Source organism: Thermobia domestica, chromosome 4 (genome assembly GCF_964235325.1).
Source record: "Thermobia domestica chromosome 4, izTheDome1.hap1.1, whole genome shotgun sequence".
Classification (NCBI taxonomy): Eukaryota; Metazoa; Arthropoda; class Insecta; order Zygentoma; family Lepismatidae; genus Thermobia; species Thermobia domestica.
Window position 1 is genome coordinate 317746052 of NC_137457.1, and position 288358 is coordinate 318034409.

A 288358-nucleotide genomic window follows, 5' to 3' on the forward strand; every position below is an offset into this window, starting at 1 on the left:
GTCATTTCACGAAATCATTTGAGCTAGTGCTTTTCAGGAGGAAAGATGTGTACTTCTAACGATAAAGAGTTCATCTTCGCAAGCTATTATCCAATAAATATATTTCAAACAAAACATGTGATGATTGGTATCAGTGCTAGAACATTTGAACCTGTGATTCGATTGGGCAAAGCAGAACAATTTGGTGTACAACTGACCTGTGAAGAATGGCAAATATTATGTTCACGAATCGACCAAATGAACGATTATTTTCATGATGAGCTAAATGTGACCATAGTCAAATCATTAGGCTCAAATCATGAAGTGGTGATGCGTACAGTCCTCGAAGAGAAGATGGTGCTGTTACGTAAAAAGAGTACACTCCATGTCCCTCGCAATATGGTGTATCTAACACAAACGGAATGGAGCAAATTCATCAGCGTATTTCCGTGTGTGAAACATGCAGTGGAAGTGTGCAAGAAAACTAGTATATTCCTGAAAAAGTACTATTTTGAAAAATGTGTTATGCATATTGTACAACATGTATCTAGATATTGTGATGGTTGTCAACATCGTTCTTGGGTGCATACCTGTATTGATAAACAGTTTATTTGTGATCAAATGGACATTGAGTTTCCACCAATTGATATTGCAATAGACCTTAAAAGACTTCAACTGGAATTAAAATTATATGCTAAAGACAAACTAGTGCAAGAAGTTCAAAATACATTGTATCGACAATATCCAGAACCACTATCTGGTATGGATGTATGTGGAGTGTAATAAAATGATCCATTTCAATGATTTGTGTTTTTTTCATTTCAAGTACAGCCCCATGTTCTGACGTGTACTATTGCACCACAATGTTGTCAAAGGTTTTTGCTCTAAACAGTTCCGGTTCTTTACTAATGAGTGCACAAACTTTTAAAAATGTCAAACAAAAATTTCAAACAAAAAAATTTTCAAACAAAAAAAATTTGAAACAAAATTTTCCAAAAAAAACTGTTCAAACAAAAATTTTTAAACAGAAAAAAAATTTTGGAAACGAAAAATTTCAAACGAAAAAATTTTAAACAAAAAAATTGAAACAAAAATTTACAAACAAAAAATTTTGAAAAAAAAATTTCAAACAAAAACTTTTCAAACAAAAATTTCAAACGAAAAGTTTCAAACAAAATTTTGAAACAAAATTTTCAAACAAAAAATTTCGAAACAAAAATTTTTAAACTAAAAATATCAAACGAAAAAATGTCAAACCAAAGTTTCAAACTTTTTAAATGTTAAAACAAAACTGAATGCAGCAAAGATTTGAAACTCATCAACCAATCAGATTGCACGAAAGATAGTGATCAGCCAATCAGATTGCACGAAAGATAGTGATCAACCAATCAAATTGCATCAACAATAACTTTGCCAGTGTTGTAGCATGTATTCCCTTAAGACTATGAGTCATAAGATTCAATAAGGTTAGCTATGTATCCCTGTACACTACCTCATCAAGGTCAATCACGTGGTACATCGTGTTGCTTACGTTTATATTTGGCTGTAATAATCAATACCAATGACGCATTCTCAAATTATCCTACAAAGTTTAAATGTACCAATGTCCTGGACTCCTAATCCCATCATAGGTCAATAACTGATCACGTGATCATAATGATTTACCCAATGAATGAGATACTATCCAATTTTAAGAACAATCACCAATTATTGATATGACAATAAGAAATGTACCCCTCCCGAAATTTAAGATTGGTACACAAATACACCTGTGTCTTATGAAAAAGTAATAAATCCTGTAGTTATTCAATAATAAAGCCGGTCAATAACCTTTAAATTTTGAATATTTGGCCATAAGAGGAACACCAACATCTACAATGGGTCCTAGAAAACGTTTACCAAATTATGTTATTTTATAATTCCCAAATTTAAAAGAGAACATAAACATATAAAGGTAATAAACCATATAACGTGCTAAATACTTATCAAAGGGTCAATAACCTCCGAAATTTGATTTTTGGTAGTTCTTTACCCATGAAAGGGAACGATGTGGACCATCCGAATTTATAGTGGTACATATTGAAGACCTGTACGAAGATACCAAATGCTTATATTAAACAATTTCTAAAACTGAGTGGATGAGTCAAGATACCCCTCCCAAATTTTTAAAGGGTGCATCAATGTACTCATGTCTTATGATAGGAAATGAACCTACATACATGACCATATGACCATATACGGTAATAAGACCGCATCAAACGGGATAAATTGGGCCAAAAACCAAACACGTGATACAACATATTGCTTATGTTTATATTTTGGCATTTTTTTTACTCATGAAAGGGAACAAGGTGGACAACCCAAATTTATCATGATACATATTGAGGTCATGTACTATGATAGCGAATGCTTAAATTGAAAAATTTCCAAAATTTAAGGGATTGGCTATGGTACCCCTCCCGGGGTGCATCAATGTACCTATGTCTTATGATAGAAAATGGACCCCTATACATGACCATATAATCATATTAGGTAATAGGACCTCATCCAAGTGAATAAATTAGGTGAAAAACGAAACACGTGGTTGTACTAAAATTTGGCAATTTCGTACCCATGAAAGGGAACGAGATGGACCACCCAAATTTATAGTAATATATATATATATATATATATTAGGGTCTTATACTATTATACCAAATGTTTAAATTGGGCAATTTCCAAAATAAAGAGGTGGGCCAAGGTACCCCTCCCGGGGTGCATCAATATACCCATGTCTTATAATAGGGAATGGACCAATATACATAACCATATAATCATATAAGGTAATAGGACCTCATCCAAGGGGATAAATTGAGCCAAAACAAGCACGTGGTACAACGTATTGCTTACGTTTATATTTTGACAATTTTGTACCCCTAAAAGGGAACGAGGTGGACCACCCAAATTTATTATACTACATGTTAGGGTCCAGTACTATAATACCAAATATATAAAATGAGCAATTTCTAAAATTTAAGGGGTGGGCCAAGGTACCCCTCCCAAATTTTTAAAGGAGTGCACAAATGTACCTATGTCTTATGATAGGGAATAGACCCCTATACATAACCATATAACCATATAAGGTAATAGGATCTCATCCAAGGGGATAACTTAGGTCAAAAGACCAAACACGTGGTTGTACTAAAATTTGGCAATTTTGTACCCCTAAAAGGGAAGGAGGTGGACCACCCAAATTTATCATAATACATGTTAGGGCCGGTACTATAATACCCAATGTTTAAATTGGGCAATTTCCAAAATTTAAGGGGTGGGCCAAGGTACCCCTCCCAAATTTTTCAAGGGGTGCACAAACGTACCTATGTCTTATGAAAGGTAATACACCCCTATACATAACCATATAACCATATAAGGTAATAGGACCTCATCCAAGAGGATAAATTGGGCCAAAAGACCAAACACGTGGTACAACGTATTGCTTACGTTTATATTTTGGCAATTTTGTACCCTAAAAGGGAACGAGGTGGACCACCCAAATTTATCATAATACATATTAGGGTCCAGTACTATAATACCAAATGTTTAAATTGGGCAATTTCCAAAATTTAAGGGGTGGGCCAAGGTACCCCTCCCAAATTTTTAAAGGGGTGCACAAATGTACCCATATCTTATGAAAGGTAATGGACCCCTATACATAACCATATAACCATATAAGGTAATAGGACCTCATCCAAGAGGATAAATTGGGTCAAAAGACCAAACACGTGGTACAACGTATTGCTTACGTTTATATTTTGGCAATTTGGTACCCCTAAAAGGGAACGAGGTGGACCACCCAAATTTATCATAATACATATTAGGGTCCTGTACTATAATACCAAATGTTTAAATTGGACAATTTCCAAAATTTAAGGGGTGGGCCAAGGTACCCCTCCCAAATTTTTCAAGGGGTGCAATAATATACCCATGTCTTATGAAAGGTAATGGACCCCTATACATAACCATATAACCATATAAGGTAATAGGACCTCATCCAAGAGGATAAATTGGGCCAAAAGACCAAACACGTGGTACAACGTATTGCTTACGTTTATATTTTTGGCAATTTTGTACCCCTAAAAGGGAACGAGGTGGACCACCCAAATTTATCATAATACATATTAGGATCCTGTACTATAATACCAAATGTTTAAATTGGACAATTTCCAAAATTTAAGGGGTGGGCCAAGGTACCCCTCCCAAATTTTTCAAGGGGTGCAATAATATACCCATGTCTTATGAAAGGTAATGGACCCCTGTATATGCCCATACAACCATATAGGATAATAACACCTCATCAAAGGGGATAAATTAGGTCAAAAACCCCCGAAATTTGACTTTTTGGCAATTTTTTACCCATGAAAGGGAACGACATAGACACCCAATACTGATAGAGGTACATACTATGGTCGTAGGCTACCATACCAAATTTTTAAATTTGGCAATTTCCAAAATTTAAGGGGGGTGGTCCTAGGTACCCCTGCCAAAATTTAGGGGGTGGGCCAAGGTACCCCTGCCAAGATCTAAAAGGAGGTGGTTCATTGTACCCCTAGGTCATTAACCCCGGGCCACGTAACCCGAAAAATGGGCGCCGGGCGCCTGGGGGCGCAAAATTTTGGCGGCGGTGGGCGCCCCTTAGGTCATTGACCCCGGGCCACGTAACCCGAAAAATGGGCGCTGGGCGCCCGGGGCGCAAAATTTGGCGGCGGCGGCGGGCGCCACGCTCCAGGGGGCGGAAAAATTTGCCTCAAGTGGGGCGATTACTACTCTACCTCTAAGGCTCTAAATAGGGAATTTGAAGTTAGTAAAGTTATAGAGGGTCCTCTTCTGAAGACATAAATTATGGTAAGGATGAGCAGTGGGTGAAATTAAGGGACATTATACCGGAGGTGATGAAATGCACTCCAGAGAATATAAATCTAGGAGATATCGTACGATGGGGGACTCCCACTCATTCCCCCGTTAAGTCGCATACTCAGGGTAGTGATTAAATAGCATAAAAGCGCCGTATTTCAACTGAGTACTCATTACATACCAGAAGTCTACTTCTTTATCAGAAGCCCAATACGCTGCTTTGGAAGTCTTCGTTTAGCAAATCATTAGAGGATGCAGCGCGACAGATTTTCATTAAGAAACCAGAAAAACCCTACTATACAATGATGTGTACGCAGACTCCGAATGAAGTTGTGATCAGCCCTTTGCGGAAAGATGTTTGTGTTGGAATGTTGTCTTGCTGGCAATGAAAGATGAAATAAGTAACAAAGATTGTCGTCAAGTTGGAATCCGTCAAGGATTTTCGGACGAAAACTGTGATATTAGAGTTTTCTTGAAATCTTGTGGCGAAAAGGAATTCGAACTACGCCGAAGTTTAGAAAGTATACTAGTGACGTGCCGTAAGGGGGATTTAGCGGGGCAACGGCCCCGGGCGCCGAAGGGGCAAAAAATTCGGTAGGAAAAGAAAAGGAAAGAAAAAAGAGAGAAAAAATACTTTACATATCAGTACAAATTAGTATCCACTTAAATCCTCTTCCTGTTTTAGAATTGGTCCTATAATGTTACTCATGTTAAGAAAATGCATGTGCACATATATAAAATGGAAGGAAAAAAGTAATAAAAAATCCTCGAAATCAAGGAAAAGCCGGGTTTATTTTGGAAGTTTCTTATGGTTTACCCCAACCATAGTGTCACTTCGCGGCTGGTCTGTCGACCTGACTAATATGTACGGGGGCGCCGTCGTATACTCTCGCCCCGGGCGCTGATTTTCCCAGCACGGCACAATATAATTAATTTTCATGACGTGATTGGTAAACTGCCAAATCCGATCATGAAAATTAAAGAATAACAAAGTTGTGTAGCAGTTTAGTTCCAGAGTTAATGTCAATGAAGCAACATTAAAAATAGACTTTTGTTGATGATCAGTGTATCAACAGACCTATATATTTAATACTGAAATTTCCTACATTCTTCTGATTTATATGTTTATTATTTTGTGTTTTTATTTCCTACACTGTACTACATGTGTATTTTTTATCTATTAACATTGTAATATTTTGTTCTTTACATAATATGTTCATTAAAAGTGAAGTTGGTTTAAGTTCATTCGCACTGTGTAACACCCGTTACAATTTGTGTAACACCCGTTACGGTATTGAACATTTTTTTAAATAAAAGCAATTACACTTATGGAATTTCTGATTCTAATATTCAAAACATCATAATTTCAGAAAAGTGCACACATAATTGGAAACAAATTCTGATCTGGACATTTGCAGAGTTTGGCTTAACTTTGCATGCATCTGAAAGTGCATGTCCCATTGCTGTAACACCCGTTACGCCACATTTTTCATTAAGTGTTTACTAAAATACACAGACAAACGGTGATGTTTCGAGGCAGTTTGATATATCTTGACCCAGTAAGGACATTTCTATAACAATTTCTATTCGTTCAAATGTAACACCCGTTACGATGGAATGGCCGTTAGTCAATTAGCCCTACTAGTATTAAATTGCATACATATTTGCACCAGAAAAATACTATCAGTTTTGAAAGTCTGTCGCACTGCACTCCCTAATGATTTGCTAATCGAAGACTTCCAATAGCAGCGTATTGGGCTTCTGATGAAGAAGTAGACTTCTGGTATGTAATGAGTACTCAGTTGAAATACGGCGCTTTTATGCTTTATTGGGGAGTTGAGAGGGAGTCTCCCACCGCACGATATCTCCTAGAAGTTATATTTTCTGGAGTGCATTTCATCACCTCTGGTACAATGTCCCTTAATTCGCCCACTGCTCACCCTTACCATAATTAATGTCTTCAAAAGAGGACCCTCTATAACTTTACTAACTTCAAATTCCCTATTTAGAGCCTTAGAGCTGCCTAAGTGCACAAAATATCACTGCCAAACCAAGCTAACAATTCACATGTAACACCCGTTACGCAGTTTTTGCATATTAAATTCTAAATATAATGATATTCATTTTCTTGTTGTATTGTGCTCATTTTTACTTCTGCAAAAGATAGACTACTTCTGACTTTTAGTACAAGTTGTATAGAAAAAAATATATCTTTTTTGTAACGGGCGTTACATAATTACATTGGTACCAAAAGTAGTCAAATAGTAGACTGCCTAATATAGTTATAGCTTTAAAACTCCTGAGCTTCAGTTACCAAAATGTACAGTACATGCTTGTCTACACCTCAGTTCACCTGAATCAAATGCTTATCACATGATAATCAGGGGTGTCTAAAATTGCTGGTAAATTCTCCCTTCAACTGGCTTCGTGCAACATGAAAATTCAATCGCTCAAAAAGATAAAAACTGAAACTTTTTAACTAGAAATCGATCTGCATAGTAAATTTGGAACCTTTCTGGTCATTCTTATATAAATAATGAGCAAAATATATTTTTAAAAAATTTCTGCCCTTAGGCTCATATTTACGTGGAATGGCCGACAACCATTTAACAATACTTATCGACTCAGAAAGAATTTTAATGTCGCTACCGTAACGACACCGTTTGCCACTTTTTAATTATTTTAATTTTCGCATTTCATTAAAAGAATGAAAGTAGTTTTTTTTTAAATATAAATTTAGTAAATTGTTTGGTTCTTCAAGCCACAAAGATTGTTTATGTTTATTAAAAGAAAGAAATAGGATATCTAATCAGCTTGAAGACTCTCAATGCAATCATGATGATTCGTGTCGGTGTAAAGTGTTTGTAAGAAGTATCACCTGCCGAAAGTACTACAGAAAATTGGGACAAAGGCAATCTACATAAACATTACCAATCCAAACCACAATCCAACGATGGTACCGAGTAGAATCTGACAAACATCTACACAGGAGAGGCTTGCCGCCGCTGTGTATATTTTAATTACGTGTTTCTGTGATCTTTTTCGCTGGCGCCATTACTGTCTAGCCGTAGTGCGAGTTTCCTTTATACTTTTACCGACTGCTTTATATATTTTATTACGTATGTGTGATTTTTTGCTGTAGCCATTATTGTTGGAATTAATTACGACTTCCTTTTATACTTTTACAGCTTGTTTTGTATAGCTTATTACGTATGTGTGATTTTTCCGCTGGCGCCCTTACTGTCTGACCGTAGTGCGAGTTCCCTTTATACTTTTACCGCTCGCTTTGTATATTTATTACGTATGTGTAACCTTTGCGCTGGCGCCATTACTGTCTGGTTATGTTGTGATTTTCTTTTTATACTTTTACTACCCGCTTTTTATATTGCCGCTTGGTAGCCGTGGACGCTAATGGGATTTTCATTTATAGATACCGGCACACTTTGTATATTTATTTATTATTGTGACTTAAGTAAGAAGAGAAAGTTTACTTACCTTTGATGATACGGCCGCTATTTTGCTGGCTATTTCCTGGTTGTTTGTTGTTGTAGTTGTATATAATTTATGTCCATATCCTAGTGTTGTTTGTAACGAGAATAATTACAGTGATTTTTTCCCTAAATAGGTAAATTTTTCTTTTAGGGATGATTTGTAGTGGTGCAGCGAAAAAAGGTAATTAGATTTTCGATAATTTGTATGTAAGCTATTGAGTGTTTTTTATGTACAATGATTAGATTGTTGTTGAGTTTAGTTTAGCGTCCCTTTTAGCAGCGAGGTTATATGAGACGTGGACATACTGATTAACGTGGAATCTGAACCACATGAGTTTCCGCCGGGAATAGAACCCGGGTTGACCACGCCAAAGTTGCGTATGTTAACCGATTAGCCAGGGAGGAGCTCTACAGTGATTAGACTACGTATAGTTACCTATAATATAATTTTTACGTAATGAGACCAAGCCCTAATTATGAATTACACTTTAATTTCTACTAGATTAATTATGACTTTACCTTGTACATTCTTTTATTTATATAATTGGAAATGATCAATATTAATTAACCTATAATACTTATTATATGTATATACTTACGTATGAAGAATTGAGCGTTGCCGATTGTGGTTTTGAAGGACGGATTTGTTTTTCCAATATGGCGGCGTTGCGTGATTGTTGAACAGAGGTTCCTCCATAGTAGGACTCTGAAATGCGAATGCGCGCGTTTTGCTTGCATTGTTTTTTTTTTTTTTTTTTTTTGCTAGCCGAGGCTAGCGCCCGCCCAAAGGGTTACGCCCTTTATTCGGGATGAGGGAGTGAGGGAATTTGGGGATGTTACAGTACATGTAGTTGGTTAATTGAGGGTTTTATTTATTTATTTATTATTTATTTATTCCAAATCAATAATGGTCATTATGGCCTTGTGGCCATAATCATTAGGAGCGGAAAGTGAGTCAGGATTTGAGGACAATTATGACAATACAAAGTAAGATATACAATACAAATTAATATATACAAAACAAATAAATACAGAGAATACAAATTAATATATACAATACAAATTAATATAGGTATAAGCGATACTATAGAAAATGATGGTCATGTGATGAGATGAAAGTGAGGTGCGATTGACGATACAACACTAGGGAAATGTTAGTCGGACGAATGCAGGTTATCTTCTTATCCAGGGGCTGCTCTGGATATAATGGAGACATGGGGAGCCCTGTTAGTACGGAAGGATTACTGTGCGACATATGATGGAAGTATGTAAGGTGAGTTCAAGTCTGTGATGTGATCTTCGATGATTGGTAGGAATGGACTGTTGGGCGGGAGAGTATAATGATAGATTGTGAATAATAGAGATAATGGTGTATGGCGTAAGGGTGCAGAGGACTTACGAAATGTAGCATCATGGTGCATGGTGTCGAATAGCATAGGATGGTGATTCTGGAATCGCTTCGTTATATAGCGAAGTCGCAAATCTTCCAGGTGATACAGAAGGTTGGCGAAGGGGGTCCGAGCATACAGATCTCTGGTAGGACTAGGAAGCCTAATACGGTAGGCAAGACGTAGGGCATGGCGTTCTAAAATGAGCAAGCGTTTGTAAAAGGAAATCGGGGCATCGACCCAAGCTGTATACCCATACGTCAAGACAGGCCGCATGAATACTTTATAGGTGTTTAAGACCGTATTTGCTTGGAGACCCCAAGTGGTACCTATAAGGCGACGGAGGAGGTTCAGGCGGTTTGTGGCTTTGGCTCGAATGCGTTTAAGATGAGCATTCCATTTCAGCTGAGAATCGAAAGTTATGCCGAGATAGGTGACTGTTTTGCTTGCGGAGATAGGTGAATTATCGACCTGTAGACGGAGTCTTGTGGGATTACGATGGATGCGGCTACGTGAACCAGGAGGAAGAAACACAATTGCCTGAGTCTTATCCGCATTGATTTTGAGACGCCAGTGTTGACACCAGGTGTAGAAAGAATTTATGGCTTCTTGGAGAATAGAATTTATCTGATGAATAGTGTTGCCAATGGCTAAGAAGGCCGTGTCATCAGCATATTGGAATAGACTGACATTGCGAGGAAGGCGAGGGAAGTCCGCTACGTACAGTAAATACAGTAAAGGGGAAAGGGCGGAACCTTGTGGAACGCCTGAACGAATGAAGACAGGATGTGAGAGATTGTTGTTAATGGATATGTATGTCAGGCGGCAGGAAAGGAAGTGAAAGATAAAGCGAATATAACAATATGGAAGGTGGAATGAGTACAGTTTATACAAGAGTCCGCTATGCCAAACTTTGTCGAATGCTTTTTCTAAATCAAAGAGCACAAGACAAGAAGGTTTCAGGAGGTTGTATTGATTGGTGATATGTGTTGTGAGGCGAAGAAGTTGATCATTAATACTGAAAGATGGTCTAAAACCTGCTTGATGAATAGGGATGAAGTCGTGAGTAGTGAGATGAAGATGAAGACGGGAGACTAAGATTCGTTCAAGGATTTTACAGAAGACTAAAGTAAGTTGTATAGGGCGGTATGATGAGACAGAGGTTGCTGGCTTACCGGGTTTCAGAAACATTAAGGTTTTAGAAGTTTTCCAGTCAGCAGGAATAAATCCTGTACGGAGAACAAAGGTGAAAATCAGGGAGAGTAAGTAAAGCAGAACATAAGGACCCTCTTTGATATGGCGATAGGTGATATTGTCAAGTCCAGGAGCGGTATTGCGTTTATGAGAAATGACATTTTGAATTTCAGCGACTGTGATTGGTACCGTGAGCGGTGAATTGGGTGGAAGAGCGTGATCGGGATGTGGTTGTAAGTCAGACGCATGGAGATTAAGATGGTCGGCAGGATGGTTACGATTCGGGGTGGTGGGTGAGAGTGGAGTGAAGATATCCTGAAGATAATGAGCAAAAGCATTTGCTTTCTCAGTATCAGTATGGAGAGGAGTGTCATTCACAATTAACGGATATGGAGTGCTGGAAGATTTACCAGTGAGTTGATTAAATCGCTTCCAGAATTTTGTGGGATGCGTATTTTCTGATAAGGTATTACATGTTTTGATCCAGGTCCGTTTCTTGTATGCTACAATGTAATTATGCACAGTCCGTTGGTATTGACGAGATAAGCGAAGCGATTCCAGGTTGCCGGTACTTTTGTAGTCCCTATACAGTTGTCGCGAGCGACGAATCAAAGGCAAGTATTGAGGCGGTAAGGTAGGTTTGTACGGATGAAGAGGGGTGTGCGGTATATATTTAGAGGATGCTTGTTGGATGTTGTGAGTGATCGTATGAAGAGTGTTGTATAAATCTTGTTCGGTGGTGGGAGTGGTAATGTTTTCTAAGTGGGTGGTGAGATAATTACGGTAGTTCGGCCAATCTGCTCTATCGTAACGAGGAATGAGCCTGGGAGGTATGGCAGGAGGAACTGGTTGGTGCTGGCCGTGGGGAGTGATGATAAGCTTTATAGGCACGTGGTCGCTGCCCATGGGATCCAGCACATCCACTTGTATCTGAGAAAGTAAGTTTGATGATGTAATGACGACATCAGGTGTAGTGTTACTGCTGGGTCTGGTAGGTTGTGGGAGGTTATGGATAAATCCAGTGGTATGAGTTTGGATGTATGTGCGAAAGGCCGATTTTTGTCTATCGGAGCGACTGTGGAAGTTAATGTCTGCCATGATAATATAACTGCGAAATGAATTTGAAATAAACTGAAAGAACTGTAAAGGAATAGGATGTCCAGGTCGGATGTATATGGTAGCTACTGTTACGTAACATTGTTGGAAATATAAGGTGCTGATTATGTGTTCGGGCAAGGATTGTATCCCAGAGCTATGGAGTCTATGAGGAATTGTAGGAGAGAATCCGATAGCTACGCCACCGTTAGCGCGACGTGAGGGCGTAAGGCAGTCGTGACGGAGTAGATGGTAGGATGGTATTTTGCAAGGCAAGGCAGAAGTAAGATATGTTTCATTTAGTAAGAAGCAATTAATATGTTCTTCCAAAAGTAGTTGTTCAAACAAAGGTTTATGTTTAGCTAAAGAGCGAATATTTAAAAACAAAAAATTAATGGCCATAATCAGCGTGATGATCAGTAGATGTAGCAAGGCGTTAAACGGCAGTTTCATAAGGAATTGAGTGAAAGTGAACATAGTTGCCAGAGTACGTACCAGTGAAATTAATGTGAAAGATGCTTTTGGCAGCGATATGAATTTGCTGAAGAATATGTTGTCTGAGAAACGGATGGATGTTTTGTAGAGAGACTGTAAGAAAGGTAAGGAATTGATTGATCGTGACTGGTTCAGAAGCTGAGGCTGGAGCAGGGGTAATGTATGGCGATTCATGTGTACGGATAGGCACAGTGAGTTCAGGTTTCAGAGGTTCTGCTCCCGGCTTCGCCTTACATTTATAGCTATAGGTAGGATGCTGAGCGTTACAAGTCGAGCATTTAGGAGGGTTGTTGAGATTCGTGCAGGCCTTCGTTGCATGATGTCCTGTACAGAAGCCGCACTTTAGTTGATTTTTACACTCAGATGTAGAATGGGAGTTATACGACTGACAGCGCTCGCATCGAACAGGCAGAGGTGGCGAGGAGCGAGAGGGTTCAACTCTATGACGTTTTAAATAAATATAAGCACCGTCGCTAAGAAGGTTGTCTATGGTGTCTTGGGAATTCGTAAGAACCCGCACCATATAAGTAGAACCATTAGCGTTCTTAATACGGATGCACTTTAGTACGGAATGTCCCTCTAGCTGTAGTTCTTTGGTGATTTCCTCATCGCTGAATTGAGGGTCCACACCGCGTATGACTACAGAAAGTGCCGGTGGTTTACGAGGAGGCGGAGGTTGCTTGACTTGTTTGGAAGTTAGCTTCTTAAGGTCTGCTGATGGTCCGAAAATTTCATAAGAATAAGTGTTACGTATGGTGGTGGCTAGATTTGGATCTGGCGAGCGTATAATGATACCATTCTTGGTATGAATGAGTTGTTTGATGTTAGTTCGAGGAACGTATTTCAAAATTCATATATATAGCTGACGAAGATCCTGATATGTAGCAGCATAGTTCGTGAGAAGATAGTCATAAATTGGTGGTTTAGTAGATGTCTTGAGCGGCGGGAAGTCTGCGTCCATGAGTTCATTAGAAGAAGAGGAAGATTCACTTAATGTGTGAGGACGTTTTGAAGCTTGCTTGATTTGGTCAGTATTTATAGGAGCGGATGCATTGGATGGCAAATTTGAAGTTCCTGTAGAATTTGAAGTGACTTCATGCCGATCCTTCCGCTTATCCCCTTTCACTGATGGGATAGAGGGGCCCTGAACAACTTGGTGTGGTAGTCCGGGATGCCCTGGACCTGGTCCAGGATCCATTATGCAAGCTTAAAAAGCCGCCTGATGTAGTAGGTAAGGTAAGGTTGTATGAAGACCACCCGTTCGGATAGTGGTCTAGGTGGGCCTGAAGACGCTTGGCAACTGCGTAGGTATCAGCTGAGGTGGGCTTGATGAGTCTCTCAGCGGTTACACACAGTATGAAGCTTCTTCGACCAGGAAGTTGGACAGGATTCTCAAAAGACAACTGTTCTGACGTTTGGTACGTCACAGTTGATACGGTCGATATTGCTATCGACCCAGAAGATCCCTTGCATTGTTTTTTTTTTGTGGCCAGAATTCTAGTTTATATTTTTTTTTATTTTTTTTTTTTTACGTTTACCCGCTTAAAGGGTTGCGCCCTTTCTTCGGGAAGAGGTCGGATTGTATAGGAGCATCAATTTTAATATGAGAGGGTCTAGGTGGTGTTTAGTCATCTTTATTTAACATTTTATTCAGTTCACTCATAGGGATGGGCATCAATTAAGTGAGGGCAATTTTCATCTGCCATGGATGCTAAGGAAGATCGTCTGGCTGACATATAAGTCGTAGTCGTTCCTTAACTTCGGCGCCTGAAATGAAGAGAACATAACAAAACACAGATGCGATGATTCAGGTTCATCTGGAGCTATACAACATACGGTGAAATCACAGAAATAGCCGGTAGGCAAGACAGGAAGAGTGGTAGATGTCATGAGGGTGAAGTGCTATGACGTCACAACACATGGGTATTGTTAGTAAGACGAATGCTGTTAGCTTCTGTTCCTGGGGCGACTCAGGAACTAATGAAGACAAAGGCAGCCCTGTTAGTGGTTGATTTACTGTGCATGAGATGGATAGATGAGCGGTGAAACTGTGCCAGGATGATAAATGTCGAAAACTTCCGGATCGACGTTCTCGCGGCCGATGTTCAAATGATACAGGGTCATCAGATGTTGTAAAGGTGTCGGATAATAAACAGCAGGGGTGTCATTGTCTCTATCATAGCGGAGAATGTTCAGGAATACTGGATGAGCAGTTGTAATGCGTTTCGTAATGTATTTTAAGCGGAGAGCCTCAAGATGGGATAAGAGCGGGGAAAAATGAATACGGTCGTAGAGTAGACGGGTTGGGTGGGGGAGCTGGATACGGAAGGCTAAACGAAATGCATGGCGTTCGAGTATTGCTAGCTTTCGATAGTACTTAGGAGGAGCTGGCAACCAAGCTGTGTGACCATAGGTTAAGACCGGACGCATGAAAACTTTGTAAGTGTTTAGGAGGAGATTTGAATGTAGACCCCACGTGGTACCAACTAGTCGTTTCAGTAAGTAAAGTCTGTTTTTGGCTTTCTCGATGACAGTGAGAAGGTGCGGTGTCCAAGTAAGCTTGGAATCGAACACAATGCCCAGATACTTAAGAGTGTTATGGATGGTGACTGGTGAGTTCTCAACATGAAGTCGTAACAAATGAGGATTTCGGTGTACTCTAGATCGACGACCAGATGGTAAGAAAACGATAGCTTGTGTTTTAGTAGCATTGATAGCCAAACGCCAAACGTTGCACCAGTCAACAAATGTGTCAATTGACTGTTGAAGGCGTTGTTGGATATCAGTAATTGTCCGTCCGACAGCGAGAAATGCAGTATCGTCAGCGAATTGGAAAAGTTGTGTACCAGGAGTAGTTGGTAAGTCGGAGACATATAGCAAATACAGCAGAGGAGAGAGAGAAGATCCCTGAGGAACGCCAGAATTAAGGAATATTGGAAATGACAGAGCATCATTGATCGATATGTAAGCAAGTCGGGCTGTGAGAAAGGAGTGTATAGTTCGTATGTAAGAGAGAGGAAGTTGGAAAGAGTATAACTTGTATATAAGACCCTGGTGCCAAACTTTATCGAATGCTTTTTCTAGATCGAATGTAACCAGACATGATGGATGACCCTGGTTGAATTGATTGTATATAGAGGTGCTGAGACGTAACAGGGGGTCCAGAATGCTGAAATTGGGGCGAAATCCAGCTTGATGCAATGGTAGAAGAGCGTTAGTCTCTAAGTGATCGTGGAGACGACGCACTAATATACGTTCAAATATTTTGCTGAACGTAGACGTCAATTGTATAGGTCGATAAGAGGTAACGTCAGAGGGTGGTTTATTAGGTTTAGGAAAGAGTAATACTTTTGAGTACTTCCAAGTGATGGGGAAAAAACCAGTACGGAGTATAAATGTATAAATAAAACTGAGGATGGTGAAGACAACAGGAGGTGCGTTTTTAATGAGAGTATAGGTAAGCCCATCAAAGCCTGGTGCAGTATTTCGTTTTTTAAGGAGAGTAGACTGGATGTCTGGCGGTTGGATGGGTACTGTGAGTGCATTATTTGGTTCCAGAGCGTGACTATGATGTGGTTGCAAATGTGTTAAGTTAGGATCAGATAACCGATCGATTTCTGCAAGTAAACGCTGTGGAGTATGCCAGCCAGGTAAGGGAGTAAAGATATTTTGGAAGTGGGCGGCAAAGGTATTGGCCTTGTCCTGATCAGAAGAGAGTGCTTGCTGGTTTACAACTAGTGGGTATGGTGTCCTTTGGAATTTGCCAACGAGTTGATTGAACTGTCGCCAATATTTGGTAGGATGGGATGTTTCGTTGAGTTTATTACAAGTTCTGGTCCAGTGAAGGCGTTTGTATGCGATTATGTAGTTATGAGTGATTCGAAGATATTGTCTATGAAGGCGAAGTGCTTCTAAATTACGGCTGCGAGTGTATTCTCTGTAGGCACGTCGAGCTGCAGTTATGAGAGAAAGGTATCGTGGAGGAAGTTTCGGTTTGTGCGGGGTAATATATGCGATTGGAATGTGGTGATCAGCTGCTGTTTGTAAGGTCTGAGTGAGATGTTGCACGGCAGTGTCTAGGTCATGTTGTGATGTTAGCTCTAAAGTATCAGAAAGTGCTGCGGTGATGGTCGCTTGGTACGCTGGCCAGTTGGCCTGATGATACATATAAACTTTTCTCTTCGGTATGGTATGGTGTGAAGAAGTGTTGGTAGCAAGAGACAGCTTGATAGGAACGTGGTCGCTCCCCAAGGAATCCAAAACGTCAATATTGATATGAGAGTTGAGTGTTGTAGAGGATATAACAATATCAGGTGTGGTATTGCTAGATGGCCGAGTTGGCCGAGGAAGTACATGGAAGTGGCCGGTCGTATTAAGCGTGACGAAATTCAAAAATCGTTGTTGTTCGTGTTGAGGCCGGCTGTGAAAATTGATGTCTCCCATGATAATGAATTTACGATAGGTGTCAGAGAGGTACTGAAAAAACTGATATGGTATATCCTGTCTCGGCCTGACATAGATGGTTGCATAAGCTATAGTATGATTCCTGAGATATAAGAGAACAACATTGTATTCGGGCAACTGAAAAGCAGGAGGTAGGATAATAGACCGATGGGGAATGCGAGATTGCAAGCCAATAGCTGTACCTCCATGGAGACGAGCGCCGTTCGGTCCATCATGTCTGTGGAGAACGTATTTAGGAATATAGCAGGGTATATAGGGAGCCAGGAACGTTTCGTTGAGAGCAAAAGCGGTGATGTTTTCCTCCAGAAGAAGTTGTTGAAACAGTACTTGATGCGTAAGAAGAGATCTTATGTTCAAAAATAAGAAATTGTAAGCCATAATGATGTGGACCAGAAGTATGGAAATAGCACTGATACTACGGAGCATGTTCAAACAGCCGTTTCAATGGGTTGAATTTGGAAATGAACGTTGGATCCACTGTATGTGGCGTGTAATGTGAGATTGTAAAGAAGTTTAGCGGAGTGAATGATTTGGTTGAGGACGTGCTGGCGCTGAAATGGCAGGATGTTCTGTAAAGTAAGAGTTATGAATCGTAAGAGGTCTTCTACTGTGACAGGATGTGTCAGTGAGTTTGCAGGTGGGGTGCTGTCATCAGAAGTTTTGATAGGTGCTACTAATTCTGGCTTATCAGGTGCAGGTGCGGGCTTGGCACGACAACGGTAACTGTATGTAGGGTGCTTTTCAGGGCAAGTGGTGCATTGAGGAGGTGCGCTTGAATTGGGGCAATTTCTGGTCAGATGATTGCCACTACAGTACCCGCATTTGACGGTGTTTGTGCAATTATGGGTGTAATGATCGTTGTAGGTTTGGCATTTCTCGCATCGTATTGGAAGAGGTGGAGGCGTGCGAGAAGGCTCTACCTTGTAGCGGCGGCGATATATATAAGCACCGTTAGCCAAAAGATGATCAATTATTTGCTGCTGGTCGGTCAAAACACGCACAAGGTAGGTAGGGCCATTGTTGTTACGAATTCGAATACATTTTTTGATTTCCAGGCCCTCGTATCGCAGCTCATCAAAGATCTCATCGTCAGTGAGTTCGGGTTCAATGCCTCGGATAACGACTGAGAGAAGTGGTGGGCGACGAGGTGGCGGAGGTGTTTTCCGTTGGCTCGGATTGAGAGGTGACAACACAGCCTGGGGTCCAAAAATTTCATAGGTAGCTTTGTTTCTAACATGAATATGAAAGTTAGGGTTAGGCGATTTCAATATGATTCCATCCCTAGTAGGAATGATTTGGTGGACATCAGCGCGCGGAACATATTTATTGATTTGCATAAAGATGGCACGTGCAGTCCGGTACTTGGTATCGAAATTCTTTAGGATGAAATTATACATGGTTTCTCTGTTAGCTGGCAAAGTAGGAGAGGATGGCGCATTAGCCCAGTCCATCTCGGAGTTTCTCGCAGTCACTGTGGCATTGGAACATTCTCCATCAGAGCTATAGTGTCTTGGTTTCTTAGCGTCTGATTCCTTGGAGTGCCCAATCGGAGATCGTGAGCGAGATCGAGATTCAGTTTGCTTAGAGGTATCTGCTTTAGTGGTCTTCGTACCAGCAGAATGACCTGGTTTCGTGGTTGTACCCTTCGCTCCCGTCGGGGAGGGGGGCATGATGATGATCTAAACTAGCAACGATGCGATTCAGATAAAAGTGTTGTTAGGCAGTAGTATGAATGAAGAGCGAGAGGAAGCCCACTGTGGCTCTCACTTGAGGAAGCAATACGTCCTCGCGGAGATGTCGGTCAGTGCAAGCACTGGCCCTCCACAACAAGAGATGAAGAAACGATTAGATGATGATGACCACGGGCTCCCACTTGAGTCAGCAATACGGACTGCAAGGGGATGTCGATTGTCTAGAGCAGAACAATCCTCCCTAAATGAACAAAAAACAATTAGATGCTCACAGAGCGTTAAGAATCAAGCTCAGATATATGAATCGATGATTCGACGCTGAATTCTGAGTTGATGATGCCTTGCATTGTCAGTCAGTCAGTCAGTCTGTTTATAGCTAGTCATAATGACTAGCACCCTTTTAGAGGGTTACGCCCTCTCTTAGGGAAGAGTGTTACGTAAATAGAAGATTTAAGGGATTTTGTGACGGTCTCAGAGAAGTTCTTTATTATAATAATTGCTAAGGTCTTAAGAATCTTTCCGAACCTGAACTGGAGCAACTGATATATCAAAGTAATATGAGTACCTGGTGAGAAGGCATACCATAGATAAATAGATTGTGAAATGAGCATGAAGGGTGAGGCGAGGCGTGCTATCACATCACAACACTAAAAGTGTTAGTTCGACAGATGAAATCATCTTCTTGCCTAGGGGCTGTTCTAGGCTTCAAAGTAGACAATAGGAGTTATGTTAGTAGAAGATGGATTCAGCGTGCAAATGATGGAAATATGAGTGGAAGATGGTCATGAACTTGATACTCTATGAGGAGTTCCTGGTCTAAGGCGTCAGGAGGTAGAATGTAGCAGTAGAGAGTATAGAGTAACGATAGCGGTGTAGGGCAATATCGAGATGGAGAAGGATGGAGAGCTAAGTGGTGCATAGTATTCAGAAGTAAAGGGTGTTGGGTGTTATAACGAGAGCATATGTATGTGAGACGTAAAGTTTCAAGATGAAACTGAAGGGTAGGAAACTGAATTCGGTTGTACAAGTCTGCTGTGGGACTAGGCAATTTGACTCGATATGCAATGCGGAAAGCATGTCGTTCTAATACTAATAACTTTTCATAAATTTTGCGGGTGGCCGCAATCCATGCAACGTTTCCGTAAGTCAGTACAGGCCGTAAAAATGCCTTGTATGTGTTCAGAATTGTGTTCGCTTTTAGTCCCCAGGACGTTCCGGTGAGCCTTTTTAATAAGTTAAGTCTATTGTATGCTTTAGTTGTGACTGTTTGAAGATGTTGTTTCCAAGTGAGATGTTTATCGAATGTGAGCCCCAAGTAAGTTACAGTTGATCGTGCCTGGATGGGAGTTTGGTCTACTTGTAGTGAAAGGCAGTTAGGATTTCTTCTGACTCTTGATGTTCGTTTCGGAGGAATGAAGACAATGGCCTGCGTTTTTGTGGCGTTGATCGTTAGCTGCCATTTGTCGCACCAGCGAAGAAAATTGTTAATTGCTAACTGTAGAGCAGTGTTGATGGATTGGATAGTAGGTCCTAAGGCAAGAAACGCAGTGTCGTCGGCATATTGAAATAGGTGTATTTTATCAGGAAGTGGAGGCATATCGGCAACATAGAGAAGATAGAGAAGTGGCGACAAAGCCGATCCTTGAGGTACTCCACAGTGAAGGAAAATAGGATGTGAGAGGCAGTTATTTATTGAAACATATGACAGACGGCCGAATAAAAAGTTGTATATCAGTCGTATATATGGAACAGGAAATCGAAGATGAGCTAATTTGTATATAAGTGCGATGTGCCATACCCTGTCAAATGCTTTCTCGAGGTCAAATAATACAAGACATGATGGTTTGACCGAGTTATAGTGTTGTGTAACCATGGTGGTTAAGCGAAGTAGTTGATCGTTGATCGAATAACCTGGGCGAAATCCTGCTTGATGTATGGGAAGTAACTGGCGTCTTTCTATGTATACATGAAGACGTCTTACGAGAATACGTTCTAGGATTTTACTAAAAGTAGACGTTAATTGAATTGGGCGGTAGGATGATAAGTTGGCAGGAGGTTTCTTTGGTTTTGGAAACATTAACGTCTTAGAAGTTTTCCAGGTGACAGGAAAATAGCCAGTTCGCAGAATGAAAGTAAAAATCGTGGCTAACAGAGTAAGCAATATAAGCGGGCTTTCTTTTATATGGCGATAGGTTATTGTATCAAAGCCAGGTGCACTATTTCTTTTGTTGCGAACAACTGTACTGATATCTTGAACTGTGATTGGCTCGGTTAGAGGTTCATTTTGCGGAAGAGTATGAAGGGCATGAGGTTGTAATGAAGGAGAAGATGGATTGACTGTGTCAGCTGGATGTCTATATGAATATGTGGAACTGAGTGGTGTGAAGATGTCTTGGAGGAAATCAGCGAAAGCGTCAGCTTTGGCGGAATCTGTTTGTATAGGTAAGTCACCATTTAATAATGGATATGGTGTTTTAGCATGTTTTCCGCAAAGAGCATTAAAACAAATTTTTTAAAGCTATGAACTGGAACTCAGGACTGATCATCGACCAACAGTGGAATAGGTTGTTAAAAAAGCTTAAAATATAAGATTCGGAATACACGTATCTATTATGGTTGTTGTATATATATATATTGATTGTCTCACACGTGTTTATGTATATATTAGTCTATATTAGTTATATCTATACGTGTGTTTATATATGTATATATGTAATGGTATATTTATATATATATATATATATATATATATATGTGTGGTTCTATAGTGTATGTGTATATACTGTATGTGTGTGTCGTCTTTTTAAGCATATGCGTAATTGTATGTTTATCTGTTTATTTATTTATATATTTATTTATTTATGTGTATTTTTTATTTATTTATTTATATATATTTATATAATTATTTAATTATTTATGTCAATTATTTGTTAGTTTAGATGAGTTGTGCTAAAATCGTCCTTTTTATGTGTGTGTAATTTACAACAGATAGGAAGCCTCGGTATAGGGAAATACAAATTAGAATACTTGAAGGGGATTGGCTGCTGCCAGGAGCCAATCAGAATCAAGATGTCTCAGCTCTTGTGTGTATATAAGACTGCACGTTTCTCATGTATCTCATAGTGTCTGATGAAGCCAAAATGTTAGTTGGCGAAACTGTAACACGCATGTAGTTTTTTATGTGAATATATTGTTTTGCTCAGCAAATAGTTTGTTTGTGTTTAAGTATATACAAAGCAAAGCTTCTACTTATGGATAATATTACAGTTGGTGTGACTCCGATGCTGAAAAGGAGAATAGACAAATGGAAGGACAAGAGGAGAGCTGAGATATCGAAGAGGCAGCAGGTGTGGTTTCTGAGGCAGTGTTTAGTGGAACAGATTACACCGAAAGGCTTAAGGATTGACAAAAAGGGAGTGAGGTGTGAATCAAGCAGGTACAAAAGACTCATTAAGAAGATAGAAAAAGAACTGATTTGGAATGAGATTAGGATTAGAGAACGTTTTTTAGCTTTGAATGAAGAAAAGACAGTGAAGTTAAAAAGTGACATTAGTGATAGTTTGTTGATATTTACTAGGGATATAGTTATGAAGAGACTTGAAGTGTGGGAAGAGGAATTTAATATGAAGGTGAAGAAGAGATTAATGGAAAAGGGAAGGCGGTTAGGGTGGAAGTCAAATCAGGAAGAGGACATTGACAAAAAGGTGGTAGTAATAGGTGATGTGACGTTGTCGGATGATGAGAAGAAAGTGTTAAGTTTAGGCTATAAGTTTAAAGTGAAAGAACAAAGAGTGGACGCAGAAGAGGTTATATACTCGGTAGAGCAAGCCATAGTTCAAGTTCAGGACAAGGAGATAAGGGACAAGATAAGGAGAAAGGCTAAGGTGATTGTGGAAAGGAGCATAAAGAAGCCAAAGGGAAACCTTTCAAAACACGAGTACAGTGTGTTGAAGGATATAAAGAAGCGAAAAGACATATGTGTGCAACAAGCGGACAAAGGTGGTGCGATTGTGGTGATGGAAAAACAATGGTACAAAGAAAAATTGAATGAGATCTGTGATGATACTTACGAGGTGATAGGTGAAAGATCTGTGTGTGAGGAAATTAAAGAAAAAGTTTTAGTATCACTAACAAAAGCAGGTTTTGAAAGAGGTCTTAATAAAGAAGGTAGGATACCGGTAATGAAAGGTTTTCCAAAAGTCCATAAGGAGGAGGTAAAACTGAGACCAGTATTAGATTGCCGAGGAAATATATTTGAACCATTGGAGGAGGAGTTAAAGAAGGTTGTGGAAATGTTAAGGAGGCAACAAGACAGTAGCAGTGTGAAAAACTCGGTTGAGTTAAGAAGAAGGTTGGAGGAAGTAGGACAGAGCAAAGCTAAAACAATCATGTTCAGTGTTGATGTGAAGGCTATGTTTCCAAGTCTAAGAAGAAACAGCATTGTTAAAGTCATCACTGATTTGATGAAGGACAGGAAGATCAATGGTTGGAGCGGAGAAGGACTGAAAGAGGCCCTGAAGACTATATGGAATAACAGTTATTGTGTTATAGGTGATAAGTTAGTGAAAATCAAGGAAGGACTAAGCATAGGTTCCAAGTTGAGTCCAGTGCTAGCAGAAATTACTATGAACGACTGGGAGAAGAAAGTAAGGATGAAAGGAAGTGACAGATTAGTGTTTTTTGCTAGATATGTGGACGATTGCTTGGGGATTTGGAAAGGAACTGTAAGGCAATTGGAAAAGTTTGTAAAAGAAATTGAGGATCTAGAGAAAGGCATACAACTGGAGCTAGAGGTAGAAAAGGAAGAGGCTATAGTTTTCCTGGATATGAGAATAAGGAGGAAACAAGGAGTGATATACACAGAATGGTATCAAAAAAGTAGCGCGTCGGGAAACTATTGCCACGCCAGAAGTGATGTAGATTACTCGACCAAGAGGAATTTCATCCTTAACATGGAGAATAGAATTAAGCAAATAACCAGTGAAAGAGACAAGGCGGAACAGACTATACAGTCATTCCATAAGCAGCTGGAGAATAATGGATACGATAGAAAGAGGCTAAAATACAGAAGGAGATGGGAGAAGAAAAACGAAGAAAAAGAAGAAAGAAGCCGAGAAGGAGAGCAGAGTGAAGGAGGAATAGAAGAAAGAAGAAAAATGTGGTGGGGGATAGAAAGTTTGGGAGAAGAAACAGAAATCATTAAAAGAATGCTTAAGAAGATGGGGGGCATCTCAACTTACAGAAAAGGGAGCAAGAGGCTTCTGCAAGTAATAAGGGAAAAAAGAAGGAAGAAGACAGAAGAAGAACAAGGGGTAATGATGGAGGAAAAAAGGAGTTATTTATAAAATTCGGTGCGGCGAGTGTGATATGTGTTATATTGGGGAAACTGGAAAGAGACTAAGAGAGCGTATAAGACAACATAAGGATGACGTTAGGCTAGAAAGGAGCAAAAATGCGGTCTACAAACACGTAAGGGACACGGGACATTCAGTTAATTGGAATGAAGTGAAAATTCTAAGCGAGGAAGAAAGAAGCATAGTTAGGAAATGGAAGGAGGCACGGTTTATAGAAATGGAGGGTAATAAAGCTATGAACTGGAACTCAGGACTGATCATCGACCAACAGTGGAATAGGTTGTTAAAAAAGCTTAAAATATAAGATTCGGAATACACGTATCTATTATGGTTGTTGTATATATATATATTGATTGTCTCACACGTGTTTATGTATATATTAGTCTATATTAGTTATATCTATACGTGTGTTTATATATGTATATATGTAATGGTATATATATATATATATATATATATATATATATATATATATATATATATATATATATATATATATATATATATATGTGGTTCTATAGTGTATGTGTATATACTGTATGTGTGTGTCGTCTTTTTAAGCATATGCGTAATTGTATGTTTATCTGTTTATTTATTTATATATTTATTTATTTATGTGTATTTTTTATTTATTTATTTATATATATTTATATAATTATTTAATTATTTATGTCAATTATTTGTTAGTTTAGATGAGTTGTGCTAAAATCGTCCTTTTTATGTGTGTGTAATTTACAACAGATAGGAAGCCTCGGTATAGGGAAATACAAATTAGAATACTTGAAGGGGATTGGCTGCTGCCAGGAGCCAATCAGAATCAAGATGTCTCAGCTCTTGTGTGTATATAAGACTGCACGTTTCTCATGTATCTCATAGTGTCTGATGAAGCCAAAATGTTAGTTGGCGAAACTGTAACACGCATGTAGTTTTTTATGTGAATATATTGTTTTGCTCAGCAAATAGTTTGTTTGTGTTTAATTAAAATATGAGAGTATATATGAGAACGTATATGCGAAAAAAATTTTGTAGACAGAACATTTTAACTTATTTAAGACTGCTGTGTAGTTACAATAGAGAATTTTGAACCCGATTTTTAATTTATTTAGGAACTACCATATACAATATTATAATTATTTACGGTGAATGCGGTAGCAATAACAGATTGCGTGAAAATATGTGGAGCCATCTATTGCATAATATGGAAAACACGATTATGGGTGTATTTGATAGAACTACCCGGTGATGAATTACACACTTGTAACATGTGTGATAACTACATAAAATGTTATGAGAACGAGATACCATACGAATGTCAGACTTGCATTATATACTAACTAGATTTGTTTTATTAAGATATAGGTGTACATATTATGCGTTAATACAGACACACAATGAATTATTTTATTTTGGCATGAAAGAGAGATACCACATATATGCGGTGGTTGTGGAAATGCAGAAGCATGTGAACATTGCAACCTAGCATTGTCATGTGAACAAATACACAAAATATAAACTTTATTGGAACTTATACGTTTGTTGTTCGTTTGTTTGTTTATAGCTAGTCATATTGACTTGTACCATTTTAGAGGGTTACGCAGTTTTTAGGGAAGAGTGATGTATAATTGGAGGATTTAAGGATTGTGTGATGTTTCATAGAAGTTTTTATTACATTATAATAATTGCTAAGGTCTTAAGGATCTTTCCAATCCTTAACATTTGCTAGGAAATTAACGAGGAAATTGCAGTTAGTGTAGTATTGTATAGAACTGGAAGAGTAGAAATATGGAAAGAATAATGAATATGTACTGATAAAGTATATTATACCTGTATATTGTGAATGATGAGCATGAGGGATGAGGCGAGGTGTGCTAGTATATCACAGCACAAAAGTATTAGGCAGATGAAGTTTTTTTTTTGCCTAGGGGCTGCTTAAGCTTTAATGTAGACAATGGGAACCCTGGTAGTGGTAGATGGATTTAGTGTACAAATAATGGAAATATGAGTGGCAGATGATCATGAACTTGATAATTTGCGAGGCACTACTGGTTAAAGGGGGTCAGGAGGTAGATTGTAGCAATAGAGAGTATAGACCAATGATAGCGTTGGAGGATAATATTAACATGGAGAAGGATGGAGAGCTAAAAGGTACGTAGTATTTTAAAGTAAGGGCTCATGGGTTATAACGAGAGCATATGTATGCGAGACGCAAAGTTTTAAGATGAAAATAGAGTGTAGGAAACTGAATTTGGTTGCACAACTTTGCTGTAGGACTAATCAGTTTGACTCGATATGCAATGCGGAAAGCACATTGTTCCAACATTAATAAGTTTTTGTAAACTGTGTGGATGGTTTTAATTTATGCAGCATTTTCGTAAGTTAGCACAGGCCGTAAAAGACGCCTTGTATGTATTTAGAATTGTGTTTGCTTTCACTATTCAGGACGTTTGCCGACACTTTTTTTTTTTTTTTAATAAGTTAACTCTATTGTATGCTTTTTTTTTTTTTGCGATTGTTTGAAGATATTTTTAACTGAGATGTTTAGTGAATGTGACCATTAACTAAGTTACACTTGAATGTGCTTGGATGAGAGCTTGATTTAGTTTTAGGGAAAGGTAGTTAGGATTTTTATGGATTTTTGATGTTTTACGGAGGAATGAAGATGATAATTTGTGTTTTTTGTGGCGTTGATTGTTAGTTTTTATTTGCTGCACCACTGAAGAAAACTGTTAATTATTATTTGTAGAGCAATGTTGATGGATTGGATACTAGATTCTAACGCAAGAAAAGATAGTGTTGGTGGCATATTGAAAGACCTGAAGTTATCAGGAAGTGGATACATATTGGGAACATAGAGAACATAGAGATCTGGTGACAGAGCAGATTTTTTGAGGTACTCAACAGTGAAGGAAAATAGGATGGGAGAAGCAGTTATATATTGAAATATATGACAGGCGGTTGATTTAAAAAACTTGTATATCAGTTTTATATACGAGATAGGAAATTGAAGATGAATTAATGTGTATGCAATTGTGCGGTGTTTTACTCTGTTAAATATTTTTGAGTTAAATAATACAAGACATGTTGGTTTGATTTAATTATAATGTTGTGTAACCATGGTAGTTAAGACCGGTAGTTGATTGTTGATCGAATATCCTGGGCGAAATTTTGATTGATGTATGGGAAGTATTTTGTGTTGTTATGTATGCATACAGATGTCTTACTATAATACGTTATAGGGTTTTACTAAAAGCAAACGTTAATTGAATTGTGCGGTAGGATGATAAGATGGTATGAGTTTTTTTCTTGGTCTGGAAACATTAACGTCTTAGAGGGTTTCCAGGTGACAGGAAAATATCCAGTGTGCAGAATGATAGTAAAAAATTGTGGGTAACAAAGTAAGTAATATAAGAAGGCATAGTTTAATATGACGATAGTTTATTGAATTAAAGACAGGGGCACTATTTCTTTGTTACGAATAACTGTACGGATATTTGAACTATGAATGGTTTTGTTTGAGATTTATTTTTGCGGAAGAGTATGAAGGATATGAGGTTGTAATGAAGAAGATGAAATGACCGTGTTGGATGGATGTCTATATGAATATGTGGGACGGAGTGGTGTGAAGAACTCATGAACGAAATTAGCAAAAGCATCAGCTTGGAAGAGTCTGTCTATATAGATAAGGTATCATTTAATAATGGATACGGTGTTTTACTGCGTTTTGCAAAGAGCATTGAAATGTTTTCAGTACTTGTTAGGATGAGTGACGTCAGAGAGAGTATTACAGATTTATTCCGATACCGTAGCTTGTAAGCACTGATATAATTTTTGATCAACCTTTTGAACTTTTTGGTAATGATGAAGTGTTTTTGATTTTTTTTTTTATACGATGATATTTACGATAAAAAAACTGTTGAGATTGAGTGATAAATGTGAGATATTTTGATGGCAATGTTGGTTGATAAGTGGTTAATATAATTAATGGTATGTAAAGTGAACTAGCTTTTTGGATTGAAGTTATGATGATATGAATGTTATGATACAGTTTGTTTTTGATGTAGGAGCTTGCAAAGGGTTTATTGTTCCCGATAGATATGTTTTCTATTGTTTTCAGATGAATTTATTAAAATGGTTTTTTTTAGTTTTTTGAAATTTTGCAGACTGAGACGTATGTTGAGTACTAAACTGTAATTTGATTGGAACATGATCACATCAATTCCTAATGGATTGAGAACAACAATATAGATTTGTGAAATGTGATTAGCAGAAGTAATGACAATATTTGGTATGCTTTGTGATATAAACATATTGGGTTTTTGGAAGATTATGAATGATATCAGATATGTGACTTGTGACAAAGGTTTAAAAGTTAGATTCACCCCCTATTAGTTTAGATACTTTTTTATCCAAATTAGCTTGAATATTTTATCTTTGCATCAGTTTTACAACCAACAAAGTTACCCAGACCGTTTACTGCGCGTGCTTGAATTTCTATATATTGACATTGAAAGCAATAATTAGAAATTACGATACCTGAACCCCCAATAGCTCATTTGTATTTGCTTGTTTTTTAATTAGCCAGTTGGATTTCATCGTATCGATAAATAATGCTTTTAAATCCTTTTTAAAATATACTTTTGGTTATTTTACATTTAAGACATGTTAGATTACTTCCTTTTGTGACAACTTTTAGTAATGAGTGGTGCTATCTTATCTACAGAATACCCCACACTTGAAAAATTTATTACAGTTGTTATCATGAGACAATAGTTATTGAACTTTCGCTAAATATGTTTACAAATAAAGTAGCGCGTACAATAGGGAGGAACAAATGCTATCGAAAACTCGTCAAATGTTAAGGATTCTTGTAGACAATCCATGTAGTAAGTTGTGAATATATGTTAAAACTGAAGCCTACATTATGTATTTGATTAGTGTTAGGAATTCCTGTGAATTTTCATTAGGTATGCTATATGTTAAAAGCTTAGGAAAGAAAAAAACTAACACCAACTTTGCAATGGTAAAGGAGAATAAACTGTTTCACAAACTTCTTCTTTTTCTTATGTCTGAAGTTTCATGAAAGTAAAATTTATTTATTTGTACAAGTAATCACTGATTTATTTCCTATTTATCTGTATTCTTTTTCATATCTATATGACATATATTTAAAGATCACTTACTTATTTAAACAGGTTTTTATATCAATGCGTTAGGTTATAGATTTCTATTGTATTGAATAAGATTCAATCTCCCAACATGACCCTCCTCCTCTTTGCTAAGCGGATAGCGTCCCTGCTATCGGTGGTGACAAACTATAGTCATGTAGGAAATTATCATTTTATTTACACTTTTTTTTTTCACGAACAATAACTTTGTGAGATTATATATAAAATACCCCATTGGTGTTCAAAGGGGAGGTCAACTAAACTACCACCTTTTCCTATCATTTCATTTAACCACTTGTTTTTTTAAAAAAGAAGGCCAGTAGAAACAATTTTCAGTTCAAGTTCTTGAAAACAAACATCTTTTAGTATATATTAATCTTACTTATTTGACACACAGTTGTTCGTTAATTTTACTTATGTACTGTTCAAAACAGAAAACATTGTTCAAAGTTTTTTTTTTTCAAAGATTTGATAATAAATCTATAAGTACGTTAGCCATAGTTTACTATTGTTTTCTTATCGAGACCAAACTTTTATTATTTCATAACAGGACAGTCCCATGATTCACATTCAATTTTAACACTTTTGAAAATACAATTTCCTTGAGCATCCAATAAAATAAAATAAAATTATATGGATTACTATGCTGACAAAGTTTCAATGTTTAGTTTTTCAGTGCTAGTTGGTTTCTACAGTTAGACTTTTCTTCATTAGGTATTCATTTGTTATTATAGGATCATAATGGCTCAATGGTAAAGCAGTTATTTTTCACTGCTTAGGATTCCGGGGTCAATTACCGTTTGCATTAATTATTTCATTTGTCATAGCGGAACCATAAGGGCTCAGTGGTAAAGCGTTCATTTCCATTGCTTAGGGTCCCTGGTTCGATTACCGTTTGCATCAATTATCTTATTTCTCATAGCGGAGCCATAAGGGCTCAGTGGTAAACCGTTTATTTCCAGTTTAGGGTTTTGGTTCGATTACCGCTTGCATCAATTATTTCAACATTTTATGACAAACATTAAGTTGGGATTTATTTTTTATAAATTGTGCTGGACAAACAACGTGTTCTACCAATTCTTCATTTCACCAATTTCATAACCTTTTCTAAAGTGATCCGACATAATCGTGGAACTCACAGATTTCATTTATTATTTAAAATAATTTCATAATTAAGCATACACAGATACCATAGTAAGTAAGTAAGTAAGTAATTTTTATTTCTAAGAAACAATTTGCTATTTAATCTTTACATTTATTCAAAGTTCGATTCCATGCTGCACAAAGAAAATATTCTGATGGCAGCATTAAGTATCTAAACTGAACTAAAGTTCTTTTGTCTTTGGGGATTGCGGCGGGTTAGTGGTAAGGTGCTCACCTTTAGTGCTTGGGCTCGATCATAGGATACTCCAATTATTTGAACATTTTATGACAAGTATTTGTGTTTCTCAGGGCCGCTTTTTTTATAAAGTGTCTAAGAGTTTTTTATACAACAAATCTTCATGACCTAAGTGTAGGGGACTGCATTTCATTTTTTCTTTCATCCAAGTAGATAATGGTATGCCAATTAACATACATGTCATTCTACACTGAAACCCTTTATCTATATTTACATTAGATAGCTGGACATTATCGTGTTTTTGCACAAATTTCATATAAAATGCTGTGGCTTCATTACAACCTCATATCCTTCATACTCTTCCGCAAAAATAAATCTCAAACAAAACCATTCATAGTTCAAATATCCGTACAGTTATTCGTAACAAAGAAATAGTGCCCCTGTCTTTAATTCAATAAACTATCGTCATATTAAACTATGCCTTCTTATATTACTTACTTTGTTACCCACAATTTTTTACTATCATTCTGCACACTGGATATTTTCCTGTCACCTGGAAACCCTCTAAGACGTTAATGTTTCCAGACCAAGAAAAAAACTCATACCATCTTATCATCCTACCGCACAATTCAATTAACGTTTGCTTTTAGTAAAACCCTATAACGTATTATAGTAAGACATCTGTATGCATACATAACAACACAAAATACTTCCCATACATCAATCAAAATTTCGCCCAGGATATTCGATCAACAATCAACTACCGGTCTTAACTACCATGGTTACACAACATTATAATTAAATCAAACCAACATGTCTTGTATTATTTAACTCAAAAATATTTAACAGAGTAAAACACCGCACAATTGCATACACATTAATTCATCTTCAATTTCCTATCTCGTATATAAAACTGATATACAAGTTTTTTAAATCAACCGCCTGTCATATATTTCAATATATAACTGCTTCTCCCATCCTATTTTCCTTCACTGTTGAGTACCTCAAAAAATCTGCTCTGTCACCAGATCTCTATGTTCTCTATGTTCCCAATATGTATCCACTTCCTGATAACTTCAGGTCTTTCAATATGCCACCAACACTATCTTTTCTTGCGTTAGAATCTAGTATCCAATCCATCAACATTGCTCTACAAATAATAATTAACAGTTTTCTTCAGTGGTGCAGCAAATAAAAACTAACAATCAACGCCACAAAAAACACAAATTATCATCTTCATTCCTCCGTAAAACATCAAAAATCCATAAAAATCCTAACTACCTTTCCCTAAAACTAAATCAAGCTCTCATCCAAGCACATTCAAGTGTAACTTAGTTAATGGTCACATTCACTAAACATCTCAGTTAAAAATATCTTCAAACAATCGCAAAAAAAAAAGCATACAATAGAGTTCTTATTAAAAAAAAAAGTGTCGGCAAACGTCCTGAATAGTGAAAGCAAACACAATTCTAAATACATACAAGGCGTCTTTTACGGCCTGTGCTAACTTACGAAAATGCTGCATAAATTAAAACCATCCACACAGTTTACAAAAACTTATTAATGTTGGAACAATGTGCTTTCCGCATTGCATATCGAGTCAAACTGATTAGTCCTACAGCAAAGTTGTGCAACCAAATTCAGTTTCCTACACTCTATTTTCATCTTAAAACTTTGCGTCTCGCATACATATGCTCTCGTTATAACCCATGAGCCCTTACTTTAAAATACTACGTACCTTTTAGCTCTCCATCCTTCTCCATGTTAATATTATCCTCCAACGCTATCATTGGTCTATACTCTCTATTGCTACAATCTACCTCCTGACCCCCTTTAACCAGTAGTGCCTCGCAAATTATCAAGTTCATGATCATCTGCCACTCATATTTCCATTATTTGTACACTAAATCCATCTACCACTACCAGGGTTCCCATTGTCTACATTAAAGCTTAAGCAGCCCCTAGGCAAAAAAAAAAAAAAACTTCATCTGCCTAATACTTTTGTGCTGTGATATACTAGCACACCTCGCCTCATCCCTCATGCTCATCATTCACAATATACAGGTATAATATACTTTATCAGTACATATTCATTATTCTTTCCATATTTCTACTCTTCCAGTTCTATACAATACTACACTAACTGCAATTTCCTCGTTAATTTCCTAGCAAATGTTAAGGATTGGAAAGATCCTTAAGACCTTAGCAATTATTATAATGTAATAAAAACTTCTATGAAACATCACACAATCCTTAAATCCTCCAATTATACATCACTCTTCCCTAAAAACTGCGTAACCCTCTAAAATGGTACAAGTCAATATGACTAGCTATAAACAAACAAACGAACAACAAACGTATAAGTTCCAATAAAGTTTATATTTTGTGTATTTGTTCACATGACAATGCTAGGTTGCAATGTTCACATGCTTCTGCATTTCCACAACCACCGCATATATGTGGTATCTCTCTTTCATGCCAAAATAAAATAATTCATTGTGTGTCTGTATTAACGCATAATATGTACACCTATATCTTAATAAAACAAATCTAGTTAGTATATAATGCAAGTCTGACATTCGTATGGTATCATCTCGTTCTCATAACATTTTATGTAGTTATCACACATGTTACAAGTGTGTAATTCATCACCGGGTAGTTCTATCAAATACACCCATAATCGTGTTTTCCATATTATGCAATAGATGGCTCCACATATTTTCACGCAATCTGTTATTGCTACCGCATTCACCGTAAATAATTATAATATTGTATATGGTAGTTCCTAAATAAATTAAAAATCGGGTTCAAAATTCTCTATTGTAACTACACAGCAGTCTTAAATAAGTTAAAATGTTCTGTCTACAAAATTTTTTTTCGCATATACGTTCTCATATATACTCTCATATTTTAAGTGTCATAAATATAAACTACAGGACCATCTTCAGGTCAATAGTCTATTGACCTCACCAGCTGTGACGTACCAAACGTCAAAACGGCTGTCTTTTGTTATCCTATCCCGATCCTGAGAGTTGCTCAAAGCAAATATCAAGCAACAGTTGTAAGACTAATCTAGTGAAGTGCAACTGCTGCTGTAGATTTTACACTGGGGCTTCTCTCCACCTGGCCACTATCCGAATGGGTGGTCTTTACCTACACACCTACCTTTGCTAAGCACTTTGTGTTGTATCTGTTTATTTGTATCATCATGGCCTCAGCTTCTTCTGGTCTACCATCTATTTCTGCGGACGCTTCCATTTCGGCTGCTTCGACAGCTATGCGGAAGGACCGCTCAAAACGCTCCAATGATACTGGGCCACCCATTCCCGACGATCAACATTCTCATCTATCTCATGCACCAAAGGCCAAACGTCATCATACCCTCAGCGAATCTTCACAATCATCCTCAGGATCTCGTATGGACGATGACTCTCTGGAACGCACCACGAAGCCTCAAATTCACTCTTTCCTTCTCACTAATTATGACCCCAAGTATCAAGATCTGAAAATTCTGTATCTTCGCCTCGTCAAGTATGTACCACGCACTAAAATCACACAACTCATCAACACTCAGAAAGGCATCATAATCAAGACACCAGATCCAGATTTCGCCAAACATCTCCTTAATACATATTCATTTGAAATCTTCGGCAAACAAGCTAAGATCATCAATCAGGCACCTCGTCTATCCAAACAACCGCCTCCACCACGCCGTCAGCCTGCACTTTCTGTCGTCATACGAGGTGTCGATCCGTCTTACTCGGATGATGAAATCACCGAAGAACTACGTCTTGACGGCCTTTCCATCCTCAAATGCATCCGCATTAAGAATGCCTCCGGAAACACCTACATGGTTCGGGTCTTAACCCAATCCAAAGAAACCATTGATTCCTTGCTTTCCAATGGAGCATTCATCTACCGCAAGAAACACCGCGTTGAACCATCTAAGTCGCCTTCACCGCTACCCATGCGCTGTGAAAAATGTCAAGCCTATAACGCGCATGCGACTAGTTCTTGTCCCAATCAGTTAAAATGCGGATTCTGTTCAGGGCCTCATAACACCCGTCAATGCACGAACCTTCAAAAACCTCCACATTGTTCAACTTGTAATGCAACAGATCATCCTACTTACAGTTATAAATGCAAGGCAAGACCAACCGCCGATCCGTTCAAACCTGAATTAACTGTTCCATTACGCCCACACGCTACCCAAACTCTCCCACCACCTACAGACGCTTGTCAGCCTATCACGATTACGCAGTTCTTATCATTTATCACTGTTACTTTGCAGAACATCCATCCACTTCTCCGCCATCATATATTGCACCAAGTTCAACAGGCTGCTAAGGATATTCTCCACATTAATTTCAACGCCACATACTCAGGACAAACAGTTTACTTTCACTCGGACAAACTCCAGACGGAAGTCTAACTTTCTCTATCTTCCTTTTCTCTCTTCTCGTCATGGCACTTCATTTCCTGTTTCTCAACATTCGATCACTCATGCAACATAAAGTCCTATTCCAGCAACTTCTGATAGAGGAAAATATTCATTGTTTTTTACTAAATGAAACCCATCTTACGCCTCGCTTACACCCGCACATCTCACGTTACACTCTTCTTCGCCATGATAATACCGCACCCGCTCGTCGAGCATGCGGAGGTGTTGCCATCGGCTTTTCACCATCAATTCCATATCGTCAGCATTCTACTTCTCTGACTCCTCTTCCCGAACATCTCATCACTACGTTGTATTTCAAAACTCTTAACATCACCGTTGCTACAATTTATGTTCGACCTGGTCACCCCATACCATATCCTTTCTTTCAATATATCTCTGATCATTTTCATACTTATGTCATTTTAGCTGATATTAATTTTCACAGTCGTACTGCCCGTCAACAGGAACATTTTCGAACTTACCTCACTACCCATACTACAGGTTTCTTTCACGATCTACCACAACCCACACGCCCTGAAAGTGGCACAACACCCGATATCGTCATAACGTCCTCCAATTTACTAACCCGGCATACACTTGCAGTGTTAGATCCCCTAGGCAGTGACCACGTCCCAATTCTTCTCACTCTGACACCTACTCCGCAACGCACTCCTACTCCAGCACCATTCATTCGCAGTGTACCTCGCTTTGACAAAGCTAACTGGTCTGCCTATCGCACGTCTCTACAAACACAGTTAGATTGTATCGCCCCTCCTACAACAGAAGACGAAATGTATCACTCTCTTGATTCTATAACTGGCGCCATTCATACTGCTTCTGCACAGTATATTCCTCAGAGCACTCTTCATTCCTTTCGTCCACCTCTTCCCCCACAGTATCTTCATCTCATTCATCGCTCTCGCCAACATTTTCGAGATTTCACTCGTACTGGCAACCTCGAATCACTCCGCCTTCATCGCCAATATCAACGGATAGTGCATAACTACCTTGTAGCATATAAACGCCGTCAGTGGATTAAATCCTGTAACCAACTTAGTACCACATCTCATCCTTCCAGATTCTGGAAGCGATTTCACCGACTAACAGGCAAAAGCTCTTGTACTTCCTATCCACTTCTTGACCACGATCAGCCACTCCCAGACGATCTTAGCAAAGCCAACGCTTTCGCCTCTTATCTCCAAGACATCTTTACTCCTCTCCCTCCTGATCCTACCTTGCGTCGTCACCCTACAGACATGTTACAGCTTTCTTCTCCTGCACTCCAACCCCATTCCACCCACACTCTCCCTCCAGATTCTGCCCTTACATCACCTATTACCGTCGAAGATATTCACCATAGTCTCCGTGGCAAGCGAAACTCTGCACCCGGTTCCGACCGCATATCCTATCGCCATATTAAAGAAGCACCTTATGTCCTCTTTTACCTTCTGGCTACTATCTACACGTTTATACTGCGTACTGGATTCCTACCAACACCCTGGAAAACCTCTACCACGTTAATGTTCTTGAAACCTAACAAACCACCTCATGCAGTCTCTTCCTATCGCCCAATACAGCTTACACTCGTTTTCAGTAAACTACTTGAACGTATCCTCGTCTCCCGTCTTCACCTCCATCTTTCCGTACGTAATCTCATCCCACTTCACCAAGCAGGCTTCCGTCCCCAATTCAGTATTAATGACCAACACCTTCGCCTAACCACTCACATTACAAATCAGTTTAACTCCAATCAACCGTCCTGTTTAGTCCTATTTGATTTAGAAAAAGCCTTTGACAAAGTTTGGCATCTTGGTCTTCTCTATAAACTGTTTTCCTTTGATCTTCCTCTCTGCTATATCCGTTTTATTTTTCATTTTCTCACTGGTCGCCTTAGCTATGTTTCCATCAACAACCACTTATCGCATCCCATTTTTCTTCACTCCGGCGTCCCTCAAGGTTCATCACTCTCTCCACTCCTTTATCTACTCTATGTGGCTGATTTTCCCAATCTTCCTCCCAACATCAATCTCTATCAATATGCTGACGATACGGCGTTTCTTGCTGTTGCCCCAACCATTCATCAGATTAACCGTACTTTACAAACAGCTATCGATAGTTTTCTTTCTTGGTGCAGATACTGGCGCCTCAAACTCAATGCCGATAAAACACAAACCATCATTTTCCTTCCGCCTGGCAAACGAACTAAAGTGTACCGCAATCCAGCAAATTTTCACGTTCATGTCGATCATGTTCCCTTGCAACCACAGAATACAGTGACCTATCTCGGCATCACCTTCGACCGGCATCTTAAATGGTCACCTCATCTGAAGACCATCTGTAAGAAAGCCTATAATCGAATTAACCTCCTACGCCGCCTAACCGGTACCACCTGGGGACTCACTGCCCACACACTCCTTACTACATATAAAATGTTCTTACGCCCCGTCCTCACATATGGTTTTCTTGCCTGGATATCGGCCGCCCCATCATTTTATGCTCGATTGCAAATCTTGGAAAGACATGCTCTTCGTCTTGCTTTTCGCATTCGCCTTCCCAGTCCCACCAGAGACCTTTACAATCAAACACCTTTTCCGCACATCCTTTACCACCTAGAAACATTACGTCTTCGCTACATCTCACAACGATATCACTCTCACCACCCTCTGCTTTTCGATACAATGCATCAGTGCGCTCTCATCAGACCCCAAACTCCACTCCGTCACTCTCCCCTCTCACTACTTTTTACACTCTACCGCTACTCTCTCCCCCCCGATAGCCCTGATCTCATCCTCGTCAATGATTTCATCACCGATACAGCCCCACCATGCATCATTCCATCATTTGCACAGTAGTCCTACTGTTCTACCAGGGCTTCCAACTGTCTTCATCAGATTCGGAGCTGCCCCCGAATCAGAAGATAACATGCATTTGTTTCACTAATCTCAACCCGATGTTGTGATGTCTAGTGCACCTCACCATCATCCCTATCATCCCACCGCAATAATGATTATGGTTAATGGCCATAATGTCCACAACTCTCCACAATGTAATTATTTCCCCACTCCTATGATGAATGAATAAATAACTGCTACCAAGTTATAATTTGATATGTAAAATATAAGGTTCAATAAAGTTGCATAAAACTCTAGAAACCCACCCATCGTTCTCCACTCCTAGTTATTCCCTGTAACCCACTTCCCGATATAAAGGGCGGTACCCTTTGGACGGGTGCTAGTCGTAGTCGGCTAGCAAAAAAAAAAAAAAAAAAAAAAATATATAAACTACACGCAATTTGAACCTAACTCCTCTTGTAGTTAGTTACTGTACTAAGCAGTGATCAAGTATTGTAGACGTACTTGTGAGAACGGTACAGATACGCTACTTAGGAGTCTGACAGAAGATCCTCATCTTCTGGAGGGCTTTTTCTAAATTTTTTGAAGGTCATTGTTTACAGTCATACTCTGGCCAACTCTCCTGTATTTTGTAGTTACTCGTACGGGGTGCTTTTCGCCTTTATACTACCTATTGTTGTGTATTTCTTGTTTCCATTGCCTTGATCCGTTTGGATCATGCATCGGTTACCGGGGATAGTTGTACCTCCCACCAGTAACCCCTCGGAAGAAACAGGAAGGGATCCTCGCAGGAATCGGCGCGGTCGACCATTATCAGAAAGTAGTGCTGAATCTGTAGACAAACGCTCGCGATCTCGTTCACCTACTTACATACAGAAACCACCTGTACAAACAGAACCAATGCAATGCACTACAGATTTGTCGCCGCCATCGACATCTACTTCTGGAATGCAGCCAAACTTTATTGCATCTCTCACACGGCCAAAGATACATTTCTTTTTGCTTACCGATTACGACAGCAAGTACAGCAATAGCCGTCATATATTTAATCAAATAATGAAATACCTTCCTCGCGCTAGTGTAAAAGAGATTGTGTTTACCAGGAATGGCATTATTATTAAATCTGATGATGAAAACTTCGGTATCACGCTTCGTAACAAAGCCAGCTACGAAATATTTGGAAAAAATGCTAAGCTTACCAATCTCAGTACTAAGATCAAACAAAAACCACCGCCCTCTCGTTCACCGATGATGTCTGTTGTCATTCGAGGCGTTCTGCCAGAGATAACTGACGAAGAAGTCTTAGAGGAGCTTAAAGCCGAGGGCATAGAGGTAGCAAAATGTCTTCGAATCAAAAATAACAATGGTCCAACTTATATGGTTCGGGTTTTGACCATGTCTCAAATATCAATCGATACTTTGTTGCAAGATGGTGCTTACATCTTTAAAAAACGACATCGTGTTGAGCCATCTCGTACCAGTTCTCCTCTTCCACTTAGATGTGAGAAATGTCAAATCTACAATGACCATGTTACTTCCAAGTGTCCAAATGTCCCCAAATGTGGGTACTGTGCAGGACAACATGAAACAAAGGACTGCTCAAATACAGGGAAGCCACCACATTGTTCAACATGTTCAAGTAATGCACATCCTACTTACAGTTATAAATGCAAATCTAAGCCAGCAGCCAAACCAGATCACCCGGAAATGACTGTTCCGCTCCGTACAACAGACGCTTCTGTTCCTTTTTCGCAATCTATTGCTTCTCCTCTCACCGTTGAGAATTTCCTGCGCTATATTACTCTTATCTTGCAAAATATCTTTCCATTTCAACGACAGCTGATTCTTGACCATGTTATTGCGGCGGCCTCAGTTATATTTCAAGTTAATCTCTATGCTACCTATTCTGGTCCGTATGTTCATTTCCATATTGTACCACGTGATACCGCAGTTTAAACCCAAAGCTTTCTGTCTCAGTATGGCTCTTACTATTCTTTTTATGAATATTCGGTCGTTATCTCAACACCGAATACTATTTGAGCAGCTACTCTTAGAACAACATGTGGATATATTTGCTTTGAATGAGACAGCCCTTAAGCCCACAACATCTATACGCCTTCCTAGGTATCAGTTACTAAGACATGATTATGCAGATACTAACGCTCGAGCACAAGGCGGCGCTGCTATTGGAATCTACCATAAACTAACTTACAGAGCTCATTCTATTCCATCACTTGTCCCCTTGCCTGAACATTTGGTGACAACCATATATCTACCAAATATGGCTCTAACCGTAGCTACAATCTATGTCCGTCCAGGGCATGATATTCCGCTCGATTTCTTCCAGTACCTATTCTCGCAGTATCGTCAATTATTAATACTAGCGGATATCAATATTCACAGTCGATCCACCAGGGAGAAAACTCAGTTTTCTGATTATATTTCCCTAGGTCTGCATGGCCATATATATCAACTACCCAAACATACCAGACCGAGTAGTCAGACTACTCCTGACGTTATCATTAGTACAGCTTCAATAGTTGCTAAAACTTCTATCACGGTTCTTGACTGTATCGGCAGCGATCATCTACCAGTAAAAGCGATAATTAACCATGCACGACCACCATCGTCTCCACAATTAACAAGAACTATTTTCTTATATGATAAGGCTAACTGGGAACAATATCGGACTGATATCAATACCGCAATAGATCAGTTACAACCGCCAACCTCTGAAGCTGATCTGAACAATGTCGTTCATAGCATTACAACTGCTCTTAACGACAGTGCTGCAAAGAATATCCCTACATACCATGGGAAAACATATCAGCCAATATTACCACCGCAATATCTTACACTTGTACGAAAATCCAGGCAGTATTTTCGTGAATATGAGAAGACAAGAAACCCAGAATATTTAGCCCAAGCACGTCGATGGCAACGCACAGTTCACAATTATATAGTTGCCCATAAAAGACTTATGTGGACTAAAACGTGCAACAAGTTGAACACCGAAACACACCCCACAAGATACTGGAAACAGTTTCACCTGTTAACTGGGCAGAAAGTCACTACTTCATACCCTCTTGTCCAGGACGATCAGCCTTTGCACACTGATCAGGCGAAAGCGGATGCTTTTGCATCTCACTTACAAACAGTCTTTACGCCGCCTCTATCTACACATCGTTTAAGTCCCCGCATATCTGAACCAGCAATCAACCAACTGCTCCAACCATCAATCACTCATGAGTTGGATACAACACATCCTTTAAATCACGAAATTACCTCAGATGACATAAGAGATGCTTTAAAGCGTAAACGTAATACAGCACCTGGCTTTGATCATATATCTTATCGAATTCTCAAAGAGTGCTCACTACAGTTTTTTCTCTTCTTGGCAACGATTTATACGTTTATTTTAAGAACTGGATATTATCCACATGACTGGAAGATGTCTAAAGTTTGCATGTTCTTAAAACCAAACAAACCACCTCACTCCGTGAAGTCATATCGGCCGATACAACTGACATCTACTTTGGGAAAATTATTTGAGAAAATACTGGTGCATCGTCTCCATCCATATCTCAATGATCATCACCTTTTACCTTCTCATCAGACAGGATTTCGTCCATGTTACAGTCTCAATGATCAATTACTCCGTCTTACCACTATTATCACAAATCATTATAACAAAGCACTACCGTCCTGCCTCATACTCATGGACCTTGAGAAAGCATTTGATCGTATATGGCATTATGGGTTATTCTATAAGTTGCTGAAGCTCGGTGTTCCTCTAAATTATCTTCGAGTTATCTACTCTTTTATATTAAACCGTATTGCCTATGTTAATATCAACGGCTCTCTATCACATCCGATTTTCCCCTATACGGGAGTGCCACAAGGGTCAAGTTTATCACCTCTTCTGTATATCCTATATGCCTCTGATTTACCATCTCCGGCACCTCATACATATCTCTTCCAATATGCGGATGACACTGCTTTTCTTACACTCGGTAGAACAATTCAGCAGATTAACGTTAATTTGCAGGCTACAATTACGGACTTTCTTCGCTGGTGCAATAAGTGGAGACTTACTGTGAACGAAGAAAAAACACAAACTTTAGTTATTTTATCGCCCAATTGCCGTAGTAAAGTCCATCGTAATCCGAATTTGCTTGAGATACGTGTTGGCGATCATCTTCTCCGACCAACTAAAACTGTTACTTATTTAGGTGTCATTTTCGATGATAAATTGAGATGGTCAGCACAACTACAGAAGCTTATTACAAAAGGCAAAAATAGACTTCAACTTCTTCGTCGCCTTGTAGGTCAAACCTGGGGTTTAAATTCAACATTGCTACTGAACACTTATAAAGCATTTATGCGGAGTATTCTCACTTTTGGTCATGTCGCCTGGTGTTCAGCCCCTCAAAAGTTTTATAACAGATTAGAGATACTCGAGCGTCATGCCTTTCGGCTAGCATTTCGTATCAAACTACCTTACCATAATCAAGATCTTTACGACAAGATAAACTTTCCGCCGCTTGTACAACACATTGCACACTTACGTAGAAAATATATAGCTAAATGCCTTCACAACTACAAGGATATTTTTCTAGACACGATATTTATAGATTTGGAGCAAGAATCGCAGTTCAGATACTTTTATACGCCACTAAGCATCTTACTTTCCATTTATGCTCGCACTCTACCGGATGATCACCATCATGTCAGATTTTTCCAACGACAACTCATTCATCATGATATTCCTCATCTTTTTCCATTATAGCACTGTTTATTTATCACACCACTAACAAGGGCTTCCCAGTGTTTTCTCATTAGTCTTGAGCCGCCCCAAGACAGAAGACTAACCGGCATTCGTCATACTTACAACTTTAATCGTTTTGTGTTGTGATGTCAAGTGCACTGCATTCATCATCATCATCATCGACTATCGTTCTTCCAATTCGACGCTATTTGAATACCATTATTGCTTTATATATTTGTACATTCATTTCGTCGCATTCTTAGTACCTTCACTGTTCTTTATCACTTCACTTCATTATATATTTCATATATATTAGTTAGTTATATTTTTCTTGACTTCATTATATATTTCTTATATATTAGTTAGTTATATTTATCTTTCCTATGTTAATTTTTCTTTATATTTATGTTTTCACTTAACTTATCAATATATATGTTGCTGTAATGTATTAGTGTCTTTGATATTTATTAATTATTAATCACCTGTATATTTCTTTACAGCTCAATGCCCAACTATAAGTAAAATAAAGGCACAATTGATGCAAACACACCCCATGCCAAGAGAGAGGGCGAAACCCTCTAGTGGCAGATTAATCTCATCCTCTGCTTTTGAAACAATAAAGATATTCCCCAAACCTGCCTCCCTCAAAAAAAAAAAAAAAAAAAAAAACTACACAGACACATACTCTCGATCGATATTCAATTCGATCTAAACAGCTGTGACGTACCAGACGTCAGAACAGCTGCATTTTGATTCCTTCCTGTTCCTCATCCCGGATTCTTTCTCTTGCATTACTTTTGAGCTCTGTCCGTCAGACTTATCTAGTCAAGGGCGTCCAGTGCTACGAGTTTGGCAAGTGAATTTATCCAACCTTGACGGCTATCCAAACGGGTCGTCTCACCTTTGCATCATCTCATCTCATCATTTGATCAGAGATTTCATACACAACCACACACCATTACGGCTTCGTGCCGCTGGTCTCGATTTGCTCATGGCGGACTCTGGCAACGCTTCTGGACCACCTATAGAATGCAGACACGGAGGTTTACCACCTGTTTTCGTAACTCCCTCCGCTAGCTCCACGAAGGTGGAGAGGCAGAGAGAGCACTGCGAAAGACGCCGCCGAGCCTCAGAGCGCTCAACTACCTCAACAGTGTCTAATGCCTCAAGCAGGCAACGATCTAGATCTCCACTTAGTCAGCCCAGCTATGCCAGCAAAGCACAATCTCCTCCTGCTAAGAAGCAACATACCGCCAATGACTCCGATATATCCGACATGGACGCTGAAAATTCCACATCATCACGCCGAGCATCAACTACTACACAGTCCTCATCTGTTCATTGCTTCCTATTGCAGAAATACGATCCTAAGTATTCTAATGAAAAGTTCATTATCCTGCAACTTAGGAAATATCTACCCAGTCTTCCACTCCAGGAAGTTGTCAAAACGCGAAACGGATACATATTGAAGTCCACAGATCCAAATTTCCTCACGACAGTACGCAATAAGGCATCCTTCGAAATTTTTGGTAACACCGCCATCATTACTTCTCTCACTTCTTCTCGACGTAAACAGCCACCTCCACCTAGACGACCTCCGATGCTTTCTGTAGTGATTCGAGGAGTTGATCCTACATACTCAGACGAGGAAATCCAAGCAGAATTACAGTATGAAGGGCATACTATTAACAAAGCCATCCGTATTCGTAATAACACTGGCCCAACTTATATGGTTAGAATCCTCACTTCATCTCAGGACACCATAGATACTCTTCTCACTCAAGGCGCCCTCATATACAAGCGACGACACAGGGTAGAACCCTCTCGGTCGCCTGCACCCTTACCTATTCGATGTGAGCGATGCCAAGCGTATAACAGCCACGCAACAGCCGATTGTAAAAATGCTACTGTTTGTGGTTACTGTTCTGGTGCACATCAAACGCGACTTTGCCCAAATATGGAACTTCCACCCCAATGTCCAACATGTCAAGATAGGCACCCCGCCTATAGCTATAAATGCAAAAGCAAACCTAAGCCTGATGAATCACACCCGGAATTAGTTGCTCCACTCCGCACCCAGTCAGCATCAACCAATACTGAAAAACATGTAGATGATCCAGTCACTGTGGGCAAACTCCTGGAATTTCTTACTCTCGCACTTCAGAATATCCACCCCTTCAATCGTCAGCACGTTCTCCAACAACTCACACTTGCCGCTAAATCAACTTTCAATGTCTCACTTTATGCTACATACTCCAATAACTATGTTCATTTTCATACTGCACGATACGAAACAACTGTTTAATCATTTTCTCCTCATGGACTTGTCTTTCTTGTTTCTGAATATCCGATCTCTACCTAAAAACAAAGTCCTCTTCCAGACCCTATTACTCGAAGAACACATTACAGCTTTCCTTCTCAACGAAACCTTTCTGACCAAGTCCATCTCTTGTCGATTTCCTAATTACATCTTCCTCCGCTGTGATAACCCACTACCAGCCTTGCGAGCAAATGGCGGAGCCGCTGTAGGCTTCCGACACAACATACCATACAGGCAGCAACAATGTCCTATTTTACATTTACCAGAGCACGTCATTACTACTCTGTATTTTAAAAATATCACTATCACTTTGGCTACAATATACATCAGACCAGGCAATCCAATCCCTCTTAATTTCTTCTCTCATATATCAGCTACATACCGCCATTATATCATTCTCGCTGATATCAATTTCCATAGTCGCTCCGCACAAGACCAAACCCGTTTTACTGATCATATCACAACTCATACGACAGGCGTTCTTCTCGATCTTCCAACGGCCACTCGGCCAATATCAAACACCACTCCTGACATTGCAATTACTTCTAACACGCTCACCACACGCTGCACTGTCACAGTTCTCGATTTACTTGGCAGCGACCACGCACCGTTAAAACTTACATATCATACAGGTCTTGCTCCTCACCAGCCTCTCCCACCACCTCGTCTTTCACCCCGCTACGATAAAGCCGACTGGCCGCGTTACCGCACTTACCTCTCTTCTGCTCTTGCACCTTATCAAGCACCAACCACTTCAGATGAACTTAACGCTCAAGTTGATCATATTACTTCTGCTCTCCAACAAGCCTCCGCTCTCTACATACCACAAACAGAATCCATACCATATCGTCCAAAACTACCACCGCATTATCTTCCTTTGATTCGTCAATCACGACAAGCTTATCGTGAATATCTCCATACACGAAACCCGGATGCACTTCATCATCACCATCAACTACAGAGAACTGTCCGAAATTACCTTCTAGCATATCGGCAAAGGCAGTGGGTGAAAACTTGTAATAATCTCGCCGACACAAGCCATCCAACCGTGTATTGGAAGCGTTTTAACGCCTTGTGTGGGAAATTTTCCAAGACTCCTTATCCTCTCCTTGTCGATGACAAGCCATTACACTCGGATTTGGAAAAAGCGAACGCATTCGCAGACCATCTTCAAGGTATTTTTACACCTCCTGCACAGGTTACTTCCCGCTCACATCCTGTTGACAGTGTAAACACGGATTCACAGCACTTTCAGCCGGACGCCAACCATCCATTACCACCGCATGTCCTAACTGTACCCATTCAGTCGGATGAAATAACAGCTGTGGTTCAGCGTAAGAAAAATACTGCTCCCGGCTTTGATAGCATAACTTACCGCCACATCAAGGAAAGCCCACCTATACTGCTCCAACTTCTGGCCCTTATATTTACGTTCATACTACGCACTGGTTTCTACCCCACTGAATGGAAAGTTTCAAAATGTCTCATGTTTCCAAAACCACCTCCCAGTTCCGTCTCATCTTACAGACCCATCCAGTTAACGTCAACACTCAGTAAAATCTTTGAAAGGATCATCGTCAAACGCTTACATCCATATTTAACCGATCGCCATCTCATCCCGACCCATCAAGCTGGTTTCCGTCCTGGTTACTCTATTAACGACCAGTTGCTTCGTCTCACGACATTAATCACAAACCATTACAACACGATCCAGCCATCCTGTCTTCTTCTATTCGATCTCGAAAAAGCGTTTGATAAGGTATGGCATTTAGCGCTCATTTACAAGCTTGTCAGACTCCGGCTTCCTATGACCTATATTCGGCTCATATATCACTTTCTTGTCTGCCGTCTTACTTACGTTGCAATAAATTCGGCGCTTTCATATCCCATTTTTCTGTTATCTGGCGTTCCACAGGGATCTGCTTTATCACCTCTTTTGTATTTACTATTTGTTGCCGACTTTCCAGACCTACCAAGGAACGTCCATCTGTTCCAATATGCCGATGACACGGCATTTCTTGCCCTCTGTCGCACCGTTCCGCAAATCAATCTTGCACTCCAGGAAGCTATCAATCGCTTTACACACTGGTGCCGGAAATGGAATTTAACAATAAATGCCGGAAAAACACAAGCCATAGTTTTCATCCCACCTCGCAAACGCACAAAAGTCCATCGCAATTCATCTCTTCTTTCATTACAAGTCAATAACGTACAAATACATCCTTCTAAAACTGTCACTTATCTTGGCCTCATTTTCGACCGTCACCTCACTTGGACACCTCACCTCAACTCTGTTAAAACTAAGGCATATAATAGACTTAATTTACTCAAAAGACTAACCGGAACTACTTGGGGTCTCTCTTCCCAGCTTATCCTTAATACATATAAAGTCTTCCTTCGCCCAGTGCTTACCTATGGTTCTCCAGCCTGGATATCAGCATCACCATCCTACTATGCCAAGCTCGCAGTTTTCGAACGACACGCCTTTCGCATCGCTTATCGCATTTCATTACCCAGTCCTACCCGTGATCTTTACTCTCTTATTACATTTCCTGTTCTTAAATTTCACCTAGAAACGCTACGCCGTAAATTTCTCACCGATCGCTACTCTCGTCACCACCCACTACTTCTCGACACTATGCACTACCTTTCACTTCACCCATGCCGACCACGTTATTACTATACCCCTTTGCACCTCCTTTTCACGCTCTATTGTTATACATTGCCCCCTAATGATCTCAACCTAGAACTTTTGGACGACTATCGTATTCATGCTCATCTCCCTCACGTATTTCCTTCATATACTGCACAGTGATTTTCCTTTGTTTACTAACAGGGCTCCCCCAGTCTTCATCAGCCTAGCGTCGCCCCTAGGCAGAAGATAACAGCATTCGTTGATCTAACCTTTCCCTTGTGTTGTGGCGTGCTAGCACTTCATTTCATCCTTCACGTTCATAGCATATACTTATAATTACCATCCTCTATCGTCTGTGTTATGTTTATAGTTTCATAATTTATTTCCATTCTTTTGATTGCATTTTCTTTATGATTTCTCTTATATGTTTATATTATTACTTGTGCATCCACCTGTCAGTATGTTTGTGATCGCAAAGATCATAATGTCCATCCATAATCATATATATATAGTGATGTAAATAAATGACGAAATAAAGCAAAATAAAGATTGAAATTGTAACCATGCACCCCTTAGATCCTCTCCCAATATCCTAGTCCAAACATTTTCCTTTACATCCCATTCCTAAAAGAGGGCGTACCCCTCTAAGAGGTTGCTAGCTTACGTGCTAGCTTAATAAAAAAAAAATAAAATAAACTAGACAGACTTACTACGAACCTAGCTCCTCTTGTAGTTAGTTACTGCGCTACGCAGTGATCAAGTATTGCAAACGTACTTGTGAGATCAGCGCAGATACTCTACATAGGAGATTGACAGAGGATCTTCATCTTCTGGAGGGTTTATCTTAAATTTTGAAGGTCATTGCTTGTAATCACAGTTTGACCAACTCTTTTGTCGCTTCGTTAGGGCTACCTGTAGCACTATCTGAGCGGGGTGTTGTTTACATCACTTTATGCGGTGCATATTTTTATCGCACCATGCATAAACTACCGGGATTAGTTCAAGGTCCCACAAGTAAAGCTGTGGTTGATGCCAAACGCGATCCGCGAACCAATCGACGTACCCGTCAGCTCTCGGAGGGTAGTTTAGAGTCGGCTGATAAGCGTTCCAGATCTCGTTCTCCTACCTACATTCGCAAGCCGGAAGAATCAGAACCAATGCAGACGACCACTGGGGATCCTAGCACATCTACTGCTGGATTACAACCGTCATATGCAGCCACTCTTGCTCGTCCTAAATTGCATTCTTTTCTTCTTACTAACTTCGACCCAAAGTACAGTAACACCGGCCATATCTTTAATCAGATTATTAAATATCTTCCAAGGGCCAGTATCCAACAGATAGTTTTCACCAGGGGCGGCGTTATTATTAAATCTCAGGACGAAAATTTTGGCATTACTTTACGTAATAAGGCGAGTTACGAGATTTTTGGCAAAGCTGCACAACTGTCTAAGCTTCCTGACAAAATCAAGCAAAATCCTCCACCTTCGAGAACACCAATGATGTCCGTAGTTATTCGCGGAGTTTTACCTGAAATAACGGATGATGAGGTGCTTGAGGAGCTAAAAGCAGAGGGAATTGAAGTGACCAAATGTATTCGTATCAGAAATAATAACGGTCCAACATATATGGTGAGAGTCCTGACTACCTCTCAATCCTCCATCGATGCCTTGTTACAAGATGGCGCATACATATTTAAGAAGCGTCATAGGGTGGAACCATCCCGAACAAGCCTCCCTCTTCCCATTAGATGTGAAAAGTGCCAGGTGTATAACCAACATATAACGGCTAAGTGTCCAAATGTCGTAAAATGCGGCTACTGTGCTGGCAACCATGATACTAAAGAGTGTCCGAATACGGGAAAACCACCTCTATGCTCGACCTGTTCCAGTGACAAGCACCCAACATATAGTTATAAATGTAAAGGCAAACCGAACCCAACTCCTGACCACCCGGAGATGACGGTACCGCTACGTACCATAGATTCTAACGTGTCTTTGTCACAGTCTATCACCTCTCCTCTTATTGTGGAAAACTTCCTCCGCTACATAACACTCATATTACAAAATATTTTCCCATTCCAACGTCAACTTATACTAGACCATGTTATAGCAGCAGCCTCCGCTATATTTCAAGTTAACTTATATGCTACATATTCTGGACCATACGTTCATTTCCATATTGCTCCACGAGACACAGCAGTTTAACTCCGTAATTTTGTGTATGAATATGGCTCTTACACTTCTTTTTCTGAACATTCGTTCTTTAGCGCAACATCGAATATTATTTGAGCAGTTACTGTTGGAGGAAAATATCGATTTATTTGTACTAAATGAGACTGCACTCAAACCTGCTACTTATGTCCGATTTCCTCGATATCAATTTCTTCGCTACGATTACGCAGACAATAACGTCCGAGCCCAAGGTGGCGTTGCAATTGGAGTTCGTAATAAACTCACTTATAGATGCAACTCTGTTCCGCAGCATATGCAGTTACCGGAACACCTAGTGACAACAGTTTACGTTCCGCAGCTTATATTAACAGTAGCTACAATATACGTTCGACCAGGTCATATCATTCCTCTTGCCTTCTTCACCTATTTGTTTCATCACTTTAAACATCTTGTTATATTAGCCGACGTTAATATTCACAGTCGCTCTGCCCGTGATAAAGATGAGTTTTTCGATCATGTCACTCTTAATTTAAATGGGCATGTCCATCAATTGCCCAAACATACACGACCAAGCAGTCAGACTACACCCGATGTTGTTATTAGCACTGCCTCTATGGTCGATAAATGCAACATACATGTACTAGATTGTATCGGCAGCGACCATCTTCCGGTGAAAGTCGTTATCAACCATCAGAGACAACAGCTATCTGAATTAACTATGAGAACTATCATGTTATACGACAAGGCGAACTGGGGTCAGTTTCGTACTGATATAGATATTGCTCTTGCCTCCTTTGTACCACCGACATCAGAGACCGACCTTAATAATACCGTCCATAGCATTAGCACAGCTATCACCAGCAGCGCCAACAAAAACATACCTACATATCGAGGCAAAACATACCAACCTATGCTACCTCCGCAGTACTTGGCTCTCGTCAAAAAGTCTCGCACTTACTTTCGAAAATACGAACAAACACGGAATCCAGAGTATTTGACTCAAGCAAGACGATGGCAAAGGACAGTTCATAACTATATTGTTGCTCATAAACGGCTTACCTGGAGCAAAGCATGCAATGAATTGAATACAGAGTCACATCCCACTAAATACTGGAAGAAATTTCATCTTCTAACTGGACAGACAGTTAGTTCATCTTATCCTCTCATACAGGATAATCAATCTTTAGATACAGATAAAGATAAAGCAGACGCTTTAGCCACCCATCTTCAGTCAGTATTTACACCTTCGCCTTGCACACATCAATTCAGCCCTAGAGTTTCTGAAGAGGCAATTGCACAATTACTTCAACCTTCCATCCAGCACACTTTGGAAGCGGATAATCCTTTGACTCGTGAAATCACCTCCGCGGAGATACAGTCCATCATCAAGCAGAAACGTAGTACTGCCCCAGGCTTTGACCAAATAACTTACAGATTACTTAAGGAATGTTCGGTCAATTTTTTCATATTTCTAGCATCGATATATACATTTATGCTTAGAACTGGTTTCTATCCTCTTGACTGGAAGGTATCTAAAGTCTGTATGTTTCTGAAACCCAACAAACCATCGCATTCCGTACAATCCTATCGTCCAATCCAGTTAACTTCCACGTTAGGTAAAGTCTTTGAAAAAATACTCGTATCTCGTTTACACCCATACATTATGGAACTACAACTTCTACCTCTCCATCAAACTGGATTTCGACCTCATTATAGCATAAATGATCAACTACTTCGTCTAACTACCATTATTACCAATCATTATAATAAGTCTCTTCCGTCATGTCTCGTTTTAATGGATCTGGAAAAAGCTTTTGATCGGATTTGGCATTATGGATTATTTTATAAACTTCTTAAACTGGGTCTTCCTGTTACATACCTCCGAGTCATATTTTCTTTTCTACTCAACCGAATAGCCTATGTCAGCATAAACAACTCATTATCACATCCAGTCTTCCCATACACAGGAGTACCGCAAGGCTCTAGTCTATCTCCTCTTTTGTACATACTCTATGCTTCCGATTTACCATCTCCATCACCGAACACTTATCTCTTTCAATATGCTGATGATACAGCTTTTCTTACACTGGGAAACACAATACAGCAGATTAATACAAACTTACAGACAACAATTACTAGCTTTCTGAATTGGTGTAGTAAATGGAGACTTTCAGTTAATGAAGACAAAACACAATCACTTGTTATTTTACCTCCTAAATGCCGCAGCAAAGTTAGAAGAAATCCAAATTTATTACAAATACGTGTGGGAGATCACTTTCTTCAGCCAGCAAAAACTGTCACATACTTAGGAATCATTTTTGACAGTAAGTTGCGATGGACACCCCACCTTCAGAAACTTGCTATCAAAGCAAAGAACCGTTTACAACTTCTTCGTCGTCTGGTTGGCCAGACCTGGGGTCTAAATTCCAAATTATTGCTTAACACATACAAAGCATTTATGCGGAGTATACTTACATTTGGACACATAGCCTGGTGTTCAGCGCCTCCGAAATTTTACAATAGGCTTGAAATTCTAGAGAGACATGCCATTCGTCTTGCATTTAGGATCAAACTTCCGTATCATAATACTGACTTGTATGAAAAAATTACCTTTCCTCCGCTTGTTCAACACATAGCACAATTGCGTCATAAGTTCATAGCTACTAGTCTCCATGATCGTAAAGATATCTTTCTTGACACCATATTTACTGATTTACAACAAGAATCTCCATCTAAGTACTGCTATACACCACTCAGCGTTTTGCTTTCCATATACATCCGCACCCTTCCAGCAGATCACCATCATGCCATCTTTTTCCGTCACCAACTCATCCATCAACATCTCCCGCATCTTTTTCCATCATAGCACTTGTCTCTCTACAACACTAATCTGGGCTTACCCCATGTTTCTCATCAGTCCTGAGACGCCCCAGGACAGAAGATTAATCTGCATTTGTTTGTACTAACATCTATATGTTGTGTTGTGGCGTTACGAGCACCTCACTCATCATCATTTATCCATTTATGCATTTTCTACGTTATTCATTAGTTTCAGTTTTTTTTCCGCACCTTTTGTTATATTTTTCTATGTGCACCTTTCATTACTAGTTTGGTATTATTGATATATTATTAATGTTATTGTTGTTTAATATCTTTATTTTTTGATTTTTTGTTAGTGCATAATAACAATGATTGTTTCACAGCTCCTTACCCAACTATGAGTTTAATAAAGAATAATTGATGCTCCTACACCCCTGGCCAAGAGAGAGGGCGAAACCCTCTAGTGGCCGTTTCTTTACACCCATTGATTCCAAGTTCTTTACCAATTAACAAATGTTGTACTTAAATTTATGTCCATCACCTTCCAACACAATAAGTTAAGTACTGTTACTACCCACCACTCTAAAAAAAAAAAAAAAAAAACTAGACACATACTTTCCCAGAGCTTAGCTTTGCTCTGCTCTGAAGCGCCACTAGAGCATAGTGACGAGTTTTGCAATCTCCTATCCCATTATCCTGGTCACTGAAGCTTGGCATCTGTGTGTATCGGTTGAGAGACTAATCTAGCCCAACTCATCAGATACCTACGCAGGTTGATAGCCTCTTTGGCCCACCTAGACCACTATCCAAACGGGTGGTCTTCTTCATACCTGTAACCTAGACGACCTTCGCTATGGCTTCTGGACAAGGTACTGGTCATACTGGACTACCTCCTGTTGTTGCTCAGGGACCTTCTCTGACGGCGGCAAAGATCGACAAACGAAAAGCCCGCCAAGAGTCAGAGCCCAGCAGTCCAACGGCTCACTCGACGACAGCTGCTACCTTTTCTGCTGCTCTTCAGATGACACCTCCAACCAAACGGCATCATACACTGAGTGAGTCATCGTCAGGATCAAGCAATATGGATATAGAGATTCACGAGAAGTCATCATCTAAACCAGTAGTCCATTCATTTCTTCTTACAAACTACGATGCCAAGTACCATGATTTAAAGCAGATTTACTTACGTCTACTAAAGTATGTGCCACGATCGGATGTCAAACAGCTAATACCTACCAAGAACGGTATTATCATCCGATCGACAGATCCTAACATGGCAACCACTCTCCGTAACACCTACTCGTTCGAGATCTTTGGCACCTCGGCAAACCTCCAAAAGCTTTCATCCAACCAGGCTAAGCAGCCTCCACCTCCTCGCAAGCCTCCAGCTCTCTCTGTTGTAATACGAGGAGTAGATCCCCAGTTCACGGATGCCGAAGTCGCTGATGAACTTAAGCTGGAGGGTCATTCAATCCTGAAATGCCTTCGCAAAATCTTATGCAAACTCTCACCCTATCACATTCTTCGACACGATAATACCATTCCCACCCGCCGTGCTAACGGTGGCGTAGCTATTGGTTTTCCTCACTCTATTTCACATAGAGTACACGCTACTGGTGATACATCTCTGCCTGAACATCTTATCGCCACTTTATATTTCAAACAATGCTACGTCACTGTTGCTACCATCTATATAAGACCAGGCCATCCTATTCCTCTAAGTTTCTTTCAATATATTTCTGACAATTTTCGGACCTACATCATAATGGCCGACATCAATTACCATAGCCGCTCCGATAATCAAAAACGCACCTTTTGCCATTATATTCAGACTCAAACGACGGGATTTTTTCATCCCATTCCTAAAGCAACTCGACCGGCTTCGAATACAACTCCCGATATAGTCATAACATCGCCCAATATTCTCTCCAAGATAACTCTTTCTGTGCTTGACCCGCTTGGGAGTGATCATATCCCAATTAAAGCTACTCTTCAAAATCCAGGTACACCTCAACCCGCTCCGCCTACAACTCCGCGCACAGTGGCTCGATTCGACCGTGCCCGTTGGCCTAACTATAGGGAATACCTTTCCAACAGGTTAACACCTTTATCAGCTCCAACATCAGAGTCTGAACTATACGACACTATTAATGAGATCACTGATAGTATTCATCAAGCGTCCTCGCAGTATATTCCTCAGACTACAATTGATCCCTATAGACCAACCTTGCCACCACAATACTTACCTTTAATACGTCGTTCCCGTCAGCTGTATCGTGATTTTACTCGCACGGGCAATCTGGAATCGCTTCGGCAACATCGGCAATATCAGCGGGCGATGCATAACTATCTCGTTGCCTATAAGACCAGAAACTGGATTAAAACCTGTAACACTCTCTCTGATACAGCACATCCCACTAAGTACTGGAAACGCTTTCATCAGTTCACTGGTAAAACTTCTCGCCCTTCATATCCACTCATTCTCAACGATACGCCCTTACACACTGACATGGACAAAGCCAATGCCTTTGCTGATCAACTTCAAGATGTCTTCACGCCTCTTGGACCTGCCCTCTCAGCTCGCACTCATCCTACTGACCGGCTCAATCTCAACTCACCATCACTCCAACCTCACGTTGATCATCTTCTACCCGACAATTCACCATTGACAGCTCCTGTTACCGTCACCGAAATTACTACCACCGTCGCTCGTAGACGCACCACCGCTCCCGGACTAGATTCTATTACGTATCGCCATATCAAAGAAGGGCCATACATCCTCCATTACCTTCTGTCTCTCATCTTCACGTTCATCCTCCGTACTGGTTTCATCCCTAACGACTGGAAAACATCTAAAACTCTAATGTTTCTGAAACCGAACAAACCAGCTCCATCTGTGTCTTCTTATCGCCCGATTCAACTCACCCTTGTTTTCAGTAAAATACTCGAACGGATACTTGTCTCTCGCCTACACATACATCTCGCTGATCATAACCTAATTCCCTTTCATCAGGCTGGATTCCGTCCGAATTACAGTATTAATGATCAACTACTCCGCTTGACCACGTACATCACAGCCCAGTTTAATCAATCTAAGCCTTCCTGTCTTGTCCTTTTTGATTTAGAAAAGGCTTTTGATAAAGTTTGGCATCTTGGCCTTCTCTACAAACTATTTTCTTTTCGACTGCCACTGTGTTATATTCGCTTCATTTACCATTTTCTTTCAAGTCGCCTGACCTACGTTTCCATTAATAATGTTCACTCTCACCCTGTATTTATCCATTCTGGTGTTCCTCAAGGCTCTGCTCTGTCCCCGCTTCTTTACTTACTCTATGTAGCTGACTTCCCTCCTCTCCATCCAAATGTCAGCCTTTTTCAATATGCGGATGATACGGCTTTTCTGGCAACGGCAAATACCATTCAACGCATCAACCACATTCTTCAAACTGCCATAGATGCGTTCCTTGAGTGGTGTGATACGTGGCGCCTTAAGCTTAACGCCAATAAAACTCAAGCCATTATCTTTCTTCCACCAGGTAAACGCAGTCGGGTCCATCGTAATCCATCCAACCTCAGTATTGAGATTGCAGGTACACCACTTGCCGCTAGCCCCTCAGTCAAGTACCTGGGCATCATCTTCGATTCACATCTGAAATGGTCTGCGCATCTGAAAAGTCTTGCTCTCAAAGCGACCAACCGACTGAACTTACTTCGACGCCTAACTGGGACTACCTGGGGACTGAAACCTAAAATCCTCCTTAACACCTACAAGGCATTTTTACGTCCTGTTTTGACTTATGGCTTTACAGCCTGGCTTTCCGCACCCGAGGCATACTACCGCCGACTCCAAATTCTTGAGCGCCACGCCCTACGCCTTGCCTTCCGAATTAAATTACCCAGCCCTACCCGAGACTTATATGACAGAACACCTTTTCCACACATTCTCTATCACCTAGAAGACCTCAGACTCAGGTACATTACAAAGCGATTCCAGACTCATCATCCATTGCTCTTTGATGCTATGCATCACGAAGCCACCCTCCGAAAACCTTCAACAATTCTCCGGCATTCTCCACTCTCTCTACTGTTTACTCTGTTCCACTACGTTCTCCCACCAAATAGTCCAGACTTTCAACTTCTTGAAGACTTCCTTATTGCACTCCCCCCACCCTTCATCACTCCATCTCATGTTGCACAGTGACTTTCCCGCACTAACAGGGCTCCCTTCGTCTCCATTACGTCCAGAGCAGCCCCTGGACAGAAGATAACACTCATTCGTCTCACTAACCCTTTTCTCTGTATTGTGTTGTGATGTCAAGTGCACCTCATAGTTTCATTTTCATTTTCACCGATGCTCTGCTCCTTCCACTCTCATGTTGAATTGCTCGCCAGTGTACATTTCCCTTTTCCAGACCTGATGATTATGGTTAAAGGCCATAATGTCCTCTAAGGATAATGAAGTTCAGATATAATAAAGTTAATCAAATCTCCTTTGCCTGACGACAATAGTCCAACACCTGAATTTCCTGTCAACTCCGCATCCCAAATAAAGGGCGTAACCCTTTGGGTGGGTGCTAGCTGCGGCTAGCAAAAAAAAAAAAAAATAAACTAGAATTCTGGCCACAAAAAAAGGTATTGCCTTCTACGGTCCTCCCATCCATTGGATGGGAATGAAACTCTTGATAAATATTAAAAATAAACTACATTAAAGTTTATATTTTGTGTATTTGTTCACATGACAATGCTAGGTTGCAATGTTCACATGCTTCTGCATTTCCACAGTCAACGCATATATGTGGTATCTCTCTTTCATGCACAAATAAAATAATTCATTGTGTGTCTGTATTAACGCATAATATGTACACCTATATCTTAATAAAACAAATCTAGTTAGTATATAATGCAGGTCTGACATTCGTATGGTATCATCTCGTTCTCATAACATTTTATGTAGTTATCAGAAATGTTACAAGTGTGTAATTCATCATCGTCTGCCTCTATCGATTACAGTCATAATTGTGTTTTCCAATTTATACAATAGATGGCTCCACATATTTTCATGCAATCATGTGTTGCTACCGCATTCACCGTAAATAATTATAATATTGTATATGGTAGTTCCTAAATAAATTAAAATCGATTCAAAATTCTCTTGTAACTATACAATAGTTTTTTAAATAAGTGACAAAAAATGTTCTGTCTACCAAATTTTCGCATATAAGTTCCCATATATAATCCCATATTTTAACTGCTCTAAGCATGAATTGCATCTTTCAGGTCGATAGGCATATCGATACCATCAGCTGTGACGTACCAAACGTCAGCACGGCTGTTTTTTGTATACCTATCCTCGATCCTGGGACTTGCTCGTCAGATATTCGGTGAGCAACAGCTATCAGACTTATCTCAGTCAAGGGTAGCTTGTTGCGACACGTTTAGACTGGGGCATTTCCTCACCTAGACCACTATCCGAATGGGTGGTCTTTAACCTACAACCTGATACCCATATTTGTTGTATCATCTTTGTGTTTGCTCTCGCTATGTCTTCTACAGGACGAACATCTGTTGATGTAGACACTTCTGTTGTATCCACTAAGGTGGATAAGAGAAAGGAACGCCGTTCTAATCCAAGTCCTGAGCGTTCACGATCGCCTCATTCTAAAGAGGACCCCCAGTCTCTTTCACCACGAGCTAAACGTCATCACACACTTAGTGAATCATCTTCATCAACCACTTCTGGTCACTTCAACATGGATACAGACTTTCCATCACTACCTCGTTCGCAAAATCGATCTTCAGTCAGTAACCTACAGACTCCAGCAACTAATTCCTTCCTACTTTCTAATTACGACCCGAAATATCAAGATCTCAAACAGCTTTACCTTCGTCTCACCAAATACGTTCCTCGTTCACAAATCACCCAAATCGTCTCGACCCGTAAGGGCATCATCATTAAGTCTCCTGATTCAAATCTGGCTGCTTCCCTTCTTAACACCCACTCATATGAAGTCTTTGGCAGAAACGCAAATCTTACTAAGCTGGCTCCCTCTCGCACCAAACAACCACCACCACCTCGACGTTCACCAGCACTGTCTGTTGTCATTAGAGGAGTTCCACCTGACTACACAGACGACGAGATTGCAGAGGTACTCAAACTCGACGGGCACTCTATTCTTAAGTGCATCCGCATTAAAAACGCTTCTGGGAACACCTACATGGTCCGTGTACTTACAAATTCCTCAACAACTATTGACAATCTTCTCTCGCACGGAGCCTATATTTATCGCAAACGACACAGGGTTGAACCATCTAAATCTCCGGCACCCCTCCCTATCAGATGTGAAACCTGTCAAACGTACAACTCGCACCATACTTCTCAGTGCCCGAACACACCCAAGTGCGGTTTCTGCTCCGGACCTCATAGTACCAAAACCTGCACGAATCTTCAGCAACCTCCACTCTGTAGTACCTGTGGTTCTCATGAACATCCCACATACAGTTACAAATGCAAAGCCAGACCCACAGCCGAACCTTTCAAGCCAGAACTCGTTGTCCCTCTGCGTCCTCACGGGACTCAAGATACTACTGTTCCTCCGCCATCATCTGTATACCAACCAATCTCTATTAATCAATTCCTGTCTTTCATTACTGTTACTCTTCAGAATATCCACCCTTTCCTTCGACATCACATCTTACAACAGGTTCAACAAACAGCTAAAACCATCCTTAACGTCGACTTCCAAGCAACCTATTCTGGTCCAACTGTATATTTTCACTCTGATGTGCTCCAGACAGCAGTGTAACCATTTTAGGTATCCCCACCAGAAACTCAAATCTTTCATTGCCTTCATCATGGAATTGAACTTTCTATTTTTGAATATTCGTTCCTTGTGCCAACACCAACCTCTCTTTGAACAACTGCTCCGAGAAGAACATGTTAGTACGTTTCTCCTCAACGAAACTTATCTGACTCCACGTCTCCATCCCCGCATCTCTGGCTATCAGATAGTTCGCCATGATAATGCACTCCCGGCACGCCGTGCAAATGGTGGGGTTGCCATTGGCTTTCCTCCCAGCATTCCTTTCCGACAACATACTTCTGCTGTTGCCAATCTCCCTGAGCATCTCATTCTCACTCTCTATTTTAGAAATATATCTGTCACTGTCGCTACTCTCTATGTTCGCCCTGGCCATCCCATTCCGCACGACTTTTTTCACTTCATCTCTGGAAATTTCCGCTCTTTCATAATTATGGCCGATATCAACTTTCATAGCCGCTCAGCCCAACAACAGCAGGATTTTCGAACTTACATTACCACTCATACTACTGGGTTTATTCATACTCTTCCGAAACCAACTCGCCCTGTCAGTAATACCACACCTGACGTGGTGATCACATCATCCAATCTCTCTCACCGTTGCACGATCTCAGTCTTAGATCCGCTTGGAAGCGATCATGTTCCCATTCAACTGTCTCTGCTCCTGCAACGCACTCCTGTCAATTATCAATCTCTTCCCGCTCGCACCACCCCTCGTTTCGACAAGGCCGATTGGGTTAGTTACCGCTCCCACGTTGATATAGCTCTCGAACCTCTTCTGCCCCCGACAACCGAAACTGAACTTTATACAACTCTTGACACAATCACCGACACCATTCATCTTGCATCTACGAAATACATACCTCAGTCTACCATTCATCCACACAAACCGCCCCTCCCGCCTCAATACCTTCCTTTAATCAGGCGTTCTAGACAACTCTATCGTGATTTCTCCCGTACCGGCAATCCCGAATCCCTTAGGCTCCATCGTCAATACCAACGTACTGTCCATAATTACCTAGTAGCTTACAAACGCCGAAATTGGATCAAAACTTGCAATTCTCTCTCTGATAACTCCCACCCCACCAAATTCTGGAAGCGTTTTCATCAGCTTACCGGCAAATCCACACGTACTTCCTATCCACTTCTAGATGATGCACTACCTCTTCCCGACGATACTGCTAAAGCCAACGCTTTTGCCACCTACCTCCAGGATATATTCACTCCTTCTGCACCAGATCCAGTATTTCGCCGACATCCCACTGACACTTTAGATCTTTCGTCACCCGATCTTCAACCTCACCCCGATCATCCATTACCTCTTCACAATCCACTTACAGCTCCTATCACCGTTTCTGATATCCAGCAGACCATCTCCCGAAAGAAGAACACTGCTCCTGGCATAGACAAAATCACGTACCGCCACATCAAGGAAGGTCCATATGTCTTGCTTTACCTTCTTTCTATCATTTTTACTTTCATTCTTCGCACTGGCTTCTATCCTCTACCTTGGAAAACTTCTACTACCTTAATGTTTCTCAAACCTGGCAAACCCCCACAATCTGTCTCTTCATACCGCCCTATCCAACTCACCCTTGTGTTTAGCAAGATTCTCGAACGTATCCTCGTCACTCGCCTTCACACCCATCTTTCAGCATATAATTTACTCCCTCTCCATCAAGCAGGTTTTCGTCCTTCATTTAGCATTTCCGATCAACTCCTCCGCCTTTCTACTTTCATCACTAATCAGTTTAACACATCCAAACCTTCCTGCCTCATCTTATTTGACCTCGAGAAAGCTTTTGATAAAGTCTGGCATCTTGGCCTCCTCTATAAACGTTTCTCCTTTCACCTGCCCTACTGTTATATTCGCCTTATCTATCAATTTCTCTCCTGCAGACTTAGCTATATATCAATTAATAATCACCTTTCCTATCCTATCTTCCTTCATTCCGGAGTCCCCCAAGGGTCAGCCCTATCCCCCCTGCTCTACCTTCTATATGTCGCAGACTTTCCCACACTCCCCCCGAACGTTACCCTCTTTCAATATGCAGATGACACTGCCTTTTTAGCCACAGGGAATACGATTCAACGCATTAATTCTTCTCTCCAACCTGCCATAGATTCATTTCTTTCTTGGTGTCAGCAATGGCGTCTTACCATCAATGCCGCTAAAACGCAAGCGATTATTTTCTTACCACCTGGAAAGCGCTCCCGTGTTCATCGCAATCCTACCAATCTCCATCTCCGTATATCCCATACTCCTGTCACTATCAGCAAAACAGTCACGTATTTAGGCATTACTTTCGACCAACATCTTAAATGGACTCCATACCTCAAGTACATCTGTACCAAGGCTTACTCACGCCTTAACCTTCTTCGCCGCCTTACGGGCACTACTTGGGGTCTTTCTGCTGTCACTCTTCTTAATACTTATAAATCCTTCCTCCGACCAGTCCTTACCTACGGCTTTACAGCTTGGATCGACGCTCCCTCTTCTTTCTATAAACGCCTTCAAATTCTAGAACGCCACGCACTCCGACTTGCCTTTCGTATCCGTCTTCCCAGCCCTACTCGAGATCTGTATGACCGTACTCCATTTCCACATATTCTCTACCACCTTGAAACACTCCGCCTACGGTATATTTCTCAACGCTTCCAGAACCACCACCCCTTACTTTTTGACACCATGCACGCCGACGCCACTTTCCCAAAACGAGAACTCCTTCGTCATACACCGTTGTCTCTGCTTTTCTCACTATATCATTATTCACTGCCACCTGACAGCATTGATCTTCCTCTTGTTTCCGATTTCATCACTCATCTCGATTCACCTTACATTTTCCCATCTACTGCACAGTAGTCCTACTGTCTCAACAGGCCTCCCACTGTCTTCATCACGATCCAGAGTAGCCCTGGATCAGAAGATAATCAGCATTTGTCCAACTAACCAAATACCTTGTGTTGTGACGTCTTCTGCACTTCATCCTCATCTCATCATCACCTAATAGTATGATCATGGTTAAAGGCCATGATGTCCTGCAGCTCCTCCAGTCAGTACCAGAGCTGAAAATTGATGCTTCCCCCCTAATGTTATTATGATTTTGAAATAAAATAAAGATTTAATACATTAATTAAACCTCACTTAACCCATCTATCTTTCTCCTCACCCGAGATTTCCTTAATTCCTCATCCCCTAATAAAGGGTATGACCCTTTGGGCGGGGCTAGTCGTGCGCGGCTAGCAAAAAAAAAAAAAAAAAAAAAAAAAAAAAAAAAAAAAAAAAACATGAATTGCATCGCCTCCATAGCCAAGTCAAAGAGCACCCACCTCATAGGCTGGATGAAGGTTTATATTCTGTGTAACTTTTCAGATACTAATAGAAAATTGTAATGTACACACGTCTCTGTTTTTCCACAGTCAACGCCAATATATGGGGTTTCTCTTTCATGCCTAAAATAAAATAAATCAATCTGTGTCTATATTAATGCGTAATATGTACCTGTATATCTTAATAAAACATAAATCTAATTACTATATAATGCAAGTCTGACAATCACGTGGTATCATGTCATTCTCATAACATTTTATATTGTCGCAAACGAAGATACTACGTAGATCCTTCATCCCTATTTGTATCAATAGTTGATAACACAATACAATACATATATTTCAAATACTTGTACTACACCACGCATATACATAATTGCCCATTCAAAACTTTCAACAATTTCTAATTGTACAATTATTTTCGTGTAAGTGCGTTGAATACTAAAAATCAACAGTTTTCATAATTTCGTCTACGCAAATATATAATCTGCAGAGTTGTATGCTAATCAATGTGTTCCGTATTAGTACATGATCTATACCAATATAAATATACCATTCCAGCACTAAAAGTACAATTCGTCTAAATTTTAAATAACTAGTCAATAACATTAAGATATATATAATTATATACATTGTAAATAATTCAATCGATAATATTCTAATTTCGTAAGTTGTATTTATAAATAAGTCCCTAAGTATAAAAAATACTATATTCCAATAATTCAAATCTATTCAAAACTGTTTTAACATAATGGCAGCAACATCCTCTCCGGTAAATGTAAAACAATAACATCAGTAAATACAAGTCTTTGCCTATATCTTATGCCTTCAAAATTGTTGATTCATGCTTTCAATAGTACACCAATACTAAAATATGGGTTTCTCTTAAAAATATTACCCGTTGTATTCATTAATATATTATTTCCTAAAATAATAAAACTTTCCCAAACATTCCACATGTCATCTTCCCTATGCATCATGCTGGTCTCATTCCATAATAATTTTGTTATCTCCTAAGCTCATTCTAAAATAGCTTAAAACCCTATCTGTAATGTTATACATTAGCAGTTAAAATTGCCTCATACTTTACAAACAAAAAATATTAAATATTTTTACATACATAAAGCATTTTATACCCATTTCAATAGTTGCAAATACGTCAATTATCTGTCAAATGTATTTGCTGTTGCTTCAAATTAAATCAGTTCCACACGTAAAAATCAATCACCATATAAAGCTTCCCAACTTTTATCAAATATTATAAGGAATATATATTCTTATAATTCAATACATGGTAAATAAAAACAATATAATTATCTCTGGTACTTGTTAATTCTATAATAGCAGCTACATATATACTCTAGTTCGCAGTAAATACAATATACTTAAATATTATGCTCCATACCGTAATCCAATTTAAAATATTTTCAAGCTATTATTTATCTAATTCTTTCAAATGGAAATCGTAGTGCCAATTAGCATAAAAACAATCTTCAGCATTTCCTCAATATGTGCAACATTCATCAATGCAAACCAATACTAAACAATTCCCAAGCAACGTGTAAATTGTAATACTCCGCCCATTCCAAATCCATCATGTGCCGTTCCGCACATTCAATACGTTAACGCAAACCAATACTAAAACTGCCCCCGAATATAATCTTAAATACATCTATACAAATAAAATATAAGTTTGTTCTATTTTATAGCAATTCAATATACTTCTACAAACCATATTATTAAATAAAAATCCTAAATAAATAATAAACAACCCTACAGAGTGCATACGTATCCAGTTAAACCTAATTTAATAACCTCATTACAAACTAATATATTACGCTTAAATGGTGCTTCAATTCAATAAACAATAATAGCTTTCTCTATTTATTTTATTCTCTTCTCTTTCTTGTACTAATAAATCTCATGTAATTCACCTTAAGTCTCCCCCTTCATTCTGTATCAGTCTCCCATATAACGTGGCTGTTAAATAAAGTTGTAATTATTGCCAATAGATGGCAGCACAGTTGTACATATCGTAGTACTGTGGGGTTCCGCTTTCTTTATCAAATTGTCTCGTTATCTATTATCATTATTTCAATTTTATAATAATTAAGTACATGCTAAAACAAAAAATAATATAAATTAATCACATAATGCAATAATATATTAAACTATGCAACTTCGCCCAGCCAAATTCTTCACAATTTTAATTACCATCAATCTATACGACAATGCAAGAACATACCCACTCAGAATTCAGAATCGATTATCGATTCGCAAGTCTGAGGTCGATTATTAACGTTCTACGAGCATTCATTGCCATTTTTGTTCATCTAGGGAGGATTGTACTGTTATAGACAATCGACATCCCCTTGTAGTCCGTATTGCTGACTCAAGTGGGAGCCCGTGGCCATCATCATATTCGTTTTCTCATCTCTTTTGTGGAGGGCCAGTGCTTGCACTGACCGACATCTCCGCGAGGACGTATTGTTGCCTCAAGTGAGAGCCACAGTGGGCTTCCTCTCGATCGAGGACGCTTTAGAACCTCATTACATCGTCACTTTCATCCTCTTCGCCGTAGTCTTTTGCACCCATCTGGATGGCGTCAGGTGGCCATCCGGGACTACCACAGCAACCTCCTGGGCCGTCTCTGAACCCCACGTCAGTGGGCCAGGGGACTGACCGAAGGCATACATCTACTTCTCAAGGCAAAAATACTGGTAGATCCCGATCACGCACACCGGATAAACTTAACACTTCCTCAACTCAGCCACCGTCTAAGCGTCATCACACCGTGAGTGAATCAGAACAGTCTGTTTCGTCCATGAACCTCGACGACGGTAATGAATTTCCATCCCTACAAGATTCTTCCAAACCTCGTCTCCATTCATTTTTACTTACTAATTTTGATACCAAATTTGAAAACACCAAGCTGGCTTTCCAACAGCTCATCAAATACCTACCCCGCGCTTCAGTCGCTCAAATTGTTCGTACAAGAAACGGGATAATCTTCAAATCCTATGAGTCAACATTCTTAACCACTGTACGTAACAAATGCAGCTTCGAAATTTTTGGGAAGCAGGCACAAATGAAGCGACTAGACTCCAAGGAGTTTAAACAGACGCCACCACCACGAAAACCACCGGCTCTGTCAGTTGTTATTCGGGGGGTAGATCCTTCCCTTGCTGACGACGAGATTCAGGAAGAACTCACTCTCGAGGGTCACTCCATACTTAAGTGTATTCGCATTAAAAGCGATCATGGAGCCACGTACATGGTACGAGTTTTAACTAACTCACAAACTACCATTGATGACCTATTAACTTATGGCGCTCTCATCTATAAAAAGAAGCATAGAGTCGAGCCGTCGAAATCACCGCCACCTTTACCACTGAGATGTGAACGCTGTCAGGCGTACAATTCTCATCCGACTTCGAAATGCACACAACCTAGCAAATGTGGATACTGTAGTGGTGCCCACGACACCAAGGCTTGCACTAACTTAGCTAAGCCCCCTCAATGTTCTACATGTCCGGAGCAGCACCCGACTTATAGTTATCGCTGCAAAGCACGGCCTACAGCTGAGCCTCTAAATCCGGAGCTAACTGTTCCGTTAAGACCTGTTTTACCACCAACTCAGCAAGCTCTACCACCACCAACTGCCGACGAAGCTATTACTATCCAACAACTACTCTCATTTTTCACTATCGCTATGCAAAATATCCATCCTTTTCTTCGCCAACACATTCTCGGCGTGGTCAACCACTCTGCTCGCCTCATCTTTAAGTGTTCATTTCAAGCCACATACTCTGGCCCACACGTTTATTTTCATGTTACCCCACTTGAAGAACATGCATCACCCGAAACTTCCAACCCTTCTGCTGCATCGTAATTATGGGTATTTCTCTATTATTTGTTAATATCCGGTCACTAGCCTCTCACTATACCCTTTTTGAGCAGCTTCTCTTAGAAGAAACCATCCAAGCCTTTCTCATCAACGAAACTCATCTTACCCCATCCATGTCGTTCAAAGTACCTCGATATACATCTCTTCGTTGCGACTCTGCAATAGCAGCACGCCGAGCAAACGGGGGTGTGGCCATCGGCTTCTATCCTTCAATCAGTCATCGCCAGTATCATCCATCCTTGCCTAATCTGCCAGAGTATCTCATTATTACTCTGTACTTTCGCTCTCTTTACCTTACCATAGCCACCATCTATGTACGCCCTGGACATCCAATCCCCTATTCATTCTTTCAATATATATCCAATACCTTTAAATACTATATCATCATGGCTGACATCAACATTCATAGCCGTCCGGATAATCAAAAACAACGTTTCTTTGATTATATCACTACTCATACCACAGGCAATATTTTTCATATCCCCAAGCCCACCCGACCTATCACTGAAACCACACCAGACGTAGTAATTTCCTCTATCAACCTTTCACAACGGTGCACTCTTGAGGTACTAGATTCCATTGGTAGTGATCATCTTCCCATCAAGCTCCACATAGATCAACCACAGGCTCCTACTCCTCGAGAATTACCAGAACCTCGTCGTATTCCACGCTTTGACCAAGCAAACTGGGAAGATTATCGTTCAACCATTACCGCCGACTTACCCCATATTGAGCCGCCTACAACAGAAGAGGATCTATATAATCGTATCTCCGACATCACCAGCTCTATCCGTCATGCTTCTGACCTCCACATACCAACCACTGCACTAACCAGGTATCAACCTCGCTTACCACCAAGCTACTTACCTCTAATACACCGTTCCCGTGAATTCTTCCGTGAGTTTCAGCGCACTGGAAACTTAGAAGCTCTTCGACATCATCGCAAGCTCCAGCGCACAGTCCGAAATTATGTAAAGGCATATAAACTCCGTAACTGGGTAAAGACTTGCAACACCTTAGCAGAAACTTCCCACCCAACTAAGTACTGGAAGCGTTTTAATATGCTAACGGGCAAGCTTACCCGGACGCCTTATCCATTGCTAATTAACGACTGTCCGCTACATACTGACGAAGAAAAAGCCAACGCTTTTGCCGACCACCTACAAACTACATTCACACCCTTTTCACCAGACTTTCCCCGGAGGCATCCTACTGACATCTTAAACTTATCAGCACCATATCTACAACCAAGTGAAACGCATATCCTCCCCGGTAATAATCCTCTTACCGCTCCTATCTCTACTGCTGACATCTCATCTGTTGTAACTCGCAAAAAGAATACAGCTCCTGGTCTGGATCGGATAACGTACCGCCACATCAAAGAAGCACCTTACTGTCTTCTCCTCCTTCTTTCTTATATATATACGTTCATTCTCCGTACCGGCTACTTTCCCCCAGACTGGAAAACCTCATCTACCCTCATGTTTTTAAAGCCTAACAAACCTCCAGCTTCTGTTGCATCCTACCGACCGATTCAACTAACCTCCGTATTTAGTAAAATCCTAGAACGCATCATTGTCATCAGACTTCATCTTCATCTCACTACCCATACTCTGTTACCTGTGCATCAGGCTGGTTTCCGTCCTAATTTTAGCATCAACGACCAATTACTCAGACTCATAAATCTCATTACGAATCATTATAATACTGCACGTCCGTCTTGCCTCATTCTTTTCGATCTCGAAAAAGCTTTTGATAAAGTCTGGCACTTAGCTCTCATGATTAAACTTCACCGCTTCAGGCTTCCACTCTCTTATCTCCGCTTCATCTTTCATTTTCTTTCTAACCGCCTCTCTTACGTAACCATCAATAGCTCTCTCTCTCATCCTATTTTTATTCACTCTGGTGTACCTCAAGGCTCCGCTCTCTCACCCCTTCTATACCTTTTGTTTGTAGCTGACATGCCGGCACTTCCTCTCAATGTGCACACTTTTCAATATGCCGATGACACTGCTTTTCTCTGCACAGCCCGGTCCATTCAACAGATTAATTCTTCTCTCAGCATAGCGATTGACTCCTTCCTTCGATGGTGCAATACGTGGCGACTTCACATCAACTCCACTAAGACGCAGGCAATTGTCTTTATTCCACCTCGCAAGCGCTCTCGAATACAAAAAAATCCGAACCTTCTTAACATCAAAGTCGATGGCACACGAATTCAAACCGCCAAACAGGTTACTTACCTAGGTCTCACTATAGATCATCACCTAACTTGGCGGCCATATTTGAAAGAAATCATTCGCAAGGCCTACAATCGACTCAATCTACTTAAACGTCTTATTGGCACCACCTGGGGATTAGAGCCTAATACAGTCCTGAATACCTACAAGGTATTTTTACGTCCCATCTTGACGTACGGACACCCTGCCTGGGTTAGTGCTTTGCCTTTTTTCTATGCCAAATTGAAAGTACTCGAACGACATGCTTTCCGTTTAGCTTATCGAATCAAGCTTCCGAGTCCAACGCAGGAGTTGTATGACCGCATCACTTTTCCTACCATACTTCATCACATAGAAAAGTTAAGGCTCAAATTCATTACCACCCGTTTTCAGCAAAGACATCCTTTACTTCTGGACACCATGGACATCGACCGCCACTACGATCTGGGATATAATTTAGTCACTTGCCCTCTATCCTTGCTCTTCTCCCTTTATCTGAAAACAATTCCACCTGACCACCCCGATCATTTTGTCGCTTCTGCCTACGCTTCCGACCATCTTCCCCATCACGTCTCGCCCTCATATGTTGCACTGTGAACTCATCATACTAACAGGGCTTCACTCGTCTTCATCACTGTCCAGAGTAGCCCCTGGACAAGAAGATAACCAGCATTCGTCTTTTTAACAACTTGTTTGTGTTTGTCCTGTCAAGTGCACCTCATCATCATCTTTCCCAGCCCTAATGATTATGATCACAAGATCATAATGACCAAGTGGATACCATACTTGTATAATATAATGAAATAAAGATGAAATATAATAAAGTGGTATATATAAAATGATGCTCCAGTCTTCCTACATATCCCTTAGACCAGCTCCAATATCCTCTCTGCCCCAATAATTTCACCTCTCAACCCGGATAGAGGGCGTAACCCTCGCAAGGGAGCTAGCCTTTGGCTAGCAAAAAAAAAAAAAAAAAAAAAAAAAAAAAAAAAAAAACAATGCAAGAACCAAAGAAACCTCCATCAGAAGTCACATCGTACCGTCCTATTCACCTCACAAGTTGTCTCTGCAAAATCTTGGAACGAATCCTTGTACGTCGCATGCACGACCATCTCAATTCACATAACCTTATTCCAATTCATCAAGCTGGATTTAGGCCACATTTTAGCACTCTCGATCAATTATTCCGTCTCACCACAGCAATTTATAATCAGTTTAATACAGGATATCCTTCTTGCCTTGTAACCTTTGATTTAGAAAAAGCTTTCGACAAGGTTTGGCACCCTGGTTTACTATACAAACTTCGTAACTACCTCCTACCAACCTCTTACATCAGATTCGTACATTCCTTCTTAATAGGGCGAATAGCTTATATCTCGATCAATGGAACGTTATCTCATCCCATCTTCTTACAATCTGGGGTACCGCAAGGCTCATCTTTGTCTCCTTTATTATACTTATTGTACGTCGCGGACCTAGTCGTTCCTAATACTACCACAATATTTCAGTTTGCGGACGACACTGCATTTTTCACAACTGCCCGTACTGTACGATCTCTTAATAAAGCCATGCAAGTAGCTATTGACGCATTCGTGCGTTGGTGTCATATATGGAGGTTGAACATTAACTCTTCAAAAACACAAGCCATAGTTTTCTTGCCACGTAGACGCCGCTCTCGAATACATCGAAATCCGAATCTACTTCGTCTTCAGGTTGATCTTACGCCTGTACCCGTGTCAACCACTATTACGTATCTCGGTGTCATTTTTGACACTCATCTTACATGGATTCCACATCTTACCAAACTCGTAGGCCAAGCACAAAACCGTCTTAATCTCCTGAAACGACTAGTTGGCACAACCTGGGGGCTTCGAGCACGTACCGTAATCAATACATATAAAACATTCATGCGGAGTACGTTAACATATGGACATACAGCTTGGATATCTGCACCGTTAAAATTCTACCAAAAACTTGCTATCCTCGAGCGTCATGCTATACGCCTAGCATATCGTATAAGACTGCCGCATCCAACGAGATTACTTTATGAGATGATAGACTTTCCGCCATTACTAAATCATCTTGAACAACTTCGTATACGTTATATCTGCAAACGATTTGCTCAGCACCATCCCCTGATGCTTGAAATCCTCCGCTACGACCGTGATAACGATGCACCGCCCAATTTCGTTGATACTCCTCTTCAGCACTTCATGACACTATATCATTTACAGTTAGATAACGATATGCTGGACCCCGAAATCTTTGCAATTTATCGCCCGCATGAATTTTCATCTCATATCTATCCATCATACGCACTGTAAGAACCTACTAACAAGGGCCTCCTCTGTCAATCATCAGTTCCTGAATCGCCCCAGGAACAGAAGATAACTTCATTCGTCTAAACTAACATAACCTAGTGTTGTGACGTCTAGAGCACTTCATTTCATCTATTTCATCAACTCCATTTGCACCTTTATTATTATTTTCTTTTGAGTCAAATTTACCTTTTATTCCATGCTTTGTGTTAATGTAATACCTGACAATGCTAACATGTTCATTTGTAGCACTTAAAATATTCCTGTTCATGTACGTGTTTTTCAATTTCTGAATAACTTCACTTAATCCATGTTAATATAATGAATGAATGAATGAATAAAGAAATAATAAATATGAAACCTCTTAGACCACCTATATTTCCTTCAAATCAATAAATCAAATTGAAGCACTTACCCGAAGAAAGGGCACAACCCTTTAACCGGGATGACGGACAAAAAAAAAAAAAAAAACAATGCAAGAGCGTCACGACTTTCACCAGCTTGACGTACCATACGTCACAAGCTGCTTTTTGTACCAAGCCTAGCCTAGCTGGGAAGTGTTAACGTGCCACCGAGGATATTGTGTAGCATACGCACAATTGAGATTCGCACGCATACGCTCTCACTGGGATTGACAGTACTTTTCAGTGCTGGAGGGTAGATCCCATCATCATCACTGATCATCTCACGTCACCTCATCTTATTTGGACATCTGCATTTGATCATTATTATTCTCTTCTCATTCTACTTACATCTAACACGTACTGGCTTCGGCCATACCACAGTCTTCAAGATCCGTGGGTGTGTCCCCTCTGAACTCGATGGAGTGCAAGGGGGCCAAACCCAGAACGGGTCCAAATTCTCAAAAGCGATCAGGTGATACACTACAGTCGCAAAATAAGAAGAAAGAAACTCGATCACGATCTCCTTGCAGTCAAGCATCCGATAGTGACATAGATGATCAAAATATGGACATTGCTACAAACCAATCTCCACCGATTTTCAATTTTCTTCTCACCAATGCTGATACCAAATACTCAACTCCAAAACATATCCTAATTCAATTGATGAAATACTATCCAAGAGCCAATGTATCTGAAATAGTCTTCACTCGCAACGGAATCATCATCAAATCTCCAGACCAAAACTTCTCTACTACAATTCGAAATAAAGCAGGATTTCACATCTTTGGCGACAAAGCCAACCTTCAAGCTCTCGCATCAACCAGAAAAAAGCAACCACCACCACCTAGACGTCAGCCCATGTTTTCAGTAGTAATAAAAGGCGTTCCACCGGCCTATACTGACGAAGAAATCCTTGACGAATTACGTCTCGAATGTTATGAAATCCATAAATGCATTCGTATCAAGTGTCAGTCAGGCCCCACCTATCTTGTTCGAGTCCTCACAGCATCCAAAGACACAGTAGACGATCTGCTTCAAAATGGTGCCTATATATATCGCAGACGACACAGAGTAGAACCATCTCGCACTTCACCACCACTTCCTATCCGCTGCGAACGGTGCCAAACATATGCCTCACACCTAACAAAAAACTGTCCTAACTCACCCCGCTGTGGACATTGCAATGAAGACCATACAACCAACAATTGCCCCAACCTTAAAAAACCACCTCTATGTAATACCTGCCACCAACAGCATCCAACCTACAGTTACAAATGCCACCAAAAACCTGCTCCACCAACTGACAAACCTGAACTCTCAGTCCCAATCCGCACTACCGATTCCGCTACAACTCCTACAAACTCCTTACGAGAACCTGTCACAGTAGAAGACTTGCTTCGCTTCACGACGCTCATTCTACAAAATATCCATCCCTTCTTACGACCACATATTCTTATGCAGGTCGACCAAATCGCCCAACAATTATTTGGCCTACAACTTTCTGCCACCTATACAGGTCCACATGCTCACTTTTCCATAACTTCTACTAAAACAGATCCAGAATGGCCATCTCTGTAAATACAAAACCCATCCACACAACCTTTCTCATGTTATCAATCACCATGGCAGTCACCTTCCTCTTTCTTAATATTCGATCTCTTGTTACTCATAAAACAGTTTTTGAACAACTTCTCCGAGAGGAAAAAGTACAAGCTTTTACCCTAAATGAAACTTATCTCAAACCTACTGATTATATCCGCATTCCGCAGTTTCAATTACAACGTCATGACTGTCCTAGACCTTATCAACGAGCTAATGGTGGCACAGCAATTGGAACCTATCATACTATACCTGTGCGTCCTCATACTTTCCCCAAACCACATGATCTCCCAGAGTATTCCATAGTCACACTGTATCTTCGCACAAAAATCATTACTCTTTGCACCATATATGTCAGACCAGGCCACCCTATTCCCTACGAATTTTTTCAATACATCGACAATACGTTCAGACATTATATAATCATGGCAGATATCAATATTCATAGTCGTCCTCAGACAGAGAAACAACATTTTCAAAACTACATTTCTAATATTCTAGCCGTCGACTACCATCATCTCCCATCGCCATCACGCCCAATCAGTAATACCTCACCCGACATAGTGATCAGTACTCCTTCTCTTACTATTCACAATCTCAGAGTTCTACCACCTTTCGGCAGCGATCATGCTCCGATACTCCTTGATCTTATTATCACCACACACCCCAAAACACAACCCCCGCCAATTCACTTCTTTGATTACACACATGCGAACTGGGCTAATTTTCAAACCGACCTCACAACTTCATTGCAAAATCTACAGGAGCCCACTACTGAGGAAGAACTCTATAACCTTGTGGATCAAATCACAACATCCCTTGACACAGCCACCCAAAACAACATCCCTCTTCGTACACGTCATCCGCACAAACCTCCAATACCTCCACAATATCAATCTATCATTGCTGCTTCTAGACGCTCTTTCCGCGACTTCCAACGTACACGTAATCCTATATCATTAACACATCATCGTCGCTGGAATCGCATGCTCCACAATTACTTAGATGCCTACAAACGAAAACGTTGGATCTCAGCCTGCAACACTCTATCCACTACCTCGCACCCTACCAAATTCTGGCAAAAATTTCATCAGTTAACTGGCAAAACCCGTCATACTTCATACCCAATCATCTCACATAACAATCCGCTTCAAACCGATACTGACAAAGCAAATGCTTTCGCCTCTTTCTTTCAAGACATTTTTACCCCAACCATACAACCACTTCATCCAACTCTCACACGCCGTGTGGAACATCTCGCAAACCCGAACGCTCCTCAACTTCAACCCAATCTTCACCACCAACTTACCGCTTCTCCTCTTAACGATCTCATAACTCCTGACGATATCTCCTCCGCCATCAGATCAAAACGAAACACAGCCCCCGGCTTTGATCACATTACCTATAAACTCATCAAATCATCTCCCCCCATCCTCTTTTCACTTCTCGCCACTATCTACAACTTCATTCTTCGCACCGGATTTTACCCTCCTCAATGGAAAATCTCCAAAACTCTCCTTTTCATCAAACCAAACAAACCTCCTACTGCACTCTCATCATACCGACCAATCCAACTAACATCAGTCCTTAGCAAAATCTTTGAACGCATTCTAGTCAGCCGTCTGCATACTCATCTTTCCGACCATAATCTCATCCCTCTACATCAAGCCGGCTTTCGCCCACATATTAGTATTTCTGACCAGCTTCTGCGCCTCACCACTGCTATAACAAATCATTATAATACGTCAAAACCATCTTGTCTGTTACTGTTCGATCTGGAGAAGGCTTTTGACAAAGTTTGGCATGCCGGCCTCATCGCAAAGCTTCACTCTCTCAATCTTCCTATCTCCTACATCCGCTGTATACTTTCTTTTCTTTCCAATCGTATGACTTATATCAATATCAACCAATCCCTTTCCTATCCGATCTTTCTTCACTGTGGCGTCCCTCAGGGATCTGTTCTTTCACCTCTTCTATATATTTTATATGTCGCCGACATGCCCCCTCTCCCACCAAATGTCTCAGTATACCAATATGCAGATGATACCGCTTTTCTTGCCACATCTAATACTGTTCAAACCATAAATAAAACACTTCAGCAGGCAATTGACGCCTTTACCTCCTGGTGTTCCAAATGGCGCCTCACTATCAATTCTCTCAAAACGCAAGCTCTTATTTTCCTCCCACCTCGTTGCCGATCACGAATCCATCGCAATCCTTCCCTTCTTCACATTAATGTAAATGGCACTTTCATCCGCCCATCATCACAAGTTACCTACCTTGGGATCATCTTTGATTCTAAACTCAGTTGGAAACCCCACCTACAAAAGATTCGATCACAGGCAACAAACCGCTTAAACCTCCTTCGACGGCTAGTGGGCACAACCTGGGGCTTACATACCGACACAGTCATTACGACTTACAAAGTATTCCTCCGACCTGCTCTCACACATGGCCATATCTGCTGGATCTCTGCCCCAGATGAACTATATAATAGACTCGCCATCTCCGAAAGACATGCTCTCCGACTTGCTTATCGTATCAAACTACCAGCACCGACTGCCGACCTCTATCGCCGAATCAACTTTCCAACAATATTTCCATACTTAGAAACACTTCGCACTAAATATATTACAAAAGTCATTGCAGACGGAAATCCGATATTCCTAGACACCTTTCAACAGGACATAATACATGATACGCCCCCACGTCACCAAGCCACTCCTCTCCAACATCTTCTCACTCTATACTATAACACTCTAGACGACGATGACCCTCAAAAGGCCGACTTTGCCATCTATCATCCACCTCATCTTAGTCCATGCATTTATCCATCTCTGCACTAGTGTTCCATCAATGTTGCTAGCAGCGGGCTTCATCTGTCTACATCAGCCCTGTGACGCCCCAGGGCAGAAGATAACCATTCACTCGTCCATACTAACATATACCCTCGTGTTTGTGACGTCCATCTGCACTTCACCTCATCTCTCATAAAAAAAAAATAAAATAAAAATAAAAAAAAATAAAAAAAAATAAAAAAAAATAATAAATAAATAAAAAAAAAGATGCCCACAAATAAGAATGAACTAAAATAAAATAAAATAATGCTCCAAACCCTCAATGCCCTCTATAAATAAAGAAAATTCCCCATACCAATAATCCTCGTCCCGAAGAAAGGGCGTAACCCTTTGATCGGCTTAACCTTAAAAAAAAAAAAAAAAAAAAAAACAATGCAAGCATCTTTCAAGTCGATAGTAATATCGACATCATCAGCTGTGACGTACCAAACGTCAGAACGGCTGTTTTTTGTATTCCTGTCCTCGATCCTGGGACTTGCTCGACAGATATTCGGTGAGCAACAGCTATCAGACTTATCTCAGCCAAGGGTAGCTCGTTGCGACACGTTTAGACTGGGGCATTTCCTCACCTAGACCACTATCCAAATGGGTGGTCTTTAACCTACTACCTGTACTTGTAGTATCATCTTTGTGTTCACTTGCTATGTCCTCTCCAGGACACTCTCACATCGATTCCGGCTCTTCCGTTAGACGGAAGGAACGCCGTAGTAAACATCAACCTAGTCCTGAACGCTCACGTTCGCCTCGTTCTACAGAGGATCCTCAGTCAAAATCACCACGAGCTAAACGTCTTCATACTCTTAGTGAATCATCATCATCTACTACTACTTCAGGTCATTTCGACATGGACAAAGACTTTCCATCTTTACCTCGTTCACAGGATCCGCCTATCGTCAGCAATCATCAGTCTCCAGTAATATCTTCGTTTCTACTCACCAATTACGACCCAAAATATCAGGATCTAAAGCAACTCTACCTTCGACTCACCAAATACATTCAACGTGCAAACATCAGTCAAATAGTCTCAACCCGTAAAGGCATCATCATCAAAAGTCCCGACTCCAACCTGGCTGCTACACTGTTAAATACATATTCTTATGAAATCTTCGGCAAGAACGCTCATCTTTCTAAGCTATCTGCTTCTAATACGAAACAACCACCACCACCTCGTCGATCACCAGCACTTTCAGTTGTCATTCGAGGAGTACCACCTGACTATACCGATGAAGAGATTGCCGAGGAACTCAAACTTGATGGCCACACTATCCTTAAGTGTATCCGCATCAAAAACGCCTCAGGAAACACGTACATGGTCCGTGTGCTTACCAATTCATCATCAACAATCGACAATCTTCTTTCGCATGGCGCTTACATCTATCGTAAAAAGCACAGAGTAGAACCTTCTAAATCACCGGCACCCCTCCCCGTCCGTTGCGAGATCTGCCAAGTCTATAACTCTCATCACACTTCCCAATGCCCGAATACACCCAAATGTGGATTCTGCTCCGGACCTCACGCTACCAAAACATGCACAAATCTTACGCAACCTCCACTTTGCAGTACCTGTGGTTCTAATCACCCCACCTATAGCTACAAATGCAAAGCCCGACCAACCGCCGAACCTTTCAAACCAGAACTTGTTCCTCTCCGTCCTCACGGGACTCAAGATACCACTGTTCCTCCGCCATCATCCGTATATCAGCCAATCACCATCAATCAATTCTTGTCTTTCATCACCGTTACTCTTCAGAATATCCATCCTTTCCTTCGTCATCACATCTTACAACAGGTTCAACAGACAGCAAAAGCCATCCTTCACGTCGACTTTCAAGCCACATATTCAGGTCCTACTGTTTATTTTCACTCCGATGTACTCCAAACAACAGTGTGAATATCTCTCACATAAACTAACTCTCGTTGTCATTTTCATCATGGAACTGAACTTTCTGTTTTTGAACATTCGCTCCCTATCACAACATCAACCTCTTTTTGAGCAACTACTACGGGAAGAACATGTTACTACGTTTCTTTTAAACGAAACATATCTGACCCCGCGCCTCCATCCACGTCTCTCTGGTTATCAGTTAGTTCGACATGATAATGCTCTTCCAGCACGTCGTGCTAATGGTGGAGTCGCCATCGGATTTCCACCCAGTATTCCTTATCGTCAGCATCTCTCTACTGTTCCTAATCTTCCTGAACATCTCATTCTTACGCTTTATTTTAAACATCTTTCCGTCACTGTTGCTACTCTTTATGTTCGTCCCGGTCATCCCATCCCGCAAGACTTCTTTCACTACATCTCTTCTCATTTCCGCTCTTTCATTATTATGGCCGATCTAAACTTCCATAGCCGCTCAGCCCACCAGAAACTAGACTTTCAAACTTATATCACTACTCACACTACTGGGTTCATTCATACTCTTCCCAAACCAACTCGTCCCGAAAGCAACTCCACCCCAGACGTGGTAATAACATCCGCCAATCTCTCCGCACGTTGTGCGATCACGGTCTTGGACCCCCTTGGGAGCGATCATGTCCCGGTAAAACTTACCATCCCTCTCCGGCAATCACGTTCTAATACCCAGTCTTTTCCAGTTCGAACCACTCCTCGTTTTGATAAAGCTGACTGGGTTCATTACCGCTCCTACATCTCTGAAAACCTGTCTGAGGTTTCGCCTCCAACTACAGAAATAGAACTCTATACGACTCTTGACACTGTCACCAACACCATTCACTCAGCGTCGCAGAAATACATCCCACAATCTGTAATCAAACCACACCAACCGCCACTCCCACCCCACTATCTCTCGCTCATCACACGCTCCCGCCAACTATATCGGGACTTTACCCGTACAGGAAATCCTGAATCCCTTCGTCTCCACCGCCAGTACCAACGTACAGTACATAATTATCTCGTGGCTTACAAGCGCCGCAGCTGGATAAAAACGTGCAACAATCTTGCTGACACCTCTCATCCCACTAAGTTCTGGAAGCGTTTTCATCAACTCACTGGCCAAAGTACCCGTACCCCCTACCCACTTCTCGATGGCGATCATCCTCTTTCAGACGATACCACCAAAGCCAACGCCTTTGCAACACATCTTCAAGGTATTTTCACTCCAACTGCGCCTGATCCAACTATTCGCCACCATCCTACTGATAATCTAAATCTTTCCTCACCGAACTTACAACCTCACCCCGATCATGAGCTTTCTCTAAACAACCCACTCACTGTCCCCATCACTGTCCCGGAAATCTGTCAAACCGTCTCTCGAAAAAAGAACACTGCCCCCGGCATAGATAAAATCACATATCGTCATATCAAGGAAGGTCCTTATATCTTACATTACCTCCTTTCCGTTATTTTTACCTTCATCCTTCGCACTGGCTTTTATCCCATACCCTGGAAAACCTCTACCACATTAATGTTTCTGAAACCTAACAAACCAGCGCACTCAGTTTCCTCTTATCGCCCCATCCAACTCACAATAGTATTTAGCAAAATCTTTGAACGTATCCTTGTCACCCGTCTCCACACCCATCTCACTGCTTATAATTTACTCCCTCTCCATCAAGCTGGTTTCCGCCCTTCCTTTAGTATCTCAGATCAACTTCTCCGCCTCACTACCTTCATCACCAACCAGTTCAACACTTCCAAACCATCCTGTCTTCTGTTATTTGATCTCGAAAAAGCTTTCGACAAGGTATGGCATCTGGGCCTTCTCTATAAACTCTTTCACTTCCATCTACCTTACTGTTACATTCGTCTTATTTATCACTTCCTAACCTGTCGCCTTACCTACGTATCCATTAACAATCATCTATCTCATCCCATTTTCCTTCACTCCGGTGTTCCACAAGGCTCGGCTCTCTCACCCCTTCTCTATCTTCTTTATGTCGCAGATTTTCCTACCCTACCCGCTAATGTCACCCTTTTTCAATATGCCGACGATACTGCCTTTCTTGCTACAGGCAATACGATGTCTCGCCTTAATCTCTTACTCCAACCCGCCATCGATTCCTTTCTTTCTTGGTGCAACACGTGGCGACTTACCATCAATGCCACAAAAACTCAGGCGATCATCTTCTTACCACCTGGTCAACGGTCCCGAGTCTATCGTAACCCCGCCAACCTCCATCTTCACATTTCGCACACTCCTATTACTCTCAGTAAAACAGTCACCTACTTAGGAGTTATTTTTGATCAACACCTCAAATGGACTCCCTACCTCAAGTATATCTGTAAAAAGGCCTATTCTCGCCTTAATCTTCTTCGTCGCCTGACCGGTACTACGTGGGGACTTTCTGCTACCACATTTTTAAATACCTATAAAGCTTTCCTCCGACCAGTCCTCACCTATGGCTTTACAGCTTGGGTTGATGCTCCTCCCCCCTTCTATAAACGCCTTCAAATTCTGGAACGCCATGCACTCCGGCTTGCTTTCCGAATACGTCTTCCTAGCCCTACCCGTGACTTATACGCCCGTACACCATTTCCCCATCTTCTCTATCATCTTGAAACTCTCCGTTTACGATACATCTCTCAGCGCTTCCAGAACCACCACCCGCTTCTCTTCGATACTATGCACTTCGACGCCACCTTCCGCAAAACGACCTTACTTCGCCATACTCCCTTATCTTTACTCTTTACTCTCTACTACTACTCCCTACCGCCAGATAGTTTTCACCTTCCTCTCGTAGCAGATTTCATCACGCATCTTGATTCATCTTTCATTTTTCCATCTACGGCACAGTAGTCCTACTGTTTCACTAGGCCTCCCACTGTCTACATCACGATCCAGAGTAGCCCTGGATCAGAAGATAACATGCATGTGTCTACTCTAACCATCTCCCTGTTGTTGTGATGTCTATTGCACCTCATTGTCATCTCATCCCATCCTAATTGAATGATTATGGTCAAAGGCCATAATGTCCTTGCAGCTCAAAGAAAGTCCCGCTGCTACAAATTGATGCTTCCCTCCACATTGTTTTTTGATTTTTTTTTTTTTTTGAAATTTTTATATGGAAATAAAGAAATAAATAAAAACCGGGCTCTAACCATCCACCTTTTACCTATCTCTGTTCAGTTTTCCTTTCCTCCCTCATCCCTAAATAAAGGGTGTGACCCTTTGGGTGGGTGCTAGTCGTAAGCGGCTAGCAAAAAAAAAAAAAAAAAATGCAAGCAACTCAACTCAGAATCGATCATCGATTCATCGATCTGAGAACGCTTACTAACGCTCTCCGAGCAATTACTTTTTTTGTTCATTCAGGGAGGATTGTTCTGGTAACAGACAATCGACATCCCCTTGCAGTCCGTATTGTTGACTCAAGTGGGAGCCCGTGGCCATCATCACTTATTCTTTTCATCATCTTTTTTGTGGAGGGCCAGTGCTCGCACTGACCGACATCTCCGCGAGGTCGTATTGCTGCCTCAAGTGAGAGCCACAGTGGGCTTCCCCTAGCACCTACTCCATACGATTGCTTCGCACATTCAAGTTATATATTCAGCTAGATTAAACCATCATCATGCCCCCCTCCCCGACGGGAGCGAAGGGTACAGCCACCAAACCAGGTCACTCTGCTGGTACGAAGACTACTAAAGCAGATACCTCGAAACAGGCAGAGTCTAGATCTCGATCACGATCTCCACTCGGACACTCCAAGCAATCAGAGTCTAAGAAACCAAGGCATTATAGCTCTGATGGAGAAGGTTCTGCTGCCTCAATGAATGGGAGAAACACCGAGATGGACTGGGCTGATGCTCCACCATCTCCCACTTTGCCAGCTAATCAGGTTACATTGTATAATTTCATATTAAAGAACTTCGACGCTAAGTACCGAACAGCACGAGCAATCTTCATGCAAATCAATAAATATGTACCGCGCGCAGATGTGCATCAAATTATACCTACGAGGGACGGAATCATCTTAAAATCTCCTAATCCTAACTTTCATACACATGTTCGAAACAAAGCTATCTTTGAAATCTTTGGACCACAGGCAGTGTTGACGCCTCTTACCCCGAGCCAACGTAAATCACCTCCACCTCCTCGTCGTCCACCATTGCTATCAGTTGTTATCAGGGGCATTGAACCTGAACTCACCGACGATGAGATATTTGATGAGCTTCGCTACGAGGGTCTCGAAATCAAGAAATGTATCAGGATACGTAATAACACTGGTCCTACCTACCTCGTTCGTGTCTTGACCGACCAACAACAAATCATTGATCATCTCTTAGCTAATGGAGCCTATGTCTATCGCCGCCGTTACAAGGTAGAACCGTCTCGAACGCCTCCTCCGCTTCCAATCCGCTGCGAGAAATGCCAGACGTATAATGATCATTACACTCATAACTGCACCAACACTGTTAAATGCGGATATTGTAGCGGGAGTCATCTGACCCGAAATTGCCCAAATTCAAGTGCACCTCCCCAATGCACCACGTGTCCAGAAAAACATCCAACTTACAGTTATCGCTGCCGTGGCAAGCCTGCTCCTACCCCAGATAAGCCAGAATTAGTAGCTCCCATCAAAACTTCCGATGACCCCACTCCACCAGCCAACTCACTGACACATCCTGTTACAGTAGAAGATCTCTTACGATTCTTAACTCTCACCTTACAAAACATTCTGCCATTTCAACGCCCGCACGTTCTCAATCAAATCATACACTCTGCTAAACTTCTCTATAATCTCCAACTACACGCCACATACAGCGGATCTAATGTCCATTTCCAAATACAACCTACTGAAACAACTGTTTGAACATGGCTTGTCATCTCTATAGTACTACCATTCTTCTTGTTCTATACATTATGGCATACAACCTGTTATTTCTTAACATACGGTCTCTCCTCACGCATCAAGTGCTGTTTCAGCAACTTCTTTTGGAGGAGAATATAGCCGCTTTTGCACTCAATGAAACATTTCTAGCTCCTTACATAACCTGCTTTGTTCCGAAATATACCCTCCACAGACACGATGGACCCAGCGGCGCACGTCTGCACGGTGGAACAGCCATTGGTTTACAATATCGCATACCACATCGCACTATTACCCTACCACACACCTTGCAGCTGCCAGAATATAATGTTGTATTATTATATCTCAAGGGTCATACAATAGCCTTCGCAACCATCTATGTCAGGTCGAGACACGATATACCTTACCAATTCTTTCAATACCTCTCCGATACCTACCGTAAATTCATTATCATGGCAGACATCAATTTTCATAGTAGGCCTCAACATGAGAAACAGCGATTTTTGGATTTTATCAGTCTTCATACCACCGGCACCTTTCATGTTCTACCACAGCCAACTCGCCCCTCTAGCAACACCACACCAGATATCGTAATTTATTCCACAGCGATCAACTCTAACATCACCATTGACGTTTTAGATTCTTTGGGGAGCGATCATGTTCCCATCAAGCTATCATTAACTACCAATACTTCTCCACACAATTCCATACCCAAGAAGAAAGTGTATCTATATCATCAGGCTAACTGGCCAGCTTATCATGAGACCATTACACATTCACTTACAGCTAATATTGTCTTAACGTCACAAGAAGACCTTGATAACGCCGTTACCCGACTCACTCAGACTTTACAAACAGCAGCCCAACAGCATATTCCAACTACCTATGTTACCCCGCATAAACCTAAACTTCCTCCACGATACCTACCTCTCATTACTGCAGCTCGGCGTGCTTACAGAGAATACACTCGCAGTCGTAACTTAGAAGCACTTCGCCTCCATAGACAGTATCTGCGCATCACTCACAATTATATCGTTGCATACAAACGCCTTCTCTGGACCAGAACGTGTAACAAACTCAACGAAAACACACATCCTACCAAATATTGGCGACAGTTCAATCAGCTCATCGGAAAATTTCAACGAACGCCCTACCCATTAGTTGTTAATGAGCAAGCACTCTCTTCTGATCAAGACAAAGCCAACACATTTGCCCAACACTTTCAAAATATCTTCACTCCTCTACCTGGCTGGCATACCCCATTACATCTAAACGCAGCTGTCGATAGTCGATCTGACCCCAATTTACCACATTTACAACCTAATCCCAATCACGCCCTGGAATTAGATCATCCACTTGCGGTACCGATTCAACCTACTGATATCCAGGCCATACTCCTGAATAAACGAAATTCCGCTCCAGGCTTTGACGCTATTACCTATACTCTAATTAAGAACGCCCCTCCTGTTGTCTTTACCATACTAAGTATCATTTATACATTCGTACTTCGAACTGGTTTTTTCCCCATAACTTGGAAGTACTCAAAAGTCTTACTTTTTCCAAAGCCTAATAAGCCTCCTTCTGACCTCACATCTTATCGGCCGATACAACTAACATCTACATTAAGCAAAATTTTGGAACGCATATTAGTTCGCCGCCTTCATAACCATTTACAGAATCACGAGTTACTTCCGTTGCACCAAGCTGGGTTTCGACCTAACTTTAGCATTCTAGATCCCCTCTTACGCCTCAGTACCTCTATATACAACCAATTCAATCGAGGGCATCCATCTAGTCTGGTCACATTCGATCTAGAAAAGGCGTTGGTTAAAGTTTGGCACCAGGGTCTTATATATAAGTTATACTCTTTTCAACTTCCCCGCTCATACATCAGACTTGTACATTCCTTTCTTACAGCCCGACTTGCCTACATCTCCATCAATGATGCTCTGTCCTTTCCAGTCTTTTTGCATTCTGGCGTTCCACAGGGATCTTCTCTTTCACCCCTATTATATTTGCTGTACGTATCTGACTTGCCCATTACTCCTAACGTACAACTTTTCCAATTTGCTGACGATACAGCATTTCTGGCTATCGGTCGGACAATTACTACTATTCAATATCGCCTTCAACTGGCCATTAATGCTTTTGTCGACTGGTGCGACATCTGGCGATTGGCAATCAATGCTACGAAAACGCAAGCGATAGTTTTCTTACCATCTGGACGACGATCACGGGTCCATCGAAATCCGCGCTTGCTACGTCTCCAAGTTGACAACAGTCCGGTTACAATCCATAGTACTCTTAAATATCTTGGCGTAGTATTTGACTCCAAGCTCACTTGGATGCCTCATCTTCTCACTGTCATCGAGAAAGCCAAAAACAGACTCAATTTACTAAAACGCTTAACAGGTACCACGTGGGGTCTAAATTCTTCTCTCCTTCTCAATACATACAAAGTTTTCATGCGCCCAATACTAACTTATGGCCACACAGCCTGGATATCAGCTCCCCATAAATATTATCTTAAGTTAGCCATTCTCGAACGCCATGCGTTTCGGTTAGCCTTTCGCATCCGTCTTCCGCATCCGACATGCCTTCTTTATGAGCGCATCAATTTTCCTCCCCTATTATCACATCTTGAGGCTCTCCGCTCAAAGTACATTCAGAAACGCATTGAAGCTGCTCATCCCATATTCCTGAGCATTCTCCGCAATGACCGAGACCATGACACTCCCGCTATATATTATCCCACACCTCTTCAGCATCTGATGACCCTTTATCATCTCAACATCGGCCAAGACAACATTGATCCAGAAGTTTATGACATTTATCATCCTGGCACAGTTTCACCACTCATCTATCCATCTCATGCACAGTAAAATCATCCGCTAACAGGGCTGCCTTTGTCTCCATCAGTTCCTGCGTCGCCCCAGGAACAGAAGATAACAGCATTTGTCTAACTAACATCACCCATGTGTTGTGGCGTCGTAGCACTTCACCTTCATACCATCCATCATTACAGATTTAATGACTGTCGTATATTTAGCTGTTCACTATGTTGCTTTCATAGCTCTGCATGTATTCACCTAACCACCATATATTTGCTGTATTTATTCATTTCAGGCACCGCAGTTCCAGCAAGACCATAATTTATTAAGCCAGCCAGTCAGGACCAGCATCCAATGCAACTGAGGCTTGTCCTCACCCAATTGATGACCCCCCCCCATGCAAATGAATAAAGTTTCAAATAAATTGATAATTAAATAGCACCTAGACCTTCTAACGATAACTTGGACCTCTTATGTTATTCTACCTAACCCTTACCGAAGAAAGGGCGCAACCCTTTGAACGGGTAAACGAAAAAAAAAAACAATGCAAGCGCAGCAATACTTCGCTGGTTTCCAGCTTTCTCATTTGAGGCATTGTTTACAGTGTCAAGTCCTGACTGAGGATATTACGAGCTTGTGGACGCAAGCCCGGCAGTTCTCAGTGGCGGGCGAGAGGGTGAGAGAGACAGAGGGTTTCACTCGAGTGGAGACTGCACTACTGTACACGTTAGTGTGCATATTTTTGGAAGCTTAGCTTCATCATCCATTTCATCATCTCTTCATCTTTCGTTCAACATACTGATCTTCAATCATTGGTTTTCCATCCACCATCTTCATTGGCCACTATGGCCAGCGGACAACACCAGTCTCTTCCTGCGACAGCTCCTACACCATCAGGCCTCCCTGCGGCTGCTCATAAAGTAGAGAAACGAAAGAGCTATAAGGATGCGTTTGAAACACCAGTACTTGTGACACCACGACCAGATGAGAATACCAGGATTACGGACAACGGTAACATAGCATCTACATCTACATCTCCACCTCACAAGAAGCACCATGACGATAACATCAGTATTGCTAGTTCCGACGATAGCTCCCGACTCATGATAGTAGACGGCATCCAGCAACTCTCTCACAAACCTCAACCAGACGTTCATAACTTTCTTCTACAAAACTTTGATCCAAAACTCCGCAACACCAAACTGTTACTTCAACAAATTCTTAAATACCGACCACGCACAGAAATTTTACAAATTGTTCAAACACAAAACGGCTACATCATAAAGTCACCTCTGCCGCATTTTGCTACAACAATACGAGACAAGCACAGTTTCGAAATCTTTGGCAAGACAGCAAAACTTACAAAACTCCACGACCAACGTACCAAACTACCGCCGCCACCCAGACGATCTCCTACACTATCTGTGGTCATTCGCGGAGTGGATCCATCATACAGCGATGACGAAATTGAAGAGGAATTACGTCAAGAAGGGTACGTGTTCAAGAAATGTCTTCGCATCCGTAACAACCAAGGAGCTACTTACATGGTGCGGGTCTTGACCGAATCACAAGACACTATTGACGATCTATTGGAACACGGGGCATACATCTACAAGAAACGACACAGAGTTGAACCATCGAAAACTCCAGCCCCTCTACCAATACGTTGCGACCGTTGCCAGGAGTATACACATCCAACATCAAAATGTACTAATACTTTCAAATGTGGTTACTGTGGTGGTCCCCACCACACCCGAACCTGTCCAAACATGCAACAACCACCTGACTGCCCTACCTGTCACGAACGTCATCCTGCTTATAGTTACAAATGCAAATCGAAACCTGTTCCTCAAGAAGCACAGCCAGAATTAGTTGTTCCTCTCCGCATGCATGATGCACAAAATCAAACTTCTGACACTCATACTACCTCAGATCAACCTATAACAATCAAACAACTCCTAGCTTTCATCACGCTCACGCTTCAAAACATACATCCGTTCGCACGTCCTCTAGTTTTGCAACACGTTCAATTCGCTGCACAATCAGTCTTTCACCTTCAATTTCATGCAACTTACAATGGACCTACGGCCTACTTTCATACTTTTCCATCTCAGCAAGGCCTTTAAATTCCATCCTGTCATGAGCATTATGGGTTTAGTCTTTCTCTTTCTAAATATTCGTTCACTCTTCACTCACAAACTACTTTTCGAACAACTCCTTCTCGAAGAAAAAGCAAATGCTTTCCTACTGAACGAAACTCATCTTACTCCAAAATTGCAATGCAAAATTCCAGGCTACACATTAATCCGCAAAGACAGCACTCTACCAGCACGACGTGCAAATGGTGGCGTTGCTATCGGCTTCTCACCCCATATCCCATATCGCTTACATACATGTCCAGCACAGAATCTACCAGAACATCTCATAATCACCCTTTACTACAAATCAGATTACATCACCATAGCAACAATCTATGTACGACCAGGCCACCCAATCCCTCTGGGATTCTTTCAGTATATTTCAAACTCGTTTCAGCGCTATATCATCTTAGCTGACATCAATATTCATAGTCGTTCTATCAGAGACAAAACGAATTTTGTGAACTTCATCACCACTGCTACAACAGGCACATATCACCAACTACCAAAACCGACACGCCCAGAATCAAATACGACCCCTGACGTAGCTATTCAGCTACCTTAACACAGCGCACAACACTTGAAGTCTTAGACCCATTAGGAAGTGATCATGTACCGATCAAGCTATTCATTCAATGTCGCACTCCTCGACCTCTGGATGCAACCCCACCTCATATGATCTTAAGATATGATAAAGCAGACTGGGAGAAATATCGTTTATATCTTTCAACACACCTAGAAGGACTTGATCCACCTACTACCGAAGACGAACTATATCATCTATTGGATACTATTACACGCCATATCAATCACGCTTCAGCACAATATATACCACAATCACAATATACGCCATATAAGCCTAAACTTCCGCCGCAATATCTTGCCATGGTGCAGCGATCGCGACACTTTTTTCGGGACTACATTCATACAGGAAGTCGAGAGGCTCTTCGCCATCACAGAGCTCTACAACGTACAGTCCAAAACTATGTTAAAGCCTATAAATTACGTCAGTGGGTAAAAACCTGCAACACTCTTGCAGAGACATCCCACCCGTCACGTTACTGGAAACGCCTCAACGCTCTTTCTGGCAAATCAAATAGAACGTCATATCCACTCATTCTTAACGACAAACCTCTTCACTCTGATCTCGATAAAGCAAATGCCTTTGCCACATATCTTCAGGATATCTTCACACCACTTACTCCTGACCGTCCTGTTCATAATCATCCGGTGGATCAATTTGATTTTTCATCTGCTCATCTTCAGCCAAACAGCAACCACCAGCTGAATATTCATAAAACACTAACAGCGGCCATCACTCCTGATGATATTACTTCAGCCATTCGAAGAAAACGTAATACAGCCCCAGGTATAGACGCAATCTCTTATCGCCATATTAAGGAATGTTCATATGCAGTTCTCTACCTTCTCTCACTAATCTATACTTTCATCTTACGTTCTGGATTCATACCATCACAATGGAAGACGTCTAAAATTCTGATGTTTCTCAAACCTAATAAACCAGCTGACAGTATTTCTTCATATCGACCTATTCAATTAACGCCTGTGTTCAGTAAAATTCTCGAAAAAATCTTAGTTCAACGACTGCATATCCATCTTACTCATTATAATCTTTTACCACGGACGCAAGCTGGATTTCGCCCAAATTTTAGTATCAACGACCAATTACTCCGTCTTCTCAATCACATCACCAACCAATATAATACATCACGACCATCTTGCCTTACCTTATTTGATTTGGAGAAAGCATTTGATAAAGTATGGCACGCAGGACTTATGTACAAACTTTTGAGCTTCCGGCTTCCTCTTGCTTATATTCGATTCATCTATAACTTTCTGCATTGTCGCTTGGCATACGTATCTATTAACGACACATTCTCTCATCCTATATTCCTTTACTCTGGTGTACCACAAGGATCTTCACTCTCCCTTCTGCTTTATCTTCTTTATGTGGCTGACTTACCACCATTACCTCCGAACGTTCATGTTTTTCAATATGCAGACGATACAGCGTTCCTAGCACTTGGTAAAACTGTTCACCAACTTAATATTTCAATGCAGTCCGCTATAGATTCATTTATTAACTGGTGTGAAAAGTGGCGCCTCAAGATAAACGCTCTCAAGACCCAGACTATAGTTTTCTTGCCGCCCAAAAAACGCACAAAGGTCCACCGAAACCCCAATCTACTTCATCTCACAGTCGAAGATACACGTATTCAACTCAGTAAATCTGTCAAATACCTCGGCCTCACCTTAGACACACATCTCACTTGGAAACCACATTTACAGGACGTGATTACAAAAGCTTCAAACCGGCTCAATTTATTAAAACGTCTCACGGGCACTACCTGGGGTCTCAGTTCTACAACTGTGTTAAATACTTACAAGGTCTTTTTGCGTCCAGTTCTGACGTATGCTAATCTAGCTTGGATCGCTGCACCACCATCCTTCTATAACAAATTAAAGATCTTAGAACGCCATGCACTCCGCATTGCTTATAGGATAAAATTGCCAAGTCCAACATGCGAATTGTACGAAAGAATCCCTTTTCCACATATTCTCTTCCATCTCGAATCTCTCCGTCTCAAATATATCGATAAACACCTGCATGAACGCCACCCGCTTCTCATAGACACCATGAACGCCCACATAGACTTTCCTATTTCAACTCCCATTATACATACGCCGTTATCTCTTCTTTTCACGATTTACCATTACACTCTACCTCCAAACCACAGGTACCTCCACTTAGCAGAAGAATTAAAGACCGACGACCCACAGCCTCTCATCTGTCCATCATACGCACTGTAATACCTCTGTCACTAATCTGGGCTTTCCCTTGTCTTTCATCAATGCTTGGAGCAGCCCCCAAGCGAGAAGATTAACCAGCATCAGTCAACTAACATAACCCAGTGTTGTGTTTGTGATTCGCACTTCACCACATCATGCCATCTCATCTTCACCTCATGATTGTGATCTAAAGATCACAATGTTCAACCTACCAATGCTAAAGATCAACAAATAAAATAAAATAAAATAAAATAAAATAAAATCCTCTGTATAATAACGATAACACCTTCCTTCATTCCTATACCCCTTTTCTAACCCAGTAAGACAAACATCCCATAGACCAACCACCACAACTCTTATTTCTTCTCATTGTAATGTTACCCAATTCCCCATAGAGGGCGTAACCCTCGAGCGGGTAGCTAGCTCTGGCTAGCAAAAAAAAATGCAAGCGCATCATCTTTACCTTTGAGCAGAACCTAGCCTCTCTTATAGCTGTTAATCTGTTTGCGAGGATCAGGTGTAGCATACGCACTTGTGAGCACCACAGACATACGCTATTTAGGGGATTGACGAAAGTTGACACTTTCGGAGGGTCGCTTGTATTTTTGGGATTTCATCATTATCATTCGTCGTTCTTCTTTTCTTTACACTTCACTTCACTTCTCACTGTAGTTAAATCACACGGACATATAGTGCTGGTCCTTGGACCAATGCACAAGAACCTACCCCCGTATGTGGGGCCACCGGCTCCTGGCTCTGCTACAGTAGACCGTGACAATGTGTCTCGTTCGGGTCGTACCAGGCACCTCTCATGGGGTAGTCAAACCAGTTTACGAATAACTAGACCCAGAGATCGTACTGATTCCGGTGACTCGGCACACTCCAGTAAACGGCCTCGCGATAGATCTCGGTCTCCTGTTCTGACTACCAACTTGGACTCTGCAATGGACACTGCTACCGCTTCTTCTTCTAATTTGTACAACACCAAAGAACCAATCTTTTCATTTCTACTTACTGATTTCGACACAAAATACACCCATCCTAAGATGGTGTTTCTACAAATCATCAAGTACTTACCACGAGCCAGCATGGAAACTATTGTTAAAACTCGGAATGGATTTATCATTCGTTCTAAGGACCCGAATTTCGGTACAACACTCCGAAATAAGGCATCTTATGAGATCTTTGGTAAAACTGCGAAATTAACAAAACAAACTGATAGGAAAATCAAACAACCACCACCTCCTCGAAAACCACCCATGTTTTCTGTCGTTATCCGAGGGGTGATACCCGAAATAAGCGATGACGAGGTTCTTGAGGAACTCAAACAAGAGGGAATCGACGTTAGCAAGTGCATTCGCATTAAAAATAACAATGGCCCCACATACATGGTGCGCGTTCTATCTCAAAATCAAACTTCGTTAGATTATCTATTATCACATGGAGCTCCTATCTATAAGAAACTCCATCGTGTTGAACCTTCCAAGACACCAGGGCCTCTTCCAATCCGGTGTGAGAAATGTCAAACCTATAATTCTCACTTTACACACCAATGTCCAAACACATCTAAATGCGGGTACTGTAGTGGACCTCATGAAACCAAGTCTTGTAAAAATCAGCAGCAACCACCAACTTGCTCTGCGTGTAACGAAAATCATCCAACTTACAGTTATCGTTGTAAGGGTAAACCACAAGCTCAACCTGAACGTCCAGAACTCACAGTACCGGTACAAAGCTTTGACAAATCCACACCACCTACTCAGTTACTCGCTCAGCCTCTCACTGTCGAAGATGTCCTTCGTTACATCACCATAGTACTCCAAAATGTTTTTCCATTCCAACGCGAGCACATTCTTCGGGTTGCCATTTCAACAGCTAAATCTTTGTTCAACTTAAACTTTACAGCTACATATTCAGGCAATTTTGTCCACTTCCACATCGCACCTCTAGAAACAGCAGTCTGAAACCAACATGGCAGTATACATAATGGCTTTGACTTTACTCTTTGTAAACATTCGTTCTTTTCATCAACACAAAGTACTTCTAGAGCCTCTACTGCTAGAAGAGAGAGTTGATATTGTAGCTCTCAATGAAACAGCTTTAAAACCAACCATTACTGCGCGACTTTCAGGGTATCAAATTCAACGATGCGATTACCATGATGCACATGCGCGCGCTCAAGGAGGAGTACTGATTGGCTTTTCTCCAAAACTTCCTTATCGGCAATATAATCCTCCGGCATTTGCACAGCTACCTGAACATCTCTTCTACTCTATATACTATCCTTCTCTCACAGTAAATGTAGCCACTATATATATCCGCCCTGGGCATCCAATACCTTTTTCTTTTTTCGATTATATAGCCCGTAATTTTAAAAACATAATTATCATGGCCGACGTAAACATTCATAGCAGAAGTGCCAGGGAAAGAGAACGATTTACGGAATTTATTTCAACCACCCTACAACTTTATATTCACAACCTTCCTGGTCCCACTCGACCAGCCAGTCAAACAACTCCAGATGTGGTAATCACTTCTTTATCGTTTGTAAATGACTGTAAATTGCAGATTCTCGACACGATCGGAAGTGATCATTGTCCGATTAAACTGTCCATTAACAAAGGTCGTTCCTCTGTAAAGCAGTTACAACCTCATTTTATTCCCCGTTATGATAAAGCCGACTGGCCTCAATTTAGACAGTTCATACATACCCAGGTCTCAACCCTTCATCCACCAACTACTGAAAATGAAATGTATTGCACAGTCAACCAGATTACAAACATCTTACATACTAGTGCTCAACAAACCATCCCTGAGGAGAAATTTTATCCTTCTAAACCTAAATTGCCTCCTCAATATCTGTCTTTAGTACAAAAATCACGCCAGCATTTCCGAGAATACAAACAAACCGGAAACGAGGAATGTCTTCGCCATCACCGGCAATGGCATCGCACAGTAACTAATTATCTCATAGCATACAAACGTCGAAGCTGGATCAGCGCCTGTAATAAATTAAACGATGAAGCATCTCCAAGCCGGTATTGGAAATCTTTCCATAGACTCACAGGCAGAAATACTAAAATTTCGTATCCACTTTTGGACAATAGTGCTCCTCTGTTTACTGACCTAGATAAGGCCAACGCTTTTGCAACGCAATTGCAGACAGTTTTTACACCTGAAGTATCTCCTCATTCACGTAACCGTATAGACTTGGCTACTATTCCTGCTCTACAGCCGTCACTTTTACACACAATCGATGAGGAAGCCCCTCTTACATCACCAATCACTACTCACGAACTTCAACGTGCTCTCCATAAGAAACGTAATACTGCACCAGGCATTGATCATATTTCCTACCGACTACTGAAAGAGGCTCCGCTTTCTTTGCTTACGTTACTTGTTGCAGTATTCAACTTTATTCTCCGTACCGGCTTTTATCCTGTCGATTGGAAAGTATCCAAAATCTGCATGTTTCTCAAACCTCATAAACCGGCACATGATGTAACGTCTTATCGCCCTATCCAGCTCACATCAGTTTTTAGTAAACTGTTCGAAAAAGTCCTGGTACAAAGGCTTCATATATATATCCAAGAACAACTTATTACCTACACATCAAGCAGGCTTTCGACCCTCATTTTCTATTAATGACCAGTTACTTCGTCTTTCGACAATTATCACCAATCAATATAACAAAGGTCTCCCATCATGTCTCGTCTTAATGGATCTGGAAAAAGCATTTGACAAAGTTTGGCACTATGGGCTCATACGAAAGTTGCAGAAACTTAACCTTCCGATCAGTTACTTACGTTTTATATATACCTTCTTAACTAATAGAATCGGATATGTTTACATAGGATCTGCCATCTCCCGTCCTATTTTTCCATACTCCGGAGTTCCACAGGGTTCTGCACTCAGCCCACTTCTCTATATACTGTATGCATCCGATATACCACCACCTACACAGAATGTGTACTTATTTCAATATGCAGATGATACGGCATTCTTAGCTCTGGGCAAGACCATGCAACAGATCAGCATAACCTTGCAATCAACTCTAAATAATTTTATGCAATGGTGCACCACTTGGCGACTAACTTTAAATGCCGCCAAAACACAAGCACTGGTATTTCTACCTCCTAAACGCCGCTCCAAGGTTCAACGTAACCCTCGCAACCTTAATATATCTCTACAAGGCCATCCACTTCGACCAACACCTACAGCTACATATCTCGGGGTTGTTTTCGACTCTAAATTAAATTGGAAAGCTCACTTAGAGAAAATAACACAAAAGGCCACTCTGCGGCTCAATCTTCTACGGCGTCTAACAGGAACTACTTGGGGTTTAAACGCACCTCTCTTAATCAACACATACAAAATGTTCCTCAGGCCCATTTTAACATTTGGCCATATTGCTTGGTGCAATGCTCCAACAAAGTTTTACGACCGATTATCGATACTAGAACGCCATGCTATTAGACTTGCGTACCGCATAAAAGTACCATACCCGAACTTCATGACATACGAACACATCAACTTTCCTCACCTTATTCAACATCTTGCAGACCTCCGTTTGAAACATATACTCTCTCGCCTACCGGTCTCCCACCCATTACTCCTAGATACTTTACAAGCTGATGCTGAAACTGATGCACCGCATAAATATCTGCATACACCGTTAAACGTTCTCCTCACGCTATACCTAAAATCTATACATCCTACAGCTGAAGACCACGACATATTTCATATATATCTTATACCAGATCATCTTCATCATTTGTTTCCATTTTAGCACTATGTCTCAATTCACTACTAACTTTGGGCTTTCCCCGTGTTTCCATCAGTCTCGAGTCGCCCCGAGACAGAAGAACTAACATGCATTCGTGTCTCTAACACTATGTTTGTAATTGTGGCGTGTACGCACTGCATTTCATTTTATACTATCATCTTTATTTCATAACAATTCAACGCACTGCTTCCATGACAAAGTTCCATTCTGTTTCTACCTGCGCCAATTATATAATTATATATGTATTTTGTTTACTTATCTGCAAATTTCAATTTTTTCGCTCAATTATTGTTTTGTTTATTGTTACTTTCAGCACTATTCGTTTATAAAACTGCACTTAGACCATCTTATATGCTATAAACCCGCCAGTGTCGTCAATTCTGTGCCAAAGAGAGGGCGTAACCCTCTAATGGCTAGGGTTAGGAGACACTCTACCAGCATACCATTTTGAAATGAAAATAAATGAAAATTGATGAATAAAGGTTAAAGTACCAATCCCTAACCCTGTAACCTTAAAAAAAAAAAACAATGCAAGCAAAACGCGCGCATTCGCATTTCAGAGTCCTACTATGGAGGAACCTCTGTTCAACAATCACGCAACGCGCCATATTGGAAAAACAAATCCGTCCTTCAAAACCACAATCGGCAACGCTCAATTCTTCATACGTAAGTATATACATATAATAAGTATTATAGGTTAATTAATATTGATCATTTCCAATTATATAAATAAAAGAATGTACAAGGTAAAGTCATAATTAATCTAGTAGAAATTAAAGTGTAATTCATAATTAGGGCTTGGTCTCATTACGTAAAAATTATATTATAGGTAACTATACGTAGTCTAATCACTGTAGAGCTCCTCCCTGGCTAATCGGTTAACATACGCAACTTTGGCGTGGTCAACCCGGGTTCTATTCCCGGCGGAAACTCATGTGGTTCAGATTCCACGTTAATCAGTATGTCCACGTCTCATATAACCTCGCTGCTAAAAGGGACGCTAAACTAAACTCAACAACAATCTAATCATTGTACATAAAAAACACTCAATAGCTTACATACAAATTATCGAAAATCTAATTACCTTTTTTCGCTGCACCACTACAAATCATCCCTAAAAGAAAAATTTACCTATTTAGGGAAAAAATCACTGTAATTATTCTCGTTACAAACAACACTAGGATATGGACATAAATTATATACAACTACAACAACAAACAACCAGGAAATAGCCAGCAAAATAGCGGCCGTATCATCAAAGGTAAGTAAACTTTCTCTTCTTACTTAAGTCACAATAATAAATAAATATACAAAGTGTGCCGGTATCTATAAATGAAAATCCCATTAGCGTCCACGGCTACCAAGCGGCAATATAAAAAGCGGGTAGTAAAAGTATAAAAAGAAAATCACAACATAACCAGACAGTAATGGCGCCAGCGCAAAGGTTACACATACGTAATAAATATACAAAGCGAGCGGTAAAAGTATAAAGGGAACTCGCACTACGGTCAGACAGTAAGGGCGCCAGCGGAAAAATCACACATACGTAATAAGCTATACAAAACAAGCTGTAAAAGTATAAAAGGAAGTCGTAATTAATTCCAACAATAATGGCTACAGCAAAAAATCACACATACGTAATAAAATATATAAAGCAGTCGGTAAAAGTATAAAGGAAACTCGCACTACGGCTAGACAGTAATGGCGCCAGCGAAAAAGATCACAGAAACACGTAATTAAAATATACACAGCGGCGGCAAGCCTCTCCTGTGTAGATGTTTGTCAGATTCTACTGTACCGTATATGCAGTTCCAGCGCCTCGACTAGCTGCGACGTCACCGATGATAACTTATTTCAATTCAACTGATACTATGGCTGTTGACTTTCACAAATTAGATGATTTGTTGATGTATTTTATTGTAATTTAAAGTCATATATATAAGCTATAAAGGTATGTTGCTTGTTAGTCTTTAGCGAATAAAATTCAACATGTCAAATTTTTCTATAACTCACTTATAATCCTACACCCAAAAAGGGAGTTTAAAATCTACAATGTGGGTTATAGGTTAGCAGTTCAAAATCTAGCCATTTTTTGCGTAAAAAAGCATATTTCTGAAAGCCATCTAGCCTATTTTCTTCATAGGTTGTTGGCAACACTGATCCTCAGATTAGATTCACTAGAAATTTTACTCATACTGCCCTTCATAAATGCATGTAAATCTCTGTTCTTTAGTCCTAACTAGATTCTTTAAATTGTTTAGTTTTCTTAAAAGATGTTTGTTGAATATAACTTGTCAACTATAGAAGAAGAAGAAGCAAGTCCAGTAGATACTTGAAACTGTGTAGAATAGTAGTTTGTGTGTGAGTTTGCGCGCAGCTCATAGCCATAAGGAGATCTGATACCTCTTCGCTTATGTTTCTAACTTTCCATTTGAAAGCATGTATATTTTAATATGGTAATTTCTAACAAAGTATTGCAGGTAATGACTTGAAATTTTTAATACAAATACACAAGACCCATATAAATCCAACCACGGTCTCCAATTTACGTTGCCCCCGCCAAGTGAACTTTGTGGTGGACAAACACCGTGCTCGTGGGTTTTCTCGGGGTACTCCCGTTTCCTCCCACTTTCTTCATTCCACCATTTCACTCATCTCTCATTATCACCGTCTCCTTTAGCCTAACCGGCATAACCGTGGGACGTAAAACTTACAGATTTCATTTCATTTTTTCCAATTTACGTTACATGCGTTAGATTAATTGCAATACATTCTTCAGTAAGTTTTGCAACAGAGAATAAAAAGTGTGCTGCAGAGGGGAGAGGGCTGACCATCTGTTCTAGCTGCTTTTAATGTGATTCAGCGTTGCCAGACTGTATGATAATTATCAAAACATACGATAATTTTGAGCTCCGGTTGATAGAAAATAATAATTATAGAACGTACGATAATTTTAGGGTTGAATAGAATATACATTTGCCGCTGGTATTTTCTTTGTGCTTAAGGAAGAACAGCTGTTTGTGCGGAGATGGACAGGAACAAAAATATAGACTGTAAAACGAAAGAGCAAACAAAATGACATTTTCCCTTTTAAATCCCTAACCGCTTCAGCGGACAAATCTCAGGTCACCAAGATGACCATAAAATCAAAGTGAAACTCGGTTCTCTTTTTGGTGGGCGAGAAGAACAAGCGAGTTGATGATCCTAACTGCTTTTTCACTTTTTCCTACCATTATACAGCTTTATAAGTCATGTGTGGAACATTATATATATATATATATATATATATATATATATATATATATATATATATATACTTTGTGTGTGCACAAAAAATACGATAATTTCTTCTGATATTCGATAATTTTTAGTTATTGTGACGATAAATTTGTTTGTGTAATCTGGCAACGCTGATGTGATTCTCACTTCTCAGTGGTTAGAATGGTCTGGACTGGAAGAGCCCAAAACCACTTCTTTCTTCCTTTCACGGTTTGTTTGTTTCTTCCACCCCTTGCAGTCACAATAAGACAACTTGTTTCGGAAAGCATTTTGAATTAGTAGCGAAAAGCCAAACTGAATGACACCACGGATGGATTAAAGGGAGGGGTGGTCACTCCCTCGGAGAACATTTGAATACTTTGACTAATCGGAGTAAGAAACTAGAAATTGCGTAATCTAATAAGAAAAGTTTGTTGAAGTATACAGATCAAGACGCATTTCAAGTGTCACAGCATTGTACTCTCATCCCCTCCCCTCCCAATTCCCTTCTGAAGAAGTTCTCTTTTGTTTCTCTGTTCCATATTAGCCTTTACACTTACGCTTTCACTATCCAGTATTGATTTTGACCATACCATCTGCACAGAAGGCGAGTAAGGCTTACGAGTCCTTCCTGCACCCTTTTTTTTTTTAAAAAAATCGCCAATTATAATAAAATTTATCGAAAACAATTCATCTCAACGATAAAGACTTTTACACATTCATTATTGCAATCTTAAAATAAATTCGCCGCCTGTCGCGTATGCTAGCGATCTAATATATACGAATAGATGAAAAGTTAGTTTGAAGCCTTATGTATTGTTTTTCTGTAAATAAGTCCGAATTCATATTTGTTTCTATTGTTGCATCGACAAAAGTGAGTGCCAAATCGATTTAGGCTTGTTGGTCTTTGCGAGGTCCCTCAAGATGCAAGGCCGTGGGCAGTCGCCCACCACTTGAAACGCCTCTGTACTAGAGGTCTGCACGTGATCGGGCCTACATGTATCACTTCGGGCCCGAGAGGGGTTTCGGGCAGTAGCGTCATTTCAGATTTGGCTTGGGGGGCCAAGACCCCTTGATATATGTAAAATTTCGCGTTTTCACTGATTTACTACTATTCTATTGATAAAATCTATATAAATCTCAAACTCAGGGGGAGCAAATGCCTCTCCCTGTCCCCCTAAATGACGCCCCTGGGTCGGGCTGTGAATTTTTAAATATACAACCATATTTCTCGGACTTTTTCGGGCCTAACTTTGTAAATATAGTGTAAAACGATACAAATTGCACCGCTCTTTCTGGAGGACTTTTAAAACACAACTGCAAAATCAAACCTCGAATTGCTGTAAATAAAAATACAATTTTGCATTAATAATTAAGTTTCTGTAATTCGGGCTTATTTCGGGCTCATTTGATTATCACAGAGCTCAGTCCGGGCTCGGGCCTAAATGCTAAGACATATTTTGGACTCGGGTCGGGCCTCACATTGTAAATTCACGGGCCGGGCCCGGGCTGAAAATTCCGGCCCGTGCAGACCTCTGCTCTGCACCCGCACACATTCCTTCCTAGTCCAGAAAATCTCCTCCCCTCCGCATCGTCAATAATGGTAAATTTGTTCCTCGTATATTTGCTTATTATTGTAAGAGAAGTTCAAACAAGAACTCTAAAATTTGTTCGTTCTCTGGGGTAATGTGAGTAATGCAAATTAAGAAAGATATGCGTAATATATAAATGTCAGAAAAACTTGATATCAATTTGAATAGACCTTTTACGTAATGTTTATTTTAGAAATAATAAACTTATGCAAATATATTGAGGCGTCTGAAATTTAATGTTAAATAGTGGCGAGTGTGCCAGAAGGGGCGTGCACTATTCAGTTAGTCAAAGAACTCATATATGTAGCTTGAAAACTACTACTATTTAAACCAATATTGAATTAGACAAATTTGTAAAAAGTAGGATAACCATAGTTGTAAATAGTGTGTGTATTTTTTTAAGGGGGAAACCCAGAAGTACATTCTCGATATAATAATAATAATAATAATAATAATAATAATAATCTTCCTCACTTCAATCATAGGTTGATGCGCAAGGAGGAAATTTTAAAACTTTTCTCTCCCCTGGGAGAGCTGTTTTATAATTTGATAAGGTCTCTTCTTCGTAACTGCATCTATCCTTGGTCGGGCCGCGGTGGCTTAGTGGTAGAGCGTTCACCTCTAATGCATGGCGTCCTTAGTTCGATCTCAGCTCGCACCAAGTGAACTTTGTGAAGGACAAACACCATGTGTGGGAGTTTTCTCGGGGTTCTCCCGTTTCCTTCCACTTTATGCATTCCACCATCCCCTTCATTTCTCAACATCACTAGCTCCTTTAACCTACCAGGCATAACTGTAGAACGTAAAACTTATAGATTTTTCTATCCTTGGTCTTCCACTTCCTGGTTTTTCTTCTGCCTTTTTCTCTATCAACACGATGATCCGATCGGAGTGTCGAATAAGATAGGCAAACATGCTGTTTCTTCTCTTTCCTATTATCTTCATGATCTGTCGTCCTTCACTAGCTTCCTTTAGTACGTCTTCATTCCTTCCCTTATTATTATTATTATTATTATTATTATTATTATTATTATTATTATTATTATTATTATTATTATTATTATTATTATTATTATTATTATTATTAATCTTTCTACGGATACATCTCGCTTTTGTGGCAAGATTCGCCCATTCTAAGGTTTTAACTTTCGCTCTTGATTATAAAAAATCATTATACATTATAAAAGTCGATACAAAGAAATGTATAGGTCTACATCCTATAAATAGTATACACACATTCTACCATTATAAAAATAGTATACATCTTACAAAAATAAATTATCAACGAAATACCTCACTACTATCAAACAACATTTGTACTGGGGGGCGCGGTGGCTCAGTGGTAGAGCGTTCACCTCCGGTGCTTGGGGTCCCTGGTTCGATCCCAGCTCGCGCCGTGTGGACTTTGTGGTGGACAAACACCGTGCTCGTGGGTTTTCTCGGGGATCTCCCGTTTCCTCCCACTTTCTTCATTCCACCATTTCATTCATCTCTCATCATCACCGTCTCCTTTAGCCTAACCGGCATAACCGTGGGACGTAAAACTTAAAGATTTCAACATTTGTACTGTGTATATATTTATATTAATTATATAGACTGTCATGTCTTTTAATCACATGGCTACCCAGCTTGCCTCACGACGATGGGCAGACGCTAATAATTTGAGTATTCTAGCTGGGAATCGAACCTACAACCAGGAGATCAGGAGTCGAACGCTCTAGCCACTAGACTATGGAACCCCATTGAATGACTATAAGGTTAAAATTCAAATGATTCTACAAAAAACAGTTATCAACGAAATATTTCACTACGTTTCTAACAGTAACGACATTTATACTATCGATACTTTTATATTAGTTACTTTATGAAAACAAGTAGAATGACTATATATCTAAAATTAAAATGATCCTACAAAAAGCATTTTTTTTAACGAAATACCTTACTATTGTCAAACAACATTCATACTCTGTGTATTAATTACATTATAGAAAAGAATAGAATGATTATATGCCTGAAGTTAACTCATCCAAAAAAAAAAAAAAAAAACAATTATTAATAAAATATCTTGATATCGTACACTGATTACATATACTGCACACTTTGTATATTACCAATACACTAATTTCTAAACATTGAATAAAAATATTGTATGTATGAAATATTACATTGACCCACAAAACCAATTTTTCCCAAGTCTAATACCATCTTTCAAAGACATTACTTTTAGTTTTATTACAAAGTGGAGCATTTATAGCATCTTATACGAGAACAATATAGAACTTCTTATTATGATAAAGTACATTTAACACAAATTCCGGAAGACATGTGAGGCATTCGAACGTGAATGACATTATCTGGAGAGCACTCACATCGGCGGAAGTTCCATCTGTCCGTGAACCTGTGGGGTGTAACAGATCTGATGGCAAAAGACCAGATGGCATGACGCTGGTACCATGGAAGAGGGGAAGGATTCTTCTCTGGGATTTCACCTGCTCTGACACTTTCGCGTCATCTAATTTGACTCTTTCTTCATCTCGAGAAGGGGCTATTGCAGCACGCAGAGAATGCGAGAAAAGAAGAAAATATAAAGAGCTGCTCAATAGATACATGTTCGTGCCCGTAGCCATTGAATCGAGCGGCATTTGGGGTCTCGAAGGGCTCAATTTCATCAAAGAAGTAGGCCAACGTATAACACACCTTACTGGTGACAAGCGGGCTACTACTTTTCTGATACAACGTATCAGCATAGCAGTTCAGCGAGGAAATGTGTCTTCCATTTTAGGTACATTACCTCCTGGAAAATTATTAGAAGAAGTTTTTCTTTTATAACTAACTGTTCAAAATTTGCTGTATATTGATATATAATGAAAACGATTGATGGCTTGTTAACTAACAAATTTATTGCTTGACAATTCCAAAATATATGAAAATTCTAATAAACAAAAAAGCCTATAATACGTTGCCACCATGTTTATCTTATGTCAATTAGTTTTACATTCATACTTAGCATGTGGAACTAGAATGTGAAATATTAATTATAGTAATTACAAAGTATCCAACAGAAACGTTAAGCAATAATTTGTATTGACCAACAAAAGGAAATAAAGAGAAATATATATATTTAACACAAATACGTTATTTAAATACAATATTTTTGTTCGTTCCAAATTTGTAATACTAACTACTGCTGCTGTTGTCTTTTTACATTTACTGTCTTCGAGTTTATTTTTGTTTGTCGAATCTAACACTGAGGTTCACGACGGAGAGGAAGTGACTGTTCCAACCGAGAATCAACAATTCCAGGGAGTATGACTGCTATTTCTATAGACAGCCGACAAAAGGGCAAAGCTGCCCAAAACAAGTTTTTGACAAAAAGAAAGAAAATTAGAAGGAAAGGAACAGAGGCGACATTGGTTTTTAGCCTGAAGCGCTCATAAATCACTACCAGTGCCGCGAAGACTAGTAGGGCTAGAGGTTCAGAGAGCTCTCAGTTCCTTCAAAAAGATCTATACGTATGCTATATGCAGCATAGTTGCCAAACTTTCTGAAGAATATATTGCAATCAATCTAACACACGTAACGTAAATTGGAGACCGTGGTTGGATTTATATGGGTCTTATGTATTTGTATTAAAAATTTCAAGTCATTACCTGTAATACTTTGTTAAAAATTACCATATTAAAATTTACGTGTTACCAAATGGAGAGTTAGAAACCTAAGCGAAGAGGTATCAGATCCCCATAAAGGTAACCTAGAAAGTTCTATCGCCTTTTCATCCACCACCTTCCAACATCGATATGTCACTTAAGACGTACCTGGAAGATCAAAAATAGTCCCCAACAGCATCGACGACCTTCTGCCAACGTTCTGGAAGGCCATGGACTCAATCGCGGTAGAACTTCGTGAGCCGTGAAGCGAAGAAGGTATCAAGTGCATTTTGCACCTCTACTAGGAATCGAACTGGCGTCCTCTAAGGTGAAGGAATGGAACAGGTGATAATCGGAGTGTGCAATGTCTGGGGAGTATGGCGGATTCAATAGTATTTCCCAGCTAAGGCGTAGAATGGTGCCCCGGGTCATTCTAGTCACGTGAGCTCTTTGCGATTCAGAAATGCTGGCTGCAGAGTTTTCAGTTTTTCTTGAACACGGCTCAACTGCTGACGGTAGGCAGTTGCATTGATGCATTGTCACATGTTTACTCTGTCCTTGCGCAAGTTCACGGTCTAGCTGATGTGCCACAACCAGGTAGTATGTTGGATATACCCACACCGACAACTGACCATCGCCTTACCTATATTAGCATTCAACTCACGGTGTGAGGGCCAGTTGAACACAGACCTCCACAAAAAGCGGCAGAACTTTCTTGGTTACCTTTGTACATTATCATAGTGTTGTTGATGTGCATTTTAGTTAATTGTGAAATTGTGAGAAACGTTCATAATATTATTAAACCAAAGTATTATAGAACGAACCAGCGTCTGTCTTATACAATCCATCACACTGTGAGTTGAAGAAATACAGATAATATGTGACTGTTACTGACATTTAATATTAGAACGATTACATAATGATTCCGCAACCATATTTCGACCATTGATAACTACATCCAATATAAAATTTTGCCGACAAATAAAAATGCATCCACACACGCAGCAGAAAGAAAAAAAAAATGAGCACACCACAGTTGCTGTAAATATCATATAAAGTTCTCGAATCACATGCTGATTGCAGCTCTCACTTTTGTGTATTGTAGGGGTTAATATTGACAAATATGCGCACATGAAGAGACAAAGGACGCTGGCATCAGGTGTACGTATAGCTTAGTTCACGAATCTCTGCCGCGATTAATACCTACGAAGAATTAGAATCGCGGCAGAGATTCGTGAGCTAAGCTCTACAAAACAATTAAAGGTACACGGAAAAAAGGAGCTAATCGACATTTTGCATTTTTGTCAGGAGAAGCAATTTAAAATGTTGATGGGCGCCTTCTTTCCGTGTATAGCTGTTTTTCTTGTTTAAGTTTCTCTGTAACGAGTCACGTTTTTCACAATATTTGTAGTGCATTTAGAAGTACAAACTAGCACCAACAGGTGGCGTCCATATCGGCTCTTTCGCAAAAATTGCAATGAGTCCTTTTTTTTTCGTGTACCCTTCAATTGAGGTACACACAATATTAACACTTATTTCTGGCAGTACGCAACAGTACGGCGTACCGGCACCTTTTTTGTTTTAACTGAATATTTCCTCTTCTAAACTGAACTAAACTGAAAGCCAGTATGAAAATTGTTAGAACGGCACCTCTGTACTTTCTCCGTAGAAAAGCCTTTATTCAATTCCCATTTTAATGTATCCATCTACTTGTTTTTATTCATTATTAGGAAGAGGATTAAGCAAAAACATCTCCTAGATTTTTTTTTTTTTTTTGGCATAGTCTATCCATTAATTTAGTAGAGGTTTGTAGAATATTTTAGTAACATGACTAGTACTCTGAAGAACATTATGGGTGGTATTCAGAGAGAATTAGTTAATACATAGGTAGTCACCGATTAGTTAGTGTCATACTAGCACTTCAGTAAGGAAGGTGTACTTTTTGATATTCAGAGTGTACTTTGAGTACAACTAAAAAGTTGATTTGGGTATGATTAACTAATATAACCCAATGCATCAGGTGAGAAAAATAAATGTGGCAACTACGGAAAAGAGATATGCGCATGCGTAGTCTGTAAAAATGGAAATACATGACATACGAAATCCGAAATGTGTCGCACAAGCTAAACCGTGGCTAAAAGGGTACCCTCTGCTCTAGATTAATTAGTCACATCACATGTAATGCCCTCCATCGATTACTACGTCCTAATCAGAGACTCTGAATACACTTTTGATAACCATCTGTTAGTCAAACCTATAGTAAGGCATTAATCAAACGTCAAAACGACTCTGCATAAGGCCCTATGTGAACAATGTATATACGTACTATATGTGTTGTTATTGAAATTCAGTATTTGTGGAGCTCTTGATGCCTTTTAAAAACAAATAGCAGCTTACTTTTCGCCCATTTACAGAAAGAGAAAAAAGCAAAAAAAACAAATCACTAATAAATAATGATTACCATTACGTTTGTTGTGTTATAAAATCAAGATGTAAGAATCAGAGATTTTTTAAAGCATCTTTATACATATATACTTAAGAATTTTCAATTACAAGGCTGCAGTGATATGCTACTGGACAAAGGCACCGATCCTTGGGGGCCCAGGGGCCCCGATCCCCCCAAAACTCATATGGGCCCCCTCACATTGTATTTATGAATATACAATATTTGGTATAGTTTGAATGCAATTTGTCTTAAAATCATCATTTATCCGTTTTGCATCTGGATGAACCCCCCCCCAAATTTACAAAGAAATCGGCGCCCTTGCTACTGGACATTATTATTATTATTATTATTATTATTATTATTATTATTATTATTATTATTTTTATTATTATTATTATTATTATTATTATTATTATTATTATTATTATTATTATTATTATTATTATTATTATTATTATTATTATTACTATTATTATGATTTCTGTAGGGGATATTTCTGTAACATTCAGATTTATCTTTAATTATTGAGAAAATGGCGAGTGTGAGGATTCGCTTGAGTTGAAGATGTGAATTCCTACAATTTATTCGTCATTAGACCTAATTCCTATTTTGCCTAACACTTTATCTGCTGTCAATCACAAATAAAAATCACATCCGCCATTTTAGGTGAAATGCCAATTCCCATTTGACTAAATTCCCATTACGCCTAACGATCTTATCAGAAAGGAAATGCCCCTACATAGAAGATCTGACAGTGTTTCCATGCTTCATCGGCTGCAATCAGGCCTGTAGCCAGCCCAAAAATGTAGGGGGGGGGGCTGAAGTTAGGGGAACCCGATCCAACCATTTTATAGTTCATCACCATATTATAGTCCATTTGCCAGCCTACCGTGAAAATTTTAGGGGGCCAGCCAAAATTTAGGGGTACCGGCCCCCCTAGACCCCCTGGATACAGGCCTGGCTACAATCCAAACAGATAACCCAGTTGGTTTAGAATATAAAATATATGGCTAAAGCCTAACCAAGGACGTTGTTAGCGGGGGACTGGGGTCTAGGGACGCGTCCTCCTCAGATTTTAGTCAAATATATTTAAAGAAACTATTCTTTGTATATATAACTTTCGTCGGAAAGAGGATTTTGATTTTGATTCATCCCCCCCAGATATAAAAAGCTAATAACGCCAGTGGTCTAACATATCACAAGAACGCCGTATATGTTTATCCTTAAACTACCGTAATCGTTTTAGCATTTAATATGCTTGTTCAATTAATTACACAAACCTTTAATAATTGTCACTAAGTAAGAGAAAACACGGAATGTGAAATCTTTCTTTGTCAAACCAAAGACCGCGGGGGAAGGGAGACCTGTCGTAATTTGTACGTGAGAGATACTGGCGACCAACAACTTTTTTTTTGTGTGTGTGTGTGTGATGCATCTAATTTTTTTTTTCGAAATTGAGTTATCTGGAGAACAGAGATGCAGTGGGTAGTAGATCAGTGGGTCGTGGGTTAATAGAACGTGAACCACTGCGACTAATCACCTAGCGTAATCTACTCTGACCCACCACCCACTTTTTCACTTAGATATACTTATCTCAGGTAGGTAAGGAGAAACAAATAAAAAGGGAATTAAAATGGAAGCCTTGAAACTAAAACGTAGACCAATTTACCAGTGTTCACAAGATGCTGTCTACAAGGCACTGAGTAGCGTGGGTCGGTGGGTTGGAGTGGGTCATAGTGGATGATGGATTATGGTAGGTCGGTGGGTCATTGAGCTAGATTGGGTCAGTGGATTAGAGTGGATCATGGTGAGTGATGGCTCGCAGTGGGTCACGTCCTGTTGACCCAGAACCCACTCACAAATCTTGAGCCACTTGACCCAGACCCACTGACCCACACTATCTCTTTTCATAACTGGGCAATCAATACTGTGTTACTTAATATCAAATTCCAACTTAAAATAATAGAGAAAAAAATGTCTATTTGTCGGTAATTAGTGTTTCTGTTGGAGGTGAACAAATAACCAATTAGAAAATCCAAATGTTAATAACTGAAACCAAAACATAAACTACAATACTGCAAGGTATCTTTCAGTATTTTTCTAATTTGAAAAGTGATTGGTCAAACTAATTTCGCACAAATACAGTATAACCAGTGGCGTATTTAGGGGAGGCTTCCGCGCTTAATCCCCCTCGAAATCTTACTTACTATAGTAAAGTATATGAAATATCTTGCAGAATTTTTACATTTTCAGGCAAAGCCCCCTCCAAAAGTTAGCAAACTCCCCCGAAACAAAATCGTAAATACGCCACTGAGTATAACTATATGCAGAGGCGGATCCAAGGGGGTTGACGCTCAAATATACACTGGATAAAATGGGCTTCAATCCTACTTTACACTGGATAAAACTGCAAACCATGGTTTAGCCCCTCCCTTGATCATATCCTGGACCCACCACTGACTGTATGTATACTATGCTTTATTCATAATGATTCAAAGCCAGGCCTGGTATATATTTTAAGGCAGTGATTTTCAATCTAATTCTTATCATGACTCCCATATTATCATATCTTCTTGCCAGCGACTCTTTTATAATTTCTGGTTTGTAATAAGCTTGTGTGGGGAATTTTAATATACCTTTTGCGCATATATCAAGATATCCATCTATTTCTATAATAGTAGAATCCATTTCTTGTATATAGTGGACACAGTAACTTCCCTAAAAGCGAATGGATCAAAACCAAATTTGGTCAGTTCATTCATATTACAAATATCGAATCCGATCCGTCATATTGTTCTAAAATGGAGGTCGTTTGAAAATTTTAAAACATCATAACTTCCTTAATTTTGGGTTACTAAAAATTCTAATTTTGGTTAAAACCTTGGACGATTGTTTAAAAAAAAGTTATTGAGTATTTTAAATAATTTGATAATGTGCATCACGAAGATTGAACCGGATATTGCAGCACTAGTGAAACCACACCATGCTCAGGTATCTCACTATCTTTTAATTTTAATTGTATTTCAATGTGCAGCTTTTGTTGCTTGAGTTGAGTTGAATTGATTTTATAGTTTAGCGTCCCTTTCAGCAGCGAGGCTATATGAGACGTGGACCTACTGATTAACGTGGAATCCGAACCACATGACCTCCCTCCGGGAATCGAACCCGGGTCTCCCGCGTCAAAGGCGCGTATGCTAGCCGCTTAGCCACGAAGGAGCTCGCAGCTTTTGTTGCATTTGTATTTTTCTGCTAATAGCAAATATTTTAGGAGGATGTGGTAAATCAATAACAAATAAAAATAAATAAAAGTGAGAGTGAAAATCATACAATGAAAGTGTTTACCATACAGGAAAGAACCAAAACAGGTGGAAAATAAGTCATACAAGGTGAAAACCCGAACAACCAGGAGAAGAGGTAACATTAAAACACAAGCAAGGTTAAGTATAAAAACTAAGAATTTCGGAAAATGAATGATGAAAAAACTGAACCAGGGAAGGAGATACTACTAACATACAAGGAAGGTTAACTATACAGATGTTAAGGATATGAAGGATGAACAAATTGAAAGATTAGAGTGAAAGTTAACTCGAGTCAAGCAAAAGAGAGAAGCATAAATTAATTTTGATAGTCATCCTTTTTATTTCTCAGATAGTATATATAGATATAGAAAAGTTATTATTCTTTTTCAAATATTTGTTTCGTTTCGTTTTGTTTTGTTTTGTTTTGTTGTCTGTGTGTCTCATTTTCCTTTCTTCACTCCTTCCCCTCCCTTTCCAATTCCACTGTTTTGTCAATAAATAAATAAATAACTAAATGATGAAAAACTAAGGAAAAAGAAGCATTGCTATGATGATTGCCCTGTTTCGGTCAAAATTTTCAGGTGCCGAAACTGAAAGGTCGCGATCTGAGCAATGCAAAAAAAAAAAAAAAAAAAAAGTATTTCAATATGCAATATGCAACTAATGTTTCATGTTGTTCCTCTTTCATTTAAATTGATTTTTAAACAATTCTGCAGTTGAAAGTATTTGGTAGAGCTATTTTTCTGTTGTTCTTAACAGTATGTATAAAAAAAATATATATATCTATCAGAAGAAAATTCAAAATAATATTTTAAAATATTTCCCGTTATTAGATTCAAATTATATTTTTCTCTTCCCTTTACCTTCGCGACCCAGAGGTATTTATACATTTCGCACCTTCTCGAGAAAAGTGACACAAGTCAAAAAAAAACCTTAAAGTCCAAGTTCGTATCTTTCACGAGAAAATTGGCATAACTCTTAACTTGTTTCAAAGTTAGGTCTATTTTATAATCACAATGTTTTTTTTTTTTTTTTCGTGTGTAAAAGTGTTGTAAATATAGCTTTAAAATTATCCCAAAATCAGAGTATTAGAACAAAAATGACAAAATTTCGTGTTATGTCACTTTTCTCGCCAGGGATACGAACTTGGACCTTAAGGTTTTCTTTGACTTGTGTCACTTTTCTTGAGAAGGTGCGATTTATTCTCATTTTGAGAAATTTAATTGATGCACGAAATATAATATGTTGGGTATAAATTAGAAGATACTGAACATTAATATATAATTTATGTTTCACGTTAGTTATAGATCGCAGCTTTAGGTCTATTCGCTGTTTATTTATTGAACATAAACCTTTTTGTAAGCCTGCAGAGAGGCTAGAAATGGAATTTCTTTTCTATTGTCCAGAGCCCTCAGGAGCGTCCTTGTGTGTTGGGGGAACTAATGCAATAAACGGGTCGCCTCTAAGGGTAGGAAAACAGGTCAGTTCTTGTCAGTGAAACCATATCTAGTATCATGTTACTAAATCTGACAATTCACACGTGTTTAGCATTTAGCATCTTGGTCAAATCTAGTATAATTTCATTCTTTCCTTTAGAGAACAGGAAAACACAAAAATTGGGACCACGTAGTTCAGTGGTAGAGAGAGTGCTTGGGGTCCTTAATTCGATCCTCGGCTAGGTAAGTTGGTGTTGAACAACCTAGTGTCCATGGATTTTCTTGGAGTACTTCCGCTTCCTCCCACTTTCTCATTCCACCAAATTCTTTCATAACCATAGGGGTTGCGGTGGCTCAGTGGTAGAGCGTTCACCTCTGGTGCTTGGGGTCCCTGATTCAATCCCAGCTCGCGCCGTGTGGACTTTGTGTGGACAAACACCGCGCTCGTGGGTTTTCTCGGGGTTCTCCCGTTTCCTCTCACTTTCTTCATTCCACCATTTCGTTCATTTCTCATAATCATGATCTCCTTTAGCCTAACCGGCATAACCGTGGGACGTAAAACTTTAAAATTTCATTTCTTCTTCCATATCCATTCACTGGCTTTAATCATCGTCTTCCTTAACCCAAAGAGCATAATCGTGGCAAGAACGCCGATTTCTCTGTAATTTTTTTTTGGGGGGGGGGGGAGACATTCAGATGCAAGAGGCATATATGAGGATTTTAAGACAAATTGTATTCAAGTTATGCCGAATATTGAATATTCTTTAATACAATAAGGGAACCCACATGAGGTTTGGGGAGGCTCGGGCCCCCTTGGCTCCCCATGACCGGCGCCCTTGAATCGTGGTACGTTAAACTCAAAAATTACATTTCATTTTCATTTCAAAACAGAAAAATGTTGATTCTGCAACCTTCGTCAACAACTATTCCTTTTGGATGATAGTGATGGATAGAATAATAATAACAATCCGTATTTCCGCTGTGTTGTGTTGTTGAGTTCACAGAAATGTTCAAAAATAAATTCAACAAGATAAAGTGACCCTACAAAAGAATGTCTCCTAACCCGTTAGTTTTCTTATTGTCAATAGAAACCTGCGTGTGCGATTATCTTGGATGTTTCTGTCCCTTCTCACTTTACTACTTGGGATAGGAGGTGAGCGTCACGGCAAAAGAAATGCTTTAGCCCTGTGTCACGAGCAACAGGTGTTGTATAAAATATGGTATCAGGTATTGTAGCAACAGTTTAAATATTATTTGCATTGTTATTCCTTCATAAAATATTAATCTGTCCTTTATTCCCCCCACAATATTCATAGTGCATTTGGAAGTACAAACTAGCACCAACACGTGGTGTTCATATCGCTACATAAATGTCTAAAGGACAAGAAACCGCTTGTTTCTGTAAATTTAGATTTTTTCCCTCCGCCATTTGGTTTGTTGGACGTGGACAATGACATTTTCCACATTTGAACGTAATTTGCGCTGCTTATCGGATTTTTTATTTATTTTTTATTATTTTTTTTTAACTATACACATACAGCATACGTATAGGCTATCATATGAAAGCTATGAATACCATGGTGTCCATATCTCAAAATCGAATTTTCTTGGACAAGATACCGTTTGGAAATGGACAACTCATATGGTCTAAAATGCCCCTTCGAACATTGCAGAGATGATCAAACGAAGAAATATAATCTGCCCATTTACTTCTGCAATCCCATGACGGCACAAACTCTTTTGGCTGTGCGTATTTTGTAAAACTTTCGTTACTTCTAGTAGTTTTTCATCTGTTTCATTGTCTCAATTAGTGTACACTCCGTCTTATTTCAGAAAGGCTATAGAAGAAAAGAGATTGCCCATCAGCGCATTCTAATAATCTCTGTAGGTTTCAAAATAACCAAATAGCAATAGTTACCAAAAGTTACTAAATTCCTAAATTATCAATGGACTAAACTTTATTCTTGTCACCAAATATAAAATGAAATGAAATCTTTAAATTTTACGTCCAACAATTATGTCAGTTAGCAGTGGCGTAGGGAAGGGGGGAAGCAGAGGGGCCGCCCATCCAGAGAGATCCGACAATGTACTTTGGTACTTTGATGTTTGTAACTTTTTATATATTTTATGCTTATATGTTTTTTTTTATTTCTAATGTTCCTATATGTACCTATAACAGCACTTGCCCCCCCCCCCCCAAACACATCCTGTCTACGCAACTGCCAGTTAGCCTAAAGGAGATGGTGATGATGAGAAATGAATGAAATTGTACAATGAAGAAAGTGAGAGCAAACGGGAGAGAATCCACCCACACGGTGTTTGTTCACCACAAAGTTTACTTGGCTCGAGCTGGGATAGAACTAAGGACTACAATAAATTTAACTGTGGCATTAACGGTTAATAGCGCAGTGTTCCAATAACGTCCTTGGGACCATTTGTATGTATGTATTCTGTTTATAAATACGTATAATGGATTTGATTGTTACAATATAGTCATCTGGCTTATGAGTGGATTTTGTGTAAATCTTCACGATTATAAGATGCAAGAACAATACTGTGGGACAGTGATGCCAGTTTTGTAACAGCGAAATTCCCGTCCGAAACCATAAATTTCCCGATTAGATATAAAATTTCCCGTCAACTTTAGTAGATATAATTTACAGTATCTATAGCACGCCAATATTAAAAAAAAAGAGAATGTACACATTTTTTTACGAACACTATGGTGTTTTTTTGTGGTTTGGAAGGGATGTTATGTTCAGCAAAGCAACACTTAATTAAATTGTATTGGCCTTAATACGATTCTGGTGTTGCTTGTACACCGCTTGTTCCTTGCCACAAAAATAAATAAATAAATAAAAATTTAAAATGTATAAAAATGCAGCGATAGGCAGGATATTTTCCAATTGTTTACATTAGCTTGATGTCTTTTGTGTGTTTGTAATGTTCACTTTTACCCAGGGATAAAGTAGATCTGAGAAGGTAGGGGGATGCATTACGTTAAGTCGTCCCCTGTACCTATCTTTCCCCATTGTAATTTTTAGAAGCGGGGGATGCCACAGATATTTTCTGCAAGGGGAGAGACGACATCCACCTGCGTCCCCCTCACTTTTAGCTCTGCTTTTACCCAGGAGTAAATGAGGATCCGGAAAGGTGTGGGGACGGTAGGTAGCGGCATGACGTCACGCCGTTCCCCCTGCCTATCTTTGCCCATTGTAATTTTTTTAGGAACTGGGGGGACGTTGTATATATTTTTTCGAGGTGGGGGACGGCGTGCACCCGCATTCCTCCCCACTTTTACCAAGAAAGAGCTCAATGTTGCAGGCTAAGTTGTTGTACGCCTAGAAAAGTTGAGAATTCCAGAATTTCCCGTTTTCAGCCTATTTTAAAGAAAAAAATCCCACATTCCCGTCAGTGCTCAGAATTTCCCGCCAACTGGCATCACTGCTGTGAGAAACTATAGAATTCCAGAATTTCCCGTATTCAGCCTATTTTAAAGAAAAATTCCCGCATTCCCGTCAGTGCTCAGAATTTCCCGCCAACTGGCATCACTGCTGTGAGAAACTATCAAAATCGACTCGTGGCAAACAACACGTACTCCCCGGGCCAGTGCCAGTTCGCCACGTGGAAAGATTGTTAAATAGGTCAAGGTTTAGTGTTTTTTGTAAAATTGTTTGAGGGAGCAACATGCACTCAGCGTAAAGCCACGCCCCCTGGTAGCTTTTGTAAGGGAAGCAACCCCAAGCAACCAGAGGAACGCGAAGGCACGCATGGTGCGTAGTCAGAAGTGTTCGTTCAACGCACAGCTACAGGAAATACTTCATTTGTCAAAGTTTTATTTCATTATCTCCTTTTAAATACTTTTATACTTGTAGTAATACTGTACTGTGTTGATTATTTTACTATACGCTTTGGAAGCATTAAGCCGGTGACAAAGAAATAACTTTTAACGTGTTTACGATGTAATAACTTTGTAAGTTATGAGTGAGACAGTTCCTTAATACAAGTGGAAAGTAATGTTTATTGTTCGGATTACGTAAAAGATACGAATATCAGGTAAGCTTTAAACATATTTTTCTTTCTTTTTGGATGTATTTATTTTCGGGGCCGCGGTGGCTCAGTGGTAGAGCGTTCACCTCTGGTGCTTGGGGTCCCGGGTTCGATCTCAGCCCTCGCTGAACTTTGTGGTGCACAAACACCGTGTGCGTGGGTTTTCTCGGGATTCTCCCGTTTCCTCCCACTTTCTTAATTCCACCATTTCATTCATTACTCATCAACACCGTCTTCTTTAGCCTAACCGGCATAACCGTGGGACGCAAAACTCAAAATATTTCATTTTATTTTCCAATATATTTCAACAAAAATTTTCTTGTAGGCCTTATATCTCGAGAACTACATAATGTATAGTGTAGCCAAATCCAAACTATCACCACATATCTTGTTATTTTCTCTGTGCTATCACTTAACTCAGTATGATGTGCTTATTCCGTAGAAAATACGAAAACTTGATTGAGGGGCCGCTCAAAAATTTTGTGGCCCCTGATCCAAAAACTAATTATTGGACAGGATCGCAATCTTTTGATTCAGTTTTGGTTTTCCGAAAATTCTTGTTAAATATACTTTTTTTTCAATGAATAAGTCTAGAATAGCGTTTCTCAACCTTTTTTCCCCTTTGGAGTACACGAAAGAACATAACAAACTTTCGCGACACCCCTGCATGTAGGGATGCGCACGAGACAAGATTTGAGACTGTCTCGTCTCGAAAATGTGTTGTAAAAGTGATGTCTCGACTCGAAAAATATTTTTTTTCTATTGGAAGAGCTGTGTCTCGACTCGAATTTTGTCAGGAAAATTGTGTCTCGACTCGACTCAAGCGCATCCCTATCTGCATGCGATTATTTTTCCTAGATGCACAAAAACAAAGGGAAAAAAAAGAAAAAGCAAACAAAAATACATGGAATACATTCTTTTAAAAGTATGGAACGAGTATGGGTAATAGTTAAGAACAGCTACTTCTCATCTCCCGTGCACGAGGATACATCTTACTGTTGCACTACCTAAACACCCTAAATACAAGGGCAAGAACTCAGTCTATTACCTACTTTTTAACATCCTAGATAGTCAATGAATAATTCCTGAAAGTATGGCGTTTCTCGTCCTTCCCTAAATGGGAAGTACGTCTCCTTAACTATAACCCGAGTATGAGATACAAACTTCACAAGCAAATTACTTGTAGATATTGTAGACTTGATACAAACATATTAACATAAAAGAAACTTATGACTCTTAAAACAAGGAATATGAGAAAGAAGTATTATCATCAGAAATATAAGGAGATATCAAACTTAAAACTAGTGAGATAGGCCTATTTGTCCCTGGCGTTTTGTTGCAAAGCATATCTACAGCGTGGACGAACTTTTGGCAAACACACTTTCATGTCTAGTGTTTGTTTCTGAAGAGAAATGAACAGTTGAGTTGATTTTGAGTTCTGGGGGGCGCGGTGGCTCAGTGGTAGAGCGTTCACCCCCGGTGCTTGGGGTCCCTGGTTCGATCCCAGCTCGCGCCGTGTGGACTTTGTGGTGAACAAACCTCGTGCTCGTGGGTTTTCTCGGGGTTCTCCCGTTTCCTCCCACTTTCTTCATTCCACCATTTCACTCTTTTCTCATTATCACCGTCTCCTTTAGCCTACCCGGCATAACCATGGGACGTAAAACTTAAAGATTTCATTTCATTTTTTTGATTTTGAGTTTAACGTCCCGTTCAGCAGCGAGGCTATATGAGACATGGACCTTCTGGTTAACGTGGAATCCGAACCACATGAGCTCCCGCCGGGGATTGAACCCGGGACTCCCACGACAAAGGCGCGAACGCCAACCACTTAGCCACGAATGAGTTCAAGAGCCCGGGAGAACCTAGCCCCCCCCCCCCCCGGTTTTTAAGTAACAAAAATAATTGAAGGTATTATTTATATTTTTTTGAAACTTTATAGTAAACTCATAATATACCTATAATACCCCTGTAGTCTGGGCTCTGGCTTGCACCCCTAGTTTTTATGTTCTACATCTGTATCTGCGTTCAAAACGAACTTTCCAGCTTTAAGAGTCTTCATCCCGGCGAAATTAAAATACCGCTAATTTTACAGTAATTTTGTGATATCTTCAAATAGATAAAAAAAAAAAAATTGAAATATGGAACAAGAGCGCCCTAGACAATATTATTTTGCGTGAGGTGCCGTTATCACAAGTCACCTAGTGGCTTTCCGTTTTCAGCTGTTTAGAAACGCGAAAATAAATGCCGATTTTCAAAATGGCTCGAAATCGAAAGCAGATAAGTGAGTCGTGATAACGGTTTCTCATGTAAAATAATATTGTCTAGGGCGCTCTTGTTCCACATTTCGATTATCTTTTTATCTATTTGAAGATATCACATAATTACTGTAAAATTATCGGTATTTTAATTTCACCGGGATGAAGACTCTTAAACTTGGAAGACAAGTGTGAAATCAAGTCGATTGGCGATAATTTTTCTTTTCTTCCAAAGAGAATTTCTTTGCGGAAGATTTTAGAAGACATTAAAAATCTCGTGACATACGTATCTGGCATGTATTCGCGACACAGGGGTTATTAAACGCTGGTAAGGGTAAAATGCATAACGTAAGACATAATTATTGTAATGAAATTATAAGACGTTTTTTTTTTAATTCTTTCATCATATTTATTCTGTAAAATAACCAATATTGTTTTCTATTGTTAGAACTAGCAATTATATGAAAAAGAAAATATATGTATAAGATAATACTTAATTAGGAAAAAAAAAAAGGAATTTTGACGAACTAACATTTATCGTGAACTAATGAGGTTCTTCGGCAGTCCCATAACGTGAAGAGTAATTAGAAGATCAAACAAAGCTGTTATGGAGAACTTCAGGGTCTAAATGAGGAAAGTTATTGGTTATAGGCCTAAAAAGGCAGGGGCGGATCCAGGACCGACTTCGGGGGGGGGTATCATACTGCTACTTAGAGCTAGCTACTTTTAATAGCTTCAAACTCTCGGATGGGTTTTATTTATATATATATCAAATAAGAAAGTTTCCACTTCTGGAAGGGGGGGGGGGAAGCGATCGCCCCCCCCCCTGGATCCACCTCTGTAAAAAGGTAAGGGAGAAATCCAGAAATGAACCAGTATCTCATCTAGTATTCATTCAAGCCTTAATCCAACGATAGCTGGACAACATGGGTGGACAATTACCATACTATTGTTAAAGTAAGTAATATTTTTCACTTTTGTATATCAAAGGTTGTCATATTTGTATAGGCTCCAGGCTAAGTGAATTGTTTTTTCCGAGTAAATAATAGAAATTCATTTTGTATCTTTTGTCTTTTAGTTCATGAAATTAAAGCCTTGCTTGTTGTAGAAGAAAAGAAACACTAATCTATTGATTGACTTTATCCTTAGATTAATTAGATATATGACAGGCAGAGATACTTGGCTACCGAGGATAAATACTCGAAAACCCTAACTACCTCATTATTTAAACATTATTAATTGTAATTTACATTACTTACTACTCTTTCTTTTACTTTTGTATTTTTATATAATTATGAATGACATCTCCAGTTCAGATACATTGTAATACAGTGGTAAATGTATGAAAAAAAAAAGGATGAAAATACGCAATACAATGATGGTTGTCTTGCAAAAAAAAAGAGCCATCAGGAGTAGATTGTCTCTGGAACTGCTTACGTCACGCAGAGGGAAAATGCAGCCCCTACGTAGGTGCTAGTGTTACCAACCTCAGTTACCCTGTTTTCCACTATTAAGAAAATTGCCATTATAGATGTATGTACCGGAAAGGAAAACTCTTCACAAACCAGGGGCGGCGATTAGGGGGAGGGATTAAGAGGAGGGAGTTGCCCCCACTTTTTCGAACTGACCCATTAATGTATATAATTTCATCTGGAAATGTAAAGTTTCTGTATGTATTACTGGTTCATAGAAAAAAAAAATGGTACCATATAATATTTGCCGTTGCGTGAGTACGTATTGGTTATTTGTCTTTCCGTGAGTTAAGAAAGCTACAGGAATTGAGTTTTAATTGCAATCCAAAGCAATTAATAATGCAATTGCGTATTTTTTAAAATATCATAGCATATGCTTGCAGTACTTACTGTATTTCATTTTCTAAGACTAAAAGCATTCATTTAATGGCATGTGTGGAATTAAAAGTATAAGTTATTCATTAATTCCCAGTTTCAATATAACTTCTGCAAAACAAGCCTCATTATCATAGGCGTCACTTAGGGGGGCAGGGAGGGAAAATTGCCCCCCCTGAGTTTGAGATTTATATAGATTTTATCAATAGAACAGTAATAAATCAGTGAAAAACACTAACATTTACTTATATCAAGGGGTCTTGCCCCCCCCCCAAGCAAAATCTGAAATGCTCATGCTTATGCTCACGCTCACGCTAATGCTCATTATTCATTACTATGATTAATATTATCCTTTTTATTTATTTGTTTTGCAAATTTATTAAATACAGTGGAACCTGGATAATTCGAACCTGAAGAGACCAGTAGAAAAATTCGAATTTTCCAAAAATTCGAATTAGAAAAGTTTTTGTAAATGGTTGAAATAAACAATCAAACTTCAGGTTTTAACATAAAGACCATTATTGGAGCTAATAATAAGTGTTTTAAGTACCATACACTCATTGTAAAACTAGAAAAAACATAGGTTAATACAATATGAAGTAAAATACTGTACTGTAATACGTACGTACATACACTAGCACTGTATTATGCATGAACATGGAAAAAATCATACAAACAGAAAAGAATATTATTGTATAAATAGACAAATGACTGTCATGAGACTCAAAAAATCAACATTTTTCATAAAATGCTGAGATCTTTGCTTGCTTCCTAGAATTTAGTCTCTCGGTCTTTACAAACGAATCTAACAAATTCAAGGAACGGAATAGTTCATCACTTACTTCCTTTTTGATTTCCAAAAACCGCCTGAGTTGCGTGATGTGCTTCGCTGCCTCGGCCAGGGTGGGTGCGATGACCTTCAAGCTGAGTGGTCTGCGGGCGGGGTGGAAAGCCTGCTACAGTACGTATCTTCATCCGTTTCTTGGAAAATCCGACCCGATGACTTGACCTCCTTTTAGATTTACACGGCAAAAACTTCGAATTATCCAGATTATAATGCGAACTAACCATGATTTTTTAAAGCATTGTTTGTATATAAAATTCTAGGGATCAAGAGAAAAATTCGAAATAAAGAAGTTTTCGAATTACAGAAGTTCGAATTATCCAGGTTCCACTGTAATTATAATCTGATCACATAATTTTCCAGACAGAATTTTAATATGTTCATGAGCAAGAAATCAAATTTTACACCTTCGTTGTTTGAGTATAAAGGGCTAGTACCTACTTGCGTTGCTCTTGTCAATTTACTTAATAAAGTATGAAATACAATATATGGCAGGGCGCAAAATTTCCTGTCGCCAGGTCGCCACTGACGACTAGAAATTTAGAGCTGGCGACCAGTGTTCAGTAAGAATGGTTTCTGCCTAAACTGACAGTGCTACGCAGTTTCTGTTTCACACGAAAATAATTGTCAATGAGTGAGAAAAAACACGGAACGTGAAATCTTTCTTTGTCAAACGAAAGGTCGGGGGAGGGCCTCTCATTTGTACGTGAGAGATACTAGCGACCATCATTTTTGGATTAGCGAGTGAGTCTGACTTTGAAATTTTGCGCCCTAAGATATATGGTATTTTAACCGAAAAAGAACCGAACTAGATAGTGTTAAAGCCTAACAAACATCATGGCATTTCAGCTAAACGAATAAAACGCAAGCTCTGGCGCGACGTAGCCAAGTGGTAAAGGAGTGTGGCTATGGCTAAGCAGACAAACTACAGCGCGATCAGGTGCCAGGGGATAGACATGGACGTGTACAAAATAAACGTGGCAATACCGCTGGCCTCTCATTTGCTAGCAGCATTTAAAGGGAACTTGGAGCGCCGCCTTCAAATGCCAAGATGTTTGTCATGCCGTTTAGTTATACAATCTTTCGTCAAACAAAATATTAGAAACAACCAGGAAAACTAACATTGATATACAAATATTCAGATCATGTCTTACCCCCCCCCTCGACTTTTCATGTCCAATCGCCACCACTGTCACAAACAAGGATGTTATAAAATAGAGGATCTGCCCATACAAGAAAATCGTGAAGCCATACGTCACAGCTTCGCCACACCCACTCTTCCCACTCCACGCCAATAAGATCGCAATGTTTCGAGCCAACAATCATGGCGGAAACGAAAGTAGCCAATCAGACGTGCCAGTTTAGACGATGTTCGGTTCTTTTTTTTTAGCTTCATTGAATTCATATGATGAAGATACGTATGGGCAGATCCTCTATTTTATAACATCCTTGGTCACAAACAGCATTCATTTGTTATTTTCTTCATAACCTCTTTGTTTGTATCAGTTCGTTCCATTTTATATTTTTTGTTTTCCATAAAATAGTATTTTTCTCTTTTTCGATCTTCGAAGCGAAACAGTCTCTTGAGTCTTCTGTGGGCTGCTCAATAAATAGGCCTAATACCAACTGAAATATTGATACATTATATAGAATGATTATGCACGAAACAGGGGCGTCATTTCAGACTTTGCTTGAGAGGGTCAAGAAAACCACCGACATAAGACTTTCATGTTTTGTACTAGTATATTATAGTACGGAAGGTATAACGTCTTTGGCTTCACGCGAAAAGTTATAGTGACGTTTATGGGGAGTGGCCAGTTTGGTTATTCATGGCTCGCTGACAATTGAACGCAGTAGACGGTTGGTGGCGATTAGCTACCCTCTTACCACACCCTCCAGTGACGAGCAGATCCAAGCGCGGGAAGTCAACGATGGGGAGTTCCTCAGTGGCCGTTACAGCGCAGGGTTGCCAACCATACAATAATTTATCACGATACACGATAATTTAAGCCTTAGTACGATATACGATAATGCCCTTGCGATAATAGGTCAATATTCGATAATTTTAGAACGTAAACTTTTTAGCAGTTTTTGAATGTGCAAATAAATTGTAGGTGTGCATTAAAGAATTATAAAACACATTTTAACAGTCATTCTCGCCAAAATAAATCAATAACGATTTGAGAATTGGTAACCCTGCATTCCTGCATCCATCACATTTACGTGGAGGTGGCAATATTGTTTGTTCATGATGGATGGCTCTATTATTCGCTCACGTGAATGTTAGGGCCTTTGTTTGGATGTGAGAAACAAAGAAGTTAGAATCGTTCTGTGGCAAGTGAAATTACGAATCGCGTAATTACTTTGGGTAATTAAGTATGATAAGGATAGTGACACCGATGTGGAGTTCGAAGCTGAAGATTACTATATAAGTTTATTATATATTATTGCTATTATTAGTAGTATTATACTTGTTTATACAATTATCACGCCTGTAACGAATATACGATAATTTTTTGTAATATACGATAATTTTAAGAACGAAAATCGATAATTTTGTTCTCCGAGGTTGGCAACGGTGTTACAGCGTGTGCAACGTGTTTTGTGTGCTCTGTGAGGACGAGAGTTGAGTGGGCCTTTCTATATATATACATTACACTTACACTCTTTTTTCCATTTACATGTTCATACATTCCCTTCTCTTTTCAACACTTTTTTCCATTCATTTTACACTCCCACTTTTCTTTACCTTTTGCCCTGTCCATCTTGGCCTTCAGCCCTCTTTAACTGTTCGAACTTCTCTCCCGATTTTGACCATTACCCTATTGTGTGATATTTCTCTCCTGATTTGACTTTTTCCCGATTGTGACATTACTTTTTTTTCACGTACTTTTTACTTTATCATACTTCTTACTTTGTACATGTCATATACCTTTGTACTCATCTTATTACTTTTTATCATTTTTCCACTAATCAAATCATTACATTTTACACGTTTAATTACCTTTGTAAATTGCCGATAAGTCTTTTTTAAGACAGTGGCAACGTTCTTTAGCGCCACTTATGTGACGCTTCTACAAACAAACAAAAAAGTCAATGATGTTATACCTTCTGGACTATAGTAGGCGATCGATTACAGTATATGTATTTCTCAAACTCTTGGGAGGTGGGGGGAGCAATTGCCCCTCCTGCCCGTCCTAAATGACGCCCCTGACACGAAATACCGAAATATTTTTTATAGATGTTGTAGAGTTCCACCTCTTGCACAATCAATAAATGGCTCAAAATCAGTATTTAATACTTTTCTTGGATTATTACAAACGTAATAAAGAAATATTTATATCTAGGTACTAGCGTCAGTTACCCGCTAAACTGGAAAAAATAAAATGAAATCTTTAAGTTTTACGTCCCACGATTATGCCGGTTAGGCTAAAGGAGACGGTGATAATGAGAGATGAGTGAAATGGTGGAATGAAGAAAGTGAGAGGAAACGGGAGAACCCCGAAAAAACCCACGAGCACGGTGTTTGTCCACCACAAAGTCCACACGGCGCGAGCTGGGATCGAACCAGGGACCCCAAGCACCGGAGGTAAACGCTCTACCACTGAGCCACCGCGCCCCCACCCGCTAAACTGGGTTAAAATAAAAATTAGTAGAATGTTCCGTTAGTGAATGACTTTTTACTCTTACTCAAGCTCTCTCTGATAGACGATTTTTTTGGCTTGCCGGTCATTTTCGATCATATATACATATATTCCCCTCCCTCTCCCCAAAGTTGCAGGGTTGATTTTGGATTTAAACGACATCGGAAGTGATACTGTTCATCTCAGCGACCTTGAAAATGTGAATTTCGCAATAATACCGGTCATTTTTGATCATTTTTAAGTATCTCCCCCTCCCCTTCCTCTAAGCTGCACCGTCAAACTAAAATGATAAAAAAACATATTCTATCCTTGGTCTTCCTCTTCCTGATTTTCCTTCTGCCTTTCCCTCTATCAGGGTTGCCAACTCTGAAAAATTAAAAAAAGAGCGGCATCCTCTCAAAATTCCGTATGATATAGGTCTAAGTGTGAAGTATCTCTGTTCGGACCCATCCATGGGAAGGAAATGTACTATCGTGAACAAAAGTGCATTGGTACCTGTATTGTGCTTTTCCTTAGTGCATTTATTAATTAGCTTAATAGATACATTATGCTAAATATAAGAAACTGAAGTCCCTATTGATCATTTTATTGTATTTACCAGTAACCGCCATTTCTTTAAAATTATCGAAACACATGAACAAAAGTATATTAATCTTTACGTGACGATTTTGGATTTGGAAAATGAAATTTATTCTTTAAACTACAGGAAATTGCTTTAAGAAGTCCTTTTTAACTCTCACTAAATGTATAAAATTTCTTACAAGTAAATGTCAAATTTTCCCTGATACAGCCCCTGTCATCTCTTTAAAATTTATCTAAACTGATGAACAAAATGTATTAATCGTTGATAGATGGTGAAAGGTGACAGTTTTGTATTTACAGAGTGAAAGTTACTTTTTAAAACTATACTTCGAACTAGATGAAATTGCTTCGAACTAAATACAAATGTGGAAAGAAAAAACGATCATAAAGGGGCCGATAAGAAGTTTGTACCGGTCACCTGCTTTAATCAAAATAACAGCAATATTTCCGGCCACGCCGGGGAAAAAACCTGCCAGTTGGCAACTCTACTCTCTATCAACACAGTGATCCAATCGGCCGAATAAGATGACCAAGCATGCTATTTCTTCTTTGCCTATTATCATGATCTGTCATCCTTCATTGATTACCTCTCAGATCCGTACAAGTCAAAATCCTTCCCAGATGCGTAAAAGTGGCATGGGCGATGACATGACGTATTTTGATATTGATAAGAGTTTTCCCATTTCCGTACATGTTTAATAACTGACACTGTTTCTGTGCGTTTTAATAAAGTTTGAGCAGAGGAGGAAAGGGAATTGCATGCTCAAGGAAATACGAAAAGATGCATACATGCTTTCCATACTTTTTTTTTTTTTTTTTTTTGACAATTCTTCACGCTGAATTCAAATTCGACCAATGTATCCCCGAAATGTGTGCGATATGAATTCACAAATTACATTAAAGGGATATAGGAGTCGGCTTTTATAAATAATCTTTGTCGAACTAATATTTGGATCTTCAATGATCTTGGTTCATGCAGGGGTGCCCACAAGGGGGGGGGGCTATGACGCAAACTGCGTCATTGAAATATTTGGGGGGTTAAAAATCTATATAAATATGTTTGAGAGGTGTAAAAATTAATCGAAAAGATTTTTTTTTCATGGAAGAACACCTACGGATAGACAATTGAGGGGGGGGGGGTGCGTCATGGACATGAGGGGGGCTAGGCACCACTGGTTCATATGCAGTAGGCCGTTTACCGTTGTTACCACCGGGTAACATTCATAAGTCCTAAACGGCAGAAGTCCTAAAAATATAGGCACTAGTCTTGTGCCTTTTAGGACTAATGCCGTTAGGAGTCGTGCCGTTTAGGTCTTGTGCCGCGAAATGATTTTTAGCTCTTGTGCCGTTTAGGACTTGTGCCCATTTAGGTCTTGTGCTCTTTTCATTCACCTGCTTTAGTTCTGAAATTCGCCACCACCACCACCACGAAATTGCGACGATGCAGTAACTATTTGGCAATAATGTTACGAACGTATCTAATTCCAACGGCAACAGCTATATTTGTACTACTAAAATTATCTGTTTCAGGGATTCAGAATTCAGCAAGTATTCAGAATTGCAATATATATATATATATATATATATATATATATATATATATAGGGTGCGGCACGTAAAACCGGCCCGTAAAGTGAACACATGAAATGAAATGTAATGTATTGAATATGATTAACTACAACACATAAATGAAATGTAATGTATTGAATATGACTCCTGGTTGACTTTCGAGGACTTCTTGTCATTATCTCCTCCACCTGCATCTTTAATTGAGGTGTGCAGACAAATGGTCGTCTGTTCCTGGGAGCATTTTGAACCGATCCTGTACGCCGCCATTTTTCAATCAATTCCTGAATGGTGCTTTTTGCTAGCACAGAACGTCCTGGATTTTTTTTTTTTTTTTTTTTTTTTTACACTGTTAAACCGCAGACGATAACGTCGTCTCTTCGGGAGTGATATATATGGTAAACATTGGTTATGATTGATACACATATATGGTCTATGAGATTTGGCTACAACAATAATAAAGAAAGTCACTTTATTTATACACAGGTGAATTATTATTGTTGTGAAACATGTGATATGAGACAAGAAACACAGATATGGATGGGGAAGGTTGAGATGTAAGTGCTTAAGACAGACAGCGGTCAATGTTTGGTTGAAATAATTAAAGGTATGCTTATTTGAAGAGCGGAGCGAATGATGAGATGAAGTGCATGGACGCCACAGTACACAGGGAAGTGTTAGTATTCACAAATGAGCTTATCTTCTGTGTTGGGGCTACTCAACACTGATGATAGACATGGGGGAAGCCCTTGTTAGAAGGAAACTCACTGTGCAAACGATGGGTATATGTGCGGATTGAATTCTGATGGATGATAGGTAGCGAAGAAATGATGGTCAGGGTGCTCCGGATGTTTCTGGCCATAGATGGAGAGTAGATGCCGCAGTGGAGGATAGTAATACTTAGGCGAGGTGGAAAAGTTACTATCAAGATATATAGTGTCCATAAGCGTATGGTGCTGGGTTCTCCATTTCTTATCTACGTAGCGGGAGCGAAGATCTTCCAGATGGCGTGTGATATGCGGAAATGTGATTCTTTCGTATAAGAGACGTGTGGGACTAGGCAAGCTTATTCGAAATGCGAGTCGCAAAGCGTGGCGTTCTATAATACGTAGGCGCTCGTAGAAATCATCATTCGCACTTACCCAGGCGGTGTAACCATGAGTGAGACATGGGCGAAGGAATACCTTGTAGGTGTTTAGGACGGTATCCGCGTGCAGGCCCCAGGTAGTACCAACCAGGCGTTTCAATAGATTTAATCGGTTTTGTGCTTTCTCTTTAATAGATAGAAGGTGAGGTTTCCAAGATAATTTGGCATCAAAAACTACCCCCAGGTATTTAACAGTAGTGCTGGGGTGGATAGGTACACCTTCTACGTTAATAGCGAGTAAGGATGGATTGCGGCGTACTCGACTGCGTCTCTTATTTGGAAGTATTACCAGGGCTTGTGTTTTAGTACAATTCAATTTTAACTTCCATCGATTGCACCAGTTGCTAAAAGCATCTATAGCTTTTTGCAGAGAAATGTTGATTTGGTGCATAGTTTTGCAACAAGCCAGCAGTGCAGTATCATCTGCAAATGTGAAGGTGTAAATAGGCTCAGGCATCACGGGCAGGTCACTAACATACAATATATATAATAAAGGTGATAAGGCTGAACCTTGTGGGACACCAGTACAAGGAAAAATTGGAAAAGATAAACTATTATTAATGGAGATATATGCGAGACGATTCGTAAGAAAGTGGTACACCATACGTATATATGCGGCCGGAAGATCGAAGAAGTGTAACTTATATATAAGGCCATTATGCCACACGCGATCAAATGCCTTTTCAAGATCGAAGAGAAGAAGGCATGAGGGTGCAGTTCTATTATAATGGTTCGTGATGATGTTGCTAAGACGTAACAAGTTATCGAGGAGGCTATGTTCAGGTCGGAAACCTGCTTGGTGTTTAGGCAACAGATCATGAACTAACAGATGGCTATGGAGTCTCCGGACTATAATGCGCTCAAAGATTTTCCCCAGTGTGGAAGTGAGCTGAATGGGCCGATAAGAAGCTGGATCTGTTTTATCTTTATTAGGTTTCAGAAACATAAGTACTTTCGATACTTTCCAATCAGGTGGATAGTAGCCAGTTCGGAGGACAAAATTGTACAGCGTTGCCAAAATATGAAGTAAAATAGCAGGACCTTCTTTAATATGGCGGTAGGTAATGCCATCAAACCCTGGTGCCCTGTTTTTCTTGTGATTTATCACTTTCGTAATATCCAGGGGCGTTATTGGTGCCGTTAAAGGTTGCTGATCATCCAGTGTAAGGTCCATGTTAATTCCAAGGTATCCATTATGAGGGTTTGTATACCTGGCAATGCGCCTATAAAGACTTGATCCATCTCGGAGAGAGGGTTCTGGCGAACGTCCTGGAAATTTCTCCCGAAACAAATTCTTTGTTTTCACAAAAGATCCAGTGAGAATGAACCCTTCAACAATGGCAACACGCTCGGGTATCGAATACGGCATTATCACACACTGACACTCACCCGGCTTATCACAACGAGGCCCTTTTTCTCAACTGGTTTCGACTGGCTGCGGCTGCACGTGACTGCTGCAGGTCACGTAAGTCGACCCGACCTCGACACGCCATCTCTTGGTAGGAAGTAGATTATTTAAGTGTTGCCAAAAACACAATATACCAGAATATTACGACGGGCCGGTTTTACGTGCCGCACCCTGTATATATATATATATATATACTCTTTGGAGGGTATTTTATTAAGAGTAGGATAAAAGCGCACCAAAGTTTGCTTAACTAGGGCAAAAGTCCACTAGATACTTCACAAGTTAACATTAAATATCGACTATATACATTAAGAACGCAGACAGTTATTATATTTCGCAGTGTGTTTTGATATGTAAGGACGAGTTTTCGCCCTTACTGTATATATTAATATTAAATTAATAGTGAAGTATAATTATGCTGTTTAAATGTTTATAAAGGTAAGTCTGGCCAGACGTATATATTCTATAGTATAATTAATAATTATATTCATATATACATACATGTTGATAGGATGAAATATTATTTTAATGCTTAATTTTGTACTATAATTGTATATGTGCTGAGTTGTGTTTTTCTTCTTGTTTTTTCTAGTTTCTTAAAGTTATTCGTTCAAGTTTTTTTTATATAGTTTTTCTAGCATGCAATGGAAAATTCCAGAGGGTAAAGACGGTTGGACAAGATTTTCAAACGATTTTTTGCGGATTCTTTTTAGCGAAAATAAGAAACAACATAAAAAAAGGATATGTTCGCTCGAGGATATATAAGCGAAGGGAGCCCCTCCCCGTCGTTGTCTTGGAAATTGCCTCGCCTGGATTTTTTTTTTAACTTTCCTATCTGTTAGGGATCGGTTTGAGTGATAACCGAATGACGGAGAATTAGTTCTCTGGGGCCTGACTGATGGCTGTAGATTTTTCCTATTTTTTTTTAAATAGGCTTTTTAGAGGAACTAACCTAAATGATTGTTAGAGCAAGGGAGAAATTCCTTGGGCCAGAGTGATGACCGTAGCAATTGTGAAAATTTAGTTTCAGATAGAAATAAGCTTGAGTGATAGCTTATCGGGATGAATGATTCCCGTAATCTTCTAGCTAGGAGAAAGTAGGATTTTGGGAAATTAAAAAAAAACTCTGAGGCAAGCTTCATTAAGGTACTTTTTTTTTTTTTGCTAGGCCAGAGAAACGTAAATGATGGTTTTCTCTTTGATATGAATAACCGTCTTTGGACTGAGTGATATCCTTTGGAGTCAGGCCTTCCTGATAGAATTAGGGTAGGACTGAGCTGTGAGGAGATGACTGAACAGTGACGTCTGAATAGAGACTGATAGGATGTGGTTTGCTTGAGCTTCAAACTTAAGAGACAGGGGGAGAGCTCCTTCGTGGCTAAGCGGTTAGCGTACGCGTCTTTGGCGTGGGAGATCCGGGTTCGATTCCCGGCGGGAGCTCATGTGGTTCGGATTCCACGTTAATCAGTAGGTCCACGTCTCATATAGCCTCGCTGCTCAACGGGACGCTAAACTAAACTCAACTCAATTAAGAGACAGGGCTCCTAAGCTAAAAAGCCCTGGAAAGATTTTTTCGCTATTTTGAGAAACATATATTTTTCTTTAATTATTCTGATTTAATTCCTGAATAAAGATTGTTCTTTACCCTGAATCTGGTTACAAGTTTTATTGAGAGATATGTTAGTGTTCCTAATTGTTAATATCTCCTAGAGGAGCCTGAAGAGACGCTAGAAAGAGACCAGCGATAGAAGTTAAAACTTAAAGGTTGGAAGGTAACACTACAGATAAATATTATGTATAAGCAAAAAAAAAAAAAAAAAAAAAAAAAATCAACAAATAATGCTACATTACTAAAGTAATACGCAACACAATACGTTTGAAGAAACCAATACTTAGTCATTTAGGGATGTAGCCTGCAAACTATTCCAGAGGAGCAGCCTTTTTCATATTAGGAGTAAACCAAAAGTACATTTCCAAATTACGAAAGCTTCAATAAGACAATAAATATATCCATATAACACACATACATAAATACCTATATTATTATTATTATTATTATTATTATTATTATTATTATTATTATTATTATTATTATTATATTTTCAGTTTGTTACCTTTTTTGAAACCTAGGTGTTGACAGTGAGTGAATTTTAAACTACAGCTTGTGGGAAATGTACGAATAAGAAATCGGAAACTGTTGCAACTGTCTGGGTATATACTACTACAAGTAGAGTCGTTATTTTTTTTTTAAATCATTTTCTTATGAAAGCAGGATATAAGAAGAAATTTTTGGAAATATGTATCATAAAAAGGGTGGGGTAAGATTTTTTTTTTTTTTTTTAGAGAGTAAAGTATCTTGCAAATCTCTGAAGCTAGTAAAATGAAACTTGACATATTTATAAACTTTCCACTGTAAAACAAACAAACAAACCAACAAAAAAGCTTGAAAATTCAAAACATAAAAGGGAAAGAACAAAGGGTGCGCTTTCTTTAATGTTCGAATTCCGCATTACTTATTCAGAAAACATTTATAAAGTAAAGAACGATTTGCTTAAGCTGAATGCGTGAAACTCGGTATTTCAACTTTTAACTAAAAGTAATAAAATATATGTTTCAGCGTCTTGAAAATTACAAATTTTAACAGGGAAGGAGGTTCAATTTCTATAATATTAAAATTTCCGACTGCCTATGAGATTTGGGCAGAATAGGTGATAATAGGTGAATATACGATAATTTTAGAACGCACAGGTTTTTTGTGTCGTTTTTATGGGTATTAAATAACTTTCAATCGGAAAACGACCATTAGGAAGACCTAGGCGCAGATGGGGGGACAATATTAAGATCGATCTCTGAGATTGGAATACAAAGTAGAAACTGGATGCATTTAGCTAAGGTTAAAAGTCAGTGGAGAGCTTTTGTGAACGCGGCATTGGACCTCCGGGTTCCATAGGCCATAGAGTTCGTTAGTTATTAAATAACTTCAAAAAACAAACACACACTCATTCACTCTCTCTCTCTCTCTCACTGAGTTTTTTAACAGTCATTCCTGCTAAAGTAAATCAATAATAATTTGAGAATTGCCAACTGGCAACCCTGTATCCATTCTTTAAATTCAATTAAATTTACGAGAGAGTGGAAACATTGCCGTTCAGAGTAGTATTAATAAGAATAAAAGAAAATGAGAACTGTTTCCTATTTCGAAACTGAAGATCACTAGATAAGTTTATATATTATTAGTAGTAGTAGTATTGTACTTATTTCTACAATTATCCCGTGCATAACGAATATACGATTATTCTTTTGTAATATAGCGTGATTTTAAAAATGAAAGTCGACAATTTTGTTTTCTGAGATTGGCAACTCGGCTTGATACGTACGTCTAGTGGCATAGCCGCTGCGAGCTATTGGAGACACTGGCTCCTAGGTTTTCAAATATGTCAGTGGCTGAGTGGGAACTGGAGTCATTTGCTTTCATTCGCTGATAAAACTAATCCAGCAATTTTTCCCCAGAAATCAATAATTTACTTTCTTGCGTAAAGTACTAGTATAACTTCTGACATAAATTTGTAACAGTTTGATAAAGTTCCCTTTTTAAAAGCCAATTAAGTTGTTACTTGTAATTTACAATACAGTTAGTCAATAGTTAAGGAATTCAACTAACAAATGGCGCATTTAACCCACAAGGGAATAAAAGTCTACTTTTGGTTATTTTAGATATAGGCCCTATTTCATCTTTAAGATCTAATTGCTGAGTAAGTTCAGCAAAATTTTTAAATGTTCAATTATTGTAAGATAAAATATACTAGTATTTTATTTTGTACTAGTTGAATATACCCATGCTTCGCACGGGGGCTGTATTTGGAAGTCAACGCCTGTGGGAGTATCATCATTGATCTCAGCGACCGCAAAAACTATGGATTTCACACTAATATCGGTCATTTTGGATTACTTTTGTGTGTCTCTGTATACCACTCACCCCCCACCTTCCGGTGACCCTCGGCCCGGAACCGAATAGCGTGAATTTGGATGTTAATGCGATTGGAGTTCCACCATTGATTTTAGCGACCGCGAAAACTATGAATTCGACACTAGTATCGGTCATTTTCTACTACTTTTACATGTCCCGGTAAACCCCCCCCCCGAGACCCCCTGGTTCGAATTTTGACAAAAACGTTTAAGTCTGATCTGGAGCCTGGACCAAGGTATTCGTGACTAAAATTTTGGTAACTCTCGATCAATTATCTGGTTCCCAAGCCGGTTCCGGTAAAACACCCCCCCTGAGACCCCCCTGGTTCGAAATTTGAAAAAAGGGCTTTGTCTTGATCTGGGGCCTCTTACCAAAATTTGCTAACTCTCGGTTCATTCGTCTGGTCCCCAGGCCGCACAGAGACAGATAAACACACCAACACTCTTTATTTTATTTATATTAGGTTGTAAAAAGATAGAAATATATATTTCCACACAGAAGGTCACGAAGAGATATTCAGAAAAAAAAATATGTCAAACAAATTCAAGGACATCGTATGCCCCAAAACGAAGACAATACCTTATTTTTGGGAGGAACGTAAAAACCAAAAACATAATCTCATGTTGTTACAAGATTACTTAATTTATTAAAACAAAATAATTTTTGTATAGCTACTTGAAATTCGGAACTTTTGTGGGGGTCGCGGTGGCTCAGTGGTAGAGCGTTCACCTCTAGTGCTTGGGGTCCCGGGTTCGATCCCAGCCCCCGCCAAGTGAACTTTGTGGTGGGCAAACACCGTGTGCGTGGGTTTTCTCGGGGTTTTCCCGTTTCCTCCCACTTTCTTCATTTCATTCATTACTCATCATCACCGTCCCTTTTAGCCTAACTGGCATAACCGCGGGACGTAAAACTCAAAGATTTCATTTCATTTTTTCGGAACTTTTGTGACATGCGTCAGGCCGTCACGTATGTTAACTAAAAACTAGTGTATAAAAAGGTACTTTTGAAAAATTTGGATCGATCTGCGCCTTGGATTCTAAACTACTTCATTGATTCAGAGTACGAACCAAGCACTGAAGACCCTTTTAAAGCTTAAAATATTAATGTCCAGATATTATAAATGCTTCATAAAGTTAGAAACAGTGTAAACTTTTCCATGTAATAACGGATTGCCAGTAACGGATTCAAAAAAGGCGGATTGCCACGTGTGAATTTAGTCCAACCATTAAAACTTTTTACATTAGAAAATAGTGCTAATTTGTGCCCGAGTCTCAGAATTATTGTTGTTCTCGTGGACAAGTTAGTGCAAAATCGCGTGGGCTAACTTCACACTACGGTCAAACCTACCATCTTCGCAGTCTCCAAAACCTTTCGCGCCATAAATTAGTGCTAAATTTTGTCCGGTTCCCAGAGTTTGTGATAGTTTTGTCGTTCTAAAATTTTTAGATTGAGAGAAATTGGTTGCACTAATTTCACGGATTGGTGAATTTTCTTCCCTGCAGGCCGGTAGCCAGCCCAAAAATGTAGGGTTATCCCGATACAAACATATTATAGTTCATCACCATATTATAGTTCATTTGCAAGCCTACCGTGAAAATTTTAGGGGGCGGTAAAAATTTAGGCGGGCCCGGCCCCCCCTAGACCCCCGTTGGATACGGTCCTACTTCCCTGATGTAGGGTAAACAAACACTTCAGTTTTCCTTATTAAGTTCCAAAATACCTAACGTTTAAAAAAAATGCAATATGGCGCATATTTTTTGATTCTTCAGAATCGTCTGTAATAATTGACTTAAAATCAGTCGACAACGGGAGACTGGACGCTCCCTGCATATATTAAAAAAAAAATTTCCTATGCAATAGATAACGCATTTCGTTACAAAATGATGTATATGTTTTAAAAAGGCCTAATTCCTAATATTTGGAATTGGTCAGTCAAAAAGAATTGTTAATAATATGAGGTGCACACTAAAAGTACATGCCTTTCCGTTCTAATTTCCAAGAACAAGGAAATACAAGGAACTAACATGTGTCTATTGCTCAACACACACTCCTTCTTAATACACAGTTGCCATCGCCCCGTCTATTTTGTGTAGTATGTGGCATAGTCAGCTTTGGGGAATGTTCCAGATGCTGGAAAATAGCACTTCTCAGGGATGATATACTGCCAAAATGGCGCTTACGAAGAGAATCCGTCAGGTTTGGGAACAACCAGAAGTTACTCGGGGCTACATCGTGTGAGTAGGGTGGATGTGGCAGAAGTTCAATAGTGTGGTTAGCCAAGAACGAGGTCACAACAGTAGCACGGTGTGGCTGTGCATTATCCATGTGGAGGATAAAAATTGCTATTTGCCATCTGTGGTCATTTCTCAGTCAATTTTAGCAAAACTTCCGTATCCAAAAGTATACAAAATATCCGTAATTGTATGACCTTTCGGAACAGGGTGTGCTAGTATCACTCCCTGGGAATTGCAGAAGATAGTGTAGCTATAGTACTTTTACATTGAATGCCACCTGCTGAAATTTTTTGGGGGTGATGGTGAATATGTGTTTCCACTGCGTCAACTGCCTTTTTGTTTCTGGATTGAATATTGCAATCTGTGATTCATGCATTGACACGTTTACCAAGAAATTGCATCCCTCTTTTGTGAAGAGTGTCAAATTTGCAACACTTCATCGAATCCTTGCTTCTTTTTAATCGTCATAAGGATTCGTGGAACCCAGAGAGAATTATCTTTCTTTAGGCCCAGTTCGTATGTAATTATTCGTTGTACTGTTCCCACTGTTAGCCTCAGTATATCACAAATCTCCTGCAGGGTGATACGCCTATCTTCTATGATGAAATTTTCAATACAAATAATATTAGCGTTAGTTGATGCTCTTTTCGGACGTCCAGACTCCTGCTGATCTTTCACACTCGTTCGTCCTGCCTTGTACTTATGTACACATTTTCCAATAGTGTTTTCTGCAAGAGCAGTAGCACCACACACGCTCTCCAATTGGTGATGAATATCATGTGCATAACGTCCAGCTGTGGTGAGGAATTTTACAATTACCCTTTGCTCTTCAGTCGAAAATTCCATGTTCCCGGTCAGTATCAGAAAAACGTGTAACTCGTTCAGGCACTGTGACTAAACTGCCGCCACCTAGTAAAATTCTGCACTACTTCTAGGAAAAATATGGAGGTCTCCGATGCTACAATTGCTTTCCTGTAATGACAAAACATGTGGACTTTAGACAAAATGGTACTTACTTTTGGTATGTACCATCTAATAAGTTCTACTGAAAAGTATAAATAAGCGACGTTTTAACATATTTTGTAAGCACTTTTGTTTAATACATGTCTTTCCATACATTTCAATATATTTTTCGTAATGTTTTAAAAGCAAACTTGAAAATAAAAAATAGACCTATCATTCTTGTGTCGAAAGTTAGTTTACATAACGAGTTAATCAGACCGAAGGGGTGACCTTATTTTGACCAATCAGAAAATGACAACTCTACTGTAAATATTACATCTGTTAGTTGAGAATTACTTTCCGTCTTTTTTCCACTTTGTCTCATCTTAGCCCTCATCATAGGTGTCCAAACTCGTGAACTTGATGCTCGCGAGCTTGGCACTCGCAACTAAGCGCGAGCCCGAGTGAGCCCGATCCCCAATGAAATAAGTGAGCGCGAGCCAGTTCAGAAAAGTGACTACGAGCCCCGTTGAGAGAAGTGAGCGCGAGCCCGACTGAGTGCAAGTGCAGTTGAGAGAGGGAAGGGAGTGTAAGCTTGATTGAGAAAAGGAGTACAACTCTGGTTGAGACAGGTGAGTGCGTGCTAAGTTGAGAAAAGTGAGCGCGAGCCCAGTTGAGAAAAGTAAGCGACTCCAGTTGAAAGGAATGAGCGCGTGCCCAGTTGAAAGGAATGAGCGCGAGCCCAGTTGAAAGGAATGAGCGCATGCCCAGTTGAAAGGAATGAGCGCGTGCCCAGTTGAAAGGAATTACCGCGTGCTTAGTTGAAAGGAATGAGCGCGTGCCCAGTTGAAAGAAGTGAGCGCGAGCCCAGTTGAAAGAAGTGATCGCAAGTCCGAGTGAGTCCACTGAAAAGTGACCATCTCTTGTCCTCACGATCATCCACTTTAAGTATTAATGTTGAGAATCTTTAAGGACTACAATGCATATTTCGATGAGACGCTTGGGCAAGGTCTAAATATTATGAGTATCATCTCATCATATTATTTGTGAAACTGATGTGAAGGTGGAAAATTCTGCTACTAAAGGAGGGAGGGACAATTTCTATGATATTTAAATTCGTTTTTAAGTAAGTTGCCCAGGTTTATAAAAGTTGGTTCTTGCTGTAGACAATTCTTTCGGCGTTAGCGTTTCTTGATTCATATGTATCCCTATAATAAGATAATGTGTGTTGTTCGTCTTCTCTCTGTCCACGAAAAGGACGTAGTGTGTTTCGCTGATCTTTCTTCAATTCCTTCAACTTTCACCTCCCTAGTGGGAACAATGCTAGAATCTTCCCCTCAGTGTTCAAATAATGTATAGAGCTTCGTGGCTAAGCGGTTAGCGTACGCGCCTTTGGCGTGGGAGATCCGGGTTCGATTCCCGGCGGGAGCTCATGCGGTTCGGATTCCACGTTAATCAGTAGATCCACGTCTCATATAGCCTCGCTGCTGAAAGGGACGCTAAACTAAAATCAACTCAACTCAAATAATGTATAATGTACTGTGTTCAGATAATTTGCATTAAAATTTCATTTAACGCATACCTTCTGCTTCATTTCAGAGATAGAGCAGCTCTTTTTTGCTTAGGAAACTGTGGAAAATGTCGAAGCCACTGCCAAATCAACAAAACTATCCTCCATCTCACGGTGGTAAGTGCAACTCTGTTACGTATTTAAGTGTTCCATATAGAACACCGAAGTTGAATCTAGTATATTTTAGTTTTGAATTTGACGAACCTTTTCTTACCATTATTATATGTTGCTACTCGGTTAATGGATGCTTATGGTATGTTTCTATCAGACAATATGCACATTGCTCTGTAACAGAATAGAGAGAAAATAGATTTCCCTAGTAAGGAAATCCGAGAAAAGTTAGGATCTAAGTTCAATTTCGGGACTTAGTCTCGTTAAGGCAGTCCCACTTTTTATAGCTAAAAGTGCACCATTACAATTATTTTTTTAATTATTTGAACTTCCTTTTACTTATATATTAATGAAAGGAAACAACCGATTTATTTTACACACCACAATCCTCTGTAGGTGGGAATTAAACAACTTACAAAGAGTGAAAAAAGTCGATTGACTGGACGGGGACTCAAATCCGGGATCTCCGGCATACCGTGCCGATGCGTTAGCCACTACGCCACCCAGTCCGCTTCCCAGGTCAGCCACTGACTCTCTTACTCTCGAGGTCGGTGTTCTCTACTCAGACCACATGGCTTGTACCACAGCGTAAGCTGCTATACTTGGACAATTCAGTGTCCATATATTGAGAACACCTTTAACGGTTGTGATTTCATATATATTAGTGAAAAGAGGAAACAACCGATTTATTTTACACACTACAATTCTCTGTAGGTGCGAATTAAACAACTTACAAAGAGTGAAAAAAGTCGCTTGACTGGACGGGGACTCGAACCCGGGATCTCCGGCTCTGAGTGGAGAGCACCGATTGCAGGAGTGAGAGAGTGTTTGGCTTTTCTGGGGAGTGGACTGGGTGGCGTAGTGATCGACACATCGGCACGGTATGTCGGAGATCCCGGTTCAGTCAGGCCACTTTTTTCACTCTTTGTAAGTTCTTTTTAGTTTAGTGTTTTATTTTTTGTTCTTGATGTTAACACTGTTCATAGATCTCATTACCTTTTATTCTCCCTTGTTTTACACTTTTCATTTTATTAGTTCTTCAGGCAAAACGTACAAAATGGAAGACTGTTTTTTGTATATGTGTATCTATAGGGCAATTCAAAATTATTGATATAAAAACAAGTTACCCGTGACTGCTGTAACGAATTTATTATGGATATACCAGTGTAACATGAAAGGCAAACTCTTAAAGCTTCATTTAGCAACACTGAAGAACTCATAATTTCCGAATTAGCCCTTTAGCGGCTTTGATACACAAAATTGCAGCACCGGGAACGGAGAATGTGTACTCTAATACCGTAGAACGTCATCAGTGACCGTTTTTCAGACATTTTCAGACAAAATTTGGTAAACAAATACCGCAGCAACATAACATCTTAAGGTTGATGAAACTTTTTAAGAGGGGTAAGGTTGCTTGTGCAAGGCAAAAACCCTGAACGGTCATCGGTAAGCAATGAAATTGATTATAGTTTAGAGAACAGCCTCATTGCAGAAGGTAACCATATGGAAAGTGATTTAGTTCGCCTATAAATGAACTAAAAATAAAATAAAACAAAAAGAATTTTCAATTACATGAGTATTTCCACAATAAATAATCCATTACAGCAGTCATGAGATTTTCTTTTTGAATCATTTAGTTTAAATTGACCTTGTTGTAATTCAGAAATTTGTATATCATCAATATCGCAAGAGTGCGTTTTAAATGTGTTCTTCTGTTATAACCTTGGAACAATTTTGATACAATTTTCTTTGACGCAGACAGGATAGGATTCTTTTTCTGCATACTTCCGAAAACTGTGTTATACTGATTTAGTGTCTTCGGAATTTATTGACAGAGTTTGTGTTACGGTAGTTGACTGGTGGCTGTACCAGGAAGTGGAATTGAGAAATGCTAGTTTATAATTTTATGATACAGTTAAAACCTAATGATTTTTTTTTCAGATGACAGTTACCCACCACCTCAACCCTGTTCTGCATCACATCGACCCAGTTATCGTCCACATATTCAGCCAGAATATAAACCTGTTCAACAAGATGGGTATCCGCCTCAAGTAGAACCAGGCCAACCACCATATCCTACTCCGGGCGATCAACAAGGGTACCTTCTTGCAGGACAGCCAATAATGACGCAGCCGACTGCAGGTACGTATTCTATAATATATGCACAGGGTATCAGGGTGTATATATATAGTATGTAACATTAATGCATGTCCAAATGTGACGAGGTGGTTGCGGTCATCCAAATAAGTAAAAATGTTCCTATAAACATGGATCCGATGCCGCTTTGTTTCCGAGATATACAAGGTGTTCGAATGTCGAGTTCTTCCAATGGTTTACTATGGGAAAGTGAATGGAAATGTTCAATATTACAGGGATAATACAATCAAGTGGAATTATATCTGTGCAAATACATTTACACTAACATGGAGAATGAAACTAATCAACATTCAAGGTTATTGGGTTGTCAGCGTTGCCAACCTAAAGTATAAAGTGTTATGTTTTCAAATAGCACTAGACGTCCACACGTTAGCATATGGTTGATGACATCAAAACGTTCCTAAACATGGGGCAAATCCCGCTTCGTTTTCGAAAGATAAGGCGTCCAAGTGTGAAGTCAATTAACAGCCCACAATAGAAAACAACGGTTCATAGATCAAAACGCTTGCATGAAAGTGTTATTGTGTCGTTACAAATGAGTGCACATGAGAATAACTTACGTATGAAGCGATAAAGTAATTAAATGTTAAAAACCACGAAGTAGTGTTATTGAGTAACAATGTTGCCTACTTCGTGTGGACGCCAAGTACTATTTGAAAACCTAACACTTTTTCCAAGGTTGGCAACGCTGACAACACAATAACCTCAAATGTTGATTAGTTTCATTCTCCATGTTAGTGTAAATGTGTTTGCACAGATATAATTCCACTTGATTGTATTATTCCTGTAATATTGAACATTTCCATTCACTTTCCCATAGTAAGCCATTGGAGGAACTCGACATTTGAACACCCTGTATCTCGGAAACGAAGCGGCATGTATATAATCAGCTAAGTCATACGAATTCTCATAGAATTAGGTTCATGTGTATACCATATATAGTTGATATCGTCGATCCACATCTAATACTTTTGCATCCCTCTTCGCTGGTCTAGTGACTAATGTGGATGCCTTTGCTGCAAGACGTTCCTGGGTTCGATTCCTCGATGAAAGAGATTATTACGCACTAGATTCGGCTCCCATGTTACACTGTAGGTATTTTTCTATATGGCCCCAGTGCTGACAAAAGTACATAATTAATCAGTTAATAATATAATTATAAATTAGGGAATAAATAATATAAATAAAAATCAGGCAATCAATAATATAAATAAAAATCAGAAAAACAATTAATAATATAAATAAAAATCATACAATCAGTTAATATAAATAAAAATCAGGCAATCAGTTAATAAAATTAGTAAAAGTCAAGCAATCAGTTAATAATATAAATAAAAACCATCAATCAGTTAATAATGTAAACAAAATCAGTCAGTTAATAATATAAACCAGTCAATCAGTTAATAATGTAAACAAAATCAGTCAGTTAATAATATAAACCAGTCAATCAGTTAATAATGTAAATATAAACCATCAATCAGTTAATAATGTAAACAAAATCAGTCAGTTAATAATATAAACCAGACAATCAGTTAATAATGTTAATATAAACCACCAATCAGTTAATAGTAGAAATCAGTCAATCACTTAACAATTTTATTTCATTGTATGTGCCTTTATATGGCAACTTCGACGTGTCCGTAAAGAATTACGATAGTACTAACAAAAATAACAAAGATGAATTATATCTGAAAAGAGTAAAAATGTTTAAAAATACAAGTAGCACTGCCACTGTATAGCACGTGAAGGAATTTTGTTTGAATGAAGTGATATTTGCTGTATTAATTTTGAATCTCAAAATAACAATATATTTATAGCACTTCAGGTTTTATTAGCGCAACTAAATTGGAGATGGAATGTTTCTGAAACGTTTGATTGAATACAGGAAACTGATTATTGCTATTCAATTTTATTATAGGACCATCATAATTAAAACTAAAGAAGGTTGATTTCCGCCACTTTCCTTTTGAATAGGGTTAAGAGAGCGATAGAATCTGTTCTTGGAATACTAAATCGATTTTAAAAAAAACTCTCGTACTTACTCTGATAACAATCCACGCAGTGTGTTTTAGAAGTATATAATTTTCGCCCATATTTGTACAGAATCTCTACATTTCAATGCCTAGACAACCATCGACATTGATTGATAGGGCTTAATTATCATCTATAGAGATGTTAGAATGAAACTTAACAAGCGACTTTGTTTGAATTATAGTGACACCTCGTAATTATCTCCTGTGTAGATTCTTACAATATATGAAGAATGGTACATAGTAGCCCTTTGTGATTGAATTAATGTTTTAGAAAGATTCGACATACTAGATGGACGAAAAATGTATGGTCCTATTATACTAAGAGATTGCTTTTTTCTTTTCGTTTTTAATTGTAACATATAAAATGAATAAATAAAATATGTGGACCATGCACATATATAAATGGTTAGTATCATAGATGGCAGACAGCGGCTTATTTTAAATTGTCATATAAAAGGAAGCGACTGTTGATGGTAAAACTCTTATCGAACTGTGATTCAACGGAACTGTGTAACATATTCCCGACAGGTAACATATAACACCACCTGTGTGCAAGGGCGCCCATGTTGTGGTTTCCAGAGGGAGGGGTCAGTTTAAGAGACATTTCAAATATAGTTGCAAATTTTGCTGTACCTATTCTAAAAAATTCTATTGGATTTTCGATCTTCCAAAGTATAATTTCCTCTAAGGGGGGAACGAGCGCCCCGTCTTGCCCCCGCCCCCCTGATGAGCGCCCTTGCCTGTGTGGCTCAAGGCAATCTGGAACTTGTTGCGAGAGAAAGGACGACATGGAATTAGGACAGAGATTGTAAAATCGTGCATATCCGTTTGGTGATCATCCGAATTTAAGATAAAAATAACATGTTAACTGTACCATGTGTACGCCATTGTCATGAGAACAGAGTTTATGTAAAGAGGAACGTGAATTTACCTCGAGGGATGTGGACAGTATTGTTTATATATTTATGTATATAGAGAGACGAACAGTACAGGTAAAGATATATAAAGGTAACCAAGAAAGTTCTCTCGCTTTTTCACCCACCGCCTTCGAACATCGATATTACAACTAAGACGTACCTGGAAGATAAAAACTAGTCTTCATCAGCAGCGACGACCTTCTGCCAACGTTCTGGAAGGCCATGGATTCCATCGCGGTAGAACTTGGTGGGCCGTGAAGCGGAGGTGTCAAGTTCATTTTGCACCTCTACTAGGGATTTGAACTAGCGTCCTCTAAGGTGAACAGGTGATAATTGGACGGTGCAATGTCCGGGGAATGTGGCGGATGCAAGTGGTTCCCATCCAAGGCGTAGGATGATGTCCCGGGTCATCCTAGCCACATGGGGCTTAGCGTTGTCCTGTAACAGGAGGAGCCTTTGCGATTCAGAAGTGCTGGCTTCAGAGTTTTGAGTTTTTCTTGAAAACGACTCAACTGCTGACAGCATACAGTCTGATTGCATTGATGCTCTGACCAGCTGGTAGCAGTTCCCAATGCACTGTGCCGCGAGCAGTCCACCAAACACAGGAGACCTTCTTCTGTTGCAGTGCTGGTTTCGGCTGTTTTGGAACCGGTTCATGGGATACAAACCAACGATGACGGCGCCTTGGAGCTTCGTACAGGACTCCTCAGCACATTTCAACATCTTGTCCAGAAATGGCTCCTCCCTCAGACTAAACAGCAAAGAAACAGGTGTCTGCTCGCATTGCCTTCTGACCCGGAGTCAAAATCGTATGGGATACATCTACCCACTTGGATTTTATTGTTTCCTTGAAAACTAAGTACCTTGTGATTTGATCATATCATTTGTATTTCGTGGCAATATTTTTGCTTGCAGGGCAGTGTATTCTATTTTCGATTTAATGAATGCGAAATGTATCATCGTGTATCATATATAATTTTTAATGTATCGTGTTTCTTGAAATTCATTTCATTCTTATCATATACCCAGCTTTCTACAATTATTTTTTTTAATGGATGAAATTCCTTTTTCTGTGCACTGAGAATGAATTGTTTGTGTAATCGGAAGAAAAAAGAAAAAAATGTGTTTCAATCACTTACATCTTGAACTTAGGAAGATTTTTATGGAATTCTTTCATTTTACCACCGTTTTGAAAGGATTATATGTATCAGCGGGAAGAGTTCATTTTGTTGTTTTCTATAGCAGATAGTAAAAAATTTAATCTTGTGTTTGAGTTGAGAAAACAAAAATTATATGGGATTTTTGAATGAAATTCTCTGCAAGTGAACGAATGAAAATTGATGAATGTTACAGAACGCAGTTGTTGTTTTAACATTGGAACTGGGGTGATCCAGGGGTCAGAAAAGTAAAAAGAAGGGATATATTTAAATCAAAACCCCTTTTATCGCGATTTTCGCACCTCAGATACATGATAAAGACATATGAATGGCACTGTTTGAAATTCCGTTCTATTCTAAAGACAATGATGTATGAACCATGATCCTAGGATAATTAGGGATGTCTCAGGAAATTTTTATATTACATCCGGATCTTCTGGAGTAATCTGGGGCATTGTGCGGCTCATTGGTAAATATTTTTTCCCGCCCTTACTATTCAAGATAGGAGCTTGAAATTTTGTACACACTTTTAGTACTCCCTTTAGTATTTTTCAGTTTATTTTGATATTTGTGCGTTGACACAGGGTGGTCCAGAGCAGCTTAAAATTGGATGTTTTTTTTTTTTCAGAAAATTTCTTTCAATTTCCCACCTCAGGGACATGATATGGAAATGTGAATGATGCTGTTTGGAAGATTGCTCTATTGTGAAAAAACAAGATTATATGATCGGAGATTGAACATAAAACTCTGAAACATCAGAAGTGAACGTTGTTTCCTAAGAACAGCTACAGTTAAAAATTGTACGCAAGTATTAAATGAAATGGAATACCACAGTGTAGCGTCCCACAAATATATTTGTTAGGCTAAAGGAAACGATGATAGAAGATTTAGTGTAACGAAAATGTGGAAGGAGACTGTAGTACTCCGAGGATATACACGAACACGATGTTGATTGAATTTTTGAATTTAGCATTTTGTTTAACAGCACGGCTATATGAGACGTGGACATACTGATTAACATGGAAGCCGAACAACATGAGCTTTCACATCAAAGGCGCGTACGGTAAGCGCTTAACAATGTAGCTCACGTACACGATTTTTATACAAGATGTAAATTGTTATGTTTGTTATGAAAAAAATGTTGAAATATTTGGCTGTAGATCGAACAAGTGACAGCACGCACTAAAGAATTTTTTTTTAATTGTCTTTTACGGTTACCTTAATGTAAGGAAATTACGCTTATAGGCGATTTAACACATTTTGGGTGAGTAATTTTGTGGTTCACTGCCGTTTCGTTGCGTCTTTGCTGCTGGTGGTGTAATTTTCAAAACGGAAGAGGCGCCACCGCGGATCGTTGCTGCGGGGCCGCAAATTTTTGGCTAGTTATCGCTAGTTGCCCATTGGTGGTCCGCCAACTTGGTTGGCCTGACCCACTGAGACTTATCCTCTGAGATTGGGAACATTAATGCCATCTTGTGCGAAAAAGGCTCACTAGTTTTTAGACTATACTGTTTTTGCTATTATGGAGTATTCCTTTGTTTCAGTTGTCCAGCCCCAAAATAACTTGGTTTTGTTCCCTATTTAGTTAGAGCCAAGAGTTCTTCACTTGGACTCATGACTTTAAGGAAATAGCCACGAACAGAAAATGATTGAGGGCGAAAACCACGACGAAGATACTCCACGAAGGGCAAGAGGTGAGGTACACAGTGATAACGCATTAAAAATCGAACAGGAGCCGGTGGAGTGATTCCCTTGGAGTCAAGATATAATGGGGAGCCCGCCAAGTACACTGAATTCAAGGCCTGATAACAGTTCTGAGCCCGTGTTAAATCTTCATTAACTCCTGTGTTGCAAAGACGCGAAAGTCAAAAACTCACAGTGAAATACATTAAAAATCGAAATATCTGGAGTAAGCACTTGATGATAAAATCCATTATTAAAATATTGGAACCTTTTTTTCCTAAATTTTCGAACTGAAAATTTATATTTTTTAGCTTGTATAAAAAAATCCGTTCTGTATAAGGTGTAGAATTTTAGTGTCATCTCCTCATTAACCCACAAACGCCCAAGACCAGTTAGAAATGAAATTTTTGAGTTTTACGTCCCACGGTTATGCCGGCTAGGCTAAAGGAGACGGTGATGATGAGTAATGAATGAAATGATGGAATAAAGAAAGTGGGAGGAAGCGGGAGAACCCCGAGAAAACCCACGCACACGGTGTTTGTCCACCACAAAGTTCACTTGGCGGGAGCAGGGTTTGAACCCGAGACCCCTAGCACCAGAGGTGAACGCTCTACCACTGAGCCACCGCGGCCCCCCAAGACCAGTTAGCTAACAAAAATTTGCATACACTAGCAACTGCCTGAACAATACCGTGTTACATCGAAAACCTGAGAAGAGAAGTGAACGAAACTCTTACAAGAGAACGGGTAGTGTGCCTGAAGTGGAACGTTTTTTTTTTTTGCCTAAATGAATGATATAGCCCATGTAACGTAGTGAAACATAAAGTGGGTCACTGGTGGCACAAGGGGAGTTTGTGGGTTAATGCTATAGAGTTAATTCTGTTATTCTTTGAATTTTGGAATTACTTTTTTTCAAAATTAATTTGTAATTGTACTTAAGGCGAATTAAGATTTTTATTTTTTGCTATTATAGTACGTGCGACGTAGAAAGATTTAACCGCGTTTAAGTAAAATATGACTTTGATCGTTTTATTTTATAGGTGGAATTTGGATGCCTGCACCACAGCAAATCCCCAATTGCCCACCAGGTCTGGAATACCTTTCTACAATTGATCAGCTGCTAGTTCATCAAACAATAGAAATTCTGGAAGGTATTTATAATCTTTTGTTTACACAAAATTTAGTTCTATTAGAATGTGTGAGAATTTCTTTTTACTTAATATGAAAGTAAAGCAAGACCGGTTTTATATTTTGTATGATTACTTCCACGGGCGTTTGTGGCGGAAGGTGAGGGACAGGGAGACGCGTCCCCCCGAATATTTTGAGTACGAGATAAATTGATCAATGCTGAAAGTATTTAGATCTTATATGGAACAAGTGAAAACATAGGCAGAACAAATGAAAGTAAAGTCTGTTGTTAAACATTAAGTACCCGGCTATTTGAGGAGATCGCAAAGCGTATTTGTTGTTCATGCGTACTCGTACTCTTGGAATACGCTGACCATGTATTTAAATGTAGATGGCTAATCATAAGCGCGAAAGCAATAAAATCGCTGAGAAAACGTCAGCTCAAGCGTATTTGCTGCGGGTCGGAACAATAGACCGCCTGCTGTTTAAAAGATTTCAAAAGGAAGGAAAAAAAAAGGAAAGACGTGTTGCCAGTCAAAGGGATTGTAGCAAGAAACAGCTGCTTGGAAGATGTTACTGGACTGGACATTTAATTAGTACTGGAACTCTGCTATTACACACCTGGACCTGGCAAAAAGACCTGGAAAACCTGACTGGCTCACAGTATGATTTACACATCTGCTGAAGGTAAAATTACTGAATAGCCACTTTCGCCGCGTTCGCTACGGGGGGTAACGCTTTCTCAACTAGCCTAAGTCTTAGTTGATGTGATTAAAATGTCCGCTTGACGTGTGCCACTTTTAAAGATTTTTTTTAGGTTACACTTCTTGGTTAGTCAAAGTAATCTCGGCTGCAGGCGCACAGTTTTTTCATTGCTTAACCAGCAACAATTGGATTCCATGACGAATAAAAACTGGAGAACGGAAGGAAGGGATGTATAAGAAAGTTGATCTGCAAATTAAGAAAGGAAATCTATACAGAGACCGGGAAGTATACAATAGAAGCGAAGGTGATAAGTGGAATAAAAAAGGATATAAAAAATTGAATGATATATATGAAGGTAAATTTCATTTAAATGGAAGGGAGCAGGGAAGAATACAGAAACTACAGATGGAAATAAGCTTGAATGAGCGAATTAAACTTGAGGAAGATGGAAAAAATACGTTGAGAAGCGGGATGATAGCACGAATAAGCTATACACCCTCCATTCTAAAAGAAACCGAACTTTTTTAAAAAACAAAAAGGCAATGTACATTTTGGAACAAATCATTTTTATTAATCAATGTATTCCCCTTCTGCATCGATACACATATTTGCACGCTCCAACAAGTTGTCAAACGACTTCTCCATGTCCTTTATTGGAATGGTCTTTAGGACGGCGGTCGTCGCCTTCTCAATGGCATCAATCGATGCGTCCCACTTTCCTTTCATCGCCAAATGCAGTTTCGGGAACAGATAGAAATCGCACGGAGCGAGATCTGGTGAATAGGGCGGATGATGCAACCGAATAATGTGATTTTTGACCAAAAATTCAGTTACAAGTCGCGAACGATGTGATGGTGCAGTATCGTCCAAACGAGTCCAACTGCCGATTTCGCGATATTCGGGCCGAATACGACGAATTCTTGCCAGCAAACGCTTCATTAAAACTCTCCAGTGACTTTCTGTGACGATTTTTTGTTATGTTTGATGAATTCACGCACTTTTTCGATGTTTTCTTCCGATAATCCGGTTCTGGGACGGCCTGATCTTTCGTCATCATCCAGCGTCTCTCTACCCGATTTGAATCGCCTGAACCACTCGTAAACTTGCGTACGGGATAGACACTCATCACCATATGCATTTTGTAGCATTTGGTGCGTTTCACTAAAAGTTTTACCCTGTTTAACACAAAACTCAATTGCAGCTCGTTTGAAACTCATTTTCCGACCGATGTAAACAACACACTGACAGTTGAAACGCAATAACTTTGATGCCGTGCATCCAAATGTCATGACATTTATACCAGTTGTCAATGAGGGACTACGCCATCTACCGGTAGAATATTACAACAGATGGCACTAGTGGTACTATTTGTTTTCAAAAGTTCGGTTTCTTTCGGAATGGAGGGTGTATATTTTAGATATTAGAACGGAAAATGAAGTAAACGAGGATTATTCATTGACCAAGTTCGAAAAACATACAGCGAAATGAAGAAGAAAAAGGCAGATAATATACATACCTTTTGAGTTTATTAAGAATACGGAAGAAGAATGAAAATCAGAAATTCGAAATTCGGAATCAAATCAAGTGTCATCGTAAGACTTCTTTCAGAGATTTAAGGTTTTGTTAGCTAATAAATCGAAATATAAGAGAACTACAAAATTAGACTGCTGCAAATGCGTTTAAGAACACCTAGTAGGAATTTACCGGTAGGAGTGTTAACGCTACAATGCATGATTTTATTTTCTGTAAAAAAAAAAAAAGTTTTTCAAGAGAAAAGAACAATGAGAAGTACCGGTATGCTTCATAGTGCCATCTAAGCGGAAACTGTGGAATTACAACTAGCTTCGAACGTTCCCAATCTGGTTTAAAATGCATTAGCAACGACATGCCGTTATGTAGGAAAGCACAGATTACATTTATCACTATGACCCATATCTGTTCCACTATGCATTGTGGGGTTAAGGTGAAGAAATTATCTGAACCCTATTATATATAAACTAAATATTTCTTTTTGGGGGAAGGGGAAGGTAGCCTACCAGTGATGGAAAAAAATTATGATGAGTTTTGTTATTAAAGGTAGCACGAGGGGATCCCGGTAGTAAAGTAGATTCCAGTTTACTCGTAATTTTCACGTAACTTTAGTTGGGGTCTACTTGTATTCTAGTCGTCCGCGTCCCCCCCCCCCAATTTTAACATGCCAAAGACGACCATGATTACTTCTATGATGAAACAAACTTCTAGAATAATTTGATTCCCGAGATTCTCTTTACTGTCTTTAGCTGAGTACTTTATTTGATTTTCACAGTAGGTATCGAAAAACTGATCATTTGTTGTATGCTTTCTTACCTGTATTCGATACAGACTGCTGTATTCGATCCTGTATTCGAATGTATAAAACTGAATACAGTTTTTAGGAAATATACATTTAAGGTATTTAGAGGATTAAGCTTTCAGTACGTCTTTAATAATAGTAAAGTAACATATGTATATGATTAGCTCTCTGCGTAGAAAGTTGTCACACCTGAAGCTTCCATATTTCGTGCACACATATCCACGAAGTCGAATCGCGTTCGGAGTGTATTTTTAAAATCTCGGATGATAGCCGAGGAAGTCAGAACTTATGCACATTTCTTGCTATTTCTAAGAATTCCTTGCCTGGATGAAACCAACAATATATATATATATATATTTGCTATGTGGGCTTACGCAACTGGAAGGATACATACCGAGGCAATGAAATGGTTATGGGAACATTGTTTTTCCACTTTTTAAAATGCAGATTCTGAATTAAGGCCCCGTAAGAACTCGTGCTTATAGCTAATAAGTAATAAATGTACAAGCAGTTTTCGTCAGGTTCTTAATATATTTTTTTGCAAGCGATAACATTGCTAGCTGACACAGTCGCTATGAGACATTTAAAAAGAGACAGACCCAGAAAAAAGTATTTTTACAATATTTTCAACTAGGGATGCGCACGAGTCGAGTCGAGTCGAGATTTAAGCCTGTCTCGACTCGTCTCGAGAAAATGTTGTTTCGACTCGAAAATATGTTTCTGTCTCGACTCGACAGTTTCTGTCTCGACTCGACTAGAATTCGAGACGAGACGTCTCGAAATTCGAGTCGAGACAAAATGTACGAGTTAAAATATACACACACATCAGCCAGACAATTATGATTACCTACCTAATTGTAAGTATGTCCACCTTAGTAGTTATGGGGCATCTAGTAAAGTGAGTTCCTAATTATATATTCATAACACGTAGCAAGCTGCTTTACTTTTCTGCATTTTACAATCAAACTTGACATTGATGAATAGCTTTGAATTACATATTCCGTGGAGATGTTTTACATAATAATTCTTTTTACGGGCGGTCTTTTTATAGTATGACAGTTTGAAGAATGGAAACACCTTTTTTCCGCATACTAATGACACATAATGTATGCAAGTGCAGCCGGAGGTTGTATAGAGAACATGACACATAATAAATGTTTTCCGGTGAAAAAGAAATGTTAATTGAACAAGCGGAATACAGAAAGAGCTTTCGGAAATAAAATATGCAGATCACACACGTAGAACAATTTAATATAAAGTTGGATTCATTAATATGCAGCACATGTAACACGGCAGCTGATGGAGAATATTCTGGAATTGTGATCGTTGGAATGAGTGCAAGAAAGCACTGGAAACTTCGAGATCTTTTTTAAATTTATTATTGTTGGAATAGGGAAAAGAATACACTCGAAACTTCAGGAAAGATTGGAGAGCATAAAAATAATGATTTATTTACATGATTCGTACAACGTATAAGAGATAAGAAATGGAAATATACTGTTGGAAGAAGAAAATTGATACATAGAAGGCACCGGAAGAAAAAATCATTAGTAGGCACTAGCTTTGCAGTATTTTGTATTATACTTGTTCATTTTTATATGGGAAAGGGACATATTGTAATTGTTGAGATTATAAGGGGACGGAACTGTTTGTTTTAATCGGGAATTGATTGCGGATTTTCCGGCATTGAAAATCATATGACTCGGTGTACTTTTATGGAATTATAACATGACTAAGATATAGTATAATGTAATATGTAGGGTAGAGGGAATCAACATTAATGATTGCACCGGGAATCGAATGAGTATTCTCCCAGGTGGAGAACCGTACGCTAAATTGTATGCTTGAAGTGTGAACTTATTACTTGTATGTAGCTATGAATTGTGTAAGACGTATAACTGGTATTTAGAAAGTATATGGTAAGAAGGAAGTTTTTATTGAGTAGGAACCATGACATTGCCGGAACTCAAACCAGGGTTGTCCCACGTGAAGAACCGCACGCTTGCTTGCACTGTAGACTTTTCTCAGTTATAAATGGTATATTTTTACTGTGTATGAACAAACTTATATTGGATAGGTAGTTAACAGAATCTGCACCGCGAAGCGAACCATGGCTCTCTTACATGCAAAGCCAATATGGTTGGGAATGTTAGTGCTACGTTGAATGTTGTAATTGGAAATCATAATACAGCAAATAACTAATTCTTAATTCTTTTATTGTTTTAGGTGGTGAAGGAAATAGAAACGGTTGTAATTAATAGAAATATTGGAGAATAAAACCTATTGTTATGAATTGTTTGTTGCGGAGGTTTCTAACGTAAAGGAGTTAGAGATTGGTTTTAAAATATGGATTTACTGAAACCGTTGGATCTTAGTGGTATGAAATATTGAAAATATTGGATAATGTGTGATATGAATACTGAATACTGAAATATTGATATATAAGTTACTATACGTTTTACATTCAACGAATATACTGGCTAAGCTAAAGGTGTCGGTTAAATAAGGTATACATTTATAAATTACTGAAATGAAGAAAGTGGGAGGAAGCAGGAGAACCCCGAGAAAAACCCCACACACCGTGTTTGTTTACCACCAAGCTTACCTGGCACGAGCTGGGATCGAACCAAGGACCCCATGTACCAGAGATGAACGCTGTATCGCGTAACCACCATAGCTCTTTTATGTATTATATTTTGGATAAAGGAGAGTGATGAATAAAGACGCATTTATAATTTGTGGAACGAGATTGTAAGAGGAAACGGGAGAACTTTACACTCACACAATGTTTAAACTAGAAATGCACTTTGAATGAGGGAAAACGTTTCGTTTCAGAACTGACTTATTTTTATGATCAGCGCTACTTAATGTCTATGAACGGGGAAAGAAATTTACTGTAGCAGTTAGTGGAGAATTATACTTTTTGAAACTCTTTATACAAAACTAGATTTTTATTTAACTTCGTACATACTAGTAAAGAATATATATATATATATATATATAATAACACATAATGTACGTTAGGGACAATTTTGACATTATTTAAACAGTGTAGGTAACAGAAAACAAAAAGAAATCATGATGTAAATCACGTATCATGTTGGACTTAAAGGTATTTTATTATTAGTTAGAAAAGGGTGAAATAATCTACAGGACGACATCATATTGTTAGGTTTTGTATAATAAAACAATTAAGTGGTTTTATCATGGGTGTGTGTTGAGAAAAAGAGAATTATAGGGGATAGTTGATTTAAATTTATTGCAGGTAGACAGAGGTGGAAATTATTGCGTGTTGGGGAAGGCAGGTGTATTTTAACAATGGAAGGGTATGAAGTGAAAATATTTATTTTCGGACTGTTATCTTCTCGCATGCTAGGAGAGTAAATGCGTTTCCTGTCTTTTTGAAAAATTGAATCCTCTTGCATGGACGTGATGTTGAATTTAAATGGTTAAATACAAAGAGAAATCAGATGTTTAAGAAGCATTTTAAAAACCTTGGACAGTGAAAAACATGTTGTGGTAGAAAGAAAACAAAGAAGGCTTTCTTTTCCTTAAGAAAAACATTATGTTTTTTTTTGATGCAACATGCATCATAGTTAAGAGAAATATATACGGTTTGCACGAGAACGAAATGCGTATTTCACAGAGAATGGGAAGCTTTGTAAAAATTAGCATAACGGCTGGAGTTATATTTTAGGAGAAGTAATGTATATGTATTGTTAAATGGTAAAGATTTTTTGTTGTTAAAATCAGATCTGACATAGGAGTTTAGAAGAAATTAATGAAGGAAAGAAAATACAGTAACTTTGATTTAGGACGGGAAGTAGCAAGGTGAGGGAAAACGGTGAATACGTGAGAAGAAATTATATGATCAGAAGGGTAGAAATGTTTTTGTTTTCTATTTAGAAAACCTCCCCTGCTAACAAGCTTTGAAACTTATATATACAAGTTAGAAGATGGAAAATTATCATTTGAAGAAGAAGTACCAACGAGGTGGGAAACCAGAAGAGCACAATCGTTTAAAGAAAAAGTCCCATCATTGAAGATCAATTTGCAAAGGTAAGTAAAATTCTAATAGCATTAGATATTAGGAAGAAGTTGAAAAATATTTTATTTCAGTACAATAATAATAATACAATTCTACATTTTTTTATTGTGCAACGAAAATGTTTAGATTTTCATGTTATATAACACACATTTCTCAATAGATTTGGAAAACATTTGTTTTAAATAATCAGTATTGATATAAATACAGTAATGTGTTAAATGTTTACTACATTCTGCTTAATATTAGAGTGATTTTTAATATTATTGTTATTTAGAGGGATTTTAGGAAAGATGATATACAGATAAGCCGGACTTATTTAAAGATATTTGTGTATCATGCTTTTTTTATAATCGATAAAAAATCAAAATAGGATTTTCTTAATTTAAAATATGGACAATAAGTACATAATTATTATTATACTGCTCGGAAATCGTTAACGAAATTATAGAATTGAAATATATCTATGTTTAGAAATATAAAAAGATTAAAATATTTTATTATCATTGAGCGTTTAGAAGTAATACACAACACCGGAATGAAATGAAATCTGTTAATTTTACTTGCAATAATTATACCAAGTAGGGTAATTGAAACTGTAATGATGAGAAATGAATAAATAAGTAAAGTGGGAGGAAATGAGAAAACCGCGAAAAAACACACACTTACTGTTTATTTTACATTTAGCTTTGTAGGAGTATCATTTTAACATGTTTTTTCTTTTGTGAAGCTATGCCTTTTCTTTAAGATTGCTACCAATAACATATTCGGTTTAGTTGAACAATTTGTTACGGATTACGTACCCTAAGCGTTTTTAAGTATCCTTTAAGACATTCATCAGAAATTGAAATCTTTGTTTTGCAAGCAACTCAGACACAATTTTTTCTAAAGTTACTATATTTTGAGTTTACTGAAGCTTTGGTGACCTATTTTTTTTTCTTGAAGGCATTTTCACTTCCCAGTTGACGTATCTTGAAACTGACACTAAATTACACTGATGCGTAATACTGTAACACTAACTTCGCACAAAGGAAAGTACTTAATCTATGATATTAAAATTATTATTAAAAGAAGTTTATTATTAGTAAGAAGGTTCATAAATACGTTCATAATCTGGGAAACCCCCAGCGAAAGGACTATATATAGAAAAATCAAAATAACAAATACTGGTACAATGAGGTTTCTATAGATAGAAGAGTTTTCATTTGGCAGATGAATACTATGATCTAAAGTGAAGTTAATTCAGCAATTAAATTTATGAAACACCTGCAAAACTCAAGTGTAGAGTTATATGAGAATAAAAACTATTATCTGACAACGTTCATATATAGTAATACACACAAAGAAATATTCCTTAAAGAAGTCTAAGAGACCCAGGTATGAAAAGGTAGAGTACTCATACAAAATAAGAGAAATTTCGGAAACTGTTGTTTGTACAAGGCTAAAATTACTTGATATACAAAAGCACATTACGATATTAGGAGTTACAAAAGATGAAGATTTGATTTACATTTATTATATTACGAGGTACCTTAATTATGTTTTGAGTCTACTATTTCTATTTGACAGAGCGCACATATGCGTTCTATGGTTAAAATGGATACTGCATTGACATAACTTGAGAAAATAAAACTTTTACCTATAGATGTTAGTTTATAAAATGATATTAGTCGTAAGACTAAATAAATATATGATTTTGATAATTTAATATTGTAAGCAATAATTTTATACACCGTAGTATATGTATGTACTTCACACTTTAAGTGTTAGATTTGGAAATTCATATGCTGTCTTTTCATTGTTGCAGAAATAATCAAGAAAAGGATCATCGCACAAGGATAAAAGAAAAGTGATTACCATGTCTCATTTATTTGTTTTTTATATTGCTTAACAATACTTGTACGGAAATAGTACATACCTTTGTAGTATAAAACACACAGAAAAATCCGTTATCCGGATAGTGCTATATTGTACTAATATACGGAATCCTTTTTTTGTTACTACGGAAATCAGTACGGAGGATACGTTATTCATATGTTACGTACGCACTGCCTTTAGATGTTACATCATTCCGTATATCACATGCATATACTTATGTTACCTTTTGTCAGCTGTATGTTATATACGTCTATTTGTATGTGAGATCCTGACCGCCTACATTGTTTTATACGGAAAGTACGTATGGATGGAACACTTATACAGAAAGTATTATAAAACATGCGTTTTCAGTTATACGTCTGCAGTACGTTAAGTCCAAAAACTACAGGAATTACGAATGTATCCTACGATTTTAAGTACGCCACCCACATTTTTTTCTTAGTGCACCTCCTCACTTAACATGTTTTGAAAAATGTGTCTGTCTTATAAAGACTTTTGCACTACACTTCTCTTAGTATTGTTCAGTTAAAACATTTTTATCGCAATAACAAAAGTGTATCGCTATAAATACTATGTTTTTATTAAGTAAAACATGGATTTGAAAAACATTTTTTTTCTTGTTAGCAGTGAAAATAATCAATCTAATAATAATAATAATAATAATAATAATAATAATAATAATAATAATAATAATAATAATAAACCTATTTTCACTTTTTGTCGTTACTAAATTATAAAAAAAATGTTTCCATGTACCTTACGTTACAACACTGTGCATTTGTTCATACAATTTGAAAGTTAGTTTAGTTGTGGTATTGTACTGTGCAGGTGATAAACTGAATGTTATTCATTATTTCTTTTAAGAAACATTTCTATTGTTCACATTACATACTACGTATTTCAATACTGTTGTACTATTTTTGTATTCAATACATCAAAATAAAAGAATTTTCAATGATTCGAATCTATATATCATTAGAAGTTCCTACAATAAATAAAATCATGTAGTCATGACTTTGTTCAATGGGTAGTACAGCGAATTACACCTCATTTGCAATTATAAGTTGAACAAGCCTAAGAATTATTTTCAATAACATAATGGATTTTTAAAGCTTTACATATTTTGAAGTAAAGAAGAAACTATTTATTTTGAAAATGTTGGAATAGAAATCTGAGCAGCCCATTTGCTGTGGTGGAACTCTTGCATGTTACCCTTAGCACGATAGCTAAGCCATGTTGTGTTAGGCAGCAGCAAGCATAGACATTAATGATTAACTATTCACGTTCCACATATGTATCGTTTAGTAATCTTAGTGTAATAACAGGTCACATAAAAACACTTTCTCAAGTTCAAAGACCCACCAGAAAAAAGAAAAAGTGTCATACTGGGAAACATAAATGTATCTGATATATTGAGAAAGAAAAAAATAAATGTAATTTATGGTCTATGGAACAGGGTGGTTCAGTGCCGCGTTCACAAAAGCTCTTCACTGACTTCTATCCTTAGCCAACTGGATCCCTTTTCTACTTTGTGCGAAATAGATCTTAATATTTGTCCTCCCATCTGCGCCTAGCTCTTCCTAATGGTTGTTTTCCGATTGTATTTTTAAAGTTTAAAATTTAAAAGCGTTTCTACCGTCTTTACTGTGTGTATATGATCTACACAACGTAAACCTAATAAATGTAATGACCTTAACAATGTTAGGTAAACCATAAAAATATGTAGTTTTGGCATTCCCCATTCCAGTTCCTCTTGGACCCGAATAGTCGTCTCAGGATCTTGTTCTCAAATACTTTTAGTCTATGTTCTTCTCTTAGAGTAAGCGACTATGTTTCGCAACCATACAAACAGCAGGCATGATTATTGTTTATATATTTTAAGCTTCGATAAAATTTTTATAAAAAATTTTTTGAACTGAATAACACAAATTCTCTGCTTGTAGTTGACATTTAGCTTCTTCGTGAATATGCTTTCGGTTTGACCCTAAATATTTGAGTTTCCACTATGTGGAAAGTATTATTTGGTATTTTAAAGCATTTTATAATAGGAGCATTACAATTTGATGAACTCTCATGTACTTATTAGTAAATTCATGTCCCTGCAAGCGTTCAATAATGCCTCTGCATTTCTTTTATTGTTTTCCTGTCAAATTTACATTATAAGCAAATACCATAACCTAGTTGCTATCTTTGATTTCCTTATAGCGTACTGCAAGACAATGTTAAATAGTAATGTCGATAACGCATATCATGGTTTCATGCCATTCTCACGTAAAAGCTCGTGAACAAGAATTTTGCTACTTTGGGATTGATTGAAACACATTTTAATTAATGTAATGAGTTTTCGATATTTTAAATTTTGTAAAAATATTATAAAATGTTTCTTTCCTACCCGATTCGTAAGCGATTTAAAACCAAATTGACGTACCGGGGTATTGTATTCTTATTTTCCTTTCAAGCGTTTGGCGAATGGTAAATATTTGATCGATATTGTTGTAAGAAATTTGTAACTTAATAATATTAGTATTTTAAATGTAAAAAAAGGAAAATATGTCTTTATTGACACAAAAACAACAATACTTGCAAATCCTATTGGTAATCAAAAAGCAACATTTAATTTGTACCTCAAATACCGCGTATTACTCCGTGCTAGCTTGCTCTAACTAATATCTATTCTTGAAACTCTTATTGTATAAGATTTCATATCTTTGCTCACCACACATATCTTAGCTATATCGAAGTCACACCCGAACATTTTAGTCTTATAATGTAATTGTATTCGCATTTAATATAGAATGTTTTACTGACGGAAATACCCGAAGTCAGCCGAAGTTAAATACCCGAATTCACCCGAAGTTAAATATGACGAAATTTAAAAATGAAGTTAAATTATATTTTTATTTTATTATTCATGTGCTTTGAAGCTAATTATATACCTTTTTTCAGGATGAAGTTTATAAGCAACCGGCAGAGAGAAGTAACCAGGGTTATTACACGAACAACAATAAGAAGAGGCAGAAGAATCTTCATATACAGAAATGAAAATTTTATACATGTTTATGAAGAATATATAGAACAAATAAGAGAGGAAGTCGAAGTAATTGTTGGTCTTCCTCATGTTGAGGAAGAAGAAGAATATACGGAATAGAGGAGAGAGGAGGTGGAGGTAATTGTTGGTCTTCCTCATTTTGAGGAAGACGAATTTAGAAATCGGCCTCATGATGAGGCTGAACAGAAAAATCCTCAAGGTGAGGACACTACTGATGATTCGGAGGAGGGTATTTTCGGTTTATAGACCCATTTTTTGTCTTGTAAATATTTTCATTATTATGTAATTTTTAGTTTTTTTAAAAAATAAATACATATATACATATTCTAGGTATTTCCATTTTTAAATACTCGTTTATATCCCCTATATTTGATTCTTAACAGTTTAAATTTTTTTCCATCTAATTATGAAAACGAGTTTTCTCTCTTTTTCTGAAAACAAAGGCAAAACTTGATGTTACCCATGGTTTAAGATTGAGCGCTGAAAACGTTTCGCACCAGAGGTGGGCACTCTATCACTGACCTGCAGTGTATCTATGTAAAAATACGTTTACTACTTTTGTGTATAATGTAAGACTTGATACGTATGTGATTGTGATTTAGGAAAAATGATTCTTTATTCTGTGTTTTTATTCAGCGACTCAGTATTAAAATATGATACTAATAGTAAAGACCTAAGGACGAATGAAGGAAGGAAAACAACTATAAAATTAAGACGTTAAGCACAGTGTTTTTCAATTAGAACAAAGTGTTACATTCAAGTTTATCTTCTTTCTCAGCATTGAGGTTATATGAGCTGGTAATCTATAGTTTAATGTGAAATCCCAAATCTTTGTATAAAATGTTTAACGCTTTCTCAATGGGATTTAAAGCTTGGACTTCCTGCAGCTAAGCTGAGCACTCCACCAGTAACCTTCAGGACACTGAAATATAAATATTATTTTTACTTTAAAGGTTAACCACAGAAAACTAAAATAATTATTTTACAACTGTTTTTTATCTTCAAGAAAATCGTCATAATACACAACAAAACAAGTTCCATTCTGTTTTTTTCGAGATCAATGATGTAAAAGAAAAGTCTTCCTTTCTTTAGGGGTGCTTCAAGAATGTTTTACGGAAAGCAGGTTTTTTTATGCAGGTAACTGTATCCGTTGTAATACATTAGGAGGTGGAGGCTTTTCAGTTTTCCATTCATCCTTTTTGTGACTGCCTTTTAAAACCTTGGTGAAAATCATGAAAGAAATTTAAAAATCCTTTTACTTTTGCACCACCGAACGAAACTTAACGCTCGTGTGTGTGTGTGTGAAAAGAGAGAGAGAGAGCGAGAGAGAGAGAGAAATGAAAGTGGTTGGGTTAGTAAGGGGAAATCTTCCTTAAAGATACATTTCACGTTATCATCTTACTAAGAAAAAAGTATTTTCCTGTATATTTCTATGCATTTCATAGACATTTTATCCTTTACCTCAAAGTATTGAGCTCTCTAAGCTTTATTCTTTGAAAAAAGCATATACCAAGTAAAGATCTGCACATCCTGAAATTTGTTGGAGGGTGAATCCTGCACTAACAGTCACTGCGTTTAAGCAGTATTGAAGTAACATTATTCTACTTGCAATAAAACAACACGTAATTTTACAATATTATCATCTATATTCTCAGCAAAAGAGTACACTTTCTTTTGTAAGAAAAGAAAGAGTACAAGGGTACTGTAACATCGACTTTTCTACTGTATATCACACATTTCTCTCCTACTGCAACCATAATTCTCTTAAAAAAGTGTTAAAATGTTTGTTGGGTTATAAAGTTTTAAATGTGGTCCGCATCCAATGAATCCTTCGCTTGGGAGCGCTCTTAAATCAATCCATTCCACATACAAGATAATATGTTGTTTTTCATTTAAAAGTAACTGTGTAAACAAGAATGTTAAAGTCTTCATATCATAAACTAAACACAAGGTATCAACCTCAGTGATTCCCGTTCAATCGACAATAGTTCATCATTTACTTACGTTGGTAATGTCTCTAAAAATCTAAAACAAAGTATTAAATATTTTCAGTTTCCTACCATATTCTTCCAAAACAATTATTTTTTCTTTTAATGCACTGCTTCTTAAACACTAGTTTCTTCATATAGCATACAAACAACTAAGATTATTTGTTTCTAATATCAGTTTATTTCTTTAAAAATACAAAATACATAAAAACACAATTCAGTTGCCAGTAATTCAGTATTTTAGCTCTAACTATTATTTACATGTGTTAGGTAGTCTTATAATACAGTTCTCTTGCAATTACAATAATATAAAAAATGCTATATACTACGTGATTAATGTTCCATAACAGTTCATATACACAACAACTGCATTAAAGTTATCCCTATTGTGGTTCGAAACGTATATTACTGTTATATTGTTCTTTATAACCTTGTTGTTATATAAAACATAAATTAAAAATAATCCAAACAGTAGTCGATAGCCTAATACATAATAAATCTCAACACCACTTTAAAATATAATTTAATAATTTACTTATCAATCAAAAGTCCCAGGTACAGTTAAAATAAATCTTGTAAGCAATAGTAATTCAATTCGTTGTGCAAATATTCGTTTTCGTATTGCTGTCTTACACACAGGTTACTTCTCATCTGCGTAAAAAAAAAGTCCACACTTCCGAATAGATATATATAGTTTCTCGTTACAAGCATTAGTAATGGCTCAAATTCCACTTTAAACAACAGCCCTCCCAAATCATTCATAGAACCAGTAAAACAGTAACTAAAAATCCAGATATAGTAAATTCAGTATTTCAATCCAATACAACTGCAGTGGGTAAAGAGCAAAACCATAGTTCGTCTTAAATTACCAAATTTAACTCAATAAGTGAAAACTGCACAATATAATCTCTTTAAGGTTTAGGAAGATCTAATTTCGGGAGTACAACACTTCTGATATGTTATAACTGTATGTCATGTATTCACTCACAAATATATCTGCACTGTATATGCAGACAAATAAAACATTAAAATACTATTTTCTTATGCATTTGTAACAATTACAATAAAGTTTAAAATTGTCGAAATTCAGACTAGTTTTTATTAAAGTTTAAATTGACAGATATCTATTTCAACTGTAAAAAAGACATGTTAGCTATTATTTCGTTTCTGGCGATCATAACACCATTACAAGAATATTATCTTGTTTTTCTAAGTTACAAACAAGACCAATAAATAAAATACCCTTTTAGTTCAAACAAACACTAATCACACTTCAAGTAAAATACAAAATCATATCAGATTGTCTGTGAATATAATATGCAATCGTCAAAACATTTTTAACTTGTCGGTTGCATAATCTTCTAGCTGCCAAAGTTAAATATTCATACTCATTATTATATACGTAAAATGTATCTGTCTCTCCGACACGCTAATTCCCATACTTCACAGTCCTGCTAATAGTTATCGTCATGGTGTTGGTTCCTTGTACTTAATGTTATGAGTTCTAAAGTAAAGCAATTTAACCGAACTATACGTTCAAAGTGGTATCTCTTATTTAAAGCAATTGTTTCCATCTACATATAAAACTAATCCTAATAAATCAAGCACACCATTACTATCACAATCTGCACTGTCAGATAAATGTCCGTCTCTTGTATTGCCTTAAAAGTGTCGTTACCTACACTGTTTAAATAATGTCAAAATTGTCCCTAACGTACATTACGTGTTATTAGATATATCTACTTTACTAGTATGTATGAAGTTAAATAAAAATCTAGTTTTGTATAAAGAGTTTCAAAAAGTATAATTCTCCAATAACTGCTACAGTAAGTTTCTTTCCTCGTTCATAGACATTAAGTAGCGCTGATCATAAAAATAAGTCAGTTCTGAAACGAAATGTTTTCCCTCATTCAAAGTGCATTTCTAGTTTAAACATTGTGTGAGTGTAAAGTTCTCCCGTTTCCTCCTACAATCTCGTTCCACAAATTATAAATGCGTCTTTATTCATCACTCTCCTTTATCCAAAATATAATACATAAAAAACTATGGTGGTTACGCGATACAGCGTTCACCTCTGGTGCATGGGGTCCTTGGTTCGATCCCAGCTCGTGCCAGGTAAGCTTTGTGGTAAACAAACACGGTGTGTGTGGGTTTTCTCTGGGTTCTCCTGCTTCCTCCCACTTTCTTCATTTCAGTAATTTATAAATGTATACCTTATTTAACCGACACCTTTAGCTTAGCCATTATATTCGTTGAATGTAAAACGTATAGTAACTTTTATGTCAATATTTCAGTATTCAGTATTCGTATCACACATTATCCAATATTTTCAATATTTCATACCACTAAGATCCAACGGTTTCAGTAAATCCATATTTTAAGACCAATCTGTAACTCCTTTACGTTAACCTCCGCAACAAACAATTCACAACAATAGGTTTTATTCTCCAATGTTTCTATTAATTACAACCGTTTCTATTTCCTTCAGCACCTAAAACAATAAAATAATTAAGAATTAGTTATTTGCTGTATTACGATTTCCAATTACAATATTCAACGTAGCACTAACATTCCCAACCATATTGGCTTTGCATGTAAGAGAGCCATGGTTCGATTCGCGGTGCAGATTCTGTTAACTACCTATCCAATATAAGTTTGTTCATACACAGTAAAAATATACCACTTATAACTGAGAAAAGTCTACAGTGCAAGCAAGCGTGCGGTTCTCCACATGGGACAACCCTGGTTCGAGTTCCGGCAATGTCATGGCTTCCTACTCAATAAAAACTTCCTTCTTACCATATACTTTCTAAATACCAGTTATACGTCTTACACAATTCATAGCTACATACAAGTAATAAGTTCACACTTCAAGCATACAATTTAGCGTACGGTTCTCCACCTGAGAGAATACTCATTTGATTCCCAGTGCAATCATTAATGTTGATTCCCTCTACCCTACATATTACATTATACTATATGTTAGTCATGTTATAATTTCATAAAAGTACACCGAGTCATATGATTTTCAATTCCGGAAAATCTGCAATCAATTCCCGATTAAAACAAACAGTTCCGTCCCCTTATAATCTCAACAATTACAATATGTCCCTTTCCCATATAAAAATGAACAAGTATAATACAAAATACTGCAAAGTTAGTGCCTACTAATGATTTTTTCTTCCGGTGCCTTCTATGTATCAATTTTCTTCTTCCAACAGTATGTTTGCGTTTCTTATCTCTTATACGTTGTACGAATCATGCAAATAAATCATTATTTTTATACCCTTCAATCTTTCCAGAAGTTTCGAGTGTATTCTTTCCCCTATTCCAACAATAATAAATTTAAAAAAGATCTCGAAGTTTCCAGTGCTTTCTTGCACTCATTCCAACGATCACAATTCCAGAATATTCTCCATCAGCTGCCGTGTTACATGTGCTGCATATTAATCAATCCAACTTTATATTAAATTGTTCTACGTGTGTGATCTGCATATTTTATTTCCGAAAGCTCTTTCTGTATTCCGCTTGTTCAATTAACATTTCTTTTTCACCGGAAAACATTTATTGTGTGTCATGTTCTCTATACAACCTCCGGCCACACTTGCATACATTATCGTATTTCTTCTGTGTCATTAATATGCGGAAAAAAGGTGTATCCATTCTTCAAACTGTCATACTATAAAAAGACCGCCCGTATAAAACGATTATTATGTACAACATCTCCACGGAATATGTAATTCAAAGCTATTCATCAATGTCAAGTTTGATTGTAAAATGCAGAAAAGTAAAGCAGCTTGCTACGTGTTATGAATATATAATTAGGAACTCACTTTACTAGATGCCCGATAACTACTCACCTTTTAGCACCAATAACAACGGCAACGCTTCTTGGCATGGTCGCAATGTCCCTCGGTGGGTCGCTGGAGAGAGTTGGCACCACATGCGTACACACCTGTCACCGAATTTCCTTAAATTCTGGGAGGGAGGGCGATGCGCTCTGACGTCACGTTCAATCACATCAAATCTGTGTTCGATTGGGTTCAGATCCGGCGAGTTGGGCGGCCAGCACATCACTTGGAACTTGCCCCTGTGTTCCTCGAACCACTCCATCACAATCCTGGCCTTGTGATATGGTGCATTATCTTTTCGAAAAATGTCACTACCGTTGGAAAACATGGTCGTCATGAACGGGTGTACGTAGTCTGAAAGCAGTGTGCGATACGCCTCGGCCGTCATGTTGTCTTGCTCGAGCTCCACTAGACACATGGGTGCTCACGTGAATGTTCCCCGGAGCATTGTGAAGCCGCCACCAGCTTGTCTCCGTCCTGCATTACAAGTGTCAAGGAGCTGTTCCCTTGGAACACGACGGACTCGCACCCTCCCATCGTCATGATGAAAAAGGTATCGGGATTCATTAGACAATGCAACACTCTGCCACTGTGCCAAGGTTTAGTGACGATGGTCATGTTATCATTTTAGTCGTAGTTGCCGATGTCGTCGTGTTGACATTCGCACATGGATGGGACATGGGCCTTCGAGGCCCATCGTTAGGGGTGTTCGGTGCACTGTGTGTTCAGACACACTTGTACTTTGCCCATTGATAAAGTCTGATGTTAGTTCTGCCACAGTTCACTGCCTGTCCTTTATACCAGTCTACCCAGCCTATGACGTCCGACATCTGTAATGAGGAGGGGGCACCCAATCCGTCGACGTTTGGACGTCGTTTCCCCTTGGTTTCGCCACTTGTTGAAGACACTCACCACAGCACTCCTCGAACACCCGACAAGTCCTGCAGTTTCCGAAATTCTCTGGGCCATTATAACTTGCCCTCGGTCAAACTCAGTTAGATCGCGCGCCTTCCCCATTCTACACACGGCCAGCACTCTCACTGATACTACATGCTCCGTACCCGTACGTGTGACTGACTAGCAGGCATTCGTCGGCAGGTGACGCAGGTAACTCCTGGACGGGTTTATATCGATAGTAGGTAGGTAGTCACAATGTTCTGACTGATCAGTACATAATAAATAAATTTTAAATGTAGGAAATTTTCAACATTCTCATTAACTTGTAGGAAATTTCAAAAGTTATGATAAAAAGGAACTGACTTGAACAAGACAACGGTTAGTTAATGATACAATCTTTTTTTCTGGTTTTCGAGGTGTGAGCTTTAACCATGCCTTGTGAAATTTTGATGTTTGGCGCTCATCAGTCGCGCTTCCATTTTTTTTCTAATTGTTCCAGTTCATGGTAATTAACAATACATTGCGCAGTTCGAATATATGTTCACGTTTTCATTCAATCCAACTCAAGCCGCTTCAGATACTATATAGTTGTATTTATTTACGAAGAATTAATTGCGTATTAGAAATACACCCCAACAAAAAATCTATGTGCTCATCTGCTCAGTATTCAAGGTTTTAATTACAACCTGAATTGTTAAAATGTGAACGTAAGTTGCATTAGATATCTAAGCAGTTTCTATGGATAATTGAAGCGCACGCTAATTAAGTCTTTCTAGTAAGCACTTCTGCTGTTCATAAACCTTACGCATTCCAGTAGGAAAAAAAAGATAGAAAGAAAGAAGTAAAAATGGTAATTTTGCAACCGTGACTCGCTCGGGCTCATGCTCTCTATCCTCAATAGAGCTCGCATTCGCTAATCTCAATGAGGATCACACTAATCGAGATTCTCACTAATTCGAGCTTGAGCTTTATATTCATTGTGAAATTCTCTTTAGCTCGATTTCGTAATGCCACACGTCCTTTCCTGTTTTTACATTTGTCTCACCATTTTCGATTTATAGCGGGTGGCCATGGACTTTTCAATTAAGTTTTTGTTTACATTTTGACCCGCCGCCATTGTACACAGGGTTGTCGTAGAGAGTCGAGACTTGCTACATTTTCCACCATTTTACAACAGCTTTCAAACTATGTGCTACATAATCCCCTTGCCATTTGAAACTTTTGAAAAAGTGAAATGAAATCTTTAAGTTTTACGTCCCACACTTATGTCGGTTAGGCTAAAGGAGACGGTGATGATGAGAGATGAGTGAAATAGTAGAATGAAGAAAGTGGGAGAAACGGGAGAACCCCGAGGAAACCCACGAGCACGGTGTTTGTCCACCACAAAGTTCACACGGCGCAATCGACCCCTGAGATCGACCAGGGACCCCTTGAGTTAGACCCCGTCTGGTACCCCGCGGGGAACTCTGAGGCAAACATTTTACCACCAAAATGTGTGCCCTTGAAAATGATGGAATACGTGTTCACCGAGTTTTCCATTTACCCAACCGTTTCCGAACAAATGACTCGGTTCAAACTATTCTAGCAGGTAATTTTTTGTAGCGTTTACATTACAAACCAATTGAGAATGCTCCAAGAGCATTGCCAGAACGAACTTAAAAATAATAGAGATATGGAGCGGGAAGGATAACTGTCATTGTTCCTAGATGTAAAAGTAAGTCTTTTTATCCGCACCTTCTCTTTCTCGCAAAAATTAGCAAAATATCATCTCTCTATGAATCACAGTTCTCGAGATATGGCTGCTTAAATATCAAGAAATTCGAACTTTTTTTGGTCAATATCTGGGGAACGGTGGCCAGTTGGCCAGTACAGTTAAATCAATGGCCACCGGTTACTATTTGGTACCAAAATATTTACTATCTTCTTAGGTATTGATCAACATCAATATCATCTCTCTACAACTTAAGGTTCTTGAGCTATGGCTTTTTAAATATCTAGAAATTGGCCATTTTTTGGCCAATATCACGGGAACGGTAAGTCATAGGGAGATGATATTCGTGTTAATCAATACTTAAGAGTATGGTAAGCATTTCGGTACCGATAATAATGGGTGGCCACTAGCAAACTCGCCATTGGCCAAACCAGTGGCCACGGGTTACTATTTGGTACCAAAATATTTACCATCCTCTTAGGTATTGATCAACACCAATATGATCTTTCTATGACTTACGGTTCCCGAGATATGGCTCCTTAAATTTCTGGAAATCGGCCATTTTTTGGCCAATATCTCGGGAACGGTAAGAGTGACGCGAAAAATTTAATCACTTTCTCTGATAGTATTTGATGCTCTATTGAATGCAGTGTTCAAAACTGAAAAAATCGCAAATAACAGACAGATGGACAGACAGACAGACACACAGACATAGAGAATTCAGTAACGAACTTTTTAAGTTCGTTGAATATGTTGTTACTCACGATATCCCGCCCGGTGACACGTATAACTTCGGGATTCGTCTAGTTATAACATATCAAATGCGAACACAATTGTCTCGTTCGGATCTCAGTGGAGCCACTCAATTATCAGTAGGCAACTGTCTTCTTCAATTAACAAGTTGAAATATCTCGGATTGTTTTCTTGGTAGATATTTCTGGTAAACACGATAATTTATTGTAATACACGGGAATTGTAGTCTAAGATACGCGATAAGGAAAATATGGCATTATAGACTAACATAATAATATGCAAATGTTACACTGCAAAATAAAATCTTTGGAAAATCGCAAAGAGCAACCTGACATTCATGTTCAGTCATACCTCATTATTTAATTTTAATGACTACTTCATTACTTAATTCTGTGAAACTGTTAGAATTAATTATAGGGTGTGTAGAAACGCTTTCAAAATGCATTAAAATTATAAATGACAAGTAAAAGGTGCCTTGCTGAGCGTACCTTGTAAGGGCCCCCCTCAAGTCTGCTCCCTCGCACCGCGGGGTGTGCGCGCCCTTTATCACCGGCACTGACTAATATGAATATGAAACAGATGTCAGGCAAGAACAACTAGCGGTGTTTCCCATATGATCAGACGATGACTTATTTATAGCACGAGCCATAGTAAAAGGCGGCATAGTTGAAGAAACTACACAATCTCAATAACCTAAATTGCACGAACATTTCCAAAGCAGGTTCATTGACCTGAGTACCGCATCTTGCCTACTTTGTCCAAGACTGGGGTGGTTTGTTTCTAACTTTTCTACCGAAAAGCATTTGCCTGGAATGGTGTTTCGGAGACAATAAAATAAAGAAAATATACTAGGCAGAGAGAGAGAGCAGGAGGAGGGAGTATACCAATTATTCCTTCCTCTAAACTTTCCTTCGCCTTCTACAAGAGAATGACCGTGCATTTTTTTTTAAGTTCCATTTTCTGCCTAGTCCTATACAAAAATTCAGGTTAGGATCAGAACGGAAGTGACGACAGTTAGCAGGGTTGCCAGTACGTCAGGTATAAAATGTTGTTTATTCTATTGTGTGTAAGCGTGTTCAAACCTTTAGAGCAGGAAGAACAAGCTAGGCATATGCAGAATTGAAATGTGGCGGATGGCAAAGATTTCATACGCATATATATGTATTTCTTTTCTGTACAGTAGTATGATTTTACATTAGTTCCACAGAACATCTACTTAATTTTTCTTTTTCAATTTCGTCACAATGATCTTTAGATGTGTCAAATTATGCGTAAACGTTTGAAAGAAGAATAAACAAAACAACTGCAACGGTAGTTTTCTTTGTACCAAGTATTAACGAAGCAGTGTCACTTTAAGCTTTGAACGATATCAGTGATTACAAGAAATACACATTATTTTATATCTAGGATTATGCTTTGTTGACATATCTACAACTTATTTAAGATTATTCCTTATATTTAATTTATGTAGAAGCGGATTTGCAGTTTTCTCAATTCCATGTCATGACATTTGTCAAAATGCCGTGCGACTCCGGAGGAACTTGATTCACATGCACTCGACCTTTCATCTTGTCCCAGATTAAATGGAATCGGAAGGGGGGCGGGCGGTGGTTCAGTGATAGAGCGTTCACCTCCAGTGCTTGGGGTCCCTGGTTCGATCCCAGCTCGTGCCGTGTGGACCTTGTGGTGGACAAATACCGTGCTCGTGGGTTTTCTCGGGGTTCTCCCGTTTTCTCCCACTTTCTTTATTCCACCATTTCACTCATTTCTCATAATCACCGTCTGTTTTAGCCTAACCGACATAACTGTGGAACGTAAAACTCAAAGATTTCATTTCATTTAAATGGAATCGGTTTGAATTATAACTGAATTCCTTAGTCCTGAGATAGCAGATCAAGAAAACTTTCCTTTTTCCCAAATATATCAACCTGAAATGTAAACTGCAACTGACAAAAAAAAGAGTGAGAGTTTCAATCGTATGGATATTATTATTATTATTATTATTATTATTATTATTATTATTATTATTATTATTATTATTATTATTATTATTATTATTATAGGGGAAGTGCGCACAGTACCGGACACCTAAGGTTTTTTCGAATTCACGAGATAAGTAAGAGGTACATCATGAAAGTAATGCAACCATATTAAAGTTGGACATGTATTATATGAGCTGACGTAAAAGAAACTACAACAATGGAGAGCATATATTTTTAAAATAAAAATGAAAATCAGGTTCAAATTCACACATACACAAAAACGTTACCCAGTACCGGACACAACATAAAATACATTGTTTCCTTTTATATGCAATGAATAGAATGATATATGAACGTAAATAACGTCTGAAGGCACTTCTATAAATATTTAAGTAAATAAAACACATCTCGTTGCAGAAACAATAATAATACAAGCAAAGAAATGTCAAGCCAATATCCCAGTACTGAATAAGGAGTGTCAAAATGTGAATTAGTCCTATCTCACCTGAACATAAACAAGCACTAAACAAATTTGCACCGATCACATAAATAATAGTCAAGATTCTCCTGATTTGTGCATGCAACATGAGCCCATTTGTGACACAAAATACACTGCACTCACTCTTCGTCCACTGTTTCAGAACAAATGATGCATTCAGTGATGATGGCTTTTAATCCACTGCTGCACTTATCTGTGCTATCGGTGTCAAAATTCAGTGTTTTCTTATTGACTTCTTACTTTTCTTTACACCTGTCTGTTCGCTTTCATTAGCTACCTTTTCGTTATCTTCGTCTACTTGAAACTGCATGCTCTTCAGTTTAGTTTCTTCTATCACTTGTGCTTTGCTTCCTGTTACGTTTTTCTTTTGGCGTAGATGTTAGAATTTGGCTGGTTTCACTTTTGTTTCTTCTCATCGGTAACCTGCTATTTGTTTCGCTTGTAACTAAGTAGATCTCTTGAGCTACTGTCTGAAATTGTCTTGAAGTTGACGGCATACTAGGGTCAAATGAAGACCTTTCTTGAGATGAGCAAGAAATCGTGCTAACAGAACTGTGTTTCACACCCTGTGAAGTGAAAAACTTCTTTTTGTTCATTGACAGCAATTGGTTGTCTAAGTCCTTTAGATGATTAACAAGCTGCGTCTCCATTTCTTCTGAAAATGTATCAAAACGGCCCATTTGAGGAGTCATTTCTATTGTTTCCAATTTTGAAGTCTTTCACTCTATCCTCTAAAGTGCTCTTAGGTACCAGAAAGTTACGTGCTGCTACCCTCAGACTCATTTTCCCTTCCATGACTGCTTGCGTTGCCTTCCTCATATCCTCTTCCACCCATTTCCCCCCTTTCTTGCTTGCCATCTTGCCTGGAAAAACGACAACGAGAAACGCTACTATTATAAAATTTCCGTAAGGACGGCATTGTGTCCTTGTCCGATACTGGTAACATACATGCTGTCCGGTACTGGGAAATCAACATGTTAACATATAATGTTGGATCACGTAGTAATACGTTCCGTAATTCAATATTTATTAACATTCTTGGGTACATCACACAATAAGAAAAGTCATATATGTAATAAAATGCTCACGTGCTTACCCGTACAGACGACACAGTAGACGAAACTTAACATACAGCACCAACGTACACAGCAATTTAGCTACAAACGCCAATATCTTTCTCCACACTGGCCTGATACAAGTCACAACTTGCTCACCTACACCTTGAACTTACACAATGGTGATGATAATCAATACACGTTTGTCATCTATCGGATACGGACTCTACAACTACTGTCCGGTACTGTGCACACTTCCCCTATAGAGCTTCTCTAGCATTGGTTGCTGGGCAATTAAGATCGTGCGGCACAAATACTTCTGACAAATGTATAGTAAATAATATGGGAACGTTTCCGCTGTAAATTGATTTTATATGGTACTATGGATGCAGATATGTTTTTAACATTGATGGGACGGGCAAGGGCGTTCGCATAATCTACTTAAAAAAAAAGCGGTGGTTAAGATATTTATAAAGTTGAAAAACAATGTTGTGGAGGATCAGAGGAGCAGGGCTGTCTTCAACATTTGTAATTCATTTTCAGAAATACGTGGAATAAAAAAGAAATGTTTAGTGTTTTAGCTCTTAAAAAACATACAAATACATAATTGTCTTTTTTCTGGTATATATTTCACAAACGAAAGAGAAAGCAGCCTCCTCCCCCAGTACTAGACAACGCTAAATACAAGTTCTCAAAAGATATTAGTGCATGAATATGAGGTTTAAAATTTTCACATTTCAAGAAATAAAGTTAGCAAAGCCCCCTGAAACAAAACCGTAAATACCCACTGTCCTAGTAAGGCAATCCCAGAATACCCTTTTAGTCGAATTCTAAGAAGGATGGTCATGCACTGGCAATCGTTCATTGACAGAGGGGTAGGCCTTGGTAGGGGTGGGTGTCAATGTTGTCGGATTTCCCGTGTTGCTGTGTGTGATATATGGCTTTTGAACATTAACCTTAATGCATTCACACAGTCTTTGCGGAAATCCGACAACAATGACCGGAGACGTTGCCACGGGTTGTCAATTCACTTTGACATTTTGGTGTCTTTGTAGTTATAGAGCAGTGGTATGCCAAGTGTTTTATCTACATTGTTTTTATATTAGTTTGAGGTAGTGTTTAACATTTTGTTTTGTAGTTTTGTTGTGTTGTGTTGTGTTTAGCTGTTATTCTTGATTTTCAATTTGCGAATAAATCGCAATGGCTTCAAATTCTCCTCAGTGCTACAAACAGCAGCAGAAACAAGGTAAACCTCTCACTACAGGAGATAAAAGAATGTTGTTAAATGTGTATACATACTTTCATAATCATGGGGAAAAGGGGGACATGGAAACTGTTAGAGAAACTTTGAGAAAAACATCTGAAGCAACTCTCATTTCTCCCTCCACTATTATGAAGGTGAAGCAAGAATTTTTGAGTAATAATGGTCAAGTGTCCACTCCTAGGAAGAAGAGACCGAATGATAGGAAAGTGACTCGGCTACAGAAATATGATACCTTTACACAAGCAGCAATACGGCACAAAATTCATAACGTATGGAAAAAACGAACTCCCTACTTTAACTAAAATTCAGTGCGTTATAAATGAACATAGTGACCTATCGAACTTTTCTATTCCTACTCTTCGAGGATTCATCATTGATATGGGGTTTAAATTTTTTAAAACGTGACAGCAAATCGTTGTTGATTGCGTAAAAAATGTTGAAAAGGAAATGTGGGAAGCAGACGGTCTTATCAAAATAATACACGACAAGATATTAATAAATCTCGAGAGTGACACGTCTACTATTTCTGAACAGGAGGGTTATTGTGGCATTTGGGAGGGAACAATTGATAATGCAGTGGACGAACGAATGGAAGACGAAGAGGATCTCGGAGTTAGTATTCTACAAGATTGACCTCATTGCTCGACATTGGAACTCCTTGGTCTGAAGAAGACGACACCATTCCCTCGCGTTAAGCAGCGGCAACGCTGTACTTCGCTTCCCCTCACTTCCGCTTTGTTCTGAACTAAATGTGAATTTTAGTAAGGGCTGGAGGATGTGAGAAAAAATCTGTAGGATTTCAGAATAAGTTTATCTCTTGTTTGTCTTGGTTGCTTACAATATTGTTATTCCATAAACTAGGCATTCCTCACTCTCCCATGCAAGACATTTTTGCATGGTATAAGCATATATCTTAAAAACATAGAATATGCTGAATACGCTCTTAAGCACTAATATATGCATTAACATTTGAAATATGCATTTATATGCATTATAAAACTTCAAATTCGAGCTGTATTATCGTTGTTAGAAACCCCTACCAAGTCTAACAGAGATGCATGTAAGCAAATAAAATATGCATTTGCATTAAAATCCGATGTCTACTCATTACCAACCTTGTAAGTAGCATGGAAGCATTGTTAGTCCTGGACCCATAGTATACCCCCGTAAAAAAATCGAGGTCCAGAGAATTTGATTTTTGATTTGTGTTCTCGGATCATTATTGAATTAATTTAGCTTGGGTAGACATTTCTAATCCGAGCCGATTAGGTTCTGAACGTCATTTTAACCCTTTCGATACGGTGCGCTTTTTGATGTTTTCGTTGACGAAGTTATGCAGGTGCTGCAGCTTCCCTAATTATCCTATTGAAACTTTCTGTGGTGCGTTGTGTTGGCCAAAGACAAGGTTTTCAGATGCTGGTATATTTGTTTCAATCTAGCTAATAAGAGGGAAATTATAGAGGGAAAAATGAGATTTTTTCAAAATTTTCACTTAAATCCGGGAATTAAAATTTCTCATGGCTGGAAACACTGCCACTAGATAGATGAAACTCATCTTAAAATAAACTTTGGTACACCACCAATATATCCTAGAAATATCATGTCGATATCTAACAAACTAAGCATGTAATTTAAAAAAAAACATATCATTCCATCTTTTAAAAAATCGCCATTTTCTGGACGTCATTTTTAAGAATGGCGAATATATTTTAATGATGACTTAATATTTCGTGAATCATGAGATGTACATTCAACATTCTTGTGTCAAAACGTAGATTATGCAGATCAAATATCCTTATAAACATAGAAAATAACCTATCAGAGCAACCTTTTAGTCATTATACAAAATAGCGAATATTATATAGAAAACATAATAAAGAATGTTATTGTTTTGGTTTCTTTGAGTTATGCCATAGTGGTTAAAGGAGACGTGGACCTATTGATTATAGACGAATCCAAACTACTTTTAAGTTCAACTGTACCCCCACAGGGAATCGAACCTGGGACTATACACTCAAGTCATGCGTGCTAGCAACTAAATTAACTGTAGGTCTAACGGAAAGCTATGATGGAGGCTATAATAAATAACGAATAGACATGTATTGAAATAAACTAAATATAAATAGGTTTCAATCCTTTTATTGTGATCAGCAAAGAATGTCTAAGATCATGAATAGAAGTAATTAACAAAGTAGATAAAATACATAAGTTTGCCTATGGGTACACAAGTATACACATTCAAATTATAAAGAATACTCATAAGTAATGAATACATGTATATAAATTTGTTTGATTTACATTTGTATGAAATACGTGACAATTTTCTTAAGCTATATTAATTCAATAATGATGCAAAATTGCAAATCAAAAATGAAATTTTGTGAAACACGATTTCTTTTTACAGGCGTATATCGTGAAGCTGGATTTAATTATGTCCATTTGCAATTACGCGTTTTTACAGTCACTTGCATTACATTTGGTTTTGCAGTTACATGTTCACTGGGTAGAGGTTTTAAAAATTTAATAGGTTTAAGAACACCATCAACATTTTCCCATCGAAACTCACAGAGGTCTTTTGGAACATACGAACGATTCAAAACATTTACACATCTTCTGAGTAAATAAAATGCTCTTTTAATGTGTCCATGCACGGACAATGACGTTGGCAGAAGGTCACTTAGTGGGACTGATCTCTTGAACTAATTGTAGGAAAGTTCATCAAAAGTGCCAACATCACACTGTTTTCCACACTCGCACAAGATACTTATCGACGTCTTTGAAGTCACAGTCATCGTCAATCTTAGCAAATTCTTTTAGAAACATCACTGGTTCAGCGGCTAAAGCTCCGCGCTTAGTTCCTATTTTGCTCATAATGTCATCACCTGTAAGAATATGGGCTTTGATGAGAACATTGTAAATCTCTGAGTTGAGTCTATGGTACAAAATATGAAGAGGGATGAAGCGTCTTTTTACATCTGTTCCATAACATATCCATAATTCTTCCAATCCTTGACTTATAAGAAGTGCAACAAAATGAAGTAACAGAATAATTACACCTGTGTTATTCGATAGAACAATTATTCACTTCAAACCTTTTCGAATTGCCCACTCTACATGTGGAATGAACGAAGGTCAGCTTCCTCCAATTTGTATTTCAGTTCTTCCACAGTATGGCCTGCACCGTTTGAATATATTTGGGCCGGCATCAATTCCTCATTAACAATCATTACACTAGCAATAATTGGAAATTCTGAGTTTGCTGAAACATCAGTAATATTTCGCCGCATTAGCATCTCCAGATTAGCTTGTTTGATGTAGATGACCATAATTTATCATGTTGCAAAGGCAGAGGTGTAGAATTTGTTATACATGCAAGTTCGATTCATCCAGTTGTAGACATTCGCCTGATTTGCTCATACTTTTTGAGCGAAAGTTCAAGACAACTGTCAAATATGATATGCAGTTCTTGCAGAGTACATACTGATTTTGATATTTGTAAAACTCTCTAAATAACCTCTCCAAATTTTTTCATGGATGACAGCTTGACCGTTCGCAATTGGGACATATAATCCACAATAACAGCAGTGTTTAGTGCAGGAACCTTTTCGAAATAAAAATCGCCAGATGAAAGATATTTTTTTAATTCTTTAAAGAGTGTGTGTTTTACTGGTTTTGTCGCAGCATCTCCATCAAATAACGCATTTGTTGGAAGAAGGTCGTGAGACATAATGTTCTTGATAGATTCCCCACTTTCTTTTGCCAGATCTATCTCTATGTTGACTTGGGAAAGAATTTTATTTGAGATCACCAGTGGAGCTTTTCTGGTTGCTGGTTCTGTTACACTGTTCCGATTAAAGCGTGGAAGGTTAGCTTTATTGATTACGTCAAAAAACGATTTTATTTTCAATACAAACTTCTCATGCTTCAGCTGTGTATATAATTCAGACCCATGTGAAAAGATATCTAATAGACGTGCATTTACATCATTATTCACATGTTGTTTTGTGACAAACTTATGCAGCCTCTCAGGCTCAATCATTTCAAACGGATTTCCTCATCGCTGCATAAAATGAACAAGGCTCTCAACATTTCTACTGAAACGTTCTCCTCTCTTTCCCATTAGCTCATGGTGAGGAACAGTTTCACGGTGGTCTATTAATTTAGAATTAGTCACCTCTCTGAAAACGTTACAAATAGAAAGTACTTCGTGGTAAACTAGATGCCATTGAGCAACATAGTCACTTTTGCGTGTTTGACCGACAATTCCCTTGAAACTTTTTTGTGATCTCTGAATGGTTTGTTCTAATTTTATATCAGGAGCTACAGCATTGAATCGTCCTTCTCTGTCTTTGATCACTAACTAGTAAGTGTCCTTGAACAAATTTCTTGTGAAGGTACTTGTTTTCTACTTCTAGTTTTTTTATTCTTTCCAAATATCAGGAGCCATATCTCACATAGTTTATACAATCGAATTCACGAAACACAGGAATGAGTGACTCCACAGTTTTTTCTGCAGCTCCCAGTCACCTTTTCTATCAGCATGTACTAGGTCCTTCACTAGACCGATTAAAATTACATTTCCCCAATACTTGCAAAGCTCTGACTTATCCTCGCACTCTTTGATAAACTCTTCAAACGTGGCTCTTAAGGTTTGTGATATTGAACGAAGTGTAGTAAATGTTGCCTGGCTTTGCATTGTGTACCTTGCACAGTTCTTCCATAACATCTGCGAAATCTAATTTGTTATTCTTCTTCCAGAAGGTCATCCAACGCAATGTTTATATAGCCTCAGAGATGGTGAGCATACCCTGTAACGATCGAACATAATGAGTTCCGCTCAATACAGATTGCACAGTTTTGGCTCCAAAGATTTCGGTCTCAATGAGTGCATCTTCTATGCCACATCCTGTTAGATAACTTCCTACACACCGCAGCGCAACTTTTATCATGTGAAAAATGACCATCATTGGATAAAGTTCACTAAATTCTTCCGGATTGCTCATACAGATCTCAGCGACAATACGGAAGACACCTTCGTCACAGAATATTGGGAGGATTGGTTGATCTTCAAGCTGAGGACTCACATTTTGGAAATTTGTTATAGCCGTAGTTTTTGACAGGAGATGGTATTACTGGTAAAAAGCCAATCTTTCTCAATAAGACGGTACTCTTAATTTAGGACGGTACTCTGAGAGATTAGAGCATGAATTCCAGAACATGGAGGAACTGGCTTGTGCTGATCTTTCAGTCCACACTGAATAAGAGTAATAACAAATTCAGCTTCCTTGGTTTTACAGATTGCAGTATCGGGCACTACATGATGCATATCCTCAGCCACTTGGAAACTTTCTGGTAAATCGGGACGTGTTTTTGGCTTCTAGTAGTTTTGCACACACTGAGAAGGCAGCTGTTATAAGTTTACAACTTCGTTTCTGTATATTTAATGCTGACACTGATTGTTTCCCTGCATCTAACTCATTGACACGGTCTTGAAAAAGCACCATTGCCGTATCATGTGTGCCATATGTGCCGGACAAAAAGAGCTGTCTTCAAAGTCAACATTATCAAAGGCTGCAATTGTAAATGCTTTGTTAGTAAAGTGACTGGGGAGTGGTCTTGGCCAGAGATATGAAAGACATTCATAACCTACGTCTGACACAAGAATGTTGAATGTAGGTCTCATGATTCATGAAATATTAAGTCATCATTAAAATATATACGCCATTCTTAAAAATGACGTCCAGAAAATGGCGATTTTTTAAAAGATGGAATGATATGTTTTTTAAATTACATGCTTAGTTTGTTAGATATCGACATGATATTTCTAGGATATATTGGTGGTGTACCAAAGTTTATTTTAAGATGAGTTTCATCTATCTAGTGGCAGTGTTTCCAGCCATGAGAAATTTTAATTCCCGGATTTAAGTGAAAATTTTGAAAAAATCTCATTTTTCCCTCTATAATTTCCCTCTTATTAGCTAGATTGAAACAAATATACCAGCATCTGAAAACCTTGTCTTTGGCCAACACAACGCACCACAGAAAGTTTCAATAGGATAATTAGGGAAGCTGCAGCACCTGTATAACTTCGTCAACGAAAACATCAAAAAGCGCACCGTATCGAAAGGGTTAAAATGACGTTCAGAACCTAATCGGCCCGGATTAGAAATGTCTACCCAAGCTAAATTAATTCAGTAATGATCCGAGAACACAAATCAAAAATCAAATTCTCTGGACCTCGATTTTTTTACGGGGGTATGATATGGGTCCTGGACTATAGTGCAGTGCAGAGCATGCATCACTGTCTGTGGTAATCACAGAACCTTGTAAGGACCACTTAGACCTTCTGTAATGTCTGTGGAGACATCATGAATCGCAGTGGTTTCAGCGTTGAATTTGAATTAAAGTGTCATTTTTTCTAATGATGTGTTTCTTTGTATTGCTTTCTGTATCATTCTTTCTATGCATGGTTCAAGTTCCATCAATCTATACCATTTCGGGCATATGAAACTTAATTTCGCAAGTGACATAGCACGTGGAATTTACTTTTGTTCTAAGAGCTGCACAACAGTGCATACCTAGGTACATATACTAGCAGAAATGTCCGAGCTACGTGAGGAAGAATAACGTTTAATGAATAAAATCCCAGAAATTTCAGTGTTATACGAAATAACTTCTTTCCTCCTTTAAAAACGGGAAAGCTAGAATGCGTGTTTGCTCATTGTTATTGAGGAGCTTATAATCAATAATTCACGTCTCTGACTTAAGTGAATCCTCACATTCAACATTATGTGCTTGTAAGATCTGAAGTTAGAGCAGTATAGGAATTACTGTTTCTTACTTCATAAGCGAAGTATTTGCATGCTGGATTTCACACCTCCAACTCAGGCCTCCAACCATAACTTAAAACAGGAGAGGGTAAAATAATTTTAGGCGGCTAACTCGAAATGAAATCTTTCAGTATTACTTCACGTCGCACGATTTTGCCCTGTAAGCTAAAGAAAACAGTGACGTTGAGAATGAATAAAATGGTAGAATGAAATAAGTGGGAGGAAACTAGAGAACCACGAGAAAGTCCAGATACACCGTGTTTCTGTGCCACAAAGCCCACTTGGCACCAGCTGGGGATCAAATCAGAGTCCTCACACACCAAGGGTGAAAGCTGTGCCACTGAGTCACAGCGGACCCGGGGCTAGGTCGAGTTTACTTTACGTTCATAGTTTCGTAGTACATAAATGTTAGGATTATGAAGCCTTCGAAATGCATTAAACAATTAGCTCGATTTGGTTATGAACTTATATTAATAGTTTCTGTAAATTTAAAACTGATTACAAAATGAATCCGTAATTTTATTAGGTAAATATAAAATATACTCCCAGCACAAAACAAAACAATCTGGAATTGTCATAAAAAAAAGAAAGAAATAAATAAAGGAATATCATTGCAACCAGAAGAGTAAAGTGAGAAGTGTATTTATCTCACAGTGAACTGCTTTGATGCCAAATGGTCTAACTCAAAATTTAAATTTTCCAAGAGCGGAAGTTGAAGCTCAATATTTCATGAACAATCCATATTTCTTTTATGTTGGGAACCAAAACCATAACTACTGTATGTAGTTTATTGTTTCATTTAGTGTTTAAAAAACTCCTTTTAAAAAATACCTAAAAAATGCTTATCCACAGAAGTGAAAGGTACCTGTACTAGTTCTTGGCATCCAAGCAGTTCATTTATTGTAATATACTATGTAAAATAGTCTCGTAACATAATATGTGATGTACAATAAATGTTACATTATATATTATCCGTAACACGTGATTGGGAAGCGAATAATCCAGAAGTTACGTAGCCGTATTGCATTCATGAAAATAAAAACACAATACTTATAACTATGCTAAATTACTATAGACTGCCAAATGCTCATTCAGAGAATTTATGATGTTCACTTTATTGCAATGGTTTTATACAAACAAGATATAGGCTACGGATAATAGTTTTATAGAAACTAGAAAATCTATTATTATTGTTATTATTATTATTATTATTATTATTATTATTATTATTATTACTACTATATTTGAAGTACAATCAAATATCACTACATTAATTATTAGTTTGAATTAACTGAATTGAGCTGAAAATCAAGTCTTGATCTCCAAAGATTAACTACTAAATTATGTGTTCTATACCTTTCTAAAGTAATAAAAGCTGGAATTGGTTCCAAGGCTGTTCCTGAGTGAATACTTTCTTCAAAATAATATTAAAAATTATGGAAAAATTTTCGAGACATTCGAGTCGAGTCGATATTTTTATGAGCAGTCTCGACTCGACTCGTGTCTCAACTCGAAAATTCGAGTCGAGAAATACGTTTGGCTAGACTCGTCTCGAATTTTACAAAGCGTGTTTCGAGTCGAGTCGAGATTCGAGACGTCTCGACTCGTGCGCATCCCTATTTTCAACAACCTTGAAAACTTCGTTACTGAATACTCTATCTCTGTGTGTGTTTCTTTTTATCTGTTATTTGCGAATATTTTAATTTTGAATCCTCCATTCGATAGAGCATCAAAAACTATCTGAGAACTATCTGGAATTTTTCACGTTACACTTACCGTTCCCGAGATGCTAGACAAAAAAGTTGGAATTTCGGGAATTTTAAGGAGCCATATCGCGGGAACGGTAAGTTGTAGAGAGATGTTACTGGTGTTGATCAATACCTAAGAGGATGATGAACATTTCGGCACTAAACAGTAACCTGTGGCCACTGGTTTGGCAAGTGGCCACCGGTAAGTATTGGTACCAAAATGTTTATTATCCTCCTAGGTATTGATCAACACCAATATGATCTGTCTACGACTTACCGTTCCAGAGATATATCCCAAAAAATAGTTCCAATTTCGGGAGATTTATGGAGACATATTTCGTGAACCGTAAGTCATAGAGAGATTATATTTTGCGAATTTTTCAATTTTGAGCATGGGTCTTCTCAAAACAACATATCGTAGAACGTTTTAACAGAACTCTTAAACAAATCACGTGGAAAAAAAACTTAGGAACTATTTTTGTTCAAGGAAGTTGTAAGTGAATAGATATATTACAAGAATTGTTTAATGAGCATAATAATAAAGTACATAGAACAATTGTTATAAAGCCTGTAAAAGTTAATAAGAATAATAATTCTTTTCAAGTTCGTTCTGGCAATGCTCTTGGAGCATTGTCAACTGATGTCAAATTCCCTAGCCAAGAGGAGTTAAATCCACTATTTGGAACATTATACCTATGTGAAATTGAAGATGATACACCCATACTAGATACGGTAGTTGTAACCAGGTTAATTTTCGGAAAAGCATCCACAACACTATTAGTAATAATTACTGAATCTAAAACCGGCATTGAAAACTTTATAGTATCTTGAGCTGACTCTTCCTTTATTGTTTCCATATAAGGCCGTTTCTTTGAAGTACCGGCCAACGGTTCGACACAGTAAGTAGCATCTTTTATTTTCGAAGACTGTATTTTATCGCTAGTTAGAACATATGGTTCCTTGTTTTGGTTTTGTAACTCAACCAGTTGCTGCCTAATAGTATCATTAACTTTACTTACAAGTTGAATTTTTACCTGTAAATCACTAATGGATTCGCTATGATTAAAGAATAGGCCTACCTGTTCACACCTCGCTACCTTGCCTGAGACTGTACGTATTGACTCCTCTACTATAGTAACCTTTTCATTCAAAACTTTATAATTGTTGTCAGTTGTATTTTTGATATGAATAACCTTTTGTTATCTCTTATCTATCCGATCGTTAATATCCTCTTGTACCCCAATTTCAAGTATCTGCATACGTTCTGATAACTCATCCACCCGTGTGGATACATTATTAATTTGTTCTGTTAACTGTTCTACTTTTCCATCTATTTTATCTCCCAATTCGGTCTTCATTCCCATCATATTACTATTCATTTCCCTCATCACCTCCATTAATAACCTAAACTCTTTATTGATTGGCTCCTGCTCATTCCCATTATTATTGTCAAATCCATTGTTTTGACCAAAAGGAGGAGATTTGTCTCCATCATCACCACCATACGTATTTTGTTATTAAATTGAATCGAGTGGACTTGGCCAGTGTTTTTTGAGAATTGATTTCGATTCGATTGTTCGGATGATTTTTGGGTTTGAGAATCCTCCGAATGGATTCGATACTTAGGGTCACATCGAGGATATTTCCACTCCATATTTTCCTCCAATTCCTTAGCCCGCTCAGAATTATCCGTGATACTGGCACATTCGAAACCGGTACACTCCACTTGGTGATGCGGACTAACCCGAGTCTCATTGTATTGGACACACTTAGTGTCGGTACCATCTCCATTAACCGCAGATGTGTTTACTAATGTCATTTTTCTAGTATTTGCGCGTGAAAGCAACACAATAATTTTAAGCAAAACAAATAAATATTATCAAATCTTACCAAATATCACTATTACCATATAAGTGCCTCAGGTGTATGTAGTTTGCTATTTCTAAAACTCTGTTTTTCTTCCCCCGTTACTCTTACTTAATACACTTGGATTCAATTTCAATAGAAACCCATGAAGTAATTTATCTTTCTATATATGCACATTGTTATAAGGAATGTTTTCTCTATCTATAGGTTCCTCTTTTGAGTTTTTTTCTCGGTCATCTAAAATTTTCTGTTCGTATGTCACGGTAGTCAAAACTCCAGTGACATAGTAGCGAACGAGATTCGGTACGTGTCCTGTCACCTGGTCGCCAGAACTCTGACCCCTCTCATATCATCTCTATAGCAACGGTCTCCTTAGAAACCATAATAAATATATTAACAGTGTGTTGGATAAAGCTGTCACTTTACCGAAGAGAGACCTTCCAGATGAAATGTCTCTAAGATAAAGATGACATTGGGCTGTAGTTAAGACTATGAGAAGAAAAAGAAAGAAAGAAAAGAAGAGAACGAGAGGTGGAAGAAAAGAGAAAGAAAAATGTATCAAACTTATCCACATAGAAGAATAACCTTGAAAGAAAACATTAACAATTCAATTCCGTTAAGGAAATTATTTCACTATTTTAACTGAGAACAAGATCCTGAGATGAATATTCGGACCCAAGAGGAACGGGAATGGGTTGGCGGTAACTTCATAACGAGGAATTACATAATTTATACGATTTTCCTAACATTGTTAGGGTCGTCAAGTCTAGGAGGCTTAGGTGAGCAGGTCATGTAGCTAGAATGGAAGAAAGTAGAAACACTTTCAAAGTCTTGACTGGAAGGCCAATCAGAAAACTACCATTAGGAAGACCTATGCGCGGATGGGAGGACAATATTAAGATGGATCTAGCAGACATAGCATACAAAGTACAAACTGGATCCAATTGGCTAAGGATAGAAATCAATGGAGAGCTTTTGTGAACGCGGCATTGAACTTCCGGGTTCCATAACCCATAGAGTGAGTTAGTTAACTGTTTCAACGATTTCGCTATCTTCTTCTGTGCTATGCAGCAGTGAATATATCTATATGGAATAATAATAATTCGATACTGCTTCATAAGTTTCATTGATACTATTTCCAGTGTATGCCTAAACTGAATATTGACTCTACTGTCATATATAAAAAGGGAGGGATGGTAAAATGTTGGTTTAAATTACTCACTATTAGATACTGTATAGAAATTAACATAGTGAATCCACACCACTACATCAACCTGAAAATTTACACATAAATGAAATAAAATCATAAGTACACTAATATTTGCTAGGATGCATTCTTCCACAGTTTATGGAAATAAAAGAAACATTTTTCCAGCTGGATTTTATTTACAATTAATAATTCAACATATTCAAGTTATTTAAAAAAAACTGCAGAAATAAACACATTAATAGTTTTCAAAATGGCAATATTTCCATCCACTACAGAAGTAAACAGTAATATGGTTTCACCAATATATTACATAACATTTGTAATTTCGAGTAATTTTGAAAACAGTCAATGTTTTTTTTTTTTTTTAAAAAAAAAAAAAGAAATATTCTCTTATGGCTCAATTTGCCGCAGAAAGAATTTCCATGAAATTCTTAATAACATTGCACAAAATTGCACCGTATAAATATACAAAGAAAGTAAAACAAATATTTTGAATTTTAGTTCTCAGGGAAATGATGTTTAGTATAATTTTTTAAAAAAACTGTTCAATTATGTTGTCAATATAAGTCTTTGAGCAAATTCTCTGTTTGTAAATAAAACGGCGAATATAAGAATAAAATTTTAGTAAACTACAGTTCTGGTAAATTAACAATTCATTTTAGTTAACTGTTTCACTGTAATTTAGACATATTCAAAATAATGGTAATTTATAACCTAGGTATCTTCTCGGCAAGTTATTTCTGTTTATTCAAATTATGTGGTAATCAATCTCTAAAAATTTGATTCAGATATATTTGAACATCTGCGTTAACCTGTCACTATTCGCACTTCTGGAAAAATATGAATCGGATGTAATTTCACACTATTGCAGCTCCAAATAATAACTTATGTTTTATAAGGGTAGATGCACTGAAGTTAAACTTTCACTTTGGCTGTTGGAAGTATTTTGGAGTACAATGATTGCCACTGATTCTTCACCATTTACGAAAGATTTGCATAGTTCGCAGAGGTACTTTCGCTCGTGTACAAATATATTGAATTTACATTGAAACATTAAATATAAGCATTACTATTTTATCTTTTCCAGCATTTTGTTTCGAATAATGGTTAACAATTTGGAACATGGCTGCAGTTCCAGAAAATGTCGTCAGTGTGCTCATCGCAGACTAGGAGAGACAGCGGAGAAAATGGAAATTGATGGGCAAAAACAAGCAATTAACAAAAGATTTTCTTATTTAATACCCAGGAGTCATAACCATTGGTTTAAGTTATGAAACAGAATTTCTGATAATTACATTCAACTACGGATACTGCCGTACAGTCCCGCTCTAGCAAAGAATATACCACATTAGCTACAAATATATTAAATATTTAAACTCATAATAACCAAAACTTCATACATACAGAAAATAGTTGTAGAACGCTGGAAGCATTTGCAGCAATAGCACGGTCAGATACACCAAACCTATCACTATTTAGTGCCGTTGTCTTCAGTTTTGTTCTCATTTGCCATTCTGACGGAGTTTTGGTGGGGATATCTGGGACGAACTCATCATTTTCACTTTCACGGAACTCGAAAGAGCCCGAACCGTCTTGTTGAAGTCTTGAACTGAAACAATCTGTAGGATCGTTTTCAAAAATGGTTGATGAACTCGAAGGCGTATCAATAAAAACACGTTTATATTTGTAGTTCCTTCTTCTCAGTCTTGAAGTTAGCCTTTTTCGTTTCTCGAAGATCTATTGATCCAATTTTGCCCAAACCACACTTCCTTTGAAAATAGATGAATCGTAACTCAAGGGCAGGTTTCTTCTTAGACTTTTCACACTTGCATTTGATAGAAATTAAACATTCACACAAATCTTCTGTCTTATCACACGCACAGTTCAAAATGATAGGACATTTGCATGCTGCCACATCAAATAACGACAATGATCTTTGGTTGAAGTCTGCAATCTTCTTTGCAAATGTTGGCTTGTTCAAATCACGACCATACCACTTGCTCAGTTTGTAGTAACTGTCATGATACGCAACAACAAGCTGCAGGATCCTGTACTCAGTAACGGTAGGAATGGACGCTCTATCATATTTTTTTTTTTTTTTTAATTTTTCTTGCTACTATCCCAGCAACTTTTGAAAAGCTTACTTTTGCATTGTTTGTTTGTGGGTACAATTGTAGTCTTTCGTAAAAACAACACCGAAGTACATCTTCATATGTAGGCTGTTTAGTTAGTGGCAAATCTCTGGGATGACCAAAAAGAGGACACTCAAAGTTTTGCCTCGTAATCATCTTCGAAGCTGCCATTGTAGCGCTACGAAAGATCACCGCACGGAATGCAACAAAAATACTAAGCACTATGATTCAAGATTATAGAGAACAACTAATACAAATGTAATAACACAGCCAATGCTGAAGAGGACTTCTGCACAACGCCACACTTAATCACTAAGTGAGGAAATGACAAGGACTTGACGGACACGGAATGCATGTCAAAGCTTGCTGCGTTCAGTATTCAGCAAAAATGCTCGAACACTCTCAAAGTCGAGCTATCTTGCAGAAGGGGAGGGGAAGTGGGATTAAATCCAGTAAATTGTCGGACTGCGGTGAAATATTTCCCTGTCAATCTGCTTGTTTTTTAAACCAATCATTTAACTCATATGTGCAAAATTACCCCACACATAAAGTATGAAAAAGTTTTTTTTTTTTTTTTTTTTTTTTGTAAAAAGGTTTTAAGTAAAGTTGCGCAATTGGAAAACAAAACAACACAACACACTGTAACTATTTTTATACTTTACTACAATTTATATTAACGAAAATAAATCATGGAATCTATTAAATATTATTTATTTATACGACAAAAGAAATTAAAAATCACATTTTCGTCATTTTTAGTAAACTTTAACTGCGATGCGCGAACGGAAGATGTTAACCGATTTCAATTTTTTTTTTCTTAATTTTTCTAATCAGTACCAAAGGCAACTTTTCCGCGCTATAGCAACTTAAAAAAAAAATTAAAAAATATTCGGCCCATCCGAATGTTGAAGGAGATGGTAGTCCGTGTGAGAGAAGTTAAGAGTATACGATGGATGAGAAGGGGGTTTTATATTACAAATCATGAAGATTCTGCAACGTACTTTGACATTTTGTGCATGGATTTTCATGCAATATGACGACGGCTTGTCTCCTGAATATTCATGAATGCTTGTGGGGAAAGTTGGTTTCCATTACATGGAGTCCTGCACTGTATCAAACGGTAGTGGTTATTTTCTTTAGTGAGTAAGAAATAATAGATAAAGCCTGTCATAGAGCACGATACTAGCAACTTTTTGTGTGTATTTTGGAGACCAACATGAACTTTGGAAAAGATTCAGCTTCTGTCCTGACCCCTTACGATTGTCGTAATATTTTATTTTATTTTTTTTTTTTATCCAAAGTGGTGACTGTTGGCCGATGTCAACTCATTTGACTATCACGAGTCCAACTTACCGATTAATCGGCGCCATTGAACGACAGTGGTATGGCTTCGAAACTTCCTTGTACTTAGTATTATTGGCAGATATCAACTCATTTGGCATCAACAAGTCCAATTTACCGATTGTTCGGAGCCATTGAACGACAGTGATCTAACTCGTCTGCAGTGGCATGAACACTTTCCAAGGGTTCATTTCTACAATGTTACTGTGAACTCTTTCGAACATAATGTTGGTTAGTATCTACAGTATTCTTTTAGCAGTGGTGTTTCACCCGAACAAAAATTGAAAAACCAACGGCCAATGGTGCGTTAATTCAATATTCCTGGCCCCAATGTACTGTTATATTTTCCGGATTGGTATCCAGAATCCTTAGTTTAATTTTAAAAAAAAAAAAGTCACTCGCAATTTTATGTTCTCTCTACATCTTCATACGACCCTGTTCTTCAATGAACTACCTTCTATCTGGATAGCCTAACCTACTTTGCTGGGTGTGTACAGAGAGGGTAACATTAGGCATGTGATCTTAGTGCAACCCTGTTTTGTATTTCTGAGGTTTGTTCCAAACTAAACGTGAAAGCGTACATTTGACTTGTATCAACGTCAAAGAAAAGGTAGAAACCCTAAACGAGCATTTGTAGCCTATGCCTCAGCATAGCTTTATTCTGCTGAGAAGGAATTGAAAATATGTAATATCTATTTTGCACTAAATGGTAATAAAAGGTATGTATATGACATATTTTAGTGAATAAAAACTAAAGCGTACAATGCAAAAATACTATGTTCGAATTTAGAAATAGAAATTCTTTTTTCCTAGAAACAAATATTTTCAAATATTTTTCCGACTCCTAATAAAAGTCAATACTTTTGTCTAAACACATTGTTCAACAATCCAAATACTATTATTTATGACAAAATAAATGAAGAATCATTTTGGAAGAAATAATCCTGGAATTAATTCTTGAACGTATCTAGGAAACAATTGTTTTAAAAGGCCTAATCACTGCGAAATTAAAATACCGTTAATTTTACAGTAGTAATGTGATATCTTCAAATAGATAAAAGATACTCGAAACGTGGAACAAGAGCGCGCTAGACAATATTATTTTGCATGAAGTAGATTTATAATGGGTCAGCTAGTAGATTTCCGTTTGCAGCTATTTAGAAACGCGAAAGTAAATGCCGGTTTTATAAATGGCTGTAAATGGAAAGCAGATAAGTGAGTCGTTATAACGGTATCTCATGTCAAATAATATTATCTAACGAGCTCTTGTTTCACGTTTCGATTACACTAGCTAACAAAATTTTACTTTTTTTCTGTCACTGGCATGAAAACAGCTAATCTTTGTTTTTGGATGTGCTGAAAACGAAAATGTTAATGAAAATGCATCATTAGCTCTAGTTTTGAAGTTACGACAACTTAACTTTATTGTCTATGTAAGCTTCTGCATGTATTTATTTTGTTGTTTATCTACGGAGAAAGGTCACTGAAGACGCAACCGCTTTACCTGGCGTTTGTAGTTTACTGCTAGTGATTCCCTTATCAGTGTCCAGCAGTAATCTTCTAACGTTGATGCACACAACTTTCCTGGTATCTCATTTCTTGTAACCATACAGTTCAGCTCAGTCAATTTTTAAGAAGAAAATTTTAACTTTTTAAATGAACCTCGCATAAAAGTGTTTCCAAGAATTTTTCTCTCAGCCAACAAACGAATGTGCATATATGTATGTACGTCTCGACTCCAACGGAAATCACAGAGTTCCTCTCTCCTTCCCTTATAAGGACCTAAAATTCAGCACAATGGACAAACGTCGTCTCAAAACATTCCTGTCTATGGGCTGTCATGGCTATTTTTAGCTCTTGACATCATCAAACTGCGTAGCAAGCCGATTCTTTTGCCTAGCAACACGGCGAGACGGAAAGAAAAGGTGCAGTAGTCTGACTTACACTTACGAAGAAGCAACCACGTTGAGTATGGTGCGCTCAACTAAAATAAAAAGACAATTTGAAATAACGTCAAATTTTTTGTTAGTGTAAAATATAACTTCGGAAACAATGTAGTGAGAACGAAGATGATCACAAATTTTAAAGTATTCGTTTACAAATAAATACGAAGTCATTACAGCGATATGGAGTAAGCCAGCAACCAAACCACTTGTTCATCAAAGAAGATGTAAAGAAACCAACCCGCAACCTTCTGGACATATCCTCAGGAGCCGCCAACGACAATTCCTTTCCAATTGTTACAGTGAGTAAACAGTGCTAGTGAACAACAAAATCAACTATGTGGTGAAATATAACGAATAATTCGTGTCTACCGCGACATCCGCGTCTTTCGTATTAAATGGGCTTGTATTATTGGTTATTAAAAGTGAAGTGCCACTATTTATGTATTATATGTTCGTAAAGTTTTAGTGTTGTGAATTAAAAGCAAAATCCAATAATTGAGTATCCTTTCAAAACAATAATTATAATCTAAATTTACATGTATTAATTTTAAGAAATAATGTAATTTATTCTTTCCTTACAGCACGAGTGATTAGCGGCTATGCAACTTAATAATACGTGAATTAGTAAATTGCATCAGCGCTAAATGTACAATTAGAATCTGTTTTATGTTGGTTCTCTAAAACGTTCTGGTTCGAACTCTTAGTTGCGTGCCCAGTGGCTATATGGTAAGCTGAAATGAATGATGCAATTGTTATGACATATTCAAGGAGACGTATTAGTAACAAAGGATCGAATCCCGGACCATGATAGATATCCGAACCCATACGTTGAGTTGTGGGATTAATGTGTTGTATCAAAAGACCTTACCCCGGCAACGCACACATTAGGATCGAACCCAGTACCATAATAATAATAAAAGGCGTACCGAACAAGATACGGACCCATGCGGGTCACAATAATGGCTTATCCCGAACAGTGACCAACGAGAATCGAACCCATCGGGTTACAAAAATGGCTAGCCCGAACAGGAACCGAACCAATCGTGTCACAATAATGGCGCTCCGAAACAGAGACAGAACTCCTGAACCGTTAAATCGAAACTAGTAATTTATGTACTGGAACGTTTGATAAAACCACATAAAAGTGACGCTAATTGTATTTTTGATCAAGGTAAATTGTAGTGCCTTCTTAGTACCTTTTAATTTTGTTGTTTAAATTTCGTAAATCAGTCATCATGTATGTGAATGGAGAAATGGTACCTGTCATGAAGGAAATGCGAAAATTTCTAAAAGAAAGAGAGTATGTAATGGTAGAAATGCAATTTAGATATAGAATAGAACCATTTACATTGCGAGATGTTGAAAATGCTTTGAAGATAGATCAGGAAGTATCCAAAATTCGTAAAAGAGCTAAACAGGAAGCTGCAAAATTTCTTTTAGAAAGCAATAGAGAATATAGAGCAGGAGTTGAAGATAAAATTGTGTCTCAAATGCATGAAATACGTGAATCTGAGCTTTATAGAAGAGTTAAAGATGAATGTGTCTATAAATCAAAATCTGTTTCTTTGTCAGACATCAAACGTAAGTTAAACATTGACTTTGAAATTTCAGAGATAGTACGTATTGCGAAAGAAAGGGTAGCCGAAAGGATATATAAAAAGTATTTAAGACATCATAAGATTAGTTGTAATAAAGATTCCAGCGAGGAAAAGAAGGTAAATTGTAAAACAACATCACAAAAATGGGTTAGGTTTGCTGATTCTCCTGTAAATGTTAATAAGTCAGAAAATGTTCAAAATTATGAAAGTTGTCAAAGGAAAACTGTACCATTAGAAAGAAAATTTGCTAAAAATAGCTTAGAATTTATTGAATATGAGTCTGTAGGTACTTTGTGGGACATTGCCCCCGTAGCTAAGAAAGCATACGCAGGAACAGTGAAAAATGAATGTGTTAAAAGTTGTACTATTTTGCCATGTGTTAGGTCTCAGTCACCACCTATTGTAGTAAATCAAGCCAATATTGAATTTCTTGACACTGAATTTGAACAGGTTGAAGAAATGTCTGAGAGTGAATTAAAGGTAGAAAAACAAAGCATTTCTGTTGTTAATCACGTGAACATTGAGTTAGGCCAAGCCAAAGAATTTGTTTTGTCTCTGTCAAATAGCGTTTCAGAGAGAAAAGAAACAGGAAGAAAAAAGAATAACAACCCAGCTGTTTTGCAAACCCTACCAACCAAGTCGATCACGTTTAGTGTAGCTCCGTGTGTGAGCGAGCGATCAGCTGTCCCAGCTGTTATTTGTTTGTTTTGTAAGGGGACAAAAGGCATTCAGGAATGCGAAGCGTGCTTCACTACAAAAAGGTTTACTAAAGTGGTAATAAATTGCGTTGAAAAGGGGAATGAAAGTAGCCCATACGCGCAACCTTGTAGTATGATGTATTTCTTAGAGGAAAATTGTTTTTATGGCACCTCGCTAACCAGTAGATTGGAATGCGTTCCGTTTCACAAAACTTGTTTATTTTTTGTGTCTGTTAGGGTTGTAGAGATTTGTCAAGAGAACAGTAGTTCTTTAAGCTGCGAGTTGAAAGTTAAAAGTATACAGATAGGACAAATGAATTATGTCATCTTTTGCATAGTTACTTGCACTTTAATTGTGTATTTAGAATATAGTACAAACGGCTGTACGCCAGATAGGCCTAATGGTAATGAACATAACTCAATAACGTGGGAAAAGAAACTAAAAACCTGTCAAGAATATTTTAGTAAATTACGAAATGTTGTTTGTCAAAGGGCAAGAAAATATAGTTCACAGGTTCAATGTGGCAAAAGGCACCGGCAACATAAAAAGAAAGTACGTAAAGTCAGACGAAAACTAAAAAGAGTTAAACGCACGCTGTATTGTTTTTCAAAATTTTCCAAGTATGTTCGTAAATGTTTTTTGAGGAATAAATGTAACAGTCGCACCAATGCTCAGACAAGTGACCGAAGTTTAAAATTGAATCACACTAGTAACTTAGCGATTCATGGCGTAGTAAATAGGTCAGGTGCTGACCTCTCATCACCTACAAACAAATATCACGAACCTTTTCAGGAAGAATGTGGTAATTGGGTGTATAAATCCTTTACGTTTAATCGATTTGAGAGTGAAAGTGACAGTAAAATTAAATGTCAATCACCAGCTACTGTCAGCGATGTGCTATCAGCTGATCGTGACGTCATAACAAAAGCTAAGCATACAGGTAAATGGAAAAACCTAGTGAAAAGAAAAAAGCAATCTAGTGTTCAACCTAAATATAGTAAAATTGGTGCACGTCGAAAATTATCACAAATGAAAAGTAATTGCAACTCAAGTAGTGATAAGTTAGTCAATTTCTTGTGCTATGCAGTAGTCATACATGCTGAGAAACCATTCATGCTAGTTGTTTATTGGCAAATGAAACCTTTGAAAATTGTTTTTGTGTTGAAAAAGCCTCGAGTAGGTGTAGGATAAACGAAACTTCGTTAAGCCGGACTGCTTGTACTGTATGAAACCGACACTTGCAATGGTTTTAATATTTCAAAAAAAAAAAAAAAAAATCTTGATATTTGAAATATATGTTCAATGAAATTATTTGTAATAGTATATTTTTTCGGTAATGCGCTCACGATGAAATTTCATTTTTTTTGAATCATAGAAAATATAGTGTTTCTTTTTAAAGTGCAAGAGTGAATTTGCGCAGCGAAAATTTTCAAACATAGTGAAAGGAAATAAATTTGAATGGTGAAGATATAGAAAATTTATACAAAATCTTCCATTACAGTGTTGTAATTTTACAAAATTGAAATGTTTTAAATCACAAATTTAAATATTTTGGTGAGAAATCTTTTGGTAATAAAACCTGAATAAGCATACTTTAAATTAACGAATTAAAGATTTCAATTTTAAACAACAACCATGCGTCAATTAATAGTAATGTATATTTACGATTTATTACATCAATTTATTTGTTCTAACCAATCAGTATGCCTCTGGGATTAGTAATCAGCTGAGGATACTTGAATTTTGGTGTAGTAAGTTATTGTAGTAGTATGGTTTTACACATGTACCCACCTTTATGGCGCGTTGTTAAGTTGAAAAGAATATACAATGAGACATCTTATTATGAATAAGTATCAAGTAAGTGGTGTTCAGGCCAATTGTTAGCAACCATTGTTGCATTTACTTTGTAGTAATTTTTTTGTTGAATACGAAAATATTTCAAGTAGTACTTGAAGACATTGAAGCAAAGGTTCCTCCAATATTATGGGTTACTCATATTATGTAATGCCCGGAGTAGGCAATTTTCTTATTAGTCCCTTCTATATTATTTTTAAATTTTAACCAAATATCCTATCTTTTCACTTTGCTTCGGGGATGGAAATAAATGATATTTTAATGTGGGTAGGTATCTTCGAAATTTCGGAGAGCAGACACTTTAAGAAGTGTAATGGTGTGACAAACCATCCACTGCTCAGTCCATTCTTGGTCGAGTTTTAACCAGAATGTAATAAATGTAAAATATCATGGTAAATTAGTATTGTTGTAGAATTAAGTAAAAATTTTTTCATACCGTAACCAATATTGTGAAAAATATTAATGTGTGTTTATACTTGAATTTAATTGGTGTGCTATATATTTGATTTATAGTAGTAATGATAATTGAAATAATACTACTAATAATAATACTGATAAATGAAAACAGATATACAGTTATTGTATTAGCTTCAAGAATATTAGAAGTTGTTTTCAATGAAAGTAAATATTGAAAATGAATGTTTTCGATAACAGTAAGAAATTTAATTCATGTTACATTTAGAAGTACAAGGCACTACATTAGTAAATATTTTAGGTTACAATGATTATTTAATATACTTGTAATATTTTGTGTTCAATGGTAGACAATGCCAGTAATTAGTTGTTCAATTATTAAATATGTTATTTTAAAGGAAAATAACAATAATTTTGTTCATGTTTTGATGTGTTTGAAATTATGGCACTTAAATATTTTGAAATAATAGATAATAAGATAATGAAAGACATTGATAAACTTTATTGAAATTATGGCCCAACCGTAATCCGAATTTCGTTTCGTATGGCCCACGTGTTCGTTACCGTTTTTCCGAAAGGACTTTGAAAATTTTTCGTTGTATCGTCACGAGAAGAGTTAAGTGATGTTAACCCTTTGAAGACCAATGAATGAAATTTGGTGACACTAGTGAAGTGATCAGTGTTGCAGGGTTCTGTTTGTTTTTCCTCTTCGATCAAAAACAAACGTCCTGTCGAGCGCCTTTGTAACCATACAGTTCAGCTCAGTCAATTTTTAAGAAGAAAATTTTAACTTTTTAAATGAACCTCGCATAAAAGTGTTTCCAAGAATTTTTCTCTCAGCCAACAAACGAATGTGCATATATGTATGTACGTCTCGACTCCAACGGAAATCACAGAGTTCCTCTCTCCTTCCCTTATAAGGACCTAAAATTCAGCACAATGGACAAACGTCGTCTCAAAACATTCCTGTCTATGGGCTGTCATGGCTATTTTTAGCTCTTGACATCATCAAACTGCGTAGCAAGCCGATTCTTTTGCCTAGCAACACGGCGAGACGGAAAGAAAAGGTGCAGTAGTCTGACTTACACTTACGAAGAAGCAACCACGTTGAGTATGGTGCGCTCAACTAAAATAAAAAGACAATTTGAAATAACGTCAAATTTTTTGTTAGTGTAAAATATAACTTCGGAAACAATGTAGTGAGAACGAAGATGATCACAAATTTTAAAGTATTCGTTTACAAATAAATACGAAGTCATTACAGCGATATGGAGTAAGCCAGCAACCAAACCACTTGTTCATCAAAGAAGATGTAAAGAAACCAACCCGCAACCTTCTGGACATATCCTCAGGAGCCGCCAACGACAATTCCTTTCCAATTGTTACAGTGAGTAAACAGTGCTAGTGAACAACAAAATCAACTATGTGGTGAAATATAACGAATAATTCGTGTCTACCGCGACATCCGCGTCTTTCGTATTAAATGGGCTTGTATTATTGGTTATTAAAAGTGAAGTGCCACTATTTATGTATTATATGTTCGTAAAGTTTTAGTGTTGTGAATTAAAAGCAAAATCCAATAATTGAGTATCCTTTCAAAACAATAATTATAATCTAAATTTACATGTATTAATTTTAAGAAATAATGTAATTTATTCTTTCCTTACAGCACGAGTGATTAGCGGCTATGCAACTTAATAATACGTGAATTAGTAAATTGCATCAGCGCTAAATGTACAATTAGAATCTGTTTTATGTTGGTTCTCTAAAACGTTCTGGTTCGAACTCTTAGTTGCGTGCCCAGTGGCTATATGGTAAGCTGAAATGAATGATGCAATTGTTATGACATATTCAAGGAGACGTATTAGTAACAAAGGATCGAATCCCGGACCATGATAGATATCCGAACCCATACGTTGAGTTGTGGGATTAATGTGTTGTATCAAAAGACCTTACCCCGGCAACGCACACATTAGGATCGAACCCAGTACCATAATAATAATAAAAGGCGTACCGAACAAGATACGGACCCATGCGGGTCACAATAATGGCTTATCCCGAACAGTGACCAACGAGAATCGAACCCATCGGGTTACAAAAATGGCTAGCCCGAACAGGAACCGAACCAATCGTGTCACATTCTATGTCCGAAATTTGCTGGTAGAGGAGTTCCCCGTGTCCGCGTCGCTTACAACACTACAGTTGTTAAGAAAGAAGTCCAAGTGGAAATCTAAGAAATGTAACTTGAAGGACATGTTGCAACCTAATTTATCGTAGCAGTGCAGATGATTTGCCAAAAGATCCTTATACTTTTCTGCCCTCTTATTTCCTAAAAATGTTCATTGACACTTGAACGAAGGCAGGTGGGACAGGAACAGGCAGTCCGTTTCCGTGAGGCACTGGTCACATGGCCGACCGTATGTTAGGATATGTCAAGGAAGACTTTTCTTCTTGGAAGTACCATAAGTTAATGGAGTTGTCATACAAAAGTCATGATTTGATAGTTTTCGCCAGATCATAGATATAGCAAAGTCCTTAGAAGATCCTTTATATTTCAACTACGAACGAAAACTCGAGACACAAGATAAGCAACATACATGAGAAGCCCATGGCTTGTACTGGTCCCGATTTCACATCCAAAGTACAGTCTGTACGCCTTTTTCTTATCATATGGCGTTATTGACCTCGTTTGCGATTTAAATGTAGCCTGTTCACAAATCTACCAAAAAATGTCAGCACTGTTTACGCATTTGCGGGGCATATTGAATAAAGGAATTACAATGACCACATGCACTAACTACACTTCAATAACACATTCTTTCAGCACAAGAACAGAACTCAGCTTGTAACAAACTGAAACTACGCTTATATGAAACATGCTTCGCGCCTCTCTGCCCATTCTCTTTCTCCTCTCGCTTGTTACTACGAGCCCAGGGTAAAAAATAACGACAAAATATACACAGCTATTGTTGCCTGTAGGAAACTTAATCACTCTAACTACCATCAACGAAATTTCGAAGTCTATATGGGAAGGGATATACAATGAATGTTAATAAAATATAATACTTACAATTAAATGACCCCCTTTTTCACTTGGAAACTAGAACTGTTTCGAGTTTTTCATTACCAGCGTGGTCGATATAGTTAAAAAACATTTATTTCATTCCAGTTACATTTTCACTGTTAGCTAGTGTTATCTTTTATCTATTTAAAGATATGATATAATTACTGTGAAATTTGCGATATTTTAATTTCGCTGTGATCGGACCTCTAAAAGAATTATAATAGTTACCACTGTAAGAAGATATTTACAAAATTATATAAAGATTATTGTGAAAGGGATAAAGAGTCATCAATAAGTAATGTAATTTACTGTACTTACCCAGAGTAAAGCTCTCTCCCTCATGTAGAAAATATGCACACTTTTTCAGGCACAAGTGTGGAAAATCACAAAGTACTTACGGAAACGAAAACCAATATAACTCTTTTTATACTGCCAGTTTGTCACTTTGAATGTCGAAGAAGTTGAAGTCATAGTAATTAGATTTTTGTTCCTATTTCCTAACGACGACACGTATATAATTTAATTAGAAGTACATCACCTGGCATCTAATTAATTAAAATCCAGCGCAGTTTTTTATGTTGCTGGAATAAGATTTATTTTTCAATTTTATTCAGTATTTTTTGTGTAAATGTAGCTTTCCATTTTTATTTCCACTTCATGTGTATCAGAGAATATTAGTAACAGAATTTTATTTGTTCTTTTTTTTATTTAACAGTCGTGGCAGGAATTGAAACAGAAAACAAATATATAATTAAGAACAGTCTAGGCCAGAATGTCTATAAAGCCCAAGAGTATTCTAATATCTGTCTCCGAGAGTGCTGCGGATCAAGTCGTGCATTTAACATGAAAATTATGGACAACTACAACAGTGAAGTGATTCATCTGTACAGACCTTGCAAATGTCAAGGTTGTTGCTGCTTTTGTTGTATGCAGGTGAGTTCAATTAGGTTATAAATGTTTTAACACAGAATGGAAGTGCAAATCTAGTAAATGCTGTAAAGTTGATAGCAAGAACGAGTGATTTCTTTAGACGTCTTGTGAAGCCCGGCGTCTACAGCAACAACAAACAATTCCCTGTCTGGAGAAAAGAGAGTTAAAACGTAATTGCTGAAACAGAGCAAAACATGTAATAAAAAATCTTGTTAACCAGAGGAAAAATACAACAGTAGAACTTGGAGTTGAGAAAAAAGCGATCTCATATTTTCCTGGTGAATTATGATTTTTAACAAATTTATCGGCGATATAGAGTTTCTTATTCCTGTTGAGTATGGTTTTGGTGGCCATCATAGTTTCGGTGGTGGCCACAGAAATACGTTGGTTACAAAATTACACACACATCCTGTTTTTATCACGAAGAAACTATTGTATTCCAAAAAGACACAATGTATTAAAATACAAAGAACATCTCGGCGACTTATCGTCGTCACTCGCAGTGTTTAGACCAATAATAACAGGATACTGCAACTGAGCTAATATATTCATGATAGTTTCTTAGGCTTATTTATTGTCATCTTTGGTATTTGGTTTAGATATCAATTCGAAATACTCGCTGTTTGAAACTGTTTGTTTTACAGCTGTGTACACGCTTCAACACAGAAAGTTTCCTTCACGCTTGTGGAAAATTCACTTCCTGAATCTTCGTATATCTACTTTCCTTCTCTATTTGAGTCAATATTATATGCCTGTAATATATATTTCATTAGCTTTAATAAACTAATGTGACTTTATTACCTATTCTTCATTAATTAAATTAATAAATGTACGTAATTGTTATACAAATTTTCATTTTGATATACAAATATTTTTATATAAAACGTATCAAGTAAAATACTAATTTCTATATTAAAATTAGTGTGGTACAGATATACAATTCCTTCCTTTCTATATGTTTTAGAGATAATGTTCCACGAAGCTCTCTAAATTTATAGAACTTACAAATATATATTACAATAATGGGCATTTATTCAGAAGTTGGGCGTCCGCTTTCTCCACGTTTTTTCGCTGTTATCTCCTTTGCACACTTTCTACAATTTGTTATTAGGTTCATTAATCCGTGCTCTTCACAAACTTTTAAAACATTTTGCTCGTTATCAACGTATTGCTTCACAAATGTTAAAACTGTTAGTTCATTGCCCTTGTACAATCCGCGGCAAAAAACCTGCAACATGAGGATTTAAGTTTATTGTGAAACTACGCCTAACAGCACAGGGAATGAACATAACGTCTAAGTGTAACGAATCATGCCAGGATAAACCTTGGCCTCCTCCCGTGCACACTTATTTTGGAACAAAAGACTTCGTCATTTCACAATAAACTTATATGCTCATGTTGCAGGTTTTTTGCCGCGGATTGTACATTCGCCATGTTAATAACATAATTAAATGCTTGTTTCTTTCCTACAATGCAACTGTTCGGTTACCTTGCGCCAAGTAGTTCCCTCCGCTCGCCGTATAGTTCCATGTTTATAACCGCTTATATATAACACGTCAACAGATTTTTCGAGACTCTTATATATTATCAAGCACAAAAACGATCAAATTATCCATATCTTTCCAGTAAATTTTTAAAATTTTGTTGGAAACGGACGCCCAACTTTGGAACTTAACCCCAATAATGAAACTGCGTACACGTATGTAAACTCAAATTAGAATAACAATGAATTACATACAAACAACAAAAATTCAGGAAATAGTTGTACCAGATGTGTGTTCACACAAAACTAACACTAATGTCTGTATCTTTAAGAATTAAAAATGAATAATATACCGTTACATTCCGAACGAACTTAAAGATGACATATATCTGTAAATATGAAGAGCTTATTTACTTGAAGTTTGTTGCGTCCCAATCGGTGTTATGTGGTCCGGTTCTCTTTAGAGGTAAGAATTTCTCTTCATCACTTGCACTTTTGTAACTGGGTCACCGAGAAGATAGACATTTTTTTACGGAAGAATTGTCAATAGCCCTGAATACGTAAGTAATAACATATTAGAAACACCTGCCAGCCCATCTGATTGAAAAAACGTTCCAGTACCAGATGTCCTTCATCATATTGTCAGTCTGTGATTGGAGTCGAAATATTTAATTTATGCGGCGGCAGCCTTCAAATTCTTCTGTGTTAGTTCCAACTACTACTGTTGTCAGCTGACATTTCTATGTCGGATACTTCAAAGATTGTGATAACATTAGTAGTGGACGAAATTCCCACATGAAGCTCCAGGCTGAGAAAACGGTACTCGGGCATTTAACGCTGCTTAAGCATTTTTCTACTTTAATCAAGTGGAAAGGCCAAAGACGCTGGTTCCTATAGCAATATTTTTTCAGTATCTTTACTGTATTTTTCAGTACAGTCGCTGCTGGTTCATATTGTGGGTAGACATCTTGATAGTTAATCCTGGTGTCGTAATCTCTCTCTTCCACGACTTCCACCAGGTCCGTTAATATTATTTCATCACGAGGACTGAGTTTCAAAAACTGGCGGTATTGCGAGTTGCACGTCGGGAACATAAAGGCCAACTAGTTTAAGAAATATTTCTAGAAAAGAAGTATGTATTGTACACCACCAATGCGATTCACAAGCGGGCCACAAAAGTCCGCTGCTAACAACATTCCTCCTTTATTTGATATGATTGAGTTCAGTAGCCCACAATGTAGGTGTGTGGTGCGATTGCTTTCTGGTGCATAATACAAGACGTGCAATATTTCTTTATCTGGTCTTTTATCTTCGGCCAGCATAGGTCGCTGTCAATTATGGTATTAACTTCCATACGAATGGGTGTCTACTGTCATTGTGGTGGTATTGCAGAAGTGGTCGAACCAAAACTTCTGGAATACAAACCTATACATTATTCTTATCTTTCTTACATAATCTTCCACTGAACAAAACATAGTCATGTTTGCTTTTCACTTTACTTGTCGTTTCGGCATTTTTGATTCCTTTCTTCAGAGATCCATAAACTCGATCTGAAGACTAGCTCAGGCAACATTGAAGTCAATTTCCTGAGTTTGCAAGGTATTTCAAACAATACCATCGACGTCTCCTGTATCAGAGACATGCTGGCAGTGCCTATTTAAGTGCTCTAGCTGAAGCAGATCGCAACAATAGAAATCTGCTTTATTGTCTCTATAGTGTTTGAACTCAAAGTCAACAGAAATGCGAGTCCTAATATCCATCTAGTTATGCTTTGATTCGTGAGCCGACAATGCAAAATGAATTTCAATCTTGATGGTCGGACCTTGCTCTAAACTTTCGTCCTATTAAACAATGTTTCGATTTACCCACGCCTTCTACGAAGCTCAAAAGTTCCTTCTCAGTTACTTTATATGCCCTCTGTGTGCTGTTGTGTACTTTAGGTGGCATTAAAATAATTATATTTTCTTCAGTGTTTTCTTGATAAAGGGTACTGCTATAATTTTTATCACCGGCATCCATTTCCAGTATTAATTCTTTATCACGAAGACTTCCTCCTGAACCATTTCCTTCACCTTTGCTGGCGTGTCTTCGTTGACCTTAAGCCGCTTAAATTTTACATTTTTTTTTCTGTTAAAATAAGAAGAGTGGAATTAGTATCTCAGAATATCAATTTACTAAAAGGACGAAAATGTTGGATAAATCCTACCTACTATCGCACCTCTTTTATAGTGTTCGGTGGCCTAAAGTATAGTACTTGATCAATCTCTTCCTTGTCTTTGCTGATACCTTCAACTGACTGTTCATATCATAATAACTTGTGCGAGAACAAAAAAATTCTTAAACGTAGGGTAATTCCGCCATTTTCTAGCCATGTAAAAATTTAGCCTCAGTGTTCTAGGTGCTGGTTACAATCATATGAGAGCACAGCCAAATCATCAACATACGCTTTACAAAAGCTTTTCACTTCATCTCCTAGTATTAAATCCAGTGCTCTAATACAGTAGAATAAGAAAATGTTTGCACCGAATGGTAGTCTAACAAGACAATAGGAAATGCTGTCTTGGACAAATCTTGAGTACTTTCGGTCTTCGTCTCGGACGCACGTGATTAAAAAAATCTACATCATCCGATACTGAGATCTTTTCATCTCTCAACTCCTGCAATACGTACAATGAAGGGAAAGTTTGATCCGTTTCTCCACTTGAAATTTTAGAAAGTTGTCTGCCATCCAAATAGACACAAATTTTACCCTTTTATTTCTGGACAAACACTAGCGGCATGCTATAAGCTACCGTAGTCTTCTTAATAATATCCCAAACAAGCAACTGTTAATTTCGTTTCTGATAACAATGTGCTAAAGGAAACACCTTTGCACGTATGGGCTTAGAATCAGTTATGTAAATATGGTGTTCGTAACGTTTTATGTAGCCGGGTCGCTCATTAAAAAAAGGGCTTGTGCTTTATGAGGAGGGTTACCAATTCTGCTTTCTGAAAGTCAGTGAGGTCACTGTAGCCATCTATGTGATTCTTAATATCTCGCGCCGTTGCTGTTTCAATTATTTTCCACTCATTTGGGGAATAAACTGTTTTAGTAAACTCCGCGAGGGTCGGATATACCATGAACTCCGACGTTACTGGTGGGATACTCTCATTTAGCTATTCCCTAACCAAAAAATATCTCGTATCTGGAGTGCCGTATCCGTTAACTACCTCTGACAAGTATATCACCGTATTCTAGATCTCCGCCTTCGAGTTCCTTGAAACTAAAAATCTTCTATACTCTGGAGTACAAGGTCTTCGTCACTAATCTCTAAATATTTGAAGGTACCCTCAACTTCAACTGATTTCTTTAAACTGGACATACCTCTCCCATAATCTAACACAGCTTCCATCTCAGCAAAGAACTGTGAACCAAAACTAAGCTTTGTGTTTAAGCCCTGCACAATTATAGTTACTCTTTGAAATCTTTACTGCTATTACTACTTCAACTAAAATTTGCCTTATAATCTGAGCCATTTTCCTTCCGAATGCAGATGTGACTTTCATGCTGTTCGCCTTTAAGAGTGTATACGCAGGCTTCCAGTCTTTTACAGTTTCCCATAACTCAAGGCTGAGTGCATTAATATATATAAAGCAGTATCTAACAACGCTAGTCCAGTTTGAGAGAAAAGAACAGCTTCGATTTCTGGTAAAGTTATTATCTCTCAAAACTGTCTTCATTAGTTTTGAGTAACTTATCAAAAGTATTATTAGCTCGATTAAACTCGCTACGATTAAGCTATGTTAATTACCACTTTTTTAACTTCGTTTCTAAAGTAATCAAATACTGGTTCAAATGTTTCTTCGTTACAATTTCTTGACACTTGCTACAATTACCATTAAAATTAAGTTCTAACAATTTCACCATGTTTCAGCACTTCCTCCCTCAATTTTGTTTATTTCCACCAGCGATTTGGTTGTTAATTTTGACATCAATTATGGTGTAATCGCTACATGGGTTGTCAAATGTGTGCTGAATGCTCTCAGTTAAGATGTATACTCGGAACAAGCCAATTTTCATATGCCGAGCTTGACTAGACGTACTTGTCACTGACTCATCTCGTGAGTCATACGTCTCTAACTGCTGACTTCGTTCATTGTTTCTGTTCGTATTTCTTTAGATAGAATTTTGTCTAGGCCCATTACCTCGAGCACCTCAGTGTGAGATAGTTTCACTGCCCTTAACTGATTCAGGATTCAGTTCCGTTCTCACGAGCCTACTCCTACTAGTTTGTTATAGAGCCCTTGTTGCTGTCGCTATTCCTTTTTCGTTCTTATAAAGCTCCCCTCGTTCCTCTATGTTTCACGTGTTACCTGCAATAGTTGATTATCTGAAATTCCATTTACAATTTTTCCAATAGTGGATTGAGGCGTCGCTGGTGATTATCTTTCTCCCTGTTTATCAGCTACACTTCTTTAACCAACACGAGCGGTTCTGAGATGCTTTGAGGGTTGGCAGCAATTAGCCCTTTCGGGTACCTGGGTTTTGGGGGTATTTTTTAGACTTTCAGTCAAGCAGCTACTGCATCATCATCATTATTTACCCTAGAATCATTGTTCATACCTCATTCTCTTCAGAATGGAGCTGGCTTTCAAATGGTACCACTTGCATGCTCATACCATATACCAGGAGAGGGAAAAATGATGTCAAAGGGAAAATTTAGGGGGGAATTTTTTTCACACTTTGGGCCCCTCTGGAACGGCCCTGTATGAACGTACAGATCTCAAAAAATCTGATAAATAGTACTTGGTAGACTGAATGTGTGTACCAAATTTCAAGTTTCTATCTTGAATACTAAGGGTGGTAGAAAATTTTATCAAGAATCCCCACAATGCCCCAAGTTACCGCAAAAGACCATGATCTCAGGTAAAAAATTTCCTGAGACATCTCTATTTACCCTAGGAATATAATCCGCCAATCATTCTCTTCAGAATAGAACTGCCTTTCATGCGGTACCATTCACATTTCTGCATCGTGTATGTAAGGCGGGAAAATACCGAGAAAAGGGATTTTTTGGTCTAAATATCCCTTTTTAAAAGCTTTTTTCCCTCTGGACCCCCGTGTTTTAACACAGAAATCTGAAAAATCTGTTAAGTACTACTCGGTGCACTAAATGTTTGTGCACAATTTCAATCTTCTAGGTGCAAAAATAAGCCCGCAAAAAATACCGAAAATGTCCAGCATTCCCCTATACAGAAGTACATTTTGATAAAAATTCCCTGACACATCCCAAATTACTCTAGGGTCATGTTTCGTCCATCATTCTCTTCAGAATAGAACTGCCTTTCAGACGGTACGACTCACTTCTCTCCATCATGTATCTAAGGCGGGAAAATCCCGAAGAAAGGGATTTTTGGTCTAAATATCCCTTCTTTCCAAACTTTTTCCCCTCTGGACCCCTCTGTTTTAACGCAGAAATCCGAAAAAAACTGGTAAATACTACTTGGTGAACTGAATGTTTGTGCAAAATTTCAATATTCTACGTGCAAACATAAGCCCACAAAAAATAATGAACATAGGCTTAATAAGAGAATATATATATATATATATATATATATATATATATATATATATATATATATATATATATATATTAAAATTATAACGTCATCACCTCCTATGTCTCGACGCAGGAAGGTGTGAAACCATACGTAAGGTCTTGTACAATGCCTCTGGACTTGAAAAACAAAATGAAACCGGACGAAGAAGCTCAAATAGAAGAATTATAACGCAATATACAATGAAACACCCGTATGGTACAAATTTTACCATAAGTACCCCAAAGGGTTAGTCATCTTTGGATCCATTGTGGTAGCAGCTGTTTCAGAAACTTTTAATAATAAAAGGAAATGTCCAAAATAGCATTTCTCTGTAGTTGTGTGAAGATATTGTCCCATGTGATTATGTTTACAAACACCCAAAATGTGTTTGTATTTACAAATATCCAACATGTGCAATTTGCAAACATCCACTTGCACCTACTATGAGTACTACAGCTGCAGACGATAGAGACAACAGCTACAGCACTTGTCACGTGACAACGAGGGAACAGCAGCGCCACCGTCTCAACTAGAGCGCCTAGATAACAGGATTTCAACGACAGTTATCAGTATCGACTGGTCAAATCTACCTCTAGCTTGCACTGGAGCTCTAGGAGATACCTAACCCAAAGCCCCTAGTTTACTTTGGAACTCTAAGTCTTCCTTCTTCCTGCTTACTTGCCTCGGAGCTCAGTCGAGATCTCTAAACTCACTTAGCTTGCTTCGGAGCTCTGTCGGGATTCATTACCTCAGTAGCTTAAGTTGCTTCGGAACACTGTGACTCTTAACACCTTCTCTGCTTGCTTCGGAGCATTCAAGATTCCTAATCCACTCCATATAGCTTGCTTCGGAGCTCTCTGTAGATATCCTGCCTTCGGCTGTTCGGGTCTTGGGTCACCTTTCTTTACCGTTTATTAGAGAAGTTATATTATTGTAGTATATCCGTAAAACACTGTTTATAGATTTTTATAACAAAATTCGATTGTAGGAAACGATTCTGGACTGTAATTTGCTCTACCTATGCTCTGGCTACTCCTGCGCATGTAGAATTTTAGATGGTAGATGCGTGAGGCTCAGCTTAAGAAAATTCACACGTGCTACTTAGTGAATAAAGAGAAATTTCAGTAATATAGAAATTGGCTCTTTTAATACCCCCTTCGTTAGGAGCAAGAAAATACATCTGCACAATTTCCCCGTTGGCGAAGATTAGCTTGGAGTTTCGAAGCCGGCATAATTGGTATACTGTTTTCAAAGATACTGTCTAAGTTGGACTTAGAAAAAAATTAGCTCGAAACAGCCATAATCAATGTTCTTTTTTTTTGGGGGGGGGGGAGAATAGAATGAATATTAGGATTGTAACGAAACTGCGTTCAGAGACAGTACACATAAAATAAGAGACACTGTGTTTTCATTTTCAGCGAAACATGATTCATAGGGCAGGAGAGCCCAAGGATAAACTGTTATAACTAACACCACACCGGAGGATAGAAAGGATGAAAGGGGTTATAAAGGTGGGATAAACAATAGGTGTAAAAGAAAGGAAAATATGTGGAGTAGTTGAGCTGAGCCAGCTATGTTGAAACAATAAGCTCATTCAACCCAGGAAGTTTCTTTGTATGTACGTGGTCTTGCATTATGTCCTTGTAGAAACACTGGACCTCGAATAGAAGCCTGAACAATGGTTCGGATTTCATTTTGAATAGGTTTTGTCTCGATATGTTCCCAGCGATGAGTAGAAAAGTTAAATTCCTGTGTATCAGACTTAATTCTGGAAGACTCATGAACATATTTGTGAGATACGGTGTTTTGCATTTAATTATAATGCATTTGTACAAAAATCCTAACTATATATAAAACTACTTGAACTGACTTAAAATAACTGGTACTTCCGGTTGACGTGGAAAGTTGAAATTTCGCATGATTGTAGCTTTCTGCGACTAACCTACAGGAAAATTTCCAAAAAGGAATATTTTTAATTTTTAAGAGGTCTGAAGGGGAGCATGAAGAAATTCCCCATGATCAAGGGCGCCCATCAGGGGGCAAGGTGGTGCGCTCGCTCCCCCCCCCCCCCCCGCCTAAGAGAAAATCGTACTTGGGAATATCGAAAGCCCAATAGAGTTTTTACATTAGTTATAGCAAAATTTGAAACTATATTTGAAACCTCCCTTATATTTGCCCCCCTTGGAAACCACAACGTGGGCGCCCTTTCCCATGCTATTTAAATTGGCTTTTTCTTACCTATAATCTCGTGTTTTAGGTACTTGGAATTGAATTAAAAACTTGGAAATCGGTATGTTTGTACGTTTGCTATAGGATTATTTAACATAATCACTAAATATGAAAACTTTCAACTTTAGAGTGGTTCTATGAGGAACTGAAAAATTTTCCCGATATTATTTATATGAGACACCTTTTACACCCCAATATTTGACATGATTGTAGGTTTTCGGGACTAACCGACAGGAAAATTGCAAAAATGAGCAGTTTTAATTTTTAGGGAGTCTAAAGCGAGGATAAAGAAATCTTCCATGTTATTTTAATGAGTCTTTTTACTTATAATGTTTTAGGTACTTGTGACTGGAATAAAAACTTGAAATTCGGTGTGCTTGTACGTTTTCCTTAGCGTTATCTAAGTAAATCACCAAAAATATAAATTTCCAACTGTACTGTGGTTTTATGAGGAACTGAAAATCTTTTTCCTATGGTATTTAAATGGGACATCTTCTACACCCCAAAATTATTGAACACTTCTTGTAGGGCTACAATGATGAAATTTGGCATGATCATAGCCTTCTGGGACTAACCCATAGAAAAATTGCGAAAAGTGAATATTTAGTTTCTAAGAGGTCTAAAGGGGCAATAAGTAAATTCCCATGTTATTTTAATGGACGTTTTCTTAAGATACAAAATCTTACCTGTTATCTGCTTGAAATACGAAAAGAAACTCGAAATTTGGTAGAATCGTGTATTTAAGAGAGGTTGTATGCCGAATAAACGTGAGGGTCAGAAGGCAAAGTCCCCAGCTAGACTAAATTCAGGAAATGTTAAGAGCAAAAGCACGAAGTTCACTGTCCGACGTCGGGGGGCGGAGCCCCCAGCTAGCCGAAGGCTTGTTTAAATAGAAGTTTTGATCGAATAAGTTATTTAAAAAGAACTTGGAATCTTATTGGGATATGCATTGCAATGTTTATTCTTACTGTGTTTCATTTATCCGTGTAATTTTATATCTCTGTGACAGGTAATGGAAGTATCTGCACCACCAGGAAATGTTATAGGGAAGATAGAACAACAATGGAGTATTTGTTATCCACGATTTAAGATAAAGAATGCAGCAGGTGATGTTGTACTCAAAATCAATGGTCCATTTTTTACCTGCAGCCTTGGTAATGATGTAGACTTCAAGGTAAGTCTTGTAAAATTTAAGGAAATATTAGTTTTAAAAATTGAAAGTAATTGCAATGGTAAAGAAACGCAATAAATTTGTAATTAATTGGTTAAAATGTTGTTTTTATGCTGCGTGTTTGTAATATTACCATCTACCATTACTACTACTATTAAGAGGCCTTATCACTGCGAAATTAAAATACCGCTAATTTTAGAGTAATTATCTGATATCTTAAAATAGATAAAATATAATCAAAATGTGGAACAAGATCGCCCTAGGCAATATTATTTTGCATGAGGTACCGTTATCACGAGTCCCCTAGTAGCTTTCCGTTTGCAGCCATTTAGAAACGCGAAAATAAATGCCGATTTTCTAAATGATTGGAAATCGAAAGGAGATAAGTGAGTCATGATATCGGTATCTTATGTAAAATAATATTGTCTAGGGTGATCTTGTTCCACATTTTGATTATCTTTTATCTATTTTAAGATATCACATAATTACTGTAAAATTAGCGGTATTTTAATTTCGTCGTGATGGGGCTTCTTAAGGTGGATTTCCATACAAGCGTCTGTTGCGTTCTTTGCTTGCGATGGTGGCTGAATAGCCAATTAAAAAACTTGTTTAAGTACGGTTCTACGTGTAACACAACTTTCTGTTGCCTACACATAGAAATCGCAACTCAACGGACGTTTGCATGTAAATCCACCCTTATTCGTGGCAATACTACTAGTAAATAATGATGACCACTTATTTTATTATTACTATTTTCATAGATTTAATCATTATTATCAATAATTTAATCATTATCATTATAATATCGTCTTCGTCATATCTGTGAGTTCTCTCGAGTTCATTTTGTTGAGGCTTAGATTCTCTTTTCAGAATCTAGACTATATGAGACATGGACCTCTATCTTACGGTGAAATCTAAACCACCGAGCGTCAATATCAATGGAGAAGGCTGGGTTTTCTTAGGTTCCTTCATTTCCTCCCACATTCTGATTTCATTTTTGGACAAGGTGTTGACATGAGATGAGAAATGGGTCCTATACGAAACTCCACGCGTCGTCATCATTGGTTAGCATCACATAAACCGGTTTCAGAACAGCTGAAATCAGCACTGCACCAGAAGAAGTTCCTCCTGTATGTTTGGTGGACTGCTCGCGGCATCGTACATCTGGAACTGCTACCTGCTGATCAGAGTATCAATGTAAGTGCGTACTGTCAGCAATTGAGTCGTGTTCAAGAAAAACTCAAAACTCGAGAGCCAGCATTTCTCAATCGTAAAGGAGTCCTCTTGTTACAAGACAACACTAAGCCTCAGGTGACTAGGATGACCCGAGACATCATTCTACGTCTTGCATGGGAAACACTTTTGCATCCGCCATAATCCTTGGACATTGCACAGTCCGATTAATACCTATTCCATTCCTTGGATAATCACCTTAGAGGACGCCAGTTCAAATCCCTAAAATACACTTGATACTTTCTTTGCTTCACGGCCCGCCAAGTTCTATCGCGATAGAATCCATGTGACCTTCCAGAACGTTGGCAGAAGGTGGCCGATCCTGATGGGGATTATTTTTGATGTTCCAAGTACGTCTTAGGTGACATATCGATGTTCGAAGGTGGTGACTGAAAAAGCGACAGAACTTTCTTGGTTACCTTTGTATTTGTGTGGTGAATGCCAGGTTTCCATTTACTGTTAAAAGACCGTTATATAGGGCATAGTTGTTCTGCGCGCGTGAGGAGAGCATTCATATTACTGATAAAAACAATTATTTACATTGTGGAATATTTGATCTTTTAAAAAAGAGGGAAATTCTAATGTTCTAAAGAGATTTTCTGCTGCTTCAGGTTGGCAACACTGACTGGAGATCAAAGACAAAGGTTTTCCTTTTCCGATCTCGAAATAGATCTCGAAGTTGCTAAATTGCTTATTGATTTGTGTCCCTTAGGCCTAAGTAGATTCTGGGACAATAATCGACATTCATAAATATTCATATGTTTCGATATTCTTGCATTGTAAGAGTTCTTAATGATATGTTGTAATTATATATACGGGAGGTCGACAGTTTTAATAATTCATACACCTTCCTCCGGATATTAATGATCTTGTAAATGACACATAAGAAATACGATAATATATGCAGCTGCGGACGGATGTTGTATATGGAAAGGAGAACATGACGTATAATAAATGTTTTCCGCTTGAAAAAAAATGCTGATTGGACAATCAGAATATAAAAAGACCTTTAGAAAATAAAATATACAGATCACACACGTATAACAAGGTAATATATTGTTTAATTCATTTATATGCATGACATGTAACGCGGCAGCGGATGTTGGTCGTCGGAATGAGTGAAAGAAAATGCTGGAAATTACCAGATTTTTTCTTAAGATTATTATCATTGGAATAGGGGAAAGAATAGTCTCGAAGTTTTCAGATTTTGCTCACAAGCGAATGGTGAAAGAATGTTGTAATAGAAAGGGAGGAAATGTTTTATTATAAAACCCTTATCGACAATGCGCTGAAAAGGAATTCTGTATTGTATTCACGATAGGTAACATATGACAGTACCTATGAGGATGAAGATAAAGCGGAACTTGCGGTAGAGAAAGGAGGACATGAAATTAGGATGGAGATGGTAAGATTGGGTACATTCGTCTGGAGGTCATCTGAATTTAATATAAAAATAACATGATTGTATCGTGTATACGCCATTGCGATGAGAACAGTTTTGTGTAAAGAGGAAAGTGAAGTTACACCGTGGGAAGTGAATGGGATGTTTGTGTATTTATGTAGAGAGAAAGAGAGAACAGTACAGGTAAAGATACACATGTTATAGTATTCAGTAAACTGATAAACATATACAAGAGGACAACTAACTGAAATGATTGAAAAAAATGAAATGAAATGGTTGAGTTTTACGTCCCACGGTTATGCCGGTTAGGCTAAAGGAGACGGGCTAAAATGATTGCTTACTTAAAGAAGTTACTACTTTGGAATATTGGGATTACATGAACACAGAGGATGTTTTCCTCAAAACTAAGTACCTTTTGATTTGATCATATCATTTGTAGTTTTGGGACAAGAATTTTTCCTTGCAAGGTAGTATATTCTATTTGTATTTAATGAACGCGAAATATATCATTGTTAATGTGTTCTGTTTCTTGAAAATCCATTTGAGTTGGTATTGTTGTTGAGTTGATTTTAGTTTAGCGTCCCTTTCAGCAGCGAGGCTATATGAGACGGGGACCTACTGATTAACGTGGAATCCGAACCACATGAGCTCCCGCCGGGAATCGAACCCGGGTCTCCCACGCCAAAGGCGCGTACGCTAACCGCTTAGCCACGGAGGAGCTCTGAGTTGGTATTGTATAACTAGGCTTTCTACATTTATTAAAATACATAGAATACCTTTATAACAGTGAAAATAAGTTCTTTATGGAAGCCGTAGAAAAAACAGAAAACAGATGATGTAAATCACGTATCATGTTGCACTTAAAGGTATTTTATTATTAGTCAGAAAAGGATGAAATAATCAGCAGGAAGACATCATTTTGTTAGGTTTTTGTATAATAAGACAATTAAATGGTTTTATGGGTGTGTGTTGAGAAAAGGAGAATTATAGAGGATAGTTGATTTAAATTTTATTGCAGAGATGGAAATTAATGCGTGTTGGAGAAGGCAGTTGTTTTAACAATGGAAGGGTATGAAGTGAAAATATTCATTTTCGGAGGGTTATCTACTCGCATGCTAGGAGAGAAAATGTGATTACTGTCTTTTTGAAAAATTGAATCCTCTTGCATGGACGTAATGTTGAATTTAAATGGTTAAATACAAAGAAAAAACAGATGTTTAAGAAGCATTTTAAAAACCTTGGACTGTGAAGACATGTGGCAGGAAGAAAACAAAGAAGGCTTCCTTTTCCTTAAGAAAAAACATTATTTTTTTTTTGATGCAACATACATTATATTCAAAGAAATATATGCGATTTGTACGAGAGCGAAATGCGTATTTCACAGAGAATGGGAAGCTTTGTAAAAATTAGCATAACGGCTGGAGTTATATTTTAGGAGAAGTAATGTATATGTATTGTTAAATGGTAAAGATTTTTTTGTTGTTGTTAAAATCAGATCTGACATGGGAGTTTAGAAGAAATTAATGGAGGAAAGAAAATACTGTAACTTTGATTGAGGACGGGAACTAGCAAAGTGGGAGGAAACGGTGAATACGTGAGAAGAAATATGATCAGAAGGGTAGATATGTTTTGTTTTCTATTTAGAAATCCTCCCCTGGTAACAAGCTTTGGAACTTATACGTACAAGTTAGAAGATGGAAAATTACCATTTCGAAGAAGTACTAATCGTTGAAGAAGTCCCATCGTTGAAGATACATTTGCAAAGGTAAGTAAAATTGTAATAGCATTACATATTAGGAAAAAGTTGAAAAAATATTTGATTTCAGTACAATAATAATAATAATAATAATAATAATAATAATAATAATAATAATAATAGTACAATTCTAGATTTTTTGTTGTGCAACGAAAATGTTTAGATTTTTATTTAATATAACACATATTTCTTAATAGATTTGAAGAACATCTATTTTAAATAATCAGTATTGATACAAAATACAGTAATGTGTTAAATGTTTAGTACATTTTCCTTAATATTAGAATGTTTTAATACTATTGTTATTTAGAGGGATTTTAGGAAAGATGACATACATATCAGCCGGACTTATTTAAAAATATTTGTGTAGCATGCTTTTTTATAAACGTTAGAAATCGAAGTAGGATTTTTTCCTAATTTAAAATGTGGACACTATGTACATAATTATCATACTGCTCGGAAATCGTTAACGAAATTATAGGATAGAAATATATCTATGTTTAGAAATATAGAAAAAGATTAGAATATTTTATTGTCATTGAGCGTTTAGAAGTAATACACAACACTAGAATGAAATGAAATCTTTCAGTGTTACTTGCAATGATTATACCAAGTAGGGTAAAGGAAACGGTAAAGATGAGAAATGAATAAATGAGTAAAGTGAGAGGAAATGGGAAAACCGCGAAAAACCCCACGCATTTATTGTTTATTTTACATAGCATTTCAACATGTTTTTTTTCTTTTGTGAAGCTATGTCTTTTCTTTTAAGATTGCTACCACTAAAATATTCTGTTTTGGTTGAAGAATTTGTTACAGATCATGTATCCCGTGCGTTTTCTAAGTATCTTCAGGACATTCCTCAGAAATTGAAATCCATCTTCTGCAAGCCACTCAGACACAATTTTCTCTAAAGTTACTATACTTTGGGCTTACTGAAGTTTCAGTGTTTCCTTTTGCTTGAAGTTATTTTTACTGCCTAGTTGGCGTATCTTGAAACTGACACTAAATTACAGTCACGCGTAATACTGTAACACTTACTTCGCCAAAGGAAAGTTCTTAATCTATGATATTAAAATTATTATTAAAAGAGGTTTATTATTAGTATGAAGGTTCATAAATACGTTCATCATCTGGGAAACCCCAATGAAAGGACTACATAGAAAAATCAAAATAAATACTGGTACAATGAGTTTTCTTTATTCTCAAATAGATAGAAGAGTTTTCGTTTGACAGATGAATATTATGATCTAAAGTGAAGTTAATTTAGAAATTAAATTTATGAAACGCCTGCAAAATTCAAGTCTAGAGTTATATGAGAACAAAAAACGCATTTATCTAAAAAAAAACGTTCATATATTGTATTCCAATCAAACAAATATTCCTTGATGAAGTCTAAGATACCCCAGGTGTGAAAACTTAGAGTACTGATACAAAATAAGAGAAATCTCGGATACTGTTGTTTGCACAAGCCTAAAATTACTTGATATACAAAAAACACATTACGATCTTAGATGTCACGAAAGATGAAGATTTAATGCACATTTCTTATATTAGAAGGCACTTTAATTATTTTCTATGACTCTATCATGTCTATTTGACGGACCGCACATATACTTATGTTACCTTCGTCAGCTATGTTATATATGTCTATTTGTATGTGAGATCCTGACCGCCTACATTGTTTTACGGAAAGTACGTATAGATGGAACACTTACACAGAAAGTCACAGAGAAAACCCGTTCTCCGGAGAGGGGTATATTGTACAAATAAACAGTTTAATTATGTTTACTACAAAGATCTGCACGGAGCATACATTATCCATATGCTACAGACTTTTCTCGCTTACAAGTTAGATATTATATCATGCCGTTGCAGGATGTATGACATCTAAACGTCTTCCATATATCACATACGTATACGTAGTTACATACGCCAGCTGTATGTTATATGCGTATATCTGTATGTTAGATCCTCACCACCAATATACAGTTCTTCCGTTCATACAGAAGGTACGTTTATTCGTAACATTTATACGGAAAGTATATTCAGTTATACGTCTGCTATATGTTAAGTCCAAAAACTACAGGAATTACGTATGCAACCTATTTTTAAGTACTCCACCTACATTTTTTTCTTAGTGCACCTCCTCACTTAACATGTTTGAAATGTGTCTGTCTTGTAAAGACTTTTGGTCTACAGTTCTTTTAGTATCGTTTAGTTAAAACATTTTTTATCGTAAAGTCCTATGATGTTCCAAGTGCAATAAAAAAGTGTATCGCTATAAATACCAGCTTTGTTTTTTATTAACTAAATAATGGATTTGAGAAACAATTATTTCCTTTTACCAGCGAAAATAATCAATCTAATAATAATAATAAGTACTAGACCTATTTTTACTTTTTTGTCTTATTAAATTATAAAAATGTTTTCATGTACCTTACGTTACAACACTGTGCATTTGTTCATACAATTTGAAAAGTTAGTTTAATTGTGGTATCGTACTGTGCAGGTCTTAAAGTGAATGTTATTCATTATTTCTTTTAAGAAAAATTTCTAATGCTCACATTACTTACTACTTATTTCAACACTGTTTTACTATTTTGTATTCAACACATTGAAATAAGATTTTTTCAATGATTCAGTTTTAGTGCATAAAAATGTGTATTCCCTTTTATGTTATGCAACTCAAAAGACGTTTAACATATTCAAAATGCATATGAAACTCCATTATAAATGAGAAAGATATTTTCTTTGCACAATGCAGATACTATGCCCAATATTTTTCAAAATGTCATTAATATTAAAAGATTATCAACAAACTAAAAATATCTTAATAACAACGGTTTTTAAAAAGTCAAATTTCATTTTGTAAATACGGATTTCCAATAGTGTGCGCTATTTTAGCTTTCTATTTTATATTTCATCACATCTTACTTCGCGATATAATTACATTAAACATGTATTCCATGTTTTCCTATTACTAAGACCACTCTAGCTGAATATTTAATACGTTAAATCAATGTTGAACATTGTTTATGTTTGCGAGGAATGCGGTGTGCATTTCACGAATTTAATTAGCATTGTATTAATTTCCATTAGCATTGTCTAACAAGGAACCCTAGGTATCTATCAGAGTCCGAAACTTTGTATATAGAGAAACTTTCATGAAACTTTGTATATAGAAAGAGTACCTTGGGAAACTCGCACAGCCAAGACTGTAGCTGCAGAGTCCAAGACGTTGGGACACTAGGGCTCGAGAAAGATCAAAAGTGGAACGTCAATACATTAAGGACATGGTGAGAAAATACACGTTTTTCTTTAAAACTAATCATTGTATCGACACGAAATGAGCATACATGGATACGAGATGGTCGATATCATCTGTTAAAAGTTATAAAAAGAATATCCGGCATCTTGAAAGAGGCCATGTTGAAACTGGTGCGATTGGTGTAAATGAGAAGAGGGTTATCCGATGCATTAATTTGAACGTAAATAGCCACAAAAACCTGTTGGTGAAGTTTGTTGTGGGATTACATTATTACTGTGCTTCTGGTAGAGTAGTTTAGGTACAAGATAAGCAAAGTGTATCTCATGACACTCGAGCAGATGCAGGGTATGAAGCGTTATAGGTGGACTGATATGACGTTCTGATTTCTGTTCGAATTAATTTAAGTCTAATATAAAGTTACAAGTTAATATCAACCATGACATTATTATTAAGATTGAACCCGTCATATCAGCACATCCATACTAATTACATGTTGACTGTGACACAAATGATGTAGTGCTAAAATTATATTTCGCTTGGTTTTCTAGTTCCACTCATCCCACTCATATCGCTCCCTAATCTGCATCTGCTTGAGTGTCATAAGATACACTTTGCTCATCTTGTACCTAAACCACTCTGCCAGAAGCACAGGAATAATGTAATCCCCCAACAGACTTCACCAGCAGGTTTTTGTGGCTATTTATGTTCAAATTAATGCATCGGATAACCCTCTTCTCATTTACACCAATCACACCAGTTTCAACATGGCCTCTTTCAAGATGGCGGATATTCTTTTTATAAATTTAACAGATGATATCGACCATCTCGTATCCATGTATGCTCATTTCGTGTCGATACAATGATTAGTTTTAAAGAAAAACGTGCATTTTCTCACCATATTCTTAATGTACTGACGTTCCATTTTTGATCTTTCTCGGGTCCTAGTGTCCCAACGTCCTGGACTCTGCAGCTACAATTTTGGCTGTGCGAGTTTCTCAAGGTACTCTCTCTATATACAAAGTTTCATGAAATTCAGGCTCTGATAGATACCTAGGGTTTCATGTAAGATAGAGTACTTATGATCGTGTATTAAATAGCTTTATGAGTTGGTAGTCATACCAAAGTTTAATTAATGTATGATTCGAATCTATATATCATTAGAAGACCCGTACAATAAATAAAATCTTGTAGTCTCGACTTTGTTCAATGGGTAGTACAGCAAATCACACCTCATTTTAGAATTATAAGTTGAACAAGCCTAAGAGTTATTTTTTATAAGAACATAATGAATTTTTAAAGCTTTACACATTTTTGAAGTAAAGAATGAACTTACTATTTATTTTGAAAATGTTGGAATGGAAATCTGAGCAACCCATTTGCTGTGGTGAAACTCTTGCATGTTACCCTTAGCATGTTAGCTAAGCCATGTTCACAAAGATTAAAAAAATAAATGTTTTGTTAGGCAGTAGCAAGCATAAACATTAATGATTATGCATGCTATTAAAGTTTGCTTATTCACGTTCCACATCTATACTGTTTCATTAATCTTAGTGTAGTGACAGGCCACATAAAATGCACTTTCTCAAGTTTAAAGACCCACCAGAAAAAAAGAAAAAGTGCCATAGTGGGAAGCGTAAATGTATCTGTTATATTGAGAAAGAAAAAAGAATGAATGTAATTTTAACTAAGTAACTATGGTCTATGGAACCCGGAGGTTCAATGCCGCGTTCACAAAAGCTCTCCACTGATTTCCACCCTTAGCCAACTGGATCTTATTTTTACTCTGTATTCTTATTTCTGCCAGATCGATTTTAATATTGACCTCTCATCTGCGCTTAGGTCTTCCTAATGGTTGTTTTCTGATTGGAAAGTGTTTCTACCTTCTTTATTGTTCATATATGATCTACACAACCTAAACCTAATAGATGTGATGGCCCTAACAATGTTAGGTAAACAATAACAATTATGCAGTTTCGGCATTACGCATTCCCGTTTCTCTTGGCTCCGAATATTTGTTTGAGAATTTTTATTTTCAAGTTTTTTAAGTCTATGTTGTTCTCTCAGAATAAGTGACCATATTTCGCATCTATACAGCACAACAAACATAATTATCATTTTACATATTATAAGCTTTGATAGAATTTATTATAAAAAATTTTTGAACTGAATAACACCCACTCCCTGCTTGTAGTCGGCATTTAATTTCTTCGTGCATATGCTTTCGGTCTGTTAATATTGATTCTAGATATTTGAGTTTCCACTATGTGGAAAGTATTATTTGGTATTTTAAAGCATTTTATAATTGTAGCATTACGATTTGACGAATTTTCATGTACTTATTAATAAATTCATGTCCCCACAAGCGTTTAATAGAACGTCTGCATTTCTTTCTATTGTTCTCCTATTAAATTTAACATCATCAGCGTATACATAACATGGTATATACCATTCAGATCTACACCCTGGTTGCTATCTGTGATATTCCTTATAGCGTACTCCAGGAAAAAGTAGAATAACAATGACGACATCACATCTCATTGTTTCAGGCCATTCGCAACGTGAAAGCTCATGGACAATAATTTTCCTACACGGACTTTCCTTTGGGATTGATTTAAACATATGTTAATTAATCTAATCAGGTTTTTCAGTATTTTAAATTTTGTAAGAATGTTATAAAATGTTTCTTTCCTACCCGATTCATAAGCGATTTTAAAGTCAAATTGATGTACCGGAGTATTATATTCCCACTTCTTTTCGAGTATTTTTGAATGGTAAATATTTGATCGATATTGATGTACGAAATTTGTAACTTAATAATATGAGTATTTTTAAATGTAAAAAAAGGAAAATATGTCTTTATTATTAATGAAGACATTGTATGTATTGACACAAATACAGCAATACTTGCAAATCCTCTTGGTAAACAAAACAGTAGTTAATTCGTACCTCAAAATGATAATACATACCGCATATTACTCCGTGTTAGCTCGCTCTAACTAATACCTAGTCTTGAAATTCTTATTGTATAAGATTGCATATCTTTGCTCACCACACATATCTTAGCTATAACGAAGTCATACACGAACAATTTTACTCTTACAATGTAATTGTTTTCGCACTTAAAATAGAATGTTTTATACTGTTATTAAAATTATTTATTTCTTCTTCGTAACATTGACGGAAAAACCCAACTTCATCCGAAGTTAAATATGACGAAATATGGAAATGAATTTAAATTATATACTGTGTATTTTATTTTTATTATTCATGTACTTTGAAGCTAATTATATATCCTTTTTTTCAGAATGAAATTTATAACAATCCAACACTTCATTATTGCAAGAACAAGAACAAGAAGAAGAATATACATATATAGGAATCGAAATATTATGCGTGTCTACGAAGCATATACGGAACATATCAGAGAGGAGGTAGAAGTAATTGTTGGTCTTCCTCATTTTGACAAAGAATAATTCAGAAATCGGCCTCATCAAGAACAAGAAGCTGAACAGGGAAATCCTCAAGAACAGGAAAATCCTCAAGGTGAGGAAAATGATGATGATGACGAGGATGGTATTTTTGGTATATAGTGTCTTTTTTTCGCATTGTAAATATTTTTATTATAATGTATTCTTTTTAGTTTCTTTAAATAAATAAATAGTTATATATTCTAGGTATTTCCATTTTTCAAGTCCTCGTTCATATTCCCTATATTTGATTCTTGACAGAGTTTAAATTTTTTCATCTAATTATGAAAACGCGTTTTTTCTCTCTGAAAACAAAGGCAAAACTTGATGTTACCCATGGTCTGAAATTGAACGCGAAAAACGTCTCGCACCAGAGGTGAGCACTCTATCACTGACTTGCAGTGCACCTATGTAAAATTACTTTTATTACTTTTGTGTGTAATATAAGACTTGATACGTATGTGATTGTGATTTAGGAAATTGGTTCTTTATTCTGTTTTTTATTCAGCGAGTCAGTATTGAAAATATGATAATAATACTAAAGACCTAAGGACGAATGAAGGCAGGAATACAACTATAAAATTAAGACGTTCATCACAGTGTTTTTCAATTAGAATAAAGTGTTAAATTCAAGTTTAACTTCTTTCTCAGCATTGAGGTTATATGAGTTGGTAATCTATAGTTTAATGTGAAATCCCAAATCTTTGTATAAAGCGTTCAACGCTTTCTCAATGGGATTTAAAGCCTGGACTTCCTGCAGCAAAGGTAAGCGCTCTACCACTAAACTCAGATTTTTCCAACACACTGAAATATAAATATTTTTACTTTAAACGTTAAACACAGAAAACAAAAATGATCATTCTACAACTGTCTTTTATTTTCAAGAAAATAATCATAATACAAAACAAGACGAGTTCCATTTTTCTTTTCTTTTTCGAGGTCAATGATGTATAAGAAAAGTCTTTATTTCTTTGTTAATATCAATAGAAACATCTTTTTTTTATTTAACAACTCGAGGGGTGCTTCAAGAATGTTTTACGGAAAACAGGTTTTTTTATGCAGGTAATTGTATTCGTTGTGAAACGTTAGGAGGTGGAGGTTTTTTTCAGTTTTCCATTCATCATTTTGTGACTGACTTTTAAAACCTTTGTGAAAATCATTAATGAAATGTAAAATTCTTTTACTTTCGTTTTACAGCCCAGAAAGAAACTTATCGTGTGAATATATATACTGTATAACAATACGTAATTTTACAATATTGTAACCTATATTCTCAGCAAAATAGTACAGTAACTTCTTTTTTATAACAAAAGAAATAGTACAAGGGTAGTATAACATCAACTTTTCTACAGTATATCACGCATTTTTTCTCCTACTGCAACCATAATTTTCTTAAGAAAGTGTTGAAATGTTTGTTAGATTATAGTTTTAAATGTGGTCCGGGTCCAAAGGATCCCTCGCGTGGGTGCGCCGTTGAATCAGTGCATTTTGCATACAAGGCTATATGTTGTTTTTTATTTAAAGTAAATGATTAAAGAAAAGTTCTAAGTCTTCATATCATAAAGTAAACACCTCAATGGACAACAGTTCATCATTCACTTACATTGGTAATGTCTGTAGAAATCTAAAATAAAGTACTAAATACTTTCAGTTTTCTACCATATTCTTCGAAAGCAATTATATTTCTTCTAATACACTGCTTCTTAAACACCACTTCCTTTATATAGCATACAAACAACTAAGATTATATTTCCTAATATTAATTTATTTTTTTTAAAGAAAACAATACATTATTCTCACTGACAATTCAGTTGCCAGTACTTCAGTATTTTAGCTCTAACTATTATTTACATGTGTTACGTAGTCTTATAATACAGTTCGCTTGCAGATACGATAATAGAAAAGAAATGCTATATATACTATGAGAATTAATCTTCCATAACAGTCCATATACACAGCAACTGCATTGGAGTTGTCCCTATTGTGGTTCGGAACCCATATTACTGTTAATATACCGTTCTTTATAACCTTGTTGCAATATAAAACATAAAATTAAAAAAAAAATAATCCAAACAGTAGTCGATAACCTAATACGAATTAAATCTCAACACCGCTTTAAAATATAATTTACTAATTATCAATCAAAAATCCCAGTTACAGTTAAAATGAATCTTGGTGTGAGCAATAGTAATTCAATTCTTTGTGCAAACATTCGTTTTCGTAATGCTGTCTTGAACACAGGCTACTTCTCATCTGTTTAAAAGGTAGTCCACACTTCCCAATAGATATACTTTCTCCTTACAACCATTAGTAATGGTCCAAATTCCAGTTTAAACAACAGATCTCCCAAATCACTCAAAGAATCAGCGAAACAGTAACTAAAAATTTCCAGAAAATAGTAAGTTCAGTATTTCGATCCAATACAATTGCAGTGGGTAAAAGAGCGAAACGACAGTTCGTCTTAAATTACCAAATTTAATTCAATAAGTGAAAACTCCACAATATAATCTCTTTAAGGTTTAGAAAGATCTAATTTCGTGAGCACGACACTTCTGATCTGTTATAACTGTATGTCATGTATTCACTCACAAATATATCTACACTTTATATGCAGAAACTAAAACATTAAAATACTACTTCTTACAATTAGGCATTTGTAACAATTACAATAAAACTTAAAATTGTCGAAATTCAGAATAGTTTTTATTAAAGTTTAAAATTGACAGACATCTATTTCAACTGTAAAAAAAGGACATGTTAACTATTAACTATAATAGAAGCTATTAACTTATTTAGTTTCTGTCGGCGTAACACCATTAAAAGAATATTTTCTTGTTTTTTCTAACTTACAAACAACATCTATAAATAAAATACCCTTTTAGTTCAAACAAACATTCATTACACTTCAAGTAAAATACAAAATCGTATCAAACTGTCTGTGAATATAATATGCAATCCTCAAAACAGTTTTGTCAGTTGCATAATCTTCTAGGTGCCAAAGTCAAATATTCATAATCATTATTATATACGCAAAATGTATCTGTCTCTCCGACACGCTAATTCCCATAGTTCACAGTCATGCTAATAGTTATCGCCAATGGTTTTGGTTACCTTGTACTTAATGTTAAGAGTTCTAGAGTAAAGCAATTTAACGAAACTATACGTTCAAAGTGGTATCTCTTATTTAAATCAATTGTTTTCATCTGCATATAAGACTAATCCTAATAAACCAAGCACACCATTACTATCACGATCTGCGCTGTCAGATAATTGGCCGTCTCATGTATTGCCTTAAAAGTGTCGTTACATACACTGTTTAAATAATGTCAAAATTGTTCCTAATGTACACTACCTGTTATTAGATATATCTTCTTTACTAGTATGTATGAAGTTAAATAAAAATCTAGTTTTGTATAAAGAGTTTCAGAGTATAATTCTCCATTAACTGCTACAGTAAGTTTCTTTCCTCCTTCATAAACATTAAATAGCGCTAATCATAATAATAAGTCACTTCTGAAACGAAATGCTTTCGCTCATTCAAAATGTATTTCTAGTTTAAACATTGTGTGTGAAGTTCTCCCGTTTCCTCTTACATTCTCGTTATAAATGCATACTTTATTCATCCCTTTTCTTTATCCAAAAATATAATCGTGAAAAAATAAATTCAAATACAAACAAGAGCCGCAGTACTCAGTGGTAGAGTTAATTTCTGGTGCAGGGGTCCGTGGTTCGATCCCAGTTCGCGCCAAGTAAGCTTTGTGGTGTACAAACACGGTGTGCGTGGGTTTTCTCGGGTTCTCTCATTTCCCCTACTTTCTTCATTTCAATAATTTATAAATGCGTACCTTATTTAACCGACTCCTTTAGCTTAGCTGGTATATTCGTTAGACGTAAAACTTATAATAACTTTTATATCGATATTTCAATATTCAATATCCATATCGAACATTATCCAATATTTCGATATTTCATACAACTAAGATTCGAAAGTTTCAGCAAATCCATATTTTAAGACCAATCTATAACTCCTTTGCGTTAAAAAAACCTCCGCTATATTTCAACAACGAATAATTCATGACAGTCGGTTTTATTCTCAGTGTTACTATTAATTACAACAGTTTCTATTTGCTTTATTACCTAGAAAAGAAAAATGCAAATAGTTACTTATCATATTACGACTTTTCAAATTACAAAAATATGATATTCAACGTAGGACTAACTTTCCCAATCATATTTGCTTTGCATCTTAGAAAGCCATGGTTCGATTCCCGGTGCGGATTCTGCTAACTACCTACCTATCCAATATAAGTTTGTTGTTACACAGTAAAAATTATAACATTTATAAGTGAAAATCCACAGTGCAAGCAAAAGGTTTAGCATACGGTTTTCCACGTAAGAAAATCTTGGTTCGAGTCCCGGCAGTGTCAGGCTCCTTATCCAATATAACTTCCTTCTTAACATATGCTTTATAAATACCAATTATATGTCTTACACAATTCAGAGCTACATATAAGTAACAAGTTCGCACTGCAAGCATAAAAATTAGCCTACGGTTCTCCACGTGGGAGAATCCTAGTTCGAGTCCCAGTGCAATGAATAATGTTCATTCCCTCTACGCTCCATATTACACTATATCTTAGTCAAGTTAAGATTCCATAAAAGTACACAGAGTTATATGGCTTTCAATACCTGAAAATCCGCAATCAATTCACGATAAATGACAAACAGTACTTTTCCCTTATACTCCCGACAATTACAATATGTTTTACATGTATTTCATTTTCCAATGTTCCTTCCCTTATAATAAAAAAATGAACAAGTATAAAACAAAATGCGAATACTACAAAGTTAGTACCTACCAATAATTTTCTCCTCCAGTGCCTTCTACGTGTCAATTTTCTTCTTCCAACACTGTACTTGCGCTTCTTATATCTTATACGTTGTACGAATCATGCAAATGAATCTGTATTTTTATAAGTCTAATAACCTTGAAACTTTCCAGAAACTTCGAGAGTATTCTTTCCCCTATTACAACGTTAATAACCTTGAGAAAATCTGGAAATTTCCAGCATTTTCTTTCACCCATTCCAACGAGCAACATCCGCTGCCGTGTTAAATGTCATGCATATAAATGAAACAACAATATATTATCTTGTTTTGTTATACGTGTGTGATCTCCATATTTTTATTTCCTAAAGGTCTTTTTTTTTGTTTTCTGCTTGTCCAATTAGCATTTCTAACAGCGGAAAACATTTATTATACGCGATGTGTCATTTACAAGATCATTAATATGCGGAGGAAGGTGTATCAGTTATTCAAACTGTCAACCGCCCGTGCATTAAGAACTTTTACAATATCAAGAATATCGACACTCATGAATATTCATGAATGTCGATCATTGTCCCACACTCTACTGGCCTGTCGCCTACTGAGATATTTGTGTGTGTGTTTTCTGTCAATAAGGTGCTATCACCTATCGAGAAATAGTAGAACTGTTTTTCCTTGCATCTTCTATAGATATACCACATTGACTTGACACCTAGTCTTCCGTTTCAGGCGCTGCTATCGGCTGAAGGAATTCCACTCCCTTTCGCTAAGGCTCTCTTGCTTAGCAACTGCTGTACCCTTATTGGCTCAACGCATGGGTGTGTCGGGGTGTGAGCTTTAGTTCGCATTTTTGCCACGGCTCAAGTCATTTTGGCAGCACAATAACAAATTTCAGCATTTTCACGATTGATACGATCCTTAATAAAGGATACATTTTCATGACATCCACATGGATGTTACTGGTTCGCAAGAAGTTAATGAATATTATAATATACGAAATATGAAGCTAGTTAAATCTTTCACTATTACTTACCCATTTGTTTCTGTTTCAAATTAGTTTGTTAATAAGTATCATCTTAAAGCGTATATAGCTTAGTGAATGATATTTACACGATCCATTGAGACATTCAAATTGAAGAAAATGGTAGTGTTGACATCATCATTTTGTTTCTCATTCCTTGAATAGCTTGAATTCTTCGTGCTGTGTAAAGTTCGAGGACAAGTCAATAATTATCCGCAATTTTAACAGAATCCTTCTTGCATTAAGATGCTGACCTCTGTCCTCGTGTATTTTATTGTTATGCTGTTGTGGTCATGCTATTAAAGTTTGATCCTAATTCCTCAATTTGTTTCCCTTTTGTTCCAGATACGAGGCGTTTTTTTTTTTTTTTAAAGTAAGGTCCGTTATGTTGTAGACACTAGTAGTTCGCGCGCATACCGCAACGAGCGTGTGCGTCGTGTACCGGCATGCCTCGGGAGCAACTGTGCTCAGTTTCAGCTCTGTAGCTGACCTGTACCGTTGTGTTCTGTGCTTTCACAATGTTTAAGACTATCAAGTCGCCCGCCGCGTGTGAGGTTCGCTTAGTGATACGGTTTTTGTCAGCAAGAAACCTGTCTGCTGCAGAAATTCATCGACATATTTGCGAAGTGTACGGTGATACTGTTATGAGTGCAAGCAAAGTGCGTAAGTTGGTACGAGAATTCAAAAATGGCCGTGACAACGTCCATGATGAGGACCGCTCCGGTCGCCCTTCTTCGATTACAGACGATTTGGTGGCTTCAGTTGAAGCGAGAGTTCGTGAGAACAGGCGCTTCACAATAACAGGTCTCTCAAACGAATTTCCTGACGTGTTCTGATCTTGCGCCGAGCGATTACCATCTGTTCCTCCACCTCAACACCTCAGTGGCAACCGTTGCAATGATGACGACGATGTGAAAACGGCAGTGAACTCTTGGTTATCGGAGCAGGCGGCAAGATTTTATGAAGAGGGTACTTTGAAATTGGTTGAGAGGTATGATAAGTGTTTGAACAAACTTGGCAACTATGTCGAAAAATAGAGTAAAGTATGTACTTTCTGCAAATACATTTACTTTTTTCAAATAACCTTTCGTTGTATACTTATGTTCAAACGGACCTTACTTAAAAAACACGCCTCGTAGATCATGGTCTTGCCGTAACAGTGTCTTCCCGTAACGGAGTGTCTTAACAGAATCATGTCACGTGCACGCTCAGTGCTGTGATCATTTGTAGCCATACATGGCCGTTCGGCTCCTTCCTCATGCATAACACTTGTGCGAACAATTTTGAATGTTTCAATCCATTCGACGACATTCCTTTGCGGCAATATACTCTTCATGTATTGTGCCGAAAGACTTTAATGGATTGTGGCCTCTGATACATCTTCCGACCACAAAAACCGGATCACTGCTTCTTGTTCCTCTTTCGGTGCAAAACTTCTAATGGAGCGACCATGATCTATCTGCAACAAAAAGAAGACAAATGCAGAAATTAGGATCAAACTTTCATAGTATGACCACAACTGCATAACAATAAAATAAACGAGGACACAGGTCAGCATGAACAATGCAAGAAGTATCTCAGTATGTCAAAATTGCGAATAATTTGTGACATACTCTCGTATTTAAAATTAACAATGGTCTTACCTTTTCACCACTTGACAATCTGACATTATTAATACAACACACTGCACGCAGTCGTGTCTCGCTTACCTTTGCCTAGTCTCAGATAAGCAATCATGTTGTGACGTCATCATGTGATGTTGCATCATGTATCTATAGTGAGGATTGCAAGCTATAATCAATACTCTTTGAGGTAAACAATCTGCGAATTATTGTTGTTAGCTTTGTCAATAGGAAGTGGATATCTGAGGAACGTTAGTACGTGTGAACATCTTTGAACAAGGAGACTTGCTAATAAAAATAGATTAGCATGGCAATGATACATTTAAAGAATCTTCCACATACTCTGGTAAAGACAGCAAATTTGAGGACTAGCTCGGGAGAGTAATACTCCCGGAAGTAGGAACTAAATACACGGTTCTGATTGGTTGGTGTTATCCGTTTCTTGCCACGTAGCCAACATATAGCAGAAATCAAACGCTTGCTGCTGTCGATCCTCGTGGCCGAACGTGCTAGCGCTACGGGGTAGTAACGGATATCTCTTTTGGCCTGGGTTCAAACTCGCCTCAAGGAATTTTTTAAGAAATTTCAATAACACTTTTTTCATTAACATAAGATGAAAATAATACTCAAAAAGTTATTTACTCACTTTTGTCCAGATAAGTAGTAGTAGTAGTAGTAGTAGTAGCAGTAATAGTAGTAGTTGTAGTAGTAGTAATAGTAGTAGCGTTAGGAACGGGTTAGAAGCCCCGCAGGACTCATTTTGTTTCACCTTGACCTCCATGATATACATTTTGTGACTAACTTAAAATAACTGGCTAGAATAGCGCACGAAAACAAAACTTACTTCCGGGAGTATTGATCTCCTGAGTGGGTCGTGCAAATTTGTAGATGAAGCTGTCGAAATTATGAGCATCGGCTGGTGAAAAATTAAATATTTGGAAAGCTATCTTAATACGTTTAACGATGTGCTTGCTCTATGTATTAATATAAATTCAATCACGTACTTTATGTATTGCACTTAGAAAAATGATATTGCATTGCTTTGTTTCAGATAATGACTAGTGACGGTGAGTCGCAGATAGGAAAAATTTGTAAACAGTGGTCCGGGCTTTTGAGGGAGATGTATACGGATGCTGATAACTTTGCAATTACATTTCCAGTGGATTTGGACGTGAAAATGAAAGCAGTCTTGCTTGCAGCTTGTTTCTTAATCGTAAGTAGCAAATAATTTGCTATAATATATATATTTTTTGAAAGTTAATAAATATGTAGCATCAGCTGTATGTGACATAAGGCCTCATTCTGGATCAGTTTTCGCAAAATTTGCGGAGCAGAATCAAACCAAAATATGCAATAAAACAATTATGTAACTGGTACATTGATTATCGCTAACTAAAATTCAAGTTCTGCTTTCTATTAACACAAACAGAAAAAGATCCATACACTAGTAGTATAGTGCACTGGTATAAGCGCACGAAATATATTGTAGAATTTCACTATATTACTCTTGCCTGACGCAACCCTAATCAATAGGAGTAGTTATTAAAACAAGAACACGCCATACTTAAATTCTTGGAGCTGTTTTATATTTAGTTTACGTCTCATGATTATGTCCCGAGGCTAAAGGAGACGGTATATTATAATAAGGAACGAAATAGTCAGTAGAAGAGAGTGGCAGAAAATGGAGACTCCCAAAAATTCCCACATACGGTGTTTGTTGACAACAAAGTCCACTTGGTACGAGTGAGGAGCAAACCAATGACTCCAAGTACCAAAAGTAAGCAATGTATCTCTGAGTCATGTAGCCTCCATCATATTTAATGAAAGTTGGATTAAATTGAAAACTAGCCTGAAGCATTTTCTTATGCACTTTATTAAAATAAACATTTAACCTTTAACTAATTTCAGCCTCAAACATTACAGGTATAATTTTTGTCTCAAAGAACGCACTCTCTGCGTTTCTTAACATTTGATAAATTTCATTAAATTCTAGTTAGGTAGGGTAACTGTCCCATAATTGACAGTATAAGAACAGTGTTTGACAAATTGCAAGTTTCTTCACCCTTTAAATGAGCCTGGCTTACTGATCTCTCGTAGAGATACGAAGGCATCCTTCCTTCATCTATATAGACCATCATAAAATTAATAGACTAATAATTATTATTTTTTACAATATGTATACGAAAAGTTGATCATTGTACCAGTAATTGACACCAAGATTTGTGAGATTCACCAGTAATTGACACCTTGTGACCCTGTAATTGACATCTCCGAATATCTTATTCTAATGAACCATATCATTTTCTACCAACTTATCAAGCTGATTTATAAATTTCCACCTGGATAAGCATGTTTATTTCTTTCGCTAATATAGCTATTATAGTACTATTTTGCACTGTCCATCGATTTTTTGTTTTCTTTGGAGAACTACTACTTAGAGGCAAATATTAACAGTGGTGTGGGATTAACAACACTGCAAAGGAAGAAAAGGTGGCAGCATTTGCTTGTACCTAGTCCCGCAGTCTTGTTGCGTCGGAAAAAAGACGACAGTGTCAATTACTGGTACACTGTCAATTATTGGGACAGTTACCCTACAAATGATCGTGCACATTTGGAAAGTAGAAATTAAACACGCTTATTTAAGTAGAGGTTTGAGCGGTTTACATCCGATCGATTTGGCAACGCTGTTGTTACCTATGTAGTTGCACCAGAAATACGAACTGACGTCATTATCAATGTGATGTCCCAGGTGACTGGTGCAGCTGTGTCGTTTACTGCAAGCAAATAACCACCAGTGGTTGGGAATTTTACATCATAGTACTTTTCCACGCACATTTTTCTTACAATCAAATAGTGGAATAGCGCCTAAGAAATGTTTAGCCATCGGAGTGGCCATAAAGAAATCGTGGCTAGGCAATCAGAAATAGGGCATTACAAAAAATTCAATAACAAAGAAAATTGTTCTGTGTTATCAGCGAAGGGGTCACTTCAGGTGTTTCCTAGAATTTGTCGCCTAGCAGGCCAAGAGAATCCATCATCTCAACCTGACATTATATATTTAATCTCTGGGTCATACCTGTCACGTTGGAGTGATGGATTCTACTCACAGTAGACTATTAGACATTTAATCTCCGAGCCATGTCTGTCACGTTGGGGTGAGGATTCTCCTGACAACCGACTACTACACATTTAATCTCCGAGCCATGTCTGTTACGTTGGGGTGAGGATTCTCCTGACAACCGACTACTACACATTTAATCTCCGAGCCATGTCTGTTACGTTGGTGTGCTAGATTCTCCTGACAACCGACTACTACACATTTTAATCTCTGGGTCATGTCTGTCACGTTGGGGTGAGGATTCTCCTGACAACCGACTACTACACATTAAATCTCTGGGTCATGTTTGTCGTGTTTGGGTGCTAGATTCTCCCGACTGTAGACTACTACACATTTAATCTCTGGGTCATGTTTGTCATGTTTGGGTGCTAAATTCTTTTGACTGTAGACTACTACACATTTAATCTCTGGGTCTTGTCTCTCATGTTTGGGTGCTAGATTCTCCCGACTGTAGACTACTACACATTTAATCTCTGGATCATGTTTGTTATGTTTGGGTGCTAGATTCTCCCGACTGTAGACTACTACACATTTAATCTCTGGGTCATGTTTGTTATGTTTGGGTGCTAGATTCTCCCGACTGTAGACTACTACACATTTAATCTCTGGATCACATCTATCATATTGGACTCTACTGACAGTAGACTATTCCAGATTTAATTTTTGGGCCATGTCCGTAAGGTAGAGTGGTTGATTCTCCTAAATTGCCGAGCTCCTTCGTGGCTAAGCGGTTAGCGTACACGCCTTTGGCGTGGGAGACCCGGGTTCGATTCCCGGCGGGAGCTCATGTGGTTCGGATTCCACGTTAATCAGTAGGTCCACGTCTCATATAGCCTCGCTGCTGAACGGGACGTAAAACTCCAAATCAATCAATCAATCAATCTCCTAAATTGCCAGTCGACAAATTCCACGAAGCAGCTATGTCGACACTTTCGCAGACATCCTCCAACAATCTTCTACTGGACAATTTTCTGCATAAATCCTATTTAGGTTTGCTTGCTCGCCATTCTCGCGATAGTTTCTTCATTCGATTGGACAAAAGATGTGCTTGGAAAAGATTTATGGCGAACCTTAACTTTTCTCAATAACGGCTCACTTTTTACAGCATCTCACTACCACAAACACAATATTCGGGCACCTGCAAACTGAGGCGCTACACTAAAAAAACAATGCCGGTTTCATGGTTCTGGCTCAACCGCAGAGGTGACAGTAGAGTTGTTAAATCAATCGGATATAAACTGCTCAACCGTCTGTATTCCACATTTTCTATTTATTTTTTATATATATTTTGGTATAGCTATCGATTAAGTTTCGATATTTCATCGACATCGATTTTCGATATCAAAATGCAAATATCATCCCTAGAACCAGGGAGTATAGTCACGTAAAGCAGATGAACAAGGCTATTCGGACAGAAGTTGTAGTTTTTTTTTTTAAATATTTTATAGAAGACAAACAGATGGAATTAACTATTGTTCTTTAGTAATTTCATTTGAGTTCAGCGCCTCTTTCAGCAGCGAGACTATATGAGACGTGGACATACAGTTTTACGTGATATCCGAAACACATGAGCTCTTAGCTGGAGTCAAAACTGGGTCTTTCAAACCAAAGGCGTATACGCAACTCACATGGCGACGAGGGACTCACATGTAATGGTATTCCATTTACAACAAAGTATAATTTTGGATTTTGTAAACCTTTGTTTATAAAATAAGTTTTCTAGAACAAATTATTATTTTTTTATTCGCAGCCATTAATGGCCATTATTATTTTTACTCGTGACACTATTGCCAACCGTACGATAATTCTATAAAATATTTGGAGACTGTGTCTAGCTATCGAAACATTGTTTTTTATCTGGGTTGTATGTGGCTCTGCAGCAAAAGGGAGAGCTCTAGCTTTCACACTAAAGCCATCTATAAGATAATTCTATAAAATATTTAAAGACTATGCAGAGATACTGAAAAGTGCTGCTCATCTATTTTGCCTATCCTTCAACAGAAACTGGGACACTCTGACCCTTAAGTCTTTAGTGATTAGTTATACCTCGTGCTCATTTCTGTTTGCACATTTTGTCACAAGAAAGAACCTTGATTTTTCTCGTACAACTTTTGTTTTCAAAATGTCATACTGTATGCACGTAAAGGTTGTATAGATTGAAATCAAATATTTGAACATTGTGCCTATCTATCCAAACAGCATTATTCAGCAGAGTTGTCTGTGATTCAGTAGAAAAGGAGAGACTCTGGTTCCTACATTAGTTCCATCTGTAGGATAGTTCTATAAAATACGTATCTAAACTTTGCTTAGCTATACAAACAACGTTGTTCATCTGGTTTGTCAGTGGTTCAGTAAAAAAGGAAAGACTCTGGCCCTAGCACTAAAGCTATCTGTAGGATAATTCTATAAAATACGTATCTAAACTTTGCTTAGCTATACAAACAACGTTGTTCATCTGGTTTATCTGTGGTTCAGTAGAAAAGGAGAGACTCTGGCTCCTACATTAGTGACATCTGTAGGATAATTCTATAAAATATTTAAAAACTATGCAAAGATATTCAAACAACGATGTGCACCTGGTTTGCCTGTGCTTCAGCAGGACAGGGGAATCATCCTCGAGCCTTAGAAGTCAGTCACACCTCGTGCTTACTGCTGTTTATCACAAGAAACATCTTTGAAAATATTCTTTCAGTACAAGTTTCGTTTTTAAAATATCACATGTGTGCAAGTAAAGATTACATAGGCTGATTTTTGTAAAATAATAATAATAATCAATATGTACGTTTTCTGTTTTTTTCCCTGTAGGATTTTATGTACTACGAACGCCCAGCAAACGCGAATCGACGTCGTTATTGAAGGTAAGACATTGCATTTCTTTTTATTTCCAATTTAAGATAATTTGTCACAAACAATTTTAATGATAATGAGAAATTCAAAAGTGGGTAAATTTAGGTATTGAACTGGTGGTAACGACACGTATCTCGACCGCACGTCGGCAAATTATGCTAAAGAGCCTGACATACTAAAAATAATTCAAAATTTACCATTTTTCTTTAGCTTGTTTATTCATAAGTGAAAGAGATAATCAAATGCAACTTACCACAAGCAAAGATAATGTTATACTACAACAGAAAATATGGAACCTGAAGAAGTTCGAAAATCGACGGGAAAAGTAAAAAGTGATGATGGGAACAGAGGTTTGATGAGGGGCTGCAACTTTTGGAGTGTATGTCATACATGGCCGCCATCTTGAAATCCGCCATTTTGGATTCAAGTATTTTTTTAAACGGGAAGGGGGTGTTTGACACATCAAATAACATTAGCTTGAGCTCAGGAATTTAGTGGTGTAATTTTTTTTCTATTTTGTACAGTTTAGAAGATATTAATGTTCAAAGGTGGGAAATTACCTTAATACTGAATGCTACAACACATATTCTACGTGTTGTCCATCCCATGCAATGCACAACTGTAGTCGCCGCAACCACTCTGACTGCACACGGAGGAGAATGTCTCCTGAAATTTGGTCATAGGCTTGTTGGATGCATTCCTCCAGGTGTCTCAAATCACGGATTGTCTCAGCATACACTATCTGCTTAAGATGTCCCCATGGATAAAAATCAATGGGTGTTAAGTCAGGTGATCTGGGCGGCCACTCCACGGGATCACGGCGACCAATCCACTTCCCTGGCAGTTGTTCATCCAACCATTCACGGACACCAAGTCCATAGTGTCGAGGGGCTCCATCGTGCTGAAAATAAGATGGGAAAATGCCGTCTGCGTTCAGTGTGGCAGGGAACACAAGGTCCTACAGGAGCATCAGATACTGTGGTGCAGTTAAGGTGTTGTAAATGAAAAATGGCGCAATGATGCGGGTGTCCCATATGCCACACCACACCATCACCTTCGCTGGACTATGTTCTTGACTCGGGTCAACCCAGTTCGTATTTGCGTCACACCAGTATCGAAAATTATGCCGATTAACCTCCCCGTGTAAAGTGAAATACGCGTCGTCGCTGAACAGTATGCCCTTGGCAAACGCAGAATCCAGTTAGTGTTGTTCAGTAGCCCACATGCAGAACTCCAACCGGCGATCAGGGTCATCCTCGTTCAGTTTATGTTGCATGTGCAGCTTGTAAGGATGCCACTGATTGGCGTGCAATATCCGGACAACGGAGGATTGCCTTATTGCACATGCTAGGGACACACGACGGGTACTTCGTTTAGGACCTTTCACAAACGACGCAACAACCGCCCTTGCAGTTTCTTTATTGGTGGCAGTCTTTGGTCGCCCACTACTTTGAACAGAGGCTGTCTCCCGGAATTGTGTGATCACGTGAGTCAACGTGCTGTGCGATACCGGTTTTCTGTCTGAGTGTCGTCCGTTATAGTCAGCTGCTATTGTTCGGTAGCTGCGTTCCCCTGATATAAGGATGATTTCGATCTTCTGTTCACGTGTCAGACCCATTTTAGATCACCTGGAACAAAGAGAGAACTGGGTCAGTATCAAGGTAATTTCCCACCTTTGAACATTAATAACTTCTAAACTGTACAAGATAGAAAAAAAGAAATTACGCCACTAAATTCCTGAGCTCAAGCTAGTGTTATTTGATGTGCCATACACCCCCTTCCCATTTAAAAAATTCACTTGAATCCAAAATGGCGGATTTCAAGATGGCGGCCATGAATGACATGCACTCCAAAAGTTGCGACCCCTCATCAAACCTTTGTTCCCATCATCAATTTTTACTTTTCCCGTCGATTTTCAAACTTATGCAGGTGTCCAAGGACTTTTGACTCATCCTATATATATATATATATATATATATATAATTGAATGTCTGTAATGTGCTAATTTGCATAATAAGTATATATTTATCTGTATATGTTGAAAACATGCATATGATTGTTTTCATTTTATGTACTGTATGTAACTAACGCAAGCAAACGTATTGTAACTTATGTGCTAACACAATGCATTGCAAGAGAAGCATTACATGGTATAAAAGTAATATTTTCGTATATACACCCTGTTTCAAGAAGAATATACGTATTTCGAATGCATATATTTATTAAACTTTAAGACATAAGAATATGAAATTTTACACACATATTTACGAACCTCTCAAGTTCAAGTTACAGTTCAAAGTTCAAAGTACAGATGTTCAATATGTCCTCCATCAGCGACACGAACAATATCACATCAATACTCAAATTCCTTCCATACTCGGGCAAGCATGTCCTGCGTCACTGATGTTATGGCAGTACGGATCCGGTTCTTCAACTCTTCCAGGCTCTGTGGGAGTGATGGTACATAAACGTTATCTTTAACGAAACCTCATAGGAAGAAGTCACAGGGTGGCAAATCCGGTGACCGTGGAGGCCAGCTGAGACATGCTAAGTCGCCAGCTCCTTGACGACCAATCCAACGGTTCGGTAGAGTTTCATTCAGATATTCACGCACTTGGCGACTCCAGTGTGGAGGTGCCCCGTCTTGTTGAAAAATGAAGTTGTCTTCGTGCAGCCTCGGAAACAACCAGTTTTGTAACATAGCGAGATACTACTGACTGTTAATTGTGTTTCTATTAAAGAAGAATGGGCCGTAAACAGATGATCGGGATATCGTACAAAACACATTGACTTTGGGCGAATCTCGTACATGTTCAATGATTGCATGTGGGTTCTGTAGGCCCCAAATTCGAACATTTTGTTTGTTTACCTGACCACTAACATGGAAAGTCGCTTCATCACTGAACACGATGCGTTGTGCAAAAGTGTTATTATTGTCAATAGCATCCAGAATCTCGTTACAAAATGCCACACGTTTGCGTTTGTCATCAGGACGCAGAGCTTGTAACAGATGTAACTTGTACGGCTTCATAACCAACCGACGTCTCACAACACGCCAAATTGTTGTTGTCGTCACTTCTAACTCCCGACTGGCACGACGAGTTGATTTTGAAGGACTACGTTGGAAACCAGTTTGAATTCGTGCAACATTTTCTTCAAGAACACGAGGGCGGCCAGGACTTTTTCCTTTACATATACATCCTGTATCTACAAACTATCAGTACCATCTACGAGGGTTCCACCCATTCGGAGGATAAATTTGATGCCTTAACCTGAAACGTCCTCGCACTCTAATCACGGAATTGCACTTCGCAAACTCGAGAATACAAAATGATTTCTGCTGCGGAGTAGCCATTTTAAATATATGACGGTTACCAAGCAAAACAAGACAACTGACATCTAGCGGCCATTAATATAAACTAGACTATGTATTCGTTTCTCCAATAGCCGAGCCGAGGCACAGCGATCGATAGTTTGGACAAAATAAGTCTTCGTAATACGTATATTGTTTTTGAAACAGGGTGTATATTAATAATATTTGTTTTCTAAAATATGAATTAATTAAAAAAGCATACACCTCCTATGTGTTAAATTGAAGTAATATTGGTTAAGATCGTTTTATAGGGATAGAATTAACATTTTCTTTGAACAACTGGTAAATTTGATAACTCTACAGTCTTTTTTATTTTGTGAAATATCACTATATTTTCCATTTTTATTTATTTCAGGTATATATTCAACGCAACATTAAGAAGTACAACTGGGAAAAGTATGTGTCAAAAGTTTCAGCTATCAAATTGTAAACAAAGCAAGAAGAATGAAACCAGGGGCGGATCCAAGGGCGATCGCTTCCCCTCCCGGAAGAGGAAACTTTCTTATTTTATATATATAAATAAAACCCATCCCAAAGTTTGGAGCCCTTAAAAGTAGCAGTATGACAACCCACCGTCCCCGCCCCCCAGAAGTCGGTCCTGGATCCGCCCCTGAATGAAACAATTATTAACTTTGATTTTTTTCTTATTTCTTTTACTTGCTTCCCCGGGGAAAAAAAAGGAGTATTAGACCTACAACAGCTTGATCACTGTGGAAGTAAAACTTCAAAGAAAAATGTTCCGTATTTGAATTGTATAGATACCATTTTAGTTCGTTTGAAGTCACTTTAATCGAAATGTTCGCTTACAAAAATTTTTACCTTTTAATCAACACAGGTTTTTTTTTTTTTTTTTTTAATCAAAAGATCCAATATATTTTAATCAAAAATTTTCTTGTATGCCTTATATTTGGAGAACTACACATAGTGTAGCCAAGCACAAACTATCACTTAACTCAGTGTCTATTACGTAGCAAAACGAAAACTGCATTTAGGGGCCGTTCAAAAATTTTGTGGCCCTTAATCCAAAAACTAATTATACGGCAAGATCGCAATATTTTGATCCATTTTTTAGTTTTCCTAATTTTCTTGTTTCGAGCTATGTTTACTACATTATTTTGATTGTCTATTCTTGTCCTAAAGTTTGTTCTTTTTCTTCCATATCTTGTTCTATTTCATCAACTATGCATACAGTTTCTTCCAATAAGCTACCCACGCATTTTTCAACATACACTTGTTCCGTTTAACTGAATTTGATAGGACTGATGGAGTGGTTCGTTTAAACGAAAATTCCATTAAACTAAAATAATTTTTTCTTTTCTTTTTTTTTTTTTTTGATAAACGGTACTGTATATTTGAATATATTTCAACGTGAAAAGACGTTGTTGGCAACATATTGATGGGTTCAAAGTAACATTAAAAGTGTATATTGCTAAACTAAAGCCGTACAACTACAATAATGAAATGAAATGAAATCTTTGAGTTTTACGTCCCACGGTTATGCCGGTTAGGCTAAAGGAGACGGTGATAATGAGAAATGAATGAAATGGTGGAATGAAGAAAGTGGGAGGAAATGGGAGAACGGGTGTGTCTAATTTACTGACCAACACATTTCTCAGGCCACCGGCAAAACTACAACAGCTATCGACACCAAACTCCACACAAATATCAACCTCCAGCACCCCGACATAATTACAAAAAATCATTAAAATATCATGATATTTAATATATCTTTATCACGAAAAACTATTGAAAATATGATAAAAACTTGGCCACCACGGAAACTATAATGACCACCGACACCAAACTCCACACAAATATCAACCTCCAGGACGCCGACATATTTACAAAAAATCATTAAAATATCGTGATATTTAATATATCTTTATCACGAAAAACTATTAAAAATTAGATAAAAAATTGGCCACCACGGAAACTATAATGGCCACCGACACCAAACTCCACACAAATATTAACCTTTAGGACTTCGACATATTTACAAAAAATCATTAAAATATCGTGATATTTAATATATCTTTATCACGAAAAACTATTAAAAATATGATAAAAACTTGGCCACCACCGAAACTATAACGGCCAACAACACCAAACGACGCACAAATATCAAACTCCAGGACCCCGACATATTTACAAAACATCATTAAAATATCATGATATTTAATATATCTTTATCACGAAAAACTATTAAAAATATGATAAAAACTTGGCCACTACGGAAACTATAATGGCCACCGACACCAAACTCCACACAAATATTAAACTTTAGGACCCCGACATATTTACAAAGAATCATTAAAATATCGTGATATTTAATATATCTTTATCACGAAAAACTATTAAAAATATGATAAAAACTTGGCCACCACGGAAACTGTAATGGCCACCGACACCAAACACCACACAAACATCAAACTCCAGGACCCCGACATATTTACAAAAAATCATTAAAATATCGTGATATTTAATATATCTTTATCACGAAAAACTATTAAAAATTTGATAAAAACTTGGCCATCACGGAAACTATACCGGCCACCGACACCAAACTCCAAACAAATGTCAAGCTCCAAAACCCCGAAACATTTGCAAAAAATCAATAAAATATCGTGATATTTAATATATCTTTATCACGAAAAACTATTAAACGTATGATAAAAACTTGGCCACCACGGAACCTATAACGGCCACCGACACCAAACTCCACACAAATATTAACCTTTAGGACCCCGACATATTTACAAAAAATCATTAAAATATCGTGATATTTAATATATCTTTATCACGAAAAACTATTAAAAATATGATAAAAACTTGGCCACCACGGAACCTATAATGGCCACCGATAACAAACTCTACACAAATAACAACCTCCAGGACCCCGACATATTTACTAAAAATCATTAAAATATCGTGATATTTAATATATCTTTATCACGAAAAACTATTAAAAATATTATAAAAACTTGGCCACCACGGAAACTATAATGGCCACCGACACCAAACTCCACACAAATATCAAACTCCAGGACCCCGACATACTTACGAAAAATCATTAGAATATCGTGATATTTAATATATCTTTATCACGAAAAACTATTAAAAATATGATAAAAACTTGGCCACCACGGAAACTATAACGGCCAACAACACCAAACGACGCACAAATATCAAACTCCAGGACCCGACATATTCACAAAAAATCATTAAAATATCGTGATAATTAATATATCTTTATCACGAAAAACTATTAAAAATTTGATAAAAACTTGGCCACCACGGAAACTATAATGGCCACCGACACAAAACTCCACACAAATCTCAAGCTCCAGGACCCCGATATATTTGCAAAAAATCAATAAAATATCGTGATATTTAATATATCTTTATCACGAAAAACTATTAAAAATATAGTAAAAACTTGGCCACCACGGAAACTATAATGGCCACCGACACCAAACTCCACACAAATATCAAGCTCCAGGACCCCGACATATTTACAAAAAATCATTAAAATATCGTGATATTTAATATATCTTTATCACGAAAAACTATTAAAAATATGATAAAAACTTGGCCACCACAGAAACTATAATGGCCACCGACACCAAACTCAACACAAATATCAAGGTCCAGGACCCCGACATATTTACAAAAAATCATTAAAATATCGTGATATTTAATATATCTTTATCACGAAAAACTATTCAAAATATGATAAAAACTTGGCCACCACGGAAACTATAATGGCCACCGACACCAAACTCCGCACAAACATCAAGCTCAAGAACCCCGACATATTTACAAAAAATCATTAAAATATCGTGATATTTAATATATCTTTATCACGAAAAACTATTAAAAATTAGATAAAAAATTGGCCACCACGGAAACTATAATGGCCACCGACACCAAACTCCACACAAATATTAACCTTTAGGACTTCGACATATTTACAAAAAATCATTAAAATATCGTGATATTTAATATATCTTTATCACGAAAAACTATTAAAAATATGATAAAAACTTGGCCACCACGGAAACTATAACGGCCAACAACACCAAACGACGCACAAATATCAAACTCCAGGACCCCGACATATTTACAAAACATCATTAAAATATCATGATATTTAATATATCTTTATCACGAAAAACTATTAAAAATATGATAAAAACTTGGCCACCACGGAAACTATAATGGCCACCGACACCAAACTCCACACAAATATTAAACTTTAGGACCCCGACATATTTACAAAGAATCATTAAAATATCGTGATATTTAATATATCTTTATCACGAAAAACTATTAAAAATATGATAAAAACTTGGCCACCACGGAAACTGTAATGGCCACCGACACCAAACTCCACACAAACATCAAACTCCAGGACCCCGACATATTTACAAAAAATCATTAAAATATCGTGATATTTAATATATCTTTATCACGAAAAACTATTAAAAATTTGATAAAAACTTGGCCATCACGGAAACTATACCGGCCACCGACACCAAACTCCAAACAAATGTCAAGCTCCAGGACCCCGAAACATTTGCAAAAAATCAATAAAATATCGTGATATTTAATACATCTTTATCACGAAAAACTATTAAACGTATGATAAAAACTTGGCCACGACGGAACCTATAACGGCCACCGACACCAAACTCCACACAAATATCAAACTCCAGGACCCCGACATATTTACAAAAAATCATTAAAATATCGTGATATTTAATATATCTTTATCACGAAAAACTATTAAAAATATGATAAAAATTTGGCCACCACGGAACCTATAATGGCCACCGACAACAAACTCTACACAAATAACAACCTCCAGGACCCCGACATATTTACTAAAAATCATTAAAATATCGTGATATTTAATATATCTTTATCACGAAAAACTATTAAAAATATTATAAAAACTTGGCCACCACGGAAACTATAATGGCCACCGACACCAAACTCCACACAAATATCAAACTCCAGGACCCCGACATACTTACGAAAAATCATTAGAATATCGTGATATTTAATATATCTTTATCACGAAAAACTATTAAAAATATGATAAAAACTTGGCCACCACGAAAACTATAATGGCCACCGACACCAAACTCCAGACAAATATCAAGCTCCAGAACCCAGACATATTCACAAAAAATCATTAAAATATCGTGATAATTAATATATCTTTATCACGAAAAACTATTGAAAATTTGATAAAAACTTGGCCACCACGGAAACTATAATGGCCACCGACACAAAACTCCACACAAATCTCAAGCTCCAAAACCCCGATATATTTGCAAAAAATCAATAAAATATCGTGATATTTAATATATCTTTATCACGAAAAACTATTAAAAATATGGTAAAAACATGGCCACCACGGAAACTATAATGGCCACCGACACCAAACTCCACACAAATATCAAGCTCCAGGACCCCGACATATTTACAAAAAATCATTAAAATATCGTGATATTTAATATATCTTTATCACGAAAAACTATTAAAAATATGATAAAAACTTGGCCACCACAGAAACTATAATGGCCACCGACACCAAACTCAACACAAATATCAAGGTCCAGGACCCCGACATATTTACAAAAAATCATTAAAATATCGTGATATTTAATATATCTTTATCACGATAAACTATTAAAAATATGATAAAAACTTGGCCACCACGGAAACTATAGTGGCCACCCACACCAAACTCCACATAAATATCCACCTTGAAGACCCCGACATATATAAAAAAAAATCACTAAAATATCGCGATATTTAATATATCTTTATCACGAAAAACTATTAAAAATATGATAAAAACTTGGCCACCACGGAAACTATAATGGCCACCGACACCAAACTCCACATAAACATCAAGCTCCAGGACCCCGACATATTTACAAAAAATCATTAAAATATCGTGATATTTAATATATCTTTATCACGAAAAACTATTAAAAATTTGATAAAAACTTGGCCATCACGGAAACTATACCGGCCACCGACACCAAACTCCACACAAATGTCAAGCTCCAGGACCCCGAAATATTTGCAAAAAATCAATAAAATATCGTGATATTTAATATATCTTTATCACGAAAAACTATTGAAAATATGATAAAAATTTGGCCACCACGGAAACTATAATGGCCACCGACACCAAACGACGCAGAAATATCAAACTCCAGAACCTCGACATATTGACAAAAAATCATTAAAATATCGTGATATTTAATATATCTTTATCACGAAAAACTGTTAAAAATATGATAAAAACTTGGCCACCACGGAAACTATAATGGCCACCGACACCAAACTCCACACAAATATTAACCGTTAGGACTTCGACATATTTACAAAAAATCATTAAAATATCGTGATATTTAATATATCTTTATCACGAAAAACTATTAAAAATATGATAAAAACTTGGCCACCACAGAAATTATAATGGCCACCTACACCAAACTCCACACAAATATCAAGCTCCAGGACCCCGCCAAATTTACAAAAAATCATTATAATATCGTGATATTTAACATATCTTTATCACGAAAAACTATTAAAAATATGATAAAAACATGGCCACCACGGAAACTATAACGGCCAACAACACCAAGCTCCACACAAATATAAACCTCCAAGACCCCTACATATTTGCAAAGAATCGTTAAAATATCGTGTTATTTAATATATCTTTATCACGAAAAACTTTTAAAAATATGATAAAAACTTGGCCATCACGGAAACTATAATGGCCACCGACACCAAACTCCACACAAATATCAAACTCCAGGATCCCGACGTATTTACAAAAAATCATTAAAATATCGTGATATTTAATATATCTTTATCACGAAAAAATATTAAAAATATGAAAAAATCTTGGCCACCACGGAAACTATAATGGCCACCGACACCAAACTCCACACAAATATTAACCTTTAGGACCCTGACATATTTACAAAGAATCATTAAAATATCGTGATATTTAATATATCTTTATCACGAAAAACTATTAAAAATATGATAAAAACTTGGCCACCACAGAAACTATAATGGCCACCGACACCAAACTCCACACAAATATTAACCTTTAGGACCCCGACATATTTACAAAGAATCATTAAAATATCGTGATATTTAATATATCTTTATCACGAAAAACTATTAAAAATTTGATAAAAACTTGGCCATCACGGAAACTATACCGGCCACCGACACCAAACTCCACACAAATGTCAAGCTCCAGGACCCCGAAATATTTGCAAAAAATCAATAAAATATCGTGATATATAATATATATTTCTCACGAAAAACTATTAAACGTATGATAAACACTTGGCCACCACGGAACCTATAATGGAAACCGACACCAAACTCCAGACAAATATCAAACTCCAGGACCCCGACATATATACAGAAAATCATTAAAATATTGTGATATTTAATATATCTTTATCACGAAAAACTATTAAAAATATGATAAAAACTTGGCCACCACGGAACCTATAATGGCCACCGACAACAAACTCCACACAAATAACAACCTCCAGGACCCCGACATATTTACTAAAAATCATTAAAATATCGTGATATTTAATATATCTTTATCACGAAAAACTATTAAAAATATGATAAAAACTTGGCCACCACGAAAACTATAATGGCCACCGACACCAAACTCCACACAAATATCAAGCTCCAGGACCCCGAAATATTTGCAAAAAATCTTTAAAATATCGTGATATTTAATATATATTTATCACGAAAAACTATTAAAAATATGATAAAAACTTGGCCACCACGGTAACTATAACGGCTACCGACACCAAACAATGCACAAATATAAACCTTCAGGACCCCGACATATTTACAAGAAATCATTAAAATATCGTGATATTTAATATATCTTTATCACGAAAAACTATTAAAAATATGATAAAAACTTGGCCACCACGGAAACTATAACGGCCACCGACACCAAACAATGCACAAATATCAACCTTCAGGACCCCGACACATTTACAAAAAATCATTAAAATATCGTGATATTTAATATATCTTTATCACGAAAAACTATTAAAAAGATGATATAAACTTGGCCACCACGGAAACTATAATGGCCACCGACACCAAACAATGCACAAATATCAACCTTCAGGACCCCGACATATTTACAAAAAATCATTAAAGTATCGTTATATTTGTTATATCTTTATCACGAAAAACCATTAAAAATATGATAAAAACTTGGCCACCGCGGAAACTATAATGGCCACCGACACCAAACAATGCACAAATATCAACCTTAGGGACCTCGACACATTTACAAAAAATCATTAAAATATCGTGATATTTAATATATCTTTATCACGAAAAACTATTAAAAAGATGATATAAACTTGGCCACCACGGATACTATAATGGCCACCGACAACAAACAATGCAAAAATATCAACCTTCAGAACTTCCAAATATTTACAAAAAATGATTAAAATATCGTGATATTTAATATATCTTTATCACGAAGAACTATTAAAAATATGATAAAAACTTGGCCACGACGGAAACTGTAATGGCCACCGAATCCAAACTCCACACAAATATCAAACTCCAGTACCCCGACATATTTACAAAAAATCATTAAAATATCGTGATATTTAATATATCTTTATCACGAAAAACTATTAAAAATATGATAAAAACTTTGCCACTACGGAAACTATAATGGCCACCGACACCAAACAATGCATAAATATCAATATTCAGGACCCCGACATATTTAGAAAAAGTTATTAAAATATCGTGATATTTAATATATCTTTATCACGAAAAACTATTAAAAATATGATATAAACTTGGCCACCACGTAAACTGTAATGGCCACCGACACCAAAAAAAGCACAAATATCAACCTTCAATACTCCGACTTATTTACAAAAAATCATTAAAATATCGTGATATTTAATATATTTTTATCACGAAAAACTATTAAAAATATGTAAAAAACTTGGCCACCACGGAAAATACAATGTCACCGACACCAAACAATGCACAAATATCAACCTTCAGGACCCCGACATATTTACAAAAAATCATTAAAATATCATGATATTTAATATATCTTTATCACGAAAAACTATTAAAAATATGATAAAAATTTGGCCACCACGGAACCTATAATGGCCACTGACAACAAACTCCACACAAATAACAACCTCCAGGACCCCGACATATTTACTAAAAATCATTAAAATATCGTGATATTTAATATATCTTTATCACGAAAAACTATTAAAAATATTATAAAAACTTGGCCACCACGGAAACTATAATGGCCACCGACACCAAACTCCACACAAATATCAAACTCCAGGACCCCGACATACTTACGAAAAATCATTAAAATATCGTGATATTTAATATATCTTTATCACGAAAAACTATTAAAATATGATAAAAACTTGGCCACCACGAAAACTATAATGGCCACCGACACCAAACTCACACAAATATCAAGCTCCAGGACCCCGACATATTTACAAAAAAATCGTTAAAATATCGTGATAATTAATATATCTTTATCACGAAAAACTATTAAAAATTTGATAAAAACTTGGCCACCACGGAAACTATAATGGCCACCGACACAAAACTCCACACAAATCTCAAGCTCCAGGACCCCGATATATTTGCAAAAAATCAATAAAATATCGTGATATTTAATATATCTTTATCACGAAAAACTATTAAAAATATGGTAAAAACATGGCCACCACGGAAACTATAATGGCCACCGACACCAAACTCCACACAAATATTAACCTTTAGGACCCCGACATATTTACAAAAAATCATTAAAATATCGTGTTATTTAATATATCTTTATCACGAAAAACTATTGAAAATATGATAAAAACTTGGCCACCACGGAAACTATAATGACCACCGACACCAAACTCCACACAAATATCAACCTCCAGGACGCCGACATATTTACAAAAAATCATTAAAATATCGTGATATTTAATATATCTTTATCACGAAAAACTATTAAAAATTAGATAAAAAATTGGCCACCACGGAAACTATAATGGCCACCGACACCAAACTCCACACAAATATTAACCTTTAGGACTTCGACATATTTACAAAAAATCATTAAAATATCGTGATATTTAATATATCTTTATCACGAAAAACTATTAAAAATATGATAAAAACTTGGCCACCACGGAAACTATAACGGCCAACAACACCAAACGACGCACAAATATCAAACTCCAGGACCCCGACATATTTACAAAACATCATTAAAATATCATGATATTTAATATATCTTTATCACGAAAAACTATTAAAAATATGATAAAAACTTGGCCACCACGGAAACTATAATGGCCACCGACACCAAACTCCACACAAATATTAAACTCTAGGACCCCGACATATTTACAAAGAATCATTAAAATATCGTGATATTTAATATATCTTTATCACGAAAAACTATTAAAAATATGATAAAAACTTGGCCACCACGGAAACTGTAATGGCCACCGACACCAAACTCCACACAAACATCAAACTCCAGGACCCCGACATATTTACAAAAAATCATTAAAATATCGTGATATTTAATAAATCTTTATCACGAAAAACTATTAAAAATTTGATAAAAACTTGGTCATCACGGAAACTATACCGGCCACCGACACCAAACTCCAAACAAATGTCAAGCTCCAAAACCCCGAAACATTTGCAAAAAATCAATAAAATATCGTGATATTTAATATATCTTTATCACGAAAAACTATTAAACGTATGATAAAAACTTGGCCACCACGGAACCTATAACGGCCACCGACACCAAGCTCCACACAAATATCAAACTCCAGGACCCCGACATATTTACAAAAAATCATTAAAATATCGTGATATTTAATATATCTTTATCACGAAAAACTATTAAAAATATGATAAAAACTTGGCCACCACGGAACCTATAATGGCCACCGATAACAAACTCTACACAAATAACAACCTCCAGGACCCCGACATATTTACTAAAAATCATTAAAATATCGTGATATTTAATATATCTTTATCACGAAAAACTATTAAAAATATTATAAAAACTTGGCCACCACGGAAACTATAATGGCCACCGACACCAAACTCCACACAAATATCAAACTCCAGGACCCCGACATACTTACGAAAAATCATTAGAATATCGTGATATTTAATATATCTTTATCACGAAAAACTATTAAAAATATGATAAAAACTTGGCCACCACGAAAACTATAATGGCCACCGACACCAAACTCCAGACAAATATCAAGCTCCAGAACCCAGACATATTCACAAAAAATCATTAAAATATCGTGATAATTAATATATCTTTATCACGAAAAACTATTAAAAATTTGATAAAAACTTGGCCACCACGGAAACTATAATGGCCACCGACACAAAACTCCACACAAATCTCAAGCTCCAGGACCCCGATATATTTGCAAAAAATCAATAAAATATCGTGATATTTAATATATCTTTATCACGAAAAACTATTAAAAATATGGTAAAAACTTGGCCACCACGGAAACTATAATGGCCACCGACACCAAACTCCACACAAATATCAAGCTCCAGGACCCCGACATATTTACAAAAAATCATTAAAATATCGTGATATTTAATATATCTTTATCACGAAAAACTATTAAAAATATGATAAAAACTTGGCCACCACAGAAACTATAATGGCCACCGACACCAAACTCAACACAAATATCAAGGTCCAGGACCCCGACATATTTACAAAAAATCATTAAAATATCGTGATATTTAATATATCTTTATCACGAAAAACTATTCAAAATATGATAAAAACTTGGCCACCACGGAAACTATAATGGCCACCGACACCAAACTCCGCACAAATATCAAGCTCAAGAACCCCGACATATTTACAAAAAATCATTAAAATATCGTGATATTTAATATATCTTTATCACGAAAAACTATTAAAAATTAGATAAAAAATTGGCCACCACGGAAACTATAATGGCCACCGACACCAAACTCCACACAAATATTAACCTTTAGGACTTCGACATATTTACAAAAAATCATTAAAATATCGTGATATTTAATATATCTTTATCACGAAAAACTATTAAAAATATGATAAAAACTTGGCCACCACGGAAACTATAACGGCCAACAACACCAAACGACGCACAAATATCAAACTCCAGGACCCCGACATATTTACAAAACATCATTAAAATATCATGATATTTAATATATCTTTATCACGAAAAACTATTAAAAATATGATAAAAACTTGGCCAGCACGGAAACTATAATGGCCACCGACACCAAACTCCACACAAATATTAAACTTTAGGACCCCGACATATTTACAAAGAATCATTAAAATATCGTGATATTTAATATATCTTTATCACGAAAAACTATTAAAAATATGATAAAAACTTGGCCACCACGGAAACTGTAATGGCCACCGACACCAAACTCCACACAAATCTCAAGCTCCAAAACCCCGATATATTTACAAAAAATCATTAAAATATCGTGATATTTAATATATCTTTATCACGAAAAACTATTAAAAATTTGATAAAAACTTGGCCATCACGGAAACTATACCGGCCACCGACACCAAACTCCAAACAAATGTCAAGCTCCAGGACCCCGAAACATTTGCAAAAAATCAATAAAATATCGTGATATTTAATATATCTTTATCACGAAAAACTATTAAACGTATGATAAAAACTTGGCCACCACGGAACCTATAACGGCCACCGACACCAAACTCCACACAAATATCAAACTCCAGGACCCCGACATATTTACAAAAAATCATTAAAATATCGTGATATTTAATATATCTTTATCACGAAAAACTATTAAAAATATGATAAAAACTTGGCCACCACGGAACCTATAATGGCCACCGACAACAAACTCTACACAAATAACAACCTCCAGGACCCCGACATATTTACTAAAAATCATTAAAATATCGTGATATTTAATATATCTTTATCACGAAAAACTATTAAAAATATTATAAAAACTTGGCCACCACGGAAACTATAATGGCCACCGACACCAAACTCCACACAAATATCAAACTCCAGGACCCCGACATACTTACGAAAAATCATTAGAATATCGTGATATTTAATATATCTTTATCACGAAAAACTATTAAAAATATGATAAAAACTTGGCCACCACGAAAACTATAATGGCCACCGACACCAAACTCCAGACAAATATCAAGCTCCAGAACCCAGACATATTCACAAAAAATCATTAAAATATCGTGATAATTAATATATCTTTATCACGAAAAACTATTAAAAATTTGATAAAAACTTGGCCACCACGGAAACTATAATGGCCACCGACACAAAACTCCACACAAATCTCAAGCTCCAAAACCCCGATATATTTGCAAAAAATCAATAAAATATCGTGATATTTAATATATCTTTATCACGAAAAACTATTAAAAATATGGTAAAAACATGGCCACCACGGAAACTATAATGGCCACCGACACCAAACTCCACACAAATATCAAGCTCCAGGACCCCGACATATTTACAAAAAATCATTAAAATATCGTGATATTTAATATATCTTTATCACGAAAAACTATTAAAAATATGATAAAAACTTGGCCACCACAGAAACTATAATGGCCACCGACACCAAACTCAACACAAATATCAAGGTCCAGGACCCCGACATATTTACAAAAAATCATTAAAATATCGTGATATTTAATATATCTTTATCACGATAAACTATTAAAAATATGATAAAAACTTGGCCACCACGGAAACTATAGTGGCCACCCACACCAAACTCCACATAAATATCCACCTTGAAGACCCCGACATATATAAAAAAAAATCACTAAAATATCGCGATATTTAATATATCTTTATCACGAAAAACTATTAAAAATATATTAAAAACTTGGCCACCACGGAAACTATAATGGCCACCGACACCAAACTCCACATAAACATCAACCTCCAGGACCCCGACATATTTACAAAAAATCATTAAAATATCGTGATATTTAATATATCTTTATCACGAAAAACTATTAAAAATTTGATAAAAACTTGGCCATCACGGAAACTATACAGGCCACCGACACCAAACTCCACACAAATGTCAAGCTCCAGGACCCCGAAATATTTGCAAAAAATCAATAAAATATCGTGATATTTAATATATCTTTATCACGAAAAACTATTGAAAATATGATAAAAATTTGGCCACCACGGAAACTATAATGGCCACCGACACCAAACGACGCAGAAATATCAAACTCCAGAACCTCGACATATTGACAAAAAATCATTAAAATATCGTGATATTTAATATATCTTTATCACGAAAAACTGTTAAAAATATGATAAAAACTTGGCCACCACTGAAACTATAATGGCCACCGACACCAAACTCCACACAAATATTAACCGTTAGGACTTCGACATATTTACAAAAAATCATTAAAATATCGTGATATTTAATATATCTTTATCACGAAAAACTATTAAAAATATGATAAAAACTTGGCCACCACAGAAATTATAATGGCCACTTACACCAAACTCCACACAAATATCAAGCTCCACGACCCCGCCAAATTTACAAAAAATCATTATAATATCGTGATATTTAACATATCTTTATCACGAAAAACTATTAAAAATATGATAAAAACATGGCCACCACGGAAACTATAACGGCCAACAACACCAAGCTCCACACAAATATCAACCTCCAAGACCCCTACATATTTGCAAAGAATCGTTAAAATATCGTGTTATTTAATATATCTTTATCACGAAAAACTTTTAAAAATATGATAAAAACTTGGCCATCACGGAAACTATAATGGCCACCGACACCAAACTCCACACAAATATCAAACTCCAGGATCCCGACGTATTTACAAAAAATCATTAAAATATCGTGATATTTAATATATCTTTATCACGAAAAACTATTAAAAATATGAAAAAAACTTGGCCACCACGGAAACTATAATGGCCACCGACACCAAACTCCACACAAATATTAACCTTTAGGACCCTGACATATTTACAAAGAATCATTAAAATATCGTGATATTTAATATATCTTTATCACGAAAAACTATTAAAAAAATGATAAAAACTTGGCCACCACGGAAACTATAATGGCCACCGACACCAAACTCCACACAAATATTAACCTTTAGGACCCCGACATATTTACAAAGAATCATTAAAATATCGTGATATTTAATATATCTTTATCACGAAAAACTATTAAAAATTTGATAAAAACTTGGCCATCACGGAAACTATACCGGCCACCGACACCAAACTCCACACAAATGTCAAGCTCCAGGACCCCGAAATATTTGCAAAAAATCAATAAAATATCGTGATATATAATATATATTTCTCTCGAAAAACTATTAAACGTATGATAAACACTTGGCCACCACGGAACCTATAATGGCCACCGACACCAAACTCCACACAAATATCAAACTCCAGGACCCCGACATATATACAGAAAATCATTAAAATATTGTGATATTTAATATATCTTTATCACGAAAAACTATTAAAAATATGATAAAAACCGGGCCACCACGGAACCTATAATGGCCACCGACAACAAACTCCACACAAATAACAACCTCCAGGACCCCGACATATTTACTAAAAATCATTAAAATATCGTGATATTTAATATATCTTTATCACGAAAAACTATTAAAAATATGATAAAAACTTGGCCACCACGAAAACTATAATGGCCACCGACACCAAACTCCACACAAATATCAAGCTCCAGGACCCCGAAATATTTGCAAAAAATCTTTAAAATATCGTGATATTTAATATATATTTATCACGAAAAACTATTAAAAATATGATAAAAACTTGGCCACCACGGTAACTATAACGGCTACCGACACCAAACAATGCACAAATATAAACCTTCAGGACCCCGACACATTTACAAAAAATCAATAAAATATCGTGATACTTAATATATCTTGATCAAGAAAAGCTATTAAAAATATGATAAAAACTTCGCCACCACGGAAACTATAATGCCCACTGAGACCAAACAATGCACAAATATAAACCTTCAGGACCCCGACATATTTACAAGAAATCATTAAAATATCGTGATATTTAATATATCTTTATCACGAAAAACTATTAAAAATATGATAAAAACTTGGCCACCACGGAAACTATAACGGCCACCGACACCAAACAATGCACAAATATCAACCTTCAGGACCCCGACACATTTACAAAAAATCATTAAAATATCGTGATATTTAATATATCTTTATCACGAAAAACTATTAAAAAGATGATATAAACTTGGCCACCACGGAAACTATAATGGCCACCGACACCAAACAATGCACAAATATCAACCTTCAGGACCCCGACATATTTACAAAAAATCATTAAAGTATCGTTATATTTGTTATATCTTTATCACGAAAAACCATTAAAAATATGATAAAAACTTGGCCACCGCGGAAACTATAATGGCCACCGACACCAAACAATGCACAAATATCAACCTTAGGGACCCCGACACATTTACAAAAAATCATTAAAATATCGTGATATTTAATATATCTTTATCACGAAAAACTATTAAAAAGATGATATAAACTTGGCCACCACGGATACTATAATGGCCACCGACAACAAACAATGCAAAAATATCAACCTTCAGAACTTCCAAATATTTACAAAAAATGATTAAAATATCGTGATATTTAATATATCTTTATCACGAAGAACTATTAAAAATATGATAAAAACTTGGCCACGACGGAAACTGTAATGGCCACCGAATCCAAACTCCACACAAATATCAAACTCCAGTACCCCGACATATTTACAAAAAATCATTAAAATATCGTGATATTTAATATATCTTTATCACGAAAAACTATTAAAAATATGATAAAAACTTTGCCACTACGGAAACTATAATGGCCACCGACACCAAACAATGCATAAATATCAATATTCAGGACCCCGACATATTTGGAAAAAGTTATTAAAATATCGTGATATTTAATATATCTTTATCACGAAAAACTATTAAAAATATGATATAAACTTGGCCACCACGTAAACTGTAATGGCCACCGACACCAAAAAAAGCACAAATATCAACCTTCAATACTCCGACTTATTTACAAAAAATCATTAAAATATCGTGATATTTAATATATCTTTATCACGAAAAACTATTAAAAATATGTAAAAAACTTGGCCACCACGGAAAATACAATGTCACCGACACCAAACAATGCACAAATATCAACCTTCAGGACCCCGACATATTTACAAAAAATCATTAAAATATCATGATATTTAATATATCTTTATCACGAAAAACTATTAAAAATATGATAAAAATTTGGCCACCACGGAACCTATAATGGCCACTGACAACAAACTCCACACAAATAACAACCTCCAGGACCCCGACATATTTACTAAAAATCATTAAAATATCGTGATATTTAATATATCTTTATCACGAAAAACTATTAAAAATATTATAAAAACTTGGCCACCACGGAAACTATAATGGCCACCGACACCAAACTCCACACAAATATCAAACTCCAGGACCCCGACATACTTACGAAAAATCATTAAAATATCGTGATATTTAATATATCTTTATCACGAAAAACTATTAAAATATGATAAAAACTTGGCCACCACGAAAACTATAATGGCCACCGACACCAAACTCACACAAATATCAAGCTCCAGGACCCCGACATATTTACAAAAAAATCGTTAAAATATCGTGATAATCAATATATCTTTATCACGAAAAACTATTAAAAATTTGATAAAAACTTGGCCACCACGGAAACTATAATGGCCACCGACACAAAACTCCACACAAATATCAAGCTCCAGGACCCCGATATATTTGCAAAAAATCAATAAAATATCGTGATATTTAATATATCTTTATCACGAAAAACTATTAAAAATATGGTAAAAACATGGCCACCACGGAAACTATAATGGCCACCGACACCAAACTCCACACTAATATTAACCTTTAGGACCCCGACATATTTACAAAAAATCATTAAAATATCGTGTTATTTAATATATCTTTATCACGAAAAACTATTAAAAATATGATAAAAACTTGGCCACCACAGAACCTATAATGGCCACCGACACCAAACTCCACACAAATATCAAACTCCAGGACCCCGACATATTTACAAAAAATCATTAAAATATCGTGATATTTAATATATCTTTATCACGAAAAACTATTAAACGTATGATAAAAAGTTGGTCACCACGGAACCTATAACGGCCACCGACACCAAACTCCACACAAATATCAAACTCCAGGACCTCGACATATTTACAAAAAATCATTAAAATATCGTGATATTTAATATATCTTTATCACGAAAAACTATTAAAAATATGATAAAAACTTGGCCACCACGGAACCTATAATGGCCACCGACAACAAACTCCACACAAATAACAACCTCAAGGACCCCGACATATTTACTAAAAATCATTAAAATATCGTGATATTTAATATATCTTTATCACGAAAAACTATTAAAAATATGGTAAAAACATGGCCACCACGGAAACTATAATGGCCACCGACACCAAACTCCACACAAATATTAACCTTTAGGACCCCGACATATTTACAAAAAATCATTAAAATATCGTGATATTTAATATATCTTTATCACGAAAAACTATTAAAAATATGATAAAAACTTGGCCACCACGGAACCTATAACGGCCACCGACACCAAACTCCACACAAATATCAAACTCCAGGACCTCGACATATTTACAAAAAATCATTAAAATATCGTGATATTTAATATATCTTTATCACGAAAAACTATTAAAAATATGATAAAAACTTGGCCACCACGGAACCTATAATGGCCACCGACAACAAACTCCACACAAATAACAACCTTAAGGACCCCGACATATTTGCTAAAAATCATTAAAATATCGTGATATTGAATATATCTTTATCACGAAAAACTATTAAAAATATGGTAAAAACATGGCCACCACGGAAACTATAATGGCCACCGACACCAAACTCCACACAAATATTAACCTTTAGGACCCCGACATATTTACAAAAAATCATTAAAATATCGTGATATTTAATATATCTTTATCACGAAAAACTATTAAAAATATGATAAAAACTTGGCCACCACAGAAACTATAACGGCCACCGACACCAAACTCAACACAAATATCAAGGTTCAGGACCCCGACATATTTACAAAAAATCATTAAAATATCGTGATATTTAATATATCTTTATCACGAAAAACTATTAAAAATATGATATAAACTTGGCCACCACGGAAACTATAATGGCCACCGACACCAAACTCCACACAAATATCAAGCTCCAGAACCCCGACATATTTACGAAAAATCATTAAAATATCGTGATATCTAATATATCTTTATCACGAAAAACTATTAAAAATATGATAAAAACTTGGCCACGACGGAAACTGTAATGGCCACCGAATCCAAACTCCACACAAATATCAAACTCCAGTACCCCGACATATTTACAATAAATCATTAAAATATCGTGATATTTAATATATCTTTATCACGAAAAACTATTAAAAATATGATAAAAACTTGGCCACCACGGAAACTATAATGGCCACCGACACCAAACTCCACATAAATATCAACCTCGAAGACCCCGACCTATATGCAAAAAATCATCAAAATATCGCGATATTTAATATATCTTTATCACGAAAAACTGTTAAAAATATAATAAAAACTTGGCCACCACGGAAACTATAATGGCCACCGACACCAAACTCAACACAAATTTCAACCTCCAGGACCCCGACATATTTACAAAAAATCATTAAAATATCGTGATATTTAATATATCTTTATCACGAAAAACTATTGAAAATATGATAAAAATTTGGCCACCACGGAAAATATAATGGCCACCGACACCAAACGACGCACAAATATCAAACTCCAGAACCCCGACATATTGACAAAATATTAAAATATCGTGATATTTAATATATCTTTATCACGAAAAACTATTAAAAATATGATTAAAACTTGGCCACCACGGAAACTATAATGGCCACCGACACCAAACTCCACACAAATATTAACCTTTAGGACTTCGACATATTTACAAAAAATCATTAAAATATCGTGATATTTAATATATCTTTATCACGAAAAACTATTAAAAATATGATAAAAACTTGGCCACCACAGAAACTATAATGGCCACCTACACCAAACTCCACACAAATATCAAGCTCCAGGACCCCGCCAAATTTACAAAAAATCATTAAAATATCGTGATATTTAATATATCTTTATCACGAAAAACTATTAAAAATATGATAAAAACATGGCCACCACGGAAACTATAACGGCCAACAACACCAAGCTCCACACAAATATCAACCTCCAAGACCCCGACGTATTTGCTAAGAATCGTTAAAATATCGTGTTATTTAATATATCTTTATCACGAAAAACTATTAAAAATATGATAAGAACTTGGCCACCACGGAAACTATAATGGCCACCGACACCAAACTCCACACAAATATCAAACTCCGGGATCCCGACGTATTTACAAAAAATCATTAAAATATCGTGATATTTAATATATCTTTATCACGATAAACTATTAAAAATATGATAAAAACTTGGCCACCACGGAAACTATAGTGGCCACCCACACCAAACTCCACATAAATATCCACCTTGAAGATTCCGACATATATAAAAAAAATCACTAAAATATCGCGATATTTAATATATCTTTATCACGAAAAACTATTAAAAATATGATAAAAACTTGGCCACCACGGAAACTATAATGGCCACCGACACCAAACTCCACATAAACATCAACCTCCAGGACCCCGACATATTTACAAAAAATCATTAAAATATCGTGATATTTAATATATCTTTATCACGAAAAACTATTAAAAATTTGATAAAAACTTGGCCATCACGGAAACTATACCGGCCACCGACACCAAACTCCACACAAATGTCAAGCTCCAGGACCCCGAAATATTTGCAAAAAATCAATAAAATATCGTGATATTTAATATATCTTTATCACGAAAAACTATTGAAAATATGATAAAAATTTGGCCACCACGGAAACTATAATGGCCACCGACACCAAACGACGCAGAAATATCAAACTCCAGAACCTCGACATATTGACAAAAAATCATTAAAATATCGTGATATTTAATATATCTTTATCACGAAAAACTGTTAAAAATATGATAAAAACTTGGCCACCACGGAAACTATAATGGCCACCGACACCAAACTCCACACAAATATTAACCGTTAGGACTTCGACATATTTACAAAAAATCATTAAAATATCGTGATATTTAATATATCTTTATCACGAAAAACTATTAAAAATATGATAAAAACTTGGCCACCACAGAAATTATAATGGCCACCTACACCAAACTCCACACAAATATCAAGCTCCACGACCCCGCCAAATTTACAAAAAATCATTATAATATCGTGATATTTAACATATCTTTATCACGAAAAACTATTAAAAATATGATAAAAACATGGCCACCACGGAAACTATAACGGCCAACAACACCAAGCTCCACACAAATATCAACCTCCAAGACCCCTACATATTTGCAAAGAATCGTTAAAATATCGTGTTATTTAATATATCTTTATCACGAAAAACTTTTAAAAATATGATAAAAACTTGGCCATCACGGAAACTATAATGGCCACCGACACCAAACTCCACACAAATATCAAACTCCAGGATCCCGACGTATTTACAAAAAATCATTAAAATATCGTGATATTTAATATATCTTTATCACGAAAAACTATTAAAAATATGAAAAAAACTTGGCCACCACGGAAACTATAATGGCCACCGACACCAAACTCCACACAAATATTAACCTTTAGGACCCTGACATATTTACAAAGAATCATTAAAATATCGTGATATTTAATATATCTTTATCACGAAGAACTATTAAAAATATGATAAAAACTTGGCCACCACGGAAACTATAATGGCCACCGACACCAAACTCCACACAAATATTAACCTTTAGGACCCCGACATATTTACAAAGAATCATTAAAATATCGTGATATTTAATATATCTTTATCACGAAAAACTATTAAAAATTTGATAAAAACTTGGCCATCACGGAAACTATACCGGCCACCGACACCAAACTCCACACAAATGTCAAGCTCCAGGACCCCGAAATATTTGCAAAAAATCAATAAAATATCGTGATATATAATATATATTTCTCACGAAAAACTATTAAACGTATGATAAACACTTGGCCACCACGGAACCTATAATGGCCACCGACACCAAACTCCACACAAATATCAAACTCCAGGACCCCGACATATATACAGAAAATCATTAAAATATTGTGATATTTAATATATCTTTATCACGAAAAACTATTAAAAATATGATAAAAACTTGGCCACCACGGAACCTATAATGGCCACCGACAACAAACTCCACACAAATAACAACCTCCAGGACCCCGACATATTTACTAAAAATCATTAAAATATCGTGATATTTAATATATCTTTATCACGAAAAACTATTAAAAATATGATAAAAACTTGGCCACCACGAAAACTATAATGGCCACCGACACCAAACTCCACACAAATATCAAGCTCCAGTACCCCGACATATTTACAATAAATCATTAAAATATCGTGATATTTAATATATCTTTATCACGAAAAACTATTAAAAATATGATAAAAACTTGGCCACCACGGAAACTATAATGGCCACCGACACCAAACTCCACATAAATATCAACCTCGAAGACCCCGACCTATATGCAAAAAATCATCAAAATATCGCGATATTTAATATATCTTTATCACGAAAAACTGTTAAAAATATAATAAAAACTTGGCCACCACGGAAACTATAATGGCCACCGACACCAAACTCAACACAAATTTCAACCTCCAGGACCCCGACATATTTACAAAAAATCATTAAAATATCGTGATATTTAATATATCTTTATCACGAAAAACTATTGAAAATATGATAAAAATTTGGCCACCACGGAAAATATAATGGCCACCGACACCAAACGACGCACAAATATCAAACTCCAGAACCCCGACATATTGACAAAATATTAAAATATCGTGATATTTAATATATCTTTATCACGAAAAACTATTAAAAATATGATTAAAACTTGGCCACCACGGAAACTATAATGGCCACCGACACCAAACTCCACACAAATATTAACCTTTAGGACTTCGACATATTTACAAAAAATCATTAAAATATCGTGATATTTAATATATCTTTATCACGAAAAACTATTAAAAATATGATAAAAACTTGGCCACCACAGAAACTATAATGGCCACCTACACCAAACTCCACACAAATATCAAGCTCCAGGACCCCGCCAAATTTACAAAAAATCATTAAAATATCGTGATATTTAATATATCTTTATCACGAAAAACTATTAAAAATATGATAAAAACATGGCCACCACGGAAACTATAACGGCCAACAACACCAAGCTCCACACAAATATCAACCTCCAAGACCCCGACGTATTTGCTAAGAATCGTTAAAATATCGTGTTATTTAATATATCTTTATCACGAAAAACTATTAAAAATATGATAAGAACTTGGCCACCACGGAAACTATAATGGCCACCGACACCAAACTCCACACAAATATCAAACTCCGGGATCCCGACGTATTTACAAAAAATCATTAAAATATCGTGATATTTAATATATCTTTATCACGATAAACTATTAAAAATATGATAACAACTTGGCCACCACGGAAACTATAGTGGCCACCCACACCAAACTCCACATAAATATCCACCTTGAAGATTCCGACATATATAAAAAAAATCACTAAAATATCGCGATATTTAATATATCTTTATCACGAAAAACTATTAAAAATATGATAAAAACTTGGCCACCACGGAAACTATAATGGCCACCGACACCAAACTCCACATAAACATCAACCTCCAGGACCCCGACATATTTACAAAAAATCATTAAAATATCGTGATATTTAATATATCTTTATCACGAAAAACTATTAAAAATTTGATAAAAACTTGGCCATCACGGAAACTATACCGGCCACCGACACCAAACTCCACACAAATGTCAAGCTCCAGGACCCCGAAATATTTGCAAAAAATCAATAAAATATCGTGATATTTAATATATCTTTATCACGAAAAACTATTGAAAATATGATAAAAATTTGGCCACCACGGAAACTATAATGGCCACCGACACCAAACGACGCAGAAATATCAAACTCCAGAACCTCGACATATTGACAAAAAATCATTAAAATATCGTGATATTTAATATATCTTTATCACGAAAAACTGTTAAAAATATGATAAAAACTTGGCCACCACGGAAACTATAATGGCCACCGACACCAAACTCCACACAAATATTAACCGTTAGGACTTCGACATATTTACAAAAAATCATTAAAATATCGTGATATTTAATATATCTTTATCACGAAAAACTATTAAAAATATGATAAAAACTTGGCCACCACAGAAATTATAATGGCCACCTACACCAAACTCCACACAAATATCAAGCTCCACGACCCCGCCAAATTTACAAAAAATCATTATAATATCGTGATATTTAACATATCTTTATCACGAAAAACTATTAAAAATATGATAAAAACATGGCCACCACGGAAACTATAACGGCCAACAACACCAAGCTCCACACAAATATCAACCTCCAAGACCCCTACATATTTGCAAAGAATCGTTAAAATATCGTGTTATTTAATATATCTTTATCACGAAAAACTTTTAAAAATATGATAAAAACTTGGCCATCACGGAAACTATAATGGCCACCGACACCAAACTCCACACAAATATCAAACTCCAGGATCCCGACGTATTTACAAAAAATCATTAAAATATCGTGATATTTAATATATCTTTATCACGAAAAACTATTAAAAATATGAAAAAAACTTGGCCACCACGGAAACTATAATGGCCACCGACACCAAACTCCACACAAATATTAACCTTTAGGACCCTGACATATTTACAAAGAATCATTAAAATATCGTGATATTTAATATATCTTTATCACGAAGAACTATTAAAAATATGATAAAAACTTGGCCACCACGGAAACTATAATGGCCACCGACACCAAACTCCACACAAATATTAACCTTTAGGACCCCGACATATTTACAAAGAATCATTAAAATATCGTGATATTTAATATATCTTTATCACGAAAAACTATTAAAAATTTGATAAAAACTTGGCCATCACGGAAACTATACCGGCCACCGACACCAAACTCCACACAAATGTCAAGCTCCAGGACCCCGAAATATTTGCAAAAAATCAATAAAATATCGTGATATATAATATATATTTCTCACGAAAAACTATTAAACGTATGATAAACACTTGGCCACCACGGAACCTATAATGGCCACCGACACCAAACTCCACACAAATATCAAACTCCAGGACCCCGACATATATACAGAAAATCATTAAAATATTGTGATATTTAATATATCTTTATCACGAAAAACTATTAAAAATATGATAAAAACTTGGCCACCACGGAACCTATAATGGCCACCGACAACAAACTCCACACAAATAACAACCTCCAGGACCCCGACATATTTACTAAAAATCATTAAAATATCGTGATATTTAATATATCTTTATCACGAAAAACTATTAAAAATATGATAAAAACTTGGCCACCACGAAAACTATAATGGCCACCGACACCAAACTCCACACAAATATCAAGCTCCAGGACCCCGAAATATTTGCAAAAAATCTTTAAAATATCGTGATATTTAATATATATTTATCACGAAAAACTATTAAAAATATGATAAAAACTTGGCCACCACGGTAACTATAACGGCTACCGACACCAAACAATGCACAAATATAAACCTTCAGGACCCCGACACATTTACAAAAAATCAATAAAATATCGTGATACTTAATATATCTTTATCAAGAAAAGCCATTAAAAATATGATAAAAACTTCGCCACCACGGAAACTATAATGCCCACTGAGACCAAACAATGCACAAATATAAACCTTCAGGACCCCGACATATTTACAAGAAATCATTAAAATATCGTGATATTTAATATATCTTTATCACGAAAAACTATTAAAAATATGATAAAAACTTGGCCACCACGGAAACTATAACGGCCACCGACACCAAACAATGCACAAATATCAACCTTCAGGACCCCGACACATTTACAAAAAATCATTAAAATATCGTGATATTTAATATATCTTTATCACGAAAAACTATTAAAAAGATGATATAAACTTGGCCACCACGGAAACTATAATGGCCACCGACACCAAACAATGCACAAATATCAACCTTCAGGACCCCGACATATTTACAAAAAATCATTAAAGTATCGTTATATTTGTTATATCTTTATCACGAAAAACCATTAAAAATATGATAAAAACTTGGCCACCGCGGAAACTATAATGGCCACCGACACCAAACAATGCACAAATATCAACCTTAGGGACCCCGACACATTTACAAAAAATCATTAAAATATCGTGATATTTAATATATCTTTATCACGAAAAACTATTAAAAAGATGATATAAACTTGGCCACCACGGAAACTATAATGGCCACCGACAACAAACAATGCAAAAATATCAACCTTCAGAACTTCCAAATATTTACAAAAAATGATTAAAATATCGTGATATTTAATATATCTTTATCACGAAGAACTATTAAAAATATGATAAAAACTTGGCCACGACGGAAACTGTAATGGCCACCGAATCCAAACTCCACACAAATATCAAACTCCAGTACCCCGACATATTTACAAAAAATCATTAAAATATCGTGATATTTAATATATCTTTATCACGAAAAACTATTAAAAATATGATAAAAACTTTGCCACTACGGAAACTATAATGGCCACCGACACCAAACAATGCATAAATATCAATATTCAGGACCCCGACATATTTAGAAAAAGTTATTAAAATATCGTGATATTTAATATATCTTTATCACGAAAAACTATTAAAAATATGATATAAACTTGGCCACCACGTAAACTGTAATGGCCACCGACACCAAAAAAAGCACAAATATCAACCTTCAATACTCCGACTTATTTACAAAAAATCATTAAAATACCGTGATATTTAATATATCTTTATCACGAAAAACTATTAAAAATATGTAAAAAACTTGGCCACCACTGAAAATACAATGTCACCGACACCAAACAATGCACAAATATCAACCTTCAGGACCCCGACATATTTACAAAAAATCATTAAAATATCATGATATTTAATATATCTTTATCACGAAAAACTATTAAAAATATGATAAAAACTTGGCCACCACGGAAACTATAATGGCCACCGACACCAAACAATGCACAAATATCAACCTTCAGGACCCTGACATATTGACAAAAAATCATTAAAATATCGTGATATTTAATATATCTTTATCACGAAAAACTATTAAAAATAAGATAAAAACTTGGCCACCACGGAAACTGTAATGGCCACCGACACCAAACAATGCACAAATATCAACCTTAGGGACCCCGACATATTTACAAAAAACCATTAAAATATCGTGAAATTTAATATATCTTTATCACGAAAAACTATTAAAAATATGATGAAAACTTGGCCACCACGGAAACTATAATGGCCACCTACACCAAACAATGCACAAATATCAACCTTCAGGACCCCGACATATTTACAAAAAATCCTTAAAATATCGTGATATTTAATATATCTTTATCACGAAAAACTATTAAAAATATGATATAAACTTGGCCACCACGGAAACTATAATGGCCACCGACACCATAGAATGCACAAATATCAACCTTCAGAACCCCTACATATTTACAAAAAATCATTAAAATATCGTGATATTTAATATATCTTTATCACGAAAAACTATTAAAAATATGATAAAAACTTGGCCACCACGAAAACTATAATAGCCACCGACACCAAACAACGCACAATTATAAACCTCAGAACCCCGACATATTTACAAAAAATCATTAAAATATCGTGATATTTAATATATCTTTATCACGAAAAAATATTCAAAATATGATAAAAACTTGGCCACCACGGAAACTATAATGGCCACCGACACCAAACAATGCACAAATATCAGCCTTCAGAACCCCGACATATTTGCAAAAAATCATCAAAATATCGTGATATTTAATATATCTTTATCACGAAAAACCATTAAAAATATGATAAAAACTTGGCCACCACGGAAACTATAATGGCCACCGACACCAAACAATGCACAAATATCAAACTTAGGGACCCCGACATATTTACAAAAAAATCATTAAAATATCGTGATATTTAATATATCTTTATCACGAAAAACTATTAAAAATATGATATAAACTTGGCCACCACGTAAACTGTAATGGCCACCGACACCAAAAAAAGCACAAATATCAACCTTCAATACTCCGACTTATTTACAAAAAATCATTAAAATATCGTGATATTTAATATATCTTTATCACGAAAAACTATTAAAAATATGTAAAAAAATTGGCCACCACGGAAAATACAATGTCACCGACACCAAACAATGCACAAATATCAACCTTCAGGACCCCGACATATTTACAAAAAATCATTAAAATATCATGATATTTAATATATCTTTATCACGAAAAACTATTAAAAATATGATAAAAACTTGGCCACCACGGAAACTATAATGGCCACCGACACCAAACAATGCACAAATATCAACCTTCAGGACCCCGACATATTGACAAAAAATCATTAAAATATCGTGATATTTAATATATCTTTATCACGAAAAATTATTAAAAAGATGATATAAACTTGGCCACCACGGAAACTATAATGGCCACCGACACCAAACAATGCAAAAATATCAACCTTCAGAACTTCGAAATATTTACAATAAATGATTAAAATATCGTGATATTTAATATATCTTTATCACGAAGAACTATTAAAAATATGATAAAAACTTGGCCACTACGGAAACTATAATGGCCACCGACACCAAACAATGCACAAATATCAACCTTCTGGAGCCCGACATATTTACAAAAAAATCATTAAAATATCGTGATATTTAATATATCTTTATCACGAAAAACTATTAAAAATATGATAAAAACTTTGCCACTACGGAAACTATAATGGCCACCGACACCATACAATGCACAAATATCAACCTTCAGAACCCCTACATATTTACAAAAAATCATTAAAATATCGTGATATTTAATATATCTTTATCACGAAAAACTATTAAAAATATGATAAAAACTTGGCCACCACGAAAACTATAATAGCCACCGACACCAAACAACGCACAATTATAAACCTTCAGAACCCCGACATATTTACAAAAAATCATTAAAATATCGTGATATTTAATATATCTTTATCACGAAAAAATATTCAAAATATGATAAAAACTTGGCCACCACGGAAACTATAATGGCCACCGACACCAAACAATGCACAAATATCAGCCTTCAGAACCCCGACATATTTGCAAAAAATCATCAAAATATCGTGATATTTAATATATCTTTATCACGAAAAACCATTAAAAATATGATAAAAACTTGGCCACCACGGAAACTATAATGGCCACCGACACCAAACAATGCACAAATATCAAACTTAGGGACCCCGACATATTTACAAAAAAATATTAACATATCGTGATATTTAATATATCTTTATCACGACAATCTGCTAAAATTATAACAAAAGCTTGTGCACCGCCGAAACTATAATGGCCATCGACAGTAAACTCTACACAAATTTCAACCTCTAGGATTGCGACATATTTAGTAAAAATCATAAAAATATCGTGATATTTAATATATCTTTACTAGGGAAAGCTATCTATAATATTATACAAATTTGGATACCATTGAAGCTATAATGGCCTCCGAATATAAAGTCTACGTAAATATGAATCTCTAGGACCTCGACATATTTACTAAAATCCTAGAAATACTGTGACATTTAATTTAGCTTTACCACGAAAAACTATCAAGAATTTTATAAAAATTTGGCCACAAGCCTTTGACACCAAACTCTACAGAATCATCAACCTATATGAGCCCGCCATATTTGCCGAAAATCATAAGAATATGGTGGTATTTAATATATCTTTATAATGAACCAGTCGTGCAAGCAGGGATGTGACTGGAAGTTTTATATACCCCACACTACAATAGATAATATATGGTATATCAGTACTAATAATTTTAGAAAATATTTTGTTTAGTTTAATTCCTTTAAAGGAGTGTATGGAATGAAAGGTAGGAACATGTGTTAGATAATAGGGAATAAATGTCCTATTTCCGAATTTTTTTACACAAATTTCTTGCTAGCCCGTCAATAACATCATAGATAAACCGTGAAATATCGTAGTAAGCGGAATGGTGTCAAACCTATATAGATGTAGAAAGGGCAAAGTCAGGAATGGTATATATAGTGCAAAAAATCGCTAACGGCATCTGAAATGGGTATGTTCTTTGTGTATTTGGGTGAACGTCTTTTAATTAGTAAGTGAACAAAAGATTGATAACTTAGTGAGATGCAATAGAGAATATATATTTAAAAAACAGGGTTTGTGTAAGTATTTTTATTTGATCAATTTTTAGAAAATAGGTAAATGAGTATTATTGACTTGTAGATTTAAACAGTGCTATTGTCAAACACAAATTTGCAAAATTCTGGAAGAAATTTATACCTTTACCAAGAAATAGCGCTACTTCACTGTAGTTGTGTGAGTTCCTATTACTAAGAATGTAGGATTCCAAAAAGGTTAGATAGTATCTCCTCTCCTTACTTTTTATAAAATAAATACTACTTATATATATATATATATATATATATATATATATATATATATATATATATATATATATATATATATATATATATATATATATATATAAGGTTTAATAAACTTCTTTGAAATATCCATTAGTATTTTATTATTGGAGGAGGTAGATAGAATGAAGAGATATAGTGAAAATTATGGTTACCACAATCTCAGTAATTATTGATGTGGAGCGGTTTAAAATATTTTCACTTGTGCCCCCGTTAAAATGCGATAAGTTACATTCGTCGAAACAAAACTGTATCCTCCAACAATACTTGCATACCAACAATGCATTGAAGTATATAAGTATAGGTAGAAAAATAAATTCCAGCATTATTTTTTACAGCATATTTTCTAGACAGAATTCATATTTACACCGCCAATTGAACTATGATTTGTACATCAACTTTGGCACAATGACTTCAACACAATAATATTTATATGTATATTGAAGATCTTTCAAATAATGTTTCTTATTCTCCGCCCTCGATACTACAATGGCTGTCACGAAAGTTACAAAATGTTACAGTGTTCTAAAGAACAACGAGATTAAAAGACAAGAAAAAAAAAACGAGATTAAGGGATACAATGGACATCAATTTTAAATTCAGTACCAAAATGCATATCTCCTTGCATCTATAGTTCAACTCAAATAATATATTAATATTCCAGTTGGTGTAAGGAACACTTTGGACACATGTACAGTTTCGGCAACTTTTCATTTTCGATTCCTAGGCATGTTGTATGGAACCAGTGATCACATTGGTCACACAACACCATCTTTCCTCCGAGCATTTTGCACATAGATTCATAATGGCATATGCCAGAATTTTCTTCCCAGTAGGATTTCACAATCTCTGACAAGAAACTTGTCGTTGGAATATCTGAAGGATTGCTTTTAACAACCGAACAAGTCCATTCTATTTCCTCAATTTTGAAAGTTCTCGCTTTCTTCTTGTTAAAAGAATATGTCCTTGGTCCCGGAATTCTATCCTTCATCATGTATTCTTTTATTTTGAATGCTACAATCTTACGGTAGTTATGCATTCTTCCCAGTTCATGGTATGTAAGCTTTGCAAGTGATCCACGTATTAGGATTTCTCCAAATAAACATACATACAGACCACAGTCGTAATTGTTTGCTTGTACTGGAATATCACGAGGAGCATATATTTTCCATTCATTAACATTAAAAGACATGCCATGAAATTTGTAATATGAAACAAAGAGTGATAGTATGGTTCGTAACAATTGTTCAGGCGGCAGATGTAATAAACTGTCAAGGTAGAAAATATTTTTTTGCCTTCTTAGCACAACAAATAACGAACAGTGATCATTGAAAACAAAAGGTATAAGTGTAATGTCTTTCTCTGGAATTCGATATTTCAAAAAAGAAAGAAAAGTTTCACGAACAGCATCTTCACTTCTAAAGTAATTTAATACAGCGTCTGCTACGTAAACTTTCAGACTAGGGTTGTTTTTGCTTTCTTCATAAACTATGATAGAGAGATATGTTTCTAAAACAGAGTCACTTAAGTACCATTCGGATACATTTTCTGCCTGAGTCCTTAACAGAGGTTCAAGATGGCTAGGGTAAATAGATTTTCCCAATACTACGAATTCTTTATTATTTTTGTATCTTTCCTCAAAAGTGTCAAGAACGATGGAATCCAAGTCATCATCGTCGCCATTTGAGATGTCTATGGGTTCGAGTAACACATTTTTTACGTTCTTGCTTTTTGGTATAGGTGTAGATGTGACAAGTACGTTATCTTTCAAAAATTCATTTGTCTCCCTATCCTTGATATTCTCCAATTTACTGTCAATTTCACTTTTAGTCTGTATTAATTGAGAGGTAAAATTTTCTGAGTGGAAAGTCCGTTGCTTTATAACATCACTCTTTGCTGCTTTAGTTGGAATTGATAGCATCTTCGACTCTTCTAGTTTATTCAGAATTGTCGAATCGTCAGCTGCTTCGATTATTTTTATGTTCCTCGGGACCTTTTTTCTCCCAGATTTGTAGCCTCTGTTTTTTCTGAGAATAGTGTTAAGTTTTATATTTGTTATTTTTCTCGACGTATCGCCGATGGACAATCTTACTGCATCGATATGATGGCAATTCCGTCTTGAAGGACAAGAACAAGATGGTTGTGGGAATAGAGAAACCAGGTATTTGCTGTTTGCTCCACTCACGATAAAAACTTGCTCTTCGGGAACATGCTTTACTCCACCTTGAATGACGATTAACTTTGCCAGTCCAAAATTTGTAAACACACTTTCTTGTGATTCCGTGCTCTTCGAAATCTGATTTTCGAATATATACGGAATATTTTCTAATGGCACATGGCTATGTGGAAAACTGATGTTATCAATGTTCCTTGAATTCTTCTCCTGATGGGCTGTTTTCATATCATACTCACCGAGTCCACATAGTCCTAACAAAATCTCTTTTTGATAGAAAAGGTCCAACTCATACAAAGATAAAGTAAGGACTTGTGCCTTTACCTCTTGGCGTTTCAGAAATCTCTTCAAAACAGCATTCATACTTTCCGAAGGGTTTATGGTCACACCACTTCGAGGAGTATACACATTCTTTTCTACTAGCTTCCATTTTCCAGAGGATTTTATGTCAAGCTTTAAGTATTTGTCGAAATAATTTTTGAAAGCAGCACTCCAGTGTCTAGACATACTGGTATACTTGTATTCAAATTGTTCTTCTGTGTCTGAATCCAGTAGGTCCCAAACTTGGTTAACATAGATAGCTATGTCAGCGCTATTGGTATTATGTTGCTGCTTTAACCAGTTCCGTACGTCCTGTTGTATATGGTTCCAGCAGAAAAAAATAGAAGAAGAGGTGCATACGGTTTGTATAGCTATCCTTATACCAAGTTCTCTGTCCACAATTATAGTTTTTCCATCTATATCTGGGCAGTGTTCTTTCAAAAATTGAAAGAATCCCCTGTGCACGTTACTTGTTCGTCTGTCATGAATCAAATAAGCAAGTGGGACCGGTGGTTCTTGTTGGAAAGCTGTATGTTTGTAAATTAAAATAGATAAATAAAAATCTCCCAATAGGAAAGTTGTATCATAGTATAGGATAGTATGACCAACCTTAGAATTTTCAACGAACAATTTGAACATGGAATTGCTAAATAAGACTGCATAAAAGTCAGGCAAGAGTTGTAATTTCTGGACGAAAGAATCTAGTTCTTGGTTCAAAATATAAAGACCTAGTACGTCATCATGAGATGGGAGATGTCGCTGTCTTTCACGCGAAACAGTATTTCTGACTTGCTTCGGGTTCCTTGGTAGCAATACAGCTGCATGTGTTGCTTGTACATCCTCTCTTTGAAGCTTTCGATAGACTTCTTTAGGCTGTTGTGATATGAAACATTTTTGTTGTTTTAATTGTGACTTTGCAGTCATAAAGTATGGTTTGGCATTTTCCTTCTTACTGTTTCCATGTGGGCGTGGAATAAGAAGTTCGAAAGTTCCATTATAATGAATCAAGGTACAAGTCATTTTGAAATTATCAACTAACAACAGCTCAAAGGATCGCTTCTGAAATGTTTTTGATGAAGAATGTGTGAAATAAGTACATTTCAACAGTGGCTTTTGACTGGGAAGACATTTGTTTCCTTTATTTTTCCAGCGATATTGATCACTCCTCCAATCTTCTGGCTTATCGTAGTTTTTGTACACATACACTTCTCCTGGTTTTGGTTTTACAGGAGGCACTGTAATGCATTTTTCAAGATCCACGTTTTTCAATATTTTTACATAATCGTCTATACTTAACCATCCTTCATGAAACATGTAAATATTGGTGGCACTCATTTTCTATCCGTTGATACCTTTCGACCTCTCTGTTTAAGGGACGTATTATTCACATCATACACAAATACTCATGAGTACTTTTTCACTTGATTAGAAATCACGGAAAATAAATTTGTTTTGTATTAGCAACATCTGCTTTAGCAATATAAATTTGAGAAAGAGACGTTTAGTCACATTAAAACTTCACTATACACAACAAAATAATACACTGTTCACTTTATCAACGATTAGGTGCACATCACTTCAAATCGCACTGTTTACGAACATTTGCAAGAAAAGTGAAGGTCGGACTGTTTCTTAACGTTGGTATATCACTAAAGTACAACTAAACGTTAAAGTGATTGAGAAGACAAACAGATAAGTTATATGTATATAGTCAAATCACAGAATTAATTTAGCTATAGTTTCCTATATCACTTTTGTAATCTCTAATTGTTCATTATTATAAAAGTATAAACGATAACATATTCAACAAACTCTTCACAAGTAGCCGCTCATAAAACCTAGCTGCTTATATTCACAACAATGGACGAACAGTATACATGCAGTGGGTGCAACTGCACGAAAAAGAAAACTTCAATAAATAAAGATGATAGGCCTACGTGTTGTATTTTACGTAAAAAGAAAACTTATATTGGTCTGTGCATGTGCTTTAAAAAAAAACTTTTAAAAGGTATCGTCAAGTATCGTCAAATTTTTGAAAATATTGCATTTATACAGTGGGTAGGCAAAAAAATCTAAAAACACTTCATACAGGACACGTAAGTTTGGCCCTCCACTGTACAACACGTATTGTGGTTGCCGATCGTTTTTTGTTTTCAATGTGTCATGTGGACCTTCCTCTTCCGTCAGCAGTAACCAGCTCACCTGTGAGTGTCGTGGTGTGAAAGTGGTGCGGTAAAATGGGGGACCTGACAGACTTCCAAAGAGGCATGATCGTTGGTGCCCGTCTGGTTGGAGCTTCAGTGGCAATAGTGGCGAACATTGTGAGGGTATCGAAAGGCACTGTGTCCAATGTCACGAGGGCATACACAATTCATGGGCAAAGGAAGTCTGCAAAGCACAATAGTGATCGAAAGACAATCCCTTCAGATAGGGACCGGAGGGCATTAAAACGGATTGTAGCAGCTAAAAAGAATACCACTGCAATGAAAATTACGTCCGAATTCAATTCCGGCCTACAGAACCTGGTTTCATCGAAAACTGTGCGACGAGAACTTCATAAAATGAAACTTCATGTCAGGGTCACTATCTCCAAACCCCTGGTCACAGCAGTAAATGCGAAGAGACGTATCCAGTGGGGCAAGGACCTGGAAACACGTAATGTGGTCCGATGAATCGACCTTCACCTTGTTTCCAACCACCGGTTATGTTTACGTATAGGGAACACAGTCGCAGGCCTATGATACAGACTGTCTGTTCCCAACTGTAAAGCATGGGGGTGGTTCCGTTACAGTATGGGCAGTGATATCGTGGTTTTCTGCCGGTCCCATCATAGCCCTGCATGGAATGATGAATGCTAAGGCGTATGAGGCCATTTTGGGGGATCAGGTTCTACCCATGGCCCAAATATTGTTCCCTGATGGTGATAACGTCTATCAAGATGATTTGGCACCCTGTCACGCTGCAAAAACTGTGAAATCATGGTTTGAGGAGCATGACCAGGAGCTACCACATCTCCAATGGGTCCCACAATCACCAGGTCTGAACATCATTGAGCCATTGTGGTCTGAGTTAGAAAGGCGTGTTCGGTCTCATTACCCTCCACCAGCCTCCCTTAAGGAACTGGAGCATGTTTTGGAGGAACAATGGTACAAAATTCCACACACCACGATTCAGGAGCTGTATACGTCCATTCCACGTCAGATCCAAGCTGTTTTGGAGGCCCCATACCACACTAGGTATGATTTTCACACTTTTGCAAGCGTTTTAGATTTTTTATCCAACCCCTGTAAGTTTTAGAAACTAACCAATTTCCTTCCTATAAAAGCAGTATTCTCACAAACATATCACTCAATCTCAATTAAAGAACAAAAAAAATCATCACCAAAGAAAGAAAGCTCGTCACTGGAATTAAATGTACTAAACTAATCAAACTTGGGCTGTTTTTAGACTTACTAATCTTCCTAAGATATCAGCAGGCCTACTTTATATTATTCTCCCTTCTTGTTCTTGGCCTACCAGAAAGTCTTTCGCCTTTAGCCCTACCGATTTGGGTTGAGTACCTCGCGTACACCTCCCATCAGTGACAATTTCAAGGAATGGCACGGGGAGGTTCCCCTAGGCATTTCTCTGACCATGCTCAACCTAGGTTCTCCGTAGTGCTGTTCACATTTCATTACATTTTGAGTTTTCTGAAAAATCGGACATCTGAAAATCGATTTTCGCTTTTGGTTTTAGAAACAGAAAAGCGATTATGAAGACTTAAACCGAACTTCTATTTTAAAAACTGAAACTGATTTTTGCTACGGAAATCAGAAAATTATTTCTCGGTTTTCTGTTTCTGAAGGCAAACATCTGTTATAAAAATTGGAATTGAATTTTGGTTTTGAAATATAAAAATGGATTCAAAAGACAGTAAACATTGGCAATTTTCGGGGGGCTCACTACTACAAAAATACTTTCACGCAAACAAAGGTGCTCGAGTTAGTAGGAAAGGTACCATATTCCATTTCTTTCAGTTTCTTTAAAGTAATCGTTCCTCTAATTTTCGTAACTTTCTCTACATAACCATTTCTCGAAACGAGAAATGTTAAAAGCTAGCGCCGGTAGTTTATAGATGAATCAGAAATTCCTGGTGTATCGTCCAATTAAAAACTTTGCATATACAATCTCAGTATGAAAAATGTCTGTATGAAAATTAAATGGAAAGAGGTGTCGAAGTATATCATATACCTGTTTAGGAGTATTGCATAATATACTTATTATTAGGAGGTAGTTTAGGAGGATATTTCGACGGCTTAGTGTCATAAGAACGTATCTACAAAAGTTAGTTTTTCAGAATCGCAAAAAGAAATTGTTTTCTCGTATTTGATATTAGTTTTTTGATCATCCAAAATGCTTTTATTTGATCAACCATTTTTTACAAGCAAGTTTGACTTAAACATTCGAGCTCTGATAATGTCAGAAATGTTCGTATCTCAATTTTTTTTGTTTGTTTTTTTGATATCTTCCTTTGACACTAAGCTGTCGATTTGTAAGTCCCCAGTCAGAGAGTTGTTTTAAATAAGAGTTGGAGTTTATCCCTAAAAAAGATAGGAGAGACAAGATTTGAGGCTGTCTCGTCTCGAAAATGTGCTTGTAAAAGTGATGTCTCTATTCGAAAAATGTATATTTCTCTATTGGAAGAGCTGTGCCTCGACTCGAATTTTGTCAGGACAATTTTGTCTCGTCTCCTGTGCATTCCTAAAGTCATAACAATGGATCCCTTTGAATTATATTTATGTGGTCCTCCGATTGGTTCTGCGGGATCTTCTTTCCTTGGGACTCCTAGCTCTCTCCTTCTGCAAACCATGAATGGATAACACCATAAAAAAGGTCAGCCTACAGTATTTTTCGATTTCAACAAAGACGTATTACATATAAAGCGTGTAATATACTTAGGTATCTACTGATAATTTATTTTTGATGATCAGCTCGCTGCGGTTTTAGTGACACCTTTGCTATTCTGCATTCAAAAGTCCAGCCTAAGCTGACTACCTCCAAGATATTGTGTATAATGTGAGCTGTGTTAGTTGCATAGGGAGGGAAGTCACACGGCTATAAGTTTTAACATTTGAAATTAAGGAAATTATTTGTTGTATATAACAATTAATACGTTAAGAGAGTATTCTCTTTTTAGCTTCAAACAAGAGCAGTTTAATTTTTAGTGGTGTAACTTCCCTTTCGAGCCGCGACTGGTGTTCTAATATGTAATTAATTTTTACTTTTTAATAATGGGGGAGGGAATCAAATCAAGTTTGCTATTAATATAAAGCTTCCAAGTGTACAAATCTTACATACGCAAAATGAGGAACTGAATAATTTAGATATTCAGTAATATGAAATATGAGCTTGAAACACTTAACTAGTTGCGAAGTGGGCCGGTGTAACGGGCAATTTTTACCCTAGCAAATTATTACCCTAGAGGGTAAAATTTGCCCGGGAAAATTTGACATCAACAATAGGGGTACAAATATTATCGTGAAAATATTACCCTACATGTCAATCAAATATATTGTTGAAAGGAGGGTAAAAATTGACCGGGAAAAAATGACTTCTCACGTAAGAGGGTAATAATATCCCGGGCAAATTGTACCCTATAGCTAAACTCGCTTAAACTACACAGTAAATTTCTCCTAAAGAGGGTAATAATTGACCAGGAAAAAATGACTTCTCACGAAAGAGGGTAATAATTTCCCGGGCAAATAGTACCCTCTTGCTAAACTTTATAGAATTACAGTATACATTTCTCTTAAGAAGGGTAATAATTGACCAGGAAAAAATGACTTCTCACGAAAGAGGGTAATAATTTCCCGGGCAAATTGTACCCTATAGCTAAACTCGCTTGAACTACACAGTAAATTTCTCCTAAAGAGGGTAATAATTGACCAGGAAAAAATGACTTCTCACGAAAGAGGGTAATAATTTCCCGGGCAAATAGTACCCTCTTGCTAAACTTTATAGAATTACAGTATACATTTCTCTTAAGAAGGGTAATAATTGACCAGGAAAAAATGACTTCTCACGAAAGAGGGTAATAATAACCCGGGCAAATAGTACCCTCTTGCTAAACTCTACAGAATTACAGTATACATTTCTCCTAAAAAGGGTAATAATTGACCAGGAAAAAATGACTTCTCACGAAAGAGGGTAATAATATCCCGGGCAAATAGTACCCTCTTGCTAAACTCAGCAGAATTACAGTATACATTTCTCCTAAAAAGGGTAATAATTGACCAGGAAAAAATGACTTCTCACGAAAGAGGGTAATAATTTCCCGGGCAAATTGTACCCTATAGCTAAACTCGCTTGAACTACACTGTAAATTTCTCCTAAAGAGGGTAATAATTGACCAGGAAAAAAAGACTTCTCACGAAAGAGGGTAATAATTTCCCGGGCAAATAGTACCCTCTTGCTAAACTCTACAGAATTATAGTATACATTTCTCCTAAAAAGGGTAATAATTGACCAGGAAAAAATGACTTCTCACGAAAGAGGGTAATAATATCCCGGGCAAATTGTACCCTATAGCTAAACTCGCTTGAAATACACAGTAAATTTCTCCTAAAGAGGGTAATAATTGACCAGGAAAAAATGACTTCTCACGAAAGAGGGTAATAATTTCCCGGGCAAATAGTACCCTCTTGCTAAACTTTATAGAATTACACTATACATTTCTCTTAAGAAGGGTAATAATTGACCAGGAAAAAATGACTTCTCACGAAAGAGGGTAATAATTTCCCGGGCAAATTGTACCCTATAACTAAACTCGCTTGAACTACACAGTAAATTTCTCCTAAAGAGGGTAATAACTGACCAGGAAAAAATGACTTCTCACGAAAGAGGGTAATAATTTCCCGGGCAAATTGTACCCTATAGCTAAACTCGCTTGAACTACACAGTAAATTTCTCCTAAAGAGGGTAATAATTGACCAGGAAAAAATGACTTCTCACGAAAGAGGGTAATAATTTCCCGGGCAAATTGTACCCTATAGCTAAACTCGCTTGAACTACACAGTAAATTTCTCCTAAAGAGGGTAATAATTGACCAGGAAAAAATGACTTCTCACGAAAGAGGGTAATAATATCCCGGGCAAATAGTACCCTCTTGCTAAACTCTACAGAATTGCAGTATACATTTCTCCTAAAAAGCGTAATAATTGACGAGGAAAAAATGACTTCTCACGAAAGAGGGTAATAATTTCCCGGGCAAATAGTACCCTCTTGCTAAACTTTATAGAATTACAATATACATTTCTCCTAAAAAGGGTAATAATTGACCAGGAAAAAATGACTTCTCACGAAAGAGGGTAATAATTTCCCGGGCAAATTGTACCCTATAGCTAAACTCGCTTGAACTACACAGTAAATTTCTCCTAAAGAGGGTAATAATTGACCAGGAAAAAATGACTTCTCACGAAAGAGGGTAATAATTTCCCGGGCAAATTGTACCCTATAGCTAAACTCGCTTGAACTACACAGTAAATTTCTCCTAAAGAGGGTAATAATTGACCAGGAAAAAATGACTTCTCACGAAAGAGGGTAATAATATCCCGGGCAAATAGTACCCTCTTGCTAAACTAATTGGCCAGGAGGATATTATTACCCTCTTTCGTGAGAAGTCATTTTTTCCTGGTCAATTATTACCCTCTTTAGGAGAAATTTAATGTGTAGTTCAAGCGAGTTTAGCTATAGGGTACAATTTGCCCGGGAAATTATTACCCTCTTTCGTGAGAAGTCATTTTTTCCTGGTCAATTATTACCCTTTTTAGGAGAAATGTATACTGTAATTCTATAGAGTTTAGCAAGAGGGTACTATTTGCCCGGGAAATTATTACCCTCTTTCGTGAGAAGTCATTTTTTCCTGGTCAATTATTACCCTCTTTAGGAGAAATTTACTGTGTATTTCAAGCGAGTTTAGCTATAGGGTACAATTTGCCCGGGATATTATTACCCTCTTTCGTGAGAAGTCATTTTTTCCTGGTCAATTATTACCCTTTTTAGGAGAAATGTATACTGTAATTCTGTAGAGTTTAGCAAGAGGGTACTATTTGCCCGGGAAATTATTACCCTCTTTCGTGAGAAGTCATTTTTTCCTGGTCAATTATTACCCTCTTTAGGAGAAATTTACTGTGTAGTTCAAGCGAGTTTAGCTATAGTGTACAATTTGCCCGGGAAATTATTACCCTCTTTCGTGAGAAGTCATTTTTTCCTGGTCAATTATTACCCTCTTTAGGAGAAATTTACTGTGTAGTTCAAGCGAGTTTAGCTATAGGGTACAATTTGCCCGGGAAATTATTACTCTCTTTCGTGAGAAGTCATTTTTTCCTGGTCAATTATTACCCTTCTTAAGAGAAATGTATACTGTAATTCTATAAAGTTTAGCAAGAGGGTACTATTTGCCCGGGAAATTATTACCCTCTTTCGTGAGAAGTCATTTTTTCCTGGTCAATTATTACCCTCTTTAGGAGAAATTTACTGTGTATTTCAAGCGAGTTTAGCTATAGGGTACAATTTGCCCGGGAAATTATTACCCTCTTTCGTGAGAAGTCATTTTTTCCTGGTCAATTATTACCCTTTTTAGGAGAAATGTATACTGTAATTCTGTAGAGTTTAGCAAGAGGGTACTATTTGCCCGGGAAATTATTACCCTCTTTCGTGAGAAGTCATGTTTTCCTGGTCAATTATTACCCTTTTTAGGAGAAATTTACTGTGTAGTTCAAGCGAGTTTAGCTATAGGGTACAATTTGCCCGGGAAATTATTACCCTCTTTCGTGAGAAGTCATTTTTTCCTGGTCAATTATTACCCTCTTTCGGAGAAATTTACTGTGTAGTTCAAGCGAGTTTAGCTATAGGGTACAATTTGCCCGGGAAATTATTACCCTCTTTCGTGAGAAGAAATTTTTTCCTGGTCAATTATTATCCTTCTTAAGAGAAATGTATACTGTAATTCAATAAAGTTTAGCAAGAGGGTACTATTTGCCCGGGAAATTATTACCCTCTTTCGTGAGAAGTCATTTTTTCCTGGTCAATTATTACCCTCTTTAGGAGAAATTTACTGTGTATTTCAAGCGAGTTTAGCTATAGGGTACAATTTGCCCGGGAAATTATTACCCTCTTTCGTGAGAAGTCATTTTTTCCTGGTCAATTATTATCCTTCTTAAGAGAAATGTATACTGTAATTCTATAAAGTTTAGCAAGAGGGTACTATTTGCCCGGGAAATTATTACCCTCTTTCGTGAGAAGTCATTTTTTCCTGGTCAGTTATTACCCTCTTTAGGAGAAATTTAATGTGTATTTCAAGCAAGTTTAGCTATAGGGTACAATTTGCCCGGGATATTATTACCCTCTTTCGTGAGAAGTCATTTTTTCCTGGTCAATTATTACCCTTTTTAGGAGAAATGTATACCGTAATTCTGTAGAGTTTAATAAGAGGGTACTATTTGCCCGGGATATTATTACCCTCTTTCGTGAGAAGTCATTTTTTCCTGGTCAATTATTACCCTTTTTAGGAGAAATGTATACTGTTATTCTGTAGAGTTTAGCAAGAGGGTACTATTTGCCCGGGATATTATTACCCTCTTTCGTGAGAAGTCATTTTTTCCTGGTCAATTATTACCCTCTTTAGGAGAAATTTAATGTGTAGTTCAAGCGAGTTTAGCTATAGGGTACAATTTGCCCGGGAAATTATTACCCTCTTTCGTGAGAAGTCATTTTTTCCTGGTCAATTATTACCCTTTCTAAGAGAAATGTATACTGTAATTCTATAGAGTTTAGCAAGAGGGTACTATTTGCCCGGGAAATTATTACCCTCTTTCGTGAGAAGTCATTTTTTCCTGGTCAATTATTACCCTCTTTAGGAGAAATTTACTGTGTATTTCAAGCGAGTTTAGCTATAGGGTACAATTTGCCCGGGATATTATTACCCTCTTTCGTGAGAAGTCATTTTTTCCTGGTCAATTATTACCCTTTTTAGGAGAAATGTATACTGTAATTCTGTAGAGTTTAGCAAGAGGGTACTATTTGTCCGGGAAATTATTACCCTCTTTCGTGAGAAGTCATTTTTTCCTGGTCAATTATTACCCTCTTTAGGAGAAATTTACTGTGTAGTTCAAGCGAGTTTAGCTATAGGGTACAATTTGCCCGGGAAATTATTACCCTCTTTCGTGCGAAGTCATTTTTTCCTGGTCAATTATTAAACTCTTTAGGAGAAATTTACTGTGTAGTTCAAGCGAGTTTAGCTATAGGGTACAATTTGCCCGGGAAATTATTACTCTCTTTCGTGAGAAGTCATTTTTTCCTGGTCAATTATTACCCTTCTTAAGAGAAATGTATACTGTAATTCTATAAAGTTTAGCAAGAGGGTACTATTTGCCCGGGAAATTATTACCCTCTTTCGTGAGAAGTCATTTTTTCCTGGTCAATTATTACCCTCTTTAGGAGAAATTTACTGTGTATTTCAAGCGAGTTTAGCTATAGGGTACAATTTGCCCGGGAAATTATTACTCTCTTTCGTGAGAAGTCATTTTTTCCTGGTCAATTATTACCCTTCTTAGGAGAAATGTATACTGTAATTCTATAAAGTTTAGCAAGAGGGTACTATTTGCCCGGGAAATTATTACCCTCTTTCGTGAGAAGTCATTTCTTCCTGGTCAATTATTACCCCCTTTTTAGGAGAAATTTACTGTGTAGTTCAAGCGAGTTTATCTATAGGGTACAATTTGCCCGGGATATTATTACCCTCTTTCGTGAGAAGTCATTTTTTCCTGGTCAATTATTACCCTCTTTAGGAGAAATTTACTGTGTATTTCAAGCGAGTTTATCTATAGGGTACAATTTGCCCGGGATATTGTTACCCTCTTTCGTGAGAAGTCATTTTTTCCTGGTCAATTATTACCCTTTTTAGGAGAAATGTGTACTGTAATTCTTTAGAGTTTAGCAAGAGGGTACTATTTGCCCGGGATATTATTACCCTCTTTCGTGAGAAGTCATTTTTTCCTGGTCAATTATTACCCTCTTTAGGAGAAATTTACTGTGTAGTTCAAGCGAGTTTAGCTATAGGGTACAATTTGCCCGGGAAATTATTACCCTCTTTCGTGAGAAGTCATTTTTTCCTGGTCAATTATTACCCTCTTTAGGAGAAATTTACTGTGTAGTTCAAGCGAGTTTAGCTATAGGGTACAATTTGCCCGGGAAATAATTACCCTCTTTCGTGAGAAGTCATTTTTTCCTGGTCAATTATTACCCTCTTTAGGAGAAATTTACTGTGTATTTCAAGCGAGTTTATCTATAGGGTACAATTTGCCCGGGATATTATTACCCTCTTTCGTGAGAAGTCATTTTTTCCTGGTCAATTATTACCCTTTTTAGGAGAAATGTATACTGTAATTCTGTAGAGTTTAGCAAGAGGGTACTATTTGCCCGGGATATTATTACCCTCTTTCGTGAGAAGTCATTTTTTCCTGGTCAATTATTACCCTTTTTAGGAGAAATGTATACTGTAATTCTGTAGAGTTTAGCAAGAGGGTACTATTTGCCCGGGATATTATTACCCTCTTTCGTGAGAAGTCATTTTTTTCTGGTCAATTATTACCCTCTTTAGGAGAAATTTACTGTGTAGTTGAAGCGAGTTTAGCTATAGGGTACAATTTGCCCGGGAAATTATTACCCTCTTTCGTGAGAAGTCATTTTTTCCTGGTCAATTATTACCCTGTTTAGGAGAAATTTACTGTGTATTTCAAGCGAGTTTAGCTATAGTGTACAATTTACCCGGGAAATTATTACCCTCTTTCGTGAGAAGTCATTTTTTCCTGGTCAATTATTACCCTCTTTAGGAGAAATTTACTGTGTATTTCAAGCGAGTTTATCTATAGGGTACAATTTGCCCGGGATATTGTTACCCTCTTTCGTGAGAAGTCATTTTTTCCTGGTCAATTATTACCCTTTTTAGGAGAAATGTATACTGTAATTCTTTAGAGTTTAGCAAGAGGGTACTATTTGCCCGGGAAATTATTACCCTCTTTCGTGAGAAGTCATTTTTTCCTGGTCAATTATTACCCTCTTTAGGAGAAATTTACTGTGTAGTTCAAGCGAGTTTAGCTATAGGGTACAATTTGCCCGGGAAATTATTACCCTCTTTCGTGAGAAGTCATTTTTTCCTGGTCAATTATTACCCTCTTTAGGAGAAATTTACTGTGTAGTTGAAGCGAGTTTTGCTATAGGGTACAATTTGCCCGGGATATTATTACCCTCTTACGTGAGAAGTCATTTTTTCCCGGTCAATTTTTACCCTCCTTTCAACAATATATTTGATTGACATGTAGGGTAATATTTTCACGATAATATTTGTACCCCTATTGTTGACGTCAAATTTTCCCGGGCAAATTTTACCCTCTAGGGTAATAATTTGCTAGGGTAAAAATTGCCCGTTACACCGGCACCAAGGTGGAAAGACTACAAGGTGGTTGCATGCACATGTCGCCTGGAGCGCTGTCGTGGCTGTGACGTCATCTGGTTTGCAAGAGACAACGGGAATAGGCGCGGCTTTAAGTGACAAGTGGAAATTCTTTGTTACTTTGTTCTTTTAAATAATATCGAGAATGCCTAACTGTGCAGTGTACGGCTGTAGTAATTATTACAGAAAAACTAAGGGAACTAATATAAAATACTTTAGATTTCCTCAAAAAGAGGGAAAATGTCTCCAGAAATGGATTTTAGCTTTCAGACGACAGGACAAAATAAACCTAAAATATGGCAAGTTTCACATAAAAATAATAAATAAATGCAATGTTAAATGAAATTCTATAAACACGATTTCATTATGTAGTTTCTTTTAAGTATTAATAGTATGTAATAATAGTATATAGGGCTACAATAGCTTGTGTTGATTCTGCATACAAAATTCCAATAGTGCGAGGCAAGACCCGGATTCGAAATCATGAGGGAGGGGAAGCGACAGAGGTGATCATTTCTATCATCATTTCCTTGTACATAAGATATAGAGACAAAATTTTCCCCACAGAGGCAGGCATGTAACTTGAGAAGGGAGGCACGATGATCCAGGAGGCTTACCTACCTCGAGTTACGCAAATGGAGAGCAATGAACGCGTTAAAGTAGTTCAGGTCTCATTTCATTCTGGAGGTCTGCATTCCCTGTAGCCTCGATGCTAAAACGGGACGTTGTAGCAAGTTTTTATCATATTTTTAATAGCTTTTCGTGATAAAGATATATTAAATATCGCGATATTTTAATGATTTTTTGTATATATGTCGGGGTCTTCGAGGTGGTTATTTATGTGGAGTTTGGTGTCGGTGGCCATTATAGGTTCCGTGGTGGCCAAGTTTTTATCATATTTTTAATAGTTTTTCGTGATAAAGATATATTAAATATCACGATATTTTAATGATTTTTTGTAAATATGTCGGGGTCCTGGAGTTTGATATTTGTGTGGAGTTTGGTGTCGGTGGCCATTATAGTTATCGTGGTGGCCAAGTTTTTATCATACGTTTAATAGTTTTTCGTGATAAAAATATATTAAATATCACGATATTTTATTGATTTTTTGCAAATGTTTCGGGGTCCTGGAGCTTGACATTTGTGTGCAGTTTGGTGTCGGTGGCCGGTATAGTTTCCGTGATGGCCAAGTTTTTATCAAATTTTTAATAGTTTTTCGTGATAAAGATATATTAAATATCACGATATTTTAATGATTTTTTGTAAATATGTCGGGGTCCTGGAGTTTGATATTTGTGTGGAGTTTGTTGTCGGTGGCCATTATAGTTTCCGTGGTGGCCAAGTTTTTATAATATTTTTAATAGTTTTTCGTGATAAAGATATATTAAATATCATGATATTTTAATGATGTTTTGTAAATATGTCGGGGTCCTGGAGTTTGATATTTGTGCGTCGTTTGGTGTTGTTGGCCGTTATAGTTTCCGTGGTGGCCAAGTTTTTATCATATTTTTAATAGTTTTTCGTGATAAAGATATATTAAATATCACGATATTTTAATGATTTTTTGTAAATATGTCGGGGTCCTAAAGGTTAATATTTGTGTGGAGATTGGTGTCGGTGGCCATTATAGTTTCCGTGGTGGCCATGTTTTTACCATATTTTTAATAGTTTTTCGTGATAAAGATATATTAAATATCACGATATTTTATTGATTTTTTGCAAATATATCGGGGTCCTGGAGCTTGAGATTTGTGTGGAGTTTTGTGTCGGTGGCCATTATAGTTTCCGTGGTGGCCAAGTTTTTATCAAATTTTTAATAGTTTTTCGTGATAAAGATATATTAATTATTACGATATTTTAATGATTTTTTGTAAATATGTCGGGGTCCTGGAGCTTGATATTTGTGTGGAGTTTGGTGTCGGTGGCCATTATAGTTTTCGTGGTGGCCAAGTTTTTATCATATTTTTAATAGTTTTTCGTGATAAAGATATATTAAATATCACGATATTTTAATGATTTTTTGCAAATATGTCGGAGTCCTGGAGTTTGATATTTGTGCGTCGTTTGGTGTTGTTGGCCGTTATAGTTTCCGTGGTGGCCAAGTTTTTATCATATTTTTAATAGTTTCTCGTGATAAAGATATATTAAATAACACGATATTTTAACGATTCTTTGCAAATGTGTCGGAGTCTTGGAGGTTGATATTTGTGTGGAGCTTGGTGTTGTTGGCCGTTATAGTTTCCGTGGTGGCCATGTTTTTATCATATTTTTAATAGTTTTTCGTGATAAAGATATATTAACTATCACGATATTTTAATGATTTTTTGTAAATTTGGCGGGCTCCTGGAGCTTGATATTTGTGTGGAGTTTGGTGTAGGTGGCCATTATAGTTTCTGTGGTGGCCAAGTTTTTATCATATTTTTAATAGTTTTTCGTGATAAAGATATATTAAATATCACGATATTTTAATGATTTTTTGTAAATATGTCGAAGTCCTAAAGGTTAATATTTGTGTGGAGTTTGGTGTCGGTGGCCATTATAGTTTCCGTGGTGGCCAAGTTTTTATCATATTTTTAATAGTTTTTCGTGATAAAGATATATTAAATATCACGATATTTTAATGATTTTTTGTAAATATGTCGGGGACCTGGAGCTTGATATTTGTGCGTCGTTTGGTGTTGTTGGCCGTTATAGTTTCCGTGGTGGCCAAGTTTTTATCATATTTTTAATAGTTTTTCGTGATAAAGATATATTAAATAACACGATATTTTAATGATTCTTTGCTAATATGTCGGGGTTTTGGAGCTTGATATTTGTGTGGCGTTTGGTGTCGGTGGCCTATATAGTTTCCGTGGTGGCCAAGTTTTTATCATATTTTTAATAGCTTTTCGTGACAAAGATATATTAAATATCGCGATATTTTAGTGATTTTTTGTATATATGTCGGGGTCTTCAAGGTGGATATTTATGTGGAGTTTGGTGTGGGTGGCCACTATAGTTTCCGTGGTGGCCAAGTTTTTATCATATTTTTAATAGTTTTTCGTGATAAAGATATATTAAATATCACGATATTTTAATGATTTTTTGTAAATGCGACGGGATCCTGGAGTTTGATATTTGTGTGGAGTTTGGTGTCGGTGGCCATTATAGTTTCCGTGGTGGCCAAGTTTTTATCATATTTTTATAGTTTTTCGTGATAAAGATATATTAAATATCTCGATATTTTAATGATTTTTTGTAAATATGTCGGGGACCTGGAGCTTGATATTTGTGCGTCGTTTGGTGTTGTTGGCCGTTATAGTTTCCGTGGTGGCCAAGTTTTTATCATATTTTTAATAGTTTTTCGTGATAAAGATATATTAAATAACACGATATTTTAATGATTCTTTGCTAATATGTCGGGGTTTTGGAGCTTGATATTTGTGTGGCGTTTGGTGTCGGTGGCCTATATAGTTTCCGTGGTGGCCAAGTTTTTATAATATTTTTAATAGTTTTTCGTGATAAAGATATATTAAATATCATGATATTTTAATGATGTTTTGTAAATATGTCGGGGTCCTGGAGTTTGATATTTGTGCGTCGTTTGGTGTTGTTGGCCGTTATAGTTTCCGTGGTGGCCAAGTTTTTATCATATTTTTAATAGTTTTCCGTGATAAAGATATATTAAATATCACGATATTTTAATGATTTTTTGTAAATATGTCGGCGTCCTGGAGGTTGATATTTGTGTGGAGTTTGGTGTCGGTGGTCTTTATAGTTTCCGTGGTGGCCAAGTTTTTATCATATTTTCAATAGTTTTTCGTGATAAAGATATATTAAATATCACGATATTTTAATGATTTTTTGTAAATGCGACGGGATCCTGGAGTTTGATATTTGTGTGGAGTTTGGTGTCGGTGGCCATTATAGTTTCCGTGGTGGCCAAGTTTTTATCATATTTTTATAGTTTTTCGTGATAAAGATATATTAAATATCTCGATATTTTAATGATTTTTTGTAAATATGTCGGGGACCTGGAGCTTGATATTTGTGCGTCGTTTGGTGTTGTTGGCCGTTATAGTTTCCGTCGTGGCCAAGTTTTTATCATATTTTTAATAGTTTTTCGTGATAAAGATATATTAAATAACACGATATTTTAATGATTCTTTGCTAATATGTCGGGGTTTTGGAGCTTGATATTTGTGTGGCGTTTGGTGTCGGTGGCCTATATAGTTTCCGTGGTGGCCAAGTTTTTATAATATTTTTAATAGTTTTTCGTGATAAAGATATATTAAATATCATGATATTTTAATGATGTTTTGTAAATATGTCGGGGTCCTGGAGTTTGATATTTGTGCGTCGTTTGGTGTTGTTGGCCGTTATAGTTTCCGTGGTGGCCAAGTTTTTATAATATTTTTAATAGTTTTTCGTGATAAAGATATATTAAATATCACGATATTTTAATGATTTTTTGTAAATATGTCGGGGACCTGGAGCTTGATATTTGTGCGTCGTTTGGTGTTGTTGGCCGTTATAGTTTCCGTGGTGGCCAAGTTTTTATCATATTTTTAATAGTTTTTCGTGATAAAGATATATTAAATAACACGATATTTTAATGATTCTTTGCTAATATGTCGGGGTTTTGGAGCTTGATATTTGTGTGGCGTTTGGTGTCGGTGGCCTATATAGTTTCCGTGGTGGCCAAGTTTTTATCATATTTTTAATAGCTTTTCGTGATAAAGATATATTAAATATCGCGATATTTTAATGATTTTTTGTATATATGTCGGGGTCTTCGAGGTGGTTATTTATGTGGAGTTTGGTGTCGGTGGCCATTATAGGTTCCGTGGTGGCCAAGTTTTTATCATATTTTTAATAGTTTTTCGTGATAAAGATATATTTAATATCACGATATTTTAATGATTTTTTGTAAATATGTCGGGGTCCTGGAGTTTGATATTTGTGTGGAGTTTGGTGTCGGTGGCCATTATAGTTTCCGTGGTGGCCAAGTTTTTATCATACGTTTAATAGTTTTTCGTGATAAAAATATATTAAATATCACGATATTTTATTGATTTTTTGCAAATGTTTCGGGGTCCTGGAGCTTGACATTTGTGTGCAGTTTGGTGTCGGTGGCCGGTATAGTTTCCGTGATGGCCAAGTTTTTATCAAATTTTTAATAGTTTTTCGTGATAAAGATATATTAAATATCACGATATTTTAATGATTTTTTGTAAATATGTCGGGGTCCTGGAGTTTGATATTTGTGTGGAGTTTGTTGTCGGTGGCCATTATAGTTTCCGTGGTGGCCAAGTTTTTATAATATTTTTAATAGTTTTTCGTGATAAAGATATATTAAATATCATGATATTTTAATGATGTTTTGTAAATATGTCGGGGTCCTGGAGTTTGATATTTGTGCGTCGTTTGGTGTTGTTGGCCGTTATAGTTTCCGTGGTGGCCAAGTTTTTATCATATTTTTAATAGTTTTTCGTGATAAAGATATATTAAATATCACGATATTTTAATGATTTTTTGTAAGTATGTCGGCGTCCTGGAGGTTGATATTTGTGTGGAGTTTGGTGTCGGTGGTCTTTATAGTTTCCGTGGTGGCCAAGTTTTTAAAATATTTTCAATAGTTTTTCGTGATAAAGATATATTAAATATCACGATATTTTAATGATTTTTTGTAAATATGTCGGGATCCTGGAGGTTGAAATTTGTGTTGAGTTTGGTGTCGGTGGCCATTATAGGTTCTGTGGTGGCCAAGTTTTTATCATA

The 288358-nt window shown here is 37.3% G+C and overlaps 3 protein-coding genes and 1 long non-coding RNA gene across 5 annotated transcripts; 3 read left to right on the forward strand and 1 right to left on the reverse strand.

Annotated features, from left to right (window-relative positions):
- The first annotated feature begins 49790 nt into the window (after positions 1-49790).
- On the forward strand, positions 49791-52976 carry LOC145683210 (uncharacterized). Its single transcript, XM_081754573.1, has 2 exons — positions 49791-51183; positions 52912-52976. The coding sequence occupies exons 1-2, from the start codon at positions 49791-49793 to the stop codon at positions 52974-52976; spliced, it is 1458 nt and encodes a 485-aa protein (XP_081610699.1).
- Positions 52977-114600: 61624 nt separating this feature from the next.
- Positions 114601-237935, forward strand: LOC145684352 (phospholipid scramblase 2-like). Of its 2 annotated transcripts, none has more exons than XR_014131278.1 (9): positions 114601-115079; positions 137109-137196; positions 139132-139332; positions 146177-146287; positions 197691-197908; positions 208207-208371; positions 212648-212768; positions 219332-219570; positions 228016-228152. XR_014131278.1 is itself a non-coding variant. In XM_081756573.1 (9 exons), exons 2-8 carry the CDS (start codon positions 137148-137150, stop codon positions 232936-232938), a joined length of 957 nt encoding a protein of 318 aa, XP_081612699.1. In that variant the 5' UTR covers positions 114609-115079; positions 137109-137147; the 3' UTR covers positions 232939-232940; positions 236658-237935. The 2 variants fall into 2 exon arrangements, 1 of the variants encoding a protein (XP_081612699.1); XM_081756573.1 differs by lacking the exons at positions 212648-212768; positions 219332-219570 and adding exons at positions 232888-232940; positions 236658-237935 and having other exon boundaries at positions 114609-115079; positions 228016-228177.
- On the reverse strand, positions 134988-135413 carry LOC145683211 (protein GVQW3-like). The gene has a single exon (XM_081754575.1). The coding sequence runs from the start codon at positions 135411-135413 to the stop codon at positions 134988-134990; it is 426 nt and encodes a 141-aa protein (XP_081610701.1).
- LOC145684353 (uncharacterized) lies at positions 153220-158639 on the forward strand. The gene is made up of 3 exons (XR_014131279.1): positions 153220-153360; positions 155154-155195; positions 158171-158639. It is a non-coding gene; the product is annotated as an uncharacterized LOC145684353 (long non-coding RNA).
- Positions 237936-288358: the final 50423 nt, after the last annotated feature.

What these genes read in the sequence shown, in the direction of transcription:
- LOC145683211 (XM_081754575.1), bottom strand. Translation starts at nt 135,413, where the DNA reads ATGGAATTTTCGACTGAAGAGCAAAGGGTAATTGTAAAATTCCTCACC.
- LOC145683210 (XM_081754573.1), top strand. Translation starts at nt 49,791, where the DNA reads ATGGCTCTTACACTTCTTTTTCTGAACATTCGTTCTTTAGCGCAACAT. An exon ending in TTACAGATTACTTAAGGAAT is followed by an intron (nt 51,184 to 52,911) that starts GTTCGGTCAATT and finishes ATTTTTTGTTAG; the next exon opens with TGCATAATAACAATGATTGT.
- LOC145684352 (XM_081756573.1), top strand. Translation starts at nt 137,148, where the DNA reads ATGTCGAAGCCACTGCCAAATCAACAAAACTATCCTCCATCTCACGGT. An exon ending in AATGACGCAGCCGACTGCAG is followed by an intron (nt 139,333 to 146,176) that starts GTACGTATTCTA and finishes TTTATTTTATAG; the next exon opens with GTGGAATTTGGATGCCTGCA. An exon ending in AACAATAGAAATTCTGGAAG is followed by an intron (nt 146,288 to 197,690) that starts GTATTTATAATC and finishes TTTATTTAACAG; the next exon opens with TCGTGGCAGGAATTGAAACA.